The following is a 256372-nucleotide window of genomic DNA, read 5'->3' as shown; positions in this document are numbered from 1 at the left end:
TTTAAGTCTCTACCGTTCGCATTTCTCCATGACTATGAACACGCGCATACATAAGTCACGCCCACTCACGAATATTGTAGACTTAAGACAATTGTAGGTTTAAGGACACAACACACGTTCGTTCAGACTTTTATATGTTTGAACAAATCTAAAACTTCAGTCAACTTCAATGTATGCAGGACCACATCGTTTTATACGTGTATCTAAATACATTCTGCCAGGGCTACTGTCAAACTATTCCCAATCGGACATTTTGTACCTATCTCTTGACATCAACAGCGAGTACCCGGGTAGGGTCGGGTAATAGGGGTGTGGAGTTTACTGTGTATACATACAGTTTGTGTATGTATCTCTGGCATGCGAAGTGTACAAAGCGGCCATAAAATATCTTGTTTTTAATGTACTTGGCCTCAGTGTGGAGTGAGAACGGGTTTACGCCGCTCTCACAGCAATGTCACAATGGGGCATCAGTTAAAACTTTAGCTCGTCCTGTCTAAGACCCAGGTTGGATTTTCCACACTGGTACACTTCTTGATAAACATTCTGGATGTTTATGTCGTCCGATGTGATGTTAAACTACCGTGCAAAAGACAATATACGTTTGAAAACTGGATTTACCAAAAATACAAACATTATAAAAAAAACGTTACTCGACTGAAAATAGTCGCCGAAAATAGGTCAAAAACACAACTATGATGCCTGTATCAAATACATCACCATTGTATAACCATTTCTTGATCGTTTCATATTTAGCCACAATCAAACATGGGTGTATATTTTATTTTGCCCGGCACGTTAGAATATGTTTTTAAAGAAGCGTAAATCTTCTATCTCGCTTCCCTCATATTCGCAATGTTCCACTTGAATACAACATAACAACCACCATCTCGCTATCGTGGACCAACCAATCCACAGTAAACAACACCTAGCAATACACAAGTGTGAGGACACTGACCAACTGATAGGGAGGCGGTCGGGTAGCCTAGTGGTTAAAGCGTTCGCTCGTCACGCCTAAGACCCGGGTTCAATTCCCGACATGGGTACATTATGTGAAGCCCATTTGTGGTGTCCCCCGCCGTGATATTGCTGGAATATTGCTAAAAGCGGCGTAAAACCATTCTCACACTCACTCACCAACTGATAGTGACGACACGTGAAGTATTTGGGCTACTCCTCACATCAGTCGCAATCGACATTTCCGATCCATGTGATTAGATTAAAGAATAGATAAGGTGATGAAAGAAAATAGTGAAACTCAGTTTAAACAATTGCAGAAATAATTCAATGGTTGACAAACAATCACCAATGAATACAAATACCCCTGAATGAATGTGCGAGTGGTGTGTGTAAGTAGTAACATGTTGAGAGCCATATGTGTGAATCCCGTTCAAATCATAAGTCCAAGTTAGGGTATGGGAGTTACGATCATCTAAGATCGCTAAGAACCTTTGCGTGCCGTGAGAGGGGACAACATAGATCGGGGGTGCAGGCTGGGTGACTTTGTTAACTGAGCGTCATCGTACCCCGAGGATCACTGGTTTATCTGGTTAAGACTCGATAATTTATAAGCAGTCGTCATTTATGCGGAATATTTAAAAAAATACGAACTAGAACAAGGATGTGTGAAGCTCTGTGTATGTATCACAGCACCTTTTCAATATTTCTGTTACATGCACACATATATACAATTAAAAAATGTTACGGACCACCCGATTCTTTTCATATTACTATTTTTAATTTATGACTAATAGTAACATGCAAAAATCAGGTGTTTATTTTAAATATTACTATAGGTAATCCTTCATACCATGACAGATTAACTTTAGTAATGTGAAAGAAGCGGGTTAGTTCTTAACCTTTTTCAGTGGTATACCGGGGTATGTACCACAAGTATTCTAAAACATCCGTAGTAAGCTGTTTTCCTTTTTGTAACACAGGAATCTAAAGACAACACTATTTAATTATTTATTTTTATTGTGTATATTACATGGGGCAAAACAAAATATCAAAATCTTTGAAATCAATGTAACGAACCGTACTCCGTAATCTGGAGGTTGAAATCAGGGAAAAAACAACAAAAAATTCATTGCTACGGTCTGAGCTGAAGAGGATTTTAAAGACCTATTAAACATTGGCGACATGCTGCCGAAGTTTGAAATAAGGTTATCGCAGTTATCTCCCTTGAACAGCTTGCTCTGAATGAGCACGTACTCCAGTTCCTCGTGCAACACTGTCACCCCTTTGAAACGATTACCGATATTGTTTATAACACAATTCAACGTTAGGAATAAACCTCAACATGAAAGTCTCCCGACATAAATATGTTTATATCGTTTCCCGTTGGTTATCACGTTCAGATATTCATTACAATATAAAGAGGGGTGCAGGTGTGAAGGACGGAGCATGACTGTCGGGGAAGAGCCTGTCTTTGTCTCTGTTATTGCGCACTTCATCACCCGGGATTCACTTCTCTTAACTGTGATCTTGATGTCAACATCCAAATAAAAATACCGTTTTAAGGATGACGCGTATTGCAGGGGGATTTCCATCTTCAGGGAATGCTATCTTTATGGCAATCGAAGCATGTCCGTGTGAAAGCATTTAAACATATTTTACGCCGAGTCATGTGATTGACACAAGTTGCCTAATACGCACATATGGAAGCTAAAATTGCCTTTAACAACCTCGCCACAGAAGTATGAATGAGAATCTGCAGAGGTGTGGAATAGTCATGTGTGTCATATCAAAGATGTCTTCAACAGGAGCGGTTGATGGAAAATAATGTTACGCTGAACTCAAAATTAGCATGCATGTGTGAATGGGTTTTCCAAGCAGTAATGAAAATTTAACTACGATTTATACTCCCCAGGGAGTCGGGAATGCGATCTGAATGCACAGTGGTTGGTTTACCGGGGTAGTAAAGACCCTGCCCCTCTGTAATGTGGACACTTTACAGTGAAACACGTTATTCCGGACTTCGATATTCTGGAATCGCCGCCTTCCGCACAATTCCTGTTAGGAACTTTTACACAAGTACAAAGGAACAATCCCCAATCATGCTTAGTAAATCCGGAAACTTCTTTATCCGGAAATCCGTTGACGATTCCACACGGAACGAACCGTCCGGATTAAAGTCGAGTCACTCACTACACGACGGCGGTCTGAAAGACGCACCATGAGCTGTGAGTGCGAACAACGATCCTCGCGTTACGATGATACGTACTGTAAGCAATGGATTTGCAAGCAGCATTAAAAACTGGGAATCTTTCCTGCCACATCTTCCCGAGGCAAGGGAGTTAACTGACTGTAAAAGTATAATCAGCTTGCTCCCTTGCCCCGGGAGGATGTTACTGCCCCAATATCCACGCTGTGTCTAGAAGTTAGGGCTGAGGCGAGTCCAAATTTACTCCCCGTGTACCCAACCCCCTATTACCCGACCCTACCCGGGTACCCACCGTAGGTCTCAAGAGTTGGGAACACAATGTCTAATTGGGGATAGTTTAACTGTAGCCCTGGCAAAAACTGTTTAGATACATGTATGAAACCAGAGACCATATAATAGCAGATATATGGTCTCTTATGAAACGATCAAATCATGCGTACACTGAAGTTGACTGAAGCTTTATCTTTACTCAATCATATACAAGTCAAAAGGAATGTGTGCATCATCATAAAGATATGGGGACATTAGCGACTTGCAGTGTAACCACTGAGATCTGAGTTTTTGTCATTAAACAATGTCTCGTGACTATCCACTCGTCCGGGTAGTACTGTGGAACCCACCCGACCCGAGTACCCGAGATACCCGTCCCAGCCCTACTAGAAGCGTCAGATAAGTGTGCTAAACCAATATAAAAGGTTTAAGAACGATTAACTTGAAAGAGACTTTTTCAAAATTATATTGGGTGTGAAGGCATTGTACTAATATGATATGGTTTATGACATAATACATTAATTATTGGACTTCCAAACATCATGCCCATCTTTATTATCTCCGAGCGCCAGGGAGCGTGACTACAAGTATCATCTTTTAAATTCATTTTTTTAAATTCGGCCCTGGATCGAACCACCGGCCTTCCGCTTTCCGGGCAGACGCTCTTTCCACTAGACCACGGAGGAGGTCACCGTATGATGTCCTACCTAACATGAAGGTTGTGCGTGAATCACGTCCATCGACAGTTAATGTACAGATGCCTTGAATACACTGCCGGGCAAAAGAAGTGTACACACAGTTTGATGTTTGCTAAAAATGAAACAAACAAGAAATGATTACTCGATGATAATGTATTTGATACGGGTATCATAGTTCTGGTTTAGACCTCGCGCTTGCAGTGTTTCGGCAACTGTTTTCAGCCTAGTAACGTTTTGATGACGTTTGCAAATTTTAGGTCAAATCCAGTTTCCAAGTGTATACTTTCTTTTGCCCGGCAGTTTAGTCAAAAACAATTAAAGAATTCTATTCAAGTTTAAATTCTCATTTTTTAATTCTTAATGACAATGTAACAATTTATTCATTGCGGCTTTAACAGTGAATTGATTTACAGAACGCCAGGATAAGTCTTAAGGATTTACCCGACTCAATGAGTGCGTTGAGGTGATAAGGCCGCATTTTCAATTATCTTACAGACATGGCGTACAGTATAGGATCTAATACTTGAGATGACACGCGGGTTGAATAGACCTATGACTTCGGTGAACACACACGCACGGGTATTGGTGCTACAAGACCAGGGGTCATAATTGGGGCGAGTCTTGGATTCGAACTCACGACGTGCGGAGCAGGGAACGACAACTGGACACGACTCTGACTTCTCGGCCTCCCGTATCTGTATCAGACAACCGATACTGGTCAGTGTTTGTACTCTATGATTTCAAGAGTTGCGGTACACTGAACAAGCATGTCAAGTTTTGAAAAGGCGTGAAAAGTATTTGCATAAACTTCAAATACTGTTGTTGGGCTCCGGGTGGCCTTGTGGGTAAAGCGTTTGCTTGTTACGACTAAGGCCCGGGTTCGATTCCCCACGTGAGTACCATGTGTGAAACCCATTTCTGGTGTCCCGCCGCCGTGATATGAATAAATATTGCTAAAAGTGGCGTAAAGTCATACTTGTTCTAAGTACTGTTGTGGATTTGTTTAGCAAAGTCTACTAGTGTGTTGGATATGACCGAAATGTTACTACTAAAAGCATAGTCGCAAAATCAGAATGGTTATGTAAAGCATATTCAATGAATAATTAATATTAGGACATGAGTGAGTGAGTTGATTTTAACGCCGCTTTGAACAGTATCCCCATTATATGACGACGTGTCAACTTAATGTGTGAAGAAAGCCCGAAGTGACGCAGGTCGCAGATGTTTACCACACTGGTTAAACCCAAGAACACGGGTAATGTGCTGACAGACCTAGAAACAGTAGCATCGCGTAATGGGACTCGAACCCAAAATTATACTTTTCCGTCGTGTCCATGGGACGCCAATCTCATTAAAATGAAGGGACGCAAAACGCTGCACAGCGAATTTCAGTGCCTAAGACGACTGATGATGATACTAATGACGACATTATTTTAAATGACATTACTCATATCATTGTTTTTGTGTTCATTTCGCATCGTTGCAGTCAAAACGGGGAACTGGCCAAATTTGCAAATCTTGCTTCTGAAATAAAACCCGTAAAACAGCAGGGGATCATGCAATATACAACCACCCATGTCGGGTTAACAGGATTTGACCGTAAATGTTAATACTAAGTATGAGAATTTAAGATAAGTGTTGACGACAAACATCCTATACAAGATTGTTTCTGTATGTAAAACTTAACACGAAACCACATCCTATATATAGTTTGCACGTGCCTCACGCAGTAGCGCCACGCATGTGGGTAGGGTGTGAATTCCTGACTTTGACACTTTCAAGGAAGGTCAATTAATCTCTGTGGACCATTATGTCTGTCAGTCTCATGTATTCTGCTTATCGTGCAGTTGTGATTTACTTGATAAAAAAACAAAATTGTTTGTGTATGAACAAGCGATGCTGCGTCTGCAACGCGCGGAGCGTCTACGGTCTATCAATGGACATGCTGGAAACTGGCTGAAGTCCCCGTTTCACAGGTCACCGACAAGAGGATCAGAAAGATTGATCCGAAGCCAGGCTCTACGACATCAACCTCAAACGGCGAATCAAATTGCTGCAAACTTTCATCAGGCTACTAGAGTACGAGTTAAGGGTCAAACGATAGGAATCTTCTACATGCAGCTCACCTCCATGCTCGACGGTCACGTGTCGCCCCTTACAAATCGTCATATTGCCAACAGACGTCAACGGTCAACTCAACCTCGAAACTTGGGTAATCGTCGCTGGTCACGTGTCATGTTTTCAGATGAGTCCCGAATCACTTTGCACTTCCTTGACTGGCGTGGTCGTGCCTGGCGACGTCGAAGTGAACCTCAAGCAAACGTCAACCTGAGACCTCATGACAGATTTGGCGGTGGATCTGTTTTAGTGTGGGGTGGCATCACTATGACTGACTGAACCCCACTCTATAGTGTGCAAGGAAGGGTTACTGGCCACTACTATTGGGACAAGACGATGACACCCTTTGCTGTTGCGTTTGGAAGTCGTGTAGCTCGACGTTTTGTCTTTCAGGACGACAACGCCCGTGCTCACCGTGTACAGAATCGTCAATGCTCACCTCCTGCAGTAAAACATCCATGGAATGTCATGGCCAGCAATGAACCCAGACCTTTCTCCATGCAACACGTCTCGGACATGATAGGGAGACGTGTGCGTTAACGTCATAGGCCGCCGACCACGTTGGCTGAACGTGGCCAGACGCTGCAAAAAGAATGGGACCGACTTCCTCAAATCGCCATTGGGAGACACTCACGCCGTATGCCTCGTCGAGTGAATGGATGTTTGACATATTGTGTCGGTCTTACGCACTACTGATCCAAAAACGTCAACTTTGAAATTCCCCATCTTAAATTAACCCTATCGTCCTTCAAGATCGTTGGCGGTCATTGCATCTACTGTTATACACCAATAGCGATTGTAATGTGTTCCCAATTCGTTCATTATTGTCATACAACTATTACAAGAAACTAATATCTCTTACAATTTTGGAAATTTTAAGTTATTTCCGCGTATCCCCTACGCTTTCTACGGGTATAGATATGTCGTCAGCATCCCTATTATCGCTGTTATTAACTTTCCCTACTCTTTTTAGTATTAGTACTTAGTCAGTTGGGTTAAATCCCACTTGGAACGGTATTCCAGTTATATCAAGGCATATTAGCTTATTGTGAGAGGAAACCCCGGGGTGATGCAGGTCTCAGACGTTTACCACGAGTATGGTGCTGACAAACCTAGAAACATAATCGGGGCGAACCGGGATTCGAACCCACAATCATAGGTTTCTCGCGTCTGACGAGTGGGCCAGCCATGTTCCAGTGGTTTTTGTTTGTTGTTTAACGCCGCTCTCAGCAATATTTCAGCCATATGACGGCGGTCTGTAAATAATGGAGTCATAAGCATCGATCCACCCAATGCGGATACGATGACATGCATCAACCAAGTCAGCGAGCCTGACCACCCGATCCCGTTAGTCGCCTCTAACGAAAAGCATAGGACTTCGCCTTTTACGTCCAGTAGTAGTAGTAGTAGTAGTAGTAGTAGTAGTAGTAGTAGTAGTAGTAGTAGTGTAGTGTGAATGTTGTTATTAGATAATTACGTCGCCTCTTACGACGAGCATAGGACTTCGCCTTTTTACGTCCAGTAGTAGTAGTAGAAGCAGCAGTAGCAGTGTGACTGTTGTTATTAGATAATTATGTTGCCATGTATGTGTTTCTATGCTGACAACGTTTCATCAATATTCAATTTTTATATTTTATCGCTTATGAAATGTAATTGTTCCATGTACACCATTGTCCGTTGAGCATTGTGGGTTAAAAGTTGTTTGAATTTACACCAAAAGCCACAATATATATGATACTGTATACAGAATTACAATAAACTAAAACTAAAGTGTCTACGTCCACTTTAATATTATACTGTTCGTGTTTGTGCTCACGTTGAATGCTACTATTATGTGAACCAGGTGGTATATCTCACTGTAACTAGGCAGGTCGACATCTATTTCAGCTGCTAACGGATATTTCTGTTATTGAACATTGCCTTATACTAAATAAATGAAGCCTTATCCATTTGTGGTCTTATGAACAAATAACGGGAAAAGATATGACTTAGGAATAAGAAACCACCCTGTTTCGAAATTAAACGAGCTAAGGGATACAAAAAAAACCATTCGCTACCAACTCGTCAGATTCTATGTCAAGCCTACGTACGTACTCTTCTTTCAGGGGGGTATGGGTGGCCCAGTCATCAAAAGAAGTTGGACCGACTTTCCTGTTCACACGATGTAATGTGTAGCATGCACCAAATTGTATACAACTTGTTGTACCGTGTGGATGTCCTTTAAGGCTGCAATTTGCTTTGCAGAGTTACGTCCCTTGGACACACAAGAAACCTGTGATTGTGGGTTCGAATCCTGGTTCGCCCCGATCATGTTTCTAGGTTTATCAGCCCCATACCCGTGCTCGTGTGTTTCACCAAAGTGGTAAACGTATAAGACCCGCATCGTGTCGGGCTTCCCACATAAAGCTGACACGCCATGATAAAACTGGAATATTGTTCAAAGCAGCGTCACACGTACCCAACCAACTCACTGTTCTTTCAGTGGTTGTTTAATTGTTCATTTCACTATTCTACTATTTCAGTACAACATATATTTTGCCTTTTTTGTCTTTATTGAAGCATTGGTTGTCCTGGTATATTGCAAAAAACAAATGCGAGTATTTTTTTTAAAAGATGGACTGAAATATGAACACAATTAATATATTAATTGTACATAGTGTTTAAAAGGTACATCGCGTAAATATATATTGTTTTAAAGCTGATAATTATTTCAATTACTTCAGAAGATCTATATATTTGTCTACTCGTGGGATATTATCAAAATGAATATAAAACTGAACATAGTTTGTGAAGTCGAGTCGAGCTATTGCTCAATGGAATGTCGCAGTCAAGTGAGACGTTTCTTGAATGTAAGCAAACGCGCGTGTGCGTGTGAAGATATCATCGTACGTGGTCCTCCATGGCCAAGTAACAACCGCACTGCATACAACAAAATTTTGTTATTCATATAAGTTGTGGCATGGAAATGACAATCTATATTTCCCATTTTTTTCTAAACGGTCCTACTCTGTCGCAATAAATACACTCGGGATCATATTTATGGCCATTTTAAAAGTTCTCCTGGTGCACATTCCGATTGGATGTAGGGTACAGTAAAATGCGAGCGTTGACAAATGGAAACTAACAGATTAGACATGACACAAGTGATCCGATACTACAGGCCGGGTGACGAATGAATGTACCGCGATTTGAAATTACGCGTTTCCATCAGGATCATTAGTGAGTTGTCATGCATTTTGAGTCTGGATCGGAGGTTAGGCTTCGACACCAGTGCCTCGAGTCCGAATTTCCTATCTTCCCTTTTTACTACTATTTTTCGTCGAAATGAACTTCCGATGCATTTTCCCGTTCACTTCGTAAATAAAACAAAAAATCCGTATTGAACATTTACATCACCTTTTTCAGGAAACCGGTTTCACAACCAGCCCCGGTTGTTAGAGTAACCTCCCTTTGGCAGCAGACATAATCAGCGCCATCTAGACTATCACCACGTCACTTTCGAGGACGAAATAATGTGCAACATGGATTGATATTGTCAATAAGCATGTGTGTCCTATTGACAGTCACTGCGCAGACTGGATAGGCAAATATGACAGCAATGGTCCTATAAGATGTCGCCAACATAACCGCTGTCAGTTCGAAGATATTATTCAACGAAATTATCAAAGTGAACCAGTCAGCCATTTTTGTTTGATCAACCAATTATTTCTTGTTGATCATTTCTGATAGCGACATCTCAACTGTGATCGTCTCAGCAAGTCACACAGGTACTCATATTTTACCTGATTTGTGTATCGTTATCTGTTTGGTTTCATCGGATAAGGACAAACGTTAGTATTGTGGTTTTGGGGCTTGACATGTTTTACAAAATGTGACAGTCTTTGGCAAATGGGCCATTTGGTGACATGACGTTGTCTTATTAAGCCAGTCTAGTTAACGTCGACAGTATTTTACGCATGTGTTCTTGTTGATACTGTCAAAATAATTACCACACAATAAGTGATAATCAATTTTTGACAAAAACACAAATCGCAATTTGTTCTTGTGCCTCTAGGTAGCTAAAAAGGCATCATAGCTCAGTTGATTTGACAGTGTATTGTTGAATCCCGTTTAATGTGACAATGATGGGCCTTGTTTCAGAAACATAGGAACACTGCATCCAACAATGTGAAATTGAGGACTGTGCATAAATTTAAGGTGTCAATGATCTGGTCCCTGGCCTTCTAATTTATCTAATGCACTGTTTTGATTGTCATTTACACAATATCTGTAACTGTTGTCAGTTTCAATTAAAGCCAGATCTATCTTAACCATGTTAGCAACTGTAGTAGGGGGCATGTCTTATTATGTATACTGTTTTGTAACTAAATGTTTATTAACGGAAATAAACAGCTCGATTGCATAGCGACCATCATGACCATTGCACACATCTGCAAGATAATATTCTGATTACTTGGCCACCATGGCTACCAGACATTATTATTGTGTGAAGAGAATAAATGCCAAATTATATCTTTTTGCAGGTAATACTCAAGTTTTTCATATAGCTTATGTAATGATTAGTAGGTACTAAGATAGAAATACAAGTTTATTTTGTGAAGTTAAACATGAATAATTTGTCATCTCTCTCAACATGTTTAAACAGTTGACCTGCAGGATGAGTCCACCAAATGGCATCTACATTATCCAGGGGGAGATCTCCCTGGTTGTCACGGCAATGAGGAGGACATCTCGATGGGCAACACATACACATCATGTAAGCAAACTGTTGTCATCATGGCCTTCAAGGCTCGTGACCTTCTCTTCACTCTTAGACATGCATTCTGCCATGCTTTAGAATAGTATCAGTTCCACCTTGTGTCAAAATTATATTCTTTGCCTTTCATTTATATACATGATATATTGCGTACATGTTTAATTTATGTTACATTAAGCAAAAAAAAAGTGCTCTTTGTGCTACACAATATCCCAGGCCGAAAGACCTATTATAACCATGATGATGCATCTTGACCAACATTCTTAGATATCTTGCCTTTGTAACAACAAATATGGCAAAAATAGCGGGAACAGACCACTGAAGACTCCACTGATTGTCGAAGGAACATGTTTTTTATTTATAAGTTAAATGCCTTATTCACCATGTTGAAAGTTCTGATTTATCCAAAGCAACTTTAACCTGTTAACCTAGTCCTTGTAGCTCAAAATTACAATAACGATTTAGCAATAAACTCAGAAAAGGCAGGTAGTGTCAAGTTGATATTCAGATACAACCTCAAAATATTATGTGTACATTCTGATCATGATTATGGATGGTTGGGTTTTTTAAATAATAATTGTGTTTACCAGTAATACAAAAATAAATAATTGTTTCTAAACACTATTGGTATTCCTTGGTTGTATTTAACATTTATTAATTCAGTTAAACCTTCATGTTCGCTCTCAGTTTGGCCACTGAAGTGATTTTACAAAGAGCTTCAGCCTGTTGCTTCGCTATCCCATTCATAGGGAGATTGCCGTCAGTTACCTTTCCATGCAACATTTGACCAGTTAGTGTTTAATATTGATCATCCTGGCCTTCACTGAAATTGGGCATGAACATGATGAACTTAGGAATTTTCATATATACATGTATATTCAATTTCAAACATGTCATATTGCACAATAACAGCTTTGGCTAGTGTTTGACAAGTTTGTTTTTGTTTCTAGAGCATCGTTACATGGACAAATACAATGCAGATATTTCCACATCTGTACATTCAAACATTCACACATGGATATTAATACCCATGGGGTAGAATATGTCTACAGCAACCCATGATTTCCCCATGATTTCCGTAAAAGGCGACTATGCTTGTGATAAGAGGTGACTAACAGGATCGTGTGGTCAGGCTCACTGACTTGGTTGATGCATGTCATCGTATCCCAATTGAGTAGATCAATGCTCATAACAATGCATAATGTCAATCACTGGATTGTCTGGTCCAGATTCAATTTTTACAGACTGCTGTCATATAGCTGGAATATTGCTGAGTGTGGCGTTATACAACAAACAAACAAAAATGGATATATTACGAGAGTGTCAGGCACAGCATACATCATGTACATTACTAAAAGACAGTTCCATGGCAACATTTTATTATTGCCAGTTTCTTTTTCAACGTGTTCAAAAGTGACTGCAAGAGGACAAATTTGTAGTTTAATCTCTTTATCATGTTTATAGGATAATAACCATGATAATTATATAACAATTTAACAAATACTTTTTATCATATTTATATGATTGCAACCAAATTGGACACAGCTTTTGTGTGATTTATATTAATTTTTCCCTTCGCTTCCTATTCATGCTAAGCAGACTGGGGGCATGGTTGTCAGTCCAGAGCAAGTCCTCATTACAAAATATGATGCAGTTTGATATTGTGTGTTGTATAAATTGTGAATTTGTAATTGCAGCAGGATGAAGACAATGATCCTCTGTTTGGCAGCTTCTCACAGCTTAAGGATGTTCTCAACAACATTGCAGGTACGTGTAATCTCAACAGTGTTCCTAGTAATGTGTGGGCAGCGCGTCACTGCATGTTGTTAATTCATGTTAGGTATAGTGTAATTTAGATCATTACCTCAACATTTGAAGTTATTTCATTGGTTCATGTAACTCATTGTTTTGAATATGTCTAGAAAGTATTCCTCCACATGAGGAATAATCAGTAGGTTTTTTTTCTTTCAAGTATCGTAATACACAGTGTATACGCTTGGGTTTATCTTGAAATCTCAATTGTTGATGGTCGTCCCCAGATGTCAGTGTTTCCCAAATGGAACATTTCCAATTCAGGTGTTTGTTACGGATATTATCTTTATTATTGTTAATGTTTTAACATTGCAAAGGTGACTAGTATACCGAGAACATGTTCTGTAAAGAGACAAATACTTTAATTCTTGGTTTTACAATATTGCGTAAAATGCAATCTTAAACTCTCTCTTTACCACATTTGCCTGTCACAGGCACTTAGTTTATAAGCCTAGATGAATCTCTGGTGTGAGTCTTGTTTGTACCAACTCACTGGGTATGTATTTTTCTTGTAGATTTAGATGAGCTTGAGCCCAATGTTTTCCTGAGCCCATTTCTTGAGGTTATTCGATCTGAGGATACAACTGGGCCCATTACAGGACTTGCTCTCACCTCCGTCAACAAATTTCTCTCCTATGGCTTGGTTGGTGAGTAGACCAGTACCTCATTGGCATGTTTTAGGAAATGTCTGTTTAATTTATTTAATTATGCTTTTGTCATGTGAGCAGTGGGCTAGCCTAGTAGTTAAAGCGATTGCTTGTCACGCCGAAAGACATAGGTTTGTTTCCCCATAATGGTCCAATGTGTGAATCTCATTTCTGGTATCCTCGCCATGATATTGCTTGGAATTTTGCTAAAAACGGAATAAAACCGTACTCACTCACTAAATTTTACCAAGTTTATGATTTTTGACAATTCCAGATCTACAAATAAACTGCCTTTTTGCGTAAAATACCCCCCCAAAGCTTTTCAAAACGCAATAACTTTCAATTAACTTGCGTATAGAAACACATGCATTAAATGAAAAACTCAATTGTTCGAAAACAGCACACGTAAATACCCGAAGAAGCTTTTTCGGCTAATTTACTTTCCAAGTCAAGCCTATTGTTAGAACCGTTATTTACATCTTAAACATTATTTCATTATTTTTTTTAAGTCTCAAAATGCTTACTCATTTTTGGAAAAACCTGATAGAGTGATGAATAGATGAGTGAAAAAATATTGGTTAAACAATGAAAAATGTAATAACCCAATTAAGATAGAAACCTTTGAGTAAAAACTCAGTGGCTCAAAAAGTTATCTGGAGCTCTGAATTCTTTGTGCAGAGTTGCATCCCTTGGGCATGCCAGACAACTATGACTGTGGGTTGGAATCCTGGTTTGCCCCAATCATTTTTTTAGGTTTGTCAGCACCATACCTGTGCTTGTGGGTTTCACCAAAGTGGTAAACATCCGAGACCTGCATCACTTCTGGGCTATCCTCCCACTTTATGCTGACAGTGACATGCCCTGATATAACTGGAATACTGTTAAAATGTTTTAACCCAGAGCTTCCCTCAAACCAGATTACTGACTGTCATGACTGTAGGATTTTTGAGGTGGTAACAGTAGTACAGTTGTTCTGTTCTCTATGCTCACCAGTATTAAAGGATGATAAGGGATTAGGTGGTCAAAATGGTTGCTAGGTAGTAATAGGAGGGTATGACCACCTCTTTCCTCTTTCACTTTTGTTTTCAGCGTGTACCAGGCTTGATTACTTGATTAAACATGTTAAACTGAAGGATGTGCCTTGGTAACAGACACTTCTTCTGACTTGAACTGGCTGACAGGTATTGTTTATGAAATGTACATCATGTCATTTTTTTTAGTTCCAACTCGAGAGTCTGCCTCAGCTGCCATTGAGAATATAGCTGATGCTGTTACCCATGCCAGATTTGTCGGCACCGACCCTTCATCAGATGAAGTTGTCCTCATGAGGATATTATATGTAAGTTCCTGCTTCAGTCGACGGTATGGGTGGCCAAGTGCTCTTCAGACTTTATTTTGCTGGTTTTGAGTTCAAATCCCAGAGTGGCCTTGGTAGCCCAGTGGTCTTCAGGTACTGCTTTTGTCTGTTGTGGGTTCAAGTCCCGTATTATGATCCTTGATCTGTCTGTCCAATGCCCATTATTTGTTAGGTTGAAGTACTTCCTCCAAGGTGGTGAACATCACTTTGAGCTTTCCTCCCTCATTATCCTGACAAGATGTGATATAACTGAAAAACTGTTCAAAGCAGCATAAACCTAACTCAGAAAATGAATCTTTTGTAACATATTGTCTCCAAGTGTCAGACTGCAGATTGACTAGGTTGACTAGAAGAATATCAAAATGGCCTCAGTTTGCCAATCACCTTATTTGAAGTTACAATAGGTCCTTATCTTTGGTTTGTTTGGTCCAACTGGATTATTTGAGTTACAGGCTGCCATCATATATCTGGAATATTGCTGTGTGCAGCTTTAAGCTAAAAATCCAACAGCCAAAAAACATATTTAAAAATGCAAACTGACGGCCAAGCCGATTTGTCTCTGAATGAGTTGCTGTAACAAACATTTGTCAGGTTATAGCAGTGTTATATTATACCTTTGGATACCTTGTGTTTGGAATCTAATGCCAACTCTCCATCTGCCAGGTGTTGAGGACTCTGCTGCTGTGTCCGGCTGGTGTCCTACTCACTAACGAGTCTGTGTGCGAGATCATGCAGTCTTGTTTCCGGATCTGCTTCGAGATGAGACTCAGTGGTAAGTCATGGTTCTCTCATTTTTGTATGATCGTGTATAATCTTGAGCCTTACTATCAAAGAAGCGACCCGTGAAGATCCCGGTAGAGAATACTTCTTCAGCAACCCGTGCTTGCCATGACAGGCGACTATGCTTGTCATAAGAGGCGACTAACGGGTTTGGGTGGTGAGACTTTCTGACGAGGTTGATGCATGTCATCTTTTCCCAATTACGTAGATCAATGCTCATGTCAATCACTGGATTGTCTGGTCCAGTCTCGATTATTTACCAACCACCGTCATATTGCTGGAGTGTGGCGTTAAACAACAAACCAACCCAATTGCGTAGATCGATGCTCATGATGTCAATCACTGGATTGTCTGGTCCAAACTCGATTGTTTACAGACCACCGTAATATAGCTGAATATTGCTGTGTGTGGCGTTAAACAATAAGCAAACAAACAAATCAAAGCAGTTTTGTTTGTTGGGAATAACTTAAGTTTGTCCACTGTATTTTTAATGATAAAATTTTGTTCACCAGTGCCATGTACACTTTGATATTTGTGTGTTCACAACTTACTCTCATCTATTTCCATTGATAAAAATGTGATGTTGCTGGGCATCACCATGTTTCTAGGCTATTAAAATGATGCTGAAATCAAGCATGCAGTACAAAAGGATTTGAACCCGCATTGTTAGAACTGTTTAGCTGAAAAGTATGTATGCTCAACAATACAACATTTTTTTGATGTATATGACACTTTAGTATATTTATTGGAAACTGACATCCATTTCCTTAGGAAGAAAGGTTTGAAGCAAATGTCTGATGTGTTTATATGTTATTGCTATACAAGTGTAGAATCCTGGATCTTTGTTACCATTAACAGAACTGTTACGGAAGTCAGCCGAGCACACCCTGATGGATATGGTTCAACTCTTGTTTACAAGGCTGCCACAGTTCAAAGAAGATCCTAAGTGGAGTGCAAACATGAAGAAGGTGATGATATTTCAGATTTCTAACAGTTGCCAGTCATGGTATAAGTTTACACAAGAAATTTTGTCTTTGTGGCACATTTAACAGACCCAAGGTAGTTTACAGGACAGAATAGAGCCTTGCTACCCAAAAAAGTTGTAGATGTTGTAGGAGTGACTCTTATGACGTACAGTTTTTTACTTAGAGGAATCATTTTACTTTAACACAACATAAATAAAGGTTTTGGGCTACAACCCAAGAGCAATCTTAGTTACTAGTTTGGAGCTTTGGTGCTCTCATCAGTGATCTTTATCACAGATTACAACTCCACTGCACTCAGGGTAAGCTTCATGATCAAAAAGTCCTGGCATCTACTTCAAGGGTCAGACACCTGCAAAGACACCTTCCGAGTCACACACATCACGCAATAGAGAAAGAACCGCACACTCAGAGATATTCTCATGAAAGCGGCAATCACATATCCACCACTTTAACCACAAATCAACGGCTGTACTGTGTCCAACCTGGATGACAGCTGTCACAAACAATTGTGTAAAATCTGCGTGAACATAAAGCCGGTCAACACCTTCAGCAGCGACACTACAGGCAAAAAATATAAATGCCATTTGCATTTTACTTGTAAAAGTAGAAACATAATATGCCTCCTAAGCTGCACCAAATGTGGCAAACAATACGTGAAACCAAACAACACTTCGGCACTAAACTCAAAGAACACTTTGCTGATATCAACCATCAAAGGGACAAACCTGTCGCAAAACATTTCAACTCTGCAGGACACTCAACCAGAGACCTGCACTACCGAATCATACAACAACTTAAAACAGACCCTGAATCAGTTCATAGCACGGCTAGACGCCGATCCATTGAACTCAAATGGATATTTGATCTGAAAACCATCCACCCGCTAGGCATGAATGACATGATCTAATCCTGGAATTCCCAACCCACCCACCTTTAGCACACCATGTTAAACATTTGTGAGACCTATAACTTAAAAACTACTGCACTATTCTTTTCAAATTTAGCAAACAGTTTCATTACTATGATTACTATTAGAAGAGGTGCAGTGCAAAGTTTGATGTTGATATGTTGATTTTCTAAGAAACTTAGAATTTTTACATGTTTTGAACTTAGAATGTTTGTTTACCTTCAACATTTGTGCGACCTGTAACTTGAGAACTACTTCATGGATTCTTTTCGAATTTAAGGAACACTTTCTATTCTAATAGGAGAGGTGCAGTGCAAAGTTTGATTTTGATATGTGTCTTTTGTTCATGTTTTGAACTTAGAATCTTTTTAACTTCAACATTTATGCGACCTATGACTTGAAAACCACTGTATGGGTTCTTTTCTAATTTGGGGTACTGTTTCTATACCGAGAGGAGAGGTGTCAGTGCAAAGTTTGATTTTCTGAGAAAATATGGCTTTTTTCATGTTTTGACTTGACTTGACTATTGTGTTTTACAAAATTTGGGTCGGTAGATCTGTGATACAGCTTATAAAAATAAAGACCTTAAACACAGATTGCATAGTTTAATTGAAACTGGATTTCAGGCCCCTGGTTGTTCAATATGTTAAAATAAATCGGCTTTTGTCATCCCTGCATGATGATTATGAGTTGAATATTTAAGTCTTTTACATGGTTTAGGCCAAAGAAGTCAGTTTGTGTTATTTTCCCAATCCAGTTGAAGATGAGAGCTGGTGGGGTAGACCCAACACGCATGTCGAAACGGAAACGGTCTCCAAAACCTCGGCCCAAACGATCTCACACCAATACACAGCAACCCACAGACAGCCCCCAGGGTCATGCCTCTATAGCAGAGGGGGTGGAGGAGCCCCTGGAACAGCCTGAGATTATGGACACCTCGTCCTTTGAACATATTACTTCAGACAGAATCATTGCCACAACACCTGTAGCACCCAATGGAGACAGGGTCATTGATATAACGAGGAGTTTTGAGGTAAGTCCTTGAATGTTTGTAGTTTCTTTTCAGGTTAATGATATTTAGAGGTTATTACATGGCAGTTTTCATATCAATCCTCAGCCAGTGGGTCGATATGGGGTTCGGGGTTTGATATGGGGTATGATATGAAAACTGCCATTTAATAACATCTTTGTTTTATACTATAACATCAAATTGTAAAGTTATATCTATTTTCACCTTGTTTGGAAGACATTGCCACAGGAAAGTTAGTTGAGCAGACGATGCACCAAGGGATGTAACTCCAATTTCTGATACCCAGACTAATATCAATCGCCCATTCAAAAAATATTGGTATGCCATATCAGCCCTACAGGGATTGTAATACAGGTCTGGTTATTAAACCCCCTGTAATATAACCCTCTCCATGTTGGCTCTAATACACTTGTAAAATGCCTCATAACATTGACATGTGTATGATGAACTAGTTTATTGCCCATAAGTCATCAACTTTACATATTTACTCCTGACTGGTTATCCAGGGTTACAGATTAGCAATATGTTAGACAGTCTGCTTTATTATGTTAATGGCGAAGCGACCTAAGGGTAACAGAGTTTTATTTTAATAGCTTCAAATCTTTCAACTGTAATAATGGGATCAGTGGGAATGTAATTCTCTGCTGTCTCTTCCTTCAACCAGGCACTTGATTTGCTGGTTATTTAATCATGCTTAGAAATGAGAAAAATTTTGATTGGTTATCCTGGAATAGAATAAGCAAAACCTCAAGACAGTTTGCTTAATCGTTAGAGCTTCCTAAGTGACAATAATACAACATAAAACTGTAAAAATGTTTTCTTACATCTTATCACTATTCGACAGAAGCCTTTTAAGGCTGTTTGTTTGTATTTTCTTGAAATTTCAAGATACATACTAAGTTGAAATTTCAAGATGCTAAGTTGAAATTTCAAGGTGCTAAGTTGAAATTTCAAGCTTCTATTCTATTCAGATAAATTGAATGAATTTCTATCTCTTGTATCCATGCTTCATGAGTTTACTATGAGTTATGTGTGTCTAGGCTGCTTCAAAGGCTGAGGAGGCCCAGCTACATGCTGCTGAGGGATGCCAGGCAACAGTTGTAGAACCCACAGAACAACTCCCAGCAGACCAGTCTGCAGGGGAACCCCCGTCAGACGAGGCGCTGGAAGACAAGGCACCGGAGGACAAGGCATACAGGGTCCCAGCAGTAACACTTACATTGCCAGAAGATAGTTACCAACTCAAGGTACCAGCAGATTGCACTGTATTTTAGTTGAACGGATGACCCAGTTGTTTCAGATCCCACAAGGTTGTTGTTGGGGCCGAATAATAAGTTCGTCCTGATTATACCCCTCGGTTTGTCTGCTCTATGCCATGTTAAGCCGACATGATGGGATATAACTGAAATATTGTTCAAATCAGCGTTAAACTGTACTCACTTTCTTGCTCACTCGTCCTTGTCGCTTTTATTTCTTCAAAGCTGTTGGGCAATGAATAAGAAGGATTTCGGAGATGAACATGAGATTTGAGGGTGTTATTAAGAATTTAATGAAATTTATTCTGAATCAATACTTGCAAGATATTTCCAGATTGAGACAAAAGATATGAGAAAAGTATTCATACGCAGTGAAAAGTCCAGAATACAGATCCCATATTACAGTATTTTGACATGATTAAAGAACACACTCCATTTGTTTTACAGTGTCTGGTGACACAGTACAGTACAGTACAGTATTGATAGTACTGATGAACTCAAACATTTTTGTGGTTCACACTTCTATGATTAGGATATCTAGTCTTGGCCCTAAGGAATAGCTTGCAGACTAGAAGGAAACTATGGAGAATGTTCCGGCAATTTTGAAACCAAATATGCCATTGCCACTTGCTGTTGCTTGAGATGTGTTCCGTCTTTAGCGTCTTTTATTTGAGTGTCTCTGTTTGACAGAAATCAGCGAGTGACTCTGAGCTGAACTCTGAAGGCGGGGATGACACTGAGTCTATAAACTCCACAGCAGACTCTGTGGACACATCCTCGGTCCAAGACAGTGAGTTCATCAACCCTCGAGGCGTGCGCTTCACTCAGCATCACTATGTGAAGGAAGGTCAGTGACTTTGCATAATTGAACAATCTTCAAACTGTTTGCAACTTGATCTTTGAACACCCTTCAAACTGTTCATAGTTGTCATGATCTATCATTATAGTCTGGAAGGTAATTTAAGGTACCGATGTTTACTACAATATCTGAAAAACTATCAGACCTACTCCAGTCAAAGTTGGTATGAGATTATTAAACAGTCATACATAACTGGATATTACATTTAAAGACAATTGGTGCATGAATAAAAAATCTCTATTTAGCTATCACTATATTTCATGAACAACCAGACCTGTTCGTCATGGGTGGAACGAGCATTCATTGAAACGGCCATCTGCATAATGCTACCCCTGCGTAGACCATATGACACAGTTGAACCAATCAACTCAACTCGAAAGGGTGCACGGGAATCACGCACGTTGAGACCCCAAACGCTAACACCGTATTCGTGCGTGCTTGATTCCCGTGCAACCTTTCAAGTTGAGTTAGTACAATAAAACTGCCATTAGTTTGGACTAGTACAAGCAACCGCAACCACGCACGCACGCACACACGCACGCACACGCACACACACACACACACACACATATCACTACAAAAGTGCAGTAATCATAAACACAATGTTAAAAATCCATTTCACCTCGACTAACCTTGCCAATACTAATGACAATATTTTTGACACCAGACAACATTGATCTCATCTCCTGCAGGTTCTGGCCCTCTCATTCCCTATGGTCTGCCCTGTGTGAGAGAACTGTTCCGCTTCCTGGTGTCTCTCACCAACCCCATCGACCGCCACAACACTGACGTCATGATCCACATGGGCCTCAGTCTGGCCACTGTAGCACTGGAGGCTGGTGCAGACCACATCAGTTCATTCAACTCTCTGTTGTATCTCGTCAAGGATGAGATGTGCAGGAACCTCTTCATGGTCAGTAGATTGTTTTGAAGTATTGGATATAACAATTGTACTTTCTTTCCAGTCTATTCAGGCAATATATTACCAGCTATTTAAGGGCCACATGATATAGTGGGAATACTGTTGACTGGCAAAATAAACAACTACACTCACTGTCACAGGGATATGTCTAGACCTGCCCAGAAGCCAATATTCGACCCCAAATCTGCTGCAAACATGACAAGTGTCATTACAATTCATGTTAATGTATATGATTAATGATTGATCCATTTTATGCGGGGGTATATGGTCATCATCTGGTCTGTCTGTCTGTCCATCCATCTATCTGTCTATCTGTCTGTCCATCCATATTTTCTTTTCATCAGGGACTGAATTGGTGCCTTTTGCTATATATGAATTTTAAATTTAATTTTTCTTTCTGTTTCCATGGCAACAAGTTAGACTTTGACTCTGTTTATAGTGTTTGTCCGAACCATATCTCCAAAACATCCTTATTCCTTCATGACATTTTGCACACACAAAGATCAGGTTGTCAATTGGTTCCTTTTGCTTTTGAGGGATTTTTAGAATATATATTTTTTCCTGTTTCCATGGCAACAAGTTTGACTTTGACTCTTTTCATATTGGTGTGTACCTGACATAGAAATACAAAGTTCTGAATCCGAATTCCATGGTATTGTTTTGATAGCTCAATACAACTATTGTATTCGGACAGAGAGATTAGAGATGAAATTCTCTCATCAAGTTGGACTTAAAGTAACAGTCAGATGATTTGTTCTTTCTAATTTGTGGGGGCCGGGGGATTTGTCTTCTTCTAATGACTATTGTATATTATTGCATTGAGTGCAATTTCAAAATACAATCTGAAAATACCTCTGAATTTAAGAAAATTTGCCTTGAAGGGCTTGATCCTTAAGCATGTTAAGAATTGTCTTTCATTTAGATATTCTCGAAAAAATGATTGCCCCTCAAAACAATTGTTTTATTATCGTTATTAATTAGGCAATACAGACCTGTATATCCCTCACTAACCCCCATTGTTTGTGTATCAGCTTCTACAGGCTGAGAGGCTGTCCCTGTTTGCTGCATCTCTGCGAGTCTGTTTCCTGCTGTTTGAGTCCATGCGCTCACACCTCAAGTTCCAGCTGGAGGTATGTTCTTGCCTGATAGACATAGGAAATACAGACACTTGGGGTCTACTGAAAATACCCATAATACTGCTTCACATGTTGAATAGCCTCATATCACATGCATATAATGTAAGTTGCTGCATGTGATTGGTCAGAATGCCATTCTCTCTGCTCATTTCAAGCACATCAATTGCTGGTTAATTTACCTTCTTTAACAATGAGGGAATATTAAGCATTGTAGAGGGTTCGCGGAAAGGTGGTTCAAAGTTGAAGTTAATTCCAGGAGGGACCCACAAGTAGATAATCTTAAAAGAACTGAATCTCCCATAACTCTGGATAAATATGAAAAAATATGTATAAGTATTAAGCCCAAATCTAATTAAGATGTTGGTACACTTTTTTGTGAACATGTTTTCCATTTATTGCAGATGTTCTTGACAAAACTCAGTGAAATTATAGTGTCCGAGTCCCCCAAATTGTCCTACGAAGTTCGAGAGATTGCCCTGGAGTCTGTGGTGCAGCTGTGGAGGATCCCTGGCCTCGTCACAGAACTCTATCTCAACTATGACTGTGACCTGTACTGCTCCAACCTCTTTGAGGAACTCACAAAGCTTCTTTCAAAGGTCAGTTTGAAAGAAAAGTTATAACTCTTTCAATTTCTGGACTTAATGTCCTCCTTTTTTTCTGATTCAGAAACTATCAGTATTTGGATTGTGTATATAAATATCTTGAAATGATTACTCAGGTGACTATCCAAATTCTATTGTGAAAGGGACATGCTAAACAAGATAATGTCATTTATTTTGGGTTTATTTGGTTGACAAAAGTGTGTCCTAATATTCAATGTAGATGGTCAGGGCCTGAGAGGCCTGCTACTGATCATGCTAATAAATGAATAAGATTTAATATTTTAGAATAAAGATTTTACATAAATTGTTCACCATTTCCTACAAATAGCAGTGAGTTTTTCATTTCACTTATTGTAAAACAGATTTGGCCCAAAACATGAAAAACATAAATAAAAGGCTTAGCATTTTTTTAAAACTGTTTTCAAAGTAATATTGCTCCTGACATTGGTAAAATAAGCAGTTGATAACAAATGTGTTCTGTATCATGACTGTTGTGAACTTCACAATTGTTTGTTTTGTCCTCTCCAGAATGCATTTCCAGTGTCAGGGCTGTTCACCACACACCTTCTGTCCCTGGATGCCCTGCTGACCGTGGTGGACAGCATTGAGCAGCACTGTCACAGTCGCATCCTCACCTCCACCAAGACAGCCAGCAGCAGCGTCGACACTGACCCCAGACAGCAAGACATGGCAGCTAGCCAGGCAGATGGTAAGCATGCTGGACAGATCAGTACACTATTACACAGGCTGGGGAACCTGACAGCTTCCCTGTTTGTTATGGTATACTGATAGGTGAAATCCATGGATTGGATTTTAAGACAAATAATGAGGATGAATCATGTAATAAAACCTGAGTATTAACTTGCCCAGAGTCAAATATCTACACCACTGAAGTAAAAAGGTCAATATAAATTTTTGGACTTCTCCTATCTCACACAATGCCTTTCTTCTTTCTTCTTCGATCCTATGTGGAAATGTGTTAAACAATGTTTCCAGCTTCTCAAAAACAATTCCCTCGAACTCATCTCAGCATCACCATTGTCACCACCAAAACAAATGGGTCATGCACATAATCAACCCAAATGACCTGATCACGTGCCTCCATGTCTGTCACTTCATTCCATGGTGTTTTTCTCTCAACGGATTCCCTATCTTAGTGTAGCCATTTTTTATGCCACACTAGGTGAATGGGAGAGAAGAAGGAAAAAGCAACTGATATTCTGTGCCCAGCTTGTTTGCAATATAGACGTACCTACTCGACCTCTGACCTGCATCAAAAGTGTTGTGATTGTCACGGTAGATGCAGCCTGGAAAGCATGCTATACTGAATGCAAACACCTTCTGGAGGCTGCATTTTCCGTTTACCTACACAGGTGCCATCAGAGAGAAATGAATCGCCGCTCCAACACCCATGACTCTGACAAGAAGTCAGAAGGATGCAACAAAGTCTAAATGTCGTCCTTTGTGAATAATAAATCAATAAACAAGCCTTCTTCTTCCACCTGCTGGGGGCACGGGTGGCCCAGCTGTCTCAGGCGCCGCGATTGGCTGTGCAGACTTGCGTCCCTTGGTCACGCCAGAAACCTATGATTGTGGGTTCGAATCCCGGTTCGCCCCGATTGTGTTTCTAGGTTTGTCAGCACCATACCCATGCTCGTGGGTTTCACAGAAGTGGTAAACGTCTGAGACCTGCATCACTTCGGGCTTTCCTCCCACATTAAGCTGTCATGCCGCGATATAACTGGCATACTGTTTAAAGCGGTGTTAAACCCAACTCACTCACTCACTCTTCCACCTGCTGTACCCCTAGACTCCTTGTTACCTGTACTGCATGTGGCCAGAGACGGGGTTTCTGACAGCTTTTTGACAGAAGATGTTGGCGATCAGCCTGGGTCATCGTCTATTACAACAGTGCTGGCCACCTCTGATACCTAGATGGTCCTTGTCACCACTCCCAGCCACACTAATTCATCCATGATTGCTGTCGCACCTTCGACAATGTCTCACCGTTTTTGGTACCCCACATTGGTACGGTGTGATCAGGTGTGTTTAATGGCCTTGACAAAGCATTAAAATAGCTATTGTCCGTGGGTGTGAGTGTTGTGCTCTGTGTTGTAGAATCGATTGACTGGAGACCCCTTCCAGATCGATTAGAAGATGTACGCTATATCGTTTATTTCTTTACATCTACACGGTCATTCATTTAACTATGGCACATGTGTTGCATGTTGTACCCGATCTCATGCTGTTACATTGGAGTAGTATATCGGGATCGTATCACCAGTTGATGGTTGATTTTCCACTCATGAGTTATTGACGTTCGTGCCACTATGCAGTGTTCGAAATGTTTTATTTATTGTTTACTTCAGTGTGAAAGACTGAGTTTTCTGAAGTTGAGAAAAGTGATATTTTCATTGTAGTGAACATAACACTTGATATTTCACTTCAGTGAACATAACACTTTGCAGAACTAGTGTCATACAAGAGTTGCCTCCCCTTAAATTGTCTCCCTTTATCGTAAGTGTCTAGCCTGTACAAAAACTTTTGATGTCCATTTTAAATTAGATCCACACTGACAAGGCAAAATAATGACAGATTGTCATTTATGGACTTAATATCACTTCTTGCAATTTGTTATTCTCTTGAAAAAATTTCATTTTAAACTGTAAAGTTCTCATTTAACTCATCAATCGAGACTGTTCGTTTCGGGTTTTTTGTTACTAGTTAAGTTGGTTTTGTATATAATCATATCTTAATGTATGACAAAGAATTTTCTTTACCCTTAATATTACATTAAGTAATACGTTACCACTGTTATACCGAGGCTGTTGTCTCCCACAACTGCTGCTATAGCGAAATCTACCACAGAGATCTCAATTACCTCATGCAGCACGTGCGTAGCCACCTAGCTGCCATGTGACACCCTTCACTCTTGTCTCTTCGCTTGCTCTAGCAAGACGTACAATAAACTGCTCAAGCGTTCCTGTTTCTCCGACCATTCGGTGATATTTATTACTGTTTATTCTCTCTAATAAACTGTGCTTTTCCGGGGCGTTTGCTGTAACTACGCTTGGAAATATTTTTCTCGCCAAAAGGAAATATTTTTCCCACCCTTTTTTTCTATATACTTGCGGGGTGTCTCGTATGCACGTTGCGTCTTACGTTCCCCTGTTCTAGTATATCTTCGGGTTTTTACATCACTTATTCCTATATATGTTACATGTTCATGTTCTATATTCGCATTGCTCGTTTATTTTCTGGTGAAAATACTCGTTTGTGACTATTTGTGGTGCGTGTGTTGTAACCATGTTTTGCTCTTTGTTCATAGTACAAACAAAATGTCTGACATGGATGTTTCGCCGTCCTCCACCCCCTCTACCCCCGCAACCAGGAGCTGCGGGGTGTGCCGCAAGCAAGGGCTACCAGCTGTATGTGCAGTCCGTTTCCTACCCTGTGGTGGCCGGCTCGTCCGGTCGGGTTCCCCTTGCGGGTACCACCACCACGGCTGCGGCGGATCCCTTGGCGGCCCGTGGGCTGTCCGGGGATTCCGTCGCTGCATTACTTGCAAAACTTGTGGACTCCAAGCTGGCAGCCTTATCTCAGGATAGGCCGCTGGCTGTTCCGTCGGGGTCGGACGCGGGGTCCACCGGTACGGCGGCAGCTCCCGTGGTCACCGGTCCTTCCCCCGAACTGTTGCTCCCGCTATCGGTTAAGGACCGCGTGGCCATGGTTTATGACCTCTTTGAGGACATGCCACGGCCCCGGCTGGTACCGCGGGGAATCCACGGCTCTGTGGGTTCCTCCGAGGTATACGATGAGTCTTCCGACACGGCTTTCCCCGCATCAACCTTGCTGCGTGGTATGAAGCTTTCCTTGGAGAACGCCTTCGCGGCAGCCTCTGGTCGGGGTTCTACCGTTGCCTCCGACTTCGTGGAGAAAGGGTTAATTCCCGGTACATGACCTTGCCTTTCCCGAGGCTGGTCCTACCGCGGAGGCCCATGTTGAGCGGTTGGGTGTCCGTGCCCCACCGGCTGCTACGGTAACGCAAGCTACCTTGCACCAGCTGGATGCCCTCGCTCGGCACTCCATGCTTGCCATGTCTCACGGAGACACTTACTTGGCTGCAGCGGCCAGTCTGGTCGAAGGTTCTCCCACGGACCGTGACCAGCGCATTTACAACTGCCTGCTCAGTTTAAATGCTTCCCTGGAGTACGTTGCCGAGGACTCTCGTCACACACTTGCTCTTGTTGGGTCCCTGCATAGGCGCCTGGGTGCCGCTCCTAACCGGGGCGCGCCCCAGGCTGCTGCGGCCGGTAGGTCTAAGGGGTCGGGTTCTTCTTCCTCTGGGAAGAAGCCCCGCCCTGAGGGCTCCGGTATTGGCAATCAGCTGCCCTTTCGCGGGAAGATGGGGAACTGGGGGAAGCCCAAGTCGTCTAAGGACGGCAAGGGCCCCTCCAGGTGACTCTCATTGGAGGGGTTCGTATGCCGACAGCGCTAACTTCGGTTGGCCCTTAGGCGAACCCGAGTCACTTGGCCCTGGGCAGTTGCGCCTGCCGCAGCCTGTCAGGGCCCCCTCTCCTTCCCCAGTGGGAGCCAGACTCCAGACTTACTGGGGGAATTGGGAACAAGTGTTCGACGACCCGTGGGTGGTCAACACGATTCGGTACGGCTATCGGCTTGATCTCAGAGCGAATCCGCCGCTCACCGTTGCCCCGTTGGCAGGTTTTGATTCGGAAACCGATCTTCCCATCCTCGCCGATGCCATCGGCAGGTTGGTGGAGAAGGGGCAGTACGGGAGTTAGCTCTACCAGAAATAACACCAGGGTTTTACTCCAGGATATTTCTCGTTCCCAAGTAGGACAGTGCCGAACTCAGAATGATTCACACGTCCGCTCCCTGGCTGTTCACCCGGTTCACCACCCCCATAGTGGGGTTCCTCCACAGGAGGGGTGTCAGGTACTTCGCATACCTGGACGACTCGCTAGTTGCAAATTGAATGACGGACGTGCTGTCTCGTCAGCTCAATTTTGCACTTAGGCTCTTGGAGCAATTGGGGTGGATTGTCAATCTCCCCAAGAGCGAGTTAACCCCCTCACAGAACTTGAAGTTCTTCGGAGGTCGGTTCGACACGGTGACCCATCGCCTCTTTGTCCCCCCAGACCGGTGGCACAAGATTTAGGCGATGATTGCCAAAGTCTTATTGGTGCCACAGACTGTTCACTTTTGGGAACAGCTGTTAGGGCTACTTGTGTCCGCCCAGGACTGCACCGATCGGGGTCGTCTCCAACTCCGCCCGCTGCAACGGTTTCCAATCCAGTTGTTAGCACAGGAGGAGAACAGTGCGACCGTCGCCCTCGTAGATCGGCTCCGCCCGCATCTGGAGTGGTGGACGGTCCCTTACAATGTCTTATCAGGAGTCTCTATGCGGCCCTACCGGGCCACGTTGAACCTGTATATAGACGCCTCTCTAGTGGGCTGGGGCGCCCATCTAGAGGGGGAGGTGAGCTCGGGGCTGTGGTGCGTAGACGAACTAGGTCTTCACATCAATTGTCTCGAGTTCAAGGAAGTGATAAACGCAGTCAATCACTGGAAGCATCGTCTCGTCGACGCCCGGCTCATGCTGGCGACCGACAACACGACGGTAGTGTCCTATGAGAACAAACTGGGGGGAACCCACAGTCACTCGCTACTCGATCTCACGTTCGAGTTTTACTCTCTGGTGGGCAGTGTCCCGTGCCAGGTACGCGCCCGTCACATCCCAGGTGTGCGGAACGTACTGGCCGACGCTCTATCGAGGCCTCAGGATCCGAGCCCCACAGAGTGGATGCTCAACCCAGTAGTGTTTCAGTGGCTGTGCGAACGTTTGGGTCGTCCGATGGTTGACCTGTTCGCAACGCGGTTCAACAATCAACTTCCGTTGTTTGTATCACCAGTCCCAAACCCGAGGGCCATTGATCACGATGCTCTCGCGTTAGACTGGACGGGCATGGACGCTTATGCTTACCCACCGACGGCGTTGATACCACTCATTCTAAGCCGGCTCCGAGGAGTTCGCTGTCGAATGTTACTGATCGCGCCCATGTGGCCGAACAGATCGTGGTATCCCGACTTGCTGACCCAGGTCATGCAGTCGCCACTCCCACTGCCTGTGAGACCGGATCTCCTGATCCACCCTCACACCCGTCAGCTTCATCCAAACGCAGGGCAGTTCAATCTGCACGCGTGGATGTTGTCACCGAGCGTCTGAGGAGTAAAGGTTTTTCTCGTCGGGCGTCTCAGGCATACGTTAGTATGCATCGTGATTCCACCCAGAAGGTGTATCATGCACGTTCGGTTATTTTCACGAAGTGGTTTTGTAAACATCACATTCATTCGCCAGATAAGGTATCTCTGCAGGATATTGCTCGTTTCATGTCTCACTTGCGAGAGACCCAGAAACTCTCCGGTGGTTCCATTGCCAACTATGTCTCTTCCGTTGCTACGGTAGGGGACGTTGCTATGGGTACCAGTCTCTCATAAGAGCCGGTGATTCGGGGTATTATCAAGGGTTTCAAACAGCAAGATCTTCAGAAAGGCCACCTTCGGGCAACGGCCTGGGATCTTTCCTTAGTGTTGAAATCCCTTACAGAAGCTCCGTATGAACCCTTGAGTAGTGCTTCGTTCCGGCATGTGACTTGGTAAACAGCATTTCTCCTCTCCTTTGACATGGGCCAAACAGAGAGAGAATTCACTGTAAGATCACTCAAGGATATCTTACATCCTGCTGATACTGAGGACAGATTGCTGTGTCCGTTTAGGGCCCTTAAGTATTATCTTAAGGCTTCGAATGAATGCAGACAAGGGCGTGACCGTCTGTTCATATCGTATAACCCTAATCGCACTGCTGACATAACTCGCAACTCGATTGCGTTATGGCTTCGTTCTGTCGTCAATCTGGCATACCGGTCTCGAGGGTTACCGGTAGCGGGGTCAAACCCGCACGAGATCAGGGCGCTAGCGGCAACATTTGCCCTACACTCGAATATCTCTGTTCGCAAAATATTACGAGGTTGTTATGGGCGTTCTGACTCGGTTTTTGCCATCATTACCTCCAACAGCTCGCTGATGACGACGTGGAGAGTGTGCACCGTCTTGGGCCGCTGATCGCGGCGCAAGCGGTCACCTAAGGGGTGTGCCCAGCGCAATTCCGACCTCCTCAGGCGTCAGACCTTGCACGGTGGTCAATCTGGGTCGACTCCAATGTTCCCACTGCCGTGGGTACAGGAGTTGGGGTCCCGCAAACCAGCGCACTCACACCACAGGTGAGGGCGGCTTTTTGTGTGCTTTGTCCACATTTGTATTTTGACAATTATGTATTTAATTGTCTGTCGTGTATCCCAACCTTGTGATGCATGCTTACAAATACTGGAATTAGGTCATGCGCCTAATGCATACTTTAAGTAGGCTTGCTCTGGGATATACGGTCCGAATGAAATTAATTTCCCTCTTTTCGACTGTTTAACCTGATCTAAGATTTAGCTCACGCGGATACAGTGTTCTCATCCGCTGCAGCGATGAAATACCTATCCAGTGGGGCCGTTTGGAGTCACCAATCGTTTTGGCAATGACGATTGAGCCTTACGGTATGCGCTTGACAGTGCTTTGGTATTCCTATAGGGTAACGCCTAGCTAGGTGCATGCGCATCGAGTGCTTCCGCCTTGGTGTTTACTTCCGCTACTGTGGTAGTCAGCCTCGGTACAACAGTGGTAACGTATTACTTAATGTAATTTGTAGAATTTTCCTATTTGGAATATTCTATAAGTAATACGTTACCACTGGGTTGCTGCCCGCCCGTCCGTCCCCCGAGCACTTGCTCTCGCAGGAGACGAGTGAAGGGTGTCACATGGCAGCTAGGTGGCTACGCACGTGCTGCATGAGGTAATTGAGATCTCTGTGGTAGATTTCGCTATAGCAGCAGTTGTGGGAGACAACAGCCTCGGTATAACAGTGGTAACGTATTACTTATAGAATATTCCGAATAGGAAAATTCTACAAAAGAAATTATACTTTTGTTTATGCGGTTTAAGTTTTGTGAAAAACGAAACTACTTTTTAAGTCTCAAACACAAGGGGTGGTGAATTTACATTTCAAGGTTTTACATTTTTAAAGAAATTATTTAATTTTCCGGTAGACACCTACACAGAAAGTATGTTATAAATGGGATATTCTATATGTCATATCATGTTTCTCTCATTTTGTGACGGGGGAAAAGTAAATATTTCCTTTTCCCCGCCACAGGATGAGAGAAACATGTTATTTCACTCGACACATGAAATATCCTCTATTTATTTCACTGTTGAGAACCAGCTTCCTTATGTTAAGGTTGTAGTCTTAAAGGCTAAGGTATCTGCACCCAGCATCCAACAGTGGGATAAATGTATAGTGTGAGATAGGATAAATTTAAAAATGTAGAATTTTCCAAGAAATTGTATATTCATATACTTATCCTATCTATATGCCTAAGCGACCATCCCCGCATCTTATCTCATCTAGCCTGATAGCTCTGATGAAAGAGAATGAAGTGACAGATACAGGAGGCACATGATCAGGTCGTGTAGGTCGCTATGAACTATGGGCAGTGACAATGTTGATGCTGTGTTCAAGGGAATTGTGTTTTAGAAGCTGGAAACCCTGTTCGAGCATGTTTCCACACAGGATGGAATAAGAAAAGAAGAAATGCATAATGTGAGATAGAATAATTATATAAATATACAATTTATTATAAATTGTCCAATTTTGCTCTTGGCTTGTGTTTGTCTGAGGGGGCATGGGTGGCCCAGTCACCTAAGGCGCCGCTATTTGCTTTGTAGAGTTGCGTCCCATGCTCATGCCTGAAACCTATGATTGCGGGTTCGAATTCCAGTTCACCCCGATTATGTTTATGTTTGTCAGCACCATACCCGTCTCATGGGTTTCATCAAAGTGGTAAGCATCTGACACTGCATCACTTCAGGCTTTACTCCTACATTAAACTGACTCGCTGGGATATAACTGGAATACAGTTAAAAGCAGTGTTCAACCTAACTCACCTCCTCAGTTGTAATTGACTGCCTGTGTTTGTCATGGTTGTTAATGATGAATCTTGTATCCAGGCAGTGACCAGTCTTCTGGTTCAGTGGAGGCTGATGTGGGCGGGGAGAGCAAGCTTGTTGGACCCCCCACAACGGGGTATGGCATGGCACAGCACATCATGAAGGGAAGTCTCGCAGGTAAACAGGGACAGATAACTCATTTGTGATGCATGCTGGAAAAGACATTATTACGGTTATAATGTCTGAATGGCGGTTGGGGGTAGCCTAGTGCTTAAAGCATTCATACATCACCTTGTAGACCTGGCTTTGATTTCCCTCATGGGTACGTTGTGTGAAGACAAATTCTGGTATCCCACGTAGTGATACTGCTCGAATATTGCAGAAAGCGATGTAAACCCTGACACAAGGCTGACATACCTCAATAATACTTTCAAAGGAATGTCAAACCAAACTCACACTGACTCTTTGTGTGATTGGGGTGATCGGGTAGCTTAGTGTTGAAGCTTTCTCTGGTCACGCCAAAGACCCGGGTTCGATTCCCAACATGGGTACAATGTGTTAAGCCCATTTCTGGTGTCCCCCCCCTTGATATTGCTGGAATATTGCTAAAAGCGGCATAAAACCATACCCACTCACTTTGTGTGATTGAATGCTGCCTAATGCAATGTATTGATTGTTGGTTATGTACGTACGTCAGGTGCTGATGCCTCGAAGTCTTCAAAGACAAAGGAACCCAAGCGAGGACCACATATCAAACCTAACAGGATGAAGATAACATCGAAAATACCTTCACTTGAAGAACTGGCTGCTATCAAGCACAAGAAAAAGGTCTGTGTTTTGTTATTAAGTGAAATTAAGTCTGACATCAAGTTTGATTTGAAGAGTTGAATTTTATAGCCAAAATTGTCAAAATGAAATATGAAGGGGTTAAGGTTCACAGGACTGGGCTTGAACTTATACTGTGGAACTCATTTTCTGATCATGGTTATAGAGAATGTATACATGAATTATCTACCTCAGTAATATTTAGGTTGATTTGACATGTTTACAGTAAATGATCAGGGCCCCATTCCACAAAGGAATCTTAGCGCAAAGGTGATCGTAACTCCCATACTTTAACACTGGCTTGCAATAGTCGTAGCGCTAAGATTGCTTTGTGGAACTGTGCCCTGGTGCCTCGGTTTACAGTCTGTGCCAAAACCATTTGAAGAGTGGTGGCGTATATATGAGACTAGTGGCTAAAGTTTCTGCTCATCTCACCAAAGGCCTGGTTCGATTCCACATAAAAGCCTTTTCTGGTGTTCTCCGCTGTGATAGTGCTGGACAAATAGTAAAAGTGACATAAAACCATGCTAAAAAAATTGTCAATAAAATCCACCTGACCAAGCTTGTGTTTAGATTTCATTTTCAATGGATGTTAGAGTTAAGGTGCCAGTTTAATTTCATGAGTATATACAGCTTTGCAAATTTGGATAGATCGTAATATCACTACTATCGTATTCAAAACATTAGACTGTCTATCAATTTCCAAGGCTGAAATGAAAATACAACAGAGGCAGAGCCTTTTGTATACAGAGGCTCCATGCATGGTCTTGTTGGAGGAAATTGCCTCCACAATTTCACGTTTGATCAGACAAGGGACACCCAAACTTATGCAACTGATCGCACAACACGCCCAGTCCTCCATTCGTACTCTAGTTCTGTTCACGGTCATGTTCGGCTGCACTCATTCTCAGCAAAGCTAACCTATTTTATCACTTTTTTTACCCCCCCCTGGACATTCTCCTATCCACACTTAGCAATGACCATTTGTTCAATGTACACATTTTTTCACTGTGGAACCGACAGCCCTGAGATTGTAAAGAAAATATCTTACAATGTTAAAATTGCAGAATTCACGTAAGGTTGCTTGACCATGTTGACATGCCCCAACCAGCCATACACTTGACAAATGCAGAATCCATACCAGTATTATATGTACAACATAGGTCTCCCCACAACTAATGGAACAAATGCGTATATTCTGTTCGAGTTCGAGTCCCAACATGGGTACAATGTTTGAAGCCCACTTCTGGTGTCCCCCACCATTATATTACAGGAATATTGCTAAAAGCGGCGTAAAACAACACTCACTCACTACAAATACAGACCTCAAAATATGTACTTTTAATTAAGTGCAACAGATTTAAGTTTACACTTTCACACTTTTTTTCTCGGCCATTGTATTGTACATCATACTGGCTACATAATGATGTAATTAAAATATATTACTATTTTTAATGATACTTACACTTTAACATATGTTCTATTAGCCTGCTTTGGACTAATGACTTAGTTTGTTGGAATGTAAGTGCTATATGAGAAATGCTTCCCCTGACAGTTGTACCAGACTGGGACTGAGCTGTTCAACATGAAGCCAACCAAAGGCATCACGTTCCTCCAGGAGCAAGGTCTTCTGGACTCCCCACTTGACACAGGACAGGTTGTCATGCTGCTCAAGGAAAACCCAAAGATGGACAAGAAGATGATTGGAGAATATGTCAGCAATAAGAAAAATAACAAAGTGCTTGAAGCATTTGTCAAGTGAGTTACTGCTTATGCCTGCGAATGTCATGTTATTTTGGTTTCAGAATTATTCTTTTGAATTCAGTGTAATTTCTTTCATGATTCAGGTATCCTTAGCCAAGGATAACTCATGTATGGTGAAACAGTTTAACAAGATGACTTACATCTTTCAGTGATGCTGATGCTTATCATGCTTGTTATTTAACATGATTAAGATTGTTTGTTGTGGTAGCCTTGGTTTTGTACCAGTATTCATGAAGGAGATGAGTATCAGTAAAATCAACGTCAAGTTGTCTCCCTTTGACAATAATTCATACATCATGTTTCAGGTCCTTTAACTTTGAAGATATCAGAATTGACGAGGCACTGAGGATGTACCTAGAAGCATTCCGTCTGCCTGGAGAAGCTCCAGTCATCTCCTACTTGATGGAGCACTTTGCAGACCACTGGCATGTGAGTTGACACAGAACAACAAGAGTTCTCACAAAAATAAAAAATCACCAACCTGACATGTCAATTCCTAGCATTTCAAACTCCCTAGGTTCAGTAGAATGCTGGGGATGTTGTTATGGAGTCAGGGATGTAACTGTGATTGGATTCTTTTCTGATATCAAGTTATTAAATCCCACCCAAAGAATGGATAGAAACTTCTCTTTCTAAAATGGTGGGGGGGCACAGGTAGGCCACTCTTTGCAGAGTTGTGCCCCTTGATGCGATAAATTCTTTGATGGGGCGCAGCTGCTAAAACATGAATTCTGTTACAACTCCATGTTTCAATACTAAACATGAAACAGTATTTTCCTAAGTTTTGAATAGTTACAAATCCATTGTTTACTTTCAGAAAACCAATGGTGAGCCATTTGTCAACAACGATGCAGCCTTTACCCTGGCCTACGCTGTGATAATGCTGAATGTGGACCAGCACAACCATAATGTCAAGAAGCAGAATATACCCATGACAGTAGATGTAGGTATATATAGATAGCTGTAATTGTATCCATGACAGTAGATGTAGGTATATGTAGCCAGCTGTAATTGTATCCATGACAGTAGATGTAGGTATATGTAGCAAGTTGTAATTGTATCCATGACAGTAGATGTAGGTATATGTAGCAAGTTGTAATTGTATCCATGACAGTAGATGTAGGTATATGTAGCCAGTTGTAATTATCCCCCGCCGCGCGAAAGCGCGAAGCGGGGGATATAGTATTCACGACCGTCCGTACGTACGTCCGTACGTCCGTCCGTACGTCCCACCTGTTTGTTGCCGCGATATCTCAAGAACTAAACACTGGATTGTCTTCATATTTGGAACTATGGTGTATATACAGACTCCGCAGACACCAGTCGGTTTTGGTGACCTTGACCCCATTTTCAAGGTCACAGCAGGCATATCTGCTTTTGGAGTTGGAAAACGGTGTTGCCGCGATATCTCAAGAACTAAATACTGGATTGTCTTCATATTTGGAACTATGGTGTATATACAGACTCCGCAGACACCAGTCGGTTTTGGTGACCTTGATCCCATTTTCAAGGTCACAGCAGACAAATCTGCTTTTAGAGTTGGAAAACGGTGTTGCCGCGATATCTCAAGAACTAAACACTGGATTGTCTTCATATTTGGAACTATGGTGTATATACAGACTCCGCAGACACCAGTCGGTTTTGGTGACCTTGATCCCATTTTAAAGGTCACAGCAGGCAAATCTGCTTTTGGAGTTGGAAAACGTTGTTGCCGCGATATCTCAAGAACTAAACACTGGATTGTCTTCATATTTGGAACTATGGTATATATACAGACACCGCAGACACCAGTCGGTTTTGGTGACCTTGACCCCATTGTCAAGGTCACAGCAGGCAAATCTGCTTTTAGAGTTAGAAAACGGTGTTGCCGCGATATCTCAAGAACTAATCGCTGGATTGTCTTCATATTTGGAACTATAGTGTATATACAGACACCGCATACACCTGTCAGATTTGGTGACCTTGACCCCATTTTCAAGGTCACAGCAGGCAAATCTGTTTTTGGAGTTGGAAAACGGTGTTGCCACAATATCTCAAGAACTAATCGCTGGATTGTCTTCATATTTGGTAGTATGGTGTACAGGCGGGGGATATTTCGTCACTCTGTGACAAATACTTGTTGTATCCATGACAGTGGATGTAGGTATATGTAGTCAGTTGTAATTATACCCAGCTGTAATTTTAGCCATGACAGTAGATGCGGGTATATGTAGCCAGCTGTAATTATACCCAGCTGTAATTTTAGCCATGACAGTAGATGTAGGTATATGTAGCCAGCTGTAATTGTATCCATGTAAGCCACGACAGTTGTATTTATATGTCTATATAGGCAGCTATCATTGAAGCTTTACTCTTTCTCTGTGGTCTGGTTGAGCTTAGAGTCTGCCAGTGTGCAGAAGTTTGATGGTTGTGTCACACCAAAAGGCTTAAAAGATAGTACTTGTTACCCAGCCTGGCGCTGGGCATTAAGGGGATAAACAAGGACTAGCAAACTTATCACTTGGAATCAGTACGCTGTGTCTGAGTTGGGTATCCATGTTACAGTATCTCAGTGGGCTGGCACAATAAAACTATCATAAGCCAACCCAGAATAGTAAAAGCATCCCCACACATACATATGCATGTAGCAAAATAAGTGCAATAATTTTAAACACAACGTTAACCCCATGCTTGATTTGTTTTTTTCAGACCTTTTCATTTATCTTTTCGACTGCAAGAAACTGTTTAAGTCCATATTCCTTAACTACAGAGGATAGATGACTGAGTGGTGAATAAAGCCCATGAACTTTCTGTGCACAATTGTACCCATAATTCAAGGGGCTGTTGGTCATAAGTTACGATCCTCAGCCTTCGAAGTTCAGAATTATAGCCCTTAAATGCTACTACTACCAGTTAATGAGGACATCCACCTTTGGAGAGTGGGACCTGCATGTACTTTGAAGGCAGGATCATGAGCTGACTTGTTGTGAAATAACTACTATAAGCCTTGTCCTGTTATGAGATGAGATTGTATAATAGCTTGTAAATGGTGTGCCAAAAAGTATTTTTCTCTTATTTCAGCAATTTAAGAAGAATGTGTCCAAAACAAATGGGGGGCTTGATTTTGAATCTGACATGCTGTGTGAAATATATTCAGCCATCAAGTAAGTGAACAAAACTCATAGGTCTTGAATTATAGTTCTAGTCTACCTATGTTGGTGATAGTTTGACTGCTGAAGCCTAAACAATTGCTGACATGGCTTGAAAGAACCCAAATTCTGTAATACACTATCTGTTACTTAAAATAGTGACCTGTGAAGATCCGGGGTAGAATAGGTCTTCAGCAACCCATGCTTGCCGTAAAAGGCGACTATGCTTGTTGTAAAAGGCGACTAATGGGAGTGGGTGGTCAGTCTCGCTGACTTGGTTGATGCATGTTATCGTATCCCAATTGCGTAGATCGATGGTCATGATGTCAGTCACTGGATTGTCTGGTCCAGACTCAATTTTTTACAGACCGCCGTCATATAGCTGGAATATTGATGAGTGCGGCATTAAGCAACAAACCAACCAACCAACTTAAAATAATCTTCAGTCAGTTTTTTTGCTTGATTAAAAATGTTATCATTTTGTTCCGGGAACGTGATTGCAGTGACAATCGTATTTCAGGTCTGATGAGATTGTTATGCCTGCAGAACACACTGGTCTAGTCAAGGAGAATTACATGTGGAAGGTGAGAGCTTAGTACTGTATCTAGCGATAGTTTCTCTCTTCAAAAATACTCTATTCATATACCTTTTCATGGTCCATTACATAAATAAGGCTAAACAGAAAAAATGAAAACATCCCTTCATGACTTTAGTTTTTCAGTTGTTGCCATGTTTCTGGCATCTTGTTTTCATTCGATTTCACAAGAAAAACAAAACATTACAGTTACAAATATTAGAACCAATGTTTTCACCACACAGTTGAACTCTGGTTGAATTCACATAGTACTCAGAGAATGAATAAGGTCATGCATCTTGAAATTAAGGGCAAAGAGTTATCTCCCCTACATTAACTATGGTTTAGTCTACGGTACTTGATTAGTGATTACCATCAGTTAAATGTCTCTAGTGTGATTTGGTATTGCCCGGTATTTTAAAAGCAGCTTCAGCATCAGCATCACAGAGAAACCTAACACTGAAAGTTCAGAATTATGAAACAAATTGTTTTGCAACAAATGCACATAAAATGTATGAGATCTTCTGTTCATGTAGAAAAGTATTAGAATACACACCATTTAAAACAGCAGTTATCTATAAATATTCCACCTTGGACATTTGTTTATATCACCATTATGTTCTTTATTTCACCATAACGTTCTAGTTGCTTCAAGCACCCTTAAAATGTTCTTTCCTATGAGTATTAATTTTTTGTAGATAATCAATATCGACAATAAGTATAATCAATCAATGATATGTTTCCTTTGTTTCCCTCATGGAAGTCCCAGGATAAAAAGAGCCCTGGGTAACCTATGCTTGTCATAAGAGGCCATTAATAGATTGAGTGGTCTGACTCGGTGACTTAGCTGATTGCATGTTGTCATAGTCTGACAGCATGTCCATTGCTCAATATATTAATCACTGGATTGTCTGGTCGACACATGATTATTTACAGGCTACCAGCGTACAACAAACAAGCAAACCTTCCTCATGGTGCATGTCTGTTACAGGTTTTACTGCGCCGAGGCTCAACCAAAGAAGGAGTGTTCCGCCATTCCCCGACTGGAGCTTTCGACCACGAGTTGTTTTCTCTCATTTGGGGCCCCACTGTTGCTGCTCTGTCATTTGTCTTTGATAAGAGCACTGACGAGTCTATCATACAGAAATCAATATCAGGTTTCAGGTCAGTTGCACTTGCCAATGTTTTTTTTCTTTCTGTTTTGCTCTCCAGTTATTAAGAAGTTTATCTGTTTAACATAAAAACTATAACATTTAATATTTGTAAATGTGTGACTTCAATTCTGTTGTTCATCTGTTTCAGGAAATGTGCAATGATTTCAGCTCACTATGGCATGAGTGATGTGTTTGACAACCTTGTGATATCCCTGTGCAAATTCACTACACTACTCAGCTCAATTGAGGTAAGACCTCAGCCTTATCTTAGTCTTGTATGGCTTGTATATCCATCTCAAAAATAAGGAAATGACATATCAACTATTATGATATGAAAGAGTTGGTTGGTCCTTAGCTTTTAACCTTATACCATGAACTTACACTTTATAATTGATGTTCACAGTTATCAAAACAAGAATGTTGCGTTATAATAACAAGACAAAAACACATTTTATCTTATCATTTGATTTTTCAGGCCCCGGAAAACATTCCTGTTACATTTGGTGTCAACTTCAAGGCCCAGCTGGCAGGCCGTACTGTGTTTGGGCTGGCACACAGACATGGGGATATACTGAGGGAAGGCTGGAAGAACATCCTGGACTGTATGCTGCAACTGTTCAGAGCCAAACTTCTACCAAAAGCCATGATAGAGGTCAGGCACAATAATCATCAAGCTATTGTTCAGTCACTTTTTTCAGGGGCGGTCTGGTAGCCTTGTGGTTATAGTGTTCGCTTGTCACGCCAAAGACCCGGGTTCAATTCACGACATGGGTACAATGTGTGAAGCCAATTTCTGGTGTCCCCTGCTGTGATATTGCTGGAATATTGCTTAAAGTGGCGTAAAATCAATCTCACTTACTCACTTTTTTCAAGTGGAGCAATATTAACATAAATAAGTTTCCAGTCTGGACATGCATATTGGGAATGCCCTGATTTTATGTAAAAAAAATCATATTTGTTCTTTAAGTTATCAACACAGAGTTGTCAGTTTGATTTGTGATGTATTGATTTGAGTCTATTTGTTATGTCCCAAAGGTTGAAGACTTTGCAGATTCAAGTGGAAAAATTTCCATTGTAAGAGAAGACAATACAGCTAACCAAAGGTACTAAGTTAAGTTATTGTAAAATTTATATTTGGAATTGCCATGAAAATTACAAAATAGATAGAATGGATTTTCTGGGATATATGTTAATAATATTCGTAAATATTGAGAGCAACTCAAACTTCAAGTAGGCCTAATTGGTTGCTAAACATAAACATTACCTGTCTTCAGCAAGTTTATTTCTTCATCACTAGTGGTAGCAAATTGTCTCTGTGCCCTTTAACTGCTCAACTGACACTCCCATCTTCAGATCCGATTCCGGAGTGTTGAGCAGCTTCTACTCCTACTTCTCCCTGTCCGAGTCATCCAATCAAAAAGGACCATCACTGGAAGACCAGGAGTCCATCAAACAAGCTCAGAGCTGCATCCGGGACTGTCATCTTGACCAGCTTATTATAGACAGCAAGTTCCTCCGAGAAGACTCACTTCAAGAACTGGTCAAGGTTAGTGTGGGGTCATTGTCATTGTATTGCTATATGACACAAACACATTCTGTTGGTTTTCCTTAAAGCAGCTTTATTACAAGCACTGTCATAACAGTGATGTTTTTGGAAAAGTTAAGGGAAACTTCTAAATCACGTTAAATTTGCTATGTATTTTCCAATGTGTGTATGCTGGTAAGGGTAAAGAACTGCTCTCTGAAGTTTCTTTGTTGTGGAGATTAATTATCTTTCTCATTCTACATATGTGAAGAAGCACTTTTATTTCTATTGCCCTTGTGTGATTCAGTACTTGATCCCTAAAGCTTTGTGAAAACCCATTCATTCTCTCACTTTTGTCTGCACGTGCAAATTTACCTTCTTCCCCAATGTATCATAGATCTGCTGTGATGTTGCAAGGTTGTTGTGACCCTGGTAATATCATTATCACTATCATGATACAATTGTGTGTCATTCAGGCGCTGATCGTGGCGTGCCAAGGCTCCGAGGACGGGTCTACCATGGGGCTCCAGTATGATGAAGATGCAGCAGTCTTCTTCCTGGAGCTGCTCATCAAGGTGGTGCTGCAGAACAGGTATGTACTTCTCTTGTGTGATATGCTGCAGAACAGGTACTTGTCTTGTGTGATATGCTGCAGAACAGGTACTAGTCTTGTTTGATCTGCTGCAGAACAGGTACTTGTCTTGTGTGACATGCTGCAGAACAGGTACTTGTCTTGTGTGATATGCTGCAGAACAGGTACTTGTCTTGTGGGATATGCTGCAGAACAGGTACTTGTCTTGTGTGATATGCTGCAGAACAGGTACTTGTCTTGTTTAATATGCTGCAGAACAGGTACTTGTCTTGTGTGACATGCTGCAGAACAGGTACTTGTCTTGTGTGATATGCTGCAGAACAGGTACTTGTCTTGTGGGATATGCTGCAGAACAGGTACTTGTCTTGTGTGATATGCTGCAGAACAGGTACTTGTCTGGAGCGATATGTTGAAGAACAGGTACTTGTCTTGTTTAATATGCTGCAGAACAGGTACTTGTCTTGTGTGACATGCTGCAGAACAGGTACTTGTCTTGTGGGATATGCTGCAGAACAGGTAATTGTCTTGTGTGATATGCTGCAGAACAGGTACTTGTCTGGAGCGATATGTTGAAGAACAGGTACTTGTCTTGTGTCATATGCTGCAGAACAGGTTGATCTACTACAGGGAGGTTACTCTTAATTCTTGGTTGTATATAATCCATGCTTTCACCCTTGTTTGCAGAGATCGAGTGTCCCCCATCTGGCAGGCTGTGAGGGACTTTCTCTACAATGTGATTGTCAATGCTAATGAGCACACATTCTTAAACGAGCGTGCTGTAGTTGGACTGCTTCGATTGGCTGTGAGATTATTACGTAGGGAGGAAATTGCTTCTCAGGTGCTCACGTCGCTCAGGATATTAATGATGATGAAACCCAATGTGATACACAGTATAAGTCGCCAGGTGGCGTTCGGACTGCATGAATTGTTGAGGACTAACGCAGCAAATATTCACTCGAGCCAGGACTGGTATACCCTGTTCATGTCGTTGGAGATAGTTGGGGCGGGAGCTAATCCTCCGCCTGTCATGCAAGTGTGTTCTGGTGTGGATGTAGGGGAGGCCATACATGATGCAGGTTAGTATATAATTATACAGTGTGCAGTAATCCATAAGTCAACACATGATTGTTTTATTTTCAAATATCATAATGGATAGCAGTGTTCGAAATGAGATATGAAAGTCCTTGTCAGAAGTCTGATGTTAAATGTTACAGATATAGGGGGGCCCTAGTTTCAAATACTATAGGGTCTAACCATAAGGATTCAAGGATCAACCTTAATTTTGAATACTGGATATTTCTTGAACATGTTGGGCAGTCATGAAATCAACCAGAAACATTTTACCCACAGGTGCCCAGAGTGACAGTGAACTTGTCAGTGAAAACTGCATGGCGGAACTGAGTGACAGGGGGTACACATCTGACAGCGAGCTGTATGAGAGTCAGAGTAAACACCATCACCATCAGCGGGGGCAGGCAGAACTACAGCTCAGACCAATACCAGACAATGGCAGCTGGCTGCTGGTAGGTCCACCTCAGAATGTCTTATCTGGTATTTTTTATGTTTGTTTGTTGTTTAGTGCCGCACTCGGTCATATTCCAGCTATGTGACAACAGTCTTCAAATGATCGAGTCTGGAACAGACAATCTAGTGATTGACATCATGAGCATTACTCTGTGGTCCTCAATTGGGATATGATGACATGCATCAAACAAGTCGGTGGGTCTAACCCCCGACCAAGCTAGTTGCCTCTTACAACAAGCATGGGTTGCTGAAGACAAATTCTAACACAGATCTTCATGGGGGTAGTTTTTTATGTACATGTGAATGCTGTTGTGAAAGTTGTGATCTACTGCATGATGAACTAGCAATAAAGTACTTGGGGACAATAAAATTATGTGAGTCAGGTTTTTGGTAGTGAGGCAAGTGGGTTTAAAATCTAATAATTTATTATGGTCTGGTGAATATCAACAGGAAAATATTTTGAATTATTCAGCCTCTTGTCACAAAAGCAAATTCAATGTGTATTGAGTGAACACAATAATTAGTGGGTGATGAGTGTGAACAGCACTTTATAGATGATCCTGTGAAGATTCCGGGGTAGAATAGGTCTTCAGCAACCCATGCTTGCCGAAATGGTGACAATGCTTGTCGTAAAAGCCGACTAACGGGATCGGGTGGACAGGCTCGCTGACTTGGTTTGATGCATGTCATCGATCCCAATTGCGTGGATCGATGCTCATAATATTAATCACTGGATTGTCTGGTCCAGACTCGATTATTTACAGACAGCCGTCATATAGCTGGTATATTGCTGAGTGCGGCGTTAAACAACAAACCAACCAACCAACCTTAGCTTAGGTATCTTTTGTGTACTGAAGTAGACAGTTGTGGTAGACTTGAGTGTGAAAGCATGTCATGTTCCCAACCCATAGTCATGTCACTCCACCCCATTGATGCTGCAGGTGAACAAAGAGGAGACCAGCAACCCTCAGCCTCCACAACGCAAGAAGTCCAACCCCATCAACCAGTTCAGCATTGACTTGAATGAAGAACTCCATTACTGTGATAGCAAAGCCCTTCTCAAGTCGTCGGAAACCCTCTCGTTCCTGGTTCGCGATGCTGCTCATGTCACTCCTCATAACTTCGAAAGCTGTGTTCATGCCATCCGCACGTTTGTTGAAGCTAGTGTTAATGGAGGTGAGTGATTAACAGAATGATCAGTGCTATCAGGTGTTCAGGAGATTCACAACGACGCAGTATCTTCCTGTGAAAAAAACTGACAGGGTTTGGGTAGCATTAAACACAACTCGCTCACTCTCAATGTGAAGGTGTTGTGATCAGTTTAAGTTCTTATCATTGACATGTTAGAGTGCAATTCTTAATAGTTGAGTTGACATTACTTTTTTTTTGTATCACAAAATATTGGACCTTTTATGACCAGTTCTGAGTATCACAAAGTTGTGACAATTGTAACTCCCATGTGTAAACATCGACTTGCAACAGTTGTAGTGCCAAGATCACTTTGTGTGATAATAATAATCCCCGTGCATGTGTGCGTGTATGAATAAATAAATATAACATTTTTTCAAGAAATATCATTTAATTAAGTGAGGTCTTATTTGGCTTACAGAAAAATGAATGAAAGAAGCACCAAAAACGTTCTTTAAGCTACGACATCACTGCACTGTATGATGCCACCAATGAAATGTTATGGCACAACTTTTTTAAGAAATTGAGGGAAATGTGATCGTACTTATCCATTTACTCGAAACTTGCACTCTCACCTACAGAAGTTCCATTAGATGATCATTTTGTCCATGTGTGGTAAACATATTTAAGAAGGTTAAGTACTATTAGTTTTACTTAGAGCAAAACAGTAAGTCCACCATGTCTCTAAAGTAAATTATCAATTGGCGCCTTTCTTTTTGCAAATGTTAACTTAGGTATTGTGATAATCTATGACATTTAATCTGTCTCATAAAAAGTTAATTTCTCTTAGTACAGATCAGCAGACATCATTAATAATCCGTTCTGTAATCATGATGATTGTGAATATAATTTAGTGTGAAACCAACAAACAAGAACAAAAATGGGGAACAATTAACATTTGTATTATAAACTTAACTTGGCTTAAGTACTGCTCAGAAATTACAGTGGCAGTACACAATAGAGTGGCAGATCAAACTTCAATGGCAGTACAACTACAATGGCAGTAAGATATAATATCAGGATATTTACCTAGCAGCAACAGTGATCAAGCTTCCCAAGGCTTAGCCTGGGTATTCAGCGTGAAAACAAATACCTTCACGAATCATCTGGTCTTGATGTAATGTGAGATGTAATCCGAGTTAAGAGAGACACGCACTTACCCCATATATAGTCAAATCCCTTCTGGAATGTTCTTTTCAGTGCTGGTTTAGACTAGCTGTTCCAGAACATTCCAGATTACACTAAATATAGTTGCTTCTACACCACTGCTTACATTAGATAGTACTACATTCCTGACAACTCACCAGTGTCAAAGGTTATGTGTCAAAACACAATGCTATAAACTTCTACTGAATCTTAACAGAGACAATGTAATGAACGTGACTTTAACTCAATTTCCCCTCGACTCCCCCCTCAGCTCCCCCCCTCACCTCCCCATATATTTACTAGGGGTGAAACGATACATCGGTGCACCGGTGCATTGAGAGTTTTCATGCGACGAACACGATACTTTCCTTTTATCGATACAAGACAATGCACTTGCTAAAATAAATTATGTACTACTCATTTAATGACTACTAGCATTTTTGTCAGTCAAATATCGCAAAACATGTGGAAATTAGTTTCAAGTTGGCTGCTAAAAATAGCTGCTAAGAACGTGTGTCTACTGCTAGCTTTTCTCGTTAAAGCTGCTCTGAAATATTTGTGCTCAAGAAGCTTCAACGTGATTTAATGTAAATATGTGTATCGCGATGCATGTTGTGATTTGACCTATGTATTGTGTCGTGACCTTGCTGTATTGTTTCACCCCTAATATTTACATATAATTTATTCCCCTGAAAGGCCATCTTAAGTCATTACCTCAAAACAAAGAAAGAAGATCACATAGGATTCCCCGATCAAAGAGAAACAGCAACAAGTCGATGAAGAAGTCCCAGTCCTCTCCCAGTGAGTTATCTCACATGACCAATTCAGGTGATGAGGCTGAAGGCGAGGGAATGACCGTTGGCCTGCACTCACTGTCAATCCAGCTGCTGGACCTCATGCACACGTTACACACACGGGCAGCGACCATCTTCAGCTCCTGGGCGGAGGAGGAAGAGAAAGAGGAAGCAGCTGTGAAGATTGATGCAGGGACCAGCACACTATGGGGCAAGTGCTGGTGTCCCCTCCTGCAAGGTGAGCTGTATTATTCATCATTGAGGGGTGGTGGGGTGGCCTAGTGGTTAAATTGTTCGCTCATCACACTGAGGGCCCGGGTTTGATTCCCGACATGGGTACAATGTGTGAAGCCCATTTATGGTGTTCCCTGCCGTGATATTGCTGGAATTTTGCTAAAAGCGGTGTACTTACACTCTATTCATCATTGAAAATGAATAATAGTCAAAAGTGAAATCTTGAAAGTGTTAGGGAGTGCTTGTCGTAATCCTAGTTCTAAAATGAAAGATTTTTTGGACACCCAAGATACCTAAAAAATAACAGAACTCCCTTGAATAAGCAATAGTTGACTGAGAATTCCATTTCTGGTAGGAATTCTCAACCCTTTTTAATCTTTGATGCCAATAATAGTCAAGACAAATGACATGAAATACAATTTGTGTTGTAAAGCACTTTAAAGAAACAGGGAACTGTGTTTGCACTAATCCATGGATATGATAGAGGTCAGTATCAATAGTTAATGTGCTGTAGTTGTTGGTTTGTATGACCAGCAGATGTAGATGAGTGATCTGTAAGAAAAATGTTTCCTGCCTCTAGGTATAGCTCGCTTGTGTTGTGACGGCCGACGACAAGTGCGGAGCCAGGCACTGACATACCTACAGAGGGCGCTGCTGGTACACGACCTGCAGACTCTTTCAGCCGTGGAGTGGGAGGCATGCTTCAACAAGGTAAATAACTATCTTCCAGCTCAAGATTTAATCCTCAAGTTCCTGACAAGTATAATGTTTTAGATTGATTTCTACTAATAAGATTCAGTGAAATATATTACAAATTTTGTTCAAAATACATCGCCTTTATGTTGAGCTAGATCTTTACCTCACTACAGGCATTGTCACATATAGAACCAATTTATGGTCAATTAATAATAACTATTATCATATACCTATCAATTATATGAAACATTTTGCATGTACGATAGAGAAAACATTTTCACATATCTTAGTGTGTCATATGCTTGCTGAGGTTTCACGTGATAATGTCTTCAAAGCAAGGGGAAAATGTATTGCTTTCACTTGCAAATAGAAACATTTTACAAATTCATGTTGTGGTATGTGATAAAAAAGGTTATTATATGGCAGTTTTTATGTCGTACCCCATATCAGTTTTCATATCATACCCCATATCAACCCTTGGCCTCAATATCAGCCCAGTGAGTATTAGCTTGTGATTAGATGGTTCCACCCAGTTTCAGAAGGTGATGAAATACAATTCAAAAGATGATTGTTTTCTTCAAAACCATACTGTCCACACCATCAGCCGTGAAACAAATGATAGCTAATTTTGGACACCAATGTCCCCAGATATTCCTAGTTGCCTCAATTTAAGGTTGGCATCTGTGCAATTGTCATTGGGTTTAGTTCCATGCAATTGGCCCTGAATCAGGTAGGTTTTCATCTTTCAGAAATATCAGAATATATTGTAAACTAGTTATGCTGTTGTTCTTACTTTCTTACAAGGCATGTGACTAGATGTAGATTATAACATTGAGGTAGAGACTTAAATAAGAGGCTATATTAGGTGTTAAACATGTAACCTGTTCTGCTCCACACACTTACTCAACATGTATTGCCCTGATTGGTGATGAGTGGAGATAGTCATGCGACGTGTGTAGTGACTGTGCCCTGGTTGCAGGTGCTGTTCCCGCTTCTGACGAAGCTGCTTGAGAACATCAACCCACAGGACCCGGCCGGCATGGAGGAAACACGCATGAGAGCCTCAACTCTACTATGCAAGGTGACGACGTAATCATGAGATGGAAAATATTTCATTTGCTCCTGTTAAGTCTTAAGACTTCCCAAAGAGTTAATTTATTGATCTTAATGCTAGAGTTGCCCTTAGTGCTAAAATTGCACTCGAACCCATTTGACAGGCCACATGCTCAGCTATAGCATATACATCTAGTGTCTGCTTTTATGAATCATGTCAAAACTCTGAGCAATTGAATCTTGAGTAACTGTACCCTTTGTGCAACAACTTGTCAATGTTTCAGATTTGTTCAGTTAGGAAACACATGGCATGTACTTTTATTTTTTCCTAATGGAAACGATAAATTTATTTAGGTATGTTTGCTTGTCATTTATCAATGATCCATTATCCATGAAACGTGCTAAATGTCCCTCATTTGTCAAGAAGGCCACATGCCCAACAACACATTAAACGACTTTTCTGACACAAGGTGTTCCTGCAACATCTGACTCCACTGCTGTCGCTGACAACATTCACAGCTCTCTGGCTGACTATTCTCGACTTCATGGAGAAATACATGAAGGCTGATCGCAGTGACTTGTTGGTAGGTTACGTTCATAGATTAGGCGAAAGGAAATGTATATTAAAACCAGAAATGGATCACAGGCAGTCGGTGCACTTTAAACCTATGTATCTGACCATTATTTCTATTTTAATAATGTGTTTGGTTTCTTGAAAAAGACTTCCCTCTCTCAAAACATAAATATGCTGAGAATCCATTGATTATTTTTTCTGCAGCCTTAGATATAAATTTGACTCAAATGTCATTAATGTCTGTGAAAGTTCAGCTTGAAATTTGAGCGGTCCTTGTCATAACCCCAAAGTTAAATGTTACATATGTTGAATTTTGTTTTTAAGACTGGTTGATATGTACAGATCAATTCATGAAGGTTTTGTTTGTGTGTTCTTAATGCTTGAGCAGTTTCTGTAGCTTGGTGTCCATGTTGTTAAATATGAAATCTTATTTTTTAAAGAGGAAATACCTTTAAATGGTAGTTACCTATATTCAGCTGGAAACATTGTATGCTGAGCTGGAACCATTCTTGAAATGTGTTCGTGAGTGATCATCTAAGAAATGGCATCCCTTCATTGTTGTGTCTGTTGTCCAGTCGGAAGCTATCCCCGAGTCCCTGAAGAACATGTTGTTGGTGATGGATACAGCCGGAATCTTCCAGACCGGAGACGGACGGGAGTCCCAGTTCTGGAAACTCACCTGGGACAAAATAGACACCTTCTTACCTCATCTCAAAGAAGAGCTCTTCAAGCCATTTGAACCTGGTATGACTTTGCTGAACATTTTCTTGGTCACTTCTTAATATGGCTTTATATGGTTTTTCAAACGCCCACAAGAGTTTGTCATGACCTTTGTTCCGACTCGGTTGTTTCAGAGAATATTGTGGCACTGTGTTAATATCCACAATAATACCAGTTTGAATGAAACAATGCAAACATGACATGTTGGTGCAGCATTAATGTAATGCTAAAAAATAAGTATTGTTGTGTTTGTGGTAACAAAATGACCAATTATTTCCTATTATCCCCTGCCACGTAGTGGGGCTGGGGATACTGGAACGGAGTTCGTCCATCCGTCCTCCAATTCGTCCATCCGGTTCTCAAAGGGGACAATTTTCTCAAAAACTATTGAAGTCAGTGAACTGAAATTTTGCACACTGTAGTTTATGGTCATGATCTCAAATGAGTTCGAAAATTGATGTCGTAAATTCGTCTTATGTCATTCTTTTATTATATAGACAATGAAGTTCAAATAATGATTGTTGAACTTTACAGAACACAGGCGTATAGGCCGTACTGGGACAAGTCCACCAGCAGCATCTCAGGCTGAGTATGTTGAGAGTCTGCCTACATCACAAGCACCTGCTGCCCAGGCTGCCCCACAACCAGCAGAAGTTGACTGTCCCCCACTTCAGGGCATCACTGTCATCAGGGACACACGACCAGGTGAGCTACACACTGCAACACACCATATTTGCAATGTAAATTCAGCCTGGCAAATATATAGTTTCTTAGCTTTTAGCTCACAAACAAAGGTTTCAGCATATCATCTAAAATAAATTGTATGACCCTGAAACCATGCCAGCTATGGCATGTTTGGTGTCTTTAAAAGTCCTGATCTGATTTTTCTTTATAGCCCAGCTATGACCTTTCACCTTCACATCTGCCTCCTCCCCCACCCCATCAATGTGTACCTTTTGAGTTGTAGGCTTTATCTTAGCACAGCAGTTTACGTTTCATGTAGCCTCATGTTGTAAATGGATCACACACAGAATATCCATGGCTATATAATGAAAGTGAAATGACATGTATTACTGGTATTGTTATTGGTCCAACCGGCAAGATTTGGAAATGTCCAATATATATTTGTCCCTATGACAGGGTAGATATAAAAACAACTACAGGTTGACCTAAACACATTTGATTTAATAGTTGTTATGCATTCACATTTAAAACAATCCAGTAACATGAATTATAGACAACTTGATGAAGTCCCATGATGACGTCATCTTTTTCGTTGAGTCAGACATTCTTGTAAATATAATCCAGACTCAATTATTTACAGACTGCCGTCATATAGCTGGAATATTGCTGAGTGCAGCATAAAACAACAAACCAACCAAATATAATCATAGGTTTGTCCCATCAAAATTCATAATCATTCCAAACCACCTTGTTTCAGAATACAGTGCGCCATCTCCTCCACGTCCCAGCAGCCCACTGATGTCGCAGCCGGACCCGTCTCCAGCCGGCACCTCCTACATCCTCCAACCACCCTTGCCAACAGTTACCTCCCTTGCGTCCTCCCAACCTAGTCCTCCAGGTAGCTCGGCAGTCCCATGTGGGGCCAGCGCCAGCCCCGCCCATATTCCTCTTCTGTTAAACCCAGACATCATGCAGAGCACTACTGTTCCTTATATAACTCCGCAAGTAAGTACTGGGCCTGGTGTTACCTCCCATCACTACCTGCATCCGTCTATTGCTACTGGCCTATATGCACCTTCCACTTTTGGCTTTGTGTGATAAAAATAATGTAGCAAAAATACAGAACTGAAAGAATAGGTCCCTTATCAGCTTACAAGTTGTCATTGAGTTTGTTGAAAGTAAAGTCAACTGAACAGAAAGAATCATTCAGCATGAAAAACAATTCCCATACTTGTTTGTGAACAGGTTCACAGTGCTAAGCATTATGTGTGCATGATAGTTGTAGCGCCATGCGTAACTGCAGGAACTACTGAGTGTTATATTACATGGTTTTATTCTTGCAGTTCTAACATTGAACTTCTGCAATGTATGTTTGCATGTTGCATGAACCTTTAACCTTGAATAACGTAGTTAGCAACTAATACCCAACATACAGTGTATTTATATTTACTTGTCATATATATTATGCATGCTTTGAGTCCATGTTAAAATACGCTGCCTTGTCATTATTGCTTAGTGAAGTTTATCCTGTTACTGTGCTGTATTCATATTGTAAGGCATTGATAGCATTGTATTTGCTGGTATGGACATTTCTTTGATGGATAAGGGCCCATCGGATTTTATTCGATATGGATGAAAGCTGGTTAAAGCTTAACACTTAGATTCACTGTGTGTGGATTTCCGAGTAGGGTAGGTGACTAACACCTGGTACCTGGTAACCCACCATGTAGTTTATGTTGCTGAATACAGCAAGAATCACTAGTCCGTCACGCACTCATTGAAGTCGGTTGGATCAAGATGTAAAGGACATTCACACCGTGGGCTGTTGGAAGCCACATTTAGCACAGTTGATGCTTTCCTGGTTTATCGCCATTGCTGGAACTAGCTGAATATAAGTACCAGGCATTAGAGAAAACCTGAAAGAATGCTGGTGTATGGGGAATATGAGATCATTTATTTATGTTATATATTAATAGCAGGTCATATCTAAGTTAACAACAGAAACTGGAAAAAGAAATAGATTAGTCAAGTATTAACTTGCATACTCTGCAGGATTAAAGGAACCACTACCGAGATAGTGCAGTGAATTTATCACTTGAATTTGAAAACCCTTTGTCAACATTGCTCTGTGGTAGTTACTAGGATTAAATGATGAGAGATTATAATAACTTTGTATATTGTGTGAACTTGAGTCATGGTCCCCCAGTTTAGATTGGATCTGGATAAGTGTTGATAATTTCCCTGGGAAATTCCTATAATTTGAAACACTTACAGATGACTTAAATCAACAGAAGCTTACATTTTTATGGATGTTCCCGAATTAAAATAGAAACTGTATCATTAAATAATGCCAAAATACCTATTGTATTCTAACAAAACTTACACACGCCTGTAGCTTATATAAAGATAGCTACTGCTCTTAGTCTACTTTTCTCAACAATGTTACAATATGCATGCTTTTAACTGTTAATTATTTACTGTACAAGGCCTGTGTCTGCATGTACAATATATTTATGACATCATGTGTATATGTATTTTTGAACAGTTTAACTTTAATACCTTGGTGTAAATGACGAACAATTAATATCATTGTATATACAGGACTTTAAAGTTACAAATGAACTGAAAACCAGCACTTCCAACTGATGATTTGTCTGACTGTGTCAATTCAAGTGTTTTTTGAGTTTATCAAATCATGTTGATAATGTTGATACACAACAAATAGCATGTTCATGTAGTCTTAAAAAGATCATTTTCTAAATGGAGTGTTGAATTTTGAAAACATGTCTGGTAAAAGTACTAAAACTTCAACAATAACAAAAGTAGGACTGTTGATATTATGTATTGAGTGCATGAAGTGAAGGTACTTGCTGTTTCTTCCAGATAGCGGAGAGTCCACGTCCCCTGGTCAGCGACAGCCAATGATGCTGGGGACCTCGTCCAGGCAGTCCCCTGTCATCCATACAATATAACCACACCTCATTGTCCAGTACCACCACAAGATTAACATTACTGTCGCCATACGAAAGACTTTAAGCCAACACCTGCTCCAGATACAAGAATCTGCCTTTTAGAATGTTGCATGTCATACACAGACAATAATGCTTCTTCAAATTAGTAGTCTTCTCTCTGAAGTGTCCAAGGGTTTTATTTCATGATGTGGTGGGAATTGTGTTGAGGTGATGTTCATGTGGACCTTGGAAAACGAGAAGGCACTCATATAATCAGGAGCCATTTGTGACAAAACATTTTCAGCTGTACAAGACCACTGTGGACTGGAGACTTCGTCCTGTTGAACAAGGCTTCTATTATTCATGTGAACAATGTTTGACTTGTTGTTGGCCAGATGGGCTAATGTCAGCCAATCGGAAAACTTTGTCCATTCCTGACTATTTGTTGTTCACATGGATTTCAGGATAAGATTAGCACAGGCAGTATAATTTAATCAAAAGTTAAGCCCAAGTGATCCTATTCCATGGCCAAAGATAAGATGACAAGATTAATTTGAAGACTTGTTAGAAATCAGAGCTTTGTATCCATAACAATAGTGAAATTTTTCTATTTTCGAGAAGGTTAAGGTGGTTTTATGTAAGCCTTCCAGTCGATCCCGAAATAGAAATGTGCATATTTGTTTTGTATGAAAATTATTTTGGGGTCATTGGGACAAACTGCATTTACACCATATTAGCTGAAGTTATTTGAACACACAACATCGTGATGATGTTTTATGTTTTTTTGTAATTTCCAGTCTTGTTTGATATTAGAGTTGAGAATTTGACTCTTATGCATGGAAACTGTCCATTTTTCAGGAAAGTTAAAAATGTTGGTACTCTTGGAGTACTTAGACCTGTTATGCACAATCTCAAAAATTAGATTATTTATTTACTTCACATATGCAATGTATAATATTCAGATTAATATATTTTACCACACACATTTTGTATGATCTATCTCGTACAAATGTATAAATTTAGAAGGGAACAGGTCTGTTGAAGTTGTGTCATGGCAGACCTTAGGCTTCTTTATGAAATTATTTTAATCTTATACATTAGGATTGTCCTGAGTTTTCACACAGTGTTATATTTATGACAGCTTTGGTGAAAGTCAATATGTATTACTGCAAACACAATTTCTTTTAGGGATAATATTTGGTTTTGTTCATGTGTTTTTGTCAGCTTCATCTGATTGTGAGTATTTCATCCAGTTACCATGTCTCCATCCTCAGTTCACAGTGGCTTGGTGGTGATGCCTCTTAAGCTTCTGAATAATGGTTCATGTTTTCCGTCTCTACTTACTGTTATTCACTCTGTGTGTATCAGTCGTCAGGTTTTTCTGTGTTTTCTGTGATTGTCATCGATCATCTTTCCTAAGGGCAGTATAAGCTATTGTTGCAAGTCGTTCGTGTTTTCAGCCAAACTTTTACGATGGACTAAGCTAATCATTCTTGTAACTATTCCTGACTACACGAAGACACTTGGGATCAGTATGTGATCTAAACTTGGAATTATATGTAATACCTACCTTAAAATAACTTGTGAAAAAAGTGTTTGTCAACATAAACTCTCTGCTATGACGAAAACAATTGATATTGATTTTTTTTCTGTAACCTCTGTCAAGAGTAATTATCTGTATCTGTGGAAACAATATAAGAGGAATAAAGTGAGATTATCATCAGTATCAACACTGAAGTCTGAAGAACAAATATGAAGTTATGCGGCATGAGATAGTTGAGTCGATATGCATACTGAAACCCCAAAGAATCAAGTTATTCCCCTGTTGGATACAGTATGATAAACCAATTATTGGGGTCGCAGTAAGGTCTTATATAGCTTATGCTTGGTTTATGAGGCTGACCTACCACAACACTGAAATTAGAAAGAAGAAAAAAAATGACTTTCACAAAATATAAATTTGTCCAACTGTTTTTTACAATTAGGTGAAATGAAAATGCATAAGAGTTTTTGTAAGTAAGGCTATAAAAAAATAATAGTCTTGCTTCTCAGGCACCGCGCACATCATCATAAAGTCTGCCACTTGTTTCGTTTGTATTTCCATTTTAATTTATTTTTTTTTAATCCTGATACTTAAAAACAATGTGATCCCAAAAAGCATACAGTCACATTCCTTTACATGCACACTGCTTTAGAGTGCATCTGGTGTTAAGGTCATGGCAGCAATAGGAGTTAGTTTATGTAGGGAGGCCCTTTCCCAGATTGATGGTACACAACTGTTTATTTGGATACATACTACATGTAGTTTGAACAAGCTGAAAAAACCACACCACCTGCCGCAATATATTTTCAAAAGTCATGTGAACCAATACTTTTAATTTTTTGAGCCTCATAAATAATACATATAAAAGTCTTCTTAACTATAGAATTCTATCTTCTATTCTAACAAAAAAGAAACCATTCAATTTTAATTAGGTATCATACTTCCATGATCGTGTGACCTACAAGTTTTTCATTTTTTGGTAGCAGTATTATTCTGGAAGTTGATCTTATTTTTTTTAATGTTTCCAAGCACTTTCACTGAATTTTAGGCAAGCATTTGTGCAAACCAACTAATAAATACTAAAAGGCCTGATATTGCTGCAGTATTGCTGAACTGGTGTCAAATTCATTGTTTTGTTCATCCATTGGTTGTATCCTGCATTCCGTGTTACTATGACGTAGTGGAGATATGAACACAGTAAGTTGCTTGAACTATCACAAGTTTATAATATTGCTCTGATGATGAATTTCAAATATTCATGCTGAAGACATATTTCATCCCATTGTTGGTACTATGAAAGTCATCCTTTATGTCTCTGTCAATGATATTGTGGATTGCTTATTTGACGTAGAACATCACTTGAGGGAAATTTCTATTCTCATGATCAAAACCCATTCCTGAAGTGAAGGATATTTGATGACCTTATCATGGTTGTGAACTAAATCATATCCACAGATGGACTAACCCAAACTTGGTCATGTTGAAACTACAATTTCATTTGCCTTCACATGAAATGCTCCTCGCATTTTGCCAGTACATCATGTGCAGTATGCTGCATGATATTTTATTTTGTTCGATGAACTTCAGAGTTCAATGTAGTAAGAAACCTACACATTCTGTTTGAGATGCTGCTTCTTTTTGTACATATCCCTCATTATTTAAAACAAATATTTGTAGATAGATTCCTCATTGTTGCCAAATCAAATTATGTTTAAACTTGAATTTTAAGAATCAGTCTTTGGATTCTTTTTATAATATATCTTGCGGTGTCACAAACATGTTGAAGGTCTAGTTAATGTACAGAGGTTCGTGTGTAGATTGTCTTGTCTCTGTTACTAGTTTGTGCCTGCATTACCACAGTGGCTTGCCAATACCCAAGCACTACACAACATAGATACTTCCATATGATCTTGGGTTATGGTAATTCCATGTAGTTAAAGTTATGATCTCTGAATGTTAGCATTGTTACTTTTCTCTTTTGGGATGCAGGTGGCCAACTAACATCTCTCTCTGCAGATTTGCATCCCTAGACATGTCAGGGTGCACTGGTTCACATGCCAGATTCGGCCTAATTATCTCAAATCTGTCGGCATCTGTGAACATTGGTTTATTCTATTGTGGTTAACTTTGAGTTTTCCCCACATTTTGAGCTGACAGGCTGTGATATATCTGAAATGCTGTCACCCATGTCACTATATCCCTCTTATGGTTTAAATGATTCGTGTACACCAGACTGGTGATCAAGAACAATCTAAGTTGAAACAGTACCTGCCATGACTAATACAAGTTCTGCAACATGTACCGTGAGGGTCAATTCTAGTCAGCATTAATCTCAGCTCATGTCATGTGGGACTGAAACTTTGTGATCTACCAAATCAGGCTATTTATTAATATCTCGGTAATATCATTAGGATTTAGAATTTTGGTCAATACCAAAGGATTCAAAATTTGCACTCTTGTTATTTAACCAACAGACTGAACTTCTAAAGAATTATTTTTCCATGAAGATTTTCAGCATGTACCAAGTAGTTTGTTCTGGTGGTAAGATATCCTTGTTACCTGAGTGTTGTAATAGTTCACCTCGTATCATGATTGTATTGTGATGAAATTATCCAATTAGGCTCATCTTCAAAATGTAGATATCATTAATGTTTTTGTAACAAAAAGAAAAGCTTTCGTCAAGGATCAATTCTCACAATTTGAAGTCTTTGACTCCTAAATATATCTACATCTACAACCTTACATCAACCTGTAAGTTCAAATGTTGATCTTTTATTGACTTTTATATATGAGTAAATTGTAACATGTTTATATTGCTGTATGGCCTGTCTTGCATTGAAACATTCTCAATTATCAGTATTTAGAGGCTTTCATACCGATCATCCCATTGTATCCATGACTTCCGCTGTGAACCTCTTGTTAGTTATTTTTGAGGATGACATTCTGCTTACCTTGAACCAATCTTCATGTCTTTTAATCAGTAGGATGCAGGAATCTTTCTAAAGCTGTCTCTTTACCCATATCAGCCTTATATGAGACCTCTTAAATGTCGAAAGGTTTCTTGTGTTCTATGAAGGCTGACCAAGTGAGTGGTAAGTAAAAATTCTTTCACTTACAAGCTCTTCATTGAATTATGAGAAACTTCCTTAAAAGAAAATTACTTTCACTCCTTCACTTTTCAAGTGACCAGAGGAAATTGTAAAATGAAATTGTACGCCAGCATTCAAACTTCAGACTATTCATGTGAAAGAGCTCTTACATTTCTTACTGTTACACTCCTAGCATGTTTTGTCAAATGATAAATTTATGAAATATTAATGTGCAGTCCTATTTGGTTTGGAAACCTCTTTGTGTGGGGGGAGCCAGTGCAGACTCTGTGGCACCTCACCCTGTGCAATAGCATCTCCTTGTTACTTCTGTACATTTGTGAGTACATCCGTTGTTGAAGATATAATCCTGTGAAATATGTACAGTAATAATTGTGATATTGTACAGATCTGGTGTCTTATATCACAGAAAGAACATATTTTAATCCAGTATTCTACATTTATTGCTGTTGTATACAGTTTAACATGGTGAACGTGTTAACTTGTAGATTAATTTAACTGGATGTGTCAAATAAACCATGAAAAACAAGGATCACAAATTTGTTATTATTGCTATTCTTATGTACATATCTTGACCTGTACTTTATAATAATAGAATTACCATAGTGTACTGTTCAACATTAAATGTGCTAGAGGTATCAAACTGTTTTATATATAAGGATTGATTGAGTTCAGAGCCTCACATCGAAGGAATTGTGTTACTGAAATCTTTTGTTGTGGACATTGTATGATACTATAGAGGTATATCAAAAAAAAATTGAGTTAGTTGAGCAAATGGTTTCGCTATGAAATGTCAGTAAAATAAGCAGGAATCTGTTACAAAACCAAAAAGCCATGCATGAAGGTATGAGTACAACACTAGAGAAGGATGCCCTTCCTATGCCACCGTAAAGAGGTGGGCAGCAGTTTAATTTAAGCCTTTTAGGGGAACCTTGAAGATGAGCCCTGTCGCGTTAGCAACACCAGAAATGATCCAGAGAATCCGATTATGGTGATGACCAACCGGCAAATGACTGAGCATCATTTTGCTAGCTCAGAAGGCATTTCCCAGGAGAGTACATTCTATTATCATGAATTAATGAAGAAAGTACTGGGTATTGCCAAAGCTGGCACCAAACTTATTTGACATCGACACCACCAAAGAAGGCGAAGGCTCTCCCATCAGTTGGAAAGGTTATGGCCTCCGTTTCTCGGATGCCGAGGGTGTCATCATGGTGGACACCTTTCCAAAAGTACAGTCAATAGACAGAGCCTATGATGCTGCACGTTTCAGGCAATTACGGGATAAAATGAAGACTAAGCGACGTGGCGACAGTCCTTCCAGTGTGGCTTTGAACCCATTCAACACCCATCTAATACCCCGTTCACATACACAACATTAACTAACGTAAGTAATTTTACACATATGTAACTATACGTACGTGCGTATATGTAAATTTACTATGCGTTCACATGAAAAGCGTCTCAGGTGTGTACAATAAGTATGTTAATTGTGTAAGGCAAACATATAATCGTCAGTCTGTTCACGACTTTCAACACAAACTGGTTGTTTTCCAATCAAAGTCAAATGAAAAGATAGTTACTTCACCGAAAATTTTCGCGTGAAGCAACATGTGTTTGATTTAATTTGTACACAAATTTTTGACTCCTTGAAACCAAAAGAAAACACCGTCCGCTCCACCCTGCATATACGCATAAAAGTTGGCAACTGTTGACAATTTGTTTGGTGTAGGCAAAGAACAGATATTAATTAGATCATCATGTTACGTTGACATAAACGTTCACATTGCAGCATATACACACAGGGCAAATTTACATTTACATTAGCACCTGCTCCAGAAATGCAAATTTGCTCCTGGTGTAAATATACAAACATCTGTAAACGCGTTTACATGACAAGTATACTCACGTATGTATTTCTAAACACGTATGCACATATACACACATATGTATAGAGGCGCATGTGAACAGGGTATTACTCTCCTGATCTGGTTCAAACATGAAGAAAGCTCTAGCCGGAATCCATTTTGACTCGGAAAGAAGACGTCATGGCAGTTGTTCAGAACCTTTTGGACAGCCAAGAGAAGGCCTTCGAAAAAACTGGGATAAAATCAGCCCCAACATCGCAAGCAAAACTGTATCAATGTATCAAGAAAAGCCAGAGTTCTCGAAAAAACACACAAAAAGGTTTGTATCAAAGTATTTTTAAATGGTTATGGGCAATATTTGTCAACGATCAAGGTCAGCGTTCAGGTTGTGTAAACATGATTATATCATTGTCATTTTCTGAGGCATGGTGTCCCCTGCGGGCATAAATCTTTGTTTGCATGAATGTAAAGAAATCCTTGAAACATCAAAATGTCAGTTGCATTTATGGCAAATGTCAAGTTCACCTTTGAGGCCACCTTTGTCAAAGGTAGTTGTATAATATTTCTCTTGAATATTGTGCAAAGAACATTGACTTTAAAGGATACCCTGCATGGGTATTGGGAATTCGCTTGGCACATGCATTGAGAAGGTCATAGGTCAAGGTCACGAACTGGAGATAGAAAGTAACCTGTTTGTGGTTATACAATCTGCATGTATCATTAAACTTAGTGTAGAGCGTCTCCAGAATCGGGCCCTGCATTGAAAATATTTTGGTCATATTAGTCAAAAGTCGAGGTCAGCACTGATGATTTTGTAAAACATGGTGATATCATTGTCAGGCACGGTTACCGCTACTGCAATGAACTTCATATTTGCATGTGTCTTCACAACTCCTACCACATCTAATGATGCTTATCAAAGGGCAAGGTCGTCTTTGATGTTATTGTGAAATATGGTTGTAACATCCCCGTGAAGATCCGTGTAGAGAATAGGTCTTCAGCAACTCATGCTTGCCATAAGAGGAGTCTAGCGGGACGGGTGATCAGGCTCACTGACTCGGTTGATGCAAGTCATTGTATCCCAATCGCGTGGTTCGATGCTTATGATTTGCCTGGTCCATACTCGAATATGTACAGAGCGACGTCGTATAGCTGGAATATTGCTAAGTGCGGCTTAAACAACAACACCAACAACATTCATTGCAAGTTACTGTTGCACTTTTGCTTGTTTGCTTGTACACTACTGAGATTTGGTAAACTTGGATCTTCAGAAGTTGTCATGATTAGGGCCAAGGTCTGGTAATAATGTTTTCGGAATGGAAGTACATATTGATCGTACATATATATTTAAAGACTTTAGAAGTTACGAGGAAATGGCCGTGAATGTGCTGCTTCTGTTTTTTTTTGGGGGGGGGGGGCACGGGTGGCCCAGTCGTCTAAGGCGCCGCGATTCGCTGTGCAGAGTTGCGTCCCTTGGGCACGCCAGAAACCTATGATTGTGGGTTCGAATCCCGGTTCGCCCCGATTATGTTTCTAGGTTTGTCAGCATACCCGTACCCGTGCTCGTGGGTTTCACCGAAGTGGTAAACGTCTGAGACCTGCATCACTTCGGGCTTTCCTCCCACATTGAGCTGACACGCCGCGATATAACTTGAATACTGTTAAAAGAGGAGTTAAACCCAACTTACTCACTCACTCACTCACTCAAAGTGTTTGGGATTCCGGGTTAAAATAGGTCCCCGGCGACGGTAAGAGGTGATCAAATGGATCGGGTGGTCAGGTTCGGTGACGTTGTTGATAACGTGTCCTCGTAACCCGACGGCGTTGATCGTTGCTTACAATGTCAACCACTGAAGTTGTCTGGTCCAAACCCGATTATTGTCAGGCCGGAATATAACTGGAATACCGCCGAGTGCAGCTCTAAACAACAAACTGTTGCAGGTCTCCACGTTTAATTTTGTGGTATGTATGGGAAGTCATACATCATATATTCCTTAAGATCACTGACAATATTTAGTAGTTTACAAACGGTGCACACACTGTTTTTACTCATGATTGGCGTGTAGGATAACCGAAAGAGGAGTTGAAGATTGCATAAGTTCAAAAGCGGCTTCATTATTATAGCCATAACGAAAAAGAAGAAGACATTTTGAACCTTAATTCTATTAACTGTAGAAGAACTCATTGAAATATGAGTTGTTGTTGTTGCATTAGGTGTTTAAGAGGTCGCCTTCTGCCTAGGCAATTTCGGCTGAAATATGAGACTACACAATGACTTTATCTACTCTGGCATATCCAATGGGAAGCATTCATGACAAGCTCCACGTTTCGACGTTGCTTGGCTCCAATGAAATGGTGGTGGTATAGTGACCAAGATTGATGTTTTACAAAAACGTCTCTGCATCTCCCTTAGGGTCCATCTGACTGCTCCCTGCACGTGATTTGTTGTATTTCTGAAGTGGAAAGACGCATTACTTAACTGATAGTCCGAGTAACATGGCAGTTTTTTAGTATGAATGATCATAAGGCGTGGTGTATTCTATTTCGGTTTGAAGTGAAGATGACATGCATACTTAAAGGTTGTATGATGGTGTCTGGGGTTGAACATAAATGTGCATTTATCATTTCTTTATCATACCCGTCATACTTCAGACTGATTTTTCCCTGGCGTTGACGTTTTATATGAAGAGGACAGCCGAATACGGGGCGGTCGGGTAGCCTAGTGGTTAAAGCCTTCGCTCGTCACGCCGAAGACCCGGGTTCGATTCCCGACATGGGTACAATGTGTGAAGCCTATGTCTGGTTCCCCCGCCGTTACATTGCTGGAATATTGCTCAAAAGCGGCGTAAAACCATACTCACTCAGATGTAATATACTTACCCCGTCATGTACGATGCCGAACCTGAGAGGTTTGAGAAACCATTCAGGCAAGTAAGGGAAGACTCGGTCAAACACTGGACAGATCAAACGTGGATCAAGGGACTTCGGGCTTGTAGGACCTGAATAAATTCGTATGCTTTATGATGTTACTTTCATCGTATTCGGAGGTGATAATCGAAAGGGGACAAGATTCAAAATAAATAGCAACTCGATAACCCATGGCAATAATTGTTTAATACTGTCTAAAAAGGCACCATAAAGAGTAAAAGTATATTTTTTCATGAGCGACAATTGAGTCGCATGTTGCTTGATGCCCCAAGTGTACTTCCGACACAGGTGAACAGCTGTGTCACAGGAATGAGGTGGGGTGAACCTGGATTTAACGCCACCTTCGAGATTACTGCACTTATATGGCGACGTCCATGCCAGTGTGTGGATTCGAATTTGGAATCGAACCCAAGATGCTGATGAACCACCTGCCCCCCTGGGCCCCCTAAGGTATGATACCTGTGATGACGCTGACAATGATGCCGACCACGAGTACCACACACACACCAATAGCTTGGTAGTACATGAAGGATATGGTGTAAGGGAAGTTCAGCTCAGCCCTGAAATAGAACATGGAATCTTTGTGACCAGAGTGGGTTTATATAGTTTTACATTGTCAAGCTAGTTTCTAGATTGAGGAAACGTGGAGCAAGTGGTATTTGTATGCGTGTGATAAATGTAATCATTCGGATAAAAGATGTGTCGTGGTATTAGGACCCGCTTTAGATTTCAACAGATTGTATGCTATTAACTTACAAACATAATATTTCCAATTCTTACATTTGTGACTATGAGTCCTTGAACTACGAGAGGTGATTTGTAAGTACAGATGTATACAATTTAGTTTTACATCAAGTGCTGCATGAAAGAATATTTACAGGTAAGAAACACGAAGACAGATAGCATCTTTAACATAATTGGCGAAGTCCTCAAGACAGTTTACATCAGAAGATTTTAACATTCTAACTATTATATATTTACGGCAGGTACCAGTAAGTCTAAATATGGGAAATATTTTGAGCTAATATCTTCATAATCAGGACAAACAAGAATGAAATGAACTTTATTATATTTACTGTCCTAGCTTGCACAATGGACAAAACCGGAGTCTTCTCGAGGCCATCCCTCCTGCCAGTGTTATGCATAATTCCAAGTTCTCCAATACGTAAAAGGGTAAGCATACGTCGCTATTCTTTAGATAATACATTTAATAGATACGGTTCAAGTGATACTGATGTCTTAAATAATACAGTTCTAATTTCGAGCGTCCAGGCAATGCAGAATACCATAATCTCATCTACAAAATATCGAGGGCCAGCACCTTGAAATTCCCACACATGTCCGAAGCCATGAAAATATAACATATTCCTAATAGCAGACACCCATGTATTTCTATCTAACCTAACCTAACTAACATATCGTAACACCGTTTTGGAAATCTCTCGTGAGACATATTAAGAAGCTTAAACCCTTATCTTAAACATCTTGTGTAAGAATCAATATAAATACCATATCCACCATATTCTCCGAACACTGCAACATTTGTAGACTTGGAACTAATACCCAAAACAGATTTACAAAACTTCGCTTGGAAACGTTCGAGAAACAACCATTCAGGAACACCCAAATCTCTGAACCATATAAAATACTAGATTTAATCTGAGAGTCGAACATTTTAAACAACATATTAGTCATCAGAAGCTGTGGAAAACGTTACCTCAAATGCAACGATTGCGTTACCGCAAACTAAATTGCCTGGCCAAGGTAAGTGTGCACTAGAAAATTGGATTTGACCAAACAATTACAAACCTTACTAGGCTGAACAGTAGCCCGTTGTGAGACATGTAATATAGCCTATGATACCTGTATCAGGTATATCACCATCAAATAGCCATTTCTTGTTTGTTTCAGTTTTAACCACCGTCAAACAAACATGGGTGTATGCTTTCTATTGCCTCGAAGTTTAGTATTACAGAGACAAAAGAGTCACTTTAGCTCTTATTAACCTTTTAAGTGAGTGAGTGAGTTGGGTTTAACGCCGCTTTTAACAGTATTCCAGTTATATCGCGGCGTGTCAGCTTAATGTGGGAGGAAAGCCCGAAGTGATGCAGGTCCCCGACGTTTATCACTTCGGTGAAACCCACGAGCACGGGTATGGTGCTGACAAACCTAGAAACATAATTTGGGCGAACCGGGATTCGAACCCACAATCATAGGTTTCTGGCGTGCCCAAGGGGCGCAACTCTGCACAGCGAATCGCGGCGCCTTAGACGACTGGGCTGAGTCAAGTTCCCGCACTAAAACAAACTGGACCAGACTCATCGCAGTTTGACAGTATAAGAACCTGCACTGCCGAGATGAAGGCAGGTGGTCACCCGTTTCGTATTCATAAGAAGCGGCCATCGTGACCACCCGATCCTCTTATTTATTGGCTTATATTAAGTGGGGGTTAAAACATAATACCTACTCTGAATCAAGTGGCGATGTAATGTTGATGTTTGTCGGTGTCGTCATGACTGTCGTGGTTTCCGAGGTCAAATTTGCCAGTAATGTAAGGTTCCAGTTACACCCGTCGGTGACCCGAGTTGATGACGGAGCGGGAGATCTGCCCACCTTGTGCACAAACGCCCCTACCGCGATCCACCCGGTCAATACAAACGCAGAAACAAATCCGCAGATTGCTCCCTGTCATCAAAAAGAGAACTTTTAAACATTACAAAGTGATAGATGATTCGAATTATATTTGATGTTTTACGACAGAGTGAGTGCGCTCAAACAATATCACCACGTCACCAGAACAGGGCTCAACTCATTGTACCCATGTGGGGAGTCACTGCTTGGACTTAACACTAGGCTACTCCACCGACCCCACAATAGTAGAAACTCGACTTTTAACACATACCTCAATATACTTCTTGATTGTATATATTTAACTTATATCTATTTACAAAACCTTTGAAGATTCGGGTTAGAATTGATATTCAGCAACCCATGCTTGTCAGATACATGATCATAATGTCAGTCACTGGATTATATGGTCCAGACTCGATTACATACAGACCGTCGTCATATATCTAAAACATTGCTGAGTGCGGCGTTTGAACAACAAACAAACAGTTACAATTTCTGAAAAAAATTACTCATTATGTAATTAATACCCATGATACTATTATGTCTATATATTATGTTACAAAGCACGATTAAAGTACCTAAAAAGAATACTCGCCGTAACATTAGCCCAAGGACAGAACATCCCAAGGGAAAATAATCCTAAAGTCGGACCAAGAAACACTGCCGAAACGCTTTGCACCGCCTGAAACACAGACACGAGGGCTGCAGGATTACTTCAGGTTATAATGACCTAGACATTATAGGTGCTCTCGGGTTCATCATTACACAACACCTACATAAAAGGTTTTCTATGAGTGGAATTTTAGGAGCTGAAGTGTCAGCAACGACAGAGTTGACTATGGACAAATGGAAGCCAGGAGTTCAATTAGCACTGACTGGTATTAAGAAATGGACCAAATGAAGGCAGGGGTTAATTAGCGCTGACAGGTAATTAGCAATGAGCAAATGGAAGAATGGGAGCCAGCTGGATTAATAAACCTTCCATTTATCCATTACTAATTACGAATCAGTGCTAAATCAAGTCAGTTTGTTGATAAAGCTACCCGCATCTGTACGAAATCGTCGCACTGAAAGACTGAAGAAGTCAACTCTGCCTACATACAAAATAACTAAAGAACCTTGCTCCTGAGTCATCTGTAAAAGGGTTATATCTATGCTTTTTGTGAATTATCACAGTAGGAACTGTAACCTTTTGTTCCATACTACCGAGACATGTCTGATAGTTAAATCTACATTTTAAAAAAATCACAACCTTCGGGTTTCAAAGAAGCATGCACCTTCCCCGAAGTAATCAAAGAGCGTCATGCAAGTCTTGCTCAAATGTTGGTTGACCAGGGCAACAACATCCAAATTTGACGCAACAGTGACAAAAATGACGTCTGATGCAATTCCCTATTTGACTTGTACCATATATTCCAGTGTTTTAACAGTTGAACAATTGACTTGCCTTTGCATGTGTTTGTGATGGGTGACACCGGTGGGCAGAATACGTTCACCTTTTCGTAACACCTGGTATCATCACTATTTGAATGTGATTCATAAACACATGCTTATGATAATGTCGGAATCGTACAATGGACTCGCCTCTACACTGAGTGTTCTTATGATTATTGAAAGGTTTTTGTCGCTTTTATTTACTTCACATGTGATTTTATTAATCAACTTTGAATGTGTTATATCTATGGTTTATGTGCATTATCTTTTCCGGTTTTCTTTGTACCACTCTAATTGTTTATAGTTCATGGTTTTACCTAACTTGCAAATTCAAGGACGAGTTCACACGTATTAGGTTTGTTTTTCGATATGCTTGACGACACGTAAAGCATGTGTATTCCAAGTTTATTGATTAAGAATTGAAGGTAATTCATCCATGCAATGTGATTGATGAAGAATACAATAAGAAAGACATTAAACCATTTATAATATATGAACAGTTTCATTGCAAATTATGACCTGTGATGGTGATTTTGTTCCATATAACATTGAACTGTGATGTGGAAAAAACTAATAAACCAAGGTGTATGGATCATTGACCCTTTAAACATCAACCATCGGTTACCCGAAGTGTATCCATTTACAACAATGTCCAATATTCGTGTGCTGTATATTGCTCAGAGAAGAATCATGACAATAACATGACAACAGTTGGAATTAAATGTTCATGTTAAAATATTTCAACAATAAAAACACTATTGTGACTGTTATTTAATGTTATCGTTTTTGTCACGCAAGCCAGTCTGACTTAGCGGTAGCACCCGTCACAGCAGCAGAACATGGTCGAGGATATGATGTGACAGAGAGGAGTATCTGACTATCATATAGACATTAGGGTTAACATGATTTGCTTTAAGAGCACATACCTGGAAAAGAATTCCAACTTTAGAGGCAAGAACTGCGAGGCACATTTCTATCACGCCGCACACCAACACTAAAGGCAAATTACAATAAGAATAGAAACTGCGTTGAAATATAAACAGACAATGCCTTGTACAAAGTGATCAAATGTAACATATCTTATATTAAGGATAACCCTTTTACCCTTTGAATACACTACAAATAGATCCGGGATTCGAATCAAGAATATAGTTCCTTCAACGATTGTGTGCAGTTGAATATATTTGAGTGAACTTTTAGTTACATTTGTTTTATCTTTAACATGTAAATTGACACGAAACATTTTGACCGAACTAAATTAGTGAATAGTGTGTCGATATTTGGGACGTGAGGGTAAGATGAGGTTCAGATGACCATAATTACCGACAAACTCAACACTGGGAGAGAAAGACGACACCCTAACGAGATCCAAACTGTATAAACTTTTAATGTGTTTTCATGGGTACTGGCAGTTCAATACAGCCTGTCAGAATCAGTAGCACATACATCAAGAAAGAAGAAGCTTACATTTATAATAATGTACTGACTAAAATATTTGACAAACAATACAACTTATTGAGGCCACAAAACACTCTTATGTTTCGGGTACCGCGAGACTCTCACACTGTTTGTCCATGACACCCACACACAGGCGTGCGCGATTACCTGTAGTCTTGGCAAGCCTTGTTTGTCCTTTGTCCGACAGATCCTCCAGGCAGAATGGAGTGATGAAGTCATCTGGAATCACAGTCCCCAGGGCATTCAGGACGCTGGACACGGTGCTGGTCAAGGAGATGGTGAATTTATTGTTCAGTGGCATCACATTGCCTTGTGAATAATCATATAAAGGGTGTAAGTTGATATGTATGAGAGGTGAGTGGAAATGATGTTTAACGTCGCGTCCAAGATTATTGCACTTACATAGCGACGTGCATACACGTGTGTGTGTGTGTGTGTGTGTGTGTGTGTGTGTGTGTGTGTGTGTGTGTGTGTGTGTGTGTGTGTGTGTGTGTGTGTGTGTGTGTGTGTGTGTGTGTGTGTGTGTGTGTGTGTGTGTGTGTGTGTGTGTGTGTGTGTGTGTGTCTGCTTGTACTAGTCTGGACTGATGCCGATTTATAGTGCTAGCACACTGAAATACCATGGCGCAGTTTAACATGAATACCCCACTCAGACACAATATATTTACTCCGAGCCGACCAGTCCTTTTAGTCCCTTAATGCCGAGCACCAGACAGGGTAACAACAAGAACCATCTTTTAACGTCTTTTGGTATGACGCAGGATCGAAAACCCGACCTTCCTCTATCCGGGCGGACGCTCTACCACTAGACCAGGAAGGCGGTCGATATGTATTGTACCACGCCATAGGTACATGAGAACCCCGCGATAGGTACCCGACACCCAAACACAATATGTACCTGAGACTCCCACACCGTATGTACCTGGGACTCCCACACAATATGTACCTGAGACTCCCACACAGTATGTACCTGATACTCCCACACAGTATGTACCTGAGACTCCCACACAGTATGTACCTGAGACTTCCACACAGTATGTACCTGAGACTCCCGCACAGTAAGTACCTGAGACTCCCGCACTGCATGTACCTGAGACTTCCACACAGTATGTACCTGAGACTCCCGCACTGCATGTACCTGAGACTTCCACACAGTATGTACCTGAGACTCCCACACAGTATGTACCCGAGACTCCCACACAATATGTACCTGAGACTTCCACACAGAATGTACCTGAGACTCCCGCACAGTAAGTACCTGAGACTTCCACGCAGTATGTACCTGAGACTCCCACACAGTATGTACCTGAGTCTCCCACACAGTATGTACCTGAGACTCCCACACAGTATGTACCTGAGACTCCCATACAATATGTACCTGAGACTCCCACACTGTATGTACCTGAGACTACCACACAGTATGTACCTGAGACTCATACATAATATTTACCTGAGACTTCCACGCAGTATGTACCTGAGACTCCCACACAGCATGAACCTGAGACCCCCACACAGTATGTACCTGAGACTCACATACAGTATCTACCTAAGACTCCCACACAGTATGTACCTGAGACTCCCACACATTATGTACCTGAGACTCCCACACAGTATGTACCTAAGATTCCCACACAGTATGTACATGAGACTCCCACACGGTATGTACGTGAGACTCCCACACAATAGGTACCTGAGACTACCACACAGTATGTACCCGAGACTCATACATAATATTTACCTGAGACTTCCACGCAGTATGTACCTGAGTCTCACACACAGCATGAACCTGAGACCCCCAAACAGTATGTACCTGAGACTCCCATACAATATGTACCTAAGACTCCCACACAGTATGTACCTGAGTCTCCCATACAGTATGTACCTGAGACTCCCACACAGTATGTACCTGAGACTCCCACACAGTATGTACCTGATGCTCCCACACAGTATGCACCTGAGACTCCCACACAGTATGTACCTGAGACTCCCACACAGTATGTACCTGAGACTTCCACACGGAATGTACCTAAGACTCCCACACAATATGTACCTGAGACTTCCACACAGTATGTACCTGAGACTCCCACACAGTATGTACCTGAGACTCCCACACAGTATGTACCTGAGACTCCCACACAGTATGTACCTGAGACTCCCACACAGTATGTACCTGAGACTTCCACACGGAATGTACCTAAGACTCCCACACAATATGTACCTGAGACTTCCACACAGTATGCACCTGAGACTCCCACACAGTATGTACCTGAGACTCCCACACAGTATGTACCTGAGACTCCCACACAGTATGTACCTGAGACTCCCACACAGTATGTACCTGAGACCCCCACACAATATGTACCTGAGACTCCCACACAGTATGTACCTGAGACTTCCACACAGAATGTTCCTAAGAATCCCACACAATATGTACCTGAGACTCCCACACAGTATGTACCTGAGACTCCAATACAATATGTACCTGAGACCCACACATTATGTACCTGAGACTCCCACACAGTATGTACCTAAGATTCCCACACAGTATGTACATGAGACTCCCACACGGTATGTACGTGAGACTCCCACACAATAGGTACCTGAGACTACCACACAGTATGTACCCGAGACTCCCACACAGTATGTACCTGAGACTTCCACACAGAATGTTCCTAAGAACCCCACACGGTATGTACCTGAGTCTCACACACAGTATGTACCTGAGACTTCCACACAGAATGTTCCTAAGAACCCCACACAGTATGTACCTGAGACTACCACACAGTATGTACCTGAGACTCCCACACAGTATGTACCTGAGACTTCCACACAGAATGTTCCTAAGAATCCCACACAGTATGTACCTGAGACTCCCACACAGTATGTACCTGAGACTCCCACACAGTATGTACCTAAGATTCCCACACAGTATGTACATGAGACTCCCACACGGTATGTACCTGAGACTCCCACACAATAGGTACCTGAGACTACCACACAGTATGTACCCGAGACTCATACATAATATTTACCTGAGAGCTCCACGCAGTATGTACCTGAGACTCCCACACAGTATGTACCTGAGTCTCACACACAGTATGAACCTGAGACCCCCAAACAGTATGTACCTGAGACTCCCATACAATATGTACCTAAGACTCCCACACAGTATGTACCTGAGTCTCCCATACAGTATGTACCTGAGACTCCCACACAGTATGTACCTGAGACTCCCACACAGTATGTACCTGAGACTTCCACACAGAATGTTCCTAAGAATCCCACACAATATGTACCTGAGACTCCCACACAGTATGTACCTGAGACTCCAATACAATATGTACCTGAGACCCACACACAGTATGTACCTGAGACTCCCACACAGTATGTACCTGAGACTCCCACACAGCATGTACTCGAGACTCCCACACATTATGTACCAGAGACTCCCACACAGTATGTACCTGATAGTCCCATACAATATGTACCTGAGACTCCCATACAGTATGTACCTGATACTCCCACATAGTATGTTCCTGAGACCCGTACACAGTATGTACCCGAGACTCACACACACTCTGTACCTGATACTCCCACACAATATGTACCTGAGAACTCCAGGCAGTATGTACCTGAGTCTCCCGCACAGTAATACCTGAGACTCCCACACAGTATGTACCTGAGATTCCCACACAGTATGTACATGATACTCCCATACAATATGTACCTGAGACTCCCACACAGTATGTACCTGATACTCCCACATAGTATGTACCTGAGATTCCCACACAGTATGTACATGATACTCCCATACAATATGTACCTGAGACTACCACACAGTATGTACCCGAGACTCCCACACAGTATGTACCCGAGACTCCCACACAGTATGTACCTGAGACTCCCACACAGCATGTACCTGAGACTCCCACACAGTATGTACCTGAGACTCACACACAATATGTACATGAGACTCACACACAATATGTACCTGAGACTCCCACACAATATGTACCTGAGACTCCCACACAGTATGTACCTGAGACTCACACACAGCATGTACCTGAGACTCCCACACAGTATGTACCTGAGACTTCCACGCAGTATGTACCTGAGTCTCCCAAACAGTAATACCTGAGACTCCCACACAATATGTACCTGAGACTCCCACACAGTATGGAGGACATGATGAGTCCCGGCAGCCCCGGCACACCTCCCAGGATGTCCATCACCAGCAGGGGAAGCAGCTGCAGAAACACATATTTGAAGCTTGTGATACTCAAACTTGGTGCCATCAGTAGCCTCATAGTACTTCCTGAATTCCTATCGAATGATGTCAGTGTCTTTTGTAGTGTGACAGTTTATCGTGAACAATCTAATTTTAAAGCAAATTTAAATTTCCATAATATTTAACCTCAAAAGTGTATGGGAAGATGCTCTCAACTATCTACGGGTGATATTGCTTTCAAACAGCGAAAATTTGTTTTTAGTTCGATACCAACACGAAATCGTGATTGTCCTACTTGCATGTCTTTGTCGATGATGTTGAAGCTGACGGGGTGACACTCGCTGTAGAAGGCGAACATAGCAACGCCAGTCATCACCAAAAGTGCATAGACTAACACAAGCCCCACGCTATTTATCGCCATAGCTCTGGAAGCGATGAACACGTGAATAATAAAATATTGCTATGACTAGTTTCAGCATAACATAATTTGACAACACAAAATAAATACCGTTTCCGACCTTTATTCGTCTCCATGGTGTCTTTGCAATCGCCGTTTTTTGAAGTCATGTACTGTTATTCATTAAGAAGTATAGCAGTTTCTTTTATCCGAATCATTTTTATTTGCAGGACTACGCCTTTTAGGTCTTAATACTGAATTATTACAATTAAACAACATGCTCATTTACACACGCGACATGTCAATGTATACAAACTGTATATTTGCGATGAAAGGTGTTTGCATTCAATATGATAGTGGCCATACGACTACCTACATCTGACCCGTTAAGGTATTGTTAGAGTGGATCTTCAGCAACTCATGCTGGTCGTAAGAGGCGTCACTTGGAATCGGGTTGTCTGTGTCGCAAGCTTGGTTGATGCATGTCATCGTATCCCAAATAAGTAGATCAATGTTCATGATGACAGTCACTAGATGTCTTGTCCAGACTCGATTATTTACAGACCGCCGTCATATAGCTTGAATATTGCACACAAAAACTTACATCTGAGCATATCCGAGACTGGAGCAGGACAGTGTCCTCTGTACCTCAGCTTGGTGTACTCCATACATTGCTGTCATCATGACGGTACCTCCGACCATGAAGGACCATACGGAGTACCTTGTTGACGGGTCCAGGCTAAACCTGACAACACGTTAGTTGGCTATCATTATCACTGTATGTGTTAGTGGATTATTTAGTTCCATCATATTTCTCTGCATTAAGTCTTTACTTTCTAAAACTGCATCGGAGTTTCAATCCCCTGGACTTTAAAAGATGCTACTTGTTACCCTGCCAGCTGGTTTGCAGTGAGTCAGTATACAGTTTCCGGCATATGATGAGTTGGCCAGGGGTGAAAAACAAAAGTTTCGTTTTCCTGTATACCCACAGCCTTTTCTATTGCACAAAGGCGATATCTGTACACAATTCCCTTGGGTAGTAAGCTTGCAGGTGTGTGCGTAAATTTTCAGGGGGTCCCAGTTGCAGAAAATGGAGGAAAAATACATAATTTGACATTTTACAACTAGCTGTAAGATATTTATGAAGTCGTCAACCTACGTCTTGGATTACAGATAATGTTCGGTTATATGAATTCGGCCTGAACCATTGTGCTACCCTATACAGAAAACAATGGGAACATATATTACATAACGACAGAAATACTGAAAACAACGCCACCCCATCCCCAAACAATTTTGATGAACATTGATTATTGAGAAATGGTTTTATTTTGTTTTGTTAATATTTTTGATGGTTGGGATAACTACAATAATGTTTTAAAACACCAAAATAGTAAGATCATAAAGAAAAATGAAGTTTCAAGTTTGCCTCCATTTCGACCAAGATCTAATACAGTAGTTCAATATGGTCATTTAATATATCATATGAAAACTTTTTACATGGCCTTTTCAGTGATGTACACTATTCACTGACTGATATACTTATCCTTAGCGATAAAACAAATGATATATTGAAAGCTATTTTCTCTAGCGACATCAATCTACCCCCAATGTCAGATTTCAATTAAAATAGACACACCCCAGCAGATACACACACAAGTCGCTATATAGGTGACATAATCGTGAGCGCGACGTTAAACACTATTTCAGCCCACCTCGAACATCACCGCAAGTGTTATTAGTTTTAGGCATATGTGAACCATTGTATATAATTGAAATAAATATTTTCCTGGCGAGAATGAAGTATTACCCTTTCCTATCTGCACCTAGTCAGTTAATCAGACTGACAGTCAACACCAGCTGACGTGTGAGAATATTGCATTTTCATTTATCATACGGGAAATTAAAGCTTTCACGTATATTGCATACGACTTTCATGTTGATATAATGCTTTTAACATCCCCAGGCATAAAAAAGTCAATAATAAAACGTGAATTCATATCCATGTTTTGTTAACACACGGGTCTCAATGCTTGAATGGACAGCTGGTCTTGTTTTAAATTGAACGACCGCGTAATATATCTAAAACCCTCAGGTTTTTACCCTTGACAACCTTTGTCACTGCACGGCATGGGGTTGACCATTGGTATTTTACCAAGATACAGGAAGTCATGATAGCTTTAAAAGGCAAAGTCTATACACAGTACGACTATTTCTCCAGCTATTAAATAGTTACGGTACCACAAGTATGCATACTCATCCAATTTAATCCTGGATCTGTTGTCGGCGATGGCCCATGCGCTTCTGAAACCCCCGACGGCTGCAGCAGACCGAACCATCAGGGTAGCAACCCCGACGACCATAACAACTGCCTGGAACGTGTCCGTCCACAACACAGCCTTCATTCCACCCTGTAGCATGCAGCGTGATCAGAGGCATGTATTTCACAACAGGTTGAACGTGTTTTTATTTTAGGAAGATGTAGCAAGAAGACGGAGCTATTCTTAATGTTTTATTCGTCTTTCTTGAATACTTTCTGGCCTCCATCACTTGATTGTCGTGTTTGTTAACAGGCCGTCGTCGCATGGCACGTATCCTGCTGTGCGGCGTCAGGCAACACACACTTACTTTTTATGCAGTTTGTGTGAATGGCGGGTGCAACCGACAGGTAAGAACCTGCTCACCTTTTTTGTGAACACCGAGTGTCATCACTGATTTTCATAACGATTCTGCCTTTTACGTCTGATAAAATCTGTCTCGGTGGATACTCGAGGCTTGTTATTTTCTTGCGTTGCGTTTTATCTTCAATATGTCCATACGTTTATTCTAGGAGTTTAAATATAATTATCTTCAATACTTACTGCCTAACTGACGATTGACATTTAAAAGTGAGTGAGTATGGTTTTACGCCGCTTTTAGCAATATTCCAGCAACATCACGGCGGGGGACACCAGAAATGGGCTTCACACATTGTACCCATGTCGGGAATCGAACCCGGGTCTTCGGCGTGACGAGCGAACGCTTTAACCACGAGGCTACCCGACCGCCCTGCATTTAAAAGTGTTGTGTACATTAGTTAAATCGGCCCAATGACGTTGTGTGTTTGTTCATTTGATTTGATGAGTAATATTTATTCATATATGGTCAATATATCTATTCTACTAGACTCACCAGTGCTGTACAGAGGGTGGTGACCGAGCCGAACACAAACACCAAAGCCCACACGTTGAGCCCGGTAACTGGAATATAATGATGTATTGTATATTATACAATATCAGGTAAAACATACATTTAAAAAATAAAATCACGCTTTGGGCCTTTTCCAAACCCCATGTCGAACAATTTGTGACTTGTATCAAGAACGTATTATATAAAATACATTAACATGATCTGTGTTAATACACGAACACTTTGAATGGTTATAAGTACAACATACCAACTAACGTACCTGAACTGACAGCCAGAGATGGGGCATAGAGTACCATAGCTGTATGGACCATCTGGAATAATAAAGAATGGGTGAGCTGGGTTTACACGTCCATGAACAATGTTTCAGCTTTACATCAGCCGACCTGCTTCGTGTTGGAAGACACTACATGGGACGAAGGCCCAACTCATTATGGTGAAACGTTCAAAAAGCATCGTACTGAAAAATATGGATATATATGTTGTAGAGAATTTGGGATTCGAATCCATATCATATGCGGATTCTTGCAGCTAAGGTGTGTGGAAGGGGCTTGAGGGCGAAGCTGCACTACAGATTTCGACTCATGGCAACTGAGCAGCTCGTAACCTTTCAACAACATGTGACCATGCATTGTTATATTTATCTGCTCAATAGATATAGACAAACGATAATTTGCGGCTAAGGTCTTCAGTCGTATTATTTTTTTCAACCGCTATGGAACATACTTAATCTGAATGATATATATATATATATTATACTTCTTGCCCAAGGGGGCGGTCGGGTAGCCTAGTGGTTAAGCGTTCGCTCGTCTCGCCGAAGACCCGGGTTTGATTCATGACATGGGTACAATGTATGAAGCCCATTTCTGATGTCCCCCTCCGTCATGTTGCTGGAATTTTGCCAGAAACGGCGTAAAACCATACTCACGCACTCAGTCACTCTTGCCATTAAGGATGAAATTTTGACATTACCGTTTGTACCAAGATAAGTGTTAAAGCCAGTTTTCGCACGGCTTTGTTGAACCTCATCTCAAGATACTGGAAGAAGAAATGAAGCACAACATATGATATCCTCCACTGTGTATCCCCTAGATAAAGATCAACAGATTTGTTGGATAATGAATTGCAAGAACAGCAAATGTTTTAGCCAAAACAGGTATTTAAATTCTATTTGCTGTTTCCTTTGCTCCATATTTGACATGCCTGTTTATACTTCACCTATATCAATTAGTCCTCCTGATTGAGGGGTGGTAGGGTAGTCTAGTGGTATCTATGTCATGTCGAATGCCTCGTTTGATTACCATCATTGATACAATGCGTGAAGCCCAATATTGGTGTCACCCGTCGTGATAGTTATCTAAGATGTGGTATTCCCAAAAGTGGCGTACATCCCTACTCACTCAGTTCACTGACACCAAACAATTATATCTAAATTTTAAAATCATTAAAAGTATTAATAAAAATGCTACCTTACTGGACTTATTGATAGCCACCGAGGCTTGACGAACTAAAGTGATAAATTATCATGGAATTTTCTTTCTGCACACGCCATGAGCACCACGTCTTCGGTAAATATCGATAGTGTCCCTTGTATGTGTGTATAGGTTACACAAAACCTACACAGAAGCCTTTTGTGAAATGTCGGCTCGATACCTAAATATATACCACATAGTTTCATACATACAAGCTATCAATTGTTACAATATATTGCTTGGAAACTCACCTTAAACACATTGTTAATATTAAGCTGATAAAAGAAGGGAATGAAGATCCTTCCAGCCACAAGGACTCCAGCAACGGCAGCTACCGGAAGCCAGATCATCATAGTGTTACTTCTATAAACCTCCACCGGCGCTCCTAGCAACGACAATGCCGAGATGAACGTCACCATCAGAGACATCGAGACGGGGATGTAGTGCATGTGACGTCCCCCTAACACGTACTCCGTCATCGTGCCGCGGTTACGGTCCTTGATGACGTAAAAGATCCCTACCGCGGCAGAAACGACCAACATGGCAGAGGTAACTCCATAGTCAGCTAACCCGAACGTCTTGATCTTCCCTGTCGTGATACTGTAGTCTCCTTGAACCTTCATCCCGTGATGCACTAACCTCTTAGACCTTGCGTAGATGATCAATCAAAGTGTTGAATAGGTCACAAGATATCTGTAAGACTTCTCAGAAACAAATGTCATCACTATTCTTCTTTTATCACAGAAACACAGAATTATTTGACATCTTGTGCCTTGAACCATAAAATAAGAATCCGTACAAATTCAAATCAAATTCAAAATTCAAATCCAGAATGTATACAATTGAATCAAATCGAGAAAGATGACAAGACCACACGTAACACACCCTCAAATGAAAAGCGTGTATGTATTTTATTAAACAGCCTGTTTGAATGTTACTCTAGTATTGAGGACAGTTTATTAATCATGCTATTAACTATTTTTCACACGTGTATTGGCTCAACGAAATGAATCACAAAAGCGTATTTTATTAATATTATTCAATATGGTTGCCATCTGTGACAACAAAAAATCCCTTTCTTTGTATGCAAAGTGTTCAATGGCCGCCGCCACCGGTAGGGCAGGGCATACGGACTCTCTTGGCGTACACCTGGTGTTTCCACTGATTTTCAGTGATCCATTCATATTGATTGTCACCACTATTTGCCTTTTATGTCCAATGAAAGTTGGTTATATGAGAGAGTACACATATCAGAGTGGGGAGAAGAAAATGTTACTGTGTTAGTTGGATTGGTTACTTCACACAACTAAACATAGAAACAGGAAATGATCTTGCCCTCAAATACATAAAGCAGTGTGTTTGTTATTCAGTGGTATCACATTGCCTTACGAATAATCACAGATGTAAGTTGATCTTATTAGGCTTGAAGTCGGAAACATGTGGAGTACACCAACTATCCGTAGTTTCACTCGATTCATAATACCCGTTTAATCATATTTAATCTCTTTTGAAGTATACGTAATAATCCACTCAAGTCTCCCACACATTATATTCCTGAGACTCACACACAATATGAACCTAAGACTCCCACACAGTATGTACCTGAGACTCCAACATAGTATGTACCTGAGACTCCCAAACAGTATGTACCTGAGACTCCCACACAGTATGTACCTGAGACTACCACACAGTATGTACCTGAGACTCCCACACAGTATGTACCTGAGACTCACACACATTATATACCTGAGACTCACACACAGTATGTACCTGAGACCCACACACAGTATGTACCTGAGACTCCCACACAATATGTACCTGAGACTCCCACAGACTCCCACACATTATGTACCTGAGACTCCCACACAGTATGTACCTGAGACTCCCACACAGTATGTACCTGAGACTCACACACAGTATGTACCTGAGACTCACACACAGTATGTACCTGAGACCCACGCAGTATGTACCTGAGACTCACACACAGTAATACCTGAGACTCCCACACAGTATGGAGGACATGATGAGTCCCGGCAGCCCCGGCACATCTCCCAGGATGTCCATCACCAGCAGGGGAAGCAGCTGCAGAAACACATATTTGAAGCTCGTGACACTCAAACTTGGTGCCATCAGTAGCCTCACAGTACTTCCTGAATTCCTATCTAAAGCTGTCAGTGTCTTTTGTAGTGTGACAGTCTATCGTGAACAATCTAATTTTAAAGCAAATTTAAATTTCCATAATATTTCACTTTAACCTCAAAGGTGTATAGGAAGATGCTCTCAACTATCTACGGGTGATATTGATTTCAAACAGCGAAGATTTGTTTTTAGTTCGATACCAACACGAAATCGTGATTGTCCTACTTGCATGTCTTTGTCGATGATGTTGAAGCTGACGGGGTGACAGTCGCTGTAGAAGGCGAACATAGCAACGCCAGTCATCACCAAAAGTGCATAGACTAACACAAGCCCCACGCTATTTATCGCCATAGCTCTGGAAGCGATGAACACGTGAATAATAAAATATTGCCATAACTAGTTTCAGCATAACATAATTTGACAACACAAAATAAATACCGTTTCCGACCTTTATTCGTCTACATGGTGTCTTTGCAATCGCCGTTTTTTGAAGTCATGTACTGTTATTCATTAAGAAGTATAGCAGTTTCTTTTATCCGATTCATTTTTATTTGCAGGACTACGCCTTTTAGGTCTTAATACTGAATTGTTACAATTAAACAACATGCTCATTTACACACGCGACATGTCCATGTATACAAACTGTATATTTGCGATGAAAGGTCTTTGCATTCAATATGATAGTGGCCATACGACTACCTACATCTGACCCGTTAAGGTATTGTTAGAGTGGATCTTCAGGAACTCATACTGGTCGTAAGAGGCGTCACTCGGAATCGGGTTGTATTATAACCCAGAGCTCATCTTGGCTCCAGGTGTGGTATAACCCAGAGATCACCTACCCAGTATTATGACCTAGAGCTTATCTAGGCTCCCAGTGTGGTATAACCCAGAGATCACCTACCCAGTATTATGACCTAGAGCTTATCTAGGCTCCCAGTGTGGTATAACCCAGAGATCACAAGGTAGACACAATTTTATTGATAACAACTTCTTTAATACTGTAAAAAGCGACGTTTCGGTATAGATCCTTGTACTGTTGTCAAGCAAGACTGAATGAGGGACTAAGTACAGAATATATATATATAGAAGTGGAGGAACAACGGTATAAGGATCTATACCGAAACGTCGCTTTTTACAGTATTACAGAAGTTGTTATCCATACAATTGTGTCTACCTTGTCATCCGTCAACTTCTAAGTAATGCCTATTAAACAATTTAACCCAGAGATCACCTACCCAGTATTGTGAAATAGAGCTTATCTAGGCTCCCAGAGTATAAACCGGAATTCATCTGCCCAGTATTATAACTTTACAATCATTTTAGGGTTAAGATCGTTTCGAAAATCTAGACCCTGCTGCATGTTGGAAGAAACTACATGTGACGAAGGTCCTTTACATTTGGGTGAAACGTACAAAATGCATAAAAACAATAAAACGAAGATATTTATTGTGGAGAATTTGGGATTCGAAATGGGACCCATATCATAAGCACTTTCTTGCAGCTAAAGGGATGGGGAAGGTGTGTGTGTGTGTGTGTGTGGGAGGGGGGGGGGGGGGGGGGGGGTCGGGGCGAGAGAAGCTGCACCACAAATTTCGACGTATGACATCACTGGACCACTGGTCCCGCTTCAGCGATAAGTGACCTGCATTGTTTTATTTATCTGCACAATAGATAACAGACACACGTTATTCGTTTGTGCTTACGGTGTTCATTCGTTTTAGTTTTAATTGATCCTTGAACCACTGTGGGCATACTCAAGATAAATTATATCAATATCAATTAACCAGAAAATTATTCAAAGACTATACATATACTCCCTGTCGTTAAGAAAGAAAGTTTGACATGACCGTTTGTATGAATGCAATTGCAATAACAGTTTTCGGACGGCTTTGTTGAACCTTATCTCAAGATACTGGAAGAAGAAATGAAACACATTGATATACTTCCTCCACTGTATATCCCCTAGATAAAGAAAAAACAGTTTTGTTGCATTCATGAATTGCAAGAATGACAAACTTAATAATAACTAAAGCAAGTAAAATATACATTCTTTCCTTTGCTTCATGTTTGACATGCATATTTTTGTTTTACACTCATCAGTTAACCATCCTGCTTGAAAGGTAGCCTACTGGTTAAAGGGTTTACACGTCACGCAGTAGGCCCAGGTCCTATTCCTCATGTGGGTACAATGTGTGAAGCCCATACCCTGTGTCCCCGTCATGATACTTCCCGAAATATTGCTAGAAGTGGCGTAAAATATTAATATAATAATTATACCTCACGACATAGAACCATCGGGTGGTGGGGTAGTCTTGTGGTAGAGGCGTCGTGCCGAATACCTGGTTTGCTTGTCTATTGATGAGAATACTACCTTACTGAAATTATTTATTCATAATTACTAAAAATGTCAACTGCACATAATGGAATTCTCAAGCTTTCTGCACTTGCCAGCAGCACGTCTTCTGTAGTGTCCTGTGTTTGTGTTGCAGAGATCGGTAACAATGCAGTCAACCGAGATCAGCTTACTTTTGGTCCTATTAGAAACATGCTTATCTGCCCTTGGTTTGCAAGCGCTAAGCCGTATATTTTTAGTCTAGTATCAGTTCCGCCGCGTACACGCCCCAGTCGTTTATAACAAAGGCATATTGTCACCGTTTGAATAACGCAGATAAGGGTGTTCAAGCATTGTTATCGTTCACCAAACCTTCTTCATGCGATATTTTAATCTTGAATATTTATCTTGTTTTATAAATATTGTATTTTAACTAATATACAGAAATATGTCTTTCTAACGTCATGTTAAACATGTGATTCAAAAGCAAAACCGTCCATCATATGCCAAACAGTTTTTTGGGGCTACCACTATGAATATGCTCTTAACTATTTCTTTACTTGCGCCAACTACACTGGCATTACATGATGACTGTGTAGCTCTCGGGATCATGATGATAAGAAATATTTTCAAAATTATTTCAAATGACATAGAAATGATATGTTGTAATTTTCATTTGTCATTTGTCGGGATGGTCAGTATATTGTTATTCGTTTCATTAATCCTACCTTACATAAACATGTTGGTTAATACATGAAGACTCATATTCATACTGGAATGTTGAATGAACCGATCCTCATGTGCGCATCACATGTGAAGTCATTGATCCCTGACTTGAGATGCACCATTTGTTTGGTGAAGTATTAGCCATAAAGTTTGGAAATCGCGTGCAGCATATCGTGATAAGAACAAAGGCACGCTGTGGTAACACTTGACTGATAGTTAGTTTTGTTCTTAAGTGGTACACATTGGAAACATCTCTTCTTAACGTACATACTTCTCTACATGTTTCTGTGGTGCGCGTTTCTTTTGACGGTGAGTATATATATACTAGCACCCTGAAACGTTGATAAAATGTTTGCTGTCTATAATAAAAAGGAGTCACGTTTTCATCATGTGTCATTTTTCCTTTCGAATATACGCGCCATAAGTGGAGAGGTGTCCGGGGAGACAACTCGGTCAGAATTTCGTTAGGGTTTCTGAGAGAATAGTTTACCAGGCACATCGTACTATAGCGCTAATTTGCCCGGGCTGCCGACTGTGGCTCTCGCTTCAGAGATTTCGCGTGCCTCTTCCATCCTCAGAGTTAGTTGTGTTGGGGTAGGGTATGGGATAGCTATCTATTTTAACGAATTAAGCCAATGTCATTTGAAGAAAGGCCGTACAATAATATATCAAGGTAAACAAGCATTGATTTGTTACAGAGGACTGATTAATTGTGATTGCGCTCGTGGTGCTGTGGTAAAGTTTTGACTTATTACAGTAACTCATTAGCCAAGCTTAGCTTCAAGCTTGCAACTTTGAGTTCGATCCTCCACGTTGTACGACGTGAAATACGAAAAAAGCGACGGATAAAGTCTACTACTCCTCAAAAAACCTACACGGAAGTTGTTGTTTTTTAAAAATGCCCACTCATATTACCCTTAATACGTTATACTAGATACTTTCATGTATTCCATCTATGTGAATTGTTACAATATATTGCTTGGAAACTCACCTTAAACACATTGTTAATATTAAGCTGATAAAAGAAGGGAATGAAGATCCTTCCAGCCACAAGGACTCCAGCAACGGCAGCTATTATTTATTAATAATGCTATTAACACTCTTTTCTGTGGTGCTAAAACAGGAAAAACACCCCGCGTCATTCAACCGTGTATTTGCTCAACGAAATGAATCACAGTGTTTATATTTGATTTGGATATGGTTGCGAACTATGGCAACATACAATCACTTATTTTTGTATGCAAATTGTGTGCGTGGCGGGTGCTACCGGTAGGGAAGAACATGCTTACCCTTTTCTCCCAAACCTGGTGTGGTCACTGATCTTCAGAAATATTTGTTCTTTATATTGTTTACGAAATTGAGGACACAGTCAACGGGAAAATGGCAACATATATTCTTTTTGAAGGACTGTTTTGATTATCTGGCAGAAAATAAATAACACATCAACTGATGGGATATCTGTAATATTGATTTTATTTTTTTGCGGCGAAGGCTTATCTCCCATCTGTCGAAAAGTGCATGCAGGTCAGTTAGTTGCTTAAAATAGTAGTGAGTGAGTGAGTTGGGTTTAACGCCGCTTTTAACAGTATTCCTGTTATATCGCCGCCTGTCAGCTTGATGTGGGAGGAAAGCCCGAAGTGATGTCTCAGACGTTTACCACTTCGGTGAAACCCATGAGCACAGGTATGGTGCTGACAAACCTAGAAACATAATCGAGGCTTCTGGCGTGCCAAAGGGACGCAACTCTGAACAGTGAATCGCGGCGCCTTAGACCTTGCCCCCCTTGTCCCCATCATGGTCTAGATGTACCCCAGCATCTTCATTAGAAAAATCAACAATAAATAAATAAACACTGGTAGAAATTATACAATGTTTATTCGGTATATATGCCATCCATCTATTATAGTTAATATAATACATTGCGATATTATAAAAGAAACACTTGTATCATGAACTGGTACGAAAATGACACAATGCTAATATAATAATTTAAAACAGTACCAACATTCACATTTTGGATGTATACACGATAAAGATACAAAGGATAAATGCTCAATTATTTCTAATGGGTTTGTTTTTCTATCCCAGTTTTCTTTAACATTAAGCTAAAATATAGGTCAAAACATTAATGACCGGCGTTATTATCTTCGAAGGCAACTGCTTGAGAATATACAGAATAGACCTTGTGGCAAATTCTGTACATATGTCTGTTGTCGACATGGCTGCAATACATGACTGTGGCTTTGACCTAATTGAACATCCTCCATATTCATCAGATTTGACTCCGTCAGATGTCCATATCTAACCCAACGTGAAGAAAGAACTGTCGCGCAAGCAAAGCATTATGCAAAGGATTATGACGTCATTTCTGCTGTGGAGAACGTTTACACCACCAGGAGGCCTTCAACAGAAGTGGCATCCAGGCAATCCAGTGTCTTTGGCATGAAGCGTCTGGCGTTCAGAGGGTATTATGTAATATTTATAATACTAATAATACTACTACTAATAATATTAATTGTAATAATAATAACAAGTTGTCCGACTCCCCATTGTTCTCGGTGCCTTAGGTTTGGTACCTCCCAATCTGTTGACTGACATTGGGAAAAGTTCTGGGTGGGTTTGACTAGGCAGCGCTTCCTGGGAGAAGTCCCATTCGCTGTCTGGGCTGCGTGTAGAGGGGGCAAGGGCCCTGAGCTAATGATGAGCCTAACCGGCCTGACTGTGCCAGGATCAACCAAACCCTCTTTGTTGCATTTTTTATTTTAATCTGTAAATAATAATACAATAGTAATAATATCGCAGAAGGCTCCGTAAAGTTCTGGGTGGGTTCGACTATGCTTCCTAGGAGAAGTCCCATTCGCTATCTAGGCTGCGTGTAGATGGGGCAAGGGCCCCAAGCTTATTAGCCTAACCAGCCTGACCGTGCCAGGATCATCCGAGCCCTCTTTGCAACATTTATATATTTTAATCTGTAAAATGAAATAATAATAATGAATAATAATCATGATCATATAGGCTCAGAAATTTTCAGCCTCCCTTGAAATTCGGTTTGTACCTTATACCCCGAAAACGTGCAAAATCATATTTAAGTCAATTCTTAAAAATAGATAAATCCACTGTCTGCTTATTTAATCATTAACACACAAAAGAACACGTAGACAAGAATACAACATCAGTGACATCGTTTAGTGCAATAATATAACACAAGCACGCCCACCCTATTATCAGCGAATCAGGAAACAGTAGTGTACCTGTCCTAATTTTTATCGGTTTATTGAAACACAAACACAAAACAAATTGCATGATTTTGCCATAGAATCACTTGCAATTTATTTATTTGAAACTCACACGTGAGTCATCTTGCAAAAACCAGCGGATCACGAAACAACTAAGATGACAACTACTCCACCTTCTACTGATGTGCATGAAGTATGGTCACGTACATCAATATCTTCAGCTAGACAAAAAATCCGTTTCTCACGAGAACATTAGATTGTATATCAAAAAGTAACATTATGTTCCTCCTTTCGAAACTGCAGTTACATGTATTTGTAGATTTGGCGCTTCTTCACAAACATGTGAACTCCGTGGTAACTAAGTTATTTGCACTCACGAACATCCCATATAGGATTTCTACAATCTTCTATTCCAAGTTGTCCCTTCAGTGTTGTCATCAGTGCTTTCTATCTTGTTAGTCAAAGGCAAAACATTGTCGCTCAGGTCCTCCACGTTTTCATCCTGATCATGATCAGTTGCAGCTTTTCTGTATTTCTAGAAACATCAATGAGTAATCTGTAAGATTAATCGTCACATAACAAAAGCGAACTACATATCTTTTGAATCAACATTCATTTAAGACTCTCGTTCAAGGTTCTTAATAGCTTGACTCACCCCTTTATGAACAATGCCAAATCGGAGAGGTTTGAGAACACGTTCCGGCAGGAAAGGGAAGAGCTTGTCAAACAATGGACAGATCAGACGTGGATCAAGGGTCTCGGGTTTCACCGGACCTATGGAGGATAATGTCATGTTGTGTTTAATGTACAGGTATGTGCTTGGGGAAATAACATTAGCATTCATTTGGTATTAACTGCTTATAGATATGCAAGAAGCGGCTTTAGATACAATGAAAACCTGTCGCCTTATTCCGAACAGCCCTTAATCAAAGTTTTGTTGATCTCCGATCCACGATGCAGGATGTCAGTTCATATGCCTTTCCTCTTAACATTCCGATGACCTTCCGAGGTAGAGGTGGTTCTCAATTTCTCATGCTGGCCACAGAAGTCGAACAACGTGGATCTAACTCTGTAACTTGGCTGATGGCTCGCGTTCGTACTTTCGTCATGATTTCAATCATTGGTATTCCCTTGTACAGACTCGATTATTTACAGGCAGTCGTATATAACTTCATGGAAAGGTAATGTAGTAGGCGTGTGGATGAATGATGTTTTGTTATTTACCTTATTCATACGCCGTGCAGCTATACTGTGACAGCCTGTAAGTAATTTTACCTGGACCAGAGAAGACGGGCAAAGATAATGTGGGCAAGGGTCAAGGAATATACGGTAATATGACTCAAAAAAAGTAAAAACAAGGTCACAACAAAAGTCTAATCACCGGACCAACGATTACGTTCGTTTTTAAGACAATCGTAGTATTTTGGCGATGTGGAGATATTCTGCAAATTACTCAAGACAAGGAGCGATTTATCAACCAGGGGGTGCATTTAGACATATACCTGTCAAGAAACTGACAATGGAGCCAACAGCGCAGACTACCAACAAAGCCACCAGTGAGTAGTAGAGGTAGGACAGGCGATACATCGGGTAGAAGGGGTCGCTGTAAACAAAACAAAAACCAGTATGAATATGAAGCATCTCAAGACGGGGGTAGAATAGGTCTTCAGCAACCCATGCTTGCCGTAAAAGGCGACTATGCTTGTCGTAAAAGGCGACTAACGGGATCGGGTGGTCAGGCTCGCTGACTTGGTTGATGCATGTCATCGATCCCAATTGCGTGGATCGATACTCGTGATCTCAATCACTGAATTGTCAGGTCCAGACTCGATTATTTACAGACCGCCGTCATATAGCTGGAATAATGCTGAGTGCGGCGTAAAACAACAAACCAACCATCGAGGCGAACTTCTGTGAACAGAAAGTCTACGACTCAATGAAAAAACACTTTACCAAGCGTCTCCAGTCCGTCTACTCATACTAATAATGCAATACAAAGCGTCTCCAGATGAAATTCCTTCTACTCATGTTAATAATTCAATAACAAGAATCTCCAGATGAAAGTTCCTATATTAATATCAATAATGCAATACCAAGTCTCTCCAGATGAAGGTCGGTCTCAACTCTGGATGAATGGTTTTGTTAAAGAAACTTACTCTGACTGCACACTTGACACATTCTTTGAATCATCTGCCGTCACGGCTGGGGTGACGTTATCAGAGGTGAAGGTAACGGTCCAGTTACAGCCGTGGGTCAAGAAAGTGGCTGCATGCGACGATGATCTGTGAACAAATGTTCCAAAAGAAAACCACGCTGTGACGAGGATTCCAGCGAAGTAACCACTTAAAGCTCCCTTCAGTGTAGAAAGGAAACAAAGAAAATGTTTCAGTACAAAATGAACAAATAAAATACACCCCTGAAAAAAAATAATATTTGATACAACAAGATAGAATTACATAAAGTATATCTAAGTATGTCTAAGTATGGAGTGATTGAGGTACGACGTTTCAAGTTGATGACATTTACCTCATTTGTGTATATATATATATATATAATTATTATTATTATTATTATTATTATTATTATTATAACGGTTCAGGCGATGGTGTAGCCTAGTGATTCAAGTTTTCGCTCGTCACGCCGACTGCCCGGGTTCGATTACTCTCAAGGGTACAATGTATGAAGCCAATTTCTGATGACCATCGTTGTCATATTGCTGGTATATTGCTAAAACCATAGTCTCTTACTCACTTATAACCTGCTTGGAATGATTTCGAATTATAGATAACATCATAGTATCAGGTTGGGTCATTTTTGAGCATGTCCAGTAATAAATATAAAATAAAATCCTGGCAAAAAATTTATTAATTTCACCTTTTTATTCGCCCATGGGCAAAACATTGCAAGACAAAATATGCCCACCATTGGTCCATGTAGCACTGGAAGTTTGCTCAATGTTCCCTGAAATATAAAACATACTCTGTTACGTACATGATAAGGTTGATGGGAACAGTATGGCATGTCACGATGTATATGACACAGTGTAAAAAAGACTTACCTGAAATAAGGCACCAAGTTGAGAGATGAAATATGATGCACAGATGACGGTTACTCCACCAACAAGCACTGAGTAAACAAATGGGAGAAATCGTTAACGTACAGAATAGATATATTGAAGCACGGGGTCGATTTATATAAATATTTTTGTTCAAGCAACATTATACACGTATCAGTCATTTAACACCTTGGCTCTGGGGGTTCCATACTAAGCACTGATCACGAACGCAGTTTTAAATTTGTGTTTACCCGCACCTGTATCAACTATACTTATTCAAGTTTGAAGAGGATGGCTGCAACTCTACCATTCATATCTATCTGAGTGAGCCTTCAATACATGTTGCTTCGAGTACAAACAAGTGAAGTGAGGCCTGATTGGTTGAAAGAATCTTTGGCAAAAATTATATGATTCCTATTCCAGTGTCGAGACCTTAACCTTCGAGCACAACTGTTTATTTCAGTGAATCAGAAAAACATTCTCACTCATGTTGCAAGCACATGGTTTCACCATTGTCATAAATTGACCTTAATGACGGAGCATTGCATGCCCCGATTTATATCACGGCCAAACTGACAGATAAAATCCAAGTCATACAATACCTGTACTCTTAGCCAGTCTGATTTCTCCTTTATCTGAGAGGTGCTTCAAACAGAATGGCTTAATAATATCACCAGAGACCACCGTTCCCAGAGCGTTCAAAACACTCGAAATCGTGCTGTTCGTGAAGAGAAGGATAGAAAGTCTATCTGTCAACGATCAGTCACTCATACATGTAGCTGTTATCATTTTCTCGAACGCTTTCGAGTGGACGTTTGTTTGAAATAGAAGTGTTGTTGACATAAAGCATGAAGCATAATACAGACACAATCCTTTGTACAAGGTAACCTTTCTTGGCGGCTTTCCCCATATGAACAAATCAACAAATATGAAGACATATACGAGAAGGTCATTTACATTTAATATTTCACTTCTATACTTCTTTATGCTTTTGTTTACTCCTGTATATGATTTGTCTCATTAATAAGGGTACTATAAAACTTTGTTTATGAAATGATGTGCACACTATTAGTTAATATTAGTCATGTTTGGTCTACTTGCACAGTCTGAGACACTCGTATGCCTTCACCTGAGACTCCCACACAATATGTACCTGAGACTCCCACACAGTATGGAGGATATTATGAGTCCTGGCAGCGCCGGCACATCTCCCAGGATGTCCATCACCATCAGGGGAAGCAGCTGCAGACATTCGTGTTTCAATCTAGATACTCTTCCTAATATGCATTTTTATTGATGACATATATATATATATACATAATCCATTTATCATATATCATATCTTATGCACAAATGTCAACATCGTATGATTCCCGGATAATGACTTAAGTATTAATGGACCTGACTAAGAATAACTGGAATGTATCTGAGCGCCCTATAATGTGTTCCAGCAATTACTTACATTAAACTAATTATTCCATAAAAGAGGTGGGACCTGTCTTACCTGGTCCTCCTTGTCGATGATGTTGAAGCTGACGGGGTGACAGTCGCTGTAGAAGGCGAACATGATAACACCCAGCATCACCAGCAGTACGTACACCAGGATGTAACCTACTGCGTTGATTCCAAGAGCTCTGAAAATCAGCAGAACTGCATATATTTGTTCGATATATTTGATTGATGGTATATGGAGGTTGCAAGGTAAATGTTCAGGTCATAAGTCGTTTTCGAGTGAAGAATTTTCAATTATACCTGTGTGACTTATCACCGTACTCATACATTCGTATGGTAGACTTATATGATGGGAATCAGTATGAACAGGAAATTGAGAATGTAGGTAGTGTACAAGCGGACCAATAAATTATCCTTGGAGTCTGAAACAACAGTTTTTAACCGCAACGGCATATGTGATAGCATGTTATATGCTAGGCCTAGGTCATAATTTCTTCTCCTGGAGAATGCTTGAAATGTAAATATTTAAAAAAAAGTTGATGTAAATAGTTGAATTTAGAAATTATACTTCAGAATTATCAAAGCATGATTTCCATTCGTGTGAACCATGGAACTAAAGCATGCTACATATACGCCGAAAGTCTAGGTCTTGATTTGTTCTCGATGAGAGTGCCTAAAATGTTAATAATGTACAAGGGGACATTTCCCAGGTAGTATCATTACACCGACCAATATGTCGGTGTCACCAACTGACTGTGTTGTACACAATAACGGTGACACGTGAATCTGAACGTTCCTCGTTATCCAAATCAATTTAACTGCAAGCTGAAAATCAATCGTTTATGCAGAGAGGCCAAAGGTAGAAAGTATGTGTTACTTAAAAGCAGCAATGATTTGCATTACAAATTGCTGTAATAATCAATTAAGGTTTTCCCTCTTTTATGATATAATTTCTAAACAACCAACCCGCATAACGTACAAAAAACAAACCACATACTATTTTACCGTGTTTTGACTTGACACAAATTCCTCGTGAATAAATATAAAATATTTAAAATACTCATTCTGTCATCCCGGCCATTGAGGGCTTATACACCTTATACAAATCACATGCTAGTACATTTGAATACACTTCAAATGGATAGATACAAAGCATACTCAACGTTGAAATATTGAACACAATTCTTTCGTAATACAAGTCTTTATGCCATTTTCTCAAGACTGAAATGAAAGCTAAAGACATGATCCATCATTCAATATTTTTGCAGTCGATATAAATAGATGTTGGAATTTCTCTTTAAATCATTCTAACATTTTACTAAAATGAGGCGCAAACAAAGTGTATACCGAGCTTGTTTTTAATGTAATCTGTCTATTTGACCATCAATCATTCCAACACTTTGTAAAACGTTATCTATGGCTGGGTAATTTTGTGTAAAGATAAATTGGTTCAAGAATGACTGGTGTAAGACATGAACTTAAAATCACATGTCCCCTGCCAAGATACCAATCAGTATTTTGTAAATGTTTTGAATCAAATTATATTTTTCAAAATATAACCATGTCGAAGTATGTCTTGGATGCTGATTAAGCGCCAACACAGACCAGTTTTTAATTTTAACATCGCTAACTTACGACATTTTCTACTGAAAATCAAATATTTGGTAAAATCAACCGAGAAATATCGTTTCTTTGTCCCTCACATAATGTGATAATGTCTACAAATTGAATAATCACCACTTATGTTATATCATTAACCATGAATGTTACATGCTGTAAAATCACGTATAGTATTGTTATTTTTTGTTCATAAAAAAAAATACGATTCTTATTTAAACAGAAATCTTTAATGGGCACAACCTAGCAGTTGGCGCCGAATAGCCTCGCTTGGTTGCCAGTATCGGCTCTTCACTAGGTTATTCCTGGTGTTCATCCCAATATTACTCAAACACCATTAGCACAACTTACATCTGAGCGTTTCTGAGAGTTGAACAAGACAATGCCCGCTGTACCTCCGATTGCTGAATTCCATATGCACCCATCCACATGGTCCCAAATCCAAAAAGATATGCCCACACTGAATACGTGGTAGTCGGATCGAAGCTGATTCTGAAACAAGGGAGATGAAATGGGTTTTGACGTCGCGATTTTTTCAATTTTTTTAAAAGTCGCGTTAACGTCTTTTGGTATGATACGGCCGTTCGTCGGACCATCGACCTTCCACTCACCAGGCTCTATCCACTGGACCACGGATTCTTAAAGAGATGTTATAATATTCATTTTCTTCTTCTTTACATCAAACTACGAAATGAAAATTAAAAAGTTTTCGTTTCAAGTAACATTGATGGTATGGTTAAGAAATACTCCCAGGGAGAATAAAAAGACAAATCATAGACAACCGTCTATACGAAAACCATTGAAGAGGAAATCACAACTTACTCTGATACTGATAAACATTGGGTTAAGATATACTCTCTGGGATTTTATTTCGTGGTGAAATATCATTTAATGATTATAAAAGTATTCATCTGTATCATACTCATCGAACTTGATCCGGGATCTGTTCTCGGCGATTGCCCAGGCGTTACTGAAGCCACCAACAGCTGCAGAGCCTTTAACGACGAGGACAACGCACCCTAGGATTATGATGCCAGCTTGTAGAGTGTCCGCCCACAACACGGCCTTCATACCACCCTAGAGACAAAGAGGAGATGCAGTAATCGTGTAAAAAAAACAAACTACGTGTGATAATATGTAAAAAGTGTAATCTATATTATAGCAGTAACTGGAATCTATGTGGCCGGGTATTCCCACAGCTGACATAAATAGTGTACGGGGGGCCTATTCTTCCTCAGAATCCCTCTATGAATTCCATGGATGTCATGCTTGGGTGCTTGTACCAATTCTCTGGAAACAGGATCTTTCGTTTAGAACCAATGGTAGGGATGAGAGTATAATACTCAACGTCTGACAGGGATGTCATTCCATTTATATATACACTTATCATATTATGAGCATCATTTTTGAGTATCATGGAAAACAATATCCCCATCAAAAGTGGAGTTCTACCTTTACATTTACATGTCTGGATCAGTATCTCTCCATTTACATTTAGATTTAATATGAAGACATTTGGACAATTTAAATGCATTCATAATTATTCCAACCATCGCAGTGTATATGGTGCTGACTGATCCGAGGACTATGACGATTCCCCAGAGGTTGAACCCCGCCACTGAAAGCATATTGAAGAGAGATACAGAAGACATGTGTCAGTGAGAGTGCGTTGTCCATAATATTGAAATATCAGGCTTTGGCACGGTTATTATTCTGTTTTATGAATATGTAATAATGGCATTATCACTCTATCACCGCTTTACTTTCGGAACCTATCCCATTATCTAAATAACTATACACTGGAAATGGCCTTATGGGGTATGAACCGTATAGTGGAGAATTGTGAGATCGAATCTCTCATCTATTGGGGTCATTATGTCATGTGTTAATTTCGTGCACCCCTTACTCCACAGTTACTTCTCGATCATTTGTATAAATGAGATCAGCCTCTTCAAATAAAACTTGATAAACAATGGTATATATATGTTATTGAATGTAGCTTATGTCATGTGTTAATTTCGCCTTACTCCACAGTTACTTCTCGATCAATTGTATAAATGAGATCAGTCTCTTGAAATAAAACTTGATAAACAATGGTATCTATATGTTATTGATTGTAACTTATTGAACATCTGTTTATTCATGTTCATACATACCTGCACCTGCACTGACAGCTATTGACGGCGCATAGAGGACTACTGATGTGTAGAATACCTGTATTAAAGTAGAAAGATCATCATCGGAGTTTATATTTCTAAAATATCTTTGGTGAACGACTAGGCTATGGCCCTCCGCCCCCACCCTATTAAGGCGTGCTTCAATTCAATGTGCCAATGATGAGGCTGTTCTGGTACAGAGCTTAAAGCTGAGTAACACCCTATACCAGCATGTTTTGAAAGACCTATCGGTGGTAATGTAGGGACATAAGGCAGTCACACCAGTGACAGTGCAGTTTTCAGTTGAGAACCGCTGCAGTACACGTATGCGTAGACCTCTGATCTTGGGTTGCGACTATCAATATCCTCATAAGTCAACTATGTATTGAGCATTCTTTGGCTGATTTCTAGGATAATGAAAAGTAAATCTTAGTATGTGCAGACATTTAAAAAAATTAACGTTAAGACTTGAAGTCTTTGAACTTTTCGCACCATATTGAAATTATATATAATTTAAAAAGTACGATATTTGCGTTACGTCATTTAAAAGTGTGATTGGCTGAAACGTCCATTTGATTTCGTTATAGCAGGAGCAAACGGTTTAATGATTACCGAATATATGACGAAACACAACAACACAATTGCCCGGACCTGTTTGTCAAATCTCATCTCGATGTACTGGAAAACAAGAAATAATACCTTTTTTAAAAGTGTATTTCAAAGTCCAAACAATGCAAGGCAATACCATTGTTGACTGAGGGGCAATAGAAACTATACGTCTCAGTTTATTTTATCATATGTTGATTTTCAGTTGAAAGAATCTTAAGTAACTGATATTATATCCAACATATGGACTATACTAGCGTTTAGTCATCACTTAATACTTTATTTAATAAAATATAGTTTGATTTAATTTGATTTCTCATACTACACAACTGTTGATGGGTAATCTTCGGCTCAAATCTACAACATTTCAAACAATGTTGGGGTTATGTTGTTTTTTTTCAAATTCATTTCTTACCCAATTCTTCATTGAACCAATTCAATTTTACAGAATATTACCCAGCCACAGATTACTGTTTACAAATATTTGCAGGAATGAGTGATGGAAAAAACAGACAATTTCAATTACACGAAAAATAAACTCGGTTTAATTTCTTTTGTCCCTCAGTTCATATAATTATATTCTGTACATTTGTCTTACATGTTTCCATATATCCCTTGTTGTTTGGCCCATGTCCTATTAAAATGTAACCAATAATTTGCTTCCGCTTGCGTGATCAGGAACATCGTACTCCAAATAAATATTGCACAGACAATTAGGAAAATTAGTAATAGTCTCAAATTAGTGTCTTTCGGATTGTACAAATTGGCTCAACTCTGCCTTGAAAATATAAGGAATTAGTTCGAAATTGCTATTGGTCAGTAAAGTTTACCTGAAATACATTAGAGATTCCGAGCTGATAGAAGAAGGGCACGAAAACTCTGGCAGCCATCACACAACCAGTAGCCACAGCAGCACCAAACCAAATCACCATAGTATTACTTCTGTACACCTCCACAGGCGCCCCCAGCAATGATAAAGCCGAAAGGTATGTCACCAGCAATGACATTGACACGGGTATGTAGTGCATGCGACGCCCGCCTAAATGGTACTCCTTCATATTGCTATGATGGCGGTCCTTGATGGCGTAGAAGACACCGATGGCGGCAGAACACACTAACATGGCGGCTGTAAGGATGTAGTCAGGCACTCCGAAAGTTTTAAGCTTTCCTGTGTCAAAGCTATACTTTCCTTCCACCCTCTTGATGAAATCACCAGGCACAGATATGTTTTCTAGAATATTTGAAACAACGCGAGGCAATATAGTTTAATCGCTTTCAGTATTGGCGAATAATTCTCAATTTTGTCTCATTCAAAATTTCCACATTCTTTTCGCTACTTTTGGATTTTTTTCACCGTTTAAGCTCGTCAATAGGATTGTACTTATGTGCCGTTATTGCCTTTGGCATTAGACGAAATAGGAACTGGATAACTGAATAGTAGATTTAGCGTGCATAACAATTTAGCGTGAAGAAAATAAAAAAGCATGTGGTGTCGAAAGTAGAATGTAGAGAAAAGTTTAAAACGGAATGTAATATTCCCTATCGGTAGCACCTACACATTACCTATTGATAGTTAGTACAAACTAAAAGAAAAATGAATGAGATGTAATAGCCCCCCTGGCGCTTTGAAAAAGATACAAGAAGACGAAACGTACCGAAAATTTTGGCCACTAAGTCCTGTTTTTGAATTTTGCATATTACACACAAGTGATAACATATATATGTATAGGTTCACAGAGCAATGCCCCTCCAAAACCTGTTAATAATAGACGCAGAATCAGCAGAAATTACAAGATAAATGCCAAATGACCCTGAGGCACTCCTAATCACCAAGTACATAAGCCAAATGTTCTATCAAGTGAAAATCTTTAGCCATCAACTAATATGATGGAATTGAGGATAGGTGAAGGGAGAGTACGGTTGAATCTCAGTGTAATATTCCTATTCTTATTATATGGTAAAACATTAATTAAACTACATTTGGTAAAGCAGTTTCTGAGATTATCTTTTCCTAACATCGTCAACAATGGTTAGGTGAATGCTTAAGATGGCACAATAAAGAAACGCACAATAAGTGTCATTTTTTAACGTTACTGCGTGATCACAGCCTTACACTGAAGTATTTATTTTCTTTGGCCATTATACTTATTACTCTTGTTAAAAGATTAAATCCGTAATCCATTGTTGTGCCACATATCTTACCAAAAGGACATCTGTCTTGGATTGATGTTTGAATATTTTCCACAGGAGAACATCATTTTATTTCTACAGAAACTAGGGTTTTCAAGTTTATGTCATGAACAAACCAAAGTATAGTTTAAAACATTTTGAGAGATGTTATTCCCTTTAGGCCTTGTGCTTCCTGGTAAGATGATTTTTTATGATCTTTTCATTTCACTAACATGAACAAATCTCACTCGGCATACCATTGTATGTTGCTACACGTCATTTCAATGGTTCAGATTCCTACACCTTGCAGTGTGAGTTTTTAAAAGAAGGGTCTTGAATTGTTTTTACTATTTGAATAGTATTACAGAAATATATTTATCTTTCAACACTTCAGAAACATGTACGTTTTCATAAAATATTAAAAACATTCATTTTAGATCATTAGGAACGTAGACAAAATTAATGACGACCACAAAAACTAAAGCCAAAATGTTATTAACATATATGCCATATGAATAAAGATATGTACACAACTAGCTTCTCTTGCAGAAATACACAATTTAGTCCCTTGAGCAAAATATATTGTTTGAATAGTCACTGTTGGTTTTTTAAAATTGTTAACATCCGCTCACACAGTCTGCGAGATTATAATCTAGCAATGCACCGAAGAGAAATTATCACAATAGCTGCAAATTTGCCCCGCATAATGTATAATATATATGAAATATAATTTATATAAAACATTATTGCATTAATTCCTGTTGAGATGAACCATGTACTTGAAGAAAAGGCGCAATTAACATTTTTTGGGTGTGAAAATGCTATTTAAGTATAAAGATTCAATTGTATATACATTACTGACTTGTGCGTTGAAGATCGACAGCAGCTACCAATGTTCCTTTCCTTTTGGGGCGATCCTTGACAATGTCAGACAGAACGTCCCACATTATAGTAAAGCAATCCACTGCATGAACTTATATACACATAGAAAACAACGCTTGAAATGATATTATTTGAATAACTTTATTCACGTCTGAAGTCTGCACATACTGATTATGTAAATGTTATTTCCCATAACGAATCTGATTGAAAGATACTTTTGTTCGCTAGTCTCGCTTCTGTTAGCTTGAGCCACGACGGGCAGTTTCAATTACAAGGCTTCGTTAAATTCACTTTATTGTAAATTCACGGTCGCTTAATATGACTGCGATACACACGATACGTAGGCCCCTAGTTCCACATGACTGCCGTGTGAAAGTACCAACACGTGAGAGTTTATAGGTGAATACAGATACCAGTTGTGAGCTATATGTACTTCAGCTGAACTTTGAGAGGTCGAGGGGATGACCTGTGGTTAAAGCGTTCGCTCGGCACGCAAAAGACATGGGTTCGATTCCCAACATGGTTGCAGTGTGTGAAGCCCCTTTCAGGGATCCGAATCCGTGATATGGTTGGAGCATTGCTAAATGCATTCTCACTGTAGGTGTAGATAAGTGAAATTGGGAAACCCCATGCGAGTCAATTGTTTCCCAATCTTAATCTGTTTCTTTATGCATATGAAACGGAATGTCTGTTTAAGATGGCAAAATCATAACCAGGGAATTGAAGTTTAACTCTGACAACGCTCATTATATATAGCCAATTCCCTTCTACTGATTTATCAATATGAAACACATATAAAATAGACTACCGAGACCACCTCATCTTCTTTATATTTACATGTATGCAAAAACATTCAGACTGACAAACTATCTCAATGCCAAGACTGTATGACAAGAGGGATTACTTCAACTTTCCAATGGTCAACTTTCCCTTCATATCGAGCAATATTCCACCGTTATGCGACGCTTGCTCAAAAAAGGGTTCAATCAGGGTTACGGCATTCAAAGCCTATTAGAAACTTACTACAGGTTTTTTAAAGATGTGTGGTAGTGACTGTTTTTAGACTGGTCATTACGTTTCCAGCGCTAGCTTACTGTGATACCATGCTGCAGTTTAACATCTCTTTCATCTGATTATGGCTAGGGTACATTTCAGTTTATAGAAACGTACCTGGTTACATATCTGTAGTACCCGTGCCGAAAACGACCCTTTCAGCCTTCTTTACTCACTGTACAGATTTGTTTTGCTTTTGGTACGTCCTTGTCAACATGCCACCAGTGATATTCATAGCATGACTGCTGACAGTGCCACATGATTATCGCAGTGAAAAAGTGGAACAGAGACGTTTGACAAGTTCTTAATTCTGGATATGCACAAAACCTTTCGGGGACATGTTTGGCTGGGAGAGGGAGGGGCATCTCTACACAATAAACAAACAACATCAAGCGAAAAGAGCAATGTTTCTTAAAAAGACATGTCCGAGGGAATATGTCACATCAATATTTCAGATTCAACAGCACACAGTAATGATAATATTATAAGTATAAAGGGGAACATAAGGAGATGTCACTCTAGACCACAATCAACCAAGTCAGCCAAAATGTTTACCCCAGTTGGCTTTACGCTGTTATCGTCCAGAAATAGTACATTAAGCTATTGTGATATTACTAAATTTGATAAGCAACGAATCACATTGTGCTGTTCAATAATGCACACTATTGATCTGAATTATCATAGTTAAAGCACGTGTACTTATGTGAATCTGTCTAGGGTTAAAAAACCCATCATCTATATTCGTAAAAAGAAAACTGCTTTGTATATAATCAAATTGAATCATCTATCCTTAAATACTCCACGTATCAACTCTTTCATTGTACTCAATTGTGTAAACAAAAACATTTTATGGTAGACATGTGGAGTACAATAATTTTCAAATTTGACACGTAGGTGATGTGTGATGTCCATGCAATTCCCTGTTTTGTTTGGAATATGTTTTCGTGTCTGTTTTTCTGGTGAACGATTGACTTGCCTTTGCGTGTATTTGTGGCGGGTGTCAGTTGTGGGGAAGGATGTGCTCAATGATTCGCGAACACCTGGTATCATCACTATTTGAAAGTAATTAAGAAACACATGCCCGGAATATAATCGGAATCGTACATAACGTTGAAAGGGTTTTGTCCATTTTATTTACATGTGCCTGAAGCAATGGCATAACAATATGTGAAGTTGGATAACCAGTGGGTATTTTCGCATACACTACACTGTAAGTCATAAGAAACAAAATCCTTTCGAAACTCCAACAATCTGGCACAGAATATTTATGGCAACTGAATACATTCCAGTTTTGGTGGGATATTCAATCTACACCATGTGCTTTTCATACAGATTCAATTATATATGGTTTCTACAATTTTTTGTTCCAAGTTGTATCTTCAGCGTGTCCACTCTTGTTCTCTGCCAAGTCACGTAAAGGTATGAACTTCTCATTCATCCCGGACACGTCTACATCCTGATCTGGATCTGCTACAGCATATTTCTAGAAACACAAATGAGTTCAGGTAAAAAAAACCGGTTGGTATATCTCTTCAAAATTCTATATGATTTCTCCATTATCATATATTCCAGAAAATGTTGATGTCATTTTTCAAATGGCAAATATACTTTGATGAGCACAAGTCAATTGGATATACTTTGCGGAAAGCACCAAATGGATTTCTTTCAAGACAATTGTCTTATTGTGCATTTTGCTTTCAATCGCAAGACTCACCCCTTCATGGACGATGCCAAATCGGAGAGGTTTGAGAACACATTCTGGCAAGAAGGGGAAGAGCATGTCAAACAAAGGACAGATCAGGCGAGGTTCCAGGGACTCAGACTTGACCGGACCTATGTAAAAATGCGTCATTCAATGTGTCATATACATGTCTGCCTTTTGGGAAATGATATTATCATTGTAATGAAACAGTAACGGATATGCAAGATACTATGATAATGCACAGTAAACCTTTATCAATTAGTGTTAAAAAAAGACACTCGGGTTATATTCTATAATATCTTATGTACATCTTGATTTCCCGGTCTTCCATATACCTCTGTCAACACATAATTCTTTCCTCTCGAGATATCACCTCTAAGGTGGTCCTTTATATCCAACCAATGTCTCAAAAGCCGAATAATTGGGGAGATCAGGAGCCTTTACATGGCTGATTGCACCGATACCGTGAATGGATGCAGGTAGAATAGGTCTTCAGCAACCGATGCTTGTCGTAAAAGGCGACTATACTTGTCGTAATAGGCGACTAACGGGATCGGGTGGTCAGACTCGCTGACTTGGTTGATACATGTCATCGTATCCCAATTGCGTGGATCGATGCTCATGATGTCAATCACTGGATTGTCAGGTCCAGACTCGATTATTTACAGACCGCCCTTTTTAGCTGGAATATTGCTAAGTAAGGCGTTAAACAACAAACAAAAACACATCATGATGGCGGTCATTGGTTTATATGATACTGACTTGATTTATATGCAGGCAATCGTTAAAGCTTGAATACTTCTGCCTGTGGTATTAAAAATCCTTCACTAACTCACTCACTCATTCATTTTCTCAAAGACTGTCCTCGATTAGCGACCAAACTCCTCTTGTGATTTCCAAAAGGCAATTAAGTTAACTTTTAAGTAAATCAGAGGCAACTGGCGATATACATATACTCTGTATCCCCATGGTGCAAAGGGTCAGAAGTGCCTGTTGCAAACCACTATTTGGGAGGTCTAGCATCCCAATCTTACATTATAATTGTTTATTCAAAGGTCATATGTGTCACATACCTGTCAAGAAACTGACAATGGAGCCGACAATGGTGACAACAAACAAAGCAACCAGTGAGTAGTAGAGGTAGGACAGGCGATACATCGGGTAGAAGGGGTCGCTGTAAACAAAATCAGGAGATCTGGAAACTAAAGAAACTTTCCCCAGATGACATTCCCCGTTTACTATCACCAAACGTCGTGAGAAGAACGCCTTTCTACTACTCATATGGATAATCTAAAAGAAGCATCTCCACATGAAAGTGTCTACTTCTTACATCAAGAAACTAAACGAGCAGCTCGCAGTGAATATTTGTCTCATACTTGTATCAAGAAACCAAACGAAGCATCTCCATGTGACAGTTTGTCTACTACTTGTATCAAGAAACTAAAAGAAGCATCACCATGTGACAGTTTGTCTACTACTTGTATCAAGAAACCAAAAGAAGCATCTCTATGTGACAGTTTGTCTACTACTTGTATCAAGAAACTAAAAGAAGCAACTCCATGTGACAGCTTGTCTACTACTTGTATCAAGAAACCAAAAGAAGCATCTCCATGTGACAGTTTGTCTACTACTTGTATCAAGAAACCAAATGAAGCATCTCCATGTGACAGTTTGTATACTACTTGTATCAATAAACTAAAAGAAGTATCTCCATGTGAAACACATGTCAATCACTTAAATCCAGAAACAAATACTAAGAATCTTCCGATCTTCCGTCTAAAGTCAGCATACTCTTTATATTAGGTAATGCATGTATTTGTTTCGTCTGTGCAAAGCTTGTGCCATAACTTTGAAGATGCAACTGTATTTGTGTTAAACTAATATATGCTTACACGTATAGTCAACTTAATATCAGTTTAGTTGTATAACAGACACTAATTTGTTGTCGACATGATAGGTATACAGATAAAAAGACATTAATAATGTGTCAATAAATCATTAAATAAATATTTGTTGATTGGTATATGTTACGACCAAGGAACATACTCAGGCGTTGTATTTGACATGTTCTTTGAATCATGTGACGTCAGAGCCTCTGTCGTAGTTGTTGGGGTTATGTTGTTAGAGGTGAAGGTAGCGTTCCAATTGCAGCCGTGAGTTAAAAATTTGACTCCATGCGACGTTGACATGTGCACGAAGCTTCCGAAACAAATCCATCCTGTGATAAGAATTCCAGTCAAGTAACCGCTCAGCGCCCCCTTCGATGTTTAAAAGAAATCAAATGAAATGCATCATTACATATAACAAAGCAAAACAAATTTCGTTAATAAATAACATATAATACATCCCTGAACATTAAACTAGGCCTAAGTATGGTCGTCATCAAATACACAAGGAACGTTTGATGAACAATTCGATGGAAATGTGAGTGTGTGAGTAATGTATCTCCAAAGGGGAATTATATTCAACCACTGAAAATGTTTCATATTGCTGTTTAATATTTTCGATCACTCGTGCAGTAATGACTTAGGATTACACCACAAGCGAATTTTGCACATCATGTGACTTTTCTCTTGTTTGTAAACACACGCGCTAATTCTGAAATCAGACCAATCCGGCCAAATGAAAGATTTTCAGTGAATTTTTACAGGTTGTTTTGTATAATTTTACAGATATGCTTGTACAACTACAAAGGTGAGGCGCATGACCATCCATCTTTATTCATCAAAGTGACGGTATCGCTAGCTCCCCGTAGGGATTTGAAGTCTCCACGTAGAACCGTATAATCATTGTAAGCAGCGGATAAATACGCAAATGAAACAGTTTTCATTTTGTAGAATATTTTCTTAATGTAAGTTCACCATTTCAGGATGAATCTGTGTTCTAATTTCTAGACTTTCTGACCAAAAAAATACACTGTGTAAGATTCGACGAATCGCGATGGCTTGTGGCAAAGGTACTACAATGTAGGTTGAAGGCAAAAAACTCTGGGTAGGAGAGTATTTTATGTCGTCTTTGCTGAAGGAAGCTTGGTCTTAGCATTAATAGTTTACCGTCCATTGATAGAATGATTTCATAATAACCTGCTAGAAAAGTTTTTGGTACATATAAACCTTGTTATTTCTTATGTATCGTAGGAGTATGAACTATTTATTGATAATCATGTTACATGTCGGATCAGTGAATAATATATATGTCACCTTTCCATTCGCCCATGGGCAAAACATTGCAAGACAAAATAAGCCCACCATGGGTCCGTTCAGGACTGGAATTATCATTAGGGAAGCCTGAAACACAAAACATAAGCTCTGTAATTTACACAAATCGATATGACTAATTGAAACGGTATTGAGTGAGTGAGTGAGTGAGTTGGGTTTAACTCCGCTTTTAACAGTATTCTAGTTATATCACGGCGTGTCAGCTTAATGGGGGAGGAAAGCCCGAAGTGATGCAGGTCTCAGACGTTTACCACTTCGGTGAAACCCACGAGCACGGGTATGGTGCTGACAAACCTAGAAACATAATCGGGGCGAACCGGGATTCAATTTCAATTTCAATTTCTTTATTCAACGTACTGAGGAGGCCACAGGCCTATAGTACAATCATGACTACAGGAGCAATTGGTACAATCATATAAGTTCCAAACTTGATTTTCTTTGTATAAAAGCATGATATAAAAGCACGAACCGGGATTCGAACCAACAATCATAGGTTTCTCGCGTGCCCAAGGGACGCAACTCTGCACAGCGAATCGCCGCGCCTTAGACGACTGGGCCACCCGTGCCCCTCGAAACGGTATTGTATATGTGGAACTGCGCTTTGTTCCTAAGAAACATGATACTAATGCATGGTCACCTGAAATATTGCACCAAGCTGAGAGATGATGAACGATGCACAGATAACCGTTACTCCACAAACAAGCACTGGGTAAACAAATGTCAAAAGACTTGTTAATGTACGAAATGAATACATTGATATATGCTATTCAGATGCAATTGAAAACAACCAATTCCTTCATATTTCTATCGCTAATCTGTCATGGAATCGGGTGTTCTTTAACTTCTTTTAAGAAGTATGCATGCATTTGTGATTGATATCAGTTATATGGTTCATAGTATTTTTCGCGTTGTTTATGGATCAATTTATGGATATATTAAGAGTATTTATATTGGACTGGAGTCATTATGTCCTGGGGCATTGTTTTATCACGGCCAAACTGACAGATAGAAACCAATTCATGCATTACCTGAAACTTTAGCTAGTCTCATTTCTCCTTTATCTGAGAGGTGCTTCAGGCAGTATGGCTTGATGAGTTGATCCGGGATCACAGTGCCGAGAGCGTTCAGCATACTCGAAATCGTGCTGCAGATAAAGAGAAAAACAGAAAAAAACTTAGATATTATGATGCGTACTTGTACACTACTGATCAAAACGATGCAGTTTGTTTTCAACACATAACGGATAATGTAATATGATGTAAAAAGATTGCACAACCATGTCAAGATATAAACGTGATTTTTGGAATCTTATCTGGCAACTCATACTGTTCACAATTTAACCTGAAATACAATTCGTCCCTGCTGCTCCAGCACAGTATGTACCTGAGACTTCCACACAGTATGTACCTGAGACTCCCACACAGTATGTACCTGAGACTCCCATACAGTATGTACCTGAGACTCACACACAGTATGTACCTGAGACTCCCATACAGTATGTACCTGAGACTCACACACAGTATGTACCTGAGACTCCCACACAGTATGTACCTGATACTCCCATACAGTATGTACCTGAGACTCCCATACAGTATGTACCTGAGACTCCCACACAGTATGTACCTGAGACTCACACACAGTATGTACCTGAGACTCCCATACAGTATGTACCTGAGACTCACACACAGTATGTACCTGAGACTCCCACACAGTATGTACCTGAGACTCCCACACAGTATGTACCTGAGACTCCCATACAGTATGTACCTGAGACTCCCATACAGTATGTACCTGAGACTCACACACAGTATGTACCTGAGACTCCCATACAGTATGTACCTGAGACTCACACACAGTATGTACCTGAGACTCCCACACAGTATGTACCTGATACTCCAACACAGTATGTACCTGAGATTCACACAGAGTATGAACCTGAGACACCCACACAGTATGTACCCGAGACTCTCACACATTATGTACCTTATACTTCCACACTTTATGTACCTGAGACTCCCATACTTTATGTACCTGAGACTCTCACACATTATGTACCTGAGACTCGCACACAGTATTTACCTGAGACTTCCACTCAATATGTACCTGAGACTCCCAACACACTCTGTACCTGACACTCACACAAAGTATGTACCTGAGACTCACACACAGTATGTACCTGACACTCCCACACAATATGCACCTGAGACTCCCACACAGGATGTACCTGAGACTCCCACGTAGTATGTACCTGAGACTCCCACACAGTATGTACCTGAGACCCACACACAGTATATACCCGAGACTCCACAACAGTATGTACCCGAGACTCCCACACGGGATGTACCTGAGACTTACACACAATATGTACCTGAGACTCCCACACAGTATGTACCTGAGACCCCCACACAATATGTACCTGAGACTCCCACACAGTATGTACCTGAGACTCCCACACAGTATTTACCTGAGACCCACATACAATATGTACCTGAGACTCCCACACAGTATGGAGGATATTATGAGTCCTGGCAGCGCCGGCACATCTCCCAGGATGTCCATCACCATCAGGGGAAGCAGCTGCAGATAAACATGTTTCAAGTTACAGGATACTCTATAATGCGTTTAAGGAAAATGATTTGCTCATCATAACTATTAGAGTAATTACAATTAGAGGTAGATGCTTTGTAGAACATGACCCTTCAACGCATTTCTCAAATCAATAATAGCTCAATGTGTTCCATTATAAAATATAAAACAGAATGTTTACTTGAAGTTATATTTTTAGACTGTAGTGACTATGTGGAGTCCCGTCAATAACACGATCCTAAAGATTTGAACTACTGATGAGTTAAAGCCCGGCAAGACATTATGAGGTAGTCAAGTGACGATTTGTTTTCCTTACATGTAGATCCTTCATTCACTTTAATAACAGTACAGCCAATACCGCAAACAATACATTTGAAAGATACATGGTTACATGATCAGTTTCCAACCACCAAATATACAAACCCCTGTAGTGTTATATGGGTGTGCGTTTTATTGTTTAACAATGATTGCAACTGTGATACAATGCTTCTGTTGAGATTCGATAGACGCTCATCGCATCGTGTTTGGACAGTGATCAGGATGTTACTATAATTAAATGCTAGTGGGTGTGTAAAATTCCGGTCCGTATACCCTGATAATATGTTTCCGAATTTCTATAATACTAGTGTTCTATGTGGTGAGGGCACGGTATAGAAAGTTCCCGTAACTTGTTATGCTGTATATTTAGTGGGACAAGAGCGTGTTTACGTATTTCTTACACATTTCGTCTCTCACGCTTTTCATCGCTTCAAAACCAGCTTTCATGTGATGATCGCTCATCATCACTGATTCCCTGTCCAGCGCATCTCAGAAGACCACTGTCGACCACTGGGTGAATATATATTATTATCAGTGACTTTTGCTATCGCCACTGTAATTGTGTATTTGATACTGACCACTGCCATCACATTATTTATTGCCATTGAATATTGCATGGCAACTCTATTGCATACTGCCATTGTAATTGCCGTGCAGTACTATTATGTTGATTTGTAAACATAGTTAAGTCTTGCAATACATGTTTTGATTGTACAGCATTTGACGTTTGTTTATTGGTTACACACTAGGTTCTTTTACGTACAGATATCTGGGTTAACATATTGTTGAAGAATTTGAGAATCGACGCGTAACAGTAGACATACACATTCGTGCATTAATGGGAGTAAACTTACTGGATATTCCTTTAATATATGACATACGAATGGTATTCATTTTTCTGCTGTTATTTTTCACCATGTAAGGATACACATGTTTTATTGTGGCAAAAAAAGTAATGGGCATTCGATTATTTGATACGGGTATCATAGTTTCGTTTTGGATCTTAAGTTCACACTTGTTATGGAGATTGTTTTCAGCCTAGTAACTTTTTTAAAGCGTTTGTATTGTTTTGGTCAAATCAAGTTTTCAAGTGCATTCTTTCTTTTCACCGTCTGTTTATGCTATGTATATAATAATTAACGTATACTCTAGGGACCGGCCTAGAAATACCTGGAATTATATAACTCTGCCATACGCGATGTGTGTCCTTTCTTACCTGGTCGTCCTTGTCTATGATGTTAAAGCTGACGGGGTGACAGTCGCTGTAAAAGGCGAACATTATGATTCCAACCATCACCAGGAGAACGTACACCAAGAAATAACCCACTGCGTTGATGCCAAGAGCCCTGAAAAACCACAAGAACTTCATATATGTGTTTGATGTAATTAATGTTATGGTATATGCAGGTTACAAGCCAAATGTCAAGCTTCGTTTCCGACCTGCGTGCCGAACATTCTGAATCCTCCACAACTTGTGAAGTATATATCACAATTTGAAATGATAGTTGTGTGACGTATTGTCGTATTATTTCTGGATGAGTGAGGTGTTCTTAACTCCGCTTTGAACACTGATTTAGCGGTAGACGTTTACTACATTGGTGAAATTGGTGAGTATTGTGCTTACGAACCCTCGATTAAAGCGTCACACTGTCTATAAAATTGCCGGTTGTATAATGGGCTAGATTCAACCACGTCTCGCTGACAGTGTCCTTCCATCGCGCAAGATTACCAGGCTACAACTTCTAAACGACCCCCTGAGCTGCTAGATAAGGGTAAAGCGGCCGGACAATTCATCACGTTATCTGTAAACCTGGAGTTTTGTGAACGCTGACGTGTTGGGTCGGGCATTGTCCCTGCTGTAGCACAAATGGAATGTTACTTTGTCCCATGGCAGATTACTAAAGAATTTGACCATACTTTTCTATGGGTAACTCCCATCATAAAGACACCACCCAATACTGCCAGACACGGTGATACTTTAGAGCCGCCTCCCTCCTCAGGATCACTTCACAGGTGTTCTGTGGACCTGGAACACTGACTCATCTCTTAAAATCACATTATCAAAACGTTCAGGGAATTTACCAGAACGCCAGGCCAGGCGTTTCAGAAGAAAGGGTTTTTCCGTGGAACTGATTTCCAGTAGTAAATGTCATTAAGAGTTCTACCTACTGCCTAACCTGATGCCAAAGGACGCCCCCTTCTCCAAGTTTCCAAACCGGTTTGTTCAGCGGACCACATTGTATGAGCGAGGGCAAGCTGAATACACGTCTGTTCATGTATCACTGCCTGAGCCAAACGGTTTTTAGTTTAGCGTAAACAGAAGGGAAAGGAAAGCCGACCGTGCTATGCAACTCGCGATTAGGTAGACACAATTTTAAGGATAACAACTTCTTCAATACTGTGAAAAGCGACGTTTCGGTATAGATCCTTATACCGTTGTCAAGCAGGACAAGTAAACAAGTTAACTCGATATTAGTTTTGCAGAGATAAAAGAGACGGTTTCTTTTGTCAAATTCTGGCCTGTTCGCGGATCTTAGAAACAGTAGTCTGCTCCTGCATCATCGCGTGGCTTGCACTATCAACAAGGGAGATGACCGCCATACAAATATTCAAGGGTCAAAACAAAGTTGGTTGTACCAGAACATTAATCTTTTAAAGATTTACCACACAGATTTGTGCACAGTGCTATACAACAGAAAGTACTACGCGCCTGATATTTTAGAATTATTTCAAAAATGTGTACATTTAGGGAACCATTTGTTTAGGGAACCATTTGTGGGAAACGAAACAGAAGACGCTTTTGGTCACCATACAGTTGAATCTAACAGTCCAGAGGTGTAGGGATGGACTCGTCAATTGGTCATCCGTTTCTAACAGCTGTGCCGTGTCAGGCAGAATCCCATCTTCCCGAGGCAAGTGAGTTAACTGACTATAAAAGACCCTTGCCGAACTAGGCTGGAATCCCTGGGCTCGATCGTAGCGTCACCAGTGGCTATTACGAGTTACGAGTTATGTCCTTTCTATGCCTCTCCTATTTACCAATCAGATTCAACCTCTCGTATCACTTGCATTTGCTTCAAACAAAACGGTGGCGCCCAGTCAAGACGATCTGATTGATAATCAAGATCTATATTGTGATAAAACGAGTCTTACATCGTCAAGTGCATCAAATCACGTGAGCACCTTGATTAAAAGCATGAAAAGATTTAGAAAATATCTGTTGACAACGAGTTAGCGGTGCACTTGCTTCGAAAATCCTGCAGTCGACCGAACTCTGCATGACACTTTACGAACCGGATTTCGATTTCGGAGCGCGATTTTGATTGGACGATGCATAGACTCGTTAGTCCAGCCAAAATGTAACTCCATAATACCAGCCTGGTTCGGCAAGGGTGGAAACTGGACTTTTAAAGTCAGTTAACTCTCTTGCCTCGGGAAGATGGCATAATCCTAACACGTACATTGTGTGAGTGTGAGTGTACTGTTACCGGTAATTTTACGCCCAATCTAACCTGTTTCGGCGGATAATTAAGACAAATCTTTTCTGACGTTCACGTTATATATTTACAACAACGGAACAGCGATTGGGGATCATGTTCCAGTAGGCCAAGGCCCGACTGCATACCGCCAGAATCACCATAAACGTCTTTAACTGTCATAAACTTGATGTGTTGCCATGGCCAGTCTGCTCTTCTGATTATGCCCCATTGAATTTCTCTGACCATCTAGGGAACCTGGAACAGCCTCTACATGACCAGTGCAGACAGATCACCATTAATGTCATCCAGCGGCTTACGTTTAACATGTGATGACGCTTACTGGCTGGAATCAATGCCATTGGATGTCATACCATATAATGAAATGTGTTGCCGTCGACGGTTGTGACGATGAACTGTTGACTTTCAGAGATAAAATCGTGATTCCTGTTTCAGAGTGAATCTGTTTTCACACTTTGAGTTTGTGTGACTGCAGCTCACTCCTTAAATACAGAAGCTACAGAGTTTGTTAGTGTCATGAACAGCTCTGAAACGTTTAGTTGCTTTTGATTTTTAGAAACATAATCAGGGTGTGTACTTTCTTTGTACTTCAGTTTATGTCGTAAGCCATGATATTTATATGAGTTTATGTGAACCTTACATGCTGTGAAGTATATTGTTGTTGTTGTTTGCATAACAGAAATTTCATTCTTACAAACAAAAAAGGGTGGCCTAGCAGTCGTTGGCGCCAACCAGTGTCAATTAGTTGCCAGGATCCGCCGATCAAGTGTTTGATTCCTAGATTCACTCGGCTGGTGGATCATGGTCTGACAGCACGTTCTCGGCCTCGATTCACCAAAGGCCTCCTACGTCAAGCCGACTCGCCAACTCGACTCTCGTACACTCCCACAACTTACATCTTAGCGCCTCTGAGACTTGAACAAGATAATGCCCTCTGAACCTCCGCTTGCTGGGTTCCATAAGAACCCACCCACATGGTCCCAGCTCCAAATACATATGCCCACACCGAATGCGTGGTTTTGGGATCGAAGCTGAATCTACAAAGGTGACGAATCAATCTTTCAATGTACATGAAACTGCTAAATAATGAGTCAACGTTCACTTTTACTGATTCAAAATCACACACTAACGTCAATACAATACATTAAACAGGAAAACGTACTCTGATACTGACCAAATGGTATGATAAGACAAACTCCGAAGGGAACAAAGAGTGCAATGAGGATTCGTTGTCAAGCATACGTAGATACCAGTATATATTCTTGGTTTGACTTCTATGTGAACTACATTTCGAGATAAAGAGACTGTCCTACTCATCAAACTTGATCCGGGATCTCTTCTCTGCTATGCCCCAGGCGTTACTGAAACCACCAACAGCTGCAGAGCCTTTAACGACGAGGACGATGCACCCAATGACCATGATGCTACCTTGGAGCGTGTCCGTCCACAACACGGCCTTCATACCACCCTAGAGTCAAAGAGGAGTTGCAGTAGTCGTATACACAAGAAGGTGTGCTCAATTATAGAAATTGTGAGATATATGAGAACCTTTTGTCATCGGGAATCCATAAATGTGGTATGCATGACGAAATGGGAATATATTCATATCATGACACCCCACGGGTGACAAACCTACCCCGGGAAGTCAACGGATGGCATTAATTGTGTAGTGTACTGGTTATGTAATCTAGTCGGGGAATCCAAAGGGTTGCATGCATGGTATAGTATACTGGGGTAATAATAGGCCATGGGAATACCCACAGGTGGCATGCAAAGTGTCGTGCACTGGGGACGTAATCTACAATTGGATTCCAACGGGTGCCATGCTTTGTGTGGTTTGGGCATAATATACAACGGGAATCTAACGGTTGTCATGCATTGTGTAGTGGGGACGTAATCTACAACGGGAATCTAACGGGTGTCAAGCATTGTGTAGAGGGGACGTAGTCTACAACGGGAATCTAACGGGTGCCATGCATTGTGTAGAGGGGACGTAATCTACAACGGGAATCTAACGGGTGCCATGTGTTGTGTAGTGGGGACGTTAAATGCCACGGGAATCTAACGGGTGCCATGCTTTGTGAAAAGGGGACGTAGTCTACAACGGGAATCTGATGGGTGCCATGCATTGTGTAGTGGGGATGTATTATGTCATGGGAATACAACGGGTGCCATGCATTGTGTAGTGGGGACGTATTATGTCATGGGAATCCAACGGGTGCCATGCATTGTGTAGTGGGGACGTATTATGTCATGGGAATCAAACAGGTGCCATGCATTGTGTAGTGGGGACGTATTATGTCATGGGAATCCAACGGGTGCCATGCATTGTGTAGTGGGGACGTATTATGTCATGGGAATCCAACGGGTGCCATGCATTGTGTAGTGGGGATGTATTCTACAACGGGAATCTAACGTGTGACATGCATTCTGTAGTGGGGACGTATTATGTCATGGGAATCCAACGGGTGCCATGCATTGTGTAGTGGGGACGTATTATGTCATGGGAATCCAACGGGTGCCATGCATTGTGTAGTGGGGACGTATTATGTCATGGGAATCCAACGGGTGCCATGCATTGTGTTGTGGGGACGTGTAATGCCACGGGAATCCAACGGGTGCCATGCATTGTGTTGTGGGGACGTATTCTACAACGGGAATCTAACGTGTGACATGCATTCTGTAGTGGGGACGTGTCATGCAACGGGAATCCAACGGGTGCCATGCATTCTGTTGTGGGGATGTAATCTACAACGGGAATCTAACGGGTGCCATGCATTGTGATGTGGTCGGAAACGGTATTATGGTAAAAATTGTTACTGGCTAGGTTTAGGATGCTGCTCAATTGTTGTGTGTATCAATTTAATACTGAATAACGACCTACTGATAAAGTCAGAATAGCACAATTATGCGTTGTGCACAAATAACAACATTCTGGCCTGGAAATAAGACCCAAAAGGTGATACCTATTCAATTGTAAAACTAGTTAAGTAATTCGAGACGGAATCAATGGTCTTTGATGGTCAAAGTGACAGATGGTATGTGCTAATCCGTGTACATGTTATATAAATACACCTCTTTTCAACAATTTCTGCAACTTGTATAAGCTAGATTATACATGTTCATCTCATTAGGCGCAACCTAAATCAAAACATTGCTGACAGATATTCATTAAAAATTGTTTTATTAATGCCACTAAGTTGTAAAATATATCTCTTGATTCATTCCTACCTGCACTGACAGCTATAGAAGGCGCATAGACAACTATCGATGTGTAGACAAGCTGTGAAGAAAACAAATTTCGTGAAAGATCAGCGTCTCTAATTTCTAGAAGACTAGTGGGGACACCATAAATGACGAATGGGAATCGAAACCGGACATTTGGTGTGGTGAGTAAGTTTTTACGCCGCTTTTAGACATGTAGAATAGCAATATTGATAGGAATGGTATTTCATGCGGCCAACAAACACTTCCTCTTCTCTGCCTCTTTAGAGGAAATACCTCAAATATGCATAAATTACCTCATTTACTTAATGAGAAAAATGTGAGTGATTCTGATGAATAGTCTGTTTGTCGCAGATGTATCAGTTCCTGGCTCAGTTCTTCACACTGACACAATGTGCACCCGCATGGACATTCCTGGGAGCTGTCTAAAAGCTGGATTACACCAAACTAACTATTGTTTTCAGTTTAGGTATCCGTGCAGTGAGCCTTGTAAAACATACACTCAGATGTGGTGAAAGCCAATATCTCAGTCTATTTCGCATTTATCGGCTGATTTGTAACTTGATATTAAAAAGCATGTGTGACTGTGATTACCGAATGGAAGAGGTAAGAAATCACCACAACTGTCCGGACCTTCTTGTCAAACCTCATCTCCAGGTACTGAAAAAGAGAAAGATCCGGGGTAGAATAGGTCTTCAGCAAGCCATGCCTGCCATATAAGGCGACTATGCTTGTCGTAAGAGGCGACTTACGGGATCGGGTGGTCAGGCTCGCTGACTTGGTTGATTGCGTGGATCGATGATCATGATGTCAATCACTGGATTGTCTGGTCTAGACTCGATTATTTACAGACCGCCGTCTCATTGCTGGAATATTGCTGAGAGCGGCGTTAAACAACAAACAAACAAACGAAAAAGAAAAATGAATACACATGTTTGAAGCCGTACAACAATACCACCAGATAACATTTTTATCCCGAAATATATCTTGTCTGCTTTTGTACAGATCTCTGGTCTGTTTGTTGCAGACTCCATTATCCGACTTTCCTTCAAGGTCTCTAAATAATGTTGCTGTCTTGCTGTCTTGCTGTCTTGCTCCTCATCATTCACCAAGGAGAACACATGACACCGAACATTAGCGTCACCTTTTTACAAGAGTATTTCGGGAATAACAAAACGGCTTAAATTTGACTTCAAAATACAGATTCAGTTCCAGACAGATGAAATTCAAGGTAGGTGAGTAAAGCATACCTGAAATACATTGGTGATTCCGAGCTGATAGAAGAAGGGCAGGAAAACTCTGGAAACTACCCAACAACCAGCAGCAACAGAAACACCAAACCAGAACAACATGGTGTTGCTTCTGTACACCTCCGCAGGCGCTCCCAGCAATGATAGAGCCGAAAGGTATGTCACTAATAGAGACATTGACACGGGGATGTAGTGCATGCTGCGCCCACCTAAAAGGTACTCCTTTATGCTGTTGTTGTGACGGTCTTTGATGACGTAGAAGGCACCGATGGCGGCAGAACACACTAACATGGCGGCTGTAATGGTGTAGTCAGCCACTCCGAAAGTTTGAATCTTTCCTGTGTCAAAGCTATACCTTCCTTCGGCCTTCATGGTGGGATCACAGATGTTTACTGGAACATACGAAACAAAGTGAACAGTATAGTAAGATTATACGTTCTTGTTATTAACTCTTCACATACATTTTCTTCACGTAAAATATTTTGCTGTGTTTTGCAGTTACGATTACAATGAACTTCATGGACATGGACATGGCTTACAAAAGTATAAAATAACCTCAATACTGAAATCAGTATCATTGATTTTCTATCAGCTGATAAACTAGTATACATATGCCAGGAATAAATACTTATTTTTCAATTTTTGAAAGGAGATATGTTGTAATTTATGAAACAGTACACTCAATTCTCAAAACCGACCTGAAGATGAAATGATTTTATATTGTTTGCAAAGTCCTGTTACTTATTTGTAGATTGTAAACGTCGAGAAGAATCAGTCCCGATTATCAAAGCAACTTTCATGGGCGTAAAAGGCAAATAGCGGTATAAAAATTATGAAGGTGTTCCCGAAATGGCTTATTATTTGAGTATGCAATAGAACATATAATCAGTCGACTCGCTTCGTTGAGAGAGCCTCAAATTAAAAAGAAGGTGATCTTGAGGGAAAAAAAGTCCTGTAGGACATGTCCGACAAAATATTATTTGTAACTTGGAAATCTGTACACCGTTACAGGAAACAATAAAAACGACATAAATAATTTAAAGAATTGAGATTCTGGAGAGCAAAAACGAAACCAAATTGACAAAATATGATAAATGGGTTACTTATTAGGTTAAAAACAAAATATAGCGTAAAGGTTACGGTGAAAACCATTTGAATAGTTCCTTTTACTTGAAGCTCGAAATGTCCTAAACAAAAGCTATTGCAAAACTGCAAACGATACAGAACTTATAGTCACAAGAAAACACTGATCAAAACTAGACCTTAATTGTCTCGATACTAAACCTAAAACCTAAAAAGCTATGTACCAATTTTATTCATCGAACTTAAATCTAAACAACAACAGGTGCTTGAAAGTTAAACTAAAGATATCGACGCTTTGGTGACCGACCTTCACGCTATACTATCGAATTATATCATAAGTATCATACAAGCTTTGTCTTTGATTGATTATACTACTAATACATCCGGGTTATGATAAAAGCGAACTTCTTGTAAACAGAATTAAAAGGTCTCGTCACATGTATACAAAAATATGATCAACCAAAACAGTTTCTAAAGCATTTGTGAACAAAACTTATGTCTCTAGTTAACGTCTAAAAAAGATAATTTCGGCAACTTTTATCGAATATAAGGTAGCTACGCGATAAATCTAAAAGAAATAAGAAAAACTAAGCGTGTTTTTTTTTCACGATAAAACATTGTTCTATCATGACGTCATTTCTGGAGATTCGAGCATGCGCTCGCAACTTGATGACGTCGTATATTTTAGACGACGTTATTTTTTTAGAGGGAAGTATCTAGTGATGTGACCCCCGTAGATGTAGGTGGACAACGTAGATAAACGCAATGGCCGAACGATCGCATCCAAAAGTGGGAGAGACATGACAATCAGTATTTTGAGAAAAGGTACAGATAATCGACGACAGTCGTCGTGCAAATTGTGAGAATATGTGAGAAAGATTGTGAGAATATGCTGGCTGCGCCCCTCGTGGTTTATTCTCCCTGCAGTGGTTTATTACTCCCACGGGGCGCCGCTATTCACAGCACAGTTGCGTCCCTTGGGCACGCCAGAAACCTATGATTGTGGGTTCGAATCCCGGTTCGCCTTGATTATGTTTATAGTGAGTGAGTCTGGTTTAACGCAGCTTTTAACAGTATTCCAGTCATATCACGGCGTGTCAGCTTAATGTGGGAGGAAAGCCTGAAGTGATGCAGGTCACGGGCACGGGTATGGTGCTGACAAACCTAGAAACATAATCGGGGCGAACCGGGATTCGAACCCACAATCATAGGTTTCTGGCGTGCCTGAGGGACGCAGCTCTGCACAGCGAATCGCGGCGCCTTAGACGACTGGGCCACCCGTGACCCCGATTATGTTTACGTTATTACTTTGTGAGTTGATATTCCCTACTTTGGCTATATAATTCTTTACTGCAAGTCGAGATTGTGCTTGTAAGCGCATCTGTAATCAAGCTCACACGAGGACAGGTTGATATCGACTTTTGAATTCGTCAGCCGTGCACCCGCCCTTGACGTGCGGTCATTGGTTCACACAACAGTGTTGGTGTGCTCGCGTCAGGACATTTTTACCCCAAACTCATCAAAGTTCAAAGTGAGTAAATTGACTTTATCAGGAACATTTTTACAAAGACAATTTTCCTTCTACTCAGTCTCTGTTTACTTGTGTACATGAGCGGCCGACTCACACCTGATTGTGGGGGACAGGCGTACCGAGCAGTACAGTGAGAAAGTCTACAAATTCACATGTGACAATTCTGATACAAATTGTGGTAGCTTTGAACCATTTATTGAAAGTCTGTTAGAAGTTTGTTGTGACATTGAAATGAACCCTGGGCCAAGGGATAGGGTATCTAATAGTCGAACCAGGTCGGCGAGGCAATCAACCCTGACTACGAATTGAATGACGATACTGATCATTCAAGGAAAATGCTGCGGATATTTTGAAAAGTAGCAGGTCGGAAATTTCAGGCTTGAACAAAAAGTTTGATAATGTGAAATCTGAATTCAATAAGGAATTTGATAAACTGAAATCAGAAAATACTGAACTGAGGAAACATGTGACAGAGTTAGAGGATAGTGTTGATGAGGCTGAAGCACAGAGCAGACGCAATAACATTGTAACACAGAGGGGTCTCCGGGTAAAACTTGGGATCAGCCTGAGGAATTAGTGCGAACTTTTTTTAAGACATCGAGGATGCAGGTTCAATTCCTATTGAACGCGCACACCGGTTAAAAAGCAAAAATAAACCAAGACCTATTATATGCAAATTCCGTCTTACAAAGACAAACCCAGAGTGTTTTCGAGTGCTAGAGATAAGTTAAAGAAGAACGAGACCCTACGAGTGGGAAAAGACTACACATTGAAGACACGACAGACCAGAGCCGGACTCATCCACCACATGCTGGGCGCTAGAGGTGAAGACAAGACAGCCTACTTATCTTATGATAAGCTCATCATAGGCGATTATATTTTTGTATTAGACAGTAATGGGGGATTACAAGGGGTGGGCAGTAAACGAGGTAAAACTAATCGACCCGTAGCAGACCCCGTCACCATTCTCCTGCGGACAGGGCGGATAGCCCACCCGGCCCCCAGGGGAGGGGTGAAGGGAGACGCGCCGAAGGCTCTTCTTCTCGCGCTTCTCTTTCTTCTCCTTCAGACAAGGAAGACGGCCGTGGCCCACAGATGTACCAGTCCGAGTGACGTCAACTGCCCCGTCAACACACAACGCCTCTCAGCTCGACATTTAACATAAATGTCTGCGCTTGGAATGTGCAGGGCATTCATTCACACATTCAAGACACAGACTTTGTGAACTTTTTTGAAAGTCATAGTTTTTAGAAAGGGTGGTTATCTGAGGAAAACAGAAATGGTTTTATAAAGGTTCGCAAACTGAAGTTGTATCATATTTCAATTACCTTGGTCTACTATTCTCTTCAAGGCTTGTTTGGACTAAAGCTTGTGATACACTAGCTATTCAAGCAAGGAAAGCGACTTTTCCTGTGTTAAATATGATAAAGAAATTCCCATCTCTCCCATTTTTTACTGCTGCTAAAAAATATTTGATTCAAAGATTGCTCTTGTTCTTTTATATGGCTCAGAAATTTGGGGAAGTGTCAAAAAGCATTGAAAAGGGTCAGAGTAATTTCTTTAAAAATGTTCTTTTCCGTTGGTGAAGGAACATCAACAAATGCAATTCTAGGAGAGCTGGGAAGAACATCACTATGTGTACACTATTACAGTCGTTGTATTAAGTACTGGTGTCGACTACTTAGACTACATGAAACAAGAACTCCGTATGCCTGTTACCATATGTTAAAAGCATTTGACGAAAATGGTCAAACTAACTGGGTTTCTTATATAAGACAATTGCATTGTTTCAAACTGGGTTTTCATATGTGTGGTTGTCTCAGGATTGCGGCGATATGAAATGCTTCATGGTTATATTCAAACAACGATGTAAAGATATAGAATTTCAAAGCATGCATTACAAAATTACAGTTCTTCTTTCCTTTCCTTGATTCATCTTATAAATCACTACTCGAACCAGAAAAATATCTGTCTACTTTAGCATGTGAAAGAGATTTTCTTAGAGCTTTATGTAAATTCCGTTGTTTATGCCATAATCTAAATGTACAGAAAACCCGATTTAATACAACCACAGAGTCATCGTTTAGTTTATGTATGAAATGTAACCGCTATGAAATAGAAAATGAATGACATTTTTTGTTAATTTGTCCTTTTTATAAAAGTAGTAGAGAAAATTTAATTCGAAAATGTTACCATGTGCAACCATCTGTCCCGAAATTGATCAGCCTTCTATCTACCAGAAATGATTGTGTTATTAAAAACCTGTCCATATATTTAAAAAGACATTTACCTATGTAAATACAAATGTCAAACAAGATGAACGTGTGTTGTAAGAAACGTTGTACATGTGCATAGTATATATTATTCCTGTAAATGAACTCTGTGTGCTTCATTCAATAATAAACTTCTACTATATAGACAACAAAATATACTTTTTCCATAACGTAGAAAGGTAAGTTTGACACACACCTCCTGCGACTGCAAAAAATTAAATTGAACGTTTTGAAACCTGATCATAACAACAATTATACTTTCTTGTTTCAGTATAAGTGACAGTGTACTGAAGTTGTCTTAAGAGCTGTATTTTTGTCCTATTAAACTTACTCTAATATAGAAGACATCATTTTGTATACACTATGTTATATATTCATGAACTGTACCTAAACACTAAAGAATAGGAAATGTTATGGAATAAATGTTGATCAACGAATTAGAATGAATTACCTCACTGACTCCTAAGTTGGTACGTGGAAGCTGCTGGCTGTACTTACTGCTGGAGCAACGAACCTAGTCACCGTCACACGGGACGTCGAACATTGCAGTGAAGGCAACGAGGGAATGGAATTGTTCCATGGCGTTCTAAACCGCTATTTATATAGAAAGATCTTCGATTTTAATGACTGTATACGCGTCTGACCACGATTCCAAAACACCATTGAAAACATCAAATATGTTAATTTTGTATTGTTATTTAACATGAATCTCCAAATAGGGAGAGTAATTCAGGTAAACTACACGTCACACAACGAAGCATCCTTACATGAGACACCATCTGTGAGAACCCAGTGACGTACAGGGAAACACATGTACATAATTAGTATAGTTGCGGATTATTTATTAATTTTGGTCCTTTGATATATGTAAATGTAAAAACATTAACGCCAGAGAATAAACGTTAGAATTAAATGAATGGATGGCTCTGTGTTCTGGATGAATGCTTGTGTTCCAGTCAGCTGCTGTGTATTGAGAGGTGTTGAAGTGTAGATGCCCTCTCTCCACTGTACAATTGCTAAATCCCTGTATTTCAGTTCTTCAGTGTGTATGTATGAAGTGTTCTTGTGACTTTGCTCATTGCATGATAGACCCACGTCGTCATAATGGTGTCGCCGAATCACGTGATTATGAAGCTGACGGCATGACACGGACAAATATATTGGTCTTTGATGGGAAATTACGTGTAGTGTATATATGAACTGGGTATTTTGAAATCAACTTCCAAATTGAGGAAAAGGACAAAGGACAACATCTGATAGTATGTTCTTACTTCTCTGATTTCGTCAGTTGGATGAGTTACATAATTGAATAAAGTTGGTTGGTTGGATGGTTGGTTGGTTTGTTCTTTAACGCCGCACTCAGCAATATTCCAGCTATATGACTACGGTCTGTAAATAATCGAGTCTGGACCAGACATCCCGGTGATTGATATCATGAGCATCGATTCACGCAATTTGGATCGATGACGTGCATCAACCAAGTAACCCGGTCCCGAATTGAATTATTTCTTATATGGTTCGCTTCCCGACATGGGTACAATGTGTGAAGCCCATTTCTGGTGTACCCCGTCGTGATATTGTTAGCATATTGCTAAAAGCGGCATAAAACCATACTCACTCACTTATTTCTTATAAGAGATATCAGCATTCTTTACAGTCTCTTTGAGGATGTTACTTCAATGCACAAACTTCAATAATATTTACCCATATCTAAATAATGATGACACCCTGAATACAATCCGATATCGGCGGCAATGAACAAGTCTTACGAATGGTTAGGTTAAGATTGGTATTTCCTAAATACTCTCTAAGGCATCAAAACAATTGACTGCCATTATGTGTACCTTTTCTTCCATTAAACACCTCGCCCACGTTTGGATGCGATCGTTTAGCTAATACGTTTATCTGAGTTGCACAGCTGCATCTATGATTAGAGTCGTTAAATTTACGACGTCATCCAGATGCGAGGGTATGTTCGAATCTCCAGAATTTACGTCATGACAGAACAATGTTTTATCATGAAATAAACCACGCCTCGTTCTTCATCGTGTTTTGCCATTTATCGCGTTGCTATCTTATATGAGCTCATAATGAACAATTAAACACCGAGAGCAATTCGGAAGACGTGGTGTTCCAAGGGCCACGGCTTTAGTCCGGTGCAAGGGATTGGTATTGCTGAATACGGACAGTATCGGATAGCCGTTTCAGACGATTTGACTGTAATCTTAATCCGATATGTCATCAATGATGTTATTTAACATTTAATTGCTAGGCTATATTATTGAGGTTGAATATCAGCCATTCGGGAGTATTTTCTTTATTTTCGCCCACTATTGCTAGCTACGACGATAGGCAACCAAAAACACATACGTTTTTATACAAATTGTGTTAGTGGCGGATGGTACCGGTAGAGCATGACTTGCTTGACCTTTTAGCCAATACCTGGTGTCATCGCTTTTTAGAACGGCTGCTGCATATGGACAGCATCAGGGCCGGTAGCCATAATTGTTATTTTTTAAAAACAACCACAATTGTTTGCCAACCCTAGCTGTACCCACTGCATTTTGCAGGTTCGTTTTCAAATTCGTTTTCAAAGTGAGGTAACCTAGTGGTTTAAGATGGACTCGTCACATTGAAAACCCGGCTTAGATCCCTCATGTTGGTAGAATGTGTGAAGCTCATTTCTGGTGTCCCCGACGTGTTATTTCTGAATTATTGCTGACAGCGGCGTTAGACTAAGCATATTCTCAATATGCTCAATGTAAGCTGTCAAACGTCCTTCCCACTAACCAGACCATGTATGGTTCTTCTCGATTTAAAACACACCCAGCAGAAGCACTCGCACGGCTCAAGGTTGTCACTTTCTTTCTACTTTCTTTTCCTATGAACGATGCACCAAGGGTTCCTGTTTTGGTTTGATTTACCCTTTATTATTATATTCTCGCCTGGTTATATGGTACAAAATCATGCTTGTTGGAATTATATAAATTATTTATTTTAATTGTAATACACATGAAATGAACACTACATGACATTCATTCATTGGCTACGCACATATTAACGCGCCATGTTTCGGATTTCGGTCTATAGGTGCTTAGTTTCAGGCAAACTGCGTACTCCATTTTCCTTCAACATTGTTATCCCAACCAGTAGCATCAGCAACATCAAAGACATCACAGACGTCATCAGCATTACCATCTCTACCATCGTTGTTAACTGAAATAGAAGATAAATATGTCACACGAACATAAACATGAATATATTTATAGAAAGTAAAGTATGCCATATGATGAATTAATTTATATATACCAATCGTTCGGCTCCCTTCAGGGTGAGTGAGGTATTTACAACACATCGGCTATGTTTCAGCCATATAACGATGACAACTTTTGGTAATTCATTACACCGTCATCGAAGGACAGTATTATATGACCTGTTGTCAAATTTGAAAAGATCGATCAATATTGCTGAAAATGTTAAGAGATGGAAACATACATAAGTGATCCGAAAAATTAATGACTATTAAAGGTGGACTTTAGACATCCAGTAATCAGAGTAAGGATATAATGTAGATTTGTAGGTTTTAAGCTGTCGCCATTGCCATTGATGGTAATTATGTTTGCTAGAACGACGTGAACGCCCTCCAGCACCCGTAGGCAGCATGGATTGAATATTCCCCGTGGAGTTGAGAATGATAACTGGAATACCTAATTGAATGTGGAATGGACATAAACAAACATAATCGAATGCAAACAATTACAGAACCATAGCTCCTACATGACCACACTTATGTCCGAGCGGCATCCCCGTGAAAAGCAGGCTTTATGTGCGAAATGTACTTGCACTAGAGCAATAGGAATGGCACCCAATTAGGTGTTGCGAGAACTTGGTATTTTTCCTTGTTGCTGCCACAAACCTGATACAAGGGTAGTCAGACAGGTAAAACATCCAACATACCAAGAACAGGTAGACCGTTCTGTATCTACATCTCCGTATCTCCCTGGCAGATGCGAATGTATCGGGTCGATCAACAGGTAAAAGCTGATTCATGCTCTGAACGAGAAAACCTCGAATCGACGGAGAGAAGATGCTTGCACCCAGACAAAAGGAGGGCGCACGCATTATCAACGGCACGCCCTGTGAGGATTCCGGCTAGAAACCTTAACCTGGTTGTAAGAGGCGACAGATGGATCGGAATGTTTGGTCCGGTGACTTGGTTTATTGCATGTCGTTTTGCCCATGCGGCGAGGACCTTTGCTCCTTATATAACTGTATTGTCCGGTTCAAACTATATTATTTACAGGCCCCGTCATATGGCTGGAATTTTGCTGAGTGTGGCAAACAACATTAAAGACACATGTTCATAAAATTCAAAAGAGTGATTTCTGAGGATTGTAAAAAAAAAAACATATCTTCCTCCCATCAACACACGACAGTGGCATGCCTACATTTTCGGTTTTTGTGATGTTCCATTGGTTATTACACAAAATATTCTTTCAGTTTTGCCTGATATATGTGTTGCGTTTTTCTGTGGTAACATTCATACCCCTGATAACATTGCATTACGTCAGTTATATTGATATAAATTAAGCGTTTGTGCAAATTATAACTCAGTTAGGTTTGGTGCAGTTTGATAAAGGTTTGCAGAAATCCTATGTACAGTCAACGATGCCGACTAAAGTACTCACGGAAATGCAAAAAAACTGTTTTTTCTTACCTCAGATCTTAAATAAATGCAGTTAATATACAAAATATGTAAATATTCAAACAACTAAATTAGTACTAATTGGGCCGTGGCACAAATACAGCGTATCAAATGTTTTTATGCCTTTTTACACGTAAAAGTGTGTAAAAATGTGAATAAAACAGACTATTGTGAAACAGAGCATAACCAGGTGTAAGTAGATCAAGGTGACCTATGACACCTTGACGACAGGTGAGAACAGGTGCATAATGCCTATAGTCTGTTTCTGCTATGTCAATTTGGACTTAGTTTTATTTTTGAATGTTGAAAGTGCCGACAAATTACCTCCTGTAAAGTACATTTTGTATTGTTCACTGAGATCAAAGTAGCAAATCCAGACTAGTACTTTTCGAGTTGTTTTGTTATTTCGTATTTACAGCTAGGTAACACTTTGTGTCGATTTTTAAATTAAGAAAAACAGGTTTTACTTTAGTGCCATACACCGGGTAGGAGTAATAATATTTTTTTTCATTCTGGTATCTGTTTATGTGATACTGAGTATCACATCTATTTCATTTGACATGCGTATCGCATTAAGACGTCTGTGTCTGTACCATATATAGTTGATTTGAATGTATGAGTTCATCAAGGAGTCATCGCCCTTTGTTGTTAATTGTCATATAACGTCATTTATGTTTCACCAAATTTGTGTAATGGACTGTTTTTAAGCCTCATGTATATTGTATGACGCTGTATTTACTGAATGATATATTGTTTCAGGGTGTGTTATCAGGAATAAACGTGCTCACCGCGTAACCAGTGTCTTGGATTTTTGTTTACTCTACACTAAATCGGTTACAATATGACCTTTGTATCACTACACAAAAAAACAGATTTACTACACAACGAAAATATTCCATTTCCAATTGCTGTGCGTGTATAATGAGTAATAAAATGACTACTAAAAATAGTGAACCATAATTAAATAACTAAAATAACACAAAACTTGCCAGGGAATTGGTCTTACTTTATATATATACTGTCATAGATTAACTATTGTTATATGAATGAACCAGGCGCTGTTTAACTAATTTATCTGACTAATGCTATAAGCAATTTCTGTTCGTGAATAAAAGCTGAAACATCCTTTCCATAAAGATAAATAATATATTCTTCGAGCGATTGTACTATTCCGACTATCGTTTCTGTTCAAAAGAAGCTGTAAAAATATGGGGTTCTAAACCGTCATCTGAAACTCCATACAACCTCCAGCCTACCTTGCAATATCTATCAAACAGCTGCAATGTGTACAGCACGACATGGTCCCCTCTGTTGCGGTCACTGTGTGAGTCGTCAGTATCAACGTCAGTTTCCGTTAGATCAGAATCAGAGGATGCATAACAACTGAAGAGCAGGACTAATGTGATCAAATAAGTTGTCTGGAAAATAGAAAAGACTGCATTAGATTTCAAATTAACCAAAGAAAAATTATCACTTTTTGACTGTTAACTTATAGGCTCTTTGATGCCAAACTCGTGTAAAAAGAACACCAAACTTCCTTAGTTGGCGCATCACTCAGTACAGCGCCGCTCCTAACCTATATGTTGAGACATTTGTTACACGAATCATCTTTCACCCCCTTAATATAACGTTATAGAAATATATATAACACCGCATAATTACCCAACCGTTTTCATAAAAATATTTTCAAGTATTGGGTATTAACAAAAATGAAAAATGTCCCTACTTACTCATAATACACACTACACGTGTATTCAGACCTATGATAACCGTCATCATGAAGAATTAATCTGCATATATACATAGAGAGAGATTGTGTATTATAGAACAACTTATCCTAAAAGTACAGGGTTAAATCCATGCCAGGATCCGCCGGTCGCAGGTTCGAGTCCCAGTAAGCCCAGATTATGATCCTATGCCTCCGAGCACCGTAACTGTGGTGCGATCGGAGTCACTTTAGGATTTCCCTGCATATGAAGCTGCCACGCCGTGATATAATCGGAATATCTATCAAAGCGGCTATCATTTGTATATCCGCAAAATGAGTAACGCATTGTAACACAATCATACAGAGTGTACTTACCTGTGTCATTCTCGCCCAGCTGGTCAGATAGACTAGTCAGTGTGACACCTGAGGAAGACAGCGATGGTCAAACGGTCAACATGACATCTAGTATGATTTATATCCGTGGCTCGAAAGGTCACTGGTCAAGGCTATGGAGTTTGCAATGAATGTCAAACATTTTTTCTTCATTCGTGACAGACGCATTTATAACAAAACAAAAGCTTTGGTACCCATCGTGTAATGCCATCCCATGCTGACGGAAGTAGACACAAATCCTCAAGTTGAAAGTTATCACCACACTGATGAACCGTAGTATATTTACAACATGTATGTATGTTCATGGATACAACTAATTCAGCTACGTATAAAACAGAATAGGGTTGGTTGGTTGGTTGTTTAACGCCGCACTCAGCAATATTCCAGCTATATGACGGCGATCTAATCCAGGGATTGACATCATGAACATCGATCCACATAATTGAGTGAGTGAGTTAAAATTTAACGTCGCATCGGCATTATCTCAGCCATATAGAGAAATTGGGATCGATGACATGCAACAACCAAGTCAGCGAGCCTGACCACCCGATTCCGTTAGTCGCCTCTTTCGACAAGTATAGTCGCCTTTTACGGCAAACATAGTCACCTTTTACGGCAAACATTTAGGAAAATGCAAACGCGGAGACATCTTTTTTTAAAACGATGGTGCCTTTTGGCTATTTGAATTCAGTAATTCTATAATTGTGTTCAAAATATGTCCCCAAATAGGTTAGTTATATAATAGGTGTTAAACATTTACGTTTAGTATACATGATCATCTGTAAAATTTAATATAAATGTTGAGGGTGCTTCGAAATTGGCGCTCTCTTGCGCCACCCACAATCCACCACCTAAAAACCAGGGATCTGCGTTCGTGCTGTTGCTATCAACAGATAACGATTCATCTGGCTATCAATAAGAGTGATTCACCATGTCATTGTACTTTAACATGCGTATTATCATGACTCTAAAGCCTTCGGCATACTCACAGTTATACACTACATTGTTCGTATAAGACATAGTCACACCAACGTTAGAAGGCTAGTTTGGTAGCATATTTTGCTTATTTCAAAATCGCACTCTACACACCAAGTGGTCACCACATCATGGCTCATACATATACATGTAATATGCTTTCTATCTTAGTCAGACTATCAACACATTGTCCTGACACATATAGTACGTACATACTAAACACACTATCCAAGGCCGGATGACAAACGCACTATCGTGACTAGCACCCAAACACACGCACTAAGTACACACTATACACACCACCCACACCTGATGACCCACAAATTATCCTGTCCAGCACCTAGCGCACACATATTACGTGCACATTATACACACTTTCCATGTCAGATGACCAGCACATTATGACACCTGATGACCCACAAATAATCCTGTCCAGCACCTAAAGCACACACACTAAGTACACACTACACACACTTTCCGCATATTCATAAGAAGTCTCTGACAAAAGCAGATGTTCGCGAAAAGGTGAGCCCCATTTGTGGCACCTGTCACAAACACATGCAAAGGCAAGTCGAGAAAAGTTCACCTCGATACAATTCTGTATCGGGAATCATATCGGTTTTCATAACGGTAATTGTAACAATATTTCTGGCGTGAAATCAAATAGCCCACTAACATATAGTATGTTTCGTCGCCTTTATTTCATATTATGAACCTTGACCATTACCCATTATTTGAGAACAGATGTCTCTTAATTAATGTGTCAAGTGGATAAAGCGCGGGAGGCCGCTGGTTCGACATGCCGTCCAAAAAAGGCCTGAAAAGATGGTACTTGTTGTTACCCTGCCTGGTGCTCGGCAGTGTGGGGTTTAAGAATGACTGGACGGCTCAAATTCTTCATACTGTATCTGAGATGGGTATCCATGTTAAACCGCGACATGGTATCAGAGTGGGTTACCAAGTGATACACACACACGCGCGCGGAGTTTGCACATCGGATTATAAGTGCACTAAGCTTAAACGTGACGTAAAACCCCATTTCACCTGTAGCTCGACTGTAATGCACGTTTTATAATTTTCAGTTGATCTCGGAGAAAGAGGTATAATAATAATTACTCCATCGTACGATGAGAGTTTAACAGCTTAATCACCGACTGCGAATAATTAGTATAAGGCCATATATAATAATACCAGTGACATAGTCACCTTCTTAAAGAAAACTAAGAGTCTTAATAGAAATAAAATAAATTACGTCTTGCAACGATGTATTTTTTGGCCAGGCAATAAAGTTTTCAGCAGTCTGGAGCAAAATTAATTTTTTCAATGAATTTGTTTTTCCGTTTGTGGAGGCCACCCCCACTTTCTTGTACTCCCCTTGCTGACTATGAAATGTTTGTCATTTTAGTGTGTGAAATATTCACTCATTAATAGCAATTACATCAACAATTAACAATATGTATTTGCTGCTAGTATACAGAGTGAGTGAGTGAGTGAGTATGGTTTTACGCCGCTTTTAGCAATATTCCAGCAATATCACGGCGGGGGACGCTAGTATACAGAAGGCACAACCCCATTTCATTAAATTCAAACTGTGACACCTTTTATCTAGCGCGTCTCACCGGGTTGTTGTCTACAGCCGCCTTTTGACAGCACGGTCATCACCTCATTGTTGAAACTTCTTTGAACTTTAGGTTACCCTTGGGAGTGCACAAAAAGCGTCTTATATCCTTCTCAAGAATAGTTCATGACTTTAACACGAATGGAACGTGACGATGGAACGTGTATATGTATGTATGTATGTATGTATGTATGTATGTATGTATGTATGTATGTATGTATATATATATAGTTACGCGATAAATCGCAATGAACAATGGAGAACGAAGCGTGGCTTATTTCATGATAATACATTGTTCTACCATGACGTCATTTCTGGGGATTCGAACATGCGCCCGCAGCTTGATGACGTCGTATATTGGACGACGTTATTTTTGAGAGGAATGTGTCTTGTGAGATGTTCCCCGCAGAAGTAGCTGGGCAACGTAGATAAACGCAATGGCCGAACGACCGTTTCCAAAAGCGGGAGAGATATGACAATCGGTATTTGGAGAAAAGGTATATGTAATCGACGTAAGGAGTGAGAATATGCGGGAAATAACCACCTGTGCATTAAATGGAATTGTCCGACATTAAATGGAATTGATCTATTGAGGGGGTCATCATTTATTTATTAAAATACGGCTAAATACATGTGTTTACATTTTATCAACATCATTAAATAGGCCGTACATAATGTCGATATCTCATATAAGAAATGAACGACTCGTAGCCGTTGTTTATCGTACAATAAAACAGAAATTTAGTGAACTAATGTCCTCCACAGAAGTTCAAATCGGTTATAACATTTGATTTTTCAACTTTGTACACCACTATCCAACATGACAAACTTAAGTTCAAACTTCATTCAATGATCCATGGGGCTTTTGTTACAAAACGTGGTGACCATAGATACAGGTACACATCTGTCTTCAGAGGTTCAAGACAATTTGTCAAAAGAGAAAGAAAATGTCATCTGATGTTTACTGAGAAAACAATATGTGAAATGCTGAGCTTTCTCATTGATAACATCTATGTAAAATTTGGTGGTAAGGCATTTAGGAAAGAAGTGTAGGCATCCACATGGGTACAAACTGTGCTCCACGTCTCGCTCATCTGTTTCTTTATACATATAAATCGGAATTTCTGCTCGGATTGGCAAATTCACAAACTTCTGCTTCGGGTATGAGAATGATCTGATATCGTTCAATAACCCTCAAATAGCCAATTCCCTTCCACTGATGTTGCCAGCTGATCTACATTTCACAACTTTTGAGGTAAAATCGAGCATGCTCTTTTTTAGGTGAACAATTGACTTGGGTTTGCATGTGTTTGTGACGCGTGTCTGATATCTGATAGTGATTCATAAACACATGCTTATTATACAGGCGGAACCGTAGAGTCGACTCTGCTTTTAGCAGACATTTCTTTGGGCTATGGAAAGGGTTCTGTCGCTCATGTACTATTAAGTATAGAAGGGGATCATGAAATATAAATGTTAATACCTAGTGTTAGAACAAAGATAAGTGTTGCCAACACACATCCTGTGCAAGAACCTTCATGTCCGTAAAACCTCACACAGAAACATATCCTACAGTTTGCACGTTCCTCAAGCAGTAGCGTCACACAGGTGCATAGGGCGTCATTCCTGATATTGACGATTTCAAGGAAGGTCAATTTTAATCATTGATTCTGCTTATCTGACAGTTATGATTTATAGATTTCATTCATTGTTTGTGTATGAATTAGCCATGTGGCTTCTGCAACGCGCGGAGCGTCTATGGACTATTGACATGCCGGAAACTGGCAGAAGACAACGTGCAGTGGTCAATACGTTCGATGTCTGTGATTACATGCAGCTCTTTCAGCTCGACGACCACGTGTTGTGGAGGCAAACGTTTGGTCTTTCAGGACGACTATGCCTATGCTCACCGTGCACGACTCGTCAATGCTCCCCTCAAACACCACAACATCCATAGAATGCCCTGACCAGCCCTGACCCATTGAACACATCTGGTAAATGATAGGACACGTGTGAGTCAACGTCATAGGCCGCCGACCACGTTGGCTGAACTTGGCAAGGCGCTGCAAGAGGAGTCGGTCAGAAAGCATTACTTCGCCACTGGAACACTCATACAGAACATGCCTCGTCGAGTGAATGAATGTTTGACAAATAGTGGCGGAATTACGCAATACTGATCCGGTCATAACAGCTACTGTCATACTTCAGTGCCGACTGTAAAGTGTTCCCAATTCGTTCATTATTATCATACAACCATTACGAGAAACTAATATGTCAAACAATTTGGATATTGTTAGTTATCTCAAGGTACCCCCTACTTTTATAAAGAGTATTTATGAATAAATCAAAACCTTTACCTCAAAGGGGGCACGGGTGGCCCAGTCGTCTAAAGCGCCGCGATTCGCTGTGCAGAGTTGCGTCCCTTGGGCATGCCAGAAACCTATGATTGTGGGTTCGAATCCCGGTTTCTAGGTTTGTCAGCACCATACCCGTGCTCGTGGGTTTCACTGAAGTGGTAAACCTCTGAGACCTGCATCACTTCGGGCTTTCCTCCCACATTAAGCTGACACGCCGTGATATAAGTGGAACACTGTTAAAAGCGGCGTTAAACCCAACTCACTCACTCACTCCTTTACCTCAAAGAGACCGGTGACAGTATTCGGCTGTCCTCTCTGTCATTGACATGCATATGTCCCATACACAACAACCCGCCGTGGCCCGGGAAGACTCACAAAGGGAGAAACAGCTGACTATACTGTAAACTGTTTCTCCGTGTGTGTTGTGTCACTCCAGGACACTGACTTGCCAGCATGTCTGAGGACTACAGCATCTACACTGGACAGAAGAAGACCTTTACTATCCCCGACTATGTTCTTTTCAGTCTCACCTTGGCAGTTTCGGCTGGGATCGGACTTTTCTATGCCATCAAAGATAGAAACAATGTGAATTCAAAGGAGTACCTTTCAGGCGGTAAAGATATGTCTGTCCTCCCCGTGTCCATATCGCTGCTGGTGACATTTCTCTCTGCATTGACGTTGCTGGGGACGCCGGCTGAGATGTACAAGTACACGACTATGTTTTGGTGGTTATGCCTTGCATTTATTTTTGCAATGGTCATTGCCTCAGTAGTATTCATTCCATTCTTCTATGATCTGGACGTGACAAGCGTATTTCAGGTGAGTTTACTGTCAAATGATCTTTAAACATACGACGTAACGGTAGCAGGTAATTTGTATGTCAGCTTAAAAAGAAACTGGGTTTCCCAAGCATCATGACTGTTATTCCCGTAACGGATCAAGGAACAAGCGGTAAAGGAAATATAGAATCGATCAGACCTTGAAATATACTTTATAGACAACTTGTATATAAATCTGATATATGTGCAAGAAAAGATGAGCGTATCCTCTACAGCGACTAACGGGATCGGGTGGTCAGATTCGCTGACTTGGTTGATGCATGTCATTATATCAAGATCATACATACAGTAAGGTACGTTGATCTACTTTTATACATACAGTAATGTACGTTGATCTGCTTGTATCCGTACAGTATAGATCTTCTTTTATACATACAGTACGGTACGTTGATCTATTTTTAATCATACAGTAAGGTACACTGATCTGCCTGTATATGTCAGTAAGGTACATGTACGTTGATCTGCCTTTATACATACAGTAAGGTACGTTGATCTGCCTTCATACATACAGTAAGGTACGTTGATCTGCCTTCATACATACAGTAAGGTACGTTGATCTGCCTTTATACATACAGTAAGGTACGTTGATCTGCCTTTATACATACAGTAAGGTACGTTGATTTGCCTTTATACATACAGTAAGGTACATGTGTACGTTAATCCACTTTTAATCACTGGATTGTCTGGTCCAGATTCGATTCTTTACAGACCTTGTTTGATAGGCATTATTTAGACGTTTACAGACCGCCGTCATATAGCTGGAATATTGCTGAGTGCATACAGTAAGGTACGTTGATCTCATTTTATACATACAGTAAGGTACGTTGATCTGCCTTTATACATACAGTAAGGTGCGTTGATCTGCCTTTATGCATACAGTAAGGTACGATGATCAACTTTTATACATACAGTAAGGTACGATGACCTGCCTTTATACATACAGTAAGGTACGATGATCAACTTTTATACATACAGTATGGTACGCTGATCTGCCTTTATACATACAGTAAGGTACGTTGATCTACTTTTAATCATACAGTAAGGTACGTTGATCTGCCTTTACACATACAGTGAGGTACGTTGATGTGCCTCTATAGACACAGAAAGGTTTTCCCTTTGAACATATAGTAAGGTACGTTGATCTACCTTTAATCATACAGTAAGGTACGTTGATCTACTTTTATATATATAGAAAGGTTCGTTGATCTCCTTTTGAAGATATAGTAAGGTACGTTGATCTACTTTAACGCACACTGTGAGGTACGTGGATCTTTTATACGTGTAGTAGTCTAAGTCGACTGACAGATTCTGGGTACTTTAATAAATGAATCAGCTTCTTCATATAACTAGTTGATGGTCTAATCCTACATCTTCAATTACATTATCGTACCTTTTAACATTACCATGGCAACCAAAATGAATTTTTCAATAACACATGATTAATACAATTTTAATACAATGTATAATTATTTACAACATGTAATTTTGAAGATATGTTGATGAGATTTTATGTCATAACACTGAATAATTATCACGATTTCTTTCTGTTCTCTTCAGTACCTAGAGCTGCGTTTCAGCAAGCCTGTCCGTGTTCTCGCCTCCCTGATCTACATTTTGCAAACTGTAAGTCCACAGTCCATTCAACACACACTACAACCTGGTGACGGGATGTAACAATAATACATGTGTTGGCACACTTCGGAAGTGACTTCACCAGCTCCAACTCTCGTATCAATAACTTGGCGACCTCCTCCGTGGTATAGTGGAAGAGCGTCCGCCCGGAGAGTGGAAGGCCCGGGGTTCGGCCGCGTCATACCTCAAGACGTTTAAAAATGGTACTTGATGCTACCCTGTCTTGCGCTCGGCATTAAGGGGCTAAAACAAGAACTGGTCAGCTCGGAGTCAGTAAAGTGTGTCTGAGTGGGGTATTCATGTTACACTCCGGCATGGTATCTCAGTGAACTAGCACTATAAATCGGCATCAGTCCGGACGAGTACAAGCAGCCACGCTATATAAGTGCAATAATCTTGGACGCGACATTAAACCCCATTTCACCTCACACCTCATTTACTTGGCACAGAACCCCTCTCGCATGTTGACGAATGGGTTTAACGCAGATAGCAGAATAGAGTAGAAATATAATACACTGGACGATCAGATATTTTCTGTGACGATATCTCAACATGTGACGATGTCTCGACGGTGAGGATCGATGTTGACATTGTGAAACTATGCGATACCGCAAATGATTCTTATGTCTATGACTTAACATGATATATATTGTATAATATCACTACTTTAAAATAGTTGATTACAACATCTATATACTCACACAAGAAAGAAACGCACAGGTGATTTTCTTTTTAAAAAATCTGCATATTTCGCCTAAAATGTTGGATAAAGTTATTTATTTCACAAAATGTTACTTTACAGTGTTTTCTTATTGGATTTCATCGCCCAAACAAATCGTTTGGTAATTCATTGACATTTGAAACGGATTTTTTTAAAATCCCAAGAAATAAGCGTGGAACAAAATCTGCTTGCACTTCGCACGTGGTTTCTGGGGGAAAAGAGTGTAAAAAAAAAGGGTTCTTTCGGTCAACTGACTACTGTTCCTTGAACTATGAGTAATTTTCGATATGCGACAACTGGACCCTGTGACTCGAAATAACGCCATCGGTCGTAGAGAGGCTGGGGAGTCTCAGACGTCAGTTGCCGGTTAATTTTACGTCCACCACAGCACAATTTCACGCCTTTGGGACAGATACCAACGGTATAGATTCATTCGGGTCTTTCATCTACGTCATCGGACCGTTACAGCGACAGACACCACCTCCAATATGCCTGCTCTACGTATGGTGTAGGCGCAAACAATACGTAATCGTCTTCGTGAGCTTCTCGCCCGAAGACCATATTGCGGCGCTAATTTACGACGTCAGCACCGACATGTACGTGTTCGGTGGTGTGTGAACGTTAGGCATGGAATCTGAGACACTGGCGTGGGGTTTGGTTCAGTGATGAATCTCGTATTTTACTGCAACGTCGAGATGTTGTCGAAGTGGCCATGGCTAGTTTCGGAGGTGACAGTGTCTTGATGTGGGCAGCAATAGCCTACACCCGTAGAACCAACCAGGTGTACGTGCAAAGCATTTTGGCAGAATTGTGTTACCGAGAATGAAATTCTCCAACGTCTCAACGAGAGATTTCTACAGAAGAACAACGCCCGCCCACATGTTGCACGTCACTATGGTTTCGGTACAGAATCAGAACATTACAGTGCTTACATGGCCATCACGATCTCCCGACTGAAGTGAATTGAATATCGTGGCATGAACTCGATCGCCGTGTCCGACAACGTCAACCGCCGCCTCAAACGCTTCCGCAACTGAACCAGGCATTGCAAGACGACTGGACACGAACACCACATGATCGACTCCAGCGACTCATTCAGTCAATGGGTTGGCGTTGCAGAACAGTGATACAGGCCAATGGAGCTCACAACAGGCACTGACGTTAACGCTGCCATATCACGCTGTGTGATCTTTTGTGATACAATCATGTCGGTCAGATTTGACAATAGTCACAATGATTTTCATCATGCGAAGTTTGACATGCATAGATATTTGCTTCGGTTTAAAAATAGTATTTCACATAAAGACGACGAATGTAGATATTTTCACCTGTCTGTTTCTTTCTTTCTTTCTTTTTCTTTTTTGGGGGGGTTGGGGGGACTATATAATAATAAGTGTATACAATGTAATTATATTATGTGTTTTTCCGTTAGGATTCAGTGCAATATCATTTCAATGTGACTGTATTTACAGTGTGCGTATATGTCGTTCGTCCTCTATGCTCCATCGCTGGCTCTGAATGCGGGTATGTTTTACGATTTGACTTCAAAAGGTCTCCTAGCGTTATTTAATAATAATATATTTTCGTGATTAGAATATGGCTTCTACTCTTTACTTACTGATGCTATTGGTAAATGTTAAATGTAAAAACAATATAAAAAATCAAAGAAACTAATTGGAACACTTCTTAAGAACAGAATTCGCTAAGAATATACGAATTAATCACCCCTGCTTATGGATTAATTTAATCATATATTGTAGCCTGGGCTGACGCGTTTTAGCATATATGTGGACGCTGTGTTGATTTTCTTTTAGTGACTGGATTTGATTTATGGGGATCTCTGGTGGCTGTTGGAATCATTGTGACGGTGTATACAGCTCTGGTAAGTCGTGCTTTATTTGCATTGTTAAACTATTGACAGCTCTATACTGTAGTGATGCATGAGATTGTATCACGATGACCATCAATCTCCAAGCAGCCTGCGATGCCCCACATGATATACCATTAGACCCATTACAATTCACCGTGACTTGGGTCTTACATTTATACCACAATCTTATTAAACTCAGATCTTGGTTCTAGGTACCTCTAAACAAAGATCTCAGGCCATATCATCCGACCAATGAGAACGCCTGTTACCAGAGCAAGAAAGTAACAGTTGGAGTGTGTTTTTAAATCATGCAACATCGAAACGTAAACACGGAGTAACGACGTATTCCGTCAAAATCATCTCTCGCTTCAATGGGATAAACATCTAACTGAAGAAACTTTCCATAGCCCGTGGAAGGTACTGCCATACAATTTCGGCCATCTATTAAACATTCAAGAATTTTCTTTTATTCAAGTTTTCAAATTTTGAATAGATATTTTGCAAAGCGTAGTCTAAATGAAATTACTCAGATTGACACTAGTGCCGTAAAGCTCAAGAAAACTGCTTTCTGATTGGCTAATGTTCTCGTCTTCGTAATAGTAATTTGATTGGTCGGTCAAAGTTCGCGAAAGGTCGTTCTTACGTGACCCGTCATGGGGTGTCCTTAGACTCTCTTTAGCTGTAGCAAGAACAAAGATCTGCTTGTAATGAGATTGGGTTATATCACATCATGTCAGCTTAACGTGGGAGGAAGGGCGGGTGGGGTAGTGTAGTGGTTAAAGAGTTCACTCATAACGCCGAAGCCCCAGATTCGATACCATGTGTGAAGCTCATTTCTAGTATCTGACGCCGCAATGTTGTAGCGGCATTGTACAGCCAACAGGTCACAAATCATGCGAAGTTAAGAAACGTTGGTCGTATGTGGATCGGATGCCGTGTTCGGCAGCGGATGTCTTGAGACTTTCTGTGGCTTTGGTCCTACACTAAATGGAAACACGGGCTTCATGCGGTGTCTTCCAACTATGCCTGTGTTCGCCTCGTAATTGGATGAGATTGAGTTATGTGACTGTTAACCTTCTCACCCCTCTTAAGGCAGTGTACCCTGATCCATTGACCTAATAATAATAATAATAATAATAATAATAATAATAATAATAATAATGTAGCGTTTTGAGCATACTTCAGAGGGATGGACTTATTATTATATGGGATGGACACATTATTGATATCACTATTAATATTATTTTATTTGTATGAATCTGGAATATTGCTAAAAGCTGTGTGAAAGCATAATCATTCACAAACGTATTCGTGTGTAGGAACGACCAAATTGATTATGTTAACCACGAGAATCGTTGTGGCCCTGAGAAAACGAGATTCCCCAATGTCTACTGCAGCTCCGTAACATCTATTCCATCAGCCTTCTATGTGTTTCAGGGGGGCATGAAGGCTGTGTTGTGGGCAAACACCTTCCAGGCGTCTGTCATTTTTGCGGGGTTGTTCGCTGTCCTCATCCAGGGTTCCATCGTCATGGGTGGCTTCAAGAACGCCTGGGACATCGCCGGGAATAGATCAAGGATTTACTTCCACGAGTACGTTTGAATGATTGGACATCAGTCATAAAAAAATCATGACCAATTGTTTAGATAATTACTACAGCTCCACCACTCCTTTTGTACTGTCTTTGTTGCAGCTTCAGCTTTGACCCCACTACCCGCCACTCTTTCTGGTCGGTTGTTGTGGGCGGGTCCTTCTTCTGGATGTCACTGTATGGAGTTAACCAGGCTCAAGTTCAGAAATCCTTGTCTTGTCCATCTGTATTTAAAGCCAAACTGTGAGTATGACGCAACATACAATTTCGCAATTAAGAGCGAGCCAAAGTAGAAGGAACCTATTTAATAAATAAAAGCGACAAAACCTTTCCATGATCATAAGAAATCTCCATTGTACGATTCGGACTGTATCATGTGTTTATAATTCACTGTCAAAAAGTGATTATACCAGTTAGACGCGAAAAGGAGAGCGTATCCTGCCCCACCGAATGCACCCGTCACAAATACGTGCAAGTCAATCGTTCACCTGATAAAAACACATTGGAGGAACACATTGGTACAAGTCAAAACAGGGAAATGCATCGGACATATTTGTGTCATTGATGCGTCAAATTTCGAAATGTCCTCCACATGTCAAGTTTTACTAATGGCTTGAATGTTGTAAACCTTGACCAAAGAGCTGCATTCATCGTATTACATTTTTTTAAATATTCGTGGAAAGAGCCATCTTCCCGAGGCAAAGGCGTTAACTGACTATAGAAGTCCAGTTTTCACCCTTACGATGAGTATTTTTTAATATTGGCTAGCATTGTGCACAACCACCAGTGGCTAAAGTGATGACGTAAATCCTGCTGGGGTATCATGCAGGAAACAGAGGTACTGTAAGTCCCCATGATCCCCAGCGAGGTGGCCTAGCTTTGGTTATTGGTTATTTCGCCCGTGTTTTAAAACTGTATATATATAATATTGTTATGTCCAAAAATGTTCCATGAATTGTTTCTAAATAAAGTATGCTCAAATATGTTTTACAACTTGTTTTTAAACAAAACTTTGCATAAATGACGAAATGTAAATATATTAACTTGGTCTCGTCGCTATATGGCTGAGATAATGCCGATAAATTACGTTAAAATTTTAACTCACTCACTCACTCACTCACTCACTCACTCACTCACTCACTCACTTACGGCACTAGACTTGCATTCCGGAGTTACATTTTGGTTGCACTAACGTGTCTATGCATAGTTCAATCAAAATCGCGTCACGAACTGGACATCCGGTGTCCAATAAATTATCGATCAAATCGTCTTGACGGGGCGCCGCCCTTTTCTTTGTAGCAAATGCAAGTGATGGAGGTGGAATCTGATTGGTTAATAGGAGAGATATAGACGGGACATAACTCGTAATAGCCACTGGTGGCACTACGATAGAACCTGGAAATTCCAGGCTAGTTCGGCAAGGAAGGAGACTGGACTTTTTTTGTCAGTTAACGCCCTTACCTCGGGAAGATGGGAAAAAGCATACTTAAGTGAATGTGGAGACCAACAAGGTAGAGAGCTGCTGGAAGATTGTTTTACATAGAGGGAAAGGTGACTCATGGTCAGTTGAAGTCAGTTCTCTTGTCATACAGTCTTGTGGATAGTGTTTTGTCACTCTGAATTTTATTTACGACAGTCCACTCAACGATGACACCCACGTTATGATCTTGAATCCATTGAACAAACATGTTACAGGATAAATACATGAAATCTCAGAGATTTATTCTTCAGAAATCCAATGAATGCAATTTGTTAAAGCGACTTGTGGATTTATGTAAAAGTAGCAAAACTATTCCATAATCATACGAAATCTTTGCTAAGAGTAGATCTAGAGATAATTTCCGCTAAAATGCAATCATAGTGACCTGTGGATGTATGCAATGTGTCTCGTCCGCTTATGAACCTCATTGTTTATAATCATGTTTTTTTTATTTCTAAGGGCATTCGCTGTGACCTTACCAGGCCTCATCCTCATAGTCAGCCTCTGCTGCATGATCGGCATCGTCATGTACGCCTTCTACGCCGACTGCCACCCCATCAAGTTCAACAACCTAATCAGCAAAACAGATCAGGTAGGATAAGAGTAGAATTCAACAGAAGTAGAATTAAACAAACAGGGATAATGAACTTATTTCGAACGACGCGAACCATGTCCAGAACCATGTTTACTATCAACAGTTTTCTATCTCGCTACACACTGCTAAAATGTCAATTCTTTATCTCAACACAGTGGTAATACCTCAACTCTATTTTTTCACACACTAGTAACATGTCAACTCTTTATCTCCACACAGTGGTAACATGTCAACTCTTTATCTCGACACACTGACGTATCAACATTTTATCTCGACACACGGGTAACAGGTCAACACTAACTCTCGACACACTGGTAATATGTCAGCTCTTTATCTCAGCACACTGGTATAATGTCAACTCTTTATCTCCACACACTGGCGTATCAACATTTTATCTCGACATACGGGTAACAGGTCAACACTATCTCTTGACACACTGGTAAAATGTCAACTCTTTATCAGGGCATACTGGTATAATGTCAACATTATCTCTCAACACACCAATAAAATGTCAACTCAACGACTTTATCTCGACATAAGATTCAACTCTTAATCGAGACACATTAGTAATATGTCAAATCTGTTTTGCTACCTACAAGCTTCACTATGGTCGCCACAGCTCAGGATTGACGCGATTCAGTTGCATTTCATACCCACGTACGTGACACCCGTCCTATTATCGTGTTTAGAGCAAATGCCCTCAATGAGATAGACATGTGAAGACAGTTAGAAGCTAAGTCAACAAGCATTGAAACGTTCTACGTTAACGTTATTCGATGTTTTATGCAAACGGCTGAAAGAAGATCCAGGTGCCACAGTGCTCTTTTGGATAGTTTCAGTCACTTAGTCCGACGCAGATTAAAGTGTTAATACAATATCCATAACCTGGTGACAGTAATGTCAATGCCACAGCCACAGCCACATTCACTTTAAGATGTGATTATGATTCAGAGTAGGACGTGAACTGCATGCATATTTTGCTGCCTTGTTGTTCAGTCACGTCAATGAAGTCATTCACACGACCAGCAGTATTTATTTGAGCAGTGCTATCCATCAATGTGGACAAATATAGAGTGTTGGCATATTGTATGAGATTGTACGCTCGCGATAGAAGACTTTCCATATATACGCCAGAGAAAGTCTCGTTTATCTGCCGAGATATATTCCATTGATCGTAAAAAATAAAATGGCTGTGAACAGATCATTGAAAGTCAGCGATTAAAAGCTGTATATGTATACTGCACAGAAAACACACAGATTGTATATTATTGAAATATTACACAAAAACATTAAATTAGGAAATGCTAAATTAAAATGAAAACTTCAAAGATAATATTTTTCTTTCTTAATTGTATGATTTGCATATTCAGCTCCTGCCATTGTATGTAATGGACATCTTGGGCCATATTCCCGGAATACCTGGAGTGTTTGTGTCTTCTCTCTTCAGCGGAAGTTTGAGGTAATTCGTTGCAGTTCGACTTTTCACGATTCTTAATCAATGGCATGCTAGCCATCAACCAAAGTATGTCAAAATATAATCACAGATGGCCCAATCGCCAAAGGCGCTGCAATTCGCTGTACAGAGTTGCGCCCCTTATGCATGCAAGAAACCTGTGGTCGTGGGTTCGTAGTACATATTCACCCTGGCAAGGTTGTTTTTGGTTGTTCGCACCATGCCGTGCTCGTGGGTTTCACCAAAGTGGTAAACTTCTACGACCTGTATCCCTTCATGCTGACATGCCATGGCATAAATACAGATTAGTCTTTAACAAAATATCCAAAGCAAAGAACTTATTCACAATTTGCGAGAAATGATGTTAATCGTTATTGTAACTGTGTGTACATTTTTTTATAAACAGTAATTGTTTCATAACGCCATTTGTATTTTGTTTTATAACAGGGAGTTAGTCTTATTTATAAACGCTGCTGATCAGTCGAGCAAAGAAGCTTAGTGCCATAGTATCATAGGTGAGGTGAAATGGGGTTTAACGTCGCGTCCAAGACTATTGCACTTATATAGCGACGTGCATGTACGTGTGTCTGTTTGTGTGGCTGCTTGTACTAGTCCGACTGATGCCGATTTATAGTGCTAGCTCACTGAGATACCATGCCACAGTTTAACATGGATACCCCACTCAGACACAGTTTACTGACTTCGAGCCGACCAGTCCTTGTTTTAGCCCCTTAATGCCGAGCGCCAGACAGGGTAACTACAAGTACCATCTTTTAACGTCTTTTGGTACGACGCGGCCGGGGATCAAACCCCGGACCTTCCGCTCTCCGGACGGAAGCTTTACCACGGAGGCGGTCCCATAGTATCATAGTATCACAGATGCATGATATACAGTAGTAGCTAACAATGATATGAGATGGAAAGGGGCAAAATAACTCCAAAAATCTCCAAAAATGGAGATCGATTGACCTTGGTGATTATTTTTCACCGTATCCCGTTGTTCACTGGTTTGTCTGGTGTTATGTCAGGATGTGTGATATGGCCGTTCTGTTGTGGCATATCAGTATCTTTTCGCCTGTGAGACGCTAGGCTAAACCAGGAAACAAAAAGAAGACCACTGATATACAACGCATCGCATTGACAAAACCTGTACATGTTAGTGCGTTCGGAAGAATAACGGAATATGCAACACACAAATACATCTATCCTGGGCTAACATTTGGATGTATGTAGGCCCACATATACTATATTGCATGTGCATTACACAGATGTGCACATGCGAGGCGTGGCTGAACAGTTCTGAGGATAACTGTGAGTGGTGTTCAGTACGCCCTTGATTGTGAACGTATTAAGTACAATACTGTCCATGCCTACAGACAGCATTTGAATCAAATAAACAGCCAGACAGAATATTTCAAAGTGTCTAGGTATTCTCTGTTGATGAAAATGCTTGGTTGGTTGGTTTCTTGTTTAACGCCGCACTCAGCAATATTCCAGCTATATGACGGCTATTCTGCTGGCCGGCCATGGTAATATTAACCCATTGATATTACCCAATTTCTTATGGGCTGCACTAGGATTTTTTCAAACAGATATATTGAATTAACCCAGAGGGTATATATAAGACGTATATATAGCCTCCCTGTCTAAACCCATGACCTCTGACACAGTATATCCGTTGCATACACGTAAAGATATTGAATTCCATTGATTAACCAACATCCAAAATGTTTTGGTTTTTTTGGACTACAAAATTCATAACTTTCTCTCTCCCTCCTCAGCACCATATCCTCCTCCTTGAACGCCTTGGGAGCTGTTATCCCCTGCGACTTCATCAAGCCATACTGCTGCCCCAACCTTTCTGATAGGGCCATGACCATTCTTTCGAAGACCATAGGTTAGTAGACACCAACACATTTCCATGGAACCGGAATTAGTAATTTAACACTGAAATTCATATTTTATTTTCTTTGACGTATAATCTGAAGGTCATAATGTCATCTTGTCAAAATCATGTATTTGAACATCATTTTGTATGTAAAGCCTACTGAGCGAAACCATCATGAAAACAATTTGTTTTAAGAAATCGTGCTGTCTTCACTACAAAAATATCCCCACAAATATTCATGATCCATAACTTTTTATGTTTAGTATACTTATATCGTATGTAAATGCAACCTAAGAGTATTGGCGCCGTCCCATGTGCACGCCAGGAACCTATGATTGTGGGTTCGAATCCCGGTTCGCCCCGATTATGTTTCTAGGTTTGTACCATACCCGTGGGTTTCACCAAACTGGTAAACGTCCGAGACCTGCATCACTTCGGGCTTTCCTCCCACATTAAGCTAACACGCCGTGATATGACCGGAATACTGTTAAAAGCGACGTTAAACCCAACTCACTCACTCGCTTTTCTGCTTGGAATATTATGAGGATAACCTCTGAATATGATCTCCAAAATGATAAACGTCTTCGACCGGCGCTGTCTTTCCTCGCTCGAGAATGATATACTGTGTACTGATATACTATAGTGTTAACCCCACACCCCTCTCGCCGATAACCTCTCCCCTCGACAGGACAAAACTATGAGTTACATGGGTCACTAGTGCTGAGTACGTGATTTTACAAGCTGAATTTATACATGTAACGAATGTACGATCACGAGTTCACAAGTTACAAAACGCCATCAGACTTTCACCATGTAACCCGAAGTGCGACAAGAAAGTGACGCCACATCAAACATCTTGACGTCATGACCTCCAGACTTGTATTGGTTGTTACAAGACAGTGACTAGCCAATCACATAGCTGTATTGTTTAAAGAGTAATTAATAACATATCACGATCCCAGTTCGTATTCAAGTTAACTGCATGAACAGCGTTTTGTTGCACTGCCTGAACCTTGACGCTACAGCTACTTATACAAAGACCGACTCAAACTGTCCAAAAGGTTATCTCTTCGAATCTGTACAAAATTAACCGCACTATTGTAATTTAAAGCTGTTATCCATATGTTGTAAACGGTTTCAAACGCGTGGACAGGGGCCTTACACCTTAACCTAGTTTCGTAAGTTACTTTCAGCTGTTAGAAAGCTCCGCATGAGTGAGTGAGTGAGTTGGGCTTAACGCCGCTTTTAACAGTATTCCAGTTATATCACGGCGTGTCAGCTTAATGTGGGAGGAGAGCCCGAAGTGATGCAGGTCTCAGACGTTTACCACTTCGGTGAAACCCACGAGCACGGGTATGGTGCTGACAAACCTAGAAAGCCCCGCATGAAGTTCAGAACGGACAGCCAAAATACAATAATCATAAGTATCTACTCAGTCACTTACAATCTTTTACCAAGCATATTCAGAATCGGCTAGTACTGTTATGCTTGTGATTGAGGAAAGTGCGTTAACTATTTCTTGGTTTATCATGTGCAGTATCTAATATTTGCCTATGTATTTTTGTAGTCTTCATATTCGGGGGTGTTGCTATTGGCCTGGCCGTCCTGGTGTCTCAACTTGGGTCTGTGATGCAGGTATGTTCACAGATTACAGACTGCCAATTTTAACTGCAAACGACTGTGTTAGTGTAACGAAGTATGTGTTGTTAACCAGATGCCTCTGCCTATTTATATCAAAGACCCCTGAAGATTCAGGGGCACAGCTGATCCTCGGTACACGCGTGTCCTTAGATTGACATGAACTGTCTGAATGTTGTATAACACCGTCGTCATAAATAATCTATGTTTAGCACAGCCGCCTGTAAGTAAACGATACTGGACCCGGCAAACCAGTGTCTGAAAGCATGAGAAACGACCGACAGCCGTGTCAAGGCCATGTCATAAAGCATGAAAACCGGGTACCTACGGGGATCGGAACACCCGACTAACATGTTGGTTGTTGGTTTGTTGTTTTACGCCGCACTCAGCAATACTCCAGCTATATGACGGCGGTCTGTAAATAATCGAGTCTGACCAGACAATCCAGTGATTGACATATGAGCATCGATCCACGCAATTGGGATACGATGACATGCATCAACTAAGTCAGCGAGCCTGACCACACGATCCCGTTAGTCGCCTCTTACGACAAGCATAGTCGCCTTTTACGGCAAGCATGGATTGCCGAAGACCCACTCTATCCCGGATGGTTCTAATGTGCATCACTGTGCGCCAACTTTGTTTATGACCACTCACACCTGGCAGTGTAATATTGGTAACTGAAACGTAAAACTTAATATAGTCTTATTTTGACGTTTGGGGGATTTCGGGTGATGTGATTGGTTTATTTGCTGCTCAAATGACACGTTCATTTTCATAACACACTTTACAAAGTATACACTTCACCTTTTGACGTTTTCACGATTTGTTTTACCGGTTCTACTTTTCATTGGGAATCCCCGAGTTAAACATTTCTCTGTTGTCTCACTTTCTTGCCACGATCTTGAGGATCGGCAATATAGGACAATATGTTAACATCTCATGTTAACTTATTTACATATTCAAATTTGAATTTTAAAAAAAGCATATTAGTGATCACGAGAATCTGTCTTTGTTTTATCAACTCACCACTGATCATTCTGAAACGTCATCGATGACCCTAGAATCGCTGAGAGTGTTTTGGAAAAAACGCAAACACGAACGCCGAAGTGAACTTTCCGCAATATTGGATAGCGTTTACAAAATCCCGTTTCACGTTTGCCGGTTATTATAACATCGCGTATATTTCAAACTCAGCTGCGATACATATATCCCTTTATTCCTCAAAGATTTTAGAATCAAATGATAATAAACGTCAATAATAATCAAATGTTTCCGTCCTGACTGATGACTGATGTAAAATCACGTAGAACGACAACGGTATTTATCGTCATTTTTTAAGTTTTTCTTTTGGTTTCAATGAAAACACACAAAAACGAATAACAATACGTAGATTGTCAGAATGTTTCTGATTACTTACGTATGTACGATTCCTAAATCAACGAAAGTCCTCTCGTAAAATCCCGCAAACAGTTGACACGCAATTTCAGAAAAGTCGATCACCGGTTGTGATGTCATACTTAAACATTGTACATATTTGGTAATTTCTTTGAGAAAAAGGTCGGGTGAAAAAAGTGAGTCATTTCCGGTGTTATAATAATGAGTGTGAGTGACTTAAAATTTAACGTCGCATCGGCATTATTTCAGCCATTTAGCGACGAGACCAAGTTGATATTTTAGATTAATGAAGTAACTCACATGACACATTCGACCATATCCGTTAAATTCCGCATTTCGCCGAGCTAGAACACCCACTGTCGCCACAGCGCGAGAAACATGGCTGACAGTTGCATTCGTGACCAACTCGTGTCATTCCGGGACAAGCCGAACAGCGACTCGTGCCCCTCTAATGTCCATTTTTGCGACCGGGTTCCGTCTTAGCACAAACGGACATACCTAAAACAATTGTCAACTCGATGCGTAATGGTTCACATAAATTTCCCCATATATTTTATATATTTTAGATACAATTTAAAGCACATTGGGACTTGTGGAATTATACAGTATTATTGAACACATTTAACTATGTATTGGGTATATTTTAGATGCAAGACTTATGTAAAATAAAAAAAATATTCCCGAGGGATTCTTTGACGGAGAACATGAAGTCATACGCGCATTCTGATTGATTTGTCGTATTTTCGCACGTAACATTGGGGGGGGGGGGGGGGGGGGGGGGGGGGAGGGGGTAAACCACCACAATATGAAAATCATTTCTAAACTGCCCTTTAATCTATATTATTGTCCAAACAAACCTCTTCTGGAACTAGGAATTACAATGGTTCATGACTAGGAACTACCAATGTTGCACAAAGGTAGTCAATGTTTCTGAAAATAGAAACATCAATTTGGAAAGTTAACATAGAAGCTGAAACCACGACAATACCCTGTTCGCAAAACAATTACACCTCAGGCCCTCCTATCTATTGGAATATAAAGCATTGAATGGGTTTCAAATGAGATGTCCTTGTAGCGTAGCTTCTGTATTGGAACCGAAAACATTTACTGCGCGAACGAAACGAAACATTATAACTTTGACAGCGGTCGTTTGCGGAATGTTGGTTAAAGTTAATGACACCAGGTTTTCGCGAAAAGGGTAAGCATGTCCTGCCTTACCGGTAGCACCCTCCACTCACTAAATATCTTTCTTTTTTATTAAAACTGAATTATTAACTAGTACAGAGTAAGACACTGTAAAAGTATTTTACGTATAATATGAAGCATTATCTACTTTAAAGCTGTTTGTCTGTGTTATTAGACTGTCGCAAATGGCTACAAGATTTTTTATGGGGCGTGAAGCAATTATTACTCACTCAGGTCCAAATAATTTTGAAACAAATTTCAGGTAGTAACGAAACTATCGTTAAATGTCATTAAATACAACAATCCAACAGCTACCTCAAATCATATACTTGTCCATGTTCCAGACCTCCTACACTATCTACAGCATCCTCAATGGACCGTCGTTTGGGTTGTTTGTTCTGGGCATGTTCTTCCCCTGGGCAAACGCATGGGTAAGTATTCCCACAGGTTGACATAATATGGATGACCTGTCCTTAACGTATCATAGATCGGATGTTTTGGGGAAACGTTATCTGTTCAAATAGGGTCTTTCAAATTAAAAACATCAACGCCAAAGGATTTTTTATACGCGTGCCCTAGTCCAGCTATATGAGGGCGGTCTGTAACTAATCGAGACTGGACCAGACAATCCAGTGATTGACATCATGAGCATCGATCCACGCAATTAGGATACGATGGCATGCATCAACCAAGTCAGCGAGCCTGACCACCAGATCCCGTTGGTCACTTCTTAAGACAAGCATAGTCGCCTTTTACGACAAGCATAGATTGCTGAAGACCTATTCTAACCCGGATCTTCATATCTTCATGGGTTCAAAATATAGTATACAATGTACGTATTAATGTAAAAACGCTTGTGAAAATTAAAAAGAGGACAGTTATAGCTATATGTCCGCACTTTTCAGGGAGCGTTTGTTGGTGCTCTGACCTCCCTGGTCTTCATGTGCTGGGTCGGATTCGGTGCATTCGCCAAGGTTTCCACTGACAATTCTTCCCCTGTCTTCACTCACGGCTGCAACTGGTCCGTCACAACGACAGCGATGACTTCCACCACAACACTAGGGACTACAACCACATCCGTGATGACAACGGTTGCAGCGTCAAGGTATACAAAGAGAATCGGTTTAAACATTAACGTATCTTTCTCTGATGAACATGTAGGAATCGGGTGGTCTGAGGCTCCCAATTCGTTCAGGTGTACCCGGACTCGCTGGTCATTTGCCCGTGAAATAGTGACCCACGTATATACCTGGAATACTGTCCAAAACGGTGCTACACAAGTGCATTTATTCATTCACCCCAACACCCAAACTTGCTCACTCACATGCAAATTATTTGTTTGTTGTTTAACGCCGCACTCAGCAATACTCGAGTTTAAATGACGACGGTCTGTAAATAATCGAGTGGACCAGACTATCCAGTGCTTGACATCATGAGCATCGATCCACGCAACTGAGTGAGTGAGTTTGGTTTTAACAGTATTACAGTTATATCACGGCGTGTCAGCTTAATGTGGGAGGAAAGCCCGAAGTGATGCAGGTCTCGGACCACGAGCACGGGTATGGTGCTGACAAACCTAGAAACATAATCGGGGCGAACCGGGATTCGAACCCACAATCATAGGTTCCTGGCGTGCCCAAAGGACGCAACTCTGCACAGCGAATCGCGGCGCCTTAGACGGCTGGGCAACCCGTGCCCCCTTGGGATCGAATACATGCATCAACCAAGTCAGCGAGCGCGACCACCCGATCCCGCTAGTCGCCTCTTACGACAAGCATTGTAGCTTTTATGGCAAGCATGGGTTGAAAAGAGAAAGGTACACCTACACCCGTACCGGCCCAGGATGGCGACGTGTACTTCTAGATGTATACATCAACTTGTCTAACATATCAGTGTGACGCTATAATAAGCAATTCATTCATTGTGTGTAGTTCGTTTTAGATCAACGCTTTTACCGCCTTCCCCAACTCAGTTGGGTGTTGGGGTGGCCTTGTGGTTCAAGGTTAGTGGCCTTGTGAAAAGGTTGGAATATTGCTTAATGCGGCGCAAAACCGTACCAACCTAATGACTCAATTCAATCTAAATCCCTCACTCAATATACCTTGGTGCTCCCAACCCACCCGACTTCAATTTTCAAACATCAATATGATCGAAGTGTTTAAAAACATAAATTTTCTGTTGCGTTTCGTTTACAAATTCCTTCTGTCCAGTGATCCGTTCATTCCGGTATGTTTCTATGTTCCTGCGATCCGTTCACACTGACGTACATATATTCCTACAAACAAGCGATCCATTCACACTGACGTACATATACCCTACAAACAAGCGATCCGTTCACACTGACGTACATATATCCTACAAACAAGCGATCCGTTCACACTGACGTACATATATCCTACAAACAAGCGATCCGTTCACACTGACGTACATATATTCCTACAAACAAGCGATCCATTCACACTGACGTACATATATCCTACAAACAAGCGATCCGTTCACACTGACGTACATATATTCCTACAAACAAGCGATCCGTTCACACTGACGTACATATATCCTACAAACAAGCGATCCATTCACACTGACGTACATATATTCCTACAAACAAGCGATCCGTTCACACTGACGTACATATATCCTACAAACAAGCGATCCGTTCACACTGACGTACATATATCCTACAAACAAGCGATCCGTTCACACTGACGTACATATATCCTACAAACAAGCGATCCGTTCACACTGACGTACATATATGATCCTTCAAACAAGCGATCCGTTCACACTGACGTACATATATCCTACAAACAAGCGATCCGTTCAAACCGATGAATACTTACCAGAGATTCGATCTTACCGATGTGTTCCTATTTGTCTATGATCGTTCATACCGATGTGTTCCTATTTGTCTGTGATCGTTCATACCGATGTATTCCTATTTGTCCGTGATCGTTCATACCGATGTGTTCCTATTTGTCTGTGATCGTTCATACCGATGGGTTCCTATTTTCCAGCAATCCGTAAATGCCTGTGTACTCCTACATTTCAGCGACCCGTTCATACCGATGTACAAGTTATCTTATCTCTACTACACGCCGACGGCGATGGCAGTGCTCGTCATCGTGGGATTGTTCGTCAGCCTCATCACTGGTCTGCTACTGAATCTATTATTAACCAGTTGTCATATATGCTAAACATGTCGATATTTGCTGTCATTAATATATTGAAAACATTACTAAAATAATATTAGATGCCAGATTTAATGAAATAAGCCAAAATGAATGCATCATTTTAGTAAGTCATTTTGGTAAATAGAATTCATCAACTTTTTAATTTTTTTGTCACAAATGCATTGACAAGCTTTATTAATGAATAAGTATGCAGAAAGTAACCACACCTATCTTATAGCTCTTAATGTTTTCCCAACAAATAATTTTAATTAGTCATTTTGGTAAATAGAATTCATCAAACCTTTTGTCTTTTTTTGTCATGTTTAAGGTTTGCAACGGCCAGAGAGTATTGACCCTCGTCTTGTCTGTCCTCTGTTTGACCGCCTCTTCCCTTGTATGCCAGAGATGATACTCAGACCTCTCAGATGCGGGGTCAAACATAAGAGGGTAGGTCACAGCATGCATGTAACGTAATCTCATCAAATGTACACATGTTTATGGCCTCAGGCCTTTTTCACAGAAATTTACCAGGAAGTCAGTGACAACATTCCGTGTCTATTCCACATCACTTTCACTTCTATCAGCATTGTTAGGGTTGAGACATTGGTCTTCTGATGCACATTTGCATGCACGAGTACAATGCACAAGTGCATTGTCTTGTCTGACAGCGACATCCTGACTTCAACCGCAAGTCACATGTTGAACACAGGCTGCAGAAACAGCAGCTTTGGTTGTGTTTCGTTTCGTTCGTTTAATTGCTGTTTAACGCCTCACTCGGCAATATTCAAGCTATATGACGGCGGTCTGTAAATAATCAAGTCTGGACCAGAAAATCCAGTGATTGACATCATCAGCACCGATCCACACTCAATTGGGATACGATGACATGCATCAACCAAGTCAGCGAGCCTGACCACACTATCCCGTTAGACGCCTCTTACGACAAGCATAGTCGCCTTTTACGGCAAGCATGGGTTGCTGAAGACCTACTCTTACCCTTGATCTTCACGGGTCTGTTTGCTAAGAATACCATTCTGGACGTACGTGTTTACAGTAATTGAGATATAATGCCACTTTAAGTAGTATTTAAGTAGGCATAATGTTGGAGGGATGCACTATGAATGACGTTTACCACTTTGGTTAAACCTGGAGACATAAGTCAGTGAAGATCCGGGAAGAATAGGTCTTCAGCAACCCATGCTTGCCGTAACAGGCGACGAACAGGATTGGGTGGTCAGGCTCGCTGACGTGGTTGATGCATGTCATCGATACCAATGGCGTGGACCGATGCTCATAATAATCACTGGATTGTCTGGTCCAGACTTGATTATTTACAGACCGCCGTCATATACATGTAGATGGAATATTGCTGAGTGCGGCGTTCAACAACAAACCAACCAACCAAGATAAATCAGGGTGGATCTTGTGAGGGACGCTACTCTGCACTAACGACTTGTCTTTCTGTACTCTTTCTATTGTACAGCAACATTCACATAGGTTATTAACATTAACCCTTATATTTCATCTTCAGAAGTACAGGAAACAGGATCTTGAAGAACCTGACGAGTTACCGGAGAAGATCCAGTCCGATCACTACGTCGTTGAGTCGCCCGCAGACGTAGAAGCAGGTGACGTGAAAGGTGGCGCCATTGATCGATGTTTTGACCCGATAGGCGAGGAAACCTCGAAACCGGAAGAATTAGTTACACATTTGTAAAAGGTGTCTGGAATACAAACAAGAAGAGAATTGTTTGAAATCACAATTTCGTTTGTTTGTTTTTTGTTTAACGGCGCACTCAGCAGTATTCCAGCTTTATGACGGCGGTCTGTAAAAAAATCGAGTCTGGACCAGACAATCCAGTGATTGATATCATGAGCATAGATCCGCGCAATTGGGATCGATGACATGCATCAACCAAGTCAGCGAGTCTGACCACCTGATCCCGTTAGTCGTCTCATACGACATGCATAGTCGCCTTTTACTGCAAGCATGGGTTGCTGAAGTCCTATTCTACCATATTGGGAATTGCATTGGACATCATTTGTGTTCATACTCATGCGTCCCCCACATGTATACCTTAAACGTTTTGAAAACTTTGTTGAGGGATTGCATGTTGTAACCTTGATCGAACAACTTTTGAGCAAAAGTTTCTTTGAAATCTTCGCGGAAAGAGCATGCTTGATTGTATCTCAACATTTATGCAATCAAAGGCTGGACATCAAAGGCTGGAGCATATTGTTCAACACAAAGGGGCAGTTGACAGGTGGAAAGTTGAAGCCATTCCTCTTGTCAGTCTTCAGCAACCCATGATTGCCGTAAAAGGCGACTATGCTTGTCGTAAAAGGCGACTAACGGGATCGGGTGGTCAGGCTCGGTGACTTGGTTGATGCACGTCATCAATCCCAATTGCGTGGATTGATGCTCATGATGTCAATCACTGGACTGTCTGGTCCAGACTCGATTATTTACAGACCGCCGTCATATAGCTGGAATATTGCTGAGTGCGGCGTTAAACAGCCAACCAATCTTGTCATGCAGTCTTGTGAAGAGCCACTCTGAATCTTTATGCATAGATATTAAATATCAAACAGATGAGGTGGTTTCGTTTGTCTCTTTTATTTCTAGTTCAGATTGGTAAGTCAGTTGAAGGGACTTGGCTAAATAACAGTTAGTAACTATATCGATGTACCTTTAGCTAAAGTTTTTGGATTTTGCAAATCTGAGCCGAAATTCCAAATGAATTTATATCCTGTTTGTTTGTTGTATAACGCCACATAAGGCAATATTCCAGCTATATGACGGGATCGGGTGGTCAGGCTCGCCGACTTGGTTGATGCATGTCATCGTTCCGAATTGCGTGGATCGATGCTCATGTTGTCAATCACTGGATTTACAGACCGCCGTCATATAGCTTGAATATTGCTGAGTGCGGCTTTAAACAACAAACCAACCAACAAGCCAACATGTGTAGATCGATGCTCATGATGTCAATCACTGGATTGTCTGGTCCAGACTCGATTATTTACAGACCGATATCATATAGCTGGATAAATGCTGAGTTGATTAAACAACCAACCAACCAGAACTCCACTGGTGCGTGCTCGGAAGAAACATATTCATCCGTCGTATTGTAATTAGAAAGTTAATTGTGAGACTGGATTTTGAGAAAAAAGTTACATTTTTAAAAGTGCTAATCAATTGACAACACAATTTGATTCTTCTGTGCCTTTATTTACGTAAATTACCATTACATAGAAAACAAAACAAAAAATGAGCAGGTCTCAAACATGAAACATGAAAAAAGCAATATTTTCTCAGAAAATCTACTTATCAAAATCAAACTATGCACTGCACCTGTCCTATTGGTATATAAACTGTACCCCCAATCGGAAAAGAATCCATGAAGTAATTTTTAAGTAAAAGGTTGCACAAATGTTAAAGTAAAAAAATATTCAAGTTCAAAACATAAAAAAAATCATATTTCTTGTTCAGAAAATACACATATCAAAATTAAACTTTGAACTATACCCTCTTCTATTACCATGGAAAATGATCCTTAATTTTAAAAAAGAATGCATTAGGTAGTTTTCCAGTCATAGGTCGCACAAATGTTTCAGTAAAAACATTCTAAATCAGGAAATGAAGAAACGATGTATTCTTTTCAGAAAATCCAAATATTGAAATCAAACTTAGCACTGCACCTCTCCTATAACTATGAAAAGAGTTCACCAAGTTTGAAAAGAATCTACATACAGTAGTCTTCAAGTTATAGGTCGCACAAAGAATGACGGACGGAATTCCTTGATGTAACTATAGGTCAGGGGTATAATAATCCTATACGAGTAACATGCAGAATATATGTATTGTATTAGCGAAAAATATAACCATAATATATACTTTAAACTAATTATTACAACGGGACTACAGAAAGCGATATTTAAAACAAGATAGGTACAATGTACATGATATTTGAAAACTAAAATAAACAAAAACTACTTTCAAACAATTTTTTGTGTACATAGAAGTTGTTAAAAAATAATCTGAACGAAAATATACTCACAGCCAATAGAAACGCGAACCATAGAAACATAGACAAATATCTACGTAAAGAAGAGTGAGTGAGTGAGTATGGTTTTACGCCGCTTTTAGCAATATTCCAGCAATATCACGGCGGGGGACACCAGAAATGAGCTGCACACATTGTACCCATGCCGGGAATCGAACCCGGGTCTTTGGCGTGACGAGCGAACGCTTTAACCACTAGGCTACCCGAACGCCCCACGTAAAGAAGAGATGTTTCCAATGTGTACCACTTAATGACAAAACTTACAATCATTAAAGTGTCTTTATTCTGATCACTGTAAACGTGCACTCTTGATATGTCGTCTAATAGGGCTCTATTCCTTGTCATTACGGTTATTTATATCCTTATTTAATTAAAGATAAACACACTGTGTTTTCAATGTAGAGCTAGCTGTTGACTTAACCGCGCCAAATTGAATTTGGAACCGAACGCACAGCGTGACCTAGCTCTACATTGAAAACACAGTATGTTTATATCCATTCTACCATGACTGATATAATTATTTAAATATTGATACCGATAATGACTGAAAATAGTACCTCGTATTCTATGACTATTAGCTTCCGCGGCGATGCGGCCGTCAAACCAGCTGTTTCAATCAGAGGGGGTTTAATGTGATTTGATAGCCTCTGATTGACCAATCAGAATCGAGTAAATTCCAAATTCATGGTAGAATAAATAGTTTATAATCAGAAGCATTGAATCATTATTAAATAACAAGAGAGTTTCAGTTTCATGATACACATACTTGTCTGTAACTATGAACATTAAACTGAAGACAACACGACGGTTGTAAGTTTAAATACATAAATCTGTCAGCATGTTGAAATCAGCTGTGTCCTGGATTGTAAGAGATTGTTTTTGTTCCAACTAATGGTAAAGATTATGATTCTACAAGCAATGGAGTTTATGCGACTGACACCAGCTCGTCACGAAGGCTGTATAATGTTAATATGTACAGACGTTTGTCACTGAGAAGAAGCTAGCAGGACAACAATTACAAAAACAGAATGAAATGATTTGGGTAATGGCATTACAAGTACAGAAATATTAATTTTTATGATAAAGATGAAATTGTGATTTCAAAAATCTATGTGTAACAAATTCTTCCGGTTCTGAGGTCTCCTCGCCTATCGGGTCAAATCCTGGATTAATGGCGCCACCTTTCACGTCACCTACTTCTACGTCGACACCATAGTAATCGATAGGCTGGATCTTCTCTGGTGATTCGTCAGCTTTTTATATATCTGTTTCCCGTTCTTCTGGAACTTAAGTGAAAGTTTAACTTTGATATTAATAGGGTCATATTAAAGTGAGTGAGCGTAGGCATTCTATCAAAGAAGTAAACGTGAGTGAGCGAGTTGGAGTTGCTTTTAACACTATTCCAGTTACATCACTGCTTGTCAGCTTAATGTGGGAGGAAAGCCCGAAGTGATGCAGGTTTCAGACGTTTACCACTACGGTGAAACCCATCAGCACGGGTATGGTGCTGACAAACCTAGAAACATAATCGGGGCGAACCGGGATTCGAACCCACAATCATAGGTTTCTGGCGTGCCAAAGGGACGCAACTCTGCACAGCGAATCGCGGCGCCTTAGACGACTGGGCCACCCGTGCCCCCTCATATTAAAGCAAACCGGGACAGTATAAGAAGAAGATACAAACATAGGAACGTACTCAACCGGAGAGACTAGCTACCGGTCATATTCAGTTAGTCACATAGCACATAGGCTGATATGTCGGTACTCCCCTTCACCTATAATTGTTAAGTTCGTCTGTAGAGTGAGTGAGTGAGTTTGATTTTACGCCCTTATTAGCAATATTCCAGGAATATCCGGGACACTAGAAATGGGCTTCACACGTTGTACTCATGTCGGGAATCAAACCCGGGTCTTCGGCGTGACGAGCGAACGCTTTAACCACTAGACTACCTGACCGCTCCAGTTCGTGATAAGGACCTGATACTTAAAACTGCAAAATCGGAACTAAGGTTGGTTGGTTGTTATGATGATTGGTTTAACGTCGAACTCAGCAATATTCCAGCTATATGACGGTCTGTAAATAATCGAGTCTGGACCTGACAATCCATCGATTGACATCATAAGCATCGATCCACGCAATTGGGATACGATGACTTGCATCAAGCAAGTCAGCGAGCCTGACCACCCGATCCCGCTAGTCGCCTCTTACGACAAGCATTGTCGCCTTTTACGGCAAGCATGTGTTTCTGAAAACCTATTCTAACCCGGAATCTTCGTGGGTCTGGTATAGTCTGCTCATGCTGTCAATCACTGGATTGTCTGGTCCAGACTCGATTATTTACAGACCGCCGTCATATAGCTGGAAAATTGCTCAGTGCGGCGTTAAAACAACAAACAAACAAGATAACAATCCGCCCCTGACACTGATATAAACACTGATATATGTTACATTTTAGATATATATAATATACTATCGGTCAGATGGCCTTGAATTCTAAATAAACTAAATCTGGATCTGACTTCACACCCGTTCAGAATGCAATTATAAGAACATATAAAAAACAATTCAATGAAAATGGATGTGGCAACACTACAATCGATCGCTTATGGTATTTTCAAAATGGTAGAAGAACGATGGAAAATATATTTCATTAGTTTCATTGAGAGGTGTTGATGGGTAACAAGTCTATTGTGTATTTCTTTTCATGGTTTGGGTATTTTCACAAGGGGCGACTATGCTTTTTATAAAAGGCGACTTACGGGATCGGGTGGTCGCTGACTTGGTTGATGCATGTCATCGATCCCAATTTCGTGGATCGATGCTCATGATGTAAATCACTGGATTGTCTGGTACAGACTCGACTACTTACAGACCGCCGTCATATAGCTGGAATATTGCTGAGTGCGGCGTAAACCCCCAAAAAACAAAAAAACATTTTAACAAGGATAGAAAAAGTTTGAAAGATTAAAATTCAAATAGGTCTTACTTAGGGACTGACCATTTTTATTAGAAAACTAGAAATTGTGTGCCAAAAAAATACAATCTTGTTTTGTTTAAATATATTTATGCTTTCAGTTTTATTGAACAATATCTGGCTGTGCAGATGTAGCTAACAAAATAAATAGTTTCAAAACAAATTCCCGATCCATCAGGTCGCCTCAAGTAACAAGCAGCTGGGTCCAAGTGAAACGAGACTGAAAACTGTGAGCAAACGCAAATGTTTGTTTTTTTGGCTTGGATTAATTATACGACATGAATAATTTCAGCTTCACCTACCTTTACTTAATAGAGTTACTTGCCCTTGTTTGGTGGTGGAAGTGTCATTGAGATTTCCACGCATCTGAAATCAAAATCGAAAATAATGCAAATATGAAACGACACATGTCCATTGCTGGAGCGGGTGGATTCCATGAAAAAATGATCATGTCACAGTCCAAAACGACGACCTGGCGACGCTGTTTCAACTGATAAAATAACTAATTATAACAACATAAAGAATATTCCATTTCTAACGTGAATATATACATACATATTTCATGCTCAGAGCGTGCAAAAATGTCAGGGGAGTAACAGTGAAGAAACACGACAAACAAGATAGATCAAACGGCTTGTAAAGTCTAAGGAAATACCGTCAGCGTTAGGACAAAAAGTTGACTTCTTCTGATATGATTGAGATCTCTCATAAAGATTTATTTGTTTGCTTGTTTGTTTTTAACGCCGCACTCAGCAATATTCCAGGTAGAATAGGTCTTCAGCAGCCCACGCCTGCTGTGAAAGGTGACTATGCATGTCGTAAGAGGCGACTAACGGGATCGGGTGGTCAGGCTCGCTGACTTGGTTGATGCATGTCATCGATCCCAATTGCGTGGAAAGGAGAGAATGGTACACTTACATGTACATTGGGACCGTGAAGATCCGGAGTAGAATTGGTCTTCAACAACCCATGCATGCTTGCCGAAAAAGGCGAGTATGCTTGTCGTAAGATGCGACTAACGGGATCGGGTGGCCCGGCTCGCTGACATGGTTGATGCATGTCATCGTATCTTAGTTGCGTGGATCGTTGCTTATGGTGTAACTCACTGGCCATGGATCGTCTAGTCCAGACTCGATTATATACAGACCTCCGTCATATAGCTGGAATATTGCTGAGAGCGGCGTAAAACAACAAACCAACCTACCAATTTTTCCTAACTGCATGTTGAAACAGCTACAGTAAACTACGGTTATAACGAACTCAAAGGGACCACTAATTTGAGTTCGTAAAAACCGTAGTTCGTTATAAGCATATATACAGCATATATACAACAAATGGCCGGGACTGAAACATAGGTTTGTTACATCGGTCATTTCTTTATGAGCATATTCGTTATAAACGTAGTTTACTGTATGTGGCGTGACGATAGTATCATATCAACTTTTCAAACCATGACCAGAGAGCGGAGGAAGAAAGTAACTTTATTTCTACTGTAAACGCAATATGGCAGTAACGGAATAGCATGTAGTGTGTCCAGCTACTAGTATTCGGGATGTGTACGCAGTACGCTGTCAGAGTGTCTCTGTGACATACCAATCTCATTAAAATCAGATCTAAGTTCTCGCTGCCGCTAAACAAAGATCTGAGGACCCATTACGGGTCACGTCAGAACGACCTTTCGCGAACTTTGACTGACCACTGAAATGACTAACAAGAAGTCGACATCAACCAGTTAGAAAGCAGCTTTCTCGAGCTTTATGGCACTCGTTTCAACCTGGCGACTTCCATTTCAGACTAGCTTGAAAAATATGTTGACGCAGTACTCGATTAAAAGTTTGAAAACCGAACACACGAACATTCCGGAAGGACTAATATGTGATTGAGATTGTATGGCAGTGCTTCCCACGTACTGTGCAACGCCTCCTCCGTTCAAATGTTAGACGAAAGATAGACAATAATTTTGACGGAATTAGTCGTACGGGCCGTAACTGTCGTTCGGAATACATCGTGTTAACGTTTTCGAGCTTGCATGATTAGAAAACACATTCCGAGTGTCACTTTCATGATCTAGTAAGCGACACTTTGATTGGTCGGAGGAAAGGTCATTCTGAAGTAATGGGATGTCCTCAGTTCTTTGTTTAGGGATAGTGAGAACTAAGATCTGATTTTGATGAGATTGGTGACATACAAGCTCGTTTCGTGTGTTGCGCAAGTTAAAACAATTGTTATAACAACTGCAATCGTCCCTTTCACATTTCATAAATACGTCTCCGCGTGTCTTCAACACAACTGGAAAAATATTCATCGATAGCGACTGTTTGATAAATATATAGTAGTTACTGTATACAGGTAAGGTTTGCAAAGGTTTAGGTAAAGCTGGCCTTTCATATGAAAGTAGTAGTTCTCTACCATCTGTTTTCCATGAATTGAACCGCCGCCATACAGCTGGAGTGCGGCTTAAAAGAACAAACCAACCAACCAACTAATCCATGAATTGCATCTACTTTGTGACCCATGGAGACACAGGATGGCGTTATTATCATGGATCAGAGCACGGGAAAAGGGTCTGGTCCAGTGGGCGGAGATTTGTAGCTGAACTATTTTATTTCTGTTGAAATACTACAGAGACAACAACAACAACATTGCAGTAAATCCAGCCTCTCCTCGGTATTGTCAGTTGGGTTTATGTGGGATTTTACGGTACCTTCAACAGTACAGCGATGTCTTGAACAAAACAGGTTAAAAACTGCACAGGTTTTCTCTCGTAGAGGAACGAGATGACGCACTGCTCTGTTCAAGAGACTCGCGATTTACCACGCGTGGGCGATTCTGGACGAGAATCTGTTCTACAATGGTAAATGTGTCAGTGTGAACACGAGTAGTTGTCTTTGTTTGATTGTTTGTTTGTTGTTTAACGCCGCACTCAGCATTATTCCCCCTATATGACGGCGTCAGTAAATAATCGAGTCTGGACCAGACAATCCAGTGATTGACATCATGAGCATCGATCCACACAATTGGGATACCATGACATGTATCAACCAAGTCAGCGAGCCTGATCCACCCGATCCCGTTAGTCGCCTCTTACGACAAGCATAGTCGCCTTTTACATCAAACATGGGTTGCTGAAGACCTATTCTACCCCGGATCTTCAAGGGTCGAATGGGGTCACGGGTGGCCCAGTCGTCTGAGGCGCCGCGATTCGCTGTGCAGAGTTGCGTCCCTTGGGCACGCCAGAATCCCGGTTCTCCCCGATTATGTTTCTAGGTTTGTCAGCACCATACCCGGGCTCGTGGGTTTCACCAAAGTGGTAAACGTCTGAGACCTGCATCACTTCGGGCTTTCCTCCCACATTAAGCTGATATAACTGGAATACTGTTAAAAGCGGCGTTAAACCCAACTCCCTCACTCCCTCACGGGTCGAGTAGTCGTCACTGTGTGTAGGTCCTCGCGTCCACGAAATTATCATTGGACGTTAAACACCTAAATGACTGACCATCTGTAGGGTGTTATACAGTTACTTGTATGCTATGACCTACCCCTTTATAGTTGACCCCGCATCTGAGAGGCCTGAGTATCATCTCTGGCAAGCAGGGGAAGAGGCGGTCAAACAGAGGGCAGACTAGACGAGGGTCAATGCTCTCCGGACGTCTCAAACCTTAAACATGGAAAAATGTGACTAAAAGTTTGATGAATTCTATTCACTAAAGTTCTCGTATTCACTGTGAAAAAAAAATAGAAGAAAAACATTGAGAGCTATTATATAGGTTCGGTTACATTCTGAATAATTATTCATTAGTAATTGCCCGTCAATACATTTGTGAAGAATGCGTTTGTTGTGGCTTATTTTTTTAAAAATGGCACCTTATTTTAGTTGTGATAAAGATTCAGTACATTACTCACGGCAAATATCGACATGTTAAGCAAAAATAATTTTGATTAATAATAGCTTTGGTAGCAGACCCGTGATGAGGCTAACGAACAATCCCACGATGACGAGCACTGCCATCGCCGTCGGCGTGTAGTAGAGATAAGATAACTTGTACATCGGTATGAACGGGTCGCTGGAATGTAGGAATAGGTCGGTATGAAAGGACCACTGGAAAGTGGGAAAACTGACTTGGTTGATGCATGTAATCGTATCCCAATTGTTCTGGATCGATGCTCATGACACCAATCACTGGATTGTCTGGTCCAGACTCGATTATTTACAGACCTCTGTCATATAGCTGAAATATTGCTGAGTGCGGCGTTAAACAACAAACAACAAATTTGTACACCCTCGTCAGGCCAGCTTGGTAACGTGTATTTCTCTATACGAAATTGGCTAACATGTCAGTGGGACATTTATTCATTTATTGTGAGAAGATTTTACCGCCTTCTCGGCGGTTTGTTTGTTGTTTAACGCCGCTCTCAGCAATATTCCAGCTATATGACGGCGGTCTGTACATAATCGAGTCTGGACTAGACGATCCAGTGAGTTACACCATAAGCAACGATCCACGCAACTAAGATACGATGACATGCATCAACCATGTCAGCGAGCTGGCCACCCGATCCCGTTAGTCGCATCTTACGACAAGCATACTCGCCTTTTACGGCATGCATGGGTTGTTGAAGACCAATTCTACTCCGGATCTTCACGGTCCCGATGTACATGTAAGTGTACCATTAATTCTCTCCTTTCCATTTGCACATGAGTGAGCAAGTTTGGGTGTTGGGGTGAATAATTAAATTTACCGTTTGAGACAGTTTACAGTTATATATGTGGATCACTATTTCTCAAACATATGACTAGCGAATCCGGGTACAGCTAAACGAAAGGCGGAGCCTCAGATCACCCGATTCCTACATTCTCATCAGAGAAAGAGAAATAACGATACAAACCTATTCTACTTTGTATACCTTGACGCTTCAACCGTTGTCATCTCGGTTGAGCCCGTAAAAGGTGTGGTTGTAGTCCCTAGTGTTGTAGTGGTAGTAATCGATGTCGTTGTGACGGACCAGTTGCAGCCGTGAGTGAAGACAGGGGAAGGTTTGGCAGTGGAAACCTTGTTGGCGAATGCACCAAATCCGATCCAGCACATGAAGGCCAAGGAGGTCAGAGCGCCCACTAAAGCTCCCTACAATGTATGAACCAACCACTTTTGTATTTGCCCAAGCGTTTTTATACAAATACATATACTTAATACTTTCTTCACGAACTTTTGATAACATAGTCTTTACAAAGAACGTTATATGTCACACCTCACAAACTAATATAAAAAATAAAGCGATTTTACCGACAATTTTATTACAAAATCATTATTGAATAGGAATTGTGTACTATTCTCCATGTGAAAAAATGAATGTCTTAACGACGTGAACTGTTTGCTGCTTTGAAGAAGATCTTGTTTATATTTTGTATGTGTTTGGTCCTGTCAAGAGGCAGCGGTATCACAACGCCTTTGGCTATATGATGAAAAGAGCCAGTTTGAACCGTGTTGATAACACTGCACGTTCAAGTGAAAGTATCCATGCAAAATAGTAATAGATATTTCTAACATCATTTTGTGCCCACCATAATTTAGAAAACGATGGCCGAGGAAAAGCTTTAGCGCGAGGTTCCAAATTATAATAAAGAGGTATCTACTCTACATTCGAACTACATCAAATTTCAAAACACAGTAGGTTTATCTCCATTCTAGCATGACGGCAACAACGTTTTGAAAACGGCACTACGAGATTCTCGTACTTTTTTTAGGGGTTGAGTCCCGTCCGGGATTCGAACCGACACTGCCAGAGTGAGGCACCTAATCACCAGCACACAAAGTCAGCGATCTAACTCACTCAGCCACTGAGGCTTCCACAAAAATGAAAGTCCGACAACTGGTAGTCTAGATCACGTACTTTGTGTACCCCTAGGAAAAGTGTAAATTAGCACGGCTCCCATGGCCGAAAGCTATGAATACACAATGCCATTTAGAAAGTGGTCAAATGTTAAAAATGTTACATTTGGGATAACACTTTCTTAGTAAAGTACAGATTCTCGTACTTTTATCCCGGACGGGACTCAACCCCCCCCAAAAAGTCCAGCAATCTCTTGGCGACCATCTTGGAATGTTTGGCCACCAGCGGGCTCTGATCACGGAGATTTTTATCTAAAAGTGTAAACCATACTTCAATGAGTTAGTCTGCCAAGTAATAATTATGCATATAAGTCCTAGCACACTGTTTAGAGTTAAAAGATTCCACAGTCTAAACTCATATTAAGGAAACTTGTCAGCCATCTTGAAATTGGCGGCCATCTTGATTTTTTGTAGATTTATCAATAGTTGAAAACGTTCAGTAATAGTGAATATCTTTTTAGAAACATGTCGCAATACAAAACATACTTTTTTCATCAAAAGACAGAACCTCATCTGAAATACGGAAGATATATTGGCAATTGGTGGCCATTTTGGATTTGCAAAATTTGACATATTTCCCAAACTAGGATTGTTTGAGACTTTAAGTATGTTGTTCTTGGGACCTTGCGGAAATGCATTGTGGTGAAATAAATTCTGATGCAATTTGTTCCAAGTGAAACCTGGACTATATATTTAGCTCTGCATACAAGGCTCCGCCTCCGCTGCATTTTTGTTTCAGCATTTGAAATTGATAGACAGGACAAAAGTGCAAATACGCCTTACTTACGCGCCGCTTTCGATGTTTTGCATACGATATTTTCATTAATCCTTATCTCCAAAGGTGTATATACTCATTAGACTTGCACTTTACGTACAGGTCATCAACATTGTGTCAGTCGGTGGGAATACTTACCCATGCGTTTGCCCATGGAAAGAACATGCCCAGAACAAACAACCCAAACAACGGTCCATTGAGGATGCTGTACACACTGTAGGAGGCCTGTCGAAAGACAAGTATTGAATTTGTGAAACTGTTATTTTTTTTTAACTTATTGTGTTTTAAAGAATATTTTGTGACTGTCTTATATTGATTTCAAACCGTTTGGACCTGAGTGACTTAGTAATAATTGCCTCACGCAACATCAACAATCTTACAGCCATTTGCGGCAGTCAAATAAAACATCCAAACCACTTAAACGTAGTTAACGCTTCATATTATGATATTCATAAAATAATTTTACTGTTTCTTACTGAATGATTCAATTCTAATGATGACATATTCTTGTTATTTACTAACAGGTATAATTTACGTAATAGGTTTAAATGAATGTTACAGCTGTAAATGTACGCGAACAGCGTCCTATATGTAGTTTCATCTTCTATGTTTCGATATTGTACCCGTGAAGATCCGGGGAAGAATAGGTCTTCAGCAACCCATGCTTGTCGTCTTACAGTTCATATGGGGTGATCGATCGGCAGCCATTTTCTTGTGCGGCGTTAAACAACAAACAAACAAATGTTTCGATATGTGATGTTTCCTTTCTCCAGGAACCTAAACCACGTTAGTGCAACACTTTGGTATTTCCAAAACAAGACACTGGTTTGCCGGGTTCAGACTGTGACAAAGGTAGAACATTGATGTCGACGATGTTAAACAAGGTATCAGTTCTAAAGACAAGAATGATGTACTGGGAATCTGTTCTGCCCCTGAATCTTCCGGGATCTTTCTGGGCATAATAAGCAGAGGCAAATGGTTTATAACAAATCCTTCGTTACACTGAATCATTCGGCATGCCGTTGACATGCAGATGCAATTAATGAACATACCTGCATCACAGACCCAAGTTGAGACACGAGGACTGCAAGGCCAATAGCAACACCCCCGAATATGACAACTAGAAAAAATACATGTACATTTATCATAGGCAGTTTGGCTGGATGTAGGTTTTATCACGAAGTTTTGTACATGTTTTATATATTCCCTGAGTTGATAAAGTTAAATATATCTATGAGATAACAGCAGCTTGACTTATTTCCAACAGGACAGAGTCATGAAAAAGAAGAAGAAGAAGAAGACGAGAGTCATGAAGAAGAAGAAGAGAGTCACGAAGAAGAGAGTCATGAAGAAGAAGAGAGTCATGAAGAAGAAAACGAGGACAGTCATGAAGAAGAAGAGAGTCATGAAGAAGAAGAGAGTCATGAAGAAGAAAACGAGGACAGTCATGAAGAAGAAGAGAGTCATGAAGAAGAAGAGAGTCACGAAGAAGAGAGTCATGAAGAAGAAGACGAGAGTCATGAAGAAGAGTGTCATGAAGAAGAAGAAAAAGAGGACAGTCATGAAGAAGAAAGGAGTTACGAAGAAGAAGAAGAGAGTCATGAAGAAGAAGAAGACAGAGTCATAAAGAAGAGAGTTATGAAGAAGAAGAGAGTCATGAAGAAGAAGAAGTGCGTCATGAAGAAGAACAGGGCAGAGTCGTGAAGAAAAAGAGCGTCATAAAGAAGAAGAAGAAAGGGTCACGAAGAAGAACTGGACAGAGTAATGAACAAGAAGAAAATTCTCCGGTTTTGAACCCGATAGAGCACATTTGGGATGAATTTGACAGACGGCTACGCCGACGCCAACCACACCCCAGACGTTGCAGCAGTTGGTTTTTGCGTTGCAGGCCGAGTGGGCTCCCAAATCCCAGGATGTGGTTCGCATACTCGACTCTTCCATGCGCAGGAGATGTCAGTCCACTATCGATTCCTACGGGGGACATACGCGTTATTGATGGTAGCTGACCTTCACCTAGGACTTTTCTTATGTACCGATAACTGAGATGACTACAATCACCATGTGTTCTCTCCACAACATTTTGGCTCAATACCGTGTACGGTTCTTCGTATAAATGTATTTTCCTACCTCACACAAATCTGGCTTTGCGTTTCTTTTTTAAGACTATATATACCATCACACACTGTGTGAAATATCATACACTGTACTTGTATGAGAAATAAAGGTGTAATAGTTATCCCGTGATCAGAACACTAAATGTTTACATTAATGATTTAACAAAACCTATCTGTTTTATCCGTACTTAGGCAGCTAGGGGTGTAACAAGCTTATCATTCCGCATTAAGAATACGGTCAGGTCGGCAGGGGACATCTGCATATTTGTTTAGTTTCAGCTGGATGCTAATTGCCATACATCATACCTTAAATCTGAAACGAGATTACACCCGGCACGAAAATGTATCTCATCTTCAACGGCATTAATATTACAGTGTACAAATACTGTCCTGAAATGTTTTTTTAGGGCGGGTAAATCTATCGAATTCTATTTCTAATGGCGACCGCCTCCGTGGTCTAGTGGTGGAGCGTCCGCCCGTAGAGCGGAAGGTGTACCCGGCCGCGTCATACCAAAAGACGTTAAAAGATGGTACTTGTTGTTACCCTGTTTGGCGCTCGGCATTAAGGGGCTAAAACAAGGACTGGTCGGCTCGGAGTCAGTATACTGTGTCTGAGTAGGGTATCCATGTTAAACTGCGGCATGGTATCTCAGTGTGCTAGCACTATAAAACGGCATCAGTCCGGACTAGTACAAGCAGCCACACACACACGTGCATGAACGTCGCTATATAAGTGCAATAATCTTGGACGCAACGTTAAACCCCATTTCACCTCACCTATTTCTAATGACAGAGTGCCGCAGCTCAACTTATTACATTGCGTTGAGATCTGCTCATATTAGCAGAAACATTTGTTTCAACAGTCAAGGTGTCTTTGAACAGTCTATTTGTACGCAACTTGTTTCCCTTGTCTAGACCTCTGTCATTCCCGAGATCATTCAGCCAATCGTAACTATCTAAGTGCATGGCAAGGTTGAAATCTAAACATGAGATATTATACAAATCGGAAATTTGTAACTGCAAACTATTGAGCAGGGGTAAATATTATTATTCCAAGATTTACGAAAGTTAACCGACCATTTACATACGGCACTTATTATTCTTGACTAATATGAAGCATACAATCTGCACCAAAAGCGTAAATCTCAATTCTTTGTTTAGTTACTGTTGACATCGAGCCCATTACACCACGGACAGCCAATTTGGGGGTCTTTTACTGACAGCTAAGAAGAATCTACATGTTCAGTTCGGGATAGCATTAATACAGGTAAATTATATTCCTTGGCTCCCAAATTGCAGATCCATTGGATATGATAGGCTGGAGTTTTATAAACGTGATAAGCCAAACAACCAACTGACTTAAATTTACAAATCAAGACACCAAGTGCCCTATTAGCAGATTTACCAATTTCTTTAGCAGTAAAATTCAAGTCAAGATTTTCATGTAACCAAATCCCAAATATTTGTAAGCATGAGCAGTTTCTACCTCTTCACAACCAATCAAAAAGGTAAAGTCGGATCTTTTAACAGAACATGGACGGTAATGAACAACCTTAGTTTTCTAAATGTTTACAAGTAAACACCAGTTTGCCACACAATCTAACATTCGTTTTAATGAATGCTCGTCTAGTGCAACAAGGGCGATATCATTAGCATACATCAAAATACTTAGCATATAGACAGACAGAGTTGTTTATGTAAGTCTCACTCATGGTACAGTTGATAGAACATTGTATGAAGTACATAAAAAATAAAACCATGCCCAATCGCCCAGCAGTTTGTGAGAGACTTATACGTATAGTTAAGACAATGTATAAACAGTAAACAAGCATTAAAATACACAATAAAAAGGATAAAACTATTTATACAACGACGCTTTAATAAGATACTTTGGCAGGTTTTGGCCTTGTCAGTTAAAACATAGTGTAACTTCTCTTGCATATTGAGACACTGAAAGTTAGCGTTTTGTTGACATTTGGTTAGGGTATCTCGTCATTCTTCTTCGTATACTGGACATAACAGGAGGACATGCATCTCATTGACACAGTTGAAGCAAGATCTCTGATCGCTCGGCATACCCTCGTAATGACCCGTCTCTATTCGAATAGGCGCGACCCAACATCTGATATCTTCAAAGGGACTTGCAGGTAGTGTTCCGTTTGATAATTCGACTTGAGTTTATTGCCTCCGGAACCACGGGTTGAGACGTCTCTACTAATATCTCTTTCCCAGCTGAGTATGAAGTCTTTAAATATGGCATCAGAGCAGCACTGTATACAACTATCGACCACACCATTGTATCATAAAGTTTAGTAAACACCTTAAAAGGCAATCCGCCATGTAACTTGAATTTGCTAATTAAAAGGCCCAAGGCTCTGCCAGCTGATTTTGTTGCTGCTTTCGCCATTAAACTGTAGTCGAGGTGTTCTGTTAAAAGAACTCGCAGGTATTGGTAGCAGTCGGTGACGTCTATGTTGATATCACCACAGTTGAATTTGAAGTTTGATCTTGGGAATTTCGGAAATGAACAATCGTTTATTTTTCTGGGTTTATAGCCATATATTATTTAACTGGACAACACAATTTAAATTGTTAATTTCAATGGCGAGTTCATGTATGGGTCATGTATGGGTCAGCTGCATGTAATTAGAGTTAGACAAAGGCCGGTTGGCCACTGAAGCGTGACATTGTGGATGAGGTTCGAGAGACCGCAGGCTGACCATACATGTGTCGCAAATGGGGCACGTGGTTTTCTGATCGAGATTCGCCTATTTGGAAAAAAATGGACAATGCTTTGTGTGAGTCGAGTGTTGACCCTGGTAGCTGTTGACAGCATAGAGGTTGACCGACCTAGGCCTAGGAGATTCTAACTGGAGACTAAATTCATGATAATGATGGAGCTGCATGATATCAGAATAAATGTTGTGGACCCAAAGACTTGTGTTGTCAAATGCAGAAGTATCCGGTAGAGCAACGACATATGCCTGGGATATAAGTAAATATTAGATACTGTACATGATAAACCATATTGTAATTTGCGCACTTTAATAAATTGCAAGGGACAAGTGAAGATCCGGGGAGGAATAGGTCTTCAGGAACCCATGCTTGACGTAAATTGCGACTATGCTTGTCATAAGAGGCGACTAACGGGATCGGGTGGTCAGACTCGCTGACTTGGTTGATGCATGTCATCGTATCCCAATTGCGTGGATCGATGCTCATGATGTCAATCACTGGATTGTCTGGTCTACACTCGATTATTAACAGACCGCCGTCATATAGCTGGAATATTGCTGAGTGCGGCGTTAAACAACAAACAAACAAATCTTAAATATAGGTCATACTTGTGGCATCGAGATCATCTACGAGAACAGTTTTCTGTCGTCCTTTTCAATGCTTTGTGTCTTAGTTTGTTGTTTAACGAGGCACTCTGCAATATTCCAGCTATATGACGGCGGTCTTCAGCAACCCATGCTTGTCGTAAGAGGCAACTAACGTGGTCGCTTGGTCAGTTTCGGTGGCTCTGTTGGTGCATGTTATCTTATACAAATTGCATACATGTGTAGCCCATGATTGCCGTAAAAGGCGACTATGCTTGTCGTAGGAGGCGACTATTGCTGAGTGCGGAGTTAAACAGCAAACAGACCAACCAACTAAAGCGCAAGCATAATAGTATCGGCCGAATCTGAATATGCTTGAAAAAAAGATAGTCAGTGACTGAGTACTGTTTTACGCCGCCATTAGAACTATTTCGACCATATCAATCCAATACCAGAAGTCGATTTCCAACAGTGTAATCTTGTGGGGACTTAGTGTGATGTGCTAACGCGTTGGCCACTAATGATGATGACTAGGTCAGCGATACTTATGATTCTGTATAGAATGGGTATAGCCCCTCTGAAACACAGGTTCAAGGACGCGTTGTCCTTTGGTCGTCCGTCCATTGCCCGTCCGTCGGCCGGCGTATTATAAGCACCCTCGAAGTGTCCGAATGCTCTGCTTGTCCGGACACTTCATGCGGAGATTTCTAAGCACTGATTGTGATTTACGAGACTGGGTCACGGTGAATGACCTCTGGCCACGGGTTCGAAAACCGTTTAGAACGTATATTGAAGCAAAGGCAGATTATGAGCATAATGATAACGGCTTTAAAACACATTAGCGTCTCCGGACTCGCAGAGGTAACCTTTAGAACGCCGAGATTCAGCTAGTTGGGCGAAGAGTATGCACTGGTGTGACTATCATTGAAAGAAAACGCTGCTCATGCAGTTAAAATGAATACGAACTGGTGAGGTGAGGTGAAATGGTCTTTAACGTCGCGTTCAAGATTATTGCGCTTATATAGCGACGTGTATGTATGTGTGTGTGTTTGTGTGGCTGCCTGTACTAGTCCGGACTGATAACGATTTGTTTAGTGCTAGCCCAATGAGATACCATGCCGCAGACAGGGTAACAACAAGTATAATCTTTGAACGCCATTTGGTATGACGCGGCCGGGGATCGAACCCCGGACCTTCCGCTCTCCGGGTGGACGCTCTACCACTAGACCACGGAGGCGGTCTGAATACAAACTGGGATCAGGATAAATCATCATTGGTTAAAATATACATCTGGCCAGTCACCGTCTTATAAAAAACATACAAGTTCGGACGTCATGACGCCATAATGTTTGATGTGACGTTACTCTCTTGTCAGTTCACAATTGACCCTGTTCGCACTTCCTGTTCGCACGACCCTTGATCTTGACAATGGAAATAATGAAAATAACAATTAACGAGAGTTTTGTCCCAAATCACAAATATAACATTTGTTAGCGTTTTATTACTAACATCCCGTTTGGGTAATGAAACACCAGCTACCCCCGGCCCCGTTCAACATAATAAATGGCTGTCAGGGATTAATCCGCTGATTAAGCAACTGAAGGCATCTTCAGTGCTGTTACTAAGGTGACATAAGTTATGGACACGGTACTCAAATGGATGAGCAGACAGAAAAAAGACGTAATACATTAAAACATTCCGAGGAAGAAGCAGGCAAACTAGGCGTCGGCCCGATCATTATGATCGTTGAAATTGCGCAGCGCGTAAAAAAACGGCACCCGTTTTAACACCAGTTAGGGAATCCCCTCAGCGAAGGAATTTTTCGTTTGGGGGGCAATTTCGCCTATTTTCGGTTATTTTTTTTAAATTGAATTTTTGTCAAGCATTTGTGATTAAGTTTCCCCAAAAGTATTAAAATCTGGAAAGTTGCTATGTTGATTCTACTTGCCCGTAAATTACATCATGATGATGATGATGATGATGATGATTGCATGGCCTTAGAGCGTACGTCAAACAAGCCAATATATGAATTTCAGTGTTAGACTACTTGTTCCGGTTCCAAAGAAATGTGTTGGTGTCTACTTACCTATGACCTTCGAAAGAATGGTCATGGACCTATCAGAAAGGTTGGGGCAGCAGTATGGCTTGATGAGGTCGCAGGGAATGATGGCGCCCAGAGCGTTCATGGAGGAGGATATGGTGCTGAGGAGGGAAAGAGGAAGAAATGATGGCACATGAAGTAATGTAATGATTGAACGAGGACAATTGTGTACATGTATATTGAAGTTTCAAATCACATCTGATTAATCTTGTCCATTGTTAGATTGACATTATGCCGATGTGTCACTACTCACTCATTGAGAGAATATCATTGATCACGTGTGTGGCGTTCTCTAGAAATACAACATAAACAAGAAGATGCTATTTTTGAATATAATGCACTCGATGGTAAACAACAGTCATCAGTTCTTAGTTACAAACGACAATACAAGTCATCAATCTACACAATTTGCTCCTACTCCACCTTCTCTTCCCGACCGCCTCCGTGGTCTAGTGGTAGAGCGTCCGCCCGGAGAGCGGAAGGTCAGGGGTTCGAAAGACGTTAAAAGATGGTACTTGTTGTTACCCTGTCTGGCGCTCGGCATTGAGGGGCTAAAACAAGCACTGGTTGGCTCGGAGTCAGTATACTGTGTCTGAGTGGGATATTCATGTTAAACTGCGGCATGGTATCTCAGTGAGCGTGCACTATAAATCGGCATCAGTCTGGACAAGTACAAGCAGCCACACACACACACACACACACACACACACACACACACACACACACACGCACGTGCATGCACGTCGCTATATAAGTGCAATAATCCTGGACGCGACGTTAAACCCAAATTCACCTCTCCTCACCTTCTCGTCCCCTCAATACATACAAATGTGATCCTGGCTAGAGGCATAGGGTCATGTGCGGCTCAGCTCCAAGTAAGTGAAGTTATAGGATGACGAGTTGGCCACTGAAGCACGACAGTGTGAATGTGTGCAGTAGTTTTGACAGCCTGACTTTGATTTTTCTTAGAGTTAACATTAGGGTGCTTTGTGTCAGCCGAGAGGTGCCCTATGTGCAGAGGCAAGGCACATGCAGTTGGCCCAACTGACGATCGCGATATTTCTCCTGATAGTGCAATCCTATCATGTAGGAAGGGTGGCTGAAACGTTCTGAACCTAACTATGATGGATGGAATTGGTTGCTGATTTAATCACTTTCTTCCCTCTTGAACACCGCTACCCACTCCTCAACATCATTCTCTGAAGTTGAAATTATGACCACATGGAGGTCTGCTAGAGCAATTTCAGTTGGAGATACTTGATGACAGTGCGGAGTCAAGTTTGTCTATTTTCATGTGCTAACTTAACTTGTGCGAATCTGTGATTCCATGATCATAAGTTTCTGGCAGGCCTGAGGGACGCACCACAGTGATTGGACCACCCGTGATTAAAGAGAGAAATGTTTATTTCTGTGTCACAAGCACAAGCCGTCATGGTAAAAACTTTTAACATAATATGTGTTCAATACAAAAGCTTGTACATCCAGCCTTATTAGGGTTATGAGACACATTAAAATGCAAGTGTATCCATGGTGAAATAATTATAATAATAATATAAAAAATAATTTAAAAATAATAATAAATAAATAAATAGATATATATATATAATCATAAAAAAATTGATAAATTAAATATCATCTGAGCTGCCTAAAAAAATTTAAATCATTATATCCCGTGAATACTTCGGTCTAGCCTGTACATGCAACAGTGACATTAATTATGAATTATGAAAAGTCGGAATACAATGAATCACCTCAAACTTCCGCTGAAGATGCACGACACAAACACTCCAGGTATTCCGGGAATATGGCCCAAGATGTCCATTACATATAAGGGCAGGAGCTGAATATACAAATTATACAATTAAGCCAGAACGTATTATGTTAAATGTATCATTTTGATTTAAACATTTTGTAATTTAATGTGACACTGCTTATTTAAAAAATAATAACTGTGTGTTTGCGTTATAAATATACACTCAGCCTTTCTCACCACTGACTTTCAGTGATCCATTCCTATTATTTTCACCGCTAATCTGCCTTTTACTCCCAATGGCATGAGTTTAGTCAGATAAATGAGATAAACGATTATACTCTCGTGTTGACCTTATATATTTCAATACATGACATCTCTAAGGAAAGTGTTCTATCGTGAGCGTACATTCTCATAAATCTATCTATTTTGCCCTAACGTGATGTATAGCGTTGGTTCAAAATAGTGTTGATCATATGAATAACCAGCCAAACTGAATAACCCAGCGAGTGAAATATGCCTGCGACTCACGTCCAACTCTGAATCATAATCACATCTAAATGTAAATGTGTCTGTAGCATTGACATGACTGTAACTGGATTATGGATATTTGATGAACAGTTTCATTTGCGTCGCACTAAGTGACTGAAACTATCAAAAAGAGCATTGTGGCACATTGAGCGTCGTTGAGACGTTTGCATAAGATATCAAACAGCGTTATCATTGAATGTTTCAATGTTGTTGAACTAGCTTCTAACTGCCTTCCCATGCTTCTGAATAAGGACATTTGCACGTGGAGGTTGGTGACATATGTGGGTTTTAAATACAACTGACTGTCGTTAACCCCGAGCTGTGGCAATGAAAGTGAAACGTGGTGGTAGCCATTTTATAGAATTAAACAAATCGGATATAATACTAGTATGTCGAGGTTAAGAGTTGACATATTACCAGTGCGTGGATATGAATAGTTGACATATTACCGATGTGTGGAGATGCATGCTTGACATATCACAAGCTAGTCTGTAGAGATATAGTGTAACCAGCTAGTCGAGATAAAGATCTGGTACATTAAATTATCAGCGTGTTGAGATAAAGATCTGGCATATTAAATAACCATAGTGTGGAGATGAAGATCTGACATATTAAATTACCAGTGTGTTGAGAAAATGATCTGGCATATTAAATTACCAGTGTGTGGAGATAAGAATCTGGCATATTAAATTACCAGCGTGTGGAGATAAAGATCTTGCATATTAAATTACCAGCGTGTGGAGATAAAGATCTGGCATATAAAATTACCATCGTGTGGAGATAAAGATCTGGCATAATAAATTACCAGTGTGTTGAGAAAAGGTCTGGCAAATTAAATTACCAGTGTGTCGAGATAAAGATCTGGCATATTAAATAACCATCGTGTGGAGATGAAGATCTGGCATATTAAATTACCAGTGTGTCGAGATAAGAATCTGGCATATTTAATTACCAGCGTGTGGAGATAAAGATCTGGCATATTAAATCACCAGCGTGTGGAGATAAAGATCTGGCATATTAAATTATCAGCGGGTGGGGATAAACATCTGACATATTAAATTACCAGTGTGTGGAGATAAAGATCTGGCATATTAAATTACCATCGTGTGGAGATAAAGATCTGGCATATTAAATTACCAGTGTGTTGAGATAAAGATCTAGCATATTAAATTACCAGTGTGTGGAGATAAGGATCTGGCATATTTAATTGCCAGTGTGTCGAGATAAAGATCTGTCATAATAATTTACCAATGTGTCGAGATAAAGAGCTAGCATATTAAATTACTAGTGTGTCGAGATAAAGATCTGACATATTATATTACCAGTGTGTCGAGATAAAGATCTGGCATATTACCAGAGCGAGGAGATAAAGTGTTGACAAATTACCACTGAGCTACAGAAGAGGCTAAAGGAAGACATTTACCAGTGTGACTGGGTAAGGGTGTTTCAGGTTATGTTCCTTCTTGTTTGATTGTACTATTTGTTAAACTCCAAACTTGCCCTACCTGATCTGACTTGCTGATTAGGTTGTTGAACTTGATGGGGTGGCAGTCGGCGTAGAAGGCGTACATGACGATGCCAATCATGCAGCAGAGGCTGACTATGAGGATGAGGCCAGGCAGGTTTACAAATAATATCCTTAGAAAGCAAGGAAACATTACGATCACTAATCGATAATTTACATTTAAAGAGACATATTGCACATATCCACAGATCACTTTGTTATTGCATTTTGGAGGGGATTATATTAGATCTCAGCTATTAGCAGATATTTTCTATGATTTTAAAAAGGGTCTTGTTGATTTTACATACACCCACAAGTCGATCTAATAAATTGTTTACATTGCATTCTGAAGCACAGTTCATCGCTTTTAACATCATATTCATGCAGATATTTTAAGTTTAACTGACTCGTCAATGTTGAATAATACATGTATTATTTTCAAGCCTTTAACTTTACACATTTTAACGTATTTATTCAATGGATTCATGGTCATAACGTGGGTGTTATCTTTGCTTGATATCTCGTAAATGAAGTTCAGAGTGACAAACAAATATCCACCAGATTTTCCCTTTGTGTCGAGCAATATTCCAGCAGCTCCAGCATTTGGTGTCCACATTTTACAACTTTTGAAGTACACTCGAGCATGCTCTTTCTACGTACATACCAAAGCGCGCCATACGACAGTTGATCAAATGCGCCTACTGATTAAGAGTTGTTTCATCAGAATTACTCCATTCATGGTCTTAGTAAAGCTTTTATGGTAGCCACGAGGAGGGCATTTCCTAATTTGAAACATCAGTAACCATGTTCAGGGTAATTCCTTATTTTGATTTGTACAGTATGTTCCCGTGTGTTTCTTATCAGGTGAACAATTGACTTGCCTTTGTGCCAGTGATGGGACAGGATACGCTCACCATTTAGGAAAACCTGGTGTCGTCACTGTTTAATAAACTTATGATATAATCGGAATCCCACAATGGGCTTTTAATTATTAAAAAAAACGGGTGCCTTCTATTTTGGCACCATTTCAATTGGGAAATAATAAACAATAATAATAGGTATAATCTGAGCATGTACTTATATGTATATAATTGTACTTATACAGGTATATATATGACACACACACACACACACACACGCACACACGCACGCGCGCGCTTTCATCATGTACATTGAGTATTACATCATACTCACATCTTGGCTTTAAATACAGACGGACAAGACAAGGCTCTTTGGACTTGAGCCTGGTTAACTCCATACAGTGATATCCAGAGAAAGGACCCGCCCACAACAACCGACCAGAAAGAGTGGCGGGTAGTGGGGTCAAAGCTGAAGCTGCAACAAAGACAATACACGAGATGAGGAGGAGCTCGGTTTAATTATCCAAACAACTGGTTATGATCATGGGAAGAGTGATGTCGTTCCATCAACCATACGTACTCATTGAAGTAAATTCTTGATCTATTCCCGGCGATGTCCCAGGCGTTCTGGAAGCCACCCATGACGATGGAACCCTGGATGAGAACAGCCAACAACCCCGCTAATATGACAAAAGCCTGGAAGGTGTCTGTCCACAACACAGCCTTCATTCCCCCCTGAAACACAGAGATGAATGATGAAGTAGATGTGACAGAACCGCAGCTGGCATTAAGGAATGTCGTTTTGTCAGTACCATAAATCTACACAAATTGGTCTTTCCGATTAATATAATATTTATGTGCATATTGATAATGTTCCAAATCAATCCACCATGTGTAGCATGTGTTTCAGTTTGAGGCGCACCTAGAAGCCCTAGAAACTCTCAGGAAACATTCTGCCCACCCAACTTCTCTCCACGACCAACGTGCCTGACTTCGCCTGATTTGTGGCCTGGTTGCTGTACACATGCCACAACAATACCAGAAGTCAGCTTTACACATTGTACCCATGTTGGGAATCGAACCCAGGTCTTTTGCGTGACCAGCGAACGCTTTAACCACTAAGCTACTCGATTGCCCTAATCACACAAAGAGTCACTGTGGGTTTGGTTTGACATTCCTTTGAAAGTAATACTGAGGTATGTCTGCCTTGTGTCAGGGCTTACGTCGCAGTATCAGGATACCGGGATTTGTCTTCACACATTGTACCCATGAGGGGACTCGAACCACGGCCTTCGCTCTAACTACCAGACGCTCTTCCTCCCACATTAAGGTGACATGATGTGATATAACTGAAAGATCAAAGTCACTCATTCACGGTGAATTGTAATGGTTCTAATGGTATAAAATAATTATCAAACAATAAATTGTGTTTCATATATCAATAAATGGTAATATGTTGTTGTTACAAATGAAATAACTTCTTTGATAGGCATTTAGAATTTGGAGTACTAAGTAAGGATAAGATTTATGGATGAACAACTTCTTTATTACATCCTGTTGTCTATATTACTGTCTTTACACTTTTGTTTATGTTACTGACTTCGCCGGTAATGTCTTAACTGCCCCCTTTTGTGAACAAATAGGCTTCTCCAATCCAGTATAAGTACATCTGCTATCTACTCTACTGGGTAAACATTGCCTCCTACCTGTATATATACTTGTCAACCATACTCTGTATATCACTTGTTCGATAACGGTGTTGGAACCTACACCAAAACGTCTCTCTTAATTGTAATAAAGAAGTTGTTCATCCATAAATCTTATCCTTACTTACAAATGGAATGAAATTTTTTTTTTTCCGATCAAGATGTCTATAACAAACTTGGAACTGCATATGATGCCCATTTCACCCACCAAATTTCAGATCTCTGGCGCTTGGAGAAGAGGGCGGTCGGGTAGCCTAGTGGTTAAAGCGTTAGCTCGTCACGCCGAAGACCCGGGTTCGATTCCCGACATGGGTACAATGTGTGAAGCCCATTTCTGGTGTCCCCCGCCGTGATATTGCTGGAATATTGCTAAAAACGGCATAAAGACCATACGCACTCACTCACTCACTAACTCTTGGAGAAGATTTTTTAATCTAGTTTTCCAAATTAAAGATGGCTATCTGGCGTCCAAATTTAATTTCCAATGTTGATGACTTGAACAAAGCCCCTTACAGTAACAAACATCCACACACAATTTCAGCTGAAGCCATCAAGCAGTTTCGGAGAAGACTGGTTGTGGACGATGACGATGGACGTCTTGTGCCGACAAAAGCTTACATTGTCCTTCCGGCTAGGTGAGCTAAAGCGTCCATCTCCAAGATCATAACTCCAACTTTAAGCTGACATGATGTGATAAAACTGAAAGACCAAAGTCACTCATTCACGATGAATTGTAATGGTTCTGATAGTATATCCTATAGGGCCATGCATACATGCTGGTCAATGTGAATAGGCAGACAAATTACATCTCATGCATCACTATATTATAGGGCTGTCACTATGTTAACAACGCAAACAAAACATGAGTTACCAGAGCTGTATATAGCGTCACAATGATTCCAACAGCCACCACTGATCCCCATAGATCCAGTCCAGTCACTTAAAGAAAATCAACACAGCGTCAACACATATGTTCGAACGGGTCAACTCACGCTGCAATGTATGATTAAATTAATCCACATGGCACGGGAACAAGCATGGGTAATTAGTTCGTATATTAATAGCGAATGTTGTTCAGTAATGAAGTGTTTCAATTGGTTTATTTAATTTTGTGAATGCTCTTACTTTCAACAACCATCAATAGATTCAGTAATTTACGAAACGAAGCTCTCTTTTAACCACGTTATTAATTGAGTTTTATTTTTAATTAATTTGGTTCGGTTATTTCTTATTTTAACCTTAAACGACTTTACGAGACCTTTCGCAGTCAAAAGGAAAAACATACCTGCATTTAGAGCCAGTGATGGGGCGTAGAGGACGAACGACATATACGCACTCTGTAAATGCAGTCACATTGAAACAATATTGCACTGAATCCAGTAGGAAGGAAACGGAAAGATTTAAACAGTGTATACTCCATACGACATTTATATATCATATATTATTATATATTCCAACACTGATCAGTGCTATAAACCAAGTAAAATGTTATGTCGAAGACATAAGAATCATTTGCAGCATCACGTTATCAAGTGTCTTATATATCTAAATCGTAGAAATCGTAGAGGAATTCTGTGCTTAGTTAATAGTGAAATATTGGAGCTGGTGACGTCACTTCCGAAATGAAGGTATGGTGGCGAATAGGTCCAGGTATACATCACAACAGAATGAAGATATGCTGCACTGGGTAATCAAGAAAAGTTTTCACGTGGTAACCTGCATTTTCACTGTAAAATGTGTGCCATCACATGTATCATCGTGGATCGATGCTCATGATATTAACCACTGGATTGTCTGGTCCAGACTCGGTTATTTACAAACCGCGGTCATATAGCTGGACTATTGCTGAGTGCGGCGTTAAACAACCAACCAACCAACCAACCTAGTTGTAGTGTGGCTTAAATGGACTGTGGACTTACAGTTTGCACAATGTAGATCAGGGAGGCGAGAACACGGACAGGCTTGCTGAAACGCAGCTCTAGATACTGAAGAGAACAGAAAAAAATCATTCGTTATGATTCCCAAACCAGAGTGTACTCTCTTGCGTATTTGTGTTATGACATGAACCAACATATTTCTGTAGGGTATGTGTTGTTAATATTTAAATTTCAATTATGTTGTTCATGTACAATGGTTCTGTGACGATACTGTAACTGAAGATGTATGATCAGACCATCAACTAGTTATACAAAGAGGAGAAGTGTTTTTTTTAAAGTACCGAGATCTGTTAGTCGATTTACGTCACTGTAAGCGCAAAAGTATCTTACTGTGCGCATAAAAGGAGATCAAAGTACCTTAATGTACGTATAAAAGGAGATCAAGGTACCTTACTGTACGTATCAAATGAAATCAACATACCTTACTGTACGTATAACAGGAGATCAACGTACCTTACTGTAAGTATAACAGGAGATCAAAGTACCTTACTGTAAGTATAACAGGAGATCAAAGTACCTTACTGTACGTATAACAGGAGATCAACGTACCTTACTGTACGTATAACAGGAGATCAAAGTACCTTACTGTAAGTATAACAGGAGATCAAAGTACCTTACTGTACGTATAACAGGAGATCAACGTACCTTACTGTACGTTTAACAGGAGATCAACGTACCTTACTGTAAGTATAACAGGTGATCAAAGTATCTTATACTGTACGTATAAAATGAGATCAACGTACCTTACTGTACTTATAAAATGAGACCAACCTACCTTACTGTATGTATAAAATGAGATCAACATACCTTACTGTGCGCATAAAATGAGATCAACCTACCTTACTGTAATGGACATCAATGAAGTACCCTACATCAGGACAGAGTCGTAATGTGTACTTTTGAATTTATGTTAAGGTAAATGGTCACGTATTTTTTTATGGATTGGTTTGTTTATAGATTATTTTGATACATTCGTTGGTTTGTTGGCGGTCTGTAAATAATCGAAACTGGAGCAGACAGTCGAGTGATTGACATCACGAGCATCGATCTACGCAATTTTATGACACGATGACATGCATGAACAAAGTTGCCTCTTACGACAAGCATATGTGACCTGTTTGCAGTAGCCCGTGAAGATCCGGGGTAGAATAGGTCGTAACAGGCGACTATGCTTGTCGTATTCCAATTGCGTGTCGATGCTGGATTGTCTGGTCAAGACTCGATTATTTACAGACCGCCGTCATATAGATGGACTATTGCTGAGTCCGGTGGTAAACAGCACACAAACAAGCAAATCGATTCACTTCCGGGACCAACTCCTTGATTCGTGATACTTTGCGAGGTACTAGTTCCCAGAAGGCTGGTTGTACCTATACCGAGTACATTTACTTTGTTATATATTATTGCTGCCACATATTTGACCCATTTAATGCCTTTTTAATGATTGTATAGTGCAACACGTTCCTTTTTAATTCTGGAGTGGAAGAGTGGGTGAGTGGGTGTTTAACGCCGCTTGTAACATTATTACAGTTATAATGCGGCGTGTTAGCTTAGTGTGGGAGGAAAGCCCGAAGTGATGCAGGTCTCAGACGTTTACCACTTCGGTGAAACCTGAATATCTCACATTCCAACGAAATCTCGAAATTATTTTTTTAATATAAGCGGGGTCGAACTGACCAATGGGAATTATGTTTAAAGGCGATTGAGAAAAACTTGAGTGAATGTTGTGACACGAAAGCAACTTTTAAATGCATTGCAGACTCTTGGTATGAAAAAAAGGGAACAACAGCCTTCTTATGATAATTCCCATATTCTCATTAATACGTTGTATCTAATAAAACATAATATGTGTTTCAATATAAACTGTTAATTATTCAATATTAGTGTATGTGCTGATTTCACAATTTTGTTTGTGCACACCGATGTCTTGGTTATCCTTCGCGTTTCAACTTGGAAAACAACACGAACAAAATATACTCTGTGGCAACTTGAATTTGCATCAGGAATGTTGCTTGTTGATAACACAAAATATGTAAGATAATGATGACTTTATATAGACGTCGTGCTCTCCTTTTGTGAATTTAAAAGAGGCTTAATTCAGTCTGGGCCCACGCTATGATGCATGCTTGGTGGAAACAAAACTAATTTCTCTTTAATCTAATATAAACAATAAATAACCTCTATCTGTACTACCATTATGTCGTATGTTCAATTAATTATTGGACAGTTAACTCACCTGAAATACACTTGTCACATTCAGATTATAGAAGAATGGAATGAATACAACTGAGGCAATGACCATTGCAAAAACAAATGCAAGGCATGACCACCAAAACATCGTCGTGAAGTTGTACATCTCAGCCGGCGTCCCCAGCAACGTCAATGCAGAGAGAAATGTCACCAGCATCGACATCGCCACGGGAAACACGTACATATCTTTACCGCCCAAAAGGTAATTTTTAGAATTAACTTTGTTTTTATCTTTGATGGCATAGAAAAGTCCGATTCCAGCCGATACTCCCAAGGTGAGACTCAAAAGAACATAGTCGAGGATAGCAAATGTCTTCTTCTGTCCAGTGTTGATGCTGTAGTCCTCAGACATGATGGAAGGTCAGTGTTGTCCACGCTGGTCCTGGAGTGACAAAATACGCACGGAGAAACAGTTTACGCTCACCCTCTCCCGTATAGTACAGTCGGTTGTGGACTCTACCTTTGTGAGTCTTTCCCGGTCACGATGAGTTCTTGTGAATAGGAGATATATTTCTATGAGTACACAGTCGAAGAAGGTCACCGTTCTCTTTGAGGTGAAGGTGCACATTTCAGTGGAAGTGGGAGAGCCTTTGGTTTTCTACTACACATGTATATCACATGACTATTAAAGAACATGAATGTGGGATCAATGCACAAAGCTGTATGCAATTTCAAACATGGATATTTGTTGAGAAACTTTGTGAGATATCACCCAACAATTATTCCGATTCCGATTAGAAACTACACATTATCCTGTTCCGAATGGCATTTACAGTTATGACGTCCATGCTCCTTTAAAACCTCTGAGGAAAGTTTAACCTACGCACAAAGTGAACACACTTCAGTTCCTTGCCACTCACAACCTGTGCACAAATCGAACATACTTACCATTCCACGGTAAACCTACGCACAAAGTAAATACACTTCAGGAATAGTACCACTCAAAAGGTGCGCTCGAAGTAAACACCGATACAGTAACTCGCAAAACCTACATACATATTCTCCTCACAGGAGTTTCGAGCTGTGTCACATGTGTTCCCAATACCAGAAATACCATAGATATAAAAAAAACACACCTTCAAAACAATTAATTCCAATATTCGAGGAAAAAGCACCTCATGAACTGTCAATAACATCAAAATATAATAGATTTAAAATTACACCCCAAAACATTTGAAAATGCGAACAAAAGATGGTAAATGTCAGTAACATCATAAAAATCTCCCATAATATAATCCACCAATTACTTCTATCGGAATCAATATTGATGAAGTACATACATTTTTCTTTCAGTCTTACATCCCTTTATTCCCACTGTTGATGTAGAATGTCAGATCAGACCTGTTGACTCTTTGCGATATTTGTACGACGTAATAATACATTGGTATTATAGCCTTGCCTTATTTAGAAATTGCGTTGACTAGGAGTGCCAGAATCCTACGACAGTGTGTACGATTCACCTTCACTGTCGTACCTGGTGTAAGGTTTCACCAAACTCGTACGCGTACTGAAACTGAATCACAGATTCTAACTGAACGCGTTCGGTTCGAAATATTATACTCTGATTCTATTCTCTCACAATACTTGTTTTATGTTCCTTGGAATCTGCAATTTTACCCTAACGTCAAGCATAAGAGAGTCATACCAAATGAAGGCAATTTCCATGATTCGGTTTACTTCGTTGTTGCCCCTAAGTTCCAAATTACGCCGTGAATAGTGTCATGGAGCTAGCTGCACTTAGATAACCTTTATGGCAACAATAACCAACGGTTAGGCAGTCAACCCCAAGTATCGATGCCCTATACAAAATCAGTTGGTTATTATACCGCGGCCTGTACACTTAGCGACATCGAATGGGAGACTTAGAGTTGGATGTAACTATCGGTCATCATCTCCAGCGGCCAGTGTACCCCTTCTGGCCAGATGGATTTTACTCTATAATCAACATCAGACTACATAGGACCAGAAAGAAAATATCCCTGACCACTGCGGTTCGATGACATGCACTGTTTCACTAGACAGCTTTTTACTTGCCTGAAACTGATCACAAGGCATAACGGATCAAACTGTTATGTAGATCCCTTATGTGATAGACTTGAGTATTACATATCGTGTTCAACACAGACAGTATCAAAACGAAACTGATCAACCATCTGCACAGTATATTGTCAGCCACATTCAAATCGGGCGAAAATACTGAAATATGAAATTTGGTATAAGACTTGTTTCAGTTGAGAAAGACAACACCGGATACAAATAAATCTAACTTAACCTCCACGCGATATAAGGCTTTTACGTATAACTGTAATTTTATTACATTTAGTTGTACATAGAGTAAAAATATTAATTCTCTCTTAATAACTCATGACATGTAAAACATATTACCGAGGTACCCGTGACGTTTTATAGATCCAAGAACAAAATAATAACTAAATGTAATATCATAATGTTCCTAATCCACCCTCTTTTTGAAATTCATTATCACAGTCCGGTGGACAAAATGTAATTGATTTCTAAAAGATTTCGTTAAGGCAACGCCGTCTCTTTTGCCCTGTGCATTTGTAAACTATTTATGGCTCAAGTGAATATGTTTTGTGAATATTATATGTCCGTTTCAATCACCTATATCAGACGTGACACGTATGAACGAAAGTGGTAAATACATGTTAACTCGCCCGAGGGTATAAATAGTTTATGGTTATACCATCACTGGTGTATCCACCAGTAGACCAACTGTATCGTTCTTGAGACCCCTCGGAGTTCTGTGTCGGTGAACTGTCCGATACATCTCGACAAACAGGGAAGCATTATTTATTTTTCACATTATTCAATATAACAACACGCACGTGTTTGAATTATCTCGGTGAGTACAGACATACACATACATTTTGCATTAAATACACACGTAGGATGAACACATGTTAACTTTCTTTTCAACTTTGTAGAGGATTTCCGCAGTTGATCGGAGTGAGGCATGTCAACGTTTGTAACGTATCATCTTAAACCTTCGGTAATCTTAAGACGTTCCTTGAGGAATACGCCAGATGCATGTTTTCAGTTGGTAGTAAAGTAATGATTATATTTTTTGTACTGATGTATATTATGATTTGATAAAAATGAAAAAAAAAAAATAGAAATATGATATCCCTATTCCTGTGACAGGTTTGGCTGCGTTGACAGCGTTAACATGCATGACCATATCGTGATCAAATATAAACGACTGTCACATGTTTGACATCTTGTCACATATGGGTTTAGTTTTTTTCACACGTTTCCTATATATTCATACAAATACAACAAGAATTTAAACGGTCACTAACCAAGTATGCACAATATAGAAAATAACTATTTACAACTAACATCAAAATACTTAATATCATAATTACAAGTCATGCATTCAAGACACTGTGAGTATACATCCATTATCAAACCGACGTTGTTATTTTTATTGTCAGCCAATGATAATATATGAAGATCAATCAATGAACATGCATATTTACTGAACGGAGACCAGTGAAGATCCGGGGTAGAAAAGGTCTTCAGCAACCCATGCTTGTCGTTAAAGGCGTTTATGCTTCCCGTAAAAGGCGACTTACGGGATCGGGTGGTCAGGCTCGCTGACTTGGTTGATGCATGTCATCGATCCCAATTGCGTGGGACGATGATCATGATGTCAATCACTGGATTGTCTGGTCAAGACTCGATTATTTACAGACCGCCGTCATATGGCTTGAATATTGTTGAGTGCGGCGTTAAACAACAAACCAACCAACCAACCTTCGTAACTAAATAGAAAACCTACGGCCCATGTATCTATTGAGGCTTTTGCCTTCTATTGAAGCCCCATCTTCTCCATGGCAATAAAGGAAAAAGGAGATTGGTTATGAGCTACATGCAATGTATCCTTGAACCATGAGCTCTATCTTTCAATGAGCATTCAATTGTTTCAAGTTTTGTTACGAAAGCTAAACGAAGAATGTCTATATTTATTTACCTGTTTAATGCCTGTGTGTAACACATCAACTTGTTCGTTGTATATTTCTGATATAATTGATGCATTTTATTGTTTGTAATTATGCCCCAAATAATAAATTTTGTGTTTCATATATCTATAAATGGTTTTAGTAATATTTTGTTGTTACAAAAAATGTTTTAAATAGATTTTGAATGAGTCTTTATAAATCTAAGCTGACAAAAGGCAGCCATGCGTGATTTCCGATCAAGATGTCTATAACAAACACCCACCAACTTTTAGATCTTGGAGAACACTTTTAAATAAATATTGTTTTCCAAATCAAAGATGGCTGTTTGGCGGCCATATATAATTTCCAATGTTCATGCCTTGAACAAAGCCCCTCATAGTAACATACATCCACACACAAAGCCATCTATATGGACGATGACTATGGACGTCTTGTGCCGACAGAAGCTCACATTGTCTTTCAGGCCAGGTGAGCTAAAGTGTCCATCTTCAAGATCATAGACAAGTCAAGTGAAACAAAATATTACAAAAAGAAAGCTGTGGTAGCACACGGAGACCACAAACCGTTTTAACAGAAAAATATAAAGGAAATCAACGAAAGGTCTTTCAAAAATCATGTTTCCTAATTATGGAAACAACTCAATATCCTTATGCGCCGGTACGTTTTGTTTCGTCAGGTCCACAGCAGAGTCAATGAGCCTTTGTATCAGTATTATTTCAAATGTGCGTCAAGTTTGTGAATGTCCTCTACATGTCTACCATTAAACCTTTACTGAGCTGTTGAAATATTGGTCATCATAAAGGAAAGGTTAAATTTGAAGTCATCCTTACTTGTCATACAGTCTAGTGGATAGAAAATCGTGTACAGAATACGGTGTATGGCCACGACTTTGAATACACTACTTGCTTGTGTCAATTCATATACAACACAAGATGGGTCTAACTTTTTCTTAGAGTATTCAAGCCCTAAGCCTACTTACGGCGACTACCGCCTTTTGTAGGAAGAGTATTCAGCCACTCGTACACGTCTAGTTCTTACAAATACAGTGTATTGTGACACATTCAGTCAAGTAGATCTTACTAATACAGTCTCTATATTGTATATATTTTTACTTCATATATCATTCGCGACAAATAGACTGAGAAACAGTTGCTCACAATGTCTGGAGACTACAGTATCTACACTGGGAAGAAAAAGACATTTTCAGTCCCTGACTATGTCGTCTTCGGCCTTACTTTGGTCACATCGGCAGGGATTGGACTCTTCTACGCCATCAGGGACAGAAACAGATCTTCCTCCGATGAATACCTCATGGGAGGCAGAAAAATGTACACACTACCTGTAGCGATGTCTTTAACGGCAACGTTTATGTCTGCGTTGACGTTGTTGGGGGCACCGGCTGAGATGTATATCTATGCTACTATGTTTTGGTGGATATGTTTGGCTTTCATTATTGCCATCGCAATTTCGTCCCAGATTTTCATTCCATTCTTTTACAAGCTTAACCTGACAAGCATGTTTGAGGTAAGTCTCAATGAAGGAATCTGCTGTGTGACACGCATTAAACATCGTGAATGCATGAATGTTGTTTTGTACCACAGTCATATATACATAATCTGTTTGAATGCAAGTCTGTGTGCTGAAAGGCATGAAGTCTCTGTGAAATCCGTTATTGTAAAACGCAAACATCTATACAATACTTTGTTAGATCACACAAAAGACTTTTCACAAACTGGTGGTAGTTATAAATAACTTGTTTTCATATACCAATGTGTATTATACGCCATGTTCCCAGCTATCGTCTTTACTTTTGATGTTCAGCGTGCAAAGAGATTCGTCTTTTGGCATAATATTGCGTGATATTGTATTTCGTCAACTCACATGCTCACCAAATGCATTGCTTCAATGGTCGATATCATAGATTTCTAAACACATTTGTACAATGATAACAATGGGTTTAATGGTTCACGTTTAGACACATGACAACCATTTTTAATAATCCCAAGCTTAATTCGTCATTTGGAAGATAACATATATGTTGACAGAATAGTTTCTTTCTTGCCTCAAATGCTACTCTCTATGATATTTATTTCATTGTGCACTCACATGTATGTTTTCTTCAATTGTAGTATTTAGAGCTGCGATTCAGCAAACCAGTCCGCGTTATCGCCTCCATCACTTTCATCGTTCAGACAGTATGTAAACTGCGTAAAGTATTATTGTCGGACATCATTAAAGAAAAATAGAACGACGTGCATTGATACATAATTTCAATTGACCAGTAAACGTTAATAAACCGTCTTTTTTATAGTTTATTTAACATTTCATGAAATGGTCATAAACTGGATTAACATGTCATTTATGCTTATCAAGATGTGCAATACATATTTTAACTGTAATTAGGAACACAGTGTTAATGAAATACGCATTATAACGGTTGTGTTTCGTTTCAGATTGTATACATGTCCTTTGTTTTGTATGCACCTTCCCTCGCACTGAATCAAGGTACGTTTGCAGCACACACACAGTTGATGTAACAGTATACAAACCGGCATCAAAGGAGATAAAAGTGTTTTCTTTCTAACTACTGAACCGAAACAGTTCCCTGACTACGGTATAAAGTTATATAATTGAATGCGATCTCGAGCTGTGTGCACTGGTCGACAGTGCGCAGGGCGAAGTTATATGTCGGTAGTATCAATATGTTGGAACACGACTGTCATGCCATGTCAAGCGGTGTGTGAAGGTTCGAATCCAAGTAACGGTATATTTTTAAGAACCGTTAATGCAGGTTAATGTTTAGTAAATGTTAATGTTAATGTTATAATTTTATGGGGTTAGGGGGCTGTAACAACGTACCTGGTCACTGGTATGTTTGTTGAGATTTGTTTAGGGAAGGTTAGTAAAGCTTTGAATTTGACACATATACCGGTGAATCTATGCAAACACATTATGCGATTTAAACAAGTCGGTTAACATAGGTCAATAGAGATTTTAATTATAAACCAAACTGTAACCTCCAAACAATGACTTCTTAGGAAACTCCAGGGCGCTTTTAAGAATGTCCAATAGTACTTGTACATCCTATTTTCAAATTGGCAAGAACTAAATGCGTATTTTATATGTAGTGTTTGTATCTTCTTGGCGTAGACTAAAATATTTGAAATACGTCATGACTGTTTTGAATGTTCTAACTCTGTGGGATTCCGGGTCAAAATAGTCCCCCAGTTCCTCGTACCTGTCGCAAGAGCCGACTCAAAAGCTTTTGTTTGTTTGTTTGTTTGCTTGCACATTGCGTGTCATTGTATCTCGAAGGCGTGGGTTGTAGCTGGTGCATTCAAATCCGATTGGCCTTGCAGCTGGGCCAGACTATAAGCATTAAAGGTGAGGTGAAATGGGGTTTAACGTCGCGTCCAAGATTATTGCACTTATATAGCGACGTGCATGTACGTGTGTGTGTTTGTGTGGCTGCTTGTACTAGTCCGGACTGATGCCGATTTATAGTGCTAGCCCACTGAGATACCATGCCGCAGTTTAACATGAATACCCCACTCAGACACAGTATACTGACTCCAACCCGACCAGTCCTTGGTTTATCCCCTTAATGCCGAGCGCCAGACAGGGTAACAACAAGTACCATCTTTTAACGTCTTTTGGTATGACGCTGCCGGGGATCGAACCCCGGACCTTCCGCTCTCCGGGCGGACGCTCTACCACTAGACCACATAAGCATTACAGGGACACAGCTACAATATGCCGACTGTGCATTTGACAACGCGTTTGTTAAACACACAGTCCCCTCCTTAGTATTAGAAACTGACAACCATGTTATGACGTGATGCTCATTCGATAGTGGTTACCACTTCTGGGATAAATACTCAATCCTCACATTCGTATATACATGTCTGAGCAAGCCTCTGTCTTACATGTCAAAGAAATCCCGAGTGCTTGGTGTGTTTTTATTCGTTATCACTTTGTAAACGTTTACAGTTTTTTTCCACAGTCAACAGTAACATTTTCCTTTTACATATCTATGGCTTTGGAACCATTCTACCATTGTACGGAGCCAAAAGGTATTCCATAAAATTGCGGGGGCACTATCAATAAAGAGGCGGGGACCAGTTTAACATACATTTGAATAACCCGACTAGTCATCTATCAGGTGATCATCCCCTGTTGAGACTTTTAAGTATTTGAGTTATTTTCTTACTCTAAACCCTATTAGTTATCAGTAAAGGAATTACTATCAGAATTTGTTGTTTTGTATCTTTGATAGTTTTTTTTCAAAAGGAATGCTAACTGACTGGGTTATACCTAATATTTAACGTCTCTATTTTCAGTAACTGGGTTTTCTTTGTGGGGATCGGTTGGCGCAGTTGGTGGGGTTGTTACTCTGTATACTACATTGGTAAGTAAACACGTAAACATCGTCTCTGCATTCTACACTGGTAGGTAGACAACGCATCTGCATACTGCACTGGATAGGTAAACATGTAAACAACGCTTATGTATACTACACTGGTAAGTAAACGATGCCTCTGTATACTACTCGGTAAACACGTATCACACTGTGGCGTGTAACCACGCACTATACTGGTACAAAAACACGTAAACAACGCATCTGTATACCAGACTAGATAGATGAACACCTAGGTTCATTGGCGTTTAAGGAGCATTGGTTTATTATTAAAGTGACAATAATTCGGCCCCTTTTTATCTGTCTGGAAGTGCAAATAAAGTCCTTATACCATGCATGTATCAACCAGGTATCCACATAAGAATAGCTATACGTACACTGTACTTAATATTAATACAACAAATAGCAGCTGTAAACAATACATTCATTAAATAAACGTTCCCTCCATTATTCAGGGTGGTATGAAAGCCGTGCTGTGGACAGACACCATCCAGGCACTGGTCATGTTAGCCGGGCTGTTGGCAGTGCTCATCCAGGGTTCCATCGTCATGGGCGGCTTCCAGAACGCCTGGGACATCGCCGGTAGCCGCGCCAGGATTAACTTTCATGAGTTGGTTTCTTTAGTTTTGAGTGATTGAGTGTGAGCTATACATGTATTTCAGCATAATAAAGACCCTTCTTCAGTGTGGACATGAAGCCCAAATTGACACAGGTCGTAGACGTCTGACATCTGTTTAACCCAAGAGCACGGACGGGATGCTTCGACACCAAGCGTCATAATAACGAAATAGGCCAAGCTCAGAATAACTGGGATAGTTATAACATTGTATGGAAATTCATGTTCTATTTCACATTGCAGTTTCAGCTTCGATCCGACTACTCGACACTCGTTCTGGTCGGTTGTGATAGGCGGAGCTTTCTTCTGGATGTCGCTGTATGGATGTAATCAAGCCCAAGTCCAGAGAGCCATATCATGTCCAAGTGTTTCCAAGTCACAAATGTACGGAAAATGCAGGGCGACCATGAGGGAGTCATAAAGTTGTCGTTTTACTTCTTTTGAGCATAACAGAAGCATAATTAAGTCCTTCGAACAAGAGACCATATAGCCATATATCATGTATTTCTATGGAGGCACAACACATGAACATATTCTGGGAATTTATGCATTGCTGGTTATTGTCAACTATTCAACTATTTTTGCACAATACATCAACTAGCGTATTCAATATTTGTGTAAGAAAACATATACACAACACAGGCAATGAATGGTTTTACAGTCAGTGTAGTTTTCTGTTCATAGATGTATTTCCATGACATTATTATTATACAGTACCTAAAGTGTACCCTATTCTGCCACACAGTGCAATGATCCTGAATCTGTTTGGCCTCATCGGTATTATCAGCCTTTGTTGCATGATAGGCATCGTCATGTTTGCCTTCTACAGCGACTGCCACCCCATCAACTTTGAAAAGCTAGTTACCAAGACAGATCAGGTAGGCGCTACATGTATGATAGGATTCAATGACACAATTTATTTAAAAAGATATCGGAATCGGGATGGGCATCGGGACAGAGAAATGAGCCTTAGAAATAATCTACATACATACATACATACATACACATACATACATACATACATATATATTACTGTATGTAGATTATTTCTTAGGCTTCTCGTTTCTCTGTCCCGATATATTATGGCTGCAGAGATAAACTTGCTCAACAATTAACAATCATTGCTTTAAATGAACAAAACAGAATTAATCACATGCTTAGATTACCGGTACCTCAATCTCATTAAAATCAGATACAAGTTCACACTACTGCTGAGACTATCCCATTGCAGGTCACGTCATCAGAACGACCTTTCGCGAACTTTGACCGACCAATGAAATGACTAACAGGAAGTCGACATTAGCCACTACGAAAGCAGCTTTTTTGAGCTTCAAACTATGTATATTAACAGCATAAAGAAAAGAGTACTGGTACATTCATATATGTATGACTGACATCACATCACATTCATAACTTTATGCAAAAGTTAGTTCATTTAGATTCGTCCACGATGACAATACATATTGTGTTCTTCTAATATTGTTTCCATCTCTCGCAGTTGGTGCCCCTCTTTGTGATGGACATCCTGGGTCACCTCCAAGGAATTCCTGGAATATTCATGTCTTGTATTTTCAGTGGAAGTCTCAGGTGGGTATCCCGTTCTATGACCCTTCTCATTTAGCCACTCAAACATTACTTATACTCCATGATTTATAGATTTAAAAAAAACTAGTACCACATCCTAAAATGCTAAAAAAAATAATTTCAGATACAATTTCTTCCGATCATTGCATCAAAATTCGTATACTTTCTATTATTGGGTATTTTTAACTGAATAACCGGTAGATCTTGGAGAAAATGCGTGTACAGCTGGTTGCTATTTGCGGCTTAGTTTACAAAACAATTCACACGGTAATCTTATTTTTTGCATATAAAATAACGCCTTGCATAACATGAAACACAATTAAAATGGTAAATCATGTCTAGTGTTGTGTTTTCGCAAATTTCACATTATTATTGACCAAGTTTGTAAATCCGTTTTTAGGATTATTTTCATTCTCGCATTAATTTCAAGATTTACAGTATGTGAAACTGTTTTATTCCTTCAACGGACACTTACTTACTCGATTGATATATTGTATTCTTGAGTTCGAACCAAACACCTGACTCCCATCCAACATCGCAGATAATTTTGTATCACCCTTTTACATGAGTTAACAATTATTTTAATTATTTACCTTTAATCTAATTCATCGTCTCTGCTTTAATTCAGTTCCCTGTCTTCCGGTCTGAACGCACTCGGGGCAGTGATCCCTCACGATCTCATCAAGCCATTCTGTTGTAAGAACCTCCCAGATAAAGGCATGGCCATTCTCTCTAGGATTATTGGTAAGTAGATATCTCCAAGATTTCACAAATGAAAACGGCGGCATAGAAATTACAAATAAAATGTACATTACACACATTAATTTTTCACAATGATATGTGTAATACGATTGAAGAAAGGAAATTTATTTATATTTTCAGTTATTATTTGCGGTTGTTTGGCAATTGCCCTTGCTTTCGTGGTGTCTCAGCTTGGCAGTGTACTGCAGGTAAATATGCCTTCGTCGTATTTCAGTATATACATAGGAGATAGATAGTATGAATCACGTTGTAAATTGAGCGGTGACGATGACTGCTCGGCACGGTCATTTTAGACGGTTTACATAAAGCGCAGACCAACCCTGATATGAGCTCTTGTCTATACAACTACAAGTGGTTTGTGTGGTCCGGACCTCATTATGTTACAGGCGTCATGTATGTCAGTATTTATGAAGCCGAACTCTGTAGATGTCTTCATTAGTGTGATCCATTCATGTAATTTTCATCCCTATTTTGTCATTTTCGGGATGGAATCTGTTTCGGCGTGTAATCGAGACTTGTTATTCTCTGGCGTTGACGCTTTATACACGTATGTTCTATTTCATTTCTATCCACTTAGTTGTAAAATTAACTTGGCAGGAAAAGGATTTTTTATAAGCATTATATAAAACTTCTTCTTTTTTTAACCATAGAATGCCTCTTGTTTTCAGGCATCGTACACTGTGTACAGTATTCTGAACGGCCCAACGTTCGGGCTGTTTGTGCTGGGAATGTTCTTTCCATGGGCGAACGCTCGGGTAGGAAATTATTTTTGTATTTTCTTCTACATAGCATTAATATAAAACTTGAAGAGGCCTAGGGATATCAATTTTTAACAGCTCGTTATTACTGTTTATGCTATATTAGTGAATGAGTGAGTTTGGTTTTACGCCGCTATTAGCAAGATTCCAGCAATATCACGGCGCGGGACACCACAAATGGGCTTCACACGTTGTACCCATGTCGGGGATCGAACCCGGGTCTTCGGCGTGACGAGCCACCGCTTTAACCACTAGGTTACCCGACCGCCCCTTATGCTATATTAGCAAAACAGCTTGCTTATTAACGAGTTGATGAATGATCTTAATTTTTTGAAAGATTGATCGTATTTCTTATCTAATTTGTCCGGGTTTGAGTAGATCCCCCGGCACGAACATGCATGCTGGTCGTCAACGACGACTTAATGGATCGAGTGGTCAGGCTCGGTGACTCGGTTTATGACGTGTCATCGGCGTGGCTGCTCATAATATCACTCACTGGATTGTCTGACCGAGACTCGAATATTTATAAGCCATAATATAGCTGGAATATGACACTGTGCAAAGTCAAACAACAAACACGTGTTATCGTACTTAAAGCATACCTGGATGCCCCATCTCGTTAGCATTCATGTGTTTGAATAGCATTGGTGCCTTCGTTAAGCGATGGTTATTAATAATAATAATAATAATAATAGTTATTTAAAAAAGAAAAGGCAGGAAAAATAAGAATTGTGCATATTTAACGCCTAGTCTAACAAATTAGTTCGTTTTTGTTATGTCAAAATTACAATGCAACTTTCTAAAACAGTATGCATAATAATAGGATAGATCCATGTGTGTCCACCGAACACATACCGGTGGTGTTCCGTGTTGGAGTAGGTATCCAGCAACCTATGCTTGTCGTTGGAGGCGACCAGGTACATGTAGATCGGGTTGTCAGACTCAGTGACTTGGTTAAGATATGTCATCTTACGACATGGGATATTGTAATGGGACGCTCATTATATGAATCACTGTGTTTATGGTCCAAACTCGAATAATTATAAGCCATCGTCATCATATGACTCAGTGCAACGTTTAACAACAAACACATGTTATCGTAATTAAAGCATACCTGGATGTGTTTATTTAAGGGAGCTGTCGTCGGTTGCCTCACCTCCTTAGCATTCATGTGCTGGATTGGCTTTGGTGCCTTTGTCAACGCTGTGCGTACAAGTACACCGCTTCCTACGTCAACTGAGGGATGCAACTGGAACATCACTACGACAATGACGTTGTTAACGCCAAGTACTGTTACACCTTTTACCAGTTCCGTTGAACCAATGGGATCCAGGTGAGATGTCAAGGGGTCAAACAGCCTATGAGTGTCTTCATTGTTTCTTTCACTATTCTTGCACTTGTCACTTCATTTAAGGAAACCTTGAAAAAAACTATGCTGGCAATTTAAGAAGCACATTGGGTCAGGGAAACAGTAACATCGGATTCTGGCAGCAAAGGGACCCACCGTGTAACATTCTGAGGGATGGGGCTGATGGGGAGGGGGTACTACTTCTGTTAGAGACAAAACACGGTCAAAACACGCAAATTACTTTCTGTCAAAGGTGAAACCGAACAATTTCATCATTGCACACACAACCCCCCCCCCCCCCCCCCCCCCCCCCCCCAAACCACCACCACCTCATTTTTGGCAGGATACCTAACATATCCAGCGAACATTTAATGGGGACGTTTTCATTTTTTCTGATATTTCAAAACAAATGATTTTTTTCCATCCCCAATCATACTTCTGTTGAGCCTTTATCACAAGACACAAATCCGCAAATATCTGTACATCAAACTCTAGCACCAACAATATCGATTATGTATTTCCAGGGACCCATTTCTCCCGATGTACAAATTGTCCTACCTGTACTATACTCCGGCAGCAATGGCCGTGGTGATCATCGTCGGTATGATCGTCAGCCTCATCACGGGTGAGTTGTGTTCTTCAATGATGAGTGAGTGAGTGAGTATGGTTTTACGCCGCTTTTAGCAATATTCCAGCAATTTAACGTAGGGGGACACCAGAACTAGGCTTCACACATTGTACCCATGTCGGGAATCGAGCCCGGGTCTTCGGCATGACGAGCGACCGCTTTAACCACTCGGCTACCCGACCGCCCCACTTCAGTGATGAACCCTCATTCACTCACTCACCGACCCACTTACTCACAGGTATGGTTCCTAAATGGGTTCAATGTGTGAAGCCTATTTCTGTCTTCCCCCGACACAATTCAGCTAAAATACGGCGTAAAAACAATTATGATGATTTAGGATTAGCTCGGTGGTTAACGTGTTCACTCATCACACCCAAACCAGAGGTTCGATTACCCACAGGAGTACAATGTGCGAAGCTCATTTCTGGTGTCCCCCGCCGTGATTATATTGCTAAAAATATCACTCACTCACTCAAATGATTCCCAAATGGGTACAACGTCTGGTATTGCCGTTTTCTCACGCTATGGTACAGCCGGAATACGTCGTAAAATAAATTATGATACTATGATGGTAATGATATGAATACTAAACGCATTATTTGGAGAACAGTGTTAAAACCATCACATTGTAATGGTGTATCATATATAAAGAAATGTTTAACATTTGTAAGATACTGATTGACATGTTATAGGCCGCAGAGATCCTCAGACCATGGACCCTCGTCTAGTCTGTCCTCTGTTTGACCGGCTCTTCTTCTGTGTAAGATACTGATTGACATGTTATAGGCCGCAGAGATCCTCGGACCATGGACCCTCGTCTAGTCTGTCCTCTGTTTGACCGGTTCTTCTTCTGTGTAAGATACTGATTGACATGTTATAGGCCGCAGAGATCCTGGGACCATGGACCCTCGTCTAGTCTGTCCTCTGTTTGACCGTCTCTTCTTCTGTGTAAGATACTGATTGACATGTTATAGGCCGCAGAGATCATCGGACCATGGACCCTCGTCTAGTCTGTCCTCTGTTTGACCGGCTCTTCTTCTATGTAAGATACTGATTGACATGTTATAGGCCGCAGAGATCCTGGGACCATGGACCCTCGTCTAGTCTGTCCTCTGTTTGACCGTCTCTTCTTCTGTGTAAGATACTGATTGACATGTTATAGGCCGCAGAGATCCTCGGACCATGGACCCTCGTCTAGTCTGTCCTCTGTTTGACCGGCTCTTCTTCTGCATGCCAGAGATGATACTCCGACCTCTCAGATGTGGAGTCAACCATAGACGTGTAAGTTTATTGTGCTGTGGTAATGTCTGTATTTAAACTAATTATTTATTTTCCAATTAGCATAACTACATTATGACTTGTCAGTAGAGATTCCGGGACTGGAGAGACCCCAGTAAGATGTCGTTAGATGCAACGATGGCCAGGCGCAGTGACGTGGTCGATTGCGTGTCATCGTACCCTGAAGGCGTGACATATTGTTCATAATACCAGTCACTGGTTTGTCTGGCTGTGACTCGATTATTTTGAGGCCGCGGTCATGTAGCTGGAATATTGCTACATTTTTAAACAGTAAACAAACATAATGATATCCACCTGTGTGACTGTAAAAACGATTTTTTTAAAAATGCGTTTACTCATTATAACGTTTTAATATTGTTTCCGAAAGTTTATCTTTCATGTAACGCTAACTACGTCAATCTTCACTGTCACAACCATAACGTTACGGGTTTGTATGCAAGCAGATTGCCCAAAGACTCGAATAGTGATTTCTTTATCGCTACCGAGAGTGTGGCATTGTCACTTGCGCCCTTGTCGCCTTGTCTGGTTCGTGGTACTATTTGCCTTTTATGTATATGCAGATACCGAGCATTATGATTCTTTCAACAAACTTCAATTCAAAACAAAACTCGGAAAACCTTTTTATTAATAACTCTCACTCTGATTCATATTCAGCAAATGCGTAATCCTTCAAGTTTTGAAATACAAAGAAAATCAAAATGCCCTATAACCTACGGGCTGTGGTGAATTAGGGAGTATCTGTGTCCGAGTAAAATTAATGTTGTAAGTTTCGACACTTATTTGAATTGGTTTTGAAAAATGTGTGTCTCCCGATCACTAGTGGAGACTTCAGCTCAGTCAATCTTTTGCTGAAACGAAGTCACGAACAATGAATGATGTCATCTATCCTCAGTTGCGACAATGCGTAGCTATGACGAAACGTTGCCACTTCGCAGACAATTGAAAACAATGGAACCACTGGCATAAACTTGTCAGTTTGCAAAACAAAAACTAATATGCTGACTGAGCATTACTGAAACTAATTGTATCGATAACCTTACCATAAAAGTAATGTACTATTATGTGTTATCCTACAGAATCAACCCCCACACAAGACGTCCATAGTCAGCACCCCTCACACCCTCGAGAACTCCCCACCCTCGGGGCACATACTGGTGAAGGGGAATACTGACATCACGCCTCCCAGGGCCACTGCTTTTATAAACCTCGGCTTTGAAACAGAAACGGAACCTACAAAACAATTGGAAACGGACACGAACTTGTGATAAAAATGCAGGTGAAAATTAATTGAACTTCATATTGTCATTGACTAATGATATATTACTATTAACATGAGGACAATGGACAAAAATCGATAAATATTTTAACACGTTATATGCGACATAGATGTATTAAGGATTGGGTATAGTGAGAAATTGTGAACTAATGGAATATTACAAACTGACGGACCATGTTAAAAAATAATTAACCTGTCAAGTGTCAAATCGATAACGCACATCGGACATACTCCTGGACCAGTTTTTCTCGACGTGCTGGTCAGAAAAGAGTTTCGCAAATAATTGTAAGGCGTCAATACCTGTATCTGTTTCTACAGCTGTTTATAATCTACCATAAATCACACGTTTTTCGTATACATTCGTGGCACACTAGCAACTGGTAAGCTATTTTTCTTACCAAACTTCACTCATAAACACCTTTATCATCATTGCTTCTGTCATTTGTTTACATTCCGTCGAGATAGCGCCACTAAGGTTCACAATTACAATTTTATCGTGAGTTTAATCAGTAAATGAGAAATTTCTGTTGTAGGATAAATACGGACAACATTGTTACGTTGTTTATCTTTGGGAATATGTATAGTGGCTGAACTAGTGTGTATCTTGTGTGAATGCCAACTCGGGCAGTGTACTGGTATTAGTTTAGGGGTCGGATGTACTATATCCTATTATTTGTAAACTATTGTATTACGTTGTGTACCTTGGAATATGTATCGTGACTATTGTAGTATTGATCTTGTTTAATGATCTTGTTCTTCCCATAAATGCGCTTCTATAACTGATTGTAAACATTGCTATTTTTGACTGATTATATATATGATTCTGTGGCTGTCTAATAAACTGATTGTTTATTCACCCAGGTCATGTGTTGTTGTGTGTGTTTTTGTGTACACTGGAAGTACAGTGGTACCACCGCCAAGCGAGCTGATTCCCAAACTCTCGCTTTAAATTACAGTAAACTACGGTTATAACGAACACGCTTATAACGAACTTACGGATATAACGAACTTACTGTTTGGTCCAGACTATTTGCTGTAATTATGCTGTAAGTACGGTTATAACGAACTAAAATTAGTAGTCCCTTTGAGTTCGTTATACTTTACTGTATTACCATTGACTCCATTAAGTAGATGTATCGATACGTTTAGTTTCTTGACTTGTATTACATGGTTTGTATTTAGTAAAGTAAGTATTTGTATGTTGATGGCTAATATGAGTTATTTACTATTTTGTTTATTACCCATATGGGATCAAATATGCAGTGTAAAATCTTTTTGATACTTGTGTGCAATTAGTGATTCTCGAAGCTGATTGGTCAGTTGAACAAAGATCCATTTTCATTGGACAACGGGACTATTTTTTCTCATCCCATTCATTCACGCATCCACGCCATTCATTCAGGTGTTTTACAGGCTACAATCTCACTGATTCGAGATTTGTAAGACAAGAAACATAGTTTCATATCAACAACATGATATCACTTCTTTTTTTTCATTTATTTCACATGATTTTCATTTTACAGTAAAAACCAAAACTACGTCTGTTTTACTGGTGAATGTGCTAATTTTAAATTTTGGTGAATTCGTTCACTAGAGCGTCGTGTATGTTCACGTTATCAAACTAGCAAACTTGTCACAGAAAAAATGGATGTCATATACATGATTGTTTTTGTATCACAGTTTACTTCAGCAGAAAAGCTATTATCCTTTTCTTATTGACCATTCACATGTATCTGACGTTTCTCTCAAGGAACGGCTTAACATAATATTACCGAAGGTTTGAGATGATACCTTACAAACATTGACATTGACTCCCATCAGCATCAGATGCCCTATATAAAAGAAACCATATGTTCATCCTGCATTTGTATTGTGATGTAAAATGTCCTCCCTGAGATTATTTAAAAACATGCGTGTTTTCCTAAATATTGCATAATGTGCGAATAAATAAAATTATATAGATGCTTCCCATGGTAGGTACGAGTACAATGTAGTCATACATTTCGAGATGTTCACTTACAGAAAACCCTCACGAACCAAATAGTGGGTCTACCCGATACCCCGGAGAAGGTAAAACATATACAATCGTATAGCGTCCTGACGAGCTACCACGTAGTTACTTTAATTTACCCATGGCTAAAGTAACTAAAACGGACCCATAATATTCACAAACCATATTTTCTTGAACCATAAATTGTGTTCAAATGAGTTGTCCGTGCATGAACGAAATTTATACCAATCTGACATTTTGTCCACCGCACAATTATGTTGACTTCGACAAACAGCATGGATCAGGAACATTTTTTTAATATTGCATTTAATTAATATTTTAGACTTATCCAGTTTGTTCTTGGGTATATAAAATGTTACGGATACATCGGTAAAATGTTTTACCTGTCGTTATTATCGTTATTAAGTTATAATTCATGTTTGTGCTCCATGTACCCCTTCGTTGTACAAATATTGCAAATGGTCAACATATTTGCTCTGACATTCTGTGGAAATAATGGAGGTACGCGTGAAAACGGAATGCATGTACATCATAATTCGTCCCGAACGAATGCAGGATGGCGTTGGATATTTGAATTGTACATACATTTGTATGTGCTTTTCCATATTTGGTTAACATTTTCATTGCTATGGTGGTGTATGTCTATATGTATGATATTTTGATGTTATTGACATTTCATTGGGTGTTTTTTCATTTATTATTGGTAACACGTTTGACACAACATGACCAAGTTGTAAGGAGAATAAAGGCATATTGGCTGGTTATATCAACATATATACAGATTTCTCGTTTGGAGATCACTTTTCTGAAAGAATTAATGTTTATGTATTTCCTGACCAAAGTGATGCGGACCTTTCGACCTTCACAGCTTTTGTGCTGGCATACTTTTGAAACATACCCAAACTACGATCAAACGTGGCGGGTACACCTAGGGGACACAACTCTGCACGGCGTCTTAACCATACAATGTGTGAAGCCCACATCCTTTATTGGGTATATTTAATTTTGTTCTACCAAAGGGTAGGGGAAGGAGGGGAAGAAGGGGGCGGGATCTGAACAAGATATCAATGTTTTGATACTTTGTATGTGTGTCTTTTTAAAGATTCATTCGTGTTCAGTCATTTTGAGTATATGTGGATGAGTGAGCTGACGTTAAGGTGTGCGGGTGTGTGTCTGTGATGTCATAATGACTATATATGAACGCCTGTTGGCCTGTGCATAAAGGTGAGAAAATGATGAGTGCAGTTTGTATTCAGGCACCATATTGTTGGGGATTGCCTTAAAGTCGGGCCAAGAAAAGTCGGGCCGGGCCGGGCCAGCGGGTAATACTAAAATGGATTGCAGAATAATAAAACGAAACGTGCATATCTAGGCAGATCTCAATTGTCCAGAAACGTATAGTTTTGCTCATTTAATTGAGTTTGAATCAAAATGCATCTTCAGCAATGACTGACTGACTGATATAGGAGATTTAACGTGCGCTTTCCGACTGTAGCGTATTTCAGCAATGTAATAAACTGATAATTATAGCTACATACCGAGATTCCATACCGAAAAGTCAGTGTCTTGACTGTCTTTTCTTTGATGAGAAGGTTTCTCACCGACCTTAGCGTGCAGGGGTGTAATGTCCTGGGCAGGAATTCGAAATGTCAGTGTTTTGACTACTCTTCTTTCATTAATTAACGTGATTGGCATCCCTAATTAACCTTTACTAATTCATGTTAAACCAACACAGGATGTTTTCTGCAAGTGGATATTCGCGAATGTCATAGGGCTGACATATGTTAATAACTGTCAAAGCGCTTCTAAAAGCTTTACGTCTATAGACTAGTATTATATCTACCTATATAACACTTTAGTGCCTCATTGCAGTAGCAAACACGGTGCTCAAAAGTGAAGCCCTTTTCCCCTCTACATTCTTTCTATCAGAAGTGTTTGGCTTGTGTTGGGTCCGAATGGGTCCGGGCGGTGAAAATCTTCCATAAACACACATATGTATCTTCAAATGTGTTTACATCTATAGATTAGTATTCAATCTACCTATAAACCACTTTATAATGTCACGGTTCATCGTATTTAAAGAAAAGAATGAGCTCAAAGTTGTCAGTTTTATGTGTTGGTGTATTGGGTGTTATTGGATGCATTTTGCCATTGATACATGTTTTGCCATCTCACCACGCTGCAGTTTATTATCATATTAATCAGATGTTTAATTTGAACGGTTGAAGCATAGTTCTCGTTGTTGACGTTCTCGTTCTCATAGTTGTCGTGTTGACACCTGACTACACACTTTGGTCGCCGGTTTTGATAGATATGGAACCTGAGATGTGTTCCCTTTGATGGCAAGTTTTGAGTGACAAGTTACCTGAAGCGTGTTAACTCCAAGCTATGGCTAGTTACCTTTGTTGAATTAAGAATGTCTCATTTGAGATGTTTCAAAGGAGGGTGGATTCCATATCTGTAAATGTCATTCGGAACAGGACAATTTTGCACTTTTGAATCGGAACCTAGATACCGTTGGGTGATATCTCGTGTCTGTCCTTAACAAAACTCCATGGTTGGAATTGCCTACAGCTTTGTACATTGCACCCTCATGGACGTTCTATAAATGGTCATGTAATCAGAAGTAAGAAACCATACTCTCCACCACATCCAATAAAACGTGTGTTTGAATACATCAAACACCTTTACCTCAACGAGAACGGTGACAGCCTTCGACTGTGTACACTGTCACTCACACAAGTATATTTCCTATACACAAGCAGTCGCCGTGACGGGGAAGGGCTCACACAGGCAGGTATTTCTGTGCGCGAGGGTGACAGAGATAGCGCGCTACGAAGCATAAACTGTTTCTCAGTGAGTGTTGTGTCACTTCAGGATACTGACCTTCCATCATGTCTGAGGACTACAGCATCAACACTGGACAGAAGAAGACCTTTACTATCCCCGACTATGTCCTTTTCAGTCTCACATTGGCAATATCGGCCGGGATCGGACTTTTCTATGCCATCAAAGATAGAAACAAAATCAATTCTAAGGAGTACCTTTTGGGCGGTAAAGATATGTACGTCCTCCCCGTGGCGATGTCGCTGCTGGTGACATTTCTCTCTGCATTAACGTTGCTGGGGACGCCGGCTGAGATGTACAACTACACGACGATGTTTTGGTGGTTATGCCTTGCATTTGTTTTTGCAATGGTCATTGCTTCAGTTGTATTCATTCCATTCTTCTATAATCTGAATGTGACAAGTGTATTTCAGGTGAGTTTACTGTCCAATAATCCATTACAGGCATAGGCTATTTATGGGTTTTTTTATGTCAGCTAAAGGAGAATCTTGTTTTCTCCATCAGGCATACGCAATGTTATGCCCGTAACTGACGACGAGAAAGGTACACAGAAGCGGCCTGTGTGTCAGTATTTTATGTGCCCGTTGATTTGGGGGCAGATAAATATTATAATAGAAACTATCAGACCTTGAAGAATGCTTTATAAACAAACCTGCATATACATTTTTATATCTGTGCAACAAAGACATGCTCCTGATTATTCATACTAGTTTATGTAAACATTTGGTTGAAACACGTTATCTATTATTAGAAGTCCTAACGTTAAGCTGTTCCATCACAGCGTGCGCCCAGATTTGATTACAGCTCACAATGGATTGAAGTAGCAGACCATGGCGTCCTTACAAAATCGAATTCAGTTAACATAGTCAGATACCCGTGTTACATTACCTAATGCAATATTTGTTTGCCATGACAGGAAACCTGTTTTGCGCTATCATCTTACTTGACTCATGTATTAACAAGCGGTTTTTCGTTTCTTATAAACTTTGATAGTCGCTGAGACGTTTTCAGTGATACCTAATTTTTGACGTTAATTGTAGATTTATATCAAATACCATGATTGAATACCATGATCAAAATCGTATAAAATCGTTAAAAGGACTCGTTATTTGTTGACGTCGTCGGCAAAACTTTACGCTGGTTGAGGAATTGACGAATTATTATTATTGTGTTTTCAGTATCTAGAGCTGCGTTTCAGCATGCCTGTGCGTGTTCTCGCCTCCCTGCTCTACATTTTGCAAACTGTAAGTCCACAGACAATTCAACACACACTACAACAAGGTTCCACGATTACCCAGTGCATCGTACCTCCATTCTGTTGACATATATACCCTTAACCCTTTCGCCCCAATACCTTCGTTTCAGAAGTGACGCCACCAGCTCATCTCTATTATCATTAACTAAGCATGTTCGTCTCGCATGTTGACGATTGGGTCTTCGGTAGATAGCAGACTAGGATAGTTGATTGGTTGTTTGTTGTTTAACGCTGCACTCAGCAATGTTCCAGCTATATGACGGCGATCTGTAAATAATAGAGTCTGAACCAGACATTCCAGTGATTGACATCATGATCATCGATCCAAGCAATTGGGATACGATGACATGCATCAACCAAGTCAGCGAGCCTGAACGCCTGATCCCGTTAGTCGCCTCGTACAAATACAATACACTGGATAATCAAAGATGTCTGTGAAGATGTCTCATTGTATCCCGATGGTGTGGATCGATGCAGGAATTATGGAGCTATTGTCGAGGCGATGCAGCAAATAATTCTGATGTCAAAGATTCTTGCGGTACTGCACCAGCAGAAACACTGCAAGTTATGAGTTTAGATGAGTGTTGGAATTCATAATAATATGTGATATTTAAGTGTAGTTCGGAGTACACACTGTATTGCTATTTCCGTTTTACGTCAAGATTCAGTTCAATATTATTTCAATGTGACTATTTACAGAGTGCGTATATGTCGTTCGTCCTCTACGCCCCTTCGCTGGCTCTGAATGCGGGTATGTTTTACCATTTGACTACAAAAGGTCTAGTAACGTTATTTGAGATTAATATGTAAATTTGAAAAATGAAAAATATATTTATAATATTATTTCTTGGTTAATTTCTGATGCTTTTTTTGATTGTGGAAATAAAAAATTAAAATTAAATAAACTAATTAAAACATACCTACAGAACAACATTTACTAATAATATACGAATTATTTACCTCTCCTTGTGACTGAATATAATCACACATTGATCCGTTTCAGCATACATATAGATGTTGGTTTTCTTTAAGTTACTGGACTTGATCTATGGGGATCTCTGGTGGCTGTTGGAATCATTGTGACGCTGTATACCGCTCTGGTAAGTCGTGTTTTGTTTGCGTTGTACTGGGAAGCTATTGACAGCTCTATATTAGTGTGGTCTATAACATGTAGTCAGTCTGCCTATCACTATGACCAGCGATCCTTAGGCAGCCCGCATGACCCTATTTAATACACCGTTAGAATTCCCATGAATGAATTGGGTCTGTATAGTTGGGTAATTTGTATCACATCATTTTAGCTTAATATAGATCTCGGTAGGGTAGTCTTGTGGTTAAAGCGTTTACTCATAATGCTGAAAGCCCTGATTGGGACCACATGGGTACAAAGTGTGAAGCTCATTTTTGGTATCCCGTGACATTGTGATGGCATGTGTGCAGCAAACGGGCCACAAATCAGGCGAAGGTGAGGCCACGATGCATGTTGTTCAGAGTCTTCCCTAGAAAAACGGAGCATGAGCCGATTTGATATGGCACTTCGCTAGGTTGACACTCATTTCTGTCAAGCAGTACAGAACCATCAACAGATTGCTTGAAGCGGTGTAAAAATATGCTCATTCACACAGTTGGTCTTGGTGTCGGTGACGTTTACCACCAGCTCCGGTATGGTAACGACAAAACGACATTCCTTAACGACTGCTGTGTCTCTGTGACATGTATTTCATCATTCATCTCTGTGTTTCAGGGGGGAATGAAGGCTGTGTTGTGGACAGACACTTTCCAGGCTTTTGTCATATTAGCGGGGTTGTTGGCTGTTCTCATCCAGGGTTCCATCGTCATGGGTGGCTTCCAGAACGCCTGGGACATCGCCGGGAATAGATCAAGGATTAACTTCCACGAGTACGTATGGTTGATTGGACGATCAGTCATCAAATAATCATAAATGACTGTGTATATAATTATACCCCGATCCACAACATCCCATGTATTTACTTTGTTGCAGCTTCAGCTTTGACCCCACTACCCGCCACTCTTTCTGGTCGGTTGTTGTGGGCGGGTCCTTCTTCTGGATGTCACTGTATGGAGTTAACCAGGCTCAGGTCCAGAGAGCCTTGTCCTGTCCATCTATGTTTAAAGCCAGACTGTGAGTATGACGCAACGTACAATGTACTAGTTCAATGTTCCTACGTGTATATATTCTGTCGAAATTGAAAAGATAACAAAGAAGGCACCTGGAATTCTATAACCATAAGCAATCTCGGCAAAATCAGTGTATCATTCCGACTATATCATAAGAGTGTTTTTAAGAATCACTATCAAATAGTGATGATACCCGGTTTTCGCGAAAGGATGAGCGCATCCTGACCCACCAGTGGCACCCGTTACACATGCAAAGGCAAGACAATTGATGACCGAAAACAAATGTGAAGTCGGGTCAAAATAGGGAATTGCATCGGACATAATTTTTATCACTGATGCGTCAAATTTGAAAATGTCCTCCACATGTCTACCATGAAAGGTTTTTACAGCTTTACTAATCACAAGGCTTTGATTGTTGTAACCCTGATCAAACGACTTAAGCTATAGTCGTATGACATTCTTTGAATGTTTTGTAGAAAGATCATGAGCGACTGTACTTCAAGAACATCCGGGGTCTTCAGCAACCCATGCTTGCCGTAAAAGGCGACTACGCTTGTTGTAAGAGGCGACTAACGGGATCGGGTGGTCAGGCTCGCTGACTTTGTTGATGCATGTCATAGTATCCCAATTGCGTAGATCGATGCTCACGATGTCAGTCACTGGATTTTCTGGCCCAGACTTGATTATTTACAGACTGACGTCATATAGCTGGAATACTGCTGAGTGCGGCGTTAAACAACAAACACAACACACTTCAAAAGTTGTGTAATGTTATTCCTAAGGGCTTCAGCTGCTAGAATATGTTCGACATAAAGGGAACGTTGACTGTTGTAAAGCTGAAGTCATCCCTCTTGTCAAAGAGTACTGTGGATAGTTGTTTTTCACTCTGGGCTTCATGTACAAAAGATCAAGTAACAATAATACCCACGTAATGATATGAACATTGTTCCAATGAACAAATTATAGGCTTGACAATAGTAGATGTATCATTTTTAGTGAGTAAACATTGACTTAATTTTCATTTTACGAGGTTGATAAAGTTACATTATCTGCATAACTTTTTGAAAATGTATACATGTATCCTGAGCAATTTATATCGATGGATTGCGCTTCAGAAATGCAATGTATGCAATGTGTTAAAACGACCTGTGGATGTGTGTAAAAGAGACAAGTCCCTTTCCCAAACCACAAAATATATCAACTACAATCAGATAACTAATTTAATTAAGAATTGACTTTCACTTTGTGTGAGTTCATTGGAGTATGAACCTTCACAAAGTGAAAGTCAATTCTTATAATTTTTGTATCACAATTTCTTACCTCAAAGGATGTAGGCCAAGGTCTAAACACAATTTTATTTAGTACGTGTGACTTCATGTTTACACTGACAGATATACAACAACCAGCTATTTCGCGGAGTAAAATAGTTCCTTAAAAAGAGAGGTGAGATGAGCGTATGGATGCACAACTTGCTCTTCAGAAACATTTTACGCAGCACATGTGTTCAAATCATATCCTCATTAGATGAGAAAGTTCTGTAAAGAACTACCTCAGTAAGTCAGTCACAATGACAGCGCGTCGTAATACATTTACATCAAGTACAAGACGTCAAAATGGCCGACACAATAAACGTGGCTGGAGAGATTTCCGAAGTTGTTAATGAACCTGTGGCGGTTACATGTGTTACTCATCATTGATCAACTGGCCGATAATTGAAAGGTGAATAAAGATGCGTCAAACAGACACTAAGGTAAATTCACAGATTGCTGGAGACGGTCAGTGTCAGCCAAAGACACGGATCGAGTCGATACCACGATAGTTTAGATGTGCATTTCTTCGTTTGTTCATTAGGATAGGCTGTAGCGAGGATATTCGTGAACAATCATGCAGTCACGCTCTCTGACATTTCTCAATGTATACTGAAACGCTGAGACCAAGAATAAAGGTTCTAAATGATCATAAAGAACACTTATGTATGTGTTCGTGCTAGGGAATTCCAAGGGGTTTTCCCCAGGAATGTGGAAGTAGTCCCTCAGTGTTTACGTAATTTCAAGAACACGATCTCGTGAAAAACGTATGAACGTCAAATTGTGTCGTTCATACACTTATGAACGTCATTTTCGCGGTCATGTGACCGACCTCTCGGCCAATGGAAAAGCCGTATATCGTGTAAACTTCAAATTAAAAAATTATTCCCTGTTAAATAGAGAATCTCAACTGAGTGTCTTTTGATATCAAATATACTCACACGCAATTTTTTTAAGCAAATAGATAACAAACACGGAACCATAAATTGATACGAGTTTTAGCATGTAGTGAAGCCTGATGGTGTTATCAATATTTGTGGTTGCATTTTGGAAGCCCCGAGTAAAAACGCAACATAAAAAACGAATCGCCAAAACGCACCATTTCAATGAATATGTGGGTATCATGCACCCATTTCTCGCGAAATCGAAAATGCACGAACTGTCACGAACTGTAGTGGGTATAAAACTGTGGCCGATTCTTGGACCTAACACTCCTTGGTCAACAATGCCACGCCTAACTCAAATTCAGAGAAACCAGGCTTTCGGACGTTTGGAACCTGGAGGGTCTGTCCAAGATGTTGCCCGTCATTTCAACGTTAACATAACCACAATCTACCGTCTCCTGCATCGATACAATGCTACACAGACCACAGATGACCTTCCTCGGAGCGGTCGTCCTAGGGTCACCACACCTCAACAAGATCGGCAGATTACCCGTCAACACCAGCGACATTTGTTCCTAACTGCAAGTGAAAGTGCTCGACAGACCATAGGAACACATAATCGACACGTTAGCCGGGACACTGTGATCCGACGTCTCCATTCCAACAACCTCAGATGTCGCCGACCAGCACTTCGTCCTGTTCTCCAACCACGGCATCGACAAGCACGACTTCAGTGGGCACAGGGTCATCACAATTGGCGTCATCGTGAGTGGAGTCGTGTCATCTTCTCTGATGAAAGACGCTTTTGTGTCTCCCATGCAGACGGAAGAGTCAGAATTTGGCGGCGTCGAGATGATCGTTTCGCTGACAGAAACGTTGTGGAAAGGGATCCATGGGGTGGACCTAGCGTCATGATATGGGCAGGGATTGGACTTAATGCGAGACTTGGACCCATGTGCTTTCTGAGTGTTGGTCAAGGTCGGGGACACGGCGTCACTGCTCAGCGGTATATCGACCAAGTGATCAGACCCCACGTTGTTCCATTTTTTGCACAACATCAACAACACATTTTCCAGCAGGACAACGCTCGTCCCCATGTTGCCAGAGCTTAGACTACCATGGCCTTTCTGCAACAACACAACATCCGTGTTCTACCGTGGCCAGCCCTCAGCCCTGATCTGAACCCCATCGAACACTTGTCGGATCAGGTTCAAAGGCCTCTGCACAATGTGCGCCCAGTCCCTACAACTGCCGATGAACTACGCATATCTGCTCTGGGTGTGTGCAGACGGATCCCTAGGGCTTTCACAAATCGTCTGATCCACTCAATGAACAGGAGATGTGTGGCAGTGATCAATGCTAATGGTGGTCACTCCAGGTATTGACTGACATTTTAGGTATTGACCCGAAACTGTGTAAGCCCTTAATATTTGGAAAAAAACAATTATGTCATCTGCCTTTTAATCCATTAAACTGTCTTCAGTCAAATTTTTGCCAATCTTGCCCTATTAGTATTTCTTGTCTTTACTGTTGAAAATAAATAACATGTATGCTTCATACTCGACTTGCGTTTCTTTTGCGTGTGAGTTTATATCAGCACGAGTTGATAAAAGTGGAAAAATACCGAGGCTTGTTTTCCACTTTTATCAACGAGTGTTGATATATTTGATATCAAAAGACACGAGGGTGAGATTTTATTTATTATCCACCATTCTTCCAACTTTTTTCAGTTTGTAGAAAGTAATAAGCAATGTCTTAAGTGTAAAAAGGACTGCTCACAGCGCCATTAGTGATGTCATTTGATAGTGACGTCATGGTAACCAATGACGTCACACTGATCTGCAAAGCATTGAGATGCAATTTCTTTGCAGCAATATCTACACTGTAGATATCGCTTGATCTCACCCAAGCGATATCTCCTGTGGGAGCCAGTTTGGGATGATAAAATGCAATCGTATTATAATAATTTAATAATAACGTATTGATATAAAGTTAATATTTATTTGTTTTATTTATTTATTTACTTACTTAAAGAAAATTGACATTTTTCGTTTTCCGTTTATGAGTTTGTTGGGTTTAATGCCGCAGTATTCCTTTTATATCGAGACGTGTCAGCTTTATGTGGGAGGAAAGCCCGAAGTGATGCAGGCCTCAGACGTTTACCACTTCGCTGAACCCACGAGCACAGGTGAACCGGAATTCGAAGCCACAATCGTAGGTTTCTGGCGTACCAAGGGACGCAACTCTGCACAGCAAATCGGGGCGCCTTAGACGACTGGGCCACCCGTGCCCCCTTTCCGTTTATGAGCCTCCGTGTTTATAATAATGTTTCTTGATTTTTAAGGACACTCCTTGTAAACCTGCCTGGACTCATATTCATAGTCAGCCTTTGCTGTATGATCGGCATCGTCATGTACGCCTTCTATGCCGACTGCCACCCCATCAAGTTCAACAACCTAATCAGCAGAACAGATCAGGTAGGGTTAATGGAATCAAACAATAAGGAATATATGTACTTTTTTCCAACTTCGCGGTTCATACGTCCTGTTTTAGGTTTACTTCTAAGCTCAACCAGAAAAACGTTACCCAGACACACTGGTAACATGTCATCCTTTAGTGCCTATTTTAGTTCACTGGTAATTTGTCAACTCTTTATCTCGACACACTGGTAAAATGTCAACATTGTATCTTCACACTCTGGTAATATCTCCATTTTTTATCTCGACATACTGGAAGCAGATCAACTCTTTATCGCAACTCAATGATAATATGTAAACGCTTTATCTATACACACTGGCAATATGTCTGCTCTTTACCTTGACACACTGGTACTTTGTGAACGCTTTATCTTGACACGCCAGTGATAGGTCAGCTCTCTATCTCCACACACTGGTGGTACGTAAGCTCCTAGTAACACACTAGTAACATGTCAACTTTTTCTCTCGACACACTGGTAGCAGGTCAACTTTTTATCTCGGCACAGTAGTGATATGTCAACTTTAGTTCTCGACACACTGGTAAGATGTCAACTCTTTATCTCGACACACTGGTAATATGTCAACCCCTTATCTCGGCACAGTAGTGATATGTCAACTAAAGTTATCGACACACTAGTAATTTGTCAACTCTTTGTCTCGTTACACATTTGATATGTCAGTTCTTTACCTCGGCACAGTAGTGATATGTCAGCTTTAGTTCTCAACGCACTGGTAATGTGTCAACTCGACACATCCACACACTAGTAATGTGTACATTCTTTGCCTCTGATAATAATGTCAACTCTTTATCTCGGCCTACTGGTAATATGTTAACTCTTTATCTCAACACACTGGAAATATGTCACCTCTTTATCTCGACACACTGATAATATGTCACCTCTTTATCTCAACACACTGGTAATATGTCAACTCTTTATCTCAACACACTGGAAATATGTCAACTCTTTATCTCAACACACTGGAAATATGTCAACTCTTTATCTCGACACACTGGTAATATGTCAACTCTTTATCTCAACACACTGGTAATATGTCAACTCTTTATCTCGTTACACATTTGATATGTCAGCTCTTTACCTCGGCACAGTAGTGATATGTCAACTAAAGTTCTCGACACACTGGTAATATGTCAACTATTTATCTCGACACACTGGTAATATGTCAACTATTTATCTCGACACACTGGTAATATGTTAACTATTTATCTCGACACACTGGTAATATGTCAACTCTTTATCTCGACACACTGGTAATATGTCAACTCTTTGTCTCGTTACACATGTGATATGTCTGCTCTTTACATCGACACACCAGTAATGTGTTATATCTTTGTCTCTGATAATATGTCAACTCTATGTCTCCGCACATTGGTAATATATCAACTCTATTTGTCGACACACTAGTGATGGGTCAGTTCTTTACTCACTGGTAATATTTCATCTCTTAACCTCGACATACTAGTAATATGTCAAATCCTTATTTGCATCTGCAGAATGGCTTCTTCCATATTACATTATAGTATCAACAACTCGGGTTAAACGAGATTCAGTTACAATTAAAACCTACATATGTCACCTCCGTCCTATTATTGTGTTTGCAAATAGAGCAAACGTTTGTTTGTTTGTTTGTTTGTTTGTTTGTTTGTTTGTTTGTTGTTTAACGCCGCATTCCAGCTATATGACAGCGTTCTGTAAATAATCGAGTCTGGACAAGACAATCAAGTGATTGATCCCGTGAGCATCGATCCACGCAATTGGGATATGATGACATGCATTAACCAAGTCAGCGAGCCTGACCACCCGATCCCGTTAGACGCCTGTTACGACAAGCATAGTCGCCTTAACGACAAGCATGGGTTGTGGAAGACTCGTTCTACCCCAGATCTTCACGGGTTCAAACCTCCTCAAACATACGAAGACAGTTTAGAAAATAGTTCAAGCATTGAAAACTTCAACGATAAAATTATTCTATGCTTTATGTTTGAGGCGTAACCGTGTTCTTTTGGATACTTCCAATCGCGCAGTACAGCATAGGTTAAACTGGTAATAAAATATCCAGAACCTAGTGAGAGTCAAGTTTACGCCACGGTTACATACACATTTAGATGTGAGGCTTGGCTTATTGGTTTTTACGACGATTATGATTCAGCATATAACGCTGGCTGGTCATTCAGTTAAGGCTGTTTATTCAGTCACGTCAATGGGTTTATTCGTACGAACAGCAATACTTTGAAGCAGCTTTTTTCGTCAAGACAGACCAAAATAGAATGTTCAATGTTCCGCTTGTATGTTCACAACACAACACTTTCTATTGATATGTCCTGAATTGGAAGGTTGTGTGTGTATTATGTGCAATACACACAGGGTCTGTATCATTGAAATAAGCAGTGTCACAAGAACATTAAATAGTAAAATGTTAAAATTAAATTGATAATTGCTAAAATAACATCTCCTGCTTAATTGTATAATTTGTATATTCAGCTCCTGCCCTTGTATGTAATGGACATCTTGGGCCATATTCCCGGAATACCTGGAGTGTTTGTGTCGTGCATCTTCAGCGGAAGTTTGAGGTAATTTATCGTATTCTGACATTTCACAATTCATAATTAATGTCTCTTTCGCCTGTATAGGCTTAACCGAAGTATTCATGGGATATAATCATGGGTGGTCTAATCACTGTCGTGCGTCCCTCAGGCCTGCCAGAAACCCATGATCGTGGAATCACAGATTCGCACAAGTTAAGTTAGCACAATAGCGCTCGTGGACTTCACCTAACAGGTAAATAGAGGTCATTACACGAGTGTGTTTGTGGATGGTAAATATCCTGCATCAGGATTAAACATTGTATTTAGCGAGCCTTCGCGAGCTAAATACATAGTGGTTATTCCTAATACAGGATATTTACCATTCCCAAACAGTCAAGCGTGATAACCTCTTTGTCATATAATGTCATTCTTTTATTCTGTGCTTGAAAATCGTTTTCCTGGAATGCGCGCATTAATATTTATTACGTCACAGGGTAAGTGATGTGTCAGTCGGACAGTGACAGTAACCAATATAGTTCCAACTGAAATCTGTTTCTTATACAGTGTCGAAGCAACTTATACGCAAAACAACAATTGTTTTTACTTGCCTTTCGCGGTAATCCATAGTTCTTTCCGCTTGAGTAACTGCACTTTGTCAAAGGGAAGCTACTCTAACCCTAGTCTATGAGACGTCACGGCCACGTTCAGACGTTGTTGACAGTCGGCCTGCCCTGTCATAACGTTAAGAGGTTCAGTCAGATGTACACACAGCGACGAAACGAAACAAGGTAACAATTCAAACATATTTCGGCCAAATCCAACTGTTTTAATTTGTGGAAAAGGTTTCAAGCCACAGAGTTCTACAAGCTCAGATATGGCTACTGATCCCGCTTGGCTAGGCCTAGTGCCCTCGCGAAATTGGTTCGAAATTTATATCTTCAAAGTTGCCATAACTTTTAAAATGCCTTAGCAACGTCACAGCAAGACACTGATTTTCAGTATATTAGACTGTTCTTTTGATAATGATAGCAACTATCCCTGTAGTTTCTCCAGATTCCCGATGGTTAATACTGACTCGATCGCCGAATGACAAGGGCGACGCCATGTTTGTTTATAAACACTGAAAGTAGTCCCTACTTGACCTTTGATATTTGCATCTCTATCCGCATATGACCCAAACGGATATCGTTTTTATCCGTTGGCTTTATCCTGCCGAGAAACCTACCCATTATACGAAAAACGTCTAAGATCTGCATCAATTAAGGCATCACGTCAGGTGGCCCTGGTATGAATACTGTACGGTTCATATCGGCCTTTTACCAAACTCACAAACAATTTTTTAGCAAGATAATCACCGTAACCAATATAATCAGTAGTGAAGTGTTACTTGATATTAACAGTTTTTTGTTCCTGCGTTTAGATTGTTTGATATAAAGTATTTGTTTCATTACATATTTTGAAATATGTTTTTTTGGTAAAATTTTGTTTTCATTGAGCAGCAGATCAGACTATCAATGGAAAGCATTGAAGCGATCTTTCTCTGCAAAAGTAGGTACTATATCAAAGAGATCGGATGGAATGGGGGCAAAGTAAATGAACAGCCCTCTTCTGACACAAGACATCCTACTTTTTACTTCAGCTAAATCAATGTCAGGCTGCTCCGTGTCACGTTACTCCTTGGTCAGTCTGGACATCCAAAATGTCCTATCAAGACTACCCTAAATTGCTACCCTAAATAACTTAGAGCTACTTGTGTAGGCTAGTGTATTGCTGTTTGTGACTGGCACAACTAACTTGTGTTTACCATCGAGTACATATTATTCAAAAATAGCATTTCCATCTCTTTGTTGATCAGTGATATTCTCTGAATGGGTGAGTAGTGTCACATCGGCATTTTAATCTCTCAATGAACACGATTCATCAGATGTGATTTGAAACTTCACTACAATCAATTATCCTCGTTCAATCACTACATTTCCTACATGTGCCGTCACATCTTTCTCTCTCTTCCTCAGCACCATATCCTCCTCCTTGAACGCCCTGGGAGCCATCATTCCCTGCGACTTCATCAAGCCATGCTTTCCCAACCTTTCTGATAGGACCATGACCATTCTTTCGAAGGTTACAGGTAAGTAGGAAAAATCCATATTTTTGGTTGTTTGACGTATGGCGTAAAGGTCATCTGATCATATTCATGCATATGACCATCAAAATGTATTTGAGCAATACTCATATCGTATGTACACATGGCGAGCCGGTTTCACAATCAGTGCTTAGAAAGCTCCCCATGAAGAGTCCGGACAGGCGCAACATTGGGACACTTAGGAGGTGCCGTCCTTGTTGAAAGTAATAGGTACATGTATAGAAAAACACAACGATCGATGGATGGACAATGGGCGGACGACGGCTACGAAAGGACAACACGCCCTTCCACCTACGTTTCAGAAAAAAACTATTTGAGGAATTAAAAGTATCTCTGACGGAATCATCGTTAGCGTTAGTACGTCACACCGAAGACTCTGGTACACTGTTCGAAGTCCATTTCTGGTGTCCCCCATGATGACGTGGTTGAAATAGTTTTAAAAGTGGTGTAAGACATTATTCAGTCACATTACACAGTCACTGATCTTTTACCAAACATATTCAGATTCGGCTAGTACTATAATGCTTGTGATTTAGGAAAGTATGTGAAGTATCACGTGGTTTCTCATGTACAGTGTCTAATATTTACTTATTTATTTTTACAGTTGTCGTATTCGGGGGCGTTGCTATTGGCCTCGCCGCCCTCGTCTCTCAACTTGGGTCTGTGCTGCAGGTATGTTCACGAATTACAGACTGCCAATTTTAACTGCATGCAGAGCGTGTTAGTGTAAGGAAGTATTTGTTATAACCCAGATGCCTCTGCTAAATATGCCCTGAAAGATCCCGAACGATTCAGGGGCACAGCTGATGAAAGAGCAGATCCGCAGTACACTGTTGTGATTGTAACTGATATGAACTGTTGTTTAAGGCCGTCGACATAAATAATCTAACTTTATCCAAGCGGGCTGTAAATAATCGAGACTGACTGACTGACAGCCATGAGGTACTATTCTACCCGGTACCTACGGGGATCGTAGTACAAGGTGGTTCTAACGTGTGGCACTGTTCGCCGACTTCGTCTATGACCAATCATCGGCCATCATGATACACCTGACAGTGTTTTATTGCTAACTGAGGTGTAAAACGTCCGGATCCATTCCTTTATTCTGTATTAATGTCCAAACAAAATTCTTCTGGAACTGGTAACGATGGTTACGAACGTGGCTCGTGTTTCTGGAGACGAAACCATCAACTTAGAAACATAGAAGCTGAACGTACTTATAGTACACTGTTCGCATACATAATCTGTAACATACATTTACGTTAAAGCGGTTTGGATGTGTTATCAGACTGTCTCAAATGGCTGCACGATTGTTGATGTGTCGCTAGGCACTCATGCAGGTCCAAACAGTTTTAAAATGAATATCAGGTGGTAACGAAATAATCGTTGAAGCATATTTTATACACAAACCCGACTGCTCACCAAATACTTGTCTTTCCACAGGCATCTTACACTGTGTACAGCATCATCAATGGTCCGTTGTTTGGGTTGTTTATTCTCGGCATGTTCTTCCCCTGGGCAAACGCATGGGTAAGTTTGTTTGTTTGTTTGTTGTTTATCGCCGCACTCAGCAATATTTCAGCTATATGACGGCGGTCCGTAAATAATCGAGTCTGGATCAGACAATCCAGTGATTGACATCATGAGCATCGATCCACACGAAACAAACATCTCTGATATTCATTTTGTACAACGGTGTCGTTGATTAAACATTTCTATTGCTATCACGAGTGTCAGAAATGCACTATCCTATTATACCTTTACATAAGGCCAGACATTCCGTACAGCACCGCTCGCCTTGTATCTCTGTTTCTAAAGTGAAATCGCAACTCAGGCACAAAAACTTCATATCTTCCTTGCCTGGGGTGATCTTGCTACCGATCGCAATACATGACACCTCTAGTTATTGCTATGAAATAATATCGACCGAAACCTGTCGACTTCGAAAGCAACTGAGCACAAAAGGCAGACGTCAGACCCACACAGAAAGGGTGTGTGTCGGAAAGCAGCGGTCTGATTGGTCGATTGCGCGGAGTACAAAGGGTAAAGATGTAAAGACTTGTACGGAGTGTCTGGCCTTATGTAAAGGTATAATATGATAGTGCCTTTAGAAAAAGAAATATTTAAGTAACGACACAAGGGCCTGTGGGCAGGAGTACTGCTGTGCGGCGTCAGGCGACAAAACACACGGGTGTGTCGCGCTATCATTTTCGCGAACACCAGGTGTCATTACTGATTTTCAGTGATTCATTCAGATGATTTCCATATGGCCTTGTCAAATTGCCTGTTCCGCACAATGGAATCTGTTTCGGCGGTATAATCGCGAGAGAGAGAGAGAGAGAGAGAGAGAGAGAGAGAGAGAGAGAGAGAGAGAGAGAGAGAGAGCGCTTATTTTCTGGCGTTGACGTTTTACATTTACATGGTGAATGGTGTAAATTTCGTATTTATGACTTCTTATTCATTTGTAACAAAATTATGGTTATAAATTGTTGTATTTTTATATCAATTTGTGAGTTGTGACATATAAAAACGTTCCCTTTTTACAGTTTTCTTAGGAGTATGTGTTATGCATTATCTGTTGTAAAGGGGTGAGGTAATGATAATATCTTAGTAGTGTAGTAACAGGTTTCTTATTTCATATATGCAATTCAAACTTTGATAGGAATACATCAACTTAATACTACACTGACTATTTATTATATGATTATGAACAAGTGTATCCAAAGTTAGTACAGAAAGTATCAAATGTGGGCATGCAAATATATATGCAAATGAAAAAATAATGTATGAAATTATTGTATATTCACACATTGTAGGGAGCGTTTGTTGGCGCTCTGACCTCCTTGACCTTCATGTGCTGGATCGGATTCGGTGCATTCGCCAACAAGGTTTCCACTGCCATACCTTCCCCTGTCTTCACACACGGCTGCAACTGGTCCGTCACAACGACGGCGATGACTATCACAACAACGCTAGGGACTACAACCACACCTTCTACAGGCTCCACCGAAATGACAACGGTTGCAGCGTCAAGGTATAAAAAGTTTCCGCGAGGCTCTGAAATTCGTTTGGCACAGTTGCGCCCCTTAGTTGTGCACGGATTCGCTGAAGCATGTATAACTGGAATTCTGTCGAAAACGATGATACACTAGTAAATGTACTCATGGAAGCCAACACCGAAACCCACAATTTCACATGTACATAGAACAGAAGGGAATGGAACCTCCTACCTATGTATTCCTTCCAGCTGTCTGTTCATACCAATGTACATGCATTCTTACTTTCCAGCGATCCGTTCATGTCGATGTACATGTATTCCAACGTCGTTCATACCGATTTATCCCTTGGCTACTTTCAAGCGATCCGTTCATATTGATGTATTCCTACTTTGCAGCAATCCGTTCAAACCGATGTATTCCTACTTTCCAGCGATCCGTTCATATTGATGTATTCCTACTTTCCAGCGATCCGTTCATATTGATGTATTCTACTTTCCAGCGATCCGTTCATATTGATGTATTCTACTTTCCAGCGATCCGTTCATATTGATGTATTCCTACTTTCCAGCGATCCGTTCATATTGATGTATTTTACTTTCCAGCGATCCGTTCATATTGATGTATTCTACTTTCCAGCGATCAGTTCAAACCGATGTATTCCTACTTTCCAGAGATCCGTTCAAACCGATGTATTCCTACTTTCCAGCGATCAGTTCATATTGATGTATTCCTACTTTCCAGCGATCAGTTCATAATGATGTATTCCTACTTTCCAGCGATCCGTTCAAACCGATGTATTCCTACTTTCCAGCGATCAGTTCATTTTGATGTATTCCTACTTTCCAGTGATCCGTTCATATTGATGTATTCTACTTTCCAGCGATCAGTTCATATTGATCTATTCCTACTTGCAGCGATTCGTTCATATTGATGTATTCTACTTCCCAGCGATCCGTTCATATTGATGTATTCTACTTTCCAGCGATCAGTTCATATTGATCTATTCCTACTTGCAGCGATCCGTTCATATTGATGTATTCTACTTCCCAGCGATCAGTTCATATTGATCTATTCCTACTTTCCAGCGATCAGTTCATAATGATGTATTCCTACTTTCCAGCGATCCGTTCAAACCGATGTATTCCTACTTTCCAGCGATCAGTTCATATTGATGTATTCCTACTTTCCAGTGATCAGTTCATAATGATGTATTCCTGCTTTCCAGCGATCCGTTCAAACCGAGGTATTCCTACTTTCCAGCGATCAGTTCATATTGATGTATTCCTACTTTCCAGCGATCAGTTCATAATGATGTATTCCTACTTTCCAGCGATCCGTTCAAACCGATGTATTCCTACTTTCCAGCGATCAGTTCATATTGATGTATTCCTACTTTCCAGCGATCAGTTCATAATGATGTATTCTACTTTCCAGCGATCAGTTCATATTGATCTATTCCTACTTGCAGCGATCCGTTCATATTGATGTATTCTACTTCCCAGCGATCAGTTCATATTGATCTATTCCTACTTTCCAGCGATCAGTTCATAATGATGTATTCCTACTTTCCAGCGATCCGTTCAAACCGATGTATTCCTACTTTCCAGCGATCAGTTCATATTGATGTATTCCTACTTTCCAGTGATCAGTTCATAATGATGTATTCCTACTTTCCAGCGATCCGTTCAAACCGATGTATTCCTACTTTCCAGCGATCAGTTCATATTGATGTATTCCTACTTTCCAGCGATCAGTTCATAATGATGTATTCCTACTTTCCAGCGATCCGTTCAAACCGATGTATTCCTACTTTCCAGCGATCAGTTCATATTGATGTATTCCTACTTTCCAGTGATCAGTTCATAATGATGTATTCCTACTTTCCAGCGATCAGTTCATATTGATGTATTCCTACTTGCAGCGATCCGTTCTAACCGATAATGCGATTCCCGACATGTGTACAATGCGTGAAGCCCATTTCTGGTGTCCCCCGCCGTGATATTGCTGGAAATTGCTAAAATGGCGTAAAACCATACTCACCCACTCACTGTTCATACCAGTGTATATATATTTCTACTTTCTGGCGACCCGTTATAACCGAGATGGCCCTACTTTCCAGCAATCCGTTCATAACGATATACATGTGTTTCCACTTTCCAGCAATCCGTTCATAACGATATACATGTATTTCCACTTTCCAGCAATCCGTTCAAAACGATATACATGTGTTTCCACTTTCCAGCAATCCGCTCATAACGATATACATGTGGTTCCACTTTCGAGCAATTCGTTCATAACGATATTAATGTATTTCTACTTTCTAGCGATCCGTTCATACTGATGTCCATGTAATCCATGTAATCCTACTTTCTGGCGACCCGTTCGTACCGATGTATTCCTACTTTTCAGCAATCCGTTCATACCGATGTACATGTATTGCTTCTTTCTAGCGACCTGTTCGTATCGATGTATTCCTACTTTCCAATGATCGGTTCCTACCGATCTATCTCTACCTCTCAGCGACCCGTCTATACCGATGTATTCCTACTTTCCAGCGTTCCGTATATACAACTAATTCCTCCTTTCCGGCGATCCATTCATACTGATGTGTTAAGTCTCACTTTCCAGCGGTCCGTTCATACGAAATATGGTATATATCTATTCTAATTTTAATTTACTACTTGTGTAGGCCAACGGCCAATGGTACATTTGAGGGTCGACAGAAGACAGTATGACCAAACAGCGATTCAGCACGTGGTATTTCTAATTAAAGAGTATTCTCGGTTTGACATTAAAATGTTTAAATTTAGATAAGGCGGGATAGACATCAAACTTGCCTTGAATATACTGCTGGCGAAGGTTAGCATTTGTGTTGCATAATTGAGTGAGTATGGTTTTACGCCGCATTTAACAATTTTCCAGCAATATCACGGCAAGTGACACCAGATGTGGGCTTCACACATTGTACCCATGTCGGGAATCGAACCTTGGTCTTCGGGATGACGAGCGAACGCTTTAACCACAAGCCTACCCGACCGCCCATATATGCGTTACAAATTAACAAGAGATTTTATTCTTCCTCCACATAGCCCATGATACATGCCTTACAAAACCGCTGGTCTCTGTTGGTAATCTACCTGTTTATGTATGTAAAGAATGCGAGTTATAGTGGAATCGGGCCATTGTCGATCTAGATTTATCTGAATAAAGCGACAAACTCCTTTCCATTTCCAATAACAATCTCTGCATAAGCCTGAGTCGATTGTACAACTGATAAATAATATTCCACAGTGAAGGTTGATTTAAAAAGAACATAATGCTGCTTCTTTGAGCCCACAACAATTGAGTGAATACCTACTACAATCACTCCTAGGAAAGTTGACCGCCTCCGTGGTCTTGTGGTAGAGCGTCCGCCCGGGGAGCGGAAGGTCCGGGGTACGATCGCCGGTCGCGTCTTACCAAAAGATGTTAAATGGTACTTGTTGTCACCCTGTCTGACGCTCGGCATTGAGGGGCTAAAACAAGGACTGGTCGGCTCGGAGACAGTATACTGTGTCTGAGTGGGGTATTCATATGAAACTGCGACAAGGTATCTCAGTGAACTAGCACTATAATTGGCATCAGTCCGGACAAGTACAAGCAGCCAAACACACGCGCGCGCGCACGCACACACACACACACACACGCACGCACGCACGCACGCACGCACACACACACGCACACACACACACGTGCATGTACGTCGCTATATAAGTGCAATAATCAAGGAGGCGACGTTAAACCCAACTTCACCTCACCTCAACTAAAAAAGTTAATACGCTTTTGGAGACCAAATACAGTGTCAGCAATAAGAGTAATGTTGTCCGCAAACAACAGAAAAAGGTCTATCAGGTGTGGGTGGAATTGGATTCCTTGAGAACAACCAGATTCGATCTCTTTTGCTAAACCATTTATGAACATATTAAATAAAATCGGACTCAAGATGCATCCCTGCCAAACACCATGGTAACATTCAAAACTGTCGGAAAAGTGTTGGTCATATTCAATACGAGAATACACACATTTATAGATAGATTTAACGATGTTATACATCTTTGGAGGAATCCCATTATCATTTAAAACCATCCATAACTTAATCCTTCTATAGAATCAAACGCTTCAGAGATGTCCACAAAGAGAGTATATATTTTACCCTTTTCTTATATATATATAACGCTGAATCACTGATTGAATAATTAACATGTTATCTTTTGTAGAGTAGCCTCTAAGAAAACCTGCCTCTGATTCCACTAGTTTATCATATGCCTCACTCCAAAAATGTAATCTTGTATTGAGAATGGAAATATAAACCTTACTAAATATACTCAAAATTGTAATGCCTCTGTAGTTTGTGTGTTGATGTCACCCTTCTTATGCAATGGGACTATTATTCCATGGGACCAATCAGAGGGAAAATACGTGGAATCGAACATAACATTGAACAATAATGTCATGAATGGGACCAGGAAATAAGTCCATCAGCGCTTCAAGCCGATTTACCCAAATTTAGACAATTAATAGAATTGGTAATCTCTTGTTGAAGGATAGGAGCATCAATAGATTGAGACATCTCATCAGAAATATTATTATCTGCATCATCGGGCTCATAACTGACAGAACATTTCTTCAAAATACTTCAACCAATGGTCGACACTTAATCCAGGTTTAGAAAAAAAGTAGGCTTCATTGATCAACGCTTCAGTAATGACAAAAATAATTTACCATTGTCAATAATTTCCATAATGGCCTTCCGGATTCTTTCTTGGTAACACATCTTTCTCTCACGAATAACGGGTGTGTATTGGTTTCTTGCTTTTATAAAATAATTAATAGTTCTCTGGTTTTTGTACTGTCTGAAAACCTTTGGAAACCTTAATCTCACAGAACGATAATAACTGCATAGCTTTTAAAACAAACATCTTTGCTAATATTCCTTTAATGCATTGTGCTGCATTACACAAGAGATTCGTGTTTGACACAATTTGACTAGAATTGATAAGATCTATACATTGGTCAAAGATAGCTAGCGAGCTTGCCGTGAGAAGATTGTCACTAAACATCGACGCTTTGTTATCATCCCAAACATAACGGTAGCTGTCACAATTTGCACGTGCTTCACACATACATCCGGCGGTGGCTGATCACGAGACTGAAATCTACAGATGAGTGGCATGTGCTCCGATTCTGACCTGGAAATGACCTCAATAAGGCTACATAATTGTAAACGAGGTAGTTGATGATACGATGTAGTCTACACCATATATTAGGACATGTAATCCTACTATCTAGCGATCCGTTCATACCGATGTATTACTATTTTCCAGCAATCCGTTAATGCCTCTGTATTTCTACTTTCAAGCGATCTGTCTTCATACCGATGTACATGTACTCCTACATTTCAGCGACCCGTTCATACCGATGTACAAGCTTTCTTATCTCTACTACACGCCGACGGCGATGGCAGCGCTCGTCATCGTGGGAATGGTCGTCAGCCTCATCACTGGTCTGCTACTAATGCTATAAATCATAAATAAGATTTACTGAGCAGCCTAAGAATCAAGTTATACCTAGTTAATTTTATAATGTGTTTGATTTTCAGTTGAAAATAGCTTAAGTTACCGGTATTTTATATGTTAAAATACTTTACTGGGGCTTAGTCATCATAAAGAATACTTCTACATCTTTATATTTATAAATATTATCTGATTTCTAAAAAAAATAAGTGAATCCTAAACATGCATAATACACAACTTATCATTGAAAAACAATACATTTGCTTTTCTTTGGTTTAATTTACAACATTTCAAACATGATAGAGGTCAATTGGTTTCATATTCATTTCTTTCTCCAGTCTTCATTGAACCAATTTTATTGTTACATACAATTACCCAGTCACAGATTACCTTTTACAAACTGTTGCAGTAATGAGTGATTATTTAATAGACAAAATCATATTTTAACAAAGATTCTTTCAATTTTCAATTTCATAAAAAAACAATTCGGTATACTTTCGTTTGCCCCTCAGCTGATATAAAAATAATCAATGTCCATATTTGCTGTGATTAATGATTTAAAGAGACGTCTACATCTTAACTAAAATTAGATGAATTTAAATGAACCTATATAAAATATCTCGGTGATTTCCTTGATTTTTCACAATGCACACGAGAATTTAGTAAATAGAATTCATCAAAATTATTGTCATTTTTGTCATGTTTAAGGTCCGAGACGTCCGGGGAGTATTGACCCTCGCCTACTCTGCCCTCTGTTTGACCGCCTCTTCCCTTGTATGCCAGAGAAGATACTCAGACCTCTCAGATGCGGGGTCGACCATAAAGGGGTAGGTCACAGCATACGTGTAACCTAATGCCACCCGGCAGTCAGTCATCTATTCAGTGTGTATGAGCAGGTCAATTTCATGGACGTGAGGAGTCAATAACACCTTTCACCCAGTGACAAACACTGACACTGACACACTTCCCGTTGTAGAACAGGTTCTCGCCCTTACAAGTCTACGCGAGGTGAGTGGTAGGAGAAAAGTGCAGTGTTTGACGTCGTCCCTTGACGAGAGATACCCTTTGATAGTTTTACATGTGTTCAAGAGACCGTGGTATAGATTCTATACAGCTGAAGGTGGAGTATCATCCCACATTAACCCTACTGACAATACCAGGGAGTGGCTGGATTTACTTGTTGTTCATACTTATATGCCAAAGTCAACATTATACGAAGTATGCTGCAGATCATGGCCGTTACAAAAATCCTGGAAAAATATCAGATGTCCTCAAAATGTATTTACAGAAACATTCGTTCACTTGACATACCTTGTGTTCTTAAAAAGATGTTTTGCTCCCCGTTTGGCTGAATAAATTATTTGTCTCAGCTAATAATCCCATCTCACTTGATCAGAGCCTTCTGCCATGATCTTTTCCCTGGTATTAGAGCCGTCCTAAGTTACTCCATCGTAGAATGATTATCAGGGTGAATCTGGGCAAACAAATGGACGCTTCTCTTCACAGACGAGTGGTCTTCCTGTACGCTTTCCCTTGTACAGCAGGCTTTACAGTGGCTATCAAAGTTAACCCTTTCATTCAACTTTCAGAAGTACAGGAAAGAGGTTTATAAAGAAGCTGACGAATTACCAGAGAAGATTCAGCCCGTCGATGAATACGACGTTGAGACGAAGTCGCCCACTGACGTGGAAGCAGTTGAGGTGAACGGTGGCGCCATCAATCAAGGATTTGTCCCGATTAGCGAGAATACCTCGGATCCGGAAGTATTTGTTACACATTTGTAGGAGCTGTCTTGAATTGTTTTTAAATCCCAAATTCATCTTTATTGTAAAACATAATATTATGGTCCTTGTAAAGCGATGTACCAAATGAATTCATTTGTGAATGGTTTTTTTTGCTATGGCAGCTTGAACTCAGCTTGGCAGTGACAAACGTCTGTACATACTGAAACTAAACAGCCTTATTGTCGAGCTGATCATATAAACGTATTGTACATGCATCAGTCACTTACACTACATTGCTTGTAGAAGGACCATCTTAACCATTACTTGGTACAAAACTGAACAAAGCTAATTTCGACAGGCTTACTACATACTACCAAATTGTTACATTTGCACATTTATGTTGTTCATATATGTAATCATTGTATGAAACGTGTAATACAACAGCCGTGCTGTCTTCAGTTGGATGTTTATAGTTACACACAAGGTTATGTACCCATGATATTAATTATTGTCATCCCTATACTAAGACGCACATATCTATGGGTGACAATACATATCATTAAACTGAAACTGTATATATATTTTAAAATCTGTTATTTAAACCTATGTACTGTATCCTATTTAACAATTTTGTCGTTTTTGACGTGTACCACAGGCGGGGCAGGATAGGCTCACCTTTTCGCCAACTCCTGGTGACATTTCTATGTGATAGTGATTCATGAACACATGCTAATGATATAGTCGGAATCGAACAATGGAGATTGTGGAAACGTCTTTGTTGCTTTAATTATATGATTTTAATTTATATATAATGTTAAAACATATCTACAGTCATGACAATGAAGTAGGACCCTATTAGACAATCACATTTAAAAAGCACTTCTTAAATGCTGTACTCTCTTTGCTGAGATATTAGCGCATTGCCATCATATGTTTGCCAAAGTTATTGTTGAATCATGTTCTGCATGTAGTTTCTTTTAGATTATTTTTAAAGCCCTTGAACATGGTCACTTGCTCAAACGTATGCTTTATCTTATTTTATCATGTACCCAGTTTGTTTAAAGTAATATTTTTGTACTCCCGTAACAAATATAAAGGTTAATTTATCGTAATTTTAATTTTGGTAATACATTTTATATATTGTGCATGTTACTCGCTTTGGGGTTTTCTATATAATGGCTACTTACAAAAGTAAAGGCACGAAAGAATTAAAATTGTGTTGTCAATTGATAAAGTCTTATTAAATCTAAGACTATTCTCAAAATGCATATATATCGCCTTGTCTAATAATTAGATTATCCAGGTTAGTTTTCGTTATGTCAAAATTACAATGCCAGTTGCTGAAACAGTATGCATAATAATAAGTTAAATTCATGTGTTTCCGCCGAGCACATACCATACATACTTGTCGTAGGAGGCGATCAGATAGTTCTTGTTGTCAGACTCAGTGACTTGGTTGAAGTTGTGTCATCGTACGACGCCAGCATGGGACGTTATAATAGGACGATTATATGAATCACTATTTTTTTTCTGGCCCAAACTCGATTATTTAAAGGTTGAAATCATATAGATGGAATATTTGTGAGCATGGCGTTAAACAGACAAACAAATCTCAACAGGTCACATTACAATACAGAGAACAATGTATGTACTCATATCTCATATCGTCACTCGTGGGGATTCCGGGTTAGCAATGGCAAGCTTTGCTCGTCGTATGTGACGGCTTAATGGATGGGGTAATAAGGCCCGGGGACCTCGTTACTGGCGTGTCAAAGCGTCCCGGCGGCCTTGATCGTTGCTCATAATATCAATGACTAGATTGTCTGGTCCAGACTCTGCAGAGTTGCGTCCCTTGGACACGCCAGAAACCTATGATTGTGGGTTCGAATCCCGGTTCGCCCCGATTATGTTTCCAGGTTTGTCAGCACCATACCCGTGCTCGTGGGTTTCACCGAAGTGGTAAACGTCTGAGACCTGCATCACTTCGGGCTTTCCTCCCACATTAAGCTGACACGCCGCGATATAACTGGAATACTGTTAAAAAGCAGCGTTAAACCCAACTCACTCACTCACTCACTCTGGTCCAGACTCGATTATTTGCAGGTCGGCGTCATTGAACTATTGCTGAGTGCGGCTTATAAGCTGATTTATTTGAACAACAAATGACGCACCGTGATTAAAGAACACGCTTAGAAACATTCTATGCATCATTATTGGATTCGAACTTGGATTGGAACAAATTGGTGAAACGTGTCTTTCTGAACACGTGTTAAGAACATGGACGCTTGTAATGTGAAACATGGACTGTTGCTTGTTAAAGGTATCCATGGGAGCATAACGTGGCAATAAACGTCAGTTATTTGAGTGACTCCGTATGCACCATGTTCAGATTAGGTATGAACCATCGTCATCGACCGTATGTCATGATTAAAACTGGTAGAACGACAACCCGAGTGGTGAGTGATTCTACAGGTTCACTACACTACGACCTACTGTCTTACAGACAAACAGTGCGCAGGATCACACAAGAAGCGGATGTCAAGTGCAATGTCGTTACGTGAAGGCAGGGTTATCGTCCGTTCTCACCTACCAGAGTCAACTACTACCGATAGTCGGTTATCAGTGGCAAATCTCGTGATTAGGTGCCGACGTCCATACTTTGGGTGTGCGTTTCTTTTGGAATTGAGTATATAAGCAATTACATGACGCAATATGGCAGCAGCGTTTGTTATAAGTTGATGTGTCGTGATTGTCAGTGGCGGCATAAGACTGAAACGCTCGTAAAATATTGATTTTAACAGGATGTGTTATGAGAGTTACCTCCCTAGATTGTTGACAAACTAAGCAAGGTTTATCTATCCAGAAGTGTCGTGTTGTGACAGTTTCTAGAAGGCTGCTCTACCTACATTTATATGGGTGACAATACCTAAAAGCATGGGTTTAACTCATGAAACTGAAACTGTATCTTTATCTTAAAATCTGTTATCAATTTAAACTATGTACTGTATGCTATTTAACAATTTTGTCGTTTGTGACGTGTACCACAGGCGGGGCAGGATAGGCTCACCTTTTCGCCAACTCCTGGTGTCAATTCTATGTGATAGTGATTCATGAACACATGCTAATGATATAGTCGGAATCGAACAATGGAAATTGTGGAAACGTCATTGTTGCTTTTATTATATGATTCTAATTTATATGTTATGATAAAAATTATCTACAGTCATGACAATGAAGTAGAGCCCTATTAGACAATCACGTTTAAAAAGCACTTCTTAAATGCTGTACTCTCTTTGCTGAGATATTAGTGCATTGCCATCATATGTTTGCCAAAGTTAGTGTTGAATCATGTTCTGCATGTGGAAGTTTTTTAGATTTTTTTTAAAGCTCTTGGAATATGGTCACTTGCTCAAACGTATGTTTTATCTTATTTTATCATGTACCCAGTTTGTTTTAAATAATATTTTTGTACTCCCGTAACACATATAAAGTTTATTTTATGGGTTTTTTTATTTTAGTAATACATTTCATATATTGTGCATGTAACTCGCTTTTGGCTTTTCTGTATAATGGCTACTTACAAAAGTAAAGGCACGAAAGAATTAAAATTGTGTTGTCAATTGATAAAGTCTTATAAAATGTAAGACTATTCTCAAAATGCATATATATCGCCTTGTTTAATAATTAGATTATCCAGCTTAGGTTTCGTTATGTCAAAAATTGTAATGTCAGTTGCTAAAATAGTATGCATATTAATAAGATGGATTCATGTGTTTCCCCCGAGCACACACCAGTGGGATCCCCGGTTAGAGAAGGTTCCAAGCAGCCTACCTGTCGTTCGCTGGGACGTTTTAATGGGACGCTCATAATATGTATCACATACCGGTGGGGTCCCCGGTTAGAGTAGGTTCCGATGCAACCTGTATTTGTCGTAAGAGGCGACCAGATAGTTCGGGTTGCCAGACTCAGTGACTTGGTTGAAGTCGTGTCATCGTACGACTCCAGCATGGGACGTTGTGATGGGATGCTCATTATATGAATCACTCTTTTTTCCTGGCCCAAACTCGATTAAGCCCCCTTTACACAGGGCTGCGACCTTTGTGCCACCTTTGAGCGATCAAAAACTGGCCAGGACGCTCGATGGTCGCCTAAACCTAGAAAATCATGTTTCTATGCAACTGCTCCAGCAGTTGTTCAACAGTAACTGCTCGAGTTTTTCAGCGTCTGCAATCACAATAAAACACTGCAGGTACACGCCCTCTATTTATAGGCAGAATGAGGGGGCACTACAGGTAGTTCAAAGAAGGCGGTAAAGAGGCAGAAGCATTGCCATGGTGTCTCAAGCGTTGCCATGGTCGCCAAGTTTAGGCACGGCTGTCGCCACAGTGATCGTTCAATGCACGCTGTTGGTCGCCCAAAGGAGGCACAAGGGAGGCAGAAGCATCGCCCAGATTGACGGGAAAATATTGCAGCAGAACGCATCTATTACCTGGCGACCACTATGCCTTCATTCTGCAACAACGGCAATGCTTGTGCCCCCCTTCTGCCTCCTTTGAGCCACCTTTGAGCAACCAACCTCCTCGGCGACCTTTGTGCGACTGTTTTGACTGTTCAAAAATTCACGGCGACCATGGCGTCAATGGCGATGTCTGAACCTCCTGTGTACCACCTTGGAACAACCTAAGCAACCATTCTGCCTCCTTTGAGCCTCCAACGACGACCTGGCCAATTTTAGGGTCGCACACGGGAGGCTCGAAGGTCGCCATCCTGTGTAAAGGCCCCATTATTTAAAGGTTGAAATCATATAGCTGGAATATTTCTGAGCGTGGCGTTAAACAGACAAACAAATCTTAACAGGTCACATTACAATACAGAGAACAATGTATGTACTCATATCTCATATAGTCACTCGTGGGGATTCCAGGTTAGCAATGGCAAGCTTTGCTCGTCGTAAGTGGCGGCTTATTGGATCAGGAAATAAGGTCCGGGGACCTAGTAATTGGCGTGTCCGGCGGCGAAGATCTTTGCTCATAATATCAATGACATAATATCAACGATTATTTGCAGGCCACAGCCATTGGACTATTGCTGAGTACGGCTTTAAACAAGAAACGTACATGCTGTCGGCACTCTACCATACAAACAACTGATCTCAATAGTGTGCTCCACAACAGCACATCTCATGTTGCACCTTCCGATCTCCATTGTTATCAAATGTTTGTTTTGTTTGCTGTATAACGCCGCACTCAGCAATATTCCAGCTGTATGACGGCGGTCTGTGTAAATAATCGAGTCTGGACCAGACATCCCAGTGATTGATAACATGAGCATCGATCCACGCAATTTGGATACGATGACATGCATCAACCAAGTCAGCGAGCCCGACCACCCGATCCCGTTAGTCGCCTCTTACGACAAGCATCGTCGCCTTTAACGGCAAGCATGGGTTGCTGAAGACCTATTCTACCCCGGATCTTCACGGGTCCGTTATCCAATGAAACTGATTTATTTGAACAAGAATGACGCACCGTGATTTCAAAACACGTCTAAAAACATTTCATGGATCATTATTGGATTCGAACTTTGATTGGAACAAATTGGCGAAACGTGTCTTTCTGAACACGTGTTAAGAACATGGACGCTTGTAATGTGAAACGTGGACTGTTGCGTGATGAAGGTATCCATGGGAGCATAACATGGCAATAAACGTCCGTCAGTTATTTGAGTCGACCATATGTCATGATTAAAAATGATAGAACGACAACCCGAGTGGTGAGTGATTCTACATGTTCACTGCACTACGACCTACTGTCTTATTGCACGTAATACACAGACAAACAGTGCGCAGGATCACACAAGAAGCGGATGTCCAAGTGCAATCTCGTTACGTGAAGGCAGGGTTATCGTCCGTTCTCACCTACCAGAGTCAACTACTACCGATAGTCGGTTATCAGTGGCAAATTTCGTGATTAGGTGCCGACGTCCATACTTTGGGTGTGCGTTTCTTTTGGAATTGAGTATATAAGCGATTACATGATGCAATATGGCAGCAGCGTTTGTTATGAGTGGATGTGTCGTGATTGTCAGTGGCAGCATAAGACTGAAACGCTCGTAAAATATTGACTTTAACAGGATGTGTGATGAGAGTTACCTCCCTTGATTGTTGACAAACTAAGTAAGGTTTATCTATCCAGAAGTGTCGTGTTGTGACAGTTTCTAGAAGGCTGCTCTGCCTATATAAGAGCGACACGAGGACGATTCGATGCCTTTTACGTCGTGACTTCCAACAATAGTTCAAGATTCAAGAACCGAGCACGGGTCTCTTACAAGACAGTGACAGTGACACATTTTAGACATCCGTGAGTGCACTGACACGTGTTTGTTTGTTGTTTAACGCCGCACTCAGCAATATTCCAGCTATATGACAACGGTCTGTAAATAATCGAGTCTGGACCAGACAATCTAGTGATTGACATCATGAGCATCGATCCACGCAATTGGGATACGATGACATGCATCAACCAAATCAGCAAGCCTGACCACTCGATCCCGTTAGTCGCATTTTACGGCAAGCATGGGTTGCTGAAGACCTATTCTACCCCAGATCTTCACGGGTTGCAATGACACATGTGATACGTCATTTATTGCTGCTGCCACTTGCTTGACTCATTCTCTTTCCTGTTGAGATTGTTAACTAAATACTGTGTGTTTCAATGTAATTCAGTGATTATTCGTTGATCATTTGATCATTTGATCATTTACTGATTTCACAATTTAGCTCTACACGAACCGATTTCTGACTTAACGTTTGCGTTTCAGTTTGAAAATCACTTCCTAACCATGCGGATTATACTATTGTGAGTCCTCCCGCCTTAAGACAAGTCAAGTATACTTGATGCTCAAATTCTTACAACTGTTTAACAGCCTGGAAGCACCTGGTATAAATATTACATCGAGTGAGTGAATGTTGTTAAACGCGAAGTCAGATGTTATCCAGTTATATCACGGCGCTATGTAAGTAAAGAAGGTGCATCTGAATAAGACAAACACAATGGTTTAACAGTGCTACAACTTTATCATTTAAATGTAGTTTGGATGTATAATTTATAATTTAATTATTTAAAATAAGTAAGATAAGATAAAACTAAAATATTCCTCGTGTAATCGAATACCATGCGCTGTGTGTCTTCAGGTCGTTACACCTTGGTCATGGCGTTGACCTGGAGACGTGTTATTGCATAAGATCAGTTCCACTTCTTGCAAAGTTGCGGTATTCAGCACGTTCTTCTACAACTTTCAGCTTACCTGTATTTCAGGGGGAATAAACTTGAGACCATCATTTGTCCTCTGGATTTTCAAAACAAGATGAAGCATGCACTGGACATGCTCTGAGACATTATGTGTTGGGGGTAAACAACAAGTGTTTGACTCTTGAAGCGTTGAAGAAACTATTGTCTCATACTCCCAACTCTAGTAGTGACTGTCTCTATGTATACACATCCAACAAGCATGTATATGTAAGTTTGCAAGCAAAATACCCACAAAGATAATTGCTATACAATGTATTATTGGAATACAGAAATAGATCCTACCTGTATGCACCCCTAAACCCTGCACCGTATGACAGCGGGATCAATATTTGATTTAAAAGATACGCATGTCTAGTTAGTTATTAACATGATAATTATGGGTATCTTTTAGTTGTTTTAATAGAGAAACTTGTTGTATTGCAATATCAGCATTATTGTTGCTATTAATAGGTTCAAGTGATACTGACCGAAACTTACTTCTGTTAATATACAAAGAGAAACTTATCTTCAAGTAATGTAGTAGTAGTATTGAAGTCTCGTGAATAATATATAACCGTTTTATATCCCTTATGCAAACGTTCATTTGAGTATACAATTTATAATTTGGATGAAGTATAAGTATGTATACTTCATAAGTAGTATAATTCAGAATTACTTATGAATACTCTGTTGGTGACATAAAATGACTTAAATATATGCAGTTCATTTATTGTTTAATGATTCGCCATGTTGCTAATTACTCCACAATGTACATGCTATTACATTAATTTTGCATTTTAAAGATTTCGTATGAAAACTTCTAATAATGTCTAAACTGTAATATGTTGATGACATGTATTATACTATCAGTTCCCTCGTGGTAATAAAAAACATTTTTATATATTTTCAAAAACTTCATTCGTAAATCAAGGAACCTACATCACAAAATTGTGTTGAAGGTCCATCGTCTCAATAACAATGATTAACTAATAGAGTAAATAGAGTACCGAGAGATGAAAAGCAACACAACTATTTGGAAACATGGCGTCGTCATCTGCATCATGTATCGATGACAACTTTATCCCATTACATATTACACTATATTCTTTTGCTTTTCTGTATAAGTTGTCCACATCAATAAACATGGCTTGTGTAGCATAGACCCCTACCCTTGCGTTAAACTCGGGAGCCAGAATACTGTGTCTGAGTGGGGTATTCATGTTCAACTGCGGCATGGTATCTCAGTGCCCTAGCACTACTAATCGGCATCAGTCCAGACTAGTACAAGCAACCACACACACACACACACACACACACACACACACACACACACGTACTTGCACGTCGCTTTAGAAGTGCAATAATCTTGGACGCGACCTTTAACCCAATTTCACCTCACCTTCACCTTTAAACGCACCTGAGTGACCTCTTCTGGTGTCAGTAGGGGGGCCCACACTGTCAATATGTAGTGTGCTTTCAGTCCGTAGCGAGGCTTTAATAGACTGGTGTTTGTATTCATCACGTGTCAAATTCCTGACCTTGTTCACTTTTAATAATAGCATACAGTTGGATAATTTGATGCACGTGTTCACAAGCCGCAATTCTCGTCGCCATATGGCTGGAATATTGACGATGTAAATCACCTTATCATTCATTGGAAAGAGATATGTCACTTACAAACGAACCCCAAAACACAAACACAAACACAGCCGTCCATCCTCCCTGCACCAGCACTACACCCACTCTTGGCCCACACAACCCACAACCACCCAACACTACTCATAATAAGCAGAAAACAGAAAAGCATTCATTTTAAAAAAAATCGAAAACATAAAAATAACACCCTCAGTCACCAAAACCCAACAAACATTTAACAAACTATAAACAGACTAATAGAGTTTACAGCAGGGCGCCTCCTTATTAGGCAACCCATTGCAAAGAAATACCATAGCTTTGCTCACAAGTCCAAACTGTACAGAAAATCCTTCGCCAGCTTTCTGACAGCCATCCAGTCTAAAAGTAAACTCAACTCTTATTACGTAAACATAAACTCAAAATTTGACCCATCACCATGTCATTTTTTAGTACGTTTTTACCGTGTTTCTAACAATGGTGACTGTACAGTGAAATCGAAAGGGTCTCCGAGCAAACGAGCATGAGCTTAATGCGCTCATCGCATCGAATAGGTCTTCAGCAACCCATGCTTGTCCAAAGATCGGGGGGTCAGGCTCACTGACTTGGTTGAAGCTTGTCATCTTATCCCAATTGCGTGTATCAATGCTCATGAAATTAATCACTGAATTGGTCCAGTCCAGATTATTTACAGACCGTCGTAATATATCTAGAATATTGCTGAGTGCAGCGTTAAACAACCAACCAACAATAAACAACTAACAATCTTTAAAATTCAACTGCAGTGAATATTTCTATAGAAACAGTAAATCAAAGAGTTGGAGTCGTACTTTTTGGATTTTAGGGGCGATATGGTTCAATAGAGTATAGCTGATATTGTATATACCTGTGGCTGAGGACGTATTTTTATTCTTATGACTGTTTGTAGTTCTCTTTGGTTGTATACTAGATTGGCTTGTGCTGATATAGGGGTGTATTTTGGGTGTTTCTTTATGTTTTCTTGGAATGCTAGGGGTGGTAGGTGGTTGTGGAATTTTCCCTTAATGGCTTTATTTTTTCCCACAAGGTTCAAGTATTTTGTTTGCCTATTTTATGGATGTTACAAACAGTGTACCAGTGGTTCTTTTTTTATTTTTGCTGCCCTAATAATTTCTTTAGTTTTATTTCTTAGTTGTTTAGCCGTTTGTAACGGGGTCTCTTTGATTAGTTGAACGGGTTTATCCTCCATTTAGGTGCTTTGGATAGTATATGTAAACAGCTACTGGTCTGCTTTTTTTTAAATGTGTGTGTGGGGGGGTGGGGGGGTGGGTGGGTGTGTGCGTGTGCGTGTGCGTGTGTGTAGAGGGGGTGTGGGTGGGGGTGGGGGGGTTGTATTGAGTTAAATGTAATTTAGATTGGGCAATGGTCGTTGCCCCAGGTTATGAACGTCACAGCTTAGTTTTAGAGATACATTATTAGTTATTAGCGACATGTCCACTGCACTGGGATTTTGATGTTGACCATCGGAGATTCTAGTAGGTTGGTTGTCGTTACGGCATATGAGATAATTGCTCTCAATCTAGTGTATAAGGAGCTTGCCATATTTATCCGAATGGTTTTTTTCTGCCCCACAGTGGATGGTGAGCATTCAGGTCTCCTATTAAAAATGTGTGTCGAGTTGTGTAATTGGATGGTACTTCCAGGTTATATTTTGTGAAGGGTTTCGTTTAAGTATGATAATATGTTTATAATTGTTATTTTGATTTTGTTTATTGTAGGGCTGGTAGCCAGGACTTTTAGCGTTTGGCTAGGAGTATCAATTTTATTGCAATAAAGGGATTTTTTTTCATGAATATACCCAGCCCGCCGGAGGGCGAGGTCTACCCTGCCGAATAAAATCATTTTGAAGGCATCTTTTTGAGAAATTCTTGTTTCCCTGAACAGCAATAATAAGTGGCTGAATTTTGTTTAGAGCCATGAGTGCCTAAAGCACATACCCATTTGAGAGGAGACCATTGCAGTTCCACTGTAAAATCACCATGATGGGGGATAATAATTAAAGGAAATAGATTCATTCATATTCGTGGTCCTTGACACATCATCATCGATCACCCAAAACACACAGCCAAAAGAAGCTCAGAACAGAACAGCACTTTATTTCTCCCAGGCCGAGAGCATCGGCATGTGTATCGGTACTAACAGCATTTTACATTGCGGTAAGGTTAACCGGGAGTTTTTACAACTTTTCATTATCATGTGAACAAATTTACACAGTTTCTTTTGGACACATATCTTATGGCAGATAAATAATTGCTAGAATTGCAACACATATGGTCTTTTTGAAAAGTGTTTTGGGATGTACATGTCCCTTTGTTCATTGAAAAAAATACATTTGAAGATATAGTTGAATTCATCTCGAATGTCAAAACTACCCCATAACTTGCATAAACGTTCATTCAACGGAGTATTATTCCATCTCCCTGTTTTTATTGGCAGGTGGTGACTAGATGTCCTAGAAAATAACAATTATAGGATAAGTGGGGAGGAATGTTTATTATTGAGGACGTATGATTTCATGAAAATGATATAAAACTCGGTGATATCCAAAAATGTGAATTACCTGAATTACCATAAAATTGACAAACGAGTGAAAAGTGATATTCATCTTCCATATTATTAAAACTACATAATTCACTGGTTACAAAAACAATTTTCGATGAAATATGTTTGTGTCACAATTAGGATTTATCTGATAAGAATGTCCTCAAACTGTCCAACAATTATGATACGATGACATGCATCAACCAAATCAGCACGCCTGACCACCCGATCCCGTTAGTCGCCTCTTACGACAAGCATAGTCACCTTTTTAGGGCAAGCATGGGTTGCTGAAGACCTATTCTACCCCGGATCTTCACGGGTTAATAATATATCCTGATCAAAGTTAATTCGTATCCAATTTATCTGCATGAATAGCATTTCGTCGCAATGCCAGTCACTGTAGTGCATCCTCTTCAACCAAGTGGCTGAATCTGGGCGTTGTTTGTTCTGCATGTACTATGTATGATTAGTAAAATTACGTTACTCAGTCACTGATCCTTTACCAAACATATTCAGATTCAGCTAGTACTATTATGCTTGTGATTAAGGAAAGTGTGTGAAGTAACACGTGGTTTCTCATGTACAGTGTCTAATATTTACTTATTTATTTTTGTAGTTGTCATATTCGGGGATGTTGCTATCGGCCTCACCGTCTTCGGGTCTCAACCCTGGTCTGTGCTGCAGATGTGTACACGTATCACAAACTGCGAATAACTGCAGGCCGAAGGTATTAGTGTAAGGAAGTGTTTGTTATAAACCAGATGCCTCTGCTTATGTATGCCCGGAAAGATCCAGGCAGATTCAATGGCACACCTTATCCCCAGTACACCATACTTGTCTTTTGAAATGACATGAACTGTGTGAATGTTGTTTAAGGCCGTCGTCATAAATATGCCATCTTTGTTACAGCGGCCTATAAATAATTGAGACTGGACACGGCATACCAGTGTCTGAAAGCATTAACAGCGAAGGGCAGCCAAAGGGTGCTATTCTCCCCGGGTACCTAGACTTATCTACGTTTAAGTGGTTTGGATGTGTTATTAGACTGCCGCAAATGGCTGAAGGTTGCTGATGTGGCGTAGGGCAAATATTACTCGCACAATCAGGTCCAAACAGTTATGAAAAACCAATAAATATCAAATGGTAACGAAATAATCGTTTAAACATATTAACGACGGTCGCAGAGAGTCACTGGATCTGTTCATACCTGTGTGCATATATTCTTATCCGTTCATACCGATGTACATGTATTCCTACCTTCCAGCGATTCGTTCATACCGACCTATTCCTACTTTCCATCGATCAGTTCATACCGATGTACAAGCTATCTTATCTCTACTACACGCCGACGACGATGGCAGTACTCGTCATCTTGGGAATGTTCGTCAGCCTCATCACTGGTCTGCTACTAAAGCTTATTTAATCAATGATATACACTGAGCAAATGAAAACTATAACTCTCAGTTATTTTTATAATATGTTTGATTTTCAATTGAAAATATATTTTTAAGTTAGCGATATTATATTTACGCATTTACCACAACGCAGTTTTGACGAGTAATTATTAAAGAATATTTATGCCCAATGTAACCGTACCAACGGTCCTCCAAAAAATTCTCAATGGATACGAGAAGTTTCGTAAAAGAATTTATCAAACGTTAAACCACTTTTGTAAGGTTTGTGACGCCCGGATAGGAGTGACCCGCACTGCTTGACCGGCTCTTTCCTTGGATGACGGAGATGATACGCAGACCTGTCAGATAAGGGGTCAACCATAAAGGGGTAGGTCACAGCATACATATAACATAACAACACCCTACCGGGACTTCAGGGACAAATAGTCGTGTTCACATTGACACGCTTAGTCATGTAGAACAGGTTCTCGTCCACGCCGCGTGACCTCGTTCCTCAACGAGAGATACCCTTTGATAGTTTAACATGCTGTGTTCAAGAGACCGTGGTATAGATTCTATACGGCTGAAGGTGGAGCAACAGCCCACATTAACCCTACTGACATTACCAGGGAGTGGCTGGATTTACTTGTTGTCCATACTTATAGGCCAACGTCAGATGATAGCGGTGAACATTATAACGCTGCAGATCATGGCCGATGGTTGTTTGAAAAACAATCTGTCCCCGAAAACCCTGGAAAAACATAATTTGTTAACCATTTCATTTGACTTCCAGAAGTACAGGAAACCGGTTTATGAAGAAGCTGACGAAGTACCAGAGAAGACTCAGCCCGTCGATGAATACGACGTTGAGACGAAGTCGGCCACTGACGTGGAACCAGGTAACGTCAAAGGTGGCGCCATCAATCAAGAATTTGACCCGATAGGCGAGAAAACCTAGGAACCGAAAGAATGTGTTACCGATTGTAAGAGTTGTCTTGAAGTTTATTAAATCATATATATTGTAAAACATAATAGTATGGTTCTTGTTAAGCAATTTCACAAATTAATTCATTCGTGTCAAAAGTCTGTACATACTAAAACTATATAGTCATATTGGCGAGCTGATCATATAAACGTATTGTACATGCATCAGTCGCTTAAACTACATTGCTTGCTTACTACATACTACCGAATTGTTACATATGTACATTTATGTTGTTCATATATGTAATCATTGTATGTAACGTGTGATACAACAGCCGTGCTTTCTTCAGTTGGATGTTTGCACACAAGGTTATGTACCAATGCTGATAATTATTGTCACACCGATACTAAGACGCACATATCTATTTGTGACAATACCTATAACATGGGTATATATTATGAAACTGAAACCGTATCTTTATTTTAAAATCTGTTATCAATTTGAACCCATTTACTGTATGCTTAATAATTTTGCCGTTTGTGGTACCACAGATGGGGCAGGATAGACTCACCTATTCGCAAACTCCTGGTGTCATCACTATTTATGGTTTATTTTCTCGTAATATTCATACAATACAATACATATATTCTGCATGTTACTCGCTTTTGGATTATCTATCTAATGGTTCTTTACAATAGTAAGGGCACTGAAGATATATGAATTGTGCTATCAATTATTATATCAATATATTATGTTATTAAAATGTAAGACTATTCTCAAAAGGCATATATATCATATTGTCTTATAATAGATTCTCCAGCTTTGTTTTTGTTATGTCAAAAATTGTAATGCCAGTTGCTAAAACAGTATGCATAATAATAAGATGGATCAATGTGTGTTCCCCGAACACATACCAGTGGGGTTCCGGGTTAGAGTAGGCTCAAAGCAGCCTATGCTTGTCGCTAGAGGCGACCAGGTAGATCGGGTGTCAGACTCAGTGACTTTGTTGAATGTGTGTCATCGTACCAGTATGGGACGTTGTAATGGAACGCTCATTATATGGATCACTGGGGTTTTTTCTGGCCCAGGCTCGATTATTTAAAGATCGCCATCATATAGCTGGAATATTTCTGAGCATGAACAAATCTGAACAGGTCACGTTACAATACAGAGAACCAGTACAAAATAGTCATATCGGTATATGTACTCATATCTCATATCGTACCTCGTGGGGACTCCGGGTTAGAAATGGCAAGCTACGCTGGTCCTAAGAGACGACTTAACGGATCAGATGATCCTGACGGCCTGGATTGTTGTTCATAATATCCTAATATCTGTCTGGTCCAGACTCGATTTTTTGCAGGCCGCCCCCATATAGGTTGGCCCTTGCTGAGAGCGGCTTTTAACAACAAACACACACAATCTCGGCTCTCTTATACCATACAAACAACAGAGCTTACTTGCACAGACCAATCTTAGTTACAATCGATCTTAGGCGGCTAAACTAAAATTTACAATCACCATACAGTTGTCCTTTTCCACTTGCACAAAGCGATCTTAGCGCGATTGTAAGACGGCTTGGGTTTAAGGTCGAAATCTTCAATGGTGGAGGTACGATTATCTTAAACTCGACTAAGTCTACAGTTGTCTGCAAGCGCCCATAGCTTGCTGCGCATGCAATAAGTGGAACCGGTAACAACACACAACAATACCTCCCTCAATCGCACCTTGCACAGTTTTAGGTCCAAATTATTTGAAGGAAATGATTACTGGAAGGATGGCATATATATTTGTCGGCATTTAAGGATTAAAGTTGTATTTGTTGACGTTCATCAGTTCATGCACCCAGTAATGTTAGCGTTGGAAAGAAATACAGACACGGCTCATGCTCAAAATGGATACATGTAAACGTTCTGTGAACTTTTGGGGTGTGTTTGAGTCATACTACGGATGCTGATGACGGGGATTACCGCTTGAGGCGGCGCGGTTGGATTTCCCGAGACACGATAGTGTGGAGCTCGGGGATTTCTTTTGGTAAGTCGAGCATTATCTGTTATAGCTTCGAATCGACGCTTCATTTCGTTGACCCGACATATACATGATCTGTCTGACTTCAAAGCCTGCATCATTCATAGCCTAAATTGATGTCGCTCTCAATTTTCCTTAACTATTTTTAATGTTATTTTTAGACATGGAGGATTTCCCCTAAAGTAGTTCTGTATGTTTCCGATGTATGTCTTGACAACGTAATCACGTGACATACTGACGTTGATCGGGAAATGAACGACAGTCAGCTTGATAGTGTTCACCTGGGCGTGGTCACTCGCTACTGTCAATATTAGGAATTGTTTGATATTGCAACTTGAGAAATACCAACTCATGTTTTGTTAACATTTTTTAAATACGAATAAATATATTATTTAGTGACATAATTATGAAAATAAAATTTAATGATAATAATAATTACACGTAAATGCATGATCTTCATCTATTTAGGGGAGCTTTTCGAAAAATCCTAAATATATCCTTCATGTTTTCGTTTCGCTGCTGTAACAAAGGATGTTATGATTACCTTTTTCAAAACACAGAAATACGGAGGATTTCAAGAATGCATGGACGGGAAATAAGAAAAATTAATAATGTTTCGAGAAAGCAGTTGTTCACTGGGTATTAATTATATTGATAATTATTTTTAAAAAGTGTGAATTTTACTTTTGCTATTTATGAGACATTTCACACAAATTTCAAATGTCTCATCGTGTGTATTTGCTTGTTTGATGCATACTTGTATTTTCTTCTTTAAAATTCATATATTTTCCTCACTAGATTTTAGATTGAAACATGTTTGATTTGGCACTTCAACTTGTATTTATTTATAGATTAATTTATTGATAAACTAAAGAAAAAATAACTGACATGAATGTGACCCAAAAGAAATACAGGGTGAGCTCAGCGATTCTACAACAGTAATTAATACACTGTGACAAGATAGATTCTACGATGCTTATACAAAGAGAAACCCCTCCCATCTAGTGAAGCTTTCGCTCGGTCAGACACCATATATAGAAAGTCCACTCGTTTCGTAAAAATAGTACCTAAATAGAATGAGTGGCTACTGTAGTATTCTCTATTGGTGCCACGGGACCATATATGGTCCTTCACTTTTCACACCCTCGTAGTGTCCATTTTCAACTGTAAATTAAGATGTCAAACACTGAGCGCGCTCAATCAAAATTATAACCATCATCACTCTAATCATCTCAGCTTTAATATCGTGTGATTCATATTGTATACAGTGCTACGGATTGCGAAATATGGCGAGATCAGTAAAGTGGTTACCGCTCTTCTCGACCTTTTTCTGCCATGTAAACTTCCTGACGGTGATTTTTTTATGCCATGTCATGTACACGTAACTTTTATAATATCAGACAGTCAATTTGAAAAAGAAATCCATCAGACAGGCCAGAAAGATTTACTTTTCCCGACTGTACAGTTATTGGCGTGAGACTATCAATGTTTAGTCCTCAACGGAAGTTTGTGTTCAAGTATTGCATATTATTATCGACTGTGTGTCATAGTGATTTAGCACGGCGCCAGAGACGAAACGACAGTGCAGATTGTCTTTCTGTTTATGGTGCTGATTTACAGAAAATATTCAAATCTAACATATGTAAAGATAGCTATGATCGTTCATATTAAGGTGGTATTGTGTATATTTATGGACAAGAAGTTCATGATCAAAAGGTAAACATTGAATAGACAAGTGATCGACAGGGCACGTTTACATCATCGCTCTGCTGCGATTTCTTGTCTACTAGTTGTCATACGTGCTTCCCCGTTTCGACAGATAACTGCTGCTTTTTTCATATGAAATGACCAAGAGTCATGTGTTATTGCTCAAACTACCTGACCGTGTGAATGAATTGCCCTAACCGTTTCACATTTTGTCGCAAAAGGAGATTTCAAAAGTGTGGCCACGACATCAAACATGAGTCGACGCCAACTTGTAAACAAACTTTGTCGAAGTCGGTTTCACATGTGATAGCTCGGCACCCGTTTCTGCGATACAAATATAATACAACTATTGAAAACATCAACATAACTTCTAAACAAAATGTCAAAACGAAAACTTAAATATGGAAAGTCAACGCTAGAACATGACCAGTCTTGATTATCCACTGAAACAGATTCCATTGGCCGTAAAAGGCAAAACAGCGGTGAAAATTATATGCACAACTGATCTTACAACCCATAGGTAGACACATATCTATGTAAAATTTTCCATCAAAATGTATACCTAAAAGATTAAATTCGCTTTTTGCAATTGGACAGAGACGGAATGCATTCCTAATGTCTGCCTTAGCTAGGAGAGCTCCAGGTCCTAACACTTGGACCATGTTGACGGCATCGTCAAATGAGCTGTATGAAACTGATGACAAATTGTCATTGATGAAATCATTAACTGATGCACACTGAGGGTGAGATAAATGTTGAATCATTCTGAAGTCACCTGATTCCTTTTTGGGTACTGAGCCTTTAGGGGAAATTTTTAGGTTCGATATAGGTGGAAAATTAAAAGGCCAAGCTATCCGACCCAATGTGATTTCTTTCTGTAGCTTATCTTGCACGATCTCAGGATAGTCATAACAAGAGCGCAAATTTTGACAATAGGCAGACTGTCTGGGTCCTGTATACTGTAGCGTGAAACCAAAGGTGAATCCATCAAGAAGTTCTTTTCGGGCTTTTACATCTGAGTAGCTTGCTAATAATTCAGTGAGAGGTTGCAAATTGATGGGAGTTGGCCCTAATTCTGGCAAAATTACCTCCTGTAGGCTTTTTGCTGCCGGTCCCCCTGGTTCTGACTCTGAGGTTCTGCAGGCTTTTTTGCACAACTTGGCAGGGTGAGATTTTCCACAATTGATACATGAATGCATATACTTGCACTGGGTTCTCTTACAATTTCAATCATTGTAGTCGAAACATGGTGGTCTGTTGTAATTGGGTCGCCTTGCAAATGAAGAGCTGGTTGTTGTTGAATATGTTGGTGTTGGTGTTGGCATAGTTGACGGCATGACGAACATAAGCCAGAGCTCAGTGTTTATTTCACCCCAGTTAGTGAGCGGAAACTCCTCCATACGTAGGTGAAACTGACGGTCATATGCTTTCCACCCCAATCCCTTAAATCGTGATGCTGCCATACGAATTATGCTGATGTACTTGAGCAACTGCTGGTATTTTGTGAAAAACTTCTCCAGATATATGCTTGCAAAAATTAGAAAAGCATCTGTCCAGGCTGAGATTGAATCAATACTCTGTAATCCTCGTTTGATAACCTGAATGGCTCCTTGATCATTAATTCCTAGAGGTGTGGGTCCAGCTGTATCCTCATTTGTAGCAGATCCCTTCAGTAAAATGCACAATTCAACAAATTCATGCCTCCAAATCCTATCTTTGACACACTGCTGTACGGTTATTCCTAGCGTGTCTTGTGCCAGTGTAATGGGTTCTACCCCATCATGTGTGATAGGCTGAATACTCCCCAATGGTTGAATACTGCCGACAGGTTGACCTAATTCAGAAGCGGGTGTAACCAGAATCTGAGAATGCATAGTGGGTGCAGATATATTAGGTCTTTTACCCTGTGTGACGTGTGCTGTAGTGTTTATGCCTACCATGTCTAAATTACCATGAAACAAGTCAATTGTAGGAATTGGCTCACCGTGTCTAATGGTCCCACTGTCAGACGTACTTGGTCCAGGAGCCCCGCTGGGGTTTCCCGCCGTTGGCGCCATGCTGTCTGACGGCCCGACGATAGGCCTAATGTCCTCAGACTGTTTGCTGTGTTTTGCCGTTAGGTCTGCCCGTTCCTCCACACGTCGCCTCTTCCTACCCGCTCCCCTAGTCTTCATAGTCTTGGAACGAACTGTTACTGGACTACCACCCCTTTTAGTCTTGCGCGGCATGCTAGAATCTTCTAAATAGTTCTCTCTCAATTTGAAACGTGTTGCTTGATCGGCTGTTGGTTCGGAAAGGCCGAAACTATGAAAACTGGCATGCTCGCAGAATTGCGATTGCGCAACTTACATAATTACCTCCCTTTGACCGCAGACTTGATACTGAATGATGGAACAGCAAATAGCTATGTTTGCTGCAAAGCTATAAATGAATTTTATTTTATACATGTATAATAAAATTAATTATATGCAAAGGCTCCATATATAGTCTTGTTGGAGGAAATTACATCTAAAATTACACAGCTTCATCTGCCCCTCCGTTCGCTTTCTAGCAAGCATGAATATGAGTGGTATTAAGGGATTGAAACATACTCCTCTTTCTTTCAACAACGGAAATGTGACAAAGGCCTACATCATCTACATCACAAATTGAGTTCAGTAATCGGTGAGAAAACAATGTGCGAAACATACTTTTTGGATTTTAGGGTCGATGTGGTTCAATAGGGTATAGCTTATATTGTATATACCTGTGGCTGAGGCCGTATTTGTTTGTAGTTCTTGTGTTAAGTGTTTGGTTGTATAGAAGAAGAAGAAGAAGAAGAAGAAGAAGAAAAATAGTTTATTTAAGTGTCCAGCGGTGTATACATAAAATTACTTCAATTTATACAAGAGGTAAAATATATTAAAAGATATACATCGCCCGGCCAGCGTGGGCCTATTAGACACTAATGTTCTTAAAAGCACCGCAAGTGCTAAAATAGTTATGTTGGACAGTGGTTTATTTGTTAATGGTGCACAAAATACGAGATAAAAGTATAATGCTCGTACATTTATGACAAGCATTGCCATACAATGACATGTTTTATCAAATATAAAATATACAGAGGCATACAATACTGGAATGGGTTTATGACACGTTGTTATATAACCTACGTTTGTACATGGATTTATACTATCTATGTTAAGTGTTTGGTTGTATACTAGATTGGCTTGTGCTGATTTGGGTGTGTGTTTAATTTCAGAGTCTTTAAACCCGCCAAGATTTAATCAATGATATCACCAACTTAACAACATTGTTTCGAGCCTAAAGAGTCTGAAATTATAAGAAAGTGTTTTGGATTTAACTCTTGGCTTGGTGGAGGGCAGTAGAATTTTGCTGCATTTGTGTGAGTATAGTTTTCATAGTTGAAGATAGTGGTAATTGATTTTGGTTAAGTGACATGCATACCTAGCCTTGTTGTTTTGTCAGTAATTACAGATGCATCTGTGTATATGTGTGTATGACTGGGTCATTTTTCTTGTATGTAGTTGAGTGTAATTGTTGATTTATCTGTTTTAGTTACTTTCGGTAGGGTTTGGAAGGTGGTGTGTAACGACAAGTCTGTGTCATGTGCTGGTTTGTCTTGGATATATACACAAAGAAAAAAGTTAAGCACACCCCTATTTCTGAGCCATGACAAATGGCAAACATCATGGCATGGGATGACTGACCACAGGAGCTGGGCGATACCAATGTCATTGGATAGAACAAACATTTGACAACAAATTAAGAAGATGTGGTTGAAATTTACTGACAAAAACATCATAGTAAAACAGGTACTGTTTTGACCTTAGACAATACCTAAAAACAGTATGGAGCTGCAGGATTAAGTGAACGAGCTCCTTAAAGCTTCTACATGACATGACACGTGAAACAGATCAGTAGCGGCTATAACCGCCACTTGCCCGGAAGACGTATTCCACCCTATGTCTCATGCCTCCAGTCAGACGTCGGATGGGTCAACAACAACCGCTCCTGATGCAATGCTGCTTCCAATTGGCGTAAATCTTGTACAGGAGGATCTCGTGCCTGTATGCGCCGCCCCAGAATATCCCAAACATGTTCCATCGGGTTCGAATCTGGGCTCATTGCTGGTCAGGGTAGAGTCGTTATTGCATTGGCCCTCATGTAATCCACGACTGCTTGCGAACGATGATGCCTGGCATTGTCATCCATGTACTGAAGTCGAGTAGCAAGAGGGTGGTTGTCAAAATGAGGAACAACGACTGACCTGAAAACGTCCCGGATGTACTGAGCCCTTGTTAAGTTGCCCCTTATGGTGACCAAATCCAACCTGCAATCATGAGAGATACACCCCAAAACCATTACCGAGCCCCCGCCGTATGCAACAATCGGTTTAATGTTCCTGGGGGTGTAGGCCGCGTTCCGGTGCCTCCAAACTCTCGTTCTTCCATCAGTGACGTGGAGCAGAAAGCGACTTTCGTCTGACCAATGGATCCGTCTCCAAGTTCTCAGATTCCAGTTCTGTCGCGCAATACACCATGCAAAACGAGCAACTTTGTGGGACAAGGGACGCTTTATGACTCGTCTAGCCCTCAGTCCTGCTGCTTTCAGCCGGTTCCTGACGGTTCTGGTGCTGATTGGGCAACCACAGCTGTTTCAGACCTGTACTTGTTCAAAAGATTCTCTGCGTATGAGACGAAGAAGGTAGCTGTCTTCACGCTTCCACCTGTGATAACATTTTTATTTTACAGTCTATGGCTCAGAAATTCATAACGCGCAAAAAGGGAAAATTTTATTGCGCATTCATAGATTTTCAGAAAGCCTTTGATAGAGTTAGTCATGATAAGTTATTATTTTTATTGTTACAAAATGGTATACATGGACAATTTTATAATGTTATCAAGAGTATGTATGATAATGTGAAATCTGCTGTTGTAGTTAATGGTGGTAGAAAATTATCAGAATATTTTTCTTGTACTGTTGGTGTTCGCCAGGGTTGTACATTAAGTCCCCTGCTGTTCTCCATATTCATTAAAGAGCTTGTTGATTATATTAGCAAGTCTTTTGAGGATGGTATATTTATATCCGAAGAAATGTATAATATTCTTGCTCTCCTTTTTGCTGATGATCTCATTCTTGTAGGAGACACCCCTCTTAGATTGCAAAAGCGATTAGATCAGCTTGCTGTTTATTGTTTTAAGTGGGGAATGGAGTTAAATATGGATAAGTCAAAAATAATAGTTTTTAAGAATGGAGGTAAACTTTCTAGATATGAAAATTGGACATATAATGGTGTTAAAATGGAAACTGTAAGTTTTTATAAATATTTGGGGTTGATGGTAACACCAAAGCTTGTTTGGACTAAAGCATGTAAAGTATTATCAGAGCAAGCTAGTAAAGCATTAATCCCAGTAAGGTCTTTGATAAGAAAATTTGATATTCCAGTGGAAAATTCATTTCAAATTTTTGACAAGAAAATTATGCCAATTCTTACATATGGTAGTGAAATATGGGGTTTTATGGAGAGGGAGAGTATAGAAATTGTTCATAGAAAGTTTTGTAAATTTATTTTGAATATTTCTTATAAGTTACCAAATGCAGTAGCCTATGGAGAATGTGGCAGACGTCCACTTAAAGTTGTATATTATGTCAAATGTATAAAATATTGGTTACGGCTTATCGCCATGTTCAGAAGTAGGTACCCATATCAGTGTTATCAAATGCTAAGAAGTTGTTGTGATAGGAAACAACCTAATTGGGCCACTCATGTTAGAAATTTATTATGTTTTTTATGGTTTTGGAGTAGTATGGGTATCGAATGAAGTGGCAGATGAGCAGTTATTTCTAAACATATTTAAGCAAAGAGTGTTGGATTGTGCAACACAGGATTGGCATTCAGATGTGGAACAAAAGAAAGTGCTTGTTTTTTATTCCTCATTTAAATCTTTGTTAGAATGTGAAAAATATGTGGTTTGTATAAATGTAACTAAATTTAGAAGAGCGTTGTTAAAATTCAGAAGTGGTTTTAATTCATTTGGAATCCAGAATGTTAGAAAAGGTAAATGTGTTAAAGAGGATAAAGAAGCAATTTGTTTTTTTTTGTAATGTTCTTGAGAATGAAAATCATATTATATTTCAATGTCCTAGGTATGAAGATAGCCGAAAGTTTTTTCTAGAGGAGTTGAGAAAAAAGAATAAATCATTTGTTACTATAAATATGTTGTGTACATCAGATCAAAGTGAGATTTTATATTATTTCTCCAGATTTCTATATACCATTTTCAGTATCAGAGGGGATGTCTAGTATTTTTACAGTTATCACTATTTGAAATGTTTCAGGGTTCACTGTACTAAGAAAAGAAAACAACTAACTGAAGCGTCTGGAAAATCTTAGTTTGTCAGATTTATATAACACTTTATATAATCCCATCACTGTCAGTATGCTATCTGTTTCTATATTTATATTGAGGTTTATTAGCTAATAGAGCGCATCCAAAATATATTGTAACTATGGGTCATGTGGCCTTCTTTACTGAATAAAATTCTGTCTGTCTGTCTGTCTGTCTGTCTGTCACGCTGTGTTGTCACAGGAGGTCTTACGGATCTGGGACGGTCCTGTACATCACCGGTCTGAACATGTTTCTCGACTTAACGGCTTACGACAGTGGGATGATACACCAAATCCCGACGAATGGCATTACAAGACATTCCTGCGTTATGCATGCCGATTATTTGCCATCTTTTGGCGTTTGATAATCGCCTTCGTGCCATGGTCACACAATATCATGGAATAACTATTTGAAACCGAACTTAAGAAAGCACTTATCGTTTGGATATACTGCATTTAGAAATGCTCGAGGGTAGCATGCTGCATGGGCAGACTATGCATGGCACGTGAGCTTTCGTCACGCAGGATTGATTACATCATCTCGAGAAAACAATTATTCCCGTAATTATATCTTTCATGACTGTTACAAATATTGGGACCAAACAATAATGAAATAAAATTTATATTAGGGTGTGCTTAACGTTTTTCTTTGCGTATATTTTTCTGGTAGTGGTGCATAGGTTATGTGATCTAGGTTATGTTTGTGTATGAGTTTGAGGAGGTGGGTGTAATATGGGGCTTGCGTGAGGTTTGGGTTGAATTTAAGTTAAGATTTGTTTATGTTTTGATATTTTGTTTGCATAGATTGTGTCAGGGCCCAGCCCATTAAGTTAGACTGATTTGTTGGCGACAGAAGTGGGTGGAGATTATACCTTATAAAACGAGTAGGGTGCTTAGGGAGGTACCAGAACGAGTCCCCAGAGCTATTTTAAGGGCTTTATAGTCCAGTTCAGATTGTCTAAGTGTTTTAAAGATGTTTAATAATGTTTGTTTGTCTTTTTGAACAAAGGTGTCCAGGTTAGAATAATGGGGTGACCATGTCAGGTGTTAGTCAAATGTGACTCCCAGAAATTTGGCTTCTTTTTTTACTGTAATTTCTTGATCATTTAAATGTAGTTTGGGTGTATAATTTAGCAAATATGGGGGGTTTTTTAAATAAAAAGCCAATGTTTTTAGTGTTAATTTGGAATCTCCATCTGGAAGCCCAGTTTTGAATAGAGGTCAGTATAGGTTGAATCCTTTCTTGAGCCTATTTAATTGTTTTTGACGAGGTCCAAAGGGAAATATGGTCAGAACACGTTGCTGTTGAGACGTTTTGGATGATGAAATTTGAAAAGTGTTGCCGACAAGATGCTTCCTTGTGGGGTGCCGTTTTCTGAAGGGTATATATCTGAGATGGTGTGGATGAATGGAATTTAGTATTCTATCATTTATGGCTTTATTTTCTAACTTTTGTATAATATTATAAGGCCATTGTGCAACACCATATCACAAGCTTTTACTGAGTCTATGAATATGGATTGTGTGTATTGTTTTTGTGCTTATGCTAGTCTGGCGTCCTGTTCCAAATGTAAGATGTAGTCTGAAGTTTAACGGTTTAGAGTGAAGCCGTTCTGGTCAGGGCTAATAAGGTGATTTTTAGAAATTTGAAATTTGAACCTGTGGTTCAGTATTGATTCCATGATTTTGCATTTCTGGGATGATAAAGATATAGGGCGATATGAGGCAGGCGCAATTGAGGACCGGTACAACCATAGCTTCTTCCCATGATTTGTGGATGGTGCCGGAAATCCAGACGTGATTAAAGAGGTGGAGTAATATTTTTTTTTTATTTTAGGAGGGGGAGGTGGTGGCTTAATAGACTACAGCTGATATTGTCTAAACCTGTGGCTGAGGCTGTATTTTTAGATCTTATGTGTGTAGTTCTTCTATATTAAGTGTTTGGTTCTATACCAGATGGGCTGGTTCTGATTTGGTGGTGTATTTTGGGTGTTTTTGTAGGGTTTTTTTGTTGTTGTTTTTTGTTTTTTTGGGTTGTTTTTTTTTGTTTTGTTTTTTTTTTGGGGGGGGGGGGTTATGGGGGGGGAGAGTATGCATTTATTGGCTATTTCATGTAATTTGTTTGTAAAATATGTGTTGAAAGTGTCGTCTGTGTTTTGGATGTTTCGTACCTCAGTGTTGTTGCAGAGTTTAGCAAACAGGTGCCAGTCTGCCTTTTTGAAGTTATACTACTTTGTTCACTGACGCTGCCCAATGTGTCATTATGAACATCCCAGCTAAGTCTTTGAGATAGAGTTTTATATATTTGCGAAATGTCCACTGCAGTGGGGTTTGGATGTTGACCATAGGGGATTCTAGGGGGTGGTTGTCGTTAAAGCATATGAGATTAAAGATGCCGATCCAGTCTTTCAGAAGCTTGCCATATTTGTCCGAAATATACTGTTGTCCAGCCGTAGACGCTGATTTTCAGCAAGCCGTGCATTGCGTGAGCGTTATGTGCCAGCATCCAAGGTCTTCGCCGTGCAAATTGTGAATCACGACTTCAACGAAGAGGAGATTTCTTCATGAATATGTATAATTTTCCCTCTGTTTGACCGCCTCTTGTCATGCATGACGGAGATAAAACATGTACCATCAGATGTGGAGTTTACCATGACGGGGTACGTTTCATCCCAGACTATAATTACAGAATTGAGCGATATTAATTTCCAAATTTCTACATTCCAAAGCCTATGGCAAAATCTATACTGAAATATCTTTTCATTCTTAAAATCAATCTTTAGGAACAAACATTTTCACCCTATACAAACATATCCATGACTGAGATGTATATACTCACCGCCAAAAGAAACGCGAAACATAGAAACATACAGAGAAGAATGTACGTTAAGAAGTGATGTTTCCAAAGCGTACCACTTAATGACAAAATTAATAATCACCCAAGGTTAACACAGTGTATGTTGCACGAGATTTCCAAACATTACAAGCTATTCCTGCACGAGTCAAATAGATCTATGGCGTCACATGTGATGCGTTAATGAGCGTCGGTTCACACAACAAACTAGTATGTTCGTTTGTGCATCAAACCAAGTTAATATCTCTTGCCTATGTGTAATTTTTCATAATTTTTCATTAACCAACATATATGATATTCGCGTTTCTTTTGTCGGTGAGTATATGATGTTTGTAGAAGAAAAGAACATAACGGAGGCGCGTGTAATTCTAATAAAACTGAAAAAAAATAGTTTGTCGCATCGAAATAAAAAGAAACATGTTCCATTATATCTTTAGCGAAAATCACGCAGCGACACACACGCACACTCACACACACAAACACACACACACACACACACACACACACACACGTACGCATTTACACATTTACGCGGAAATGTAAGCTGTTCGGTTATTCAGGCTGTGTCTACCTATTCATATACAAGAGCGCCATATACAATGTATCAAAAGATGACAGGAAGAGTCATGACAACATGTCTGGGGAGAAAACAAACCTGTCACGGATGTAATAACTAAGATTGAAAGTAAACAGGGTCATACTGACAAAAGGCATGGACTACACGACCCGGAACGAGACAAATGCGGCACCCAGCTGTTAGACGCTGCAATCAATGGAAGATTGTTTAGCATAGATCCACGGCCACTACGGCCCATTATGTGACATAATTTAAGCTTTCATGCATGAAAGACCGTCAACCTGATATCATTCTTTATGGGCGTAGAATGCATATTACGTACCCGTTGACGCTCTGCATACTTAAACATCGTATCCATACATGACATGCATGTTGAATGTAAGCGCGGTATACGCTCTTTGAATTGACTCATACGCCCAATGGAATATGCTTCGTCGGATAAATGAAATCGGTTATTCCCTGGCGTTGACGTCTTTATCACATTTTGTTTGGGGCATACAAAAATAAACGATAGTTTTGTTGATTGACCTCGTTATGAACATGATATTCGCGGTGTGCCTGGCCGTAAGGTAAATGTACAACAGGTTTGCTTCGTCGAAGGAAAGAGGATGAATTGTCCTTGTTTGTACATGTATATATACGAATAAGGGAACTGGGCTTATATAAAGTTTAAGAAGAGCATAAACGATTGAGTCATCCAGTTGAGTCACTCAAACCGGCTTGTCGTGACAGTTCTTGTTCCTAAAGTGTGTTTTTCTGCATATTCGGTAACATTAAAGCCACACCTTACAAATGATGTTCATACAAGACTAACATTACTGGCCATGACGTGCTGCACGACTTTTTCTCGTTTGACGTTATTTGATCATGGTTACAGTGAGTAAGTGAGTTGGATTTTAACTCCGCTTTAAACAGTATTCCAGTTACAGGCTTAATGTGGGAGGAAAGCCCGAAGTGATCTTAAACGTTTACCACTTCGACGAAACCCACGAGCACGAGGGTATGGTGCTTACAAACCTAGAAACATAATCGGGACGAACCGGGATTCGAACCCACAATCATAGGTTTCTAGGGTGCTCAAGGGACGTAACAGCGAACAGCGGCGCCTTAGACGACTTGGACAAGAACCGCGGCGCCTTAGACGACTGGGACACCCGTGCCCCGATCATGGTTACAACAATCAAGGCCTCAGTATAGCTTTCAAAATAGTTTATGGTTGACACGTGGAGGACATATCCATGTTTGACGCGTCTGTGATCCAAATGATGCCCGATGCTGTTCACGTTCTTTACTTGCGCCATATATTTTGTGGAGGTTGACACTTGACTTGACTTTGCATGTGTTTGTGACGTTTGCAACCGGTGGGGTAGGATACGCTCACGTTATCGCGAATACTGGGATAGTGATTCATAAATACTTGCTTTATGAACCTGATATATTTGAATCGTACAATGTATCTTATGATTAAGGAAAGGGTTTTGTCGCTTTAATTAAAAGCTTACGAGATAAATATTCAGATGAATTAAACATAGGAGTTGTAACGCTACAAATCTTCTATGTGTGCTGAAATTGAATTACAATACGCATTGC

The 256372-nt window shown here is 40.2% G+C and overlaps 9 protein-coding genes across 12 annotated transcripts; 4 read left to right on the top strand and 5 right to left on the bottom strand.

Moving 5' to 3' along the window:
• The first annotated feature begins 9719 nt into the window (after nucleotides 1-9719).
• On the top strand, nucleotides 9720-55813 carry LOC124132831 (Golgi-specific brefeldin A-resistance guanine nucleotide exchange factor 1-like). 4 transcript variants are annotated; one of them, XM_048392438.1, is made up of 38 exons: nucleotides 9720-10016; nucleotides 10895-11005; nucleotides 12703-12772; nucleotides 13333-13464; nucleotides 14685-14803; nucleotides 15485-15593; nucleotides 16460-16569; nucleotides 18252-18527; nucleotides 19565-19771; nucleotides 20471-20627; nucleotides 21332-21552; nucleotides 22593-22691; nucleotides 23099-23293; nucleotides 23828-24008; nucleotides 32432-32548; nucleotides 33069-33199; nucleotides 34752-34954; nucleotides 35266-35389; nucleotides 35778-35903; nucleotides 38021-38103; nucleotides 38609-38672; nucleotides 39654-39826; nucleotides 39965-40064; nucleotides 40292-40468; nucleotides 40852-40919; nucleotides 41170-41362; nucleotides 41818-41933; nucleotides 42618-43009; nucleotides 43284-43456; nucleotides 44399-44633; nucleotides 46620-46823; nucleotides 47400-47530; nucleotides 48495-48596; nucleotides 49039-49152; nucleotides 49718-49886; nucleotides 50397-50567; nucleotides 51304-51551; nucleotides 53430-55813. In XM_048392438.1, exons 2-38 carry the CDS (start codon nucleotides 10907-10909, stop codon nucleotides 53469-53471), a joined length of 5631 nt encoding a protein of 1876 aa, XP_048248395.1. In that variant the 5' UTR covers nucleotides 9720-10016; nucleotides 10895-10906; the 3' UTR covers nucleotides 53472-55813. The 4 variants fall into 4 exon arrangements, with proteins under 4 accessions (XP_048248395.1, XP_048248392.1, XP_048248391.1 ...); XM_048392435.1 differs by having other exon boundaries at nucleotides 46488-46823; nucleotides 51304-51444; XM_048392434.1 differs by having other exon boundaries at nucleotides 46488-46823.
• A 6151-nt stretch (nucleotides 55814-61964) lies between these two features.
• LOC124132833 (sodium-coupled monocarboxylate transporter 2-like) lies at nucleotides 61965-78371 on the bottom strand. Its single transcript, XM_046496974.2, has 15 exons — nucleotides 78000-78371; nucleotides 76539-76590; nucleotides 76262-76329; nucleotides 75332-75501; nucleotides 73695-73835; nucleotides 72989-73118; nucleotides 72624-72712; nucleotides 72074-72144; nucleotides 68614-68775; nucleotides 67935-68002; nucleotides 66170-66256; nucleotides 65411-65628; nucleotides 63403-63503; nucleotides 62896-63014; nucleotides 61965-62468 (listed from the first exon to the last, which is right to left on the bottom strand). The coding sequence occupies exons 1-15, from the start codon at nucleotides 78369-78371 to the stop codon at nucleotides 62400-62402; spliced, it is 1917 nt and encodes a 638-aa protein (XP_046352930.2). The 3' UTR covers nucleotides 61965-62399.
• Nucleotides 78372-86285: 7914 nt separating this feature from the next.
• Nucleotides 86286-87781, bottom strand: LOC124132862 (sodium-coupled monocarboxylate transporter 2-like). Its single transcript, XM_046497006.2, has 3 exons — nucleotides 87687-87781; nucleotides 86840-86958; nucleotides 86286-86719 (listed from the first exon to the last, which is right to left on the bottom strand). Exons 1-3 carry the CDS (start codon nucleotides 87769-87771, stop codon nucleotides 86582-86584), a joined length of 342 nt encoding a protein of 113 aa, XP_046352962.2. The 5' UTR covers nucleotides 87772-87781; the 3' UTR covers nucleotides 86286-86581.
• Nucleotides 87782-100525: 12744 nt separating this feature from the next.
• On the bottom strand, nucleotides 100526-111915 carry LOC124132863 (sodium-coupled monocarboxylate transporter 2-like). Its single transcript, XM_048392888.1, has 10 exons — nucleotides 111809-111915; nucleotides 111392-111532; nucleotides 108215-108344; nucleotides 106583-106671; nucleotides 105123-105238; nucleotides 104125-104141; nucleotides 102923-103134; nucleotides 101950-102050; nucleotides 100889-101007; nucleotides 100526-100657 (listed from the first exon to the last, which is right to left on the bottom strand). Exons 1-10 carry the CDS (start codon nucleotides 111913-111915, stop codon nucleotides 100526-100528), a joined length of 1164 nt encoding a protein of 387 aa, XP_048248845.1.
• Nucleotides 111916-132044: 20129 nt separating this feature from the next.
• On the top strand, nucleotides 132045-152889 carry LOC124132786 (sodium-coupled monocarboxylate transporter 1-like). The gene is made up of 15 exons (XM_046496911.2): nucleotides 132045-132432; nucleotides 134010-134075; nucleotides 136278-136329; nucleotides 136620-136687; nucleotides 138113-138267; nucleotides 138369-138509; nucleotides 140206-140338; nucleotides 141712-141800; nucleotides 143576-143691; nucleotides 145250-145317; nucleotides 148248-148334; nucleotides 148809-149008; nucleotides 150953-151053; nucleotides 151402-151520; nucleotides 152605-152889. The coding sequence occupies exons 1-15, from the start codon at nucleotides 132067-132069 to the stop codon at nucleotides 152788-152790; spliced, it is 1947 nt and encodes a 648-aa protein (XP_046352867.2). The 5' UTR covers nucleotides 132045-132066; the 3' UTR covers nucleotides 152791-152889.
• An 11262-nt stretch (nucleotides 152890-164151) lies between these two features.
• Nucleotides 164152-183276, bottom strand: LOC124132836 (sodium-coupled monocarboxylate transporter 2-like). Its single transcript, XM_048392887.1, has 12 exons — nucleotides 182838-183276; nucleotides 180584-180649; nucleotides 179950-180001; nucleotides 179536-179603; nucleotides 177539-177693; nucleotides 177293-177433; nucleotides 176100-176232; nucleotides 174065-174153; nucleotides 172299-172414; nucleotides 165831-165898; nucleotides 164917-165003; nucleotides 164152-164235 (listed from the first exon to the last, which is right to left on the bottom strand). Exons 1-12 carry the CDS (start codon nucleotides 183201-183203, stop codon nucleotides 164152-164154), a joined length of 1425 nt encoding a protein of 474 aa, XP_048248844.1. The 5' UTR covers nucleotides 183204-183276.
• A 4633-nt stretch (nucleotides 183277-187909) lies between these two features.
• On the top strand, nucleotides 187910-197830 carry LOC124132787 (sodium-dependent multivitamin transporter-like). Its single transcript, XM_048392433.1, has 14 exons — nucleotides 187910-188358; nucleotides 188964-189029; nucleotides 189288-189339; nucleotides 191175-191242; nucleotides 191707-191861; nucleotides 192111-192251; nucleotides 192613-192745; nucleotides 193366-193454; nucleotides 194080-194195; nucleotides 194334-194401; nucleotides 194882-194968; nucleotides 196105-196304; nucleotides 196844-196944; nucleotides 197734-197830. Exons 1-14 carry the CDS (start codon nucleotides 187993-187995, stop codon nucleotides 197811-197813), a joined length of 1722 nt encoding a protein of 573 aa, XP_048248390.1. The 5' UTR covers nucleotides 187910-187992; the 3' UTR covers nucleotides 197814-197830.
• Nucleotides 197831-204282: 6452 nt separating this feature from the next.
• LOC124132785 (sodium-coupled monocarboxylate transporter 1-like) lies at nucleotides 204283-231013 on the top strand. Its single transcript, XM_046496910.2, has 15 exons — nucleotides 204283-204793; nucleotides 205559-205624; nucleotides 206335-206386; nucleotides 206668-206735; nucleotides 207380-207534; nucleotides 207638-207778; nucleotides 212310-212442; nucleotides 214944-215032; nucleotides 217003-217115; nucleotides 217735-217802; nucleotides 218574-218660; nucleotides 219947-220164; nucleotides 225571-225671; nucleotides 226390-226508; nucleotides 227271-231013. The coding sequence occupies exons 1-15, from the start codon at nucleotides 204428-204430 to the stop codon at nucleotides 227463-227465; spliced, it is 1971 nt and encodes a 656-aa protein (XP_046352866.2). The 5' UTR covers nucleotides 204283-204427; the 3' UTR covers nucleotides 227466-231013.
• Nucleotides 231014-238423: 7410 nt separating this feature from the next.
• LOC125377994 lies at nucleotides 238424-247244 on the bottom strand. Its single transcript, XM_048392432.1, has 2 exons — nucleotides 246945-247244; nucleotides 238424-241254 (listed from the first exon to the last, which is right to left on the bottom strand). The coding sequence occupies exons 1-2, from the start codon at nucleotides 247186-247188 to the stop codon at nucleotides 241079-241081; spliced, it is 420 nt and encodes a 139-aa protein (XP_048248389.1). The 5' UTR covers nucleotides 247189-247244; the 3' UTR covers nucleotides 238424-241078.
• Between the last annotated feature and the right edge of the window lie 9128 nt (nucleotides 247245-256372).

Source organism: Haliotis rufescens, unplaced genomic scaffold (genome assembly GCF_023055435.1).
Source record: "Haliotis rufescens isolate VD_foot unplaced genomic scaffold, xgHalRufe1.0.p SCAF_11, whole genome shotgun sequence".
Lineage (NCBI taxonomy): Eukaryota > Metazoa > Mollusca > Gastropoda > Lepetellida > Haliotidae > Haliotis > Haliotis rufescens.
The sequence above is the reverse complement of the archived record's forward strand: the minus strand, read 5'-3'. Positions and strand labels throughout refer to the sequence as shown.

Excerpts from the sequence above, each read along its gene's own strand:
- LOC124132833 (XM_046496974.2), bottom strand. The coding sequence starts at position 78,371 with ATGAAGGTTCAAGGAGACTACAGTATCACGACAGGGAAGATCAAGACG. Across the intron at positions 68,003-68,613 it reads AAGGCTTGCCAAGACTACAG|TGTTGGTGTGCGGCGTGATA; the intron begins GTAATCGCGCAC and ends ATTTGCCTTTAG. Across the intron at positions 63,015-63,402 it reads CATTGTCAGCGTCATCACAG|GTCCTACAAGCCCGAAGTCC; the intron begins GTATCATACCTT and ends GAATTTATTCAG.
- LOC124132785 (XM_046496910.2), top strand. The coding sequence starts at position 204,428 with ATGTCTGAGGACTACAGCATCAACACTGGACAGAAGAAGACCTTTACT. Across the intron at positions 206,736-207,379 it reads TGACGCTGTATACCGCTCTG|GGGGGAATGAAGGCTGTGTT; the intron begins GTAAGTCGTGTT and ends TCTGTGTTTCAG. Across the intron at positions 217,803-218,573 it reads AACTTGGGTCTGTGCTGCAG|GCATCTTACACTGTGTACAG; the intron begins GTATGTTCACGA and ends GTCTTTCCACAG.
- LOC124132787 (XM_048392433.1), top strand. The coding sequence starts at position 187,993 with ATGTCTGGAGACTACAGTATCTACACTGGGAAGAAAAAGACATTTTCA. Across the intron at positions 191,862-192,110 it reads GCCAGGATTAACTTTCATGA|TTTCAGCTTCGATCCGACTA; the intron begins GTTGGTTTCTTT and ends TTCACATTGCAG. Across the intron at positions 193,455-194,079 it reads ATTTTCAGTGGAAGTCTCAG|TTCCCTGTCTTCCGGTCTGA; the intron begins GTGGGTATCCCG and ends GCTTTAATTCAG.
- LOC125377994 (XM_048392432.1), bottom strand. The coding sequence starts at position 247,188 with ATGCCGCGCAAGACTAAAAGGGGTGGTAGTCCAGTAACAGTTCGTTCC. Across the intron at positions 241,255-246,944 it reads CAGTGGGACCATTAGACACG|GTTTTCTCGCCTATCGGGTC; the intron begins GTGAGCCAATTC and ends TTCGGTTCCTAG.
- LOC124132863 (XM_048392888.1), bottom strand. The coding sequence starts at position 111,915 with ATGGTCATTGGGTGCATCGTCCTCGTCGTTAAAGGCTCTGCAGCTGTT. Across the intron at positions 102,051-102,922 it reads ATGTCAAATACAACGCCTGA|CGACCCCTTCTACCCGATGT; the intron begins GTATGTTCCTTG and ends TTTTGTTTACAG. Across the intron at positions 100,658-100,888 it reads TTGGCATCGTCCATGAAGGG|AAATATGCTGTAGCAGATCC; the intron begins GTGAGTCTTGCG and ends TTGTGTTTCTAG.
- LOC124132862 (XM_046497006.2), bottom strand. The coding sequence starts at position 87,771 with ATGTATCGCCTGTCCTACCTCTACTACTCACTGGTGGCTTTGTTGGTA. Across the intron at positions 86,959-87,686 it reads CATTGTCAGTTTCTTGACAG|GTCCGGTGAAACCCGAGACC; the intron begins GTATATGTCTAA and ends TATCCTCCATAG. Across the intron at positions 86,720-86,839 it reads TTGGCATTGTTCATAAAGGG|AAATACAGAAAAGCTGCAAC; the intron begins GTGAGTCAAGCT and ends TGATGTTTCTAG.
- LOC124132831 (XM_048392434.1), top strand. The coding sequence starts at position 10,907 with ATGAGTCCACCAAATGGCATCTACATTATCCAGGGGGAGATCTCCCTG. Across the intron at positions 38,673-39,653 it reads AGGAGAATTACATGTGGAAG|GTTTTACTGCGCCGAGGCTC; the intron begins GTGAGAGCTTAG and ends TGTCTGTTACAG. Across the intron at positions 49,153-49,717 it reads CTGATCGCAGTGACTTGTTG|TCGGAAGCTATCCCCGAGTC; the intron begins GTAGGTTACGTT and ends TCTGTTGTCCAG.
- LOC124132786 (XM_046496911.2), top strand. The coding sequence starts at position 132,067 with ATGTCTGAGGACTACAGCATCTACACTGGACAGAAGAAGACCTTTACT. Across the intron at positions 148,335-148,808 it reads TCCCCTGGGCAAACGCATGG|GGAGCGTTTGTTGGTGCTCT; the intron begins GTAAGTATTCCC and ends CGCACTTTTCAG. Across the intron at positions 151,521-152,604 it reads GCGGGGTCAAACATAAGAGG|AAGTACAGGAAACAGGATCT; the intron begins GTAGGTCACAGC and ends TTTCATCTTCAG.
- LOC124132836 (XM_048392887.1), bottom strand. The coding sequence starts at position 183,203 with ATGTCTGAGGACTACAGCATCAACACTGGACAGAAGAAGACATTTGCT. Across the intron at positions 174,154-176,099 it reads TAATCAGCAAGTCAGATCAG|CTCCTGCCCTTATATGTAAT; the intron begins GTAGGGCAAGTT and ends TTGTATATTCAG. Across the intron at positions 165,004-165,830 it reads AACTTGGGTCTGTGATGCAG|GCCTCCTACAGTGTGTACAG; the intron begins GTATGTTCATTA and ends GTCTTTCGACAG.